Source organism: Ceratotherium simum, chromosome 17 (genome assembly GCF_057802395.1).
Source record: "Ceratotherium simum simum isolate JZ-2026a chromosome 17, ASM5780239v1, whole genome shotgun sequence".
In the NCBI taxonomy this organism is placed as follows: Eukaryota; Metazoa; Chordata; class Mammalia; order Perissodactyla; family Rhinocerotidae; genus Ceratotherium; species Ceratotherium simum.
In genome coordinates, this window is record NC_141916.1 from 9,561,636 (window position 1) to 9,816,605 (window position 254,970).

The 254,970-nt window shown below is 36.9% G+C and overlaps 1 protein-coding gene across 2 annotated transcripts; it reads right to left on the minus strand.

Moving 5' to 3' along the window:
• Positions 1 to 43,083: 43,083 nt before the first annotated feature.
• On the minus strand, positions 43,084 to 214,316 carry SLC16A7 (solute carrier family 16 member 7). Of its 2 annotated transcripts, none has more exons than XM_087442099.1 (7): positions 214,174 to 214,316; positions 161,665 to 161,761; positions 120,595 to 120,726; positions 108,121 to 108,364; positions 54,570 to 54,713; positions 46,685 to 47,503; positions 43,084 to 43,579 (listed from the first exon to the last, which is right to left on the minus strand). In XM_087442099.1, the coding sequence occupies exons 4-7, from the start codon at positions 108,332 to 108,334 to the stop codon at positions 43,308 to 43,310; spliced, it is 1,449 nt and encodes a 482-aa protein (XP_087298225.1). In that variant the 5' UTR covers positions 108,335 to 108,364; positions 120,595 to 120,726; positions 161,665 to 161,761; positions 214,174 to 214,316; the 3' UTR covers positions 43,084 to 43,307. The 2 variants fall into 2 exon arrangements, with proteins under 2 accessions (XP_087298225.1, XP_087298226.1); XM_087442100.1 differs by having other exon boundaries at positions 161,652 to 161,761.
• Between the last annotated feature and the right edge of the window lie 40,654 nt (positions 214,317 to 254,970).

A 254,970-nucleotide genomic window follows, 5' to 3' on the forward strand; every position in this document is an offset into this window, starting at 1 on the left:
CACATTATATATAGAATATATTTATGTATATAAGATACATAAATATATTTCCTTGCTCTGTTTGCTGAAAGGGCCTAGAAGCATCGACATCCTAGTAGCAACTACTACCCAGATCTTGACTTCATTCCATTCGCCAATAAAAGGAACCTCAGCTCTTTGGAGAAATGGCTGGTTCTAAGACTGAGGCAATAAATATATAAGACGACCCTGGAGTATCTTGTGCAGAAAGTAAAGAAGCACACACACACACACACACACACAAAATCCCACAATGATGGGGACATGCAAAAAGGATACAGGAACTAACTAAAAGAGCTCCTGATGGCCAAAACTGGAACAATTTGAGCAATGAAATAAAGTAGTATTAGGTTATAATCCAAAGTATAAAATAAATACCCTAAAGAGTTACTTATGTAAATGAATTATTGAATAAATAAGTAAGAGAATAGAAAAATCTCTAGTGCAGAAGAACTCTAAATAATTGATGTAGATACCCCACCCTCAGGATGGGGGACTCATTACTCTCCACTCCACAAGTGTGGACTATGCATAGCAACTTCCTTCCAAAGAGGACAGTGTGAAAAGGAGGGAAAAGACAGTAACTTGACAGTGGCGGAATCTAACAAACACCAGTTCAGCCAGGTGAGCAAAGTCCACAGTGATGAATCATGGTGATCGTATATACCCTTGATATGATGTGATGCGGATGGCACTTTGTCTCTGTGGTCTTCCTCCCCGAAGCCCATCGTTCTAGTTTAATTATGAGAAAAACATCAAACCAATTCCAATATAAAAGCTACAAAATACCTGACCAGTATTTCTCAAAAATGTTAAGGTCATCAAAAACAAGGAAGTCTGAGAAAATGGCATAGCATGTGGTGCACGCAGTACAGAATTGATGATTTGCACAATAGCTGATTCTGTACAATTCTTTTATAATGGGAAATGCTTTTCTCAGAGGGTCCAGAATTACAGTGGCTAAGGGACTAGATTGGGGAAAGTCAAAGAAAAGGTATGTATGTATGTATCTTATGTATGGCTGGCTGGCTGGCTGTTAATTCTTGAAATGAGAAAAAAATGTATATAAGTAGAAACTTTTCAAACATTTATGGAATCAAGAATTCCGACATAAGAAGTTTATGTCAGAAATCTTCTTTTCCATTTTTGTATGTTACTTCCTTTGGAGAAGAGAAGAAGGCAAGCAGGGGAGAAGACTGGAAGAAATATTTAATACCTTTAATGTCAATACCAATAAAAAATATGAAATTGCGTTTTTTGAAGCAGGTTAGTACTGGGAATTTGGGTCAGAAAGTATATAATCAGATAACTTCTCCCAAATTAGAAAGATTCTGCCTCCATGAGGTTAGGCACTGATACAAATTAGGAGATAGAGAGGGGAAAAGCTTTCATTATGAGTAACAGTTAAAGATTAGACAAAAATAGTTGTTTTGTGACTTAAATGCCAATCCATTAAAAGTAAGTTGAGGGGCCGCCCCGCGGCGTAGCGGTTAAGTGCACCTGCCCCACTGCTGGCGACCCGGGTTTGGATCCCTGGTGCGCACCCACGCACCACTAGTCAGGCCATGCTGTGGCCGCATCCCACATAAAGTGGAGGAAGATGGGCATGGATGTTAGCTCACGGCCAGTCTTCCTCGGCAAAAAGAGGAGGATTGGCATGGATGTTAGCTCAGGGCTGATCTTCCTCACAAAAAAAAATTAATAAATAAAACTAAAAAATAAATAAATAAATAAAAGTAAGTTGATAGCTGTCCTTACTCCAGTGCTGGAGTTGGGGAGAGAGAAACCAGGTGCATCGCCAACCCAGGAGGCTCTTTGTGCAATTGTGACAAAGTGCCTCCTCCAGGTGGGTGCAGCCTTAAGCAGGACATGTGGCTTGGTTAGTGGATGTGTGATGGATTTCAGCATGAATGTCCTCTCTGCCAGGCACCAGTGAGTTCTGAACATTACAAAACCAAAAGGTGGGTGGAGAGAGAAATGCTCCTCCGTCTTTGCTAGCAGTAGTGATTAGGTGAAAGTCCTAATTGCCACCACAGTAGCACCAGAACTGTGCACTGGCCATGCAAGTTTAAAAAATAACTCCTCAGGAACCCAAAAAAAGACTCTCATCTATAGAGTAGACGCTAACTAGGATACACAGGAAAGAGAGGAATGGGGATCTTGGCTACCCTTTAACTTCTGAAACTAGTTGCCATCTAGACTGACACCCAAGCTCCTGTGTGTCAGAAGTGATATCAACTGTTGCTGATAAGTATACCTTGCAAGGTTATAACCAAGTCTCATACTTGATACACATGGGTTCATAATCAAGGAGACATTAAAACGAAACAATTATTAAAGCTGCAAAGGTGGAAGAAATGTGATCTCTTTTTGTCCATACGCAGCACAGACTTAGGAGAATGTTGGTCCTTAATATTGAGCTCTCCAAGAAAGCGAACCCAGGAGATGCTATAGACCAACTGCCGGCCTACGCTCTCTCAAATGTCTCTGATTAGAAAAACAGTATTAGCCTCTTTCCAAATATATGTTTCTTTGCTTCTCCATATTCTTATGGTTTCAATTGAAGGAAAGAATTGAAGAAAGCACAGCATCTAGGGCTTTTATTTTTAAAATACTGTAGATTGGTGGGACCAGTGGATAGAAAAAGAAAAGTGAGTTGGAAAACATAACAGGAGCAAATCCGCTCTGTGTGAGACGTAACATTATGCAATGAGACTTCAGCAGTTAATAGGATAATGACCCTACTCTGCAGAGCGGCAGCGTGTTAACTGCTTTAAATACATATATGATTTAATTCACAAATCACCCAGTGAGAGAGGTATTTAATCACCCCATTTCAAAGAGGAAATTGAGGATGAGAGAACTTTAAATGAGCAAGAGATGGAGCTGGGATTCAAACCCAGCATGTCTGACAATGAAGTTTTTCTTCTTTATTACTATCCTAAAGGTTGAGGCTTCTTTTTTTATTAACTTTCTAATACGTGGGTTTATAGTGTGACAATTGTTGGTGCTAATTTTATTATAAGACTACGGCTTTGAATGGAGGTTCCATCCACCAATTAGCAAATTAAAATAAAAGCCAGTACACAGGATATTACATTTCTTCTTTCTTGACCTCTATACAGCCACTGTTAATGAACTTGTCAGAAGATCATCCAAGTTCAACTATTGAACCTTAATTTTAAAAGTTAGATACAATTTTAGAGCCAGAGAGGAATATACGAGGTGATATTCCAGCTTTCATTCATATTAATGAATACAAATATCCACTGTTTTTAAAGGGCAAATCTAAGTGAATTGGTGCTGGAAAAGTAAGTTTATAATGTGAAGTTTAACTTTGAAGCCTCTGCATTTTTGGCTAATACACCTAGGAGAGATTTGAAAGTGATCAGTAGTTATTTGTTTTTACCATAGCATAGCCTTTAAAAAACTCTTCAAGCAGCATATGAGTTTATTTTTTAATTATATTTCATACATAACATTCTTTAAACTGGCATCACTGAACATCTGAGTGCCAATAGTTTACCTTCTGTTGTGTGAAGAGAGGCAGGCATGAGTTTTTTGGCTTCCATCAACAGTGAAGTGTGGGAGAGTGTAACAGATGCTGAATATTTAGTCGTGCACTTTGAGGATTAGCCGCGACACGACTGTCCTAGATAAACAGGCTGAGCACCTATGTGCGAGGCTCATTTCACATGATACTTTTTCCACATCCTTTTCATAGTTATTCTGTCTAATTTTCTGTGACACTTTGGCTATAACCCTTCCCCTCGGTGCTACTTCAAAGCATTCATTTCTTCAGACCACATACCACGGTTCAGAAGGACATACCTCCTGATTTACAAGGAGTAAAACAGATGGAGTGGAATTCTCCAAAGTAGCATTAGATGGGATGTTTTACAAAATCTGAGTTTATGATAAAGGGAGAAATTTGCTCCCTTTAATGTATTTAGGCATCCTGTTGAGACAAAGGAGCAAAATTATAGGATCTCAGAACTTGAAGTTCCCTTTTCATTTAACCTGCTAGATTTATGGATGAGAGAACTAAAGTCTAGATGTTGGAAGAGCCAATAGTGGAATCCACTTTTGTGGCTCTCAGGGTACCTTTCCTGGATAGTTCCAAGAGCGCTTTTTGTACATCCAATTCCATCTCATTGAAAGCAATGGAAACCAAGAAATATTTGCCAGCATAGTAGGGAAATGTTCCTCCAGCTCCAGAGTACTCTCTCCTTAAACAACGTATGGAATACTTGGAGTTTTCCACACGAGATTCCTGTCTTCCTTCACTCCTTATGTTTATCAATGTAGCAAGTCCTATGTGACACCAGTATATTTGATTCTAGCCAAGATGCATGCAACCAAGAGAAGGTTTAGCGAGGGAAGAGACCTGACAGAAATTTTTATTCTAAAGAAAGAACGCTTAAGTGTTATGATTCAGCCGTTCATCCTCCTCAGCCTTCCTCCGCTTCTTCACCATTGAGTCAAACGTAATAAAATGTGGATCATGTAAGTCAGAAATAAATTGTATTTGGAAGATTTTGTATTTTTTGTAATTATTTTCATTTAGTTATTTATTATGTCCTTTTATTTTACATTTAATTAGCCACGTATTACACACATATTACAAATATATCTGAGGGCCAATGTGGCAATTTTTTTTTTCTTTTGTGAGGAAGATCAGCCCTGAGCTAACATCCATGCCAATCCTCCTCTTTTTGCTGAGGAAGACTGGCCCTGAGCTAACATCCGTGCCCATCTTCCTCCACTTTATATGGGACGCCGCCACAGCATGGCCTGACAAGCGGTGCCTCAGCGTGCGCCTGGGATCCGAACCCGGGCCGCCAGCAGCGGAGCACGAGCACTTAACTGCTATGCCTTGGGGCCGGCCCCCGCAGTGTGGCAATTTTTGAAGATGATGTGTGAGATAGAAGAGGAGGAGTCTAGGCCTGGGTCTCTGGGAAATTTTAATGATGGAGTATTAAAACTTATGTGTCATTTCACTGCAGTAGTGGAACAGGGGAAACAAAATCACCTGTTTTTATGATGAAAGTTACTTATGAATTCATTTTACGTGGGTCAGTAACTTGAGTCTTTCTGTTCCATTATGCCTTGTCTGTGGAAAACAGCTTTCAAATATGCCAGTGGCTCCACCAAATTCACAGCCATTTTATAGGTAAAGGAGCTGATTATTTTAAAGAACTATTGGAATCCCCAAACAAGCAGAATTAAAATCTAGTTTTGAAAGGCCTGGGAAGCAATTTACTTAGTAGCAGGAAAATGTATTGCCCAGCAAAAGAAAACTAATAATACCAGCACATTTTTACTCACTCTAAAACTAGAGTGAGTAAAATGCTACAACAAGATGCAATATGATAAAATGAAAAGTGTCCTCTTTCTAAATAAGTTGACATATTGACGGTGCTTCACATCATGCTGAAAAGGTTGGATATAATAAACCGAAAAACAACAGCTTCTCTCTCCAGGTTGTTGAGTCAACAGATTTCACCAATAAATGTCATGGTATAGCATTTGGAAGATTTGTAAATGATGTTGAAATTCAAGAAAACTTTTTCTGATGCAAAGAACTGCATGAAAAAAGCAAAGGCAAGGTATATTTAAAGTTTTGCAAACAAACGATTTCTCTTGGAGGAACTGGGTTTCATCTGTATTGATAGCGCCCTTTTAATGATTGGCTTCATGAAGTGTTTCACCTCTTGTAGAAGAATGTCACACACATTGCTTTCTGCAAGACAGTGCTGGTGTCAAAAGATTCTTGGAAGTGAAATTAAAAAAAATGGATGATGGTACAAAAATGGTTAACTTTATTAAACAATGACAGCTCACTTGAGAATGCTTTAAAAACCCTGGAAAGGAGCTCATAACTCTCCTGCTGCATACAGAAAGCTGGTGGTTTAGCAGAGGAGGAATTCTTAACAGGGTGTTGGAGTTGAAAGGTAAATTGCAGATGTTGCTGAACGTTTTGAAGATGAAGAATGGCTACAGAAACCTGTCTGCTTACCACACATTTTTTATCACATGAACCAGTTGAACAAGTTCCCATAAGGCCCTTTAGAAAATGTTTTGACTTCAAATGATGAGAGTCTTAGATTTAAAAGAAAATGGGATCTTTTGAAAAGTCGCATTTGTAAAAGGACATCTTGAAACGTTCCCACTGCTTTTTGGTCCTGAGAGTGAAGAAGGATATTGGTAGATCTCAAGTCTTACTGAAAACCATCTGGAGGAGCCACAGTACAAAACTGAATGGTGTCTGCCCCACAACCCCCATTCACCATAAGTGCACAGCAGGAGGACAGCCCTTTCTTTGAATCTTCTCAGCCTGAGAACTTGACTTGGAGAAAAGAGGAAATATTTTGTAACCTGTAGTCTGATCATACACTTAAGATAAAATTTACCAGTTCGTCCCAAGACAAGTTCTCAATTTCTGTGAAAAGAGAGTAACTTGCCATTCATAAGAAAGTGCTGAACGATTTGCTGCAGTTTACAACCCTTACGTGCGTGAGCAAGTTTATTCTTAACAGGAGCCAAGAGTTAGGATAGAAATTATCTCATGTCAGTTGAAAATGAGATCTTTGTGTACTTATCTCAAGTTTGACTCTGTGCAGCAAAAAATAAGCACAAGTTTCTTAGTAAAGAGGTAATTTCATTATTTTGGTTTCAAAAATAATGCTTTATGTATTTGTGTGTGTGTTTCTATACAAGATATTTAAAAACATGTATAATAATTGTATAATTGCCAGGCCTATATTTGGACCTGATTATGTTATTCACCGGAAAAAAATGTTTTTTCAAAGTTTTGTAAAACGTTTGGCTTAACATCGTATTTTTTTGTGTGTGTGAGGAAGATCAGCCCTGAGCTAACATCCATGCCAATCCTCCTCTTTTTGCTGAGGAAGACCGGCCCTGAGCTAACATCTATTGCCAATACGCCTCCTTTTTTCTTTTTCCCCTTTTTCTGCCCAAAGCCCCAGTAGATAGTTGTATGTCATAGTTGCACATCCTTCTAGTTGCTGTATGTGGGACGCGGCCTCAGCATGGCCGAAGAAGAGGTGCGTCGGTGCGCGGCCAGTATCCGAACCCGGGCTGCCAGTAGCGGAGTGCGTGCATTTAACTGCTAAGCCATGGGGCCGGCCCCTTAACATTGTATTGTTATTCATACTGCTTTGGAAAAAGGGTTTAGTAGACTTAATATTAAACATCGACAATAAATTTTCCTTATAAATAATTAAATTAAAATCAATTTACAACCTCTACTTAATTTAATTCTACCTTTAGAAATAAGAAATTCCATTTTGACTAAGCCAGTTATTTAATAGAAATTTATTATGTTATTTTGTTTTCTTTATGAAAAGAAAAAAGAAGATAATATCATAAATAGCAAGCTATGTCTAAGTATCTGATTTTTCCTCAGGAAAATTGAACTACAAAAGTCATTTTTAGTTTTAAATAGAGGGAAAATAAACCTCTCCTTCACATACCACACACTGTATTTCATTAGCATCTCACACATAGAAATCTGTTAAGACTATTAAGCCTACTTGGATAAGGTTTAAAAAAATCAAGTAGAAAATCTAAAAACAAAGAACAAAACTGAAATTTCCTCTATTTATACGGATCTTCCTCGACTTACAATGGGATACCTCTCGATAAACCCATCGTGTAAGTTGAAAATAGCATAAATCAAAATGCGTTTAATACACCTAACCTACTGAACATCACAGCTTAGCCTAGCCTAACTTCAACATGCTCAGAACACTTACATGAGCCTACAGTTCGGCAAAATCGTCTAACACGAAACTTATTTTATAACAAAGTGTTAACTATCTCATGTAATTTATTGAATACTCTGCTGAAGGTGAACAGAATGTCTGTATGGGTACAGAATGGTTGTAAGTGTATCGGTTGTTTACCCTCGTGATGGCATGGCTGATTCAGAGCTTTGGGCTCACTGCCACTGCCCAGCATCATGAGAGAGGATCCTACTGCATATTGCTAGCCTGGGAAAAGAGCAAAGTTCAAAATTGGAGTTCATTTTCTACTGAACGCGTATGGCTTTCACACCATGGTAAAGTCAAAAAATTTTAAGTTCAACCATCCTAAGCTGGGAATCGTCTTTAGTACTGAGTTGCATTAAAGTTGCTATTTTTTGTGGGGAGGAGGAGGTACACAAAGAGTAGGCTACTAAGTTAGCCAAAATAAAAAGTTTCAAAGAAAAATGACTATTCTCTACTCAAAATAGGACCGATTCATATCCATTTTAAATTTTGCATTGTCCTGATTTCTTCAAAGACCATCACAATGGGTTTAAAGCAGTGGAATATACAATGTATAATGTTGGGGGGAAAAAAAAAAACAATAGAAAAGAAAGGATGGAAGTGGATGGTCCAGCTGTATACCGATAGACAATGCTGGAGTGAGTGTTTGCCTCGGGGATTAAAGGAATCTAAGATGCTCCATGATCTCTGTACTCAAGGTGAGCACTGCAGTGTTAGCATTTTACCATCAATCAGATGTTTTTCGTAGTCATTAATTAATGTGTGCCTTTGGTGACAGTAAGATTGAAGGAATTAAATATATTAAACACTCCGATCTATTTTATATCTTTTTCTCTCTGAGTTTTACAGTTTACAGAATGTTTGAGCCTTAAAAGAAGTTTTGTAAATTATAACACATCTGAAATATGTACTTCTCACTTTTGCAAGCTAGTGATATCAATTAGCAAAATTAGTGTGACTATAATTCTAAATATATTCCACAGTTCATGTTTTTTTATGACATAGAGTGTACAGCCATTAATTCTTTGAAAATTGACAGCAATGAGATTTTTGTGTAGAGTCAAACAGAAATGAAATAAAAGGAGTAGTATAATGAGAATATGCTCATTAGAGACTGTGTTTTTATAAAAAAAAAAGTGAGAGATCTGAAGAATATGAAATTTAATGTGATTAATTAGTAAAAAATAATCCTGGCAGTATTAGTAATTCTTATATCCTGAATAATGAACACATACCATGAACACAATTTCCCCTTGATGAGCTTAGAATTTAATACTTTCATTCAAAGAAAAAAAAATAAGCAAGTAGATTTCACCATTGAAACCTGGGGACAGTGAATGAGGCTTTAGGTATGCAAAGTATTTTAATTCTCCATTGGTGTTGATGATATCCATTACATTTCCTCAAGACCTTATTTTTTCCCTCAGAAAAACTTAAAGATTGTTCAAATTTAAAAATTTCTTCTAACTGTTAAAGACTCTATAAAATGTGTTCGAATTTGTAAAAACAACTCATCTTATTTATATTCTGAAACAATAAGGAAGATAAGCATAATTGCAGATTGTAAAACCACATTCTTCAGTTCCACCATGTGGTGTCAATTTAAAAGACAGCCTTTGATTATTGTCTCCCAGGAAGTAACTCTTGCCCAGGTTTTTCCATGAACTGTGTAGTATGGGAGTGTATAGTTAGAATGATAAAGATATAATTTCTAAAAGAAACCTCTAACTTAAATTTAAAGTCAATTTATTTATTTAATTTAGAAAACTGGTTTTGATACAGAGTTCCAGCCTTGGCTTCCCAGAACCCCAGGTTCCTGAGTAACTCACTACCTGACCTGTTGACATGGGTGTTTACTAGCCTAACAAACTGCACTCAGCGGAAACAGAATTCTTCATCTCTCTACCAACCTCCTCCACTCCTGTACGTCGCTCAGTCTTTCTCATTGGGTAGTAAATGGCCTCATTCTTTTGCTTAAGTTGGTCATCAAGGAGTCTTAATTGATGTCTTGCTTTTTATTACTCACCATATGAGCAAGTCCCATGGGTTCTGTCTCCAAGACGTATTACCAATCTGATTACTTCTCAGCCCTCAAACTTCTACCTCAGTCAAACCACCATCATCTCTTGCCTCATAATTGTCATGGCCTTCTGTATTCTCAACAGTCTATTTTCTGCACGACACTCAAAGTAGTACTTTAAAACATAAATATAATTCTGGCATACCCCTGCTTCCCAGTTTCTGGAGCTGACCCTGTTTAACTCTCTGACCTGATCCCATACTATGCCCGCCATCACTCACTGGGAAGAGCCATCCCTAACCACCAAATATTAGGTAACCATCCAATTATTCTCTGTCATATAAACATAATAGTATTTTTCATGGTACAATATTATTATTCCTATGATACTATATTGCTTATTTATTTACCTACGTATTTACTTTTTCTCCTGATCATGAGAGTCATAGGAGCAGATAACTTGTATTTTTTCATCAGTCTACCCTAAACACTTAACAATAGTGCCAAATACAAAGTAAAGATTCAATAAATATTTCATGAATAAGATATATTGGTAATTTGTTTTACCTTGCTGACTCATTACTGGTCTCAGGACTAAATAAGTAATAAAACACAGCATAATTATACTATTTTTTACTTTGTACTGAGTCAGTACATAAGATCATGAACGAAGACTTAAAATTAGAAATTTTGTAAGTTGTACTCCTACAAAACTCCTAATCACCTTATTTTCATTTTTTTATCTTAAGTACTTGTCATATTTTGATATAAATGTAATTTACTTATTTATTAATTTATGTTTCGCTTTTTTTGTCTACCTTAATTATAATATCTACTCCATATGGTCAGGAATTTTGTCTATTTGTTTATATCTGAAATACTTTGCCACTTGAAATACTGCTTGGTACATACTAGATGCTCAATAAATATTTGTTGATAAATGAATATTTGACCACCTTAATCTTCTAAGTTCTTGATAAGCAGGGAGTATATCTCAAAGTTCATGAGAAAAATGGTTACCAATATTTGCACTCTGATATTTCAGCAAGAATGTATAGTTACATGTTACACAATTTTTGAATAAAGATTTAAATGATGTAGAAAACATAGGCAGAATACTTTGTATTTAAACTTATCATTAGTATACAAATTAGGCTAGATTTATCCCCAAATGTATTGAAAGAGATATAGACACTCCAAATACTTCCTGAAAAAATTCTGAACCTCTCCATAATAGTTAATTAAAGAAACAAAACACTGTTTCATTAAACTCAAATTATATAATTTCCTTAAGCATGACCTTCTCTCTCTGCAACCGCGGAGTTACACAATCTTATATGATGCTTTAATTTCATAGTATCTTACTCATTTAAATGCCATATCTTGGTCTGAGCTATTTTAGGCATATATTTAAACTCTTATTTTAAAATTATCCATGTGTCTGAATTAGATCTCTTATTAGAAAACTCTAGTTTGTGCACTTTAGTTAGCAATGACAACAGACAAGTACACTATTTAATTTTTATTGGAATGTTTCTTGGTAAACAACTCACTGTACTGTATTATTATGAGTCATCTAATATTCGTCAGCATTACCTAGAAAATACTTTTTGACTCGCAATTAAGAGATAAATATTCTTTTGTCACCTACTTCTTGCAAGGTTCTCTGTTAAGTATAGTAAGGAATGTAAACAATCCATAAACCATTTTTCCTGCATTCCCATAACTTATAATCTGCAGTGATCATATATAAATTTAACTAAGAACTGCAATAAAAGACAATATGTGAACTGTTGCCCATGAGTGGTACAGAAAACAAGCTCTGTAAGAGCTCAGAAGAGGCATAGATAACTCCTAGAGGAGGAGATAAAGGAGGCTTAATAAGAAGGGTGGCCCTTGAGCAGGGATTTGAATGATGAGCAAAATAGAAATAGATAAACCAAGACCAGAAATATAAGCAAAAGTGTTGACCTGATCAAAATCAACATGACTGGTCTGTGAGTGGACTTGTCTTGGCAAAAGTGCACAGTTTGTGCAGAAGAATGTGAGAAAGGTTAGTTAGGGATGGATGACTTGAATGATAGGCCAAGGATGTCGGACCTTAAATAATCATCAGTTGATGTTAGAGGCATTTAGGGGGATATTACTATGATGACCATGTGAAGAGTGGTTTGGAAAAGCAAGATATTACAAACATAAAATGAATTAAGAATATCTGACAATGGACTAGTGGTGAATTAATAAAGCCCTTGACTAGAGATACTGGTAGTGTTAATGAAAAAGAATATTATATTTTTTGTATCGACTTCATAACTTTTTCTGGATCGATTTCATCAAAATATTTCCAGAACTTGAAATTCATGTTTGTCCTCCCTGAATCCAATTCTGCAAGTCTGAATAAGTGAAATGAGTTTCATAAACTTGATATGAACTCATTAACTTCATCAGTGAAGGTGTGAAAGGCTACAGTCTTACTTTTCCCAGCCAAGAGGGTCGTCTATAATAAAACACCTATCACTTCAGGGATTTTAAATTAGCAAGCCATCTGGCAGAAAAAAGAATTAATGAGGACAGCATTACTCATGAGGGAGGGCTTGGGTTTGACTCAGGAGGCTAAACGGCATTGAGGATGAGCCGGTTATTCTTTTTTTTTTAAGTTAAAGTTTCACTTCTTATTAAAATATCATACCCCTAAGGGTCATATTTTTTAAAACAGGTTTCTGTGTTGTAAAATCAAAAATATGCATGCTAAAATGGGTGCCCCTGTCCATTTCGGGGCCATGTAGACCCCCGTCCCCCATTCTTTGGTTCAGGTCTAGACGGTACCTGTGGAAGTCTCATCAGGAGTTCAGATTAGTTCTTAGCGGGAGGCACCTGTTAAGGCCCCGTGGCACACTATTAAAATCACTTGTCTGCCATATCCTCTTGATAGGGTTCCCCTGATGATCCAGGCCTATCATTATTTAAGAAAACCAAGATGAAACCTAGTGTTGGTGAGGGTGGGAGGGTTCATTCATCGCTAACTGGCAGAAGGGTGATTGATTTAGCTTTTCAGAAAAGCAATTTGGCAATATTGTTAAAAACAAAAAGTGTTTCTAACTTTTTACCTATTAGTCTCATATAACAGTAATTAATTAATAAAACTAAAAAAATGCTGATTGTCTAAGAGTAGGTCAATAAACCGTGGCATATTTGTAGGCTAAAATATTATTATCAGGCTCATGACAGTTGGGGCTCGGGGAGTCATTGGATCATGAGTAAAGGGGCAGGGGACCAGTTTATTTGAGCGTCACCTTCACAAAAAGTCTGAAATGTGGACTTTTCCCTTTATATCCACGAGGCATAAATACAGTCATGGATTTATATTTATAGAATTGAAATACATGCCATACAACTTTAAACTTGTTTCACACTGCCTGATGGAAATTCTTGGATGGCAGGCTTACAAGGAATACTTTTACATATTTTTGTAATGTCCAAATTTTCTATGATGAATATATCACTTTATAAATAGGAAAACAAGCAATAAATGCTGTATTTTAAAAACACTGAGATAAGTGACTCGTACAGTTGTTCTGCTCAATCCATTTTAGTTTGGTACACGAAGCACAACAATGTAGGACATCTAATAATAAGCATCTTAACACAAATGACGGACATTTTCCCCAACACTAAAATTCTTCCTGGCTGTCCAACTTAGGTAATGTCAAATTCTTTTTATTGCTGCTAAAAAATGATACTTTGCTATTCTTTGTCCTATTTAACTTCCTAGACACCTGAGCTAGTTGTTATATACAATCTATTATATATACATATCCTTGCTTTCCAAAGTTACATCACAATTGTCTTAGTTGAGTTCTGCCATAAACAGAATCTAACACACAAATTTTGGTACAGGTGTTTTATTTGGGAGTCCATTCCAGAAACCTAAAGTGAAGGAACAGAGAAAATGTGACATAAAGTAGGAAAAGGCAATAAAAAGCACTATCTCGTGGTCACAGCTGTAGGCAGCAGGGGCTCAACTGTAAGTAGGGTTGGAGTAAGACAGTATGTTTCAGGCCAGCAAAAGCATCTGCTCCAACCCACCCTTACGCCACTCAGATCTACTTGTAACCCACGTTAATTATACTATGTCAATTACTCTCCAAGATGGTAACCAACCACGTTCTCTTAATAAGAATCAGTAATTAGGGTTAGTGAGACAAGCTATGGTACCCACTGCTGCAGCTTTCCCTGAGGCCATAAATAATGCTCATTGTCTCTATCCTCTATTACCCATTCTAGATTCCCCTTACCTTTGTCCAGCACTGTAGCTGGTCTAGGTATTTGTCAAGTCAGACGATGGCGATCTTCCTTGAGGAGTCTGAGACTTTGGTTGCCTTTTTCTTATCAATGCCTGGTTGCTGATAAATGTTCTATTAAGTCTCCATATTTTAGGTGGGCTGAATCAGATCTTTATCCTAAGAGATATGAGCATTTGGCCATTTTGCTTTTATCAAGCTATGGAAGATGCAATTTTCCTCTCACTCTTATCAGGTATGGAAGCTCCAAGAGATGCTTCAATAATTCTCCGAGTTCCAGACACACTTCCCCATTCTGATTATATAGCAGTGAGTCTAGGCCCTCTTGATAATCAAAGTTAATTTTTCTCCCACAAGCGTGGTAACTATTTTCTTTGCTAGTCTACTGACATGTGATGCTGCAAATGACCATCCAGCTGTCATAGCTTCAGTTTCAATGAAGACGTTATTTTGTCCAGTGGTTAATGTGTTTCTCTCCTGGGAAATAAGGACTTCTAATTCAGTAGAGACTAAAGCTGTTGGGATGGGAAAGACACATTTTCAAGTGGGTCTCTGGGAGTAATAGCAAAAGGCCTAATTCTATACACACCCCTTGATTCTAGATGCATGTATTATAACTATTTGGGACACAATAGTTTTGTGTCAGTGTTTTACCACACATCCTAGAGAACAGAACCACAACCCCACAGGCTTTCATCCCCAAGATGGCACCTTAGGTGAGCTTTGTAAGGATCACTTCCACATTCCATTAGGCTGGCAACTACCAGATGATACAATATACGGTAGGACTAGTGGATCCTGTGCTCATGCACCCGTTGTTCCTCATCCTTTGCCACAAAATGGGCAAGCTACTGATAGCACTCTCAGGGCACCAAGTCCTTCCTTAAATGGAAATCAAGGCAGCACAAGTCCACAATCCAGCAGTAAGTCCCTCAAACTCTCTGAACACCGCATGAACAAATTTCATGATTTCTTCCAACTGACCTTCCCAAGCTGAACTCACACTACTCTGAGGCACCCACTGAGATTTTTTCCAGCTGAACCATAATACATTCTGTGGCAGGTATGCATCCCATTCTTTAAAGATTGTAGGGTCCTTCATACTGTTGCCTCTACATGGGATGTCTTTGACTTCCCATGGTGAAATAAAATACATCTTTCAAGAACTGGTAAAATGCCATCTCACCTACCAAGCTTTTGCCATTCCCTCTTTCCCACATGATTCTTCTGTATTCTACCACAAACCTCTCCCGACCTCAAAGTTGCAGTATTTGTCTTCTCTGAAAATCTGTAACTCCCTATTTGTACCTCTGCAATAGCTCCACCTATTCCTGTAGTTGTGTACCCCAATTAAAACCATGGCCCTGTGGTTCAGCCTTTGAGCATGATTGCATTTAAAGAAGCACTCCTTTTATGTCTCCCCTCTTCTCCTGATTTTGGATGGTAAATGCCCAAAGAACAGCAGATACCTCCTTTCAGGGGAAGATAGTTTGTGGAGGAACCAAGGCCAATTTCTTAAATGTTGTCCTATCATGGCAACCTGTTCTGCATTGATATCAGTGTTATCCTCAGAACAGTGTCGAACACATACTAGGGACTCAGCAAATAACTGAGTGAATGAACTACGTACACACTGTTTATCTCATAGTGGTATTGAGAGAATAAAAGAATAAGAATTTCAAAATACATATTACAAAGTATTACTATCAAATTATTATTTGTGATTTACCATGACAAACTGGTTTGTTTTATTGAAAAATAGGGATATACATAGTAAATAATGGGATTGTTGGGACCTCAAGTTAGGAGGGACACTCTCCTTTTTCTATACTTGTCTTCTGAAAAATATTTTTTTAAAAGATGGTTATTGGCTGTAAGAGGAAGAAGATATCAGTGTAAGAGTACAGCAACAAAGAGACCATGTGTGTGCTGGGATGGCCATGAGGCAGTGGCTATACAAAGAATGCAAACACCTGTCTCTCTTCCATATAGATATGTGTAAATATAGACACATATGTTATTGTCTTTTTTACTCTTTCTATACTTTCTGCCCCCTCCTGCTTGCTTCTATCATCCAAAGACGAAGGCAAATAGATGGGGTCTGAAAAAGTCACCTTTGAATTTCAACCAGACCCACATAAACTGATTTCTGGATCTTTTGAGCTATTAAAGGATGCAGATATTTGCTATGTACCTGGGATGTTTCTACATTTATTCCAGGTTGAGTTGCATTATTGGGTTATTCCTTATCTGCTTATCCTCAGGGTCGTGATTCATCACTTCTCATCTTCAGGGTTGTTGGGTCAAATGTAATGGGACAGAATATAATGCTAGTAGCTATCTGCTCCTTTGCTATAATTGGAGTTCATTCTACAGGCTTCTGGGTAGTCCTTCATAGCAATAGCAGATCTTCTCTCCAAGTGTAATTGTAGAGGATTGGCTTCATCTAATACACATTTTTTTTTTCATTACATTTGGTGCTCTAAATCATTTATTAATTCTCTTTTGCATTCCATGCTATTCTAAGAAAGTATAATTATTTTCTTCATATTAAGACATTAATGCTAGTTACATAGAATTTATTATATTAATTAAACTATCAGATATTTCTGTAATAACTAATACGACATATTCTAGAAACAGTTCTTAGGGCTTAGATAGAATGATTAAACAAGATAAAAATTGTCTTCTACAATATGGATCCTACATATGGGAGAGAAAACAAAACAAGACAATAAAATGCATGAAATCTTTATAAATTGTGAGCCAAGCTGATCCACAGCCAATATGTCATCACAGTAGGAAATAAACCACAGAGATTTGAGACTTCTTTGCTACTGTAGCATAATTAGTGACTGATACAATGTACAACTATCCAAAACACACATTTTAAGCATTTTTGTTATGCTCAATTATATGTATAACTTGATATTTTCCTTTACCTGTTAGTTATTGCATAGGTCCAAGAAAAGTTTGAAAGATCAATAGATCTACTCTCTTCCAAAATTTTCCCAGTATCTAATTTTTCAGTATCTAGACATTTAATTCATCATAATTCATAATAAAGAACCATTGTTCTTTCTTTTCTTTTCAATACGGCACATATAGGCTTTTCTGATTTAGGTCAGCGTGAGAATAAACTGAACTATTCTGGCAACATAAACCACTTAGAAGAATTCACTGACACAGTATTACTTGCAATGTGACATAGTTTAACTATCGTGTCCGTTACCTCTCCTCATTCACTAACCTCAGAAGGTATGGGGAATTGGGTTTGAAGGGTATCAGAATATGGTACCCCCAAAATATGCCGCTTTGCTGTAAGGATTGAGTTGAAAGCAATTAGAAAGCAGCAAATGCAGACAAACCTCTTTGCCCTCCCCCATCTATCTAAAAGCAGGGTATAAATTTCCCTTTGTGAAGGTATTCTCCCTCCTCTCCCCATGCCAGGAAGAGGAAAACAAACCTTATCACTGGAGACAGAAAGCTGGCACCAAGATGGATCTGCACAAGTGAAGCCTAGCAAAATAACCCTTATCTTCCATTGGTTTCCCCCATATAATTTACCTTCCCATAATTTACTGCCCCTGGAAGCCCAAACTCTTTTTCCTTTGTTTTGTCATTTCTCCACAAATGTACATCAGGGAGGAAAAAATCTTCTTCTACCCTTCTAGACTCTTCTGGCTGACCTAATAATCAAATTGACATGAGACAGACTAACAGGAGAAAATCAAATTTAATTTCATATGTACAGGGGCTCCCTAAGAATATGAGTCCCCAAAGACAGTCAGGAAATTGATGCTTGTCCTTATCTTCCTGTCCTGAGCTAAGAAGAAGGGGGTAGGCGTCTGGGACTTCAAAGGGAAGGAAGATAATTCACAGGAAGATGAAAAGTGCACGTTTGGTAACAAATGTTTGCTGGGCCATGCAGAAACAATGAGACACAGAGAGGAATTTTAACAGACTTTGCCTGTTCCTCCCTGTCTACCACACCTAGTTCATATTATAATGTAAGTAGTTATCTATGGTGATAGCTCTCTCCTGCTGGAACAGGTCCTCTATCTGAATGCCTTTAGGCAGTTAAGGGAGAGGTAAAAAGAAAAACTTCCTGAGTCTTTTGTGTCTTAAAAAAAAATCTGCCTAAAATAATCTTCATGCAAAAGAGACACATCTTGGTGTGGCAAATTTTGCTCCCCTACATGTATCACTCCTTGTCAAGAGGGTATATAAGCCCCAAATTCTAACCCCCTCATTGAGTTACTCATCACTGAGTTCTCCTGTGTGTATGTGTGTTGCATGTGTAAATAAATTCATTTTTTTCCTCCTCTTAATCTGTCTTTGTCAGTGCAATTTGCAAACTCCAGCCATAGAACCTAAGAGGGTAGAGGAAAAAGTTTTTTCCTCCCCTACACCTTCAAATGTAATAATAGAATGTATTATTAATGGATTATGTCTCATATCAGACACAATTATTATGTACTCACCACATAGAGACATGTCTTCTCATCCTTGAGCTTTTCACTTATATTTGATTTACAGTATATGGGGAGAAATCTGAAGAATGAAACAAATTCTTAATCATCAGTTTTACATTACGGAAGGAAGCTTTAAAAGTTGAAAGCGAAAATTATTTTTAATGATGTTTTATTATCTAACGAAATAGATGATAATTCTGAAGATTACTACCTGGAGATCACCACAGGAAATTAATATTTGGTATTAACTTAATAATACTCGGCTCTACACTGAGAGGTTAAAAGGTAAGACTTACAGATGATAAATTTCTTCTGGTCTGACTATCAAATAGCTCTTGTTAGAGCTATACACAGAGATCTAGAAAAATAGTTAATTGATAGAGAAATTTTCCTTTTAATGTATTTCTTCCCATAGCTTCCCAATATTCTCTCTTATTGTCCTAATTTCTTTCTACTATTTTCTTCCATCACTAAAATAGACAAACATTTTCATTCATACAGCAAAACAAATAGTGTATGTATATCAAGTATTGGTTATTAATTAGGATCAGTTATTATTTTATATCTCTGTTATCCTTTTCTAATATGCAACTACATGGACAAATTGAGGCAATTTTGTGTACTTGGAGGAAGCTGGATATTAAATTCTTTCTCCTCCGTGATTTGCAAATTTGGGCATGCCATGTAACTTCTCTCTGTTTCATTTATTTCATCTACAAGTGAAATATTTTTATTTATCTCATCTAAAAATAAGATGAAGGAGGTATGTGAGATTATATCTTTTTGCATCTACCAAAGGCACAGGGCTAAAGGCCATGGTTGTATTAAATAGACTGTTGCCCATTTCTAACTGATCCAAACAGTTCACCAATGTGGACTTGCTACATGTCTATACATGTGCAGTTCCGTAAGGTATTGAATTGTCCCCTCCCTAATCCAGTTATTGTGAAAGGTAAATAAGTATTTAAAATATCAATACTAAAAAGAAAAAATCACATTAGAAGGATACCTCTATGGTTAGTGTTCTCTTCAATTTAATTTTAAATCAAGAGATCTATTTTCATCTCCAAATTAAAATAAGGCCCAAACATTGTCTTCATTTTCCAGCTCCAAAACGCAGTTCTCCGGATAAGAATTAAGACAGGATATTAAGGGGACGAAGGAAGTGTTTAATAAAATGTGTCCTTAACTTTGTGGATTTTAAATCTCTCATTTTAATACTGAAAATACTTCACTATCTATGCCCCAAGGTTATATCTCTCCAACCTTATCTTTTCAGGGTACATTTCAAAAAAAATTATTTTCCCTAGTGAAGCTTAAAAGCAGACACTTAGAAAGTTGATACAGCACTCACACACACACGCGTTATTCATCTCTGGCTCCTGTCCCTTGACAGCTGACAACTATTTATCAGGTAAAATGTAATTCTCAAACTAGTTCCTTGGATTTTTTTTCTACTTGTGTTTCTTGTGTCTTGGCTGGGGCAGCCCCATGGGTCCATGACAGACTCAGATCTCATCTCCACCCCCATCATTGCCTGCAGGAGATTTTGGTGATTCAAGTTAAGAAAGGATATTTCCAGTCAGACTTTTATAAACTTTCACTTGTTACAAGCCAGAGTGGTGATTTTCATAAGACATACTTCAGTGCCCAACCATATTACAAGGCACAGGAAGAATTTCAGAAAACCTCCTTTAGCTTTCTAAGTGATGTGACTTCATTTCTTTCTCAGGACTTACAGAAAATGATCTCCCATTTTGTTTCAGTTGCTTTCCAGCAATGACTCTAACAGTTTAATTAATTTCTCACATAGGTTTAAAATGTGACAAGGTCTAATCAGCCCCAATTGTCTGCATTGCCTCAGGGGGTATAGCAGGAATTGAAAGAAATAGTCATAGGTGATGTCCTTATCTACAACCCTCTCTCTCTCACCTCAGCCACCCCGGCATGCATGCAGCTGGTTGAGAGTTATAAAGATTTCTCCAACAGTGTGTTACCTTCTTCTTTTTTTGGTCCTCAGCAAGAAGCAATGAAATCTGTTGTTTTATGGCTAATTCTACTATGTGGATAGATTCGATCATTCTCTCTCCTCTGAGGGCAAATGAGAAGGTGTTATCTAAATAACTACTTATTAATTTCATCACTGGTAGTAATAAGATGAAAAAGATAACAATCATAATTTCTTCTTTTCCAAATTTACATTTTTATTTGATTTGGATTCAGCTATAAATCCAACCATTTTACTTTAAAAAAGGAATACTAATATTATGGATGTAGCAATTAGCATTTCAAATTTCTTATTAGATTAGACTTGAATTGAATTGAATCTATTATTTTGAATACATCATAGAAATAGACATAAAATACTATAATTGTACGCAAAAACCTACTGCAAGTGTATAGATAAGGAAGATGTAGTTCTATAGAATCCCATATGAAAATGAGTTACTTTAGGGGCTGACCCAGTGGTGAAGTGGTTAAGTGCCGGCGCTCTGCTGCTGGTGGCCCAGGGTTCGGATCCAGGGCGCGCACTGATGCACCACTTGTCAGGCCATGCTGTGGCGGCGTCCTGTATAAAGTGGAGGAAGATGGGCACAGATGTTAGCCCAGGGCCAGTCTTCCTCAGCAAAAAGAGGAGGATTGGCATGGAAGTTAGCTCAGGGCTGATCTTCCTCACAAAAAAAAAAAAAAAAGGAAAAGAAAATGAGTAATGTGATATGTATGACTAAGGGGCTGATGTGACCTTATGCTACATTAACTGAAGTAGAGGGTCCAGATGTGACAGTTCAACCACTCTCTGCACCTCTAAGGAATTCTGCCTCACTCTGGAGACACATTTAGTCTAAATGATCAAAATGATGAGATGGCTTTAAATAAAATTGTCATATATTTTTAAAACTGTTAGAAAAATGAATATGGGATGAAGGTTATTATAGTTTATTTACTTGAAGGATAGTTTAATGAGAGGTGAATGTGTTCCATTGTTATCTTATTACACTTTCCTCATGTCAAAATACTAATTTGACTCAATTCATGTTTATTGAGTGTTTACTCTATTCCTGGCAAGAAAATGGGATTGAGAACCAGAAATAAATTCTAATTCTGGCTCTTTCATTTACTGTGTGACCCTGGGCAATTATTTCATTTTTCTGAGTTGCAATATTCTCAACTATAATGTGGGGTCGATCATGCCTATTTCACAGTTGGTGCCAAGTATTAAATGAAATAATGTGTGGAATGTCACAGAGGCCACAGCAAGCAGTTGACATATGCTTGTAGTCGTCAGTGTATTTAGTAGATCTCCAGTGGAATGGGCTAGGACCAAAGTGTTAAAATTGCTGAAATATTTCTATTCAAATAAACAACAACTTTTTGTTTCTCACATTCTTTACTGGCCCTTCATAAACTTTTTTTGGCTCACAAACGTCTTAGAAATTCTGACAAAAGCTGTGAATCCCCTCTCCATATATATGTGTACACAAACAAGCAGAAACACATGCACAAAACTTTGTTAAACATTTCAGAAGACGGATTGGCTCATTAGTTCTCCCTTAGTATACGTCTTCAACAAATAACAATTAAATGAAATTGATAAAATTAGAAATTTCACAGAGAAGGGCAAGGAATGCTCTGCCACTGAAAAAAGTATTGGGGAATCCTGTTGGGAATGCTGCTTAGACCGTGCTTTCTTTCTTTCTTAGTAATGATGCAGTAAGGACAAAAGACAAGAGATTGGAGATGTTATCTCAAGTCCAATTAGAAGTTAGAGTTTATGGAGCAATATCCAAAGGATTTACTAAATATTCCCTAGACATAGGATGGCAAATGAGTGGAAAGTTAATCCTTATTCATTTGCTAACTTTTAGCACATTTATTTCTAAGTATTACATTGGGATAAATTTCAGAGTTTATGTTCTGTCAACAGAACAAGTCCTGTGATACCAATTTTCTAAATCTTTATGGATCCGTGTTCTCTTTTGGTAAACATAAATACATTAGCTTCTCTTTTAATGTAATTTGAAATTGCAAAATAACTAAGTATTTGAATAAAAATTAAGATACTGATAATTTGAAAACATTTGAAATTAAATTGGCTCTCGAAGATTCCAATATCTCTCTCTCCATCCTCCCTCCCCTCATTAACTTGCCTTGCCCCCATTAACTCCAAAGCTTGTTACATACTTAAATAATTTTTTGTACTTCTGACCCAGAGGAAAGCAAAAGTAAATAGAGAATTAAAGCAGTTATTCATATTATTTTAACCAATGATTTTTCTTTGGTTATTGTGGTGCCTCATGTCTTTGCCTGCCCAGGAGCTTTCCCCGCTTCTGCTAACAGATCTTGGTCCCTGATCCCAGGGGCAGCCGTGTGACCCAAGTTGGGAGACTCATAATCCATCAACTGGATTCAAGAGACTGGTCCAGAGGTGGACATAATAATTCAAGAAAGAACAATTGGAATCACTCCCCTGGATTTTTTAAGTGGAACTAACATGTGTGTGTGTTGGAGTTGGGGTACTGTGTACACATGTGTGTGTAGGGGGTGGAGGATATCTCTGTTTTCTATGGACATGGAGTTGTCTGTATATAACACCCGAGCATATTCCCTCGTCATGCAGACAGAATGAAGAGGCACACAGAGAAAAGCGGAGATGAGAGACAGCAGAGACTACCCTGAGAGTGTCAAATTTCAATACATCAGTGATGTCCTCTTGCCTACAGGTCTTCCTTCAATTCTGTGAAGTCTGCTATGTCTTGTCAATAACTTTTTGTTTTACTTAAGCTGGATCAAGTTGGGTTCAATGACTTGTAATTGAGATGGTTAATACAGTTACTAAGAATTTCAGGTTTTTTATTTATTTTTTTTTTGCTGAGGAAGATTTGTCCTGGGCTAACATATGTTGCCACTCTCCCTCTTTTTGCTGGAGGAAGATTTGCTCTGAGCTAACATCTGTGCCTATCTTCCTCTATTTTGTATGTGGGTCGCTGCCATAGCATGGCTGCCAACCAGTGGTGTAGGTCTGCATCCAGGAACCGAACCCGGGCCACCGAAGTAGAGCGTGCTAAACCTGACCGCCAGGCCACAGGGCTGGCCCTGACAGGCTATTGTTTTGATCTTCAAACTTTTATTTAAAACAGTGGAATCCTTTTCAAATGAAACAGTAGGAGGATCCTCTCCCAATAAGAAAAGTTGCCTGGACTGTAGCAGGTAAGGAGTTTCCTGGTCTTGTGGTCTCTTCCTGGACTTCCCCTTGCCCCAGAGGTGACTCCTCCTCCTCCACTTGCTTCAGAAAGGCCTCAGTCTCTGCAATGTCTGAAAATGACTGGGAAAGTCTTCCTAGAGAGAAAGCATACATCATACTTCATCTGTTTTGTTGTTGTTGTTGTTTTGATTACAGGTTTAATGAGGTATAATTGTCATATAAAATTATAAGATATTTAAAGTGTACATCATGGTGATTTGATATAAGTATACACTGTGAGAGGATTCCCCCATCTAGTCAATTAACACATCCATCATTTCACATATCTTTTTTTTTTTTTTTGGTGAGAACATTTAAGTTCTACACTCTTAGGAAATTTCAATTATAAAATACACTGTTATCAACTATAATTATCATGTTTTAAATTAGGTCTGCAGACCTTATTCACCTCATAATTGAGAGTTTGTATCCTTTTACCAACCTCTCCCTATTTCCCCCACCACCCAGCCCCTGGCAACTGCTTTTCTACTCTTTGTTCCTATGAGTTTACTTTCTTTTTTTTTTTTCAGATTCCACAGGTTATTTTTTTATTTATGTAAGCATGAGGATAGCTGTATCTTTCTATCACATTTTGCTCTAGTAGTGATATCTCTAGATAACATCTTTTTCTTCATATTACTTTTATTAAAAGTATCCTTCACCTGGAACTTTCATCACTGCTGGTGGGAATGCAAACTGCTGCAGCTACTATGGAAAACACTATGGAGATGTCTCAAAAAATTAAAAACAGAAATACCATATGATCCAGCTGTTCCACTACTGGGAATTTATCCAAAGAACATGAAATCAACAATTCAGAAAGATACATGCACCCTTATGTTCATCACAGCATTATTCACAATAGTCAAGACATGGAAGCAACCCAAGTACCCATCAACAGATGAATGGATACAGAAGATGTGGTATATATATACAATGAAATACTACTCAGCCATAAAAAAAAGTCAAAACTGTGCCAATTGTGACAACATGGATGGACCTTGAGGGTATTATGCAGAGTGAAATAAGTCAGACAGAGAAAGACAAATACTGTATGATTTTACTGATATGTGGAAGATAAACAAATAAACACATAGATAAAGAGAACAGATTAGTGGTTACCAGAGGGGAAGAGGGTGGGGGAGGGCGAAAAGAGTAAAGGGGCACATATATACAGTGATGGATGAAAACTGAACTGTTGGTGGTGAACACAATGCAGTCTATAAAAAGACTGAACCATAGTGATGTACACCTGAAATTTATACAATGTTGTAAGCCAATACGATCCCAACAAAAAAGAATATACTTTACCTAATGTGTTGTGTGAAAAATTCTGTGAGAGAATAATTAACACTTTAGAGAAATGCGTATGATTCCACTTTCCTAATGTAAATATAAAATTTTGGGTATAAAGTTTTCTTAAAATAGTATTGAAATGATTTGTATCATATCATTATGTTTTCAATTTAATTTTCGTTTGCTAGAAGATCAGATTTTAATATTATATAGAATTAACAACACCAAGCTTTAAGTTAACTTCTTAATTTTAAAATAAAAGTTATATAAACAGTATTTATAAAGAAAATTCTATGAAGAAGAAAATGTGGAAAACTGCTTTAAATAGATTTTCTTGTTGATAATTAAGCTTGAAGAGTAAAATACAATATGAAAATTTAACTTTGTGATCGTGAATACAGTTATACTTTATAGTCAATTATTGCTTAAAATAGGAAGTGGTTAAATGAGTTTCAGCTTCGGGTGATGAGAAAACTTCATTTTAGCAGAGTGCCTTTCATATAGAAGTCAAGGAGGTTGATATGATAATGATAATGATGATGACGTTTTTAATTTGAACCTTATGAGGCATCAGTTATTGCAATTAAAACAAATTAGAAATGAAAAACTATAACCAATAGAAACATAGCAACTTGAAGTCATCAGGTTTTTCTTGATATGTACTAGCCATTTTTGTTTTTGCCTACCCAGCATTCTCTCCTGTCTGATACAGCATTTCAAATTTCATTTGGAGAAATATCCTTCTCCCACACTCAGGCAACAAGGTTCAGACGGGCTCTCTCCAAGACTGCATTTGAGACTTAACCTGGCCAAACAAAGCCCTGAATTGCCTTAGACACAGGGATTGGTTGAAAGATGAATATATGACCCAAATTCATCCAATCAGAGAGAATCCCAGGGCTTATGAGGTAGCTGCTAGGAGCAGATTCTCTAAGCTTTAAACCGAAATAGAGAGCCCAGAAATAAATTCATGCATCTATGGTCAATTGATCTCCAACAAGGGTGGCAAGAACACACAATAGGGAAAGAACTGGCTCTTCAATAAGTGGTGGTGGGAAAACTGGATATCAACATGCAGATGAATGAAACTGGACACTTGTCTTATACCACATACAAAAATCAACTCAAAATAGATTAAAGACTTCAATGTAAGGCTTGAAACCATAAAACTCAGAAGAAAACATAGGGGAAAATCTTCTTGATATTGGTCTGAGCAATGATCTTTTGGATATGACACCAAAAACACAAGCAACTAAAGCAAAAATAGACAAGTGGGATTGCATTAAACTAAAGAGCTTCTGCACAGTAAAGGAAACAATCAACTGAATGAAAAGGCAACCTACAGAATGGGGGAAAATATTTGCAAATCATATATTCAATAAGGGGTTAATATCCAAGATACATAAGGAACCCATACAACTCAATAGCAAAAAAAATTAACCCCATTAAAAAATAGGTTAAGAACATGAGCAGATATTTCTCAAAAGAAGACATACAAATGGCCAACAGGTATATGAAAGGGTGCTCGCCATCACTAATCTTCATGGAAATGCAAATCAAAGCCACAATGCAATATCACCTCATACCTGTTAGAATGGCTATTAGCAAAAAGACAAAAGATAACAAGTATTGGTGAGGATGTAGAGAAAAGGGAACCTTTGTATTCTGCTGATAGAAATGTAAATTGGTACAGCCATTATGGAAAACAGTATGCAGATTCCTCAAAAAATTAAAAATAGAACTACCATATGATCCAGCAATCTCGTATGTATGTCCAAAAGAAACAAAATCAGTATGTCAAAGACGTATTCCGTGTTCCATCTTCATTGCAGCATTATTCACAAAAGTCAATACATGGAAACAACCTAAGTGTCTATTGACAGGTGAATGAATAAAGACAATGTGGTACATATAATGGAATATTATTCAGCCGTCAGAGAGAAGAAATCCTGACATTTGCGACAACACGGATGAAACTGGAGAACACTATGCTAAGTGAAATAAGCCATACAGAGAAAGACAAATATTGCATGATCTCACTTATAAGTGGAATCTAAAAAGTTGAACTCATAAAAGCAGAGATTAGAATGGTGGTTGTCAGGGGCTGAGGGATGGGGGAAATGGGGAGATGTTTGTACAAGGGTACAAAGTTTCAGTTATGAAGGATGAATAAGTTCCGGAAATCTAATGTACAGCATGGTGACTATAGTAAAAAATACTGTATTGTATACTCAAAATTTGCTAAGAAAGTTGATCTTAAGTGTTGTTACCACACATACAAAAAATCATAACTATGCAAGGCAATGCATATGTTAATTAGCCTGATTGTGGTAATCATTTCACAATGCATCAAAATATCACGTTGTACGCCTTAAATATATACAATTTTTATTTGTCAAGTATACCTCAATAAGGCTGGGAAGACAAAGGGCTAAAACCAGAGAGATTATTAGCCAGGAGATGAAGGTTTATGGAAAAATTGGAGCTTGATATCTATGTTAAGGGATGAGTAAGAGAGGAGTTTGTAGGAGGTGTAGGGGAGCAAACATCAGGAATATTCCTATGGCATTTGGTACAGGGCTTCTCCCCTTAGCTCTCTCCATTCCAACTTGGCTGAACATCTTGCCTTTTCTTGAACTTGCCAGACATGCTCCTGGCTCAGAGCTTTCACACTTAACTGTTTCCTTTGCCTGGGATTTTCTTCTTTCAGAAATCTGCATGTCTTGTTCCTTCACCTCCTTCAGGTTTTTATGCAAATGTCACCTTATCTACACTTTCCATTCTACCTAAAATTGCAACCTCCTTATCCTCCTTCCTTGCTCTATTATTTTTCCTAGAACTTAGTATCTAAATATAATAAATGATTTAATTTTTTTCTTGTTTATTGTTTTCTCCACTAGAATCTAAGTTCCGTAAGGTCTTTTTTGTTTACTGTAAACTCAGCATTTAGAACAATATTTCTACAATTGAAAGTACTCAAATATATTTGCCAAATGAATAAAGTGGTAGGTTTTACAGTGTATGTAGCTGCTTATGTACTTTTTTATATTTTTATTCATTTCTGTCATTTATACCCCCATCACCACTTTCACTTACACTTTGTGAATTTGGCCAAATTGGTGTACAGAAAACCTCTGGACCAGATGCAACTCACCCATTCCTACTGCCTCCTCCCTGCCAACACAGTCACACTCTCTCTCTCAGAGAATGAAAGGCAACAAAAAAGATTTTTTATTCTGACTTAATATCAGTGTAGATGACACAATATTACATGGTGTTTTTCTCCTAAGTGGAAAGTATACATAGCATATAATGTCAAGTTCCACACTGTGACAGACACTCAGTATTCATCTGACCGTCACTTATTGCCTTGATTTGTTAGAAATATATGAAGAGCCCTTGTGCTCAAGGAGGATAGATTCTACTTAAGGCCTAGGAGAAGAATCATCACTGGACCGCAAAGTAGTCATGATAATTTCCTTGGCCAGTGATTGGTTTAGGAGTGGCCATGTGACCTAGTTGTGGCTAGAGGGATGGAAGTGAGAGGCTACTGAAATGGGCTTCAGAGAAAGTCCCTGCTTCACTGATAATAAGGTCAATCCAACGGGTATGGAGCTTTACTCTTCTGCACTTCACCCTTTCCCTTCCCCATTCATCCTGCCTGGAATGTGACTGTGATGACATGAGGTGCGGCTGTCCTGAGATGATGAACATGAGGAAAGCCAATGTGCCAAGACTGACAGCAGAAAATCAGAAAGATCCTTGGTCTCTGATGGCATCATTCAGTCCCTGCAAACAGCTGTACCAATTAAGAGACATGGATTGTTGGAGTAGACCAAAAAACAAAACCAACTAGATGTTGTCTACAAGAAATCTACTTTAAATATAAAAACACATATGGATTTAAAGAAACCCACTTTAAATATAAAGACACATGTAGATTAAAAGTAAGTGGATGGAGAAAGATACACCATGCTAACACTCATCGAAAGAAAGTAGGAGTAGCTGTATTAATTTCAGACAGAGCAGACTTTATTTACAGCAAGGAAAGTTATTAGGAATAAAGAGAGGCATTACGTAATTATAGAGGGGTCAATTCACTAAGAAGACATCACAATCCTTAATGTGTATGTACCTAACAACAGAGCATCAAAATATGAGGCAAAAACTGATAGGACTGCAAGGAAAAATGGATGAATCCACTGTTATAGTTGGAGACTTCAACAATCTTCTATGAAAAAAGGACAGATCCAGTAGGCAGAAAATCGGAGAGGGTGCACTTGAACTCAACAACACTATCAAACAACTGGATATAATTGACATCTACAGACGACTTCATCCAACAACAGCAGAAGCCACTTTCTTATCAAGCTCACCTGGAGCATTCACCAACATAAACCACATTCTGGGTCATAAAACACACCCTAACAAATTTAAAATAATAAAAAGCATGCAATGCCTGTTCTCAGACCACAATCATATTAAACTAGAAATCAATAACAGAAAGATAACTGGAAAATCCCCAAATACTTGGAGATTAAACATCACACTTCAAAGTAACACATGGGTTAAAGAAAAAAATCACAAAAGAAGTGTAAAAATACTTTGAACTAAATAAAAATTTAAACAAAACATCAAAATTTGTCAGATGCAGTGAAAGCAGTTCCTAGAGTGAAATTTATATCATAGAATGCACATATTACAAAAGAAGAAAGCTCTAAAAGCACTCATCAAAGATTTCACCTTAGGAAACTAGAAAAAGAAGAGCAAATTAAACCCAAAGTAAGCAGAAGAAATCATAAAAATTAGAGCAGAAATCAATGAAATTGAAATCAAGAAATCAATACAGAAAATCAGTGTGATCAAAAGCTAGTTCTTTGAAAAAATCAATAAAACTGATAAGTCTCTAGCCAAGTTAACTACAAAAAAATAAGAGAGAGGATACAAATTACTAATATCAGACATGAAAGAGGGAACACCAATACGCACCCCACCACCCCATGCACATTAAAAGGATAATAAAGGAATACTATGAACAACTCTGTGCTACAACATTTGATAACCTAAATGAAATGGACCAATTCTTTGAAACACACAATTTGCCAAAACTCACACAAGAAGGAAAAAAACCATCCAAATAGTCTTGTTTCTGTTAAAGAAATTGAATCTATAGTTAATAACCTTCCAAAACAGTAAGCACCAGGCCCAGATGGGCTCACTGATGAATTCTACCAAACACTGAAGGATGAATTATACCAATCTTCTAAAATATCTCCCAGAAGATAAAACAGTGAGACTACTTCCTAAAGCATTCTATAAGGCCAATATTATCCTAATACCTAAACCAAACAAAGACATGAGGAGAAAAGAAAACGACAGACCAATATCTCTCATGAACATAAATGCAAAAATCCTCAACAAAACATTAACAAGTTAAATCCTACAATGTATAAAAAGAATTATATACCATGACCAAGTAGGATTTATCCCAGGTATGCAGGGCTGGTTCAATATTTGAAAATCAATTAATGTAATCCATGACATCAACAGGCTAAAGAGAAAAATCATGTGATCATATCAATAGATGCTGAAAAAGCATTTGACAAAATCCAACACTCATTCATGATAAAAACTCTCAGCAATCTAGGAATAGAGAGGAATTTTCTCAATTTGATAAATAATATCTACAAAAAACGAACAATTAACATCACACTTAATGGTAAGAATCCCAAAGTTTTCCCAACAAAAAGTAGGAACAAGGAATAGATGTCCCCTCTGACTGTTGCTTTTCAACATTGTACTGGAAGTCCTTGCTAAGGCAATAGGAAAAGGAAATAAAAGGTATACAGATTGGGAAGGAAGAACAAGACCTTCTTTGTTTACAGACGATATGTTCAACTATATAGGAAATCTGAAAAGAATCGACAAAAATACTCCCGGAACTCAAAAGCGATTAGAGCAAGGTTGATGGATGTAAGGTTAAATATTGAAAAGTCAATCACTTTCTAATATACCAGTAATGAGCAAGTGGAATTTGAAATTAAAAATGCAATACCATTTATATTAGTCCACTTGAAAATAAAATACTTAGGTATAAATCTAACAAGGTATGTACAAGATCTATATTAGGAGAATGACAAAATTCTGTAAAAAAAATCAAAAAAGGGCTAAATAAGTGGAAAGACATTCCATGTTGATGATTAGGAAAACTCAATATTGTCAAGATGTCAGTTCTTCCCAACTTGATTTATAGATTCAAAACAATCCCAATCAAAATTCCAGCAAGTTATTTTGTGGATGTTAACAAACTGATTCTAAAGTTAAATGGGGAAACAAAAGACCCAGAAGAGCCAACACAATATTGAAGGAGAAGAACAAAGATGGAGAATTTTAGACTTACTTCAGACAACTTTAAGACTTACTGTAAAGCTACAGTAATCAAAACAGTGTGGTATTGGCAGAAGAATAGACAACTAGATCAATGGATCAGAATAGAGTCCAGAAATAGACCCATATAAATAGTCAAATGATCTTTGACAAAGGAGCAAAGGCAATAGAGAGAGAAGTCTTTTCAACAAATGATGCTGGAATAATTGGACATCCACACGCGAAAAAAAAAAAAAGAATCCAGACACAGACCTTATATCTTTCACAAAAATAAACTCAAATGGATCATAGACCTGATTACAAAATGAAAAACTATAAAACTCTTAGAAGATAACATAGGAGAAAATCTAGAGGACCTAGCATTTGGCAATGACTTTTTAGATACAACACAAAAAGTATGATCCATAAAGGAAAGAATTGATAAGCTGGAGTTCATTAACATTAAAAATTTCTGCTTTGCAAAAGATACTGCCAAGAGAATAAAAATGTAAGCAACAGATTAGGAGAAAATATCTGCAAAAGACTTATGTGATAAAGTACTATTATTCAAAATATGCAAAGAACTCTTAAAACTTACCAATTAGAAAACAAAAAACTCAATTAAAAATGGGCCAAAAACCTTAACAGGCACATCACCAAAGACGACATACATATGGCAAACAAGCATATAAAAAGATGCTCCACATCATATTTTACCAAGGAAATGCAAACTAAAATGAGATACCGCTACACACGTATTAGAATGGCCAAAATCTGAAACACTGACAACACCAAATGTTGATGAAGATGTGGAGCAGCAGGAACTCTCATTCATTGCTGACTGGAATGCAAATGGTACAGCCACTTTGGAGGATGGTTTGGCGATTTCTTACAAAACAAAACATACTCTTACCATACGACCCAGTAATCATGCTCCTTGGCATTTACCCAATGAAATTGAAAATTTAAGTCCACACCAAAACCTGCATGTGGTTGTTTATAGCAGGTTTATTCATAATTGCCAAAACTTGGAAGCAACTAAGATGTCTGTCAGTAGGTGAAAGGATAAATAAACTGTGGTACATCCAGGCAATGGAATATCATTCACTGCTAATAAAAAAGAGCTGCCAAGGCTTGAAAAGACATGGAGAAACCTTACGTTCGTATTACCAAGTGAAAGAAGCCATAATAAAAAGGCTACATACTGCATTATTCTGAATATATGACATTGTGGGAAAGGTAAAATTATGGAGATGGTAAAAATCAGTGGTTTCCAGGGATTAGCGGGGAGGAAGGCGGAGTGGATTTTTAGGGCAGTGAAATTACTCTATATGATACTGCAAAGGTAGATACATCTCATTATAAATTTGTCCAAATCTGTAGAAGGTACACCACCAAGGGTGAACCCTAATGTAAACTACGGGCTTTGGGTGATAATGATGTGTCAATCTAGGTCATCAATTGTAATGAATGTACCACTCTGGTGGCGATGTTGATAATAGGGAAGGCTATGCATGTGTAGGACAGGGCGTATATGAGAATTCTCTGTACCTTCTATTCAATTTTGCTGTGAACCTAAAACTGCTCTAAAAAATAAAGTCTGTTTAAAAAAAAAAAAGCTAAAGGAGGGAGAGTAGGCTGGGAAGGAGTTTGAGGGGAAGTTCTGTGGTGCAGGTAATGTTCTTTTTTTGAACTGACTGTGTTCCCTCTGTGTAAATCCATTAAAATGCATACTCATTAAGCTGTATACTAATTAAACTGTATACTCATTAAAAAACAAAAAACATTCATTTCTGCCCTTAGGAATGGCTTGTATTTTGGCTGTCTGATTTCCATTGACATTAATCAGTCCTGTGCATTCAGAAAAAAGAAGTGCCCAAACATTTGAGCTGTTGCCAGAAATTATGTTTTGATCAGCATAGTGTAGCACAGCATTTAACAGTCCTTAAGAAAAAACACTGCAGATTTAATTTCAAAAATTTAACATGAACATTTATTTTTCATTTTCATTTTAATTTAATAAGAAATACAGGTTTTTTGTTACATGTTATATAAATATATATGCATATACTTTCTGAGAAACAGCATAGGCCTGCAATAAAAATTAGTGAGCAGTAAGAAATAACAGTTGAAATACAATAATAATAGAGTACAGAGGAAGATATACAGTGTTAAATTGCAAAATTCAGACAAAAAAGATATTCTAATTATGTTTTGCGCTCCTTCCCCCATCCCCTCAAAAAAAGAAGAAATAAAGTTTAGCAAACAGGAGCACTTATGATCAAGGTAATATTGGAAAATAAGTAGCACCTTAGGTCAATAAAACGATTGTCAACACATTTCCAGGAAGCCTAAAATAGAATATTTCTGATTTTGTAAAGAGAATAAAACTAGTTAATATGTACCGTGAAGTTTAGCTGCTGTATATTTCAGCATTTGCATAGAATGTTCACTGACAAAATAAGAATGAAATCTTCAAAACAGAGTATCAAGTTTAAGATAAAGAAAATGTTACAGGTGTTTGCTTTCTATAACTTTGAAAATTAGTCAGAGAATTTCTCTAATATACATTCCAGTCTTACTTTGAAAATTAGCCAGAGAATTCTTCTAATATACATTCAGCTTGCATCATAGAATACTGTAGTATTCGTTTAATAATCTAGATCCATCAATTCATTTCAATAAAGGAGTTATTCCGTGCCTGGCACTTTGCTAGGCATTAAAATTGTTATTATAACTAAGATAGATGTCCTTGTTCACAAGGAGTTCACAGTCTAGTAAGAAAGAGATGAATTTCCAAATATATTAAAAACTGCAGGCAAAATACATACTCCCATAGAGGAATTCAACATTTGATTTCAAATTAGTTACGTAGTGAAACTTAGAAACAACAGAGACAGTATAAATGAAAGTTAAGTGGTAAATGATTCAGTAGTCAAACAAGTTTCCTTGAAAATGAAATACAAACATATTGAACTGAATATACTTTTTAGATGATCAACAACAGATTCCTGATTTAAATAAATCTACACTATGTTTAGTTAAAAACAAAATATGTATTTGTATGAAAGTGCCCATTCTTTCATTTTTGGTTAATTTTTTCCACAAATTTTATATGTCAAGTTCAGACCTACTATATACACAAAAACTACAGAAATAAGTATATATATTCCAAGATGAAATCACAATCGTGTTAAGTACATTCATCTGTAAGAAGGCAAAAAGAAGAGGGCTCTATCTTCTATTTTTAAACTTTGGCAGGTATTTAAATTAATTATTTTATGCCTTATTGATTTTTTGAAAAATGAAATGTGCACAGCCATGATTTAGGTCATGTAAAAACAACTGACTGGATCATCTTGGGTGTCAAGCAAGGCTACCTTTCTCTTTATTTCATGATCATAGTAATGGTAGCTGATAGACCATGTGACAGTGTGATCATTTGTTCAGTGGACTTTAAGACACCTGTGGAACTAACACATCAACTACATTTTGATTTTTTTCACTTAAAAATCATAAAAATACAGGCTAATATATAATTTATATTTAAAAAATAATTCGACAGATTAACCCCCAAATCCAATCCCTAAAGAATTCTTGTGAAAGTTGGCTAGGTGTGTGTGGCTATTGCCAGGGAATGTCTTGTATCTGTCTTATTAGCAACATGTCATTATGTATAACTTTTATCCCAATCATCTTACTTTCAGTATTTGCCCAAATATAATAATGGGATAAGACAGAAATATTTGTTGAAGGAATATAAGTAATAAAATGTTTTCAAAAATTCCTATAAAATGGGGAATTATTCATTGTAGGAAATAGTAATCAACACTCTAGCTTAAAACATTTGGAGGGAAGTGCTTTTAAATTAAAAGCTTCAAATGAAATGTAAATTTTAGCAAATATTTAGACAGAACCTGCTGTTCTGTCTTCAACATAGGAATTTCTATACCTGACTCATATCTAAGTAATGTGCAATCTCATTTTTTTGTGTGTGAGGAAGACTAACCCTGAGCTAACATCCAACGCCAATCCTACTTTTTTTTTTTTTTTTTTTGCTGAGGAAGATTGGCCCTGGGCTAACATCCATGCCCTTCTTCCTCTACTTTATATGGGACGCCACCACAGCATGGATTGACAAGTGATTCATCTGTGTGCGCCCGGGATCCGAACCCACAAACCATGGGCCATTGCAGCAGATGGAGCGCGCACACTTAACTGCTGCACCACTGGGCCAACCCCGTGTGTGATCTTATTTTTATCATCATTACAAAGAAGGGGCCTCACTGCAGCCACTGAGGGTTGCCCCCTGTCACGATGACAATGCAAACTTAGCACGTGGATGTGTTTGGCTGAACCTAACCAAATACATCAGTGACTGCAAATGCATTTAGGGCCCTGTTCATGAAAGATTTTACTGTGATACTTCCGCTTATCAAAACTTTTATTAAAGCATGTTCTTAGGGTAAACATACTTGAATGAAGCAAACAAATACTGACTACAGATTACGGTTTTTACACTTTTACAGAGTGAATTCCTAATAGCAACCACTCTCCTCTTCACTAGGGATCTTTTATTTAGAAGTGATTTTCTTTTTTTGCAATGAAATCCAAAGGGAAAAATCTAGAAAGAGTATCTATCTAGATCAGATGGGGATGGAGGTACATGGCATCTCTAGGATAAAAGAAACTCTAGTTTTACCGTTGCCAGAACCTGTTGTAGATTTTAGAGTTAACTACGAGAAATGATCTTATAAAAAGCAAGAATTTTTAAGATAGATCTTATCCTAATAATTTTATTAACTCATCCTCAGATTCTTAGATCAAGAAATATTGTTGGGGTGTTCTCCTTAAGATTATATACAATGGCAATAATTTCTTGCACATGACTTAATAATATAACAAACTTGGACTGTGTGTTCCATGCTCTGGCATTATACTTTTAGGAAACAAGTGAATGATGTTTCTAAAATAAAATATGAACATAAACAAGAAAAAAAGGAATTAATGGAATATTGACACATGGATTCTATAAACACATTATTGGTGAGAACTTTTTTAATGACTTAAATGTTGCTTTGGCAACATATATTGTGCAAAATCATTCATCCCACTAGTTATTATGTCCAATTTACTCAGAATTATTTGCTGTGGGAATAAGCAGTATTCTTAAAATTAAATTTACACATGTGATTTTGCAAAGTATGATTCAGTCAGGAACACAACATTCATTTTGGAAATAAAGGATTTATCAAGCAAGGTTAGAATAAGTGTTACCAGGAAAATATGTATTCACTCCATGAAGTTCACCATTGCAAATAGGATGGCTTATGTAGTGCAATGGAGAAAAAAGTGGGTTAGGAGTGAAAAGATCTGGGTTCTATTTCCAACCCTGCATTTACTCAAAGAACAGATACATGTTTAGGCAAAGCCCTTAACCTGTTCTAGTCTTATTTAGTAAAAACGTGGATATCTAAACAATCTAATGTAGAGAGTTGAGAACACGAAGCAAATAAACTAAATATATCTTTTCATACATAAATATATCAAAAACAGAATTCAATACAAATCAAAATATAACTAAATTTAATGCTTAGAGAAAATAAACACTTTAGATCACACGCCCTTTCTCACTAAATCCAAAAATATTCATACTTTAGGTGGAAATAGAAAGCATGTAGTGGAAAAATAAAGTCCATTACATAGTATATCAGAAATTCGTACTCTCATCAACAAGCTGTATAAACTGGGTCTAATCTAAAAACCGTTTTTAGATGACTATGGAAGTAAAACAGCAACAAATTCAGAATGAAAGGTTTAGTCAGAAGAATATATTTTAAAATTTCACCCTGAAATTCATAAGAGATAACAACCCCATTCTTCTGTTCATCTGAACAGCACTTTCTACCAACTTGTGCCCTAATAGAATGTGGATCCCCTGTGTTTTCATACAGACCTTCTCTAGCTTACTTTGCCATATTTGGATTTAAAACAAAGAAACAAAAATTAAAATACTGAAATATTCCTACTGAAATATTCCTGAAGATTACTCACCTTATTAACAAGTACATATGTAGACTGAAAAACATGGAGATTGTGCAAACAGGGGAAGTATAACTAAACCCGCCAAAAATCCAAAAATTCTCTACCAAAAATGTCCATAATTAGACGAAAAATGCCAAAGAATTTGACTTAGACATCGTGAAAAACAATGAAAGGAAAATAATTTTTAATTATGATTCTAGGGAAAAAAGGGGGAGAAGGTAAAGCAGTATACATTTGGGATGAGAGAAATAATTTGGTCTAAAAAAATTCCCAAATGCTCCACTAAAGTCAAAAATTCCTTTTGCAGTATTAGTTTTCCTCTTAAGGTAAAGACCTAAAATTATCATTCTCAGTACTGTAAAAATTCTTTCATGAACCTCAAATAAGTGAAATAAAGAGAAGAAAAAGCAGCAGGAGAAGAATAAAATAACAGATGATAGGACCTTGCAGAGTTAAATCTATAGTGTACAAACGATTGATAGCAAAGAAGAGAAAATCAGAAACACCAAAAACCATATGAGTGCAGCAAATTATTCACTTTGTAATTATAAACAAGGATAGTTTATGATTTTGATTATACAAGCATTATAATTAATTACTGATAATTGGGCCTTAGCTTTTAAGTGCGTTTTTCCAACATGAGATCATGTACCTGGATATGTAGAAATCAAAACCTGAAAAACAAGTGATATGAGTACAGAGGAGATTGTAATTTCAATTTTTATCTCAATAATCTTGATACTCTTTGGTACTGTGAGCTGTTGTGGTAAGAAATCTACCTGGTAGGATGCATCAGTGATGTCATTGCACTGAAAGAGCCTACACAGTGGTATATAACGGTGTTATGCTGTGATGGCAAGCTTTTTTCTCAATGTTGTGAGGCACTTTAAGAAAATGAGAAACATCCAGGATAGTAAGTGCCAAGAATAGGAAGATACATTTTTCTAGTTTCTTAAAAATCACATTCAATTATTTTTTTATCATGCATAAGAAAGACTCATATTAACAAGAAATCTAGAATATAAGCACCTTCCTTATCCAGGGAACCAAGCTTACAGTCCCTTATTTGTAAAGATGAGTGGTCATGGCCAAAAGTATATACTGTTGGCTCCAGGAATATGGCCATTCCCGCAAACCACAAGTAGATAAAACCAGATGCAGCATGGGTGAATTTGTGAGGGATGTAAGACATCAGAAGTGCCCCATCTGAAAGACAGCTAAGGAGAACAATATTCTAAGGATGACTCCCCCTAGAGGGTGTGGACAAAATGGCACTTGTTCTTTCTATAGGACAATGGACAGAAAGGAGAACCAGGATATGGATGTTCAGGGAAACTTGAAAAATGAGTTAGGGTGTAGGGGAAGTTGCACTGAATGATGAAAATAAATATATACTGCATAGACGAACCAAATCACTTGTATCTTATAACATTTAAAAAATTTTTTGGGTAGCTTGGGATAATCCTATAAATGGGAATCACTATAATTCTGAACATGATGTTTCATAGTAAGTATTTTTCATTTTTGAGTCACAATAAGTAACAACCAATGGGAATTACCTATCCATAAAGAAAATAACGTTTTTCTTCTAAATCCAACCTCAGGGAAAATATATTAGGCCCAAGCCACATAAATACGTTATTATTTTTATGAAAAAAAGTCACATTAAAACAATTAAGGCTATTATATAATCATTACCATTATTTGGGCTAATCTGCATTGGCTAGAAAAGCAGGCAACTTAAAATTATATATTCAGGTTATAGCAAATGCAGTTCCTAATAAACACGAAATAAATCATAATATAAATTGCAGTTCAACCTAGCTGGTATCTATATTTTATCTTCCTCTGCTTCTGTAGCTTATGGGAGGAGGCAGCATGGAACACCTGAGGGGTTCTTTCTGCTTTTAAATAAACCTGAGTTTTACTGCTGGTTCTGTCACACACTACCTTTGATTAACTTGCTGAACTTCTTAGCATGTCTGTTTTTTTTTGGTTTCACTCGTCTATTATACGAGGCCAATAGCCTCTACCTAAGATGTGGGTTGAATATTAAAAGGTATTATGTAGGCAAAACGCATGATATATGAATATTAGCTCCCTTCCCACTTTGCATCCTTTCTCCCTATTAAATTGAGCCTAACAATCATGATTTTTTATTTTGATTTATTAAAAGTCTGCAACATTATACATATGAGAGGGTTTTTTTTTTTTTTTTAAAAAGGGTACTTTTGGATGGAAAATAAGTTTCAACTAACTGATTAAGGATAGCTCTACATTTTATAACATTAATAGAAAAACTTACATTTACATCTTGTGGTCTTTTTTCTGTATCCTTAATTGTCAGATGCAGCCAGAAAAGGATGAGTAAGAAATATGTAGATTTTAAAGTGCACATTCAAATATATCAAACCTAATTATTTTACTCATTTCCTAGTGTCCAGTGTGTGTGGGGGGGAGATGAAGTTGTTGGAACTCGGTACTAAAGAAGTGAAACTTACGAGCCATGTGAATTTACATTGAGAAAATATGTTTTCCAACGTGAAATACACTAGAGGCTGACCCACTGCTTCTTAAATGTGTGCTGATTGGATCCAAAAAGGATCAGGAAAAATCGTGGGGATAGGTCAGGATAAGTCTATATCGAATATTCCATTCATAAATTACTGAAGGCATATTTAAGGTTAAACGGTGAAAAATGAGGGATGCTCAGTTATCACAAATGGAAAAATACTTAAACTAGCCAGTGAACGTGAACTATTTTGGTACTCTGGTTTATGATAACCATCCTTCTGTACAATTCCATAATGGGGATATGCGATTAAATGGGACTAAAAGGGATTTTAATGGTGTACTGACTTTGCTTCATGATACCTTGAACATCTAAAACCTGTCATTCCCTAGGGGAAGAAATATATTTTGCACTAATCGTCGCAGACACAGAAGCCAACTATGTTTCCTCTTTCATTTATATGACTATACAATAAAGAATGTTCTAGGTTGATATTCTCATCTCAATCTTTGAAAGATTCTATTAAAGCAACAAATATTCTAACAAGTTCAAGGGAGTGGGGAGAGTGAACAACCAGAAAAATTTATTTTACCCTGGAACAATTCTGAAGCCTGTATGTGAGTTTACGTCCCTGTTTCAAGTATGTTCTGATTTAATTTTCAACATTTATATAGGAGAATTAATATTGTGCATATTTGTAACTTGCAGTGTTACTGCTACGTATGACTGTCTAACCACATCATGTGCTTCAAATGTGTAATTTGACCTTCCTTCCTTTCTTTTTTAATGATTTAATAGAATCAGTGCTATAAATGCAAGGTTGATGACTATGACCAAAGAGCAACAGAACAAATACAAACTGGTGGTGACTTGACAAGAAACTCATCAGTAAATAAACCTCCTTCCATGGAGAAAGCCACTGGAGTGCACCCACCAGCTTTCTCACCAGCAGGTGATCAAAAGGACTATAGCCTTAGGCCTAAAACTCCTCGACCATACTTGGCTGTTTATGTCCCCCTGGGGTCTGATATCTGTATTAGTTGAAACACACATCTTTAGGGAATTCAAGACATTTTTTTGGAAATGTTCAGGACTGGAGAGCTACTACACAATTTATGATGTCACATTTCTTATGACGAGTCAGAATTGAATACAAAAGTGCTAATAATATAAACATAGCTCGGTCAAGACTCAAGATTGGCTGAAACCAAATTAAAAACAGCCATATACTGCCACATTTTCCCTGACTTATTTACCCATGGTTTGGCACATATTGTTTCACTTACATTTGAAAAATATAAATACCTCTTCGTATGCAAAAAAGTGAATATTAAATGAAATATGGAATTTTACAGAGCTTCCTAACTACAAGCCACATGTTTAAACAGTGCGTAAATTTCACATATCAAATCCTTAATGTTATCACAAAAGCTTGGTACTCAGGTTGCAAAGGAACGTCCTGTTGACAGTTTGAGTGACATTACTTCAATAATCAAGGACAGAACACTTTTTGTTAATCACGATCTCAATTTAAACTTCAGATTTGTAGATGCAAATATTTATAACTTTAACCATAATTCTTAACCATAATTAACCATAACCACAACTTCTTTCTTGTTTAAAAGTACTTTATCACTCGAAATGGTATTTATAGTTCTGATTGCGCAGAACTATCATATGCCTCTGTTTTCAAGAGTGATTCAATTCCCAGAGATGTTTTCACATAGTTACGAAAATGAGAAACTGCTAAGTTAACCTGGGTTGCAGCATTGCAAGCTTCATGTTATCGTGTTATACATTTTACCTACACTTCACAAGTGTATACCAAGTCACATACACCCTCCAGTTCTAGAAGCCTTGTCAACAGTCTCTTGGTTTAGTTGGGTTCACAGGCAGTAGGAAATCTAATCAGTTTAGAGGGTGGAATTTTCAAGTGCTGCCATTCGTATAATATGAGGCATCTCCAGTGGCTGAGTCAAAAGCCTGTTCGTGTTTCTGTTTCTTGCTTCTGCATTTTGGGGAAGGGAGGGAAATGAGAGAGCTTAGAGGGCTCATTATAAGCAACTCCCATTTAGTTTTACTCTAATGGATTACTCTTAACAGTAACCCTCTAATCATGGCTGTGTGCTGGGAAAAACAAGAATGTGGCCAATTTGTAAGCCTGTCGACCAGGATTCCGGTTGATTCCACTTTGATGTCTCAGTATGAGAATGAGACTGGATTGAGTTCTGGTTAAAAGAAATCCCTGGTTATTATTTTCTGGAATGCTAACTAAAATCCTTTAAAAATCAATGAACATAACTCATTGCTAGGAGTCATTTAGGCTTTTAATTTGATTTACATATTAGGTAAGAATTCTGAAAATTATTTGAGAGTTCTATTCTCTAGCACCAGGTACTAATATCCCTTCTCAAAGAAGTCGTGTGCGTGGATGAATCAAATCTACCAGTGCTCAGAAATAATGGTTTAAAATGGAGTGGTTGTTTTTTCAAATTTATTTTATATACGCAAATGCCTTTTTTTTTTACAGCAGTTAGTCGCATTTTCAAATTAAGATCACCCTCATCTTCACCCATGTTCTTATCTTTAAAATCCACATTGTAAAGCAGAATGCAGATATAATACATTTCTTCTTTTCTCGATGGATTTTTTTTTAAGTAAAAAAAAAATCCATCGAGTTTTTTTTTAAGTAAAAAAAAAAAGCACGGTGATAATATTTTTTTGGAACTTATTTGTCTTTTGTTCTCCAGATACTCTGTGTGCACATGCAGAAGTATGTGATGGTGTGTGTGTGTGTGTATGCGTGGGCACACGAGGGGAAAATTCATTTTCCTTTAATCCATTTTACACTTTAATATCAAATAAAAAATGAAATGTGGAGAGGATATTCCTATACAGTTAAACACACTCCTTCTAACTACTTAAACCAGGGGTTTGGGATTCAGTCTCTATAACCAAGACTGGAAGTCACTGGAAGACTTTAAAGTTATTTTAACCACCACAACCACAGGCATCTACGGAAATAAACCCATTGCATGGATTCTTTATATGCATAATCTCAACATTTAACTGCCCAAATAAGTTTTAAAAAACAAACATTTGAAATTTGCCATTGAGGAAAATCTCATTTCCATCCTTAATTATGACTCCTCATTTCAACTAAAAACCTTTCCAATATTTTGAAAAAAAAAATGCTCCTAAGAAAGTCATAAACACTGAAGTCAGAGATGTGATTCTTGTTAAATATTAGTTTCTCTTTCTGAGGGATGACCTTCTGTGCTCGTACTTTCGACATTAACATCGCAATGTTTAGGTTTGTTCAAGGGCTCCGATTCTCTGGACTCAGGTTTACACATTTTCTTCTTTTTTGCGTCTTCTAACTTCTTTTCCTTTGCAAGCAATCGATAGTTTATAGCATTGCCAATGAGCAGCCACACACTAGATAGCAACACAATGGCACCACAGGCTATGTACATGTATTTATATTGTCCAGTTTCATCCACCAATTTACCTAAGAGAAAAAGAATATATTTTAAGATAGCATAATAAAACAGCCATAAAATGATAAAATTTTCAAGTAAATTCTTTCCCAAAGTGTGTACCTATTTCTTATTTAAGTTAATATTGAGACTTTAATGAAGAAAATAATATTTTAGGTTATGACTTTTATAGATGCATAGTAAAGGCATGTATAGGCACATACAGCACTACATTACCAGTATATCAAATTTATTGAAAATTATTTCCCTCAATAAAAATATACAACCAAGACAAAGTAAATATATACGTTTGTGCATATATTAATAAATATACATGTGTGAGTACATTTTTATCTCTATACAGATAGAAATAGATATATTTATCTATTTATTTACAGCATATACATTGAGATTACTTTATCTTTCCATGCTTCGTATCTTTTCAATAAAGAGGGAAAAATTACATTCATTAGAAAAGACACAAAGCCTTTATAAGGTTCCTGGCAGGGCATAATATTTATCAAATGCTTTCTCTATGCCCAGCACTAGGTTAAACACTTTCTCTGTAAGATCTTTTAATCCTTACAAGAGCACTATGAAGTCATTGGACCATGATTACATGGCTAGTGAGGGGCAGAATCTGATCTCTAACCAAGGTCTGTGCGAATCTCATACTCTTGACCTCTCTGCAAAATGGCTTAACCAAATCTCTCGGTTAAGTGTCATGTCACTTTTTGGGCTAATCATGGGTTTTTCCTTACCTGAATCTAAATTAATAAGGCAAAACTAATCAGGAAGAAAGTTATTTGTTCCATTTGATTATTGAGAACATTTAAAAACTAGCCTGGTTCTATATAATCTGAAGGTTTATTGACTTTGAAAAATGTTTAAGTTTATACTCAATTTTGCCTTTTGCTTATGCAGGTACCTAAATCTTAATAATTATTATCAACAAAATTTAGTGTACACAAATCTGTATTACTTATCATATGCATATTCCAGGTGATTCTGATATAGACCTGTTTCTTTAGTCAGAATCTCTAGCATTCTGACTGGAATCTAGTCAATGACTCAGTATTAAATTTAGCTATTTGCAAAATTATCTATTTAAACAAAGTTTCCTGTTTTAATTAGGTAAATGGTGGAATAGGCTTATTTGAGTAAATATGGCATATACATACACATAACAAAAATTGCATAATGTAATTTTCCATTCTAACTTTAGTCAACTATTTCTATTCATACAATGATTGTTACATTTCTAAACACGGAAAACTGTGGTCTATGGCCCTATCAGAGTTAATATTACGGGGCTGCTATCTCAACACACTTTCTAAATGTTTTGGGAACTTTTTAGCATCATCAAGAAACCAGATACGATTTCCAGAACTAAAGCTTCAGCTCTTTGCGAGTGCAGCAGCCAAAGTTCAGGTTGAAAAAATTAAAAATAAAAATCGCGCTCTCGCTACCTCACTGCTCTACTAACAAGAGTAGCAGCAGCAGTTGTGTAAGAAGTAACTATGACACCCACTCATTCAGAAGTACTTGCTGAGTGCCTACTTGTGCCAGACACTGTCCTAGTGGTGACCTGATGCTATAGAGGAGAAGCCATCTAGAAGTCAAGGGGACCCAGGGGTAGCAGGAGGCAGAAACAGGATGAAGAACATGGATAGATTATGGCTATAGTCGGAGAGCTTCAACAATGAGCCCCAAATCAGTTACCGCCATGGCCCCCACTGGTGCAATGGTTTGGCAATATTAACACAATAAGCATTCAAGGATACTGAAATTGACGTAAATATTATTAATACAGGTTCTCAGCACAGGTAGGAGTGGACAAATCAGATTCCTTCACTTTCATCCTTAGAGCCCACCCACCGTGTCTGTTGACCTGACTTGATTTTTTATCATCCCACCATGGTGGTGAAGTACAAGTTTCTCTGTTGATACAAAGGATTTTATTGCTAATAAATAGGCTTCTAAAACCCATTTGGTAAAACTAATTCTGTATGAAAAGACGGGCCAATTGTATTTGTCTTACATAACAAAATCAATTGGCTGATAAATAAGACCTACTGGCTCTCACTCTTGAAAATTGTTTTGGTGACATGGTATATACACATTGAGAGATATAGCACCCAAAACATCTGTGCTGGATACCAGAGTCCTGGTGGACAGAAAAAGTCAACAACCACACTGCTCTTTCCTGACCCCAAAAGTGAAAGGTCACTGATTTCAATACATGGAAAAATTTATGTTTCGCCGGCAGTTATTGTCACCACTAGGGGGCAGGCCAAGGGTCTAAGCGAATACCTAAGATTAGTATTAACCGAAACAATATACAATTGTTACTGGAAAAGACTGGCCCACAGAAAGTATTTAATATTTACAACATTAAAGTCTAAGACGAAACAAAGCCTTAACTTCAAAAATAAACTTATACATGTCTCTTTACTTAGTCTTCTTACTGGGTAATTTAGCACAGATATTTTTACAGGCATTATTAAAAATATCTCAGATCTTAAAATCTAAAGGTAATCTTTATAAGTTACAAATATGGACTATAAGTATTTGACCATAAAATGACCTTGAATTAATTTCCCTTCATTCCTGCATTCCATATATATATATATACATATATTCATATATTCCTATCAGATATTATAAAAGTATTCCTTCCTTAGGCACGTAACAAGTTCTGTATAAAATAACCAATGTACTCCAATAAGAAAATAGATCCTTACCTTTTTGAGAACATTATTTTAAATTTTTGACTCATTTTAATATAAGCAGAAGAGAAATCTGCTTACCAATGAAAAAATTAAGTGGCATTTTATTTTTCTGATACATTTTTCAAAGCACAAAATAACTCGATATGGATAAAAACTTAAAAATTATGCTACTAATTATCGGTCTAACCTCAATTCTTATGTTCATAGGTCCAGGCTCTGAAACAAATTTAGGTCTAAAGTCGACTAATTATGAATTTAAAAATACATAATAAAACCTAAAATTAACACACCCACAGTCTTTCTTTGTAATTTATTATTACAAAACACATCATACACTACGAAGAGTCTCGGCTAATGGATATTAATTTTATGCTTTTTGCTTTCCTTGATGAGAAATATTCTTACCAGCAAGAGGAGGGCCAAGAAGAACTGGGCAACACTCCACGATTGTGACGAGTCCCACAGCACTGGAAAACCTTTCAGCACCAACAAGGTCCATGAGAGTTTCAAAGAGGACACTGCTAACGCTCCCAAATCCAAGGCCAAAAAATATAGCATAAAACACCAGGCTTGTGTAGTCCTCTGCCAACGGGCACAAGAGATGACACACTCCAGTGAACATGATCGCAAAGCTGAAGAAATACTGGATTCGGGGTCGGACAAATCTGGAGTTTGCAATTAATCCTACAGAAGGCCTAGCAAACATATCAACAAAAGCCATAACAGACAGCAAGAACGCTGCAGAATACTCATCAATTCCCTTGTCTTTAGCATATGGAGCCAAGAATATAATGGGAGCAAAAAACCCTAGAAACATAATGACATTTCCAGATAAGTATATCAGAAATCCCCTATGCTTAAAAAGAGAGAAATCTAAATATTTATTAATTTTTTCCCATGTTGATTTCTTCTTACGGCTTTTCTTCCCACCTGATTCATCCGCTTTTATGCCAATCTTATTTTTAGACTTGTTAGTAGTTTGTTTGGGTCCAACGGGCCTCATGAGGGACCCAGCCACACAGGCGTTCAGCAATATACCTCCCAAAATCAAGAAGCTTCCTTTCCAGCCAAAAGTATTAAAAAGGTACTGATTGAAAGGAGCCAATGTACTTAAGAACACAGGACTTCCTGCCATGGCAAGCCCATTCGCCATGGGTCGTTTCTTATAGAAGTATTTGCCAATGATTGTTAAGGCCGGTTGCAGGTTGAAGGCTAGACCCAAACCTAAAAAGAACAAAACAAAAGGAAGAAAAACACAAACACATTATGCCACTCACAAAAGAAATTACTATTCGAAACATACATTCAAGTGGGTAAGGCAGAACTGAAAATGCAACAGCAGGCAGTAATTTTTGATAATTACAAATATTAATAGAATTCCACATTAACAAAAGGGTTCTCATAACCAGACACGATATGTGTGACAGTTTCATATTCCTTTCATTGTAAAGCACAACAATAAAACCAAGAACTTCCACTGAAGTTTCAATAATCATAGAACAGGTTGAAACTATGATAAAATTATTGGTTCCGATAAATTAATCTCTCTATATTTATGTACACGTATATAGAATAGATTTCTTCCTTGTGGACAGGAGCGCATTTAAAATGTGAATACTTTCTTTTCAGAGTTGAAGAAATGTGAACAGACTAAACAAGTTGTCATTTATAAACAATCTGATGTCTCCCCAGAGATATTTCTTTCAAAATCATGCAAATAGTAAAAAACAGTAATAAATTCATGCTGTTAATTTCATGGTTTACATCCCTCACATTCCATATTTCATAAATATAGATGTACATGTGTGTTAACTAAAAAATAAATTTTTTTTGATTGAAACATATTCTTATTTCAGGGATTAAAGCTAATTGTTTATATGAGTCAAACGTTTATACTGTCTAGGGAGTTCCTTGGCAGTGTTGAGTATCGCCTTTGAGAAATGAATTACTTCCTAGAGCTGGCCAAAGGACTATGTAGCAATAGTAATGAATGTTTTTTTAAGAAGTACATAAAATTGATTTATATAAACTACCTCTCTTTTCTGCTTAGCTTAGGCATTATTCTATATTATTTTAGAGGCTATAGAAGTAAGAATTCTGCATTTACTAATTGACATAAATTGGACAATACTGCAAAGCAGTTAGGTATTTAGATTCTGGGACACTCAGTTCTGAGTACAAATACTTATTCCAAACCTTTAATAGAAATATTTTCTATGAGTAAAAGAGTCCCTAAAAGTTGACATGAAAGAACCAAAAACATGCTTTGGAAAGTAACAGGCTAGTATGCTCTCTGATTCTACCTCTGCCCTACCTGTGAGATATGCAGAATAAGTATAATTAGATACAACTTATAAATAATAAAACTGACCAGTCTATGATCAAGTGGCTTGTAAGTGGAGGAACCTAAGTTAAAACCCAGGAATTGTGTGTCAAAGTTCAAATTTCTTTATTTATTATTTTTTTATTTATTATTTTTTTTAATTTTTTGTTTATTGCAGTAACATTGGTTTATGACATTGTAAAAATTTCAGGTGTACATCATTATACTTCTATTTCTGCATAGATTACATCATGTTCACCACCAAAATACTAATTACAACCCATCACCACACACATGTACCGAATTATCCCTTTCACCCTCCTCCCTCCCCCCTTCCCCTTTGGTAACCACCAATCCAATCTCTGTCCCTATGTGTTTGTTTATTGTTGTTATTATCTACTACTTAATGAAGGAAATCATACAGTCATATTTGACCTTCTCCCTCTGACTTATTTCACTTTGCATTATACCCTCAATGTCCATCCATGTTGTCACAAATGGCTGGATTTCATCGTTTCTTATGGCTGAGTAGTATTCCATTGTGTATATATACCACAGCTTCTTTATCCATTCGTCCCTTGATGGGCACTTAGGTTGCTTCCAAGTCTTGGCTATTGTGAATAACGCTGCAATGAACACAGGGGTGCATGTACCTTTACAAATTGGTGTTTTCATGTTCTTTGGATAAATACCCAGCAGTGGAATAGCTGGATCATGTGGTAGTTCTAGCCTTAATTTTTTGAGGAATCTCCATACTGTTTTCCATAGTGGCTGCACCAGTTTGCACTCCCAGCAGCAGTGTATGAGAGTTCCCTTCTCTCCACATCCTCTCCAACACATGTTGTTTCCTGTCTTGTTAATTATAGCCATTCTGACGGGGGCGTGAGGTGATATCGCATTGTAGCTTTGATTTGCATTTCCCTGATAGTTAGTGATTTTGAACATCTTTTCATGTGTCTGTTGGCCATCTGTATATCTTTTTTGGAGAAATGTCTGTTCAGGTCTTTTGCCCATTTTTTAATTGGGTTGTTAGTTTTGTTGTTGTTGAGATGCATGAGTTCTTTATATATTTTGGAGATTAAGTCCTTATCAGAAGTATGGTTTGCAAATATCTTCTCCCAATTGTTAGGTTGTCTTTTCGTTTTGTTGATGGTTTCCTTTGCTGTGCAGAAGCTTTTTAGTTTGATGTAGTCCCATTTGTTTATTTTTTCTATTGTTTCTCTTGCCCCGTCAGACGTGGTGGTTGAAAAGATGTTGCTAAGACCGATGTCGAAGAGCGTACTGCCTATGTTTTCTTCTAGAAGTTTCACAGTTTCAGGTCTTACATTCAAGTCTTTAATCCATTTGGAGTTAATTTTTGTGTATGGTGTAAGGTAAGGGTCTACTTTCATTTTTTTGCATATGGCTTTCCAGTTTTCCCAACACCATTTGTTGAAGAGACTTTCTTTTCCCCAATCTATGTTCTTGGCTCCTTTGTCAAAGATTAGCTGTCCATAGATGTGTGGGTTTATTTCTGGGCTTTCGATTCTATTCCATTGTTCTGTGTGTCTGTTTTTGTGCCAGTACCATGCTGTTTTGGTTACTATAGCTTTGTAGTATATTTTGAAATCAGGGAGTGTGATACCTCCAGCTTTGTTCTTTTTTCTCAGGATTCCTTTAGCTATTCGGGGTCTTTTGTTATTCCATGTAAATTTTAGGATTCTTTGTTCTATTTCTGTGAAAAATGTTGTTGGAACTTTGATAGGGATTGCATTGAATCTATAGATGGCTTTAGGAAGTATGGACAACTTAAACTATGTTAATTCTTCCAATCCAAGAGCACGGAATATCTTTCCATTTCTTTGTGTCTTCTTTAATTTCTTTCAGAAATGTTTTATAGTTTTCGGTGTACAGATCTTTCACCTCTTTGGTTAAGTTTATTCCTAGGTATTTTATTCTTTTTGTTGCAATTGTAAATGGGATGGTATTCTTAATTTCTCTTTCTGCTACTTCGTTGTTAGTGTACAGAAATGCAACTGATTTTTGTATGTTGATTTTGTATCCTGCAACTTTACCACATTCGTTTATTCTAAAAGTTTTCTGGTGGATTCTTTAGGGTTTTCTATATATAAAATCATGTCATCTACGAATAGTGACAGTTTCTTTTCTTCCTTTCCAATTTGGATCCCATTTATTTCTTTCTCTTGCCTGATTGCTCTGGCTAGGACTTCCAGTACTATGTTAAATAGGAGTGGTGACAGTGGGCATCCTTGTCTGGTTCCTGTTCTTAGAGGGATGGCTTTCAGTTTTTCACCATTGAGGATGATATTAGCTGTGGATTTCTCATATATGGTCTTTATTATGTTGAGGTACTTTCCTTCTATACCCATTTTATTCAGAGTTTTTATCATAAATGGATGCTGGATCTTGTCAAATGCTTTCTCTGCATCTATTGAGATGATCATGTGATTTTTATTCTTCATTTTATTAATGTGGTGTATTAACGTTGATTGATTTGTGAATGTTAAAACATCCCTGCATACCTGGAATAAATCCCACTTGATCATGGTGTATAATCTTTTTAACATATTGTTGTATGCGATTTGCTAGTATTTTGTTGAGGATTTTTGCATCTATGTTCATCAGTGATATTGGCCTGTAATTTTCTTTTTTTGTGTCGTCCTTGCCTGGTTTTGGTATCAGGGTAATGTCAGCTTCGTAGAATGAGTTAGGGAGCTTCCTCCCCCACCCCCACCCAATTTGTTGGAATAGTTTGAGAAGGATAGGTATTAACTTTTCCTTGAATGTTTGGTAGAATTCAGCAGGGAAGCCGTCTGGTCCTGGACTTTTATTTTTGGGGAGGTTTGTGATTACTCTTTCGATCTCCTTACTGGTGATTGGTCTATTCAAATTCTCTACTTCTTCTTGATCCAGTTTTGGAAGGTTGTATGATTCTAAGAATTTATCCATTTCTTCCAGATTGTCGAATTGGTTGGCATATAGCTTTTCATAGTATTCTCTTATAATCTTTTGTATTTCCGAGGTGTCTGTTGTAACCTCTCCTCTTTCATTTCTGATTTTACTTATTTGTGCCTTCTCTCTTTTTTTCTTGGTGAGTCTAGCTAAAGGTTTGTCAATTTTGTTTATCTTTTCAAAGAACCAGCTCTTGGTTTTATTAATTTTTCTATTGTTTTTTGGTCTCTATTTCATTTATTTCTGCTCTGATTTTTATTATTTCCCTTCTTCTACTGATTTTGGGCTTGGTTTGTTCTTCTTTTTCCAGTTCCTTTAGGTGCATTGTTAGATTGTTTATTTGAGATTTTTCTTGTTTGTTGAGATAGGCCTGTATCGCTATAAACTTCCCTCTTAGAACCGCTTTTGCTGTATCCCATAAATTCTGGCATGTCGTATTTTCATTTTCATTTGTCTCCAGGTATTTTTTGATTTCTTCTTTGATTTCTTCGTTAACCCAGTCGTTGTTCAGTAGCATTTTGTTTAATCTCCACGTATTTGTGGCTTTTCTGATTTTCTTCCTATAGTTCATTTCTAGTTTCATACCGTTGTGGTCAGAAAAGATGCTTGGTATTATTTCAATCTTCTTAAATTTATGGAGACTTGTTTTGTGGCCTAATATGTGATCAATCCTGGAGAATGTTCCATGTGCATTTGAAAAGAATGCGTATTCTTCGGTTTTTGGATGGAATGCTCTGTATATATCCACTAGGTCCATGTGTTCTAGTGTGTCGTTTAAGGCCAATGTTTCCTTATTGATCTTCTGTTTGGATGATCTATCCGTTGGTGTAAGTGGAGTGTTAAAGTCCCCTACTATTATTGTGTTACTGTCTATTTCTGTTTTTATGTCTGTTAATAATTGCTTTATATATTTAGGTGCACCTACATTGGGTGCATAGATATTTACAAGTGTTATATCCTCTTGTTGGATTGTTCCCTTGATCATTATGTAATGACCTTCTTTGTCTCTTTTTACAGTTTTTGTTTTAAAGTCTATTTTGTCTGATATGGGTACTGCTACCCCAGCTTTCTTTTCATTGCCATTTGCGTGGAGTATCTTTTTCCATCCCTTCACTTTCAGTTTGTGAGTGTCTTTAGGTCTGAAGTGTGTCTCTTGTATGCACATATATATGGGTCTTGTTTTTTTATCCAGTCAGCCACTCTATGCCTTTCAAATTTCTTTATTTTATTCCACCACTTCCCCTACCCCCATTCTGTCACCTGGAATTTTGCCTTCAGATGTTAATCAAAATTCTCCTTAGGAGATAGTGGCCATCTATTTCCTATTCTGGCATGGTAAAACAAGCATGAGATTTGAAATCAAAAGATCTGAACCTGCCTCAACTACTTAGCTATGTGTACCACTGGGCAAAACAGACCTCTTGAGCTCCAATTCCCTCAACAACAACAAAAAAAGGGTTTTGCCAAAATCAAGTAAGTTCTAGGACTGTAAAACGTTATATAAATGCCATTGTGATTACTAGTATCTGCTAATATTTATTTAAAAGTAACAAAATGCTGGGCACTCTGTGAAGTACTATATATTCATTTTTTACATTAATCATTCCAACAACTCTCAAAGGAAAGAGCTATCATTTTCCCCATTTTGAAGACAAAGAGACTGAGGGATAAGGAGGTTAATTTACTTATGACCCCACAGCTCATATGTGCTGAGTTGGGTTTAAAAACTAGACCTGTCTGATTTCAGATACCAAAGAAGTACTGGTTGATGATGACGAGATAAATCCCTCAGAGGTGTATTTAATGGTTGACTCTAGAAGCACCAAAGCCTTCAAGACTCAAAGAAATGGAATTGAAGTTAGAGTAACATATAATGCTATTGATATTTGTGGCACAGTAAGACCAAAATCATCTTTTCCTAATACATCTACTTGTAGGCCCAGCCTGACTTCTATGGTCAAATGCAATAAATAGTATTTCTGCACAAAGGAAAAAGTGTTCTCTCCACTATGACAATTCTTAGATATAAAAAGATTCTCATTTACAATGTCAAAAGGTGTTTTACTGTATCAAAAAGGAAGGGAGTTGTCGACGGGTTGTAAAGAGAAAAATTTTAACATCGCTGTTATTGTGGGCTTTAATATATCTGATTTTTTTTCATCAAATGATACATAAGTGCAAAGTTAGACTGATCTAAAATCACTACCAAAAGAGAAATATATTTACCTTTTTATCTGTGGACATAAGGAAAAGATTCAATTTCTTTATATATTGAAGTCTAATTTTTCTTAAAACTTTGAGTGTAGACTTTAATGCAATTTATTGTTGAGGCTAATAAAATAGCGTCTTCCAAATGTACATATTCAGGTCAGTTTGAGTCAAACAATTATAATCAAGTGACGGTATGTCATTTAAAAATATTTGTGTTCAGTGGCAAATGTGCCTTACAGAGCTTTTAAACAGTCAGAATCCTTTAGTAAGGAAAAGAAGGGACACCAATACAGAGCTCTACCACTGATCAGAGCACAGACAACAATAATTCTATTGTTAAAGAGAAATCAGCCAGAAAATATCTTTTTGGCATCATTTTTAACCTATGAGTTAATCATAAGTGATAATTTAGATACTCTAAATAGTAATAAGTAATAAAAAAAAATTAAAAAAAAATGAAGCTATCTATGCCAGAAAGTCTGTGTCCACAATACCGTCTTAACTGGCTGAAGAGTAAAGGGTGAAACAGTAAAAAATAAGCAAAGCTGGGTTATTTTGACCTTTACCTCATAGCACATACTTGTCCGATAACTCGTTTTGTCCATTTCTTGAAATGAGTTGGATTGGCCATTCTATAGCTAGTATTTCAAGGCCCTAGATGAAAATACTTTAAGGTAACATCTGATATACAAAGTTAATTCAAAGAAAACAAAAAGAATTTTCTGTCGTTCATGCTTTGTATAGAACTTTGCAAACCACAGAAGTGTCAAGAAGAGAAAAAGCTGAAAAGGAAAGTTGGCTTACCTCCGATGAATCCCACAGTGAGGTAGAGCTGTAGGACGCTGGTGCTGAAAGAAGCCGAGACCATCCCCAGACAGCACAACAGGCCTCCTACCATCACCACCGGCCGGCTACCGTACTTATTCACCAGAACACTACTTACAGGACCTGAGGTGGAGAGATGGGGAAGAAATATTTGGTGGTTGGGGCATCTATTTGTTTATTTATTTTTAACATTTGTTAATTTCAACAGTTGAGAAAGCACATTTTCATGTTCAAAGAAAAATACTAGTTCACATGGAATATAATGAAGACTTTTCAATACTTCCCAATCAGTTGGACTGTTTACCTCTATTCAGATATAAGAAACCTCATAAAATAATAAATAAAAGTGTTTAACGTATGGTTTGTTATGACCATCATCATGCAATTTTTGGTAGAAAAGTTTTTCAAGGAGACATGGCTAAAATGTCTAAATAGGTAGGCGAAAAAAACACAGGTAAATTTATGTAACAAAAGTGTGGGGATTATATAAATGACTTGTCTATGCTAGAATTTTACTTTCTAGAATATTGCGTGTGTGTGTCAGAACACACGCATATATGCCCTTAATTAGAGCTCAGTTTTTGTTCTACTATACACCACTGTGATTTTTCTTTAATATCATATTTCTCCAATTCTAAGACACCCATTGTTTTCATATCTTATTCTAGGAATAAGGATGTCTTACACTTGATGGTCCCAACAACCCCTGTTCAGGTGGCAGTCAGGGGTAGCAATGTAGCTATCATGGCCAATGCATGGAATCTGGTTATTTCTGTGGCTTGGCTGGACAATGACAATACCTCACATTTCAATCAAACCATTTAATGGCCGTTTGAAAAAGGAAGATGAATACGAATCCTGAGTGTTGTCTGAAAAATCTTCTGTTGACGCATTCCGGCGAGGTCAAGAAAGTACCAGCAAAACTTACAGAATGGGTGTAATAATTTAGATGGAGTTACCAGAGAAAACGGTGAATGTCTCTATGAAGATATGCTGCCTCACCGGCAAAGAGAACAATCTTATGTGTGAAACATGAACACTGAGGACTCTGACTCAAAAAGTAATCTAGGAGAGCCAGATACCAAATGGGAGAAGTTTTAGGAATGCCTTACTCAATTTATTTAATCTATATTTTCTGACATATACTTATGTGTGTGTCTATGTATAAAACATTCAGGAGTGATGAAAATAATCTATGTTTAACTATGTCTGAAAAAGCTCTTTTGGTAACTATAAAATAAAAGTTCTAAAGACTAAGAAAGTGCTGTGTCTTATTTTAGCGGGCAGCATTTTTTTCTTTAGCGGGGAGTCATAAAACAATGGCGCAACTTAATTGAGGCTATCTTAGATTCAATGACAGTCCATATTATCTGATGAGACCTGTCAATGCATAAATGATTAGCTTTGACATTTCCTTAACTTAAAATTATATTTCATCTGAAACACTGGGGACACTGCTTTGAGAAAAAAAACTATTACATTAGGTCAGAATTCTCAGTCCAATATTTAGCTTAAAAAAATAAAATTATTTCTAGTTAATACTGTAAGTTAAAAATTTGCTAGGTGCTGTTGCACTGCATTTGGGAATTTCTACATAGATAGTATTTAAAATACATTGAGATTCATTTATCAGTACAGTTTTATTCTTTCCTACGACTATAGTTATTATTTTCATTCTATATAAGTTTGAAATAAAACCTTGGCCCAAGAGTATTTAACATTACTCCACAATATCTTTTGAAAGGATATTGGTAATAACACATAATTTTAGAAAAACGAAAACTTGAAAATAGAATACCACATTTTGCATTTAATGCCAAACAAAATAAAACTAAAAAGAGCCATAGAAAAAATAGCTCTACAAAACCAACAGGATTGGGGGGGAAAAAATCAATGAAAACTGTAGAAGATGATATGAAAAGAACAGAATTCTGTCCCTGATATGGTAAAACTCATCTAAAGAAAATATATATATATATATTTGCATATATAATATAATGATATATATAACATATATATGATTTAGGAAATGAGCATTTTTTTTTAAAAAGCATATAGCTAAATTCAAATAGCCTTTGTGAGAAAGAGAGAGTCAGAATAAACTGACTGGCTTTGATTAATTATTGAACTTAGATGTGGATTCCTTTTCTTAAAATTACTTACCAATTCAATTCAGTTCAACTCAATTCAGTTCAACTTACCTCACATTAGTTCAACGCAATATTTCCTGAGCTCCTAATATAAAGCCAGTTGACACACACCAAGGATTAAAATAATAAAAGCATAACTATAATCCTTAATGCATTATAGTCCAGAAGAAGAAAGAATCAGCAAGTTATTTTAAGAGCTGTGATGGATGATTTGATAAATGCTAGACTAGCACAATGAAATCAAAGGCATTAATCAACTACTTGGACTAATAACAATCTCTTCTCAGTATCATTGATATTATGTATACCATCTTCTATGTGGTGCCTGGATAACTAACAAATGGGCTAACTGATTATGTGTTTGCCTAAAGGGTGTAAATTTAAATTTGAACATAGGCTATGAATCACAACTTAATTTGCCATATATATGGCAAATAATTTTATCTATATGTTGGGAAAACCACATCAAGGCTTTTTTCCATTACTGTGTTTAATTAAGGTAGCCACTAAAGAAAACATTTAGAAATGTTGGCATTCTTTTTTGAGGAAGCTTTGATAATTTCTACAGTGGCATCTGCCAAGATGAAATGAGAGCTCTAATTTTAACAAATTATTTTATTTTAAGTTATACATTTTAGATAAATGATATCCTGCAAGGATATATTTACATAATTCACCTATAATCTTTTTTCTAGCAAAAAAATGATATACTTTACAAGTGATTTATTTAGAAATAATCAAAGCTCCTTACCCCTTAATATTAAATGCTTCTAAAATGTCATAAAATATTTCTACTTTGTTATAGTTGTGAATAAAAATTAAAATTATGACAGAATAAAATATACTTATTTTGTAAAGAATCTCTAAATGATTAATATTAGCTTTAGGAGGCATCTAACATTAGACATAAAACACAACACCATCCAATATCTCTCTCCAACCTACAAGCAGCTTGGTTTATCGCATGAACAAGAAATACGAAGTTTCAAGAAAATACACAAATTCTCATACCTGTGATTTTTATTAAAGATGAGCTCACCTCACAGGTGTCTCTTGTTGATGAATCTTATTCTGAGCTCATTCATTCACTTATTTATTAATTCAATCATTCTGGAAGTTTTTACTCAGCATGCGTTTTTCAAGTAATCATGATGTTTTATTATTAGTTATGTCAAAAAAGAAAATTCTCTACTGGCTGGGAGTTATATCTGAGCCCATAGCTAAGTAGAGCAAAGGTATTGTTCATCAAAATGCTTTGTTCTATCTGCTTGTCAAACAGTTTAAAAAAATGGTGTGCAAGAACAATAATGTCTTATTTCCAAAAAAATCACAAAAGTATCAGGCGGTACCTAAATCAGATCGATCTACCCACCAATTTCTTCTGATCCAGCTTTCTAACCTATCTCAGAACTTCTAGTGTCAAGTATAATAGTAATTTTCACGCTAGTTATGAGGTTGTAAAGGAGGGCTTCATCAGAGAGCACTGTAAGGATCACAATATTGGAAAATATCGTGTCAGCTACTTCGTTGTCTTCTGAAGGCTACTTCCATCTTTTACGGTTGTGGCTCCATATAACACTTAGCAAAAGAACACTTATTTTGGCAAGGAAGCTCTTGTGGGTTCTTATAAATTAGAGAGAGTGCTTGCCCATTCTTAGAACCACTGTTGCATCTACAGTTGGTAAGACACACACACACACACAAAACAAAACACTTATTTACTCTCTATTTCATTTGAGTCTTGTTCATATAGCCTATTCTAACCTCTGAGAAGGTAGTTGCCACATACACCATTATTATTCATCAACATTTATTAAGTTATTACTCTTTGCAGGCAGTGTGCTAAAAACTGTACACGCACTATTGCATATAATTTTCATGGCAATCCAATGATGTGATTGTCTAATTAAAGCTATGTAACAGTTGATAAAACTTAGGTATGTAAAGTGTTTAGATAACTTGTTCAAGGTCACATCCGTATAAGCGGTAGGATGTGGATATGAGCCCAGGATCATCTGATTATACAACTTGTGCTTTTAACAACTATGTAGAAAAGAGTTGACATAGCAGGGCTGACACTGCTATTCTTAGGCAGGCCAGCTTGCAAGGTCGGCTCGTGGCTGGCATCTGGGAACTTGGATTTCAGAAGTGTTCCCACCATTCCCTACTTGATAAGAGTGGCTCACTTTGCCTAAACTGTTTTACAAAGAATAAGAGTGGCTCACTTTACCTAAACTGTTTTACAAACAATGTGGTTTAGACAATCTTTTTTTTTTTTTTTTTTTTTTGTGACGAAGATCAGCCCTGAGCTAACATCCATGCTAATCCTCCTCTTTTTGCTGAGGAAGACCGGCTCTGAGCTAACATCTATTGCCAATCCTCCTCCTTTTTTTCCCCAAAGCCCCAGTAGATAGTTGTATGTCATAGTTGCACGTCCTTCTAGCTGCTGTATGTGGGACGTGGCCTCAGCATGGCCCGACAAGTGGTGCTTTGGTGCGCGCCCGGGATCCGAACCTGGGCCACCAGTAGCAGAGCACGTGCACTTAACTGCTAAGCCACGGGGCCGGCCCGCAAACAATGTGGTTTATGCTGAACATCTGCTTTCCTTCTGGGAGGCTGGAATTTCAGTATATGTCAGACAGAGAACACCTATGTGACCAGCAACCCAATAGAAACCTTAAGCACTGCGTCTTCAATGAGCTTCCTGGTAGACAGCATTCACACGTGTTGGCACAATTAGTTGCTGGAGGAATTAAGCCCATCCTTTGTCTCAATGGGAGCGGACTCTTGGAAGTTTGCACTTGGTTTCCTCTGTACTTCACCTCATGAGCTTTTCCCTTCCTTGTTTTGCATCCTTCAGTTGTAATAAATCAAACCCATGAAAAAGACATTGTGGAGTCCTGTGAATTTTACTGGTGAATCATCAAACCTGGGAGTGGTCTTGGGGACTCTGAATACAACTACTATACCATATCTCTCCTAGTGCTAATGTCAAGTTTTGCATATAGTTATAAAGAGACGATTTTCTTGTAAAATATTTAAAAATGTATGACCTACATATATACAGGAACCCGCATATTCTTTTGTATATTGTTATTCTGTTCTGAAAACAGGAACTCACAGTGCTTGTTTTTATTTCTTTCATATATTGCATGAGTACATGATAAATGCTGTGAGAAAATTTAGAGAGTATGTTATGTAATGAGGAGTTCATAAAATATATTTGATCAATCTAAAACCGTGAATTGGAATTGACTATCAATTTGAGCTATACAAAATTTTTATGCGTAGCATAAACCCTAACAGAAGAAACGATAAACTGCTATAATTTATTTTTCATTTGCTTTATTTCAAATTTGTATATGTGCTATCCTGTCAAATCAAATGATAAAAAGCACTAGTGCAGGACTGGGCGAAAGTTGTTTGCAATTATAGAAATTTATCTGTGTTTACTATCATAGTATTTTTCTTACTCATGGGCTTTCTAAATTTGAAAGATTTTTCAGAGATTTTCTGAATTAGAAAACTGCTGCTATTTAATTTGGACAGAGGGTGGGATCCTCTGCATTAACTACTTGTTTGCCTGAGGTTTACCCCTGCACTGAAGTTGGGATTGAAAATCTGCCTGGTTCTCTCTCCATGTGATCTCCTTCCATTTAAGGTCAGTGAGAAACAGGAGGGGAGAGTCCCTGGTAATTAGGAAGCAGCTACTGCAATTGCTTTCACAAAGGATGGAGATATAAATGGTACCCAGGTAAATCATCTTCAGTTAGCATGTTGCTCAATGATAACTGCACCAGTTTGATTTAGAGCTCATCCAGCTCTACAAAAGATGAATCTTTATGTCAGCTGAAGACATAAAGTGTTTTCATAGTGTATTCACTCAACATTCAAGTATTTTAAGTATATAAGATGGTGAACGAAGGTTGTGAATGAGTGGTTGAGCAGTTGTAGAAATCAAGCAAGGGGTCGATTAACATGATAGGTATGCTTGGGGCATGAGAGGGACAGAGGGTACGAGGGTGAGATGCTCTACAAACTCGTCTTCGCATTTGCTGTTCCCTCTGTTTGGAATGTTCTCCCCCTTTTTATATAAATGGCTTATTTTTCTCATACTCAGGTCTCTGCAGGTAAATCATCTACCCAGAGAGACTTCTCACCATTCCAAGAGATGAAGCTACCAAACTTTAATGAGGTACTAGATGCTATTTTAAAATACACCTATCCAGCTAGAGCTCATTTTCCATAACTTCTATATTAAATATTTTTCTTTCTTTATGTATCTCAATGTCTGTTCTGCCACTGGCCTGGTTATGAGAACAGTTCTTGAATTTTACTTTAATAAGAAGATAGTTAGTTTTTATTTCCTCATCTTTTCCTCTCTCTATATGCACTCATTCCATTTCTACATTCATTCAACCACTGATTGCTCCAACTGGGCACCATCACAGCTGTTTAAAAGCGATGATCATCCTATTTATATGAGGGATAGGGTGGGAAAGTGGAGAAACTGACATCTTATCAAAATCTTCTAATACAAATCAAAGGGTTTGAAAGTGATCATTCTAACCCTCCATGCCCAACAACAGAAGCCAAGCCCTTCCTTGGTGTTTATGGTTTACATTATTCTTAACCAGGAAAGACATTCTCACTTGTTTAAGGCTGGCACAATGACTACATTATAATAAGAATAACATTTCTTGAGGACTTGGCATGTTTCTAAAATCTTTACATATAAAATCACATTTAACACTTACAACCACTCTAGCAGTTGGTACTATTACTTAATTCCCATTTCATAATAAGGAAATTGATGTGTAAAGTAACAGCTATTAAGGATTGCTCAAGCACTCTGCTATAACTGCCTATGGTAGCTGTGTACACTCCAGTGAAGTGTCATTTTTCCTAGAAGGAATGATTAAATCTCTTTTGCATGTATGATGCTCATTTTTTAAAATGAACATTTACATTTTCCTCCTGCTTCTTCTTTTGGGACAACATAAATTCCTTGCAGGTCTCTGCTTTTGGCTGTGCAGCCATGTGCTCAAAGAACTGAACTCTATATTGAGGTGGGAGGAAATCCTGATTTACTAAGAGAGCCAATCATGGTATTCTCATTCCCCTCTCCATTGAATGAGGTAGGGCTGGGCTTATGATGCAACTCTGGCCAATGAGATGTGAGCGGAAATCTACTAGTGATTTCCGAGAAAAGTTCTCCTGTTCTTAAAAAGGAACACAAAGAAATCACTAAATGTATGTTGCACAGCAGCCACCTTGTGAGCATAAAGAAAGCTGACTGAACAAAAAGCTGAAACACAGAAGCTGGCATTTCCAAGAGTGAAGTGGACTGTGAACCCTAATGATGCTGTTGATGTCTATGGTCACGTGATATTTAAAGTTCTTGTTACATGAGGTAAAGTGTTTACTTAGTGTTGAAGCCTATTGAGTGTTTAAGCTGAAAACATCCCAGCAGATAAACCTGCAGTAAAATAGATTATTTTTCCTTAAATATTGTGGTATAATGAAGGCTAGATTTGGCAATACCAAGAGTAATTATAACAAAAAAGTTTGGTTCCATCACATGTCTACCTGAGAAGCTGTTATTCAACTACACTTTGAAGAATTGGGTATTTCGTTTAATAGCTTGTTTTACAGGATTTCTGACATAAGTGGCACTCACAAATTTATTGCACTATGTGCATTCGTAAAGTAAATGAGAACTTGACAAGGGTTTATTGGCGTTCTGAAGTTCATGGGGGTTTAGATGAAATATATGATATTGTCTAGATACGTCTTCATGTTTGGCTTATATTTAACCTCTTCATAACAAAATATCTTTACACACATACACACACACATTAATTCACAATAAAATTTTAAGAAAGGTTAAGAATGGTCTTTGAAATCTCATTATATTATTAATTGTTGGATATATATGTTCTAATCTATGTAACATTGTTATTAATCCAGGAGACAATATTATCAAAAAAAGTCGAGATAAGAAATTTTATATCCTTTGGCAACATCTAGAACCTCTATGAGTGGATCTAGCTATACTGGTGTTCACAAAGCAAGCCTAAAATAAGTAAATGAAGGAATGAATAAAACCCACTGTTGAACTAATAAATGGTGTATGCTATTCTTATCTTTCTGAATGAGGAATCAATAAGTTCCAAAGATGCTTCCTGGGGCAACGGCACCTACAATGTAGACCCATAGAAGGAGGAGTGACTGGACGTATGAGCACTGAACACTGGTTTTCAGAAGAAAGCTGGTAACGATACATAAGGAAAAGAGGAAGGAACTTGCAACATATTTTGATTTAAAAAGATTTTTAAAAGTGCTAGATAGAACATAGGAAATAATATAAAAGTAAAGGAGTAACTGTAAACGTATGAACATGTGAGTTCAAACCAAAAACAAAAGATAGGAAGTATATTAACCATTTGATACAGAAAAGTAAGAAACTAGACAAATATAAAATAAGCTTAAGATCACTAAAATAGACGGCGAGTGTGTATTTTTTGAGAAGAAATGGAAACCCAAGAGAAGACGATAATACAGCTGAGGGAATTAAAACTAGTCACAAAGAGTGACCCAGAGAAGGAAGAGGACAGTGACTGTGCAGTGCCTGAGATGCTTGAGAGGCAAGAGATTCACATCTCAGAAAAGTAAGATTTTTATGGATTAAAAAAATATGGGAACGTAAGGAGTATCTCTAAGCACTGACAGATGCTGCTAAGATAATTAAGTCCATCTGTTAAGATGAAATGTGAAGAACAGAGAAGATGTTAGAGGAAAGTAGAATCAGGGAAATATAAACTCACTCCTCACAAACAAAAATATGTTTTTCATAGATTAAGGAGGTTGACATAAATTCTGAAGTTTTCTAGGAACAAATTAGAATATACTATTAAAATATTTTTAAAGAAAACCTAGAATAGGGAGCTATGATCAATAGAACCCAGGATGTTTATCAATTAAAGTTAAACTCATTTCTTTCTGTGCATTTAGGCCAAAGAAATACAGAAAATAGCACACCAGTCTTTCTCAAGACATTTTACCATATCTCTAATGAAATTCTAGTATACGACATGGAAAATATGGGTTGAATTTAGGGCAAATGGGTATATTAGGAGAATGGTAATGATTAATACTAACCAAGATTATAGGAAGTGTTCTAGGGGTCTCCTGATTAAGCTTGGCAAATCCCACCCAAGTCAACATTTTTATGTTTGACTTCAAGTCAAAACTTTTCTATTACTTAAATATATACAATTAAAAAAAATAAGCTTTGATAATGTAGGTGGTAGCTCATTGTGGTTTTGATTAGCATATCCTTGATGATTAGTGATGTTGAGCGTCTTTTCATGTACCTGTTGGCCATTCGTATGTCTTCTTTGGAAAAATGTCTATTCAAGTCCTTTGACCATTAGAGCTTCTTAACTAAGGTAAAATCTTTTCTTCGTAGGGACATTTGGCAATGTTAGAGAACACATCTGTCCTCACAGGAATTTGAAACACCATCAGTATCTGGTGAATGGGATCAGAGACGATAAACCTCTTGCAATGTTTAAGACCCACAGCACAAAATTTTGTTCAATCCCAAATTCCATTAAACTTCCACTGAAATACTCTGGGCTAGAGAAATAGAAGTGGGTTATCTGAAGAGGAGAGTTCTTTCACACAGGAACACTTGATACAATGTTATGTGAGGAATGGTTGGAAAAAAAGTATATATTTATCTTGGATAAAGATGATTTAGGAAAAACATAATAGCATCCTTTCGTTATTTGAAAAACTTTCAATTGAGAGAGTTATTAGATTGGACAGAAGTTACAGAAGGTTGATTTTGTATAGGAAAGATATTCTTAAATTCTTTAAAAGGTAGTAACTTGCCCTTAAAGTGCTGAAGCAGAAGTTACGTGCAAGTATTAAGAATATTGTAGAGGGACTTAAGAACTGAGGGTTAGTCAGACATTTACGGTTTTTTTAATCATAAGATTTTCCAATAGACTATTCCATATATTTTACAAATAAAAGCTACAGTTTAAAATATGTCAAATTACAAGTTCCTTACATGACTAATTCTGGTCTAGTTTTGAAATTATTTTTAAGTTTAATTGCTATGGTGCCTACTGGAGAGGCTTAAATTTCTTAAAAAACAATGTACATTACTTATCAAGAATTGTTTCCTACAATAGACATGCAATCTGTAGATTCATTATTGGGTAAAGTGCTAAATCAGCTTTTCTACCTTCTGTTGATTTTGCTATTTTAGTATTAACAGTCATCACTCAAGACATATTTATTATAATTTTATTTATAGCACTTTTGAAAATAACACTATTATGAAAGAATGTTAGAAAAGCTCAAAACTTTAAAAAAGATGCAAGATCAGCATTCTGGAACATGCACAGTTCATTCCTATTTAAGTTAATAAGAAGAACTGACTCCATTAATTAATTGCTCATCAGAAATTAGATGTTTAGCGCTCTGTTGGGAAGGTAGTGGGGGGGATGCTCTTTCAAAAATTCTGTAGTGCATGACCAGTTTCTTGCTTTAAACAGAGAAATGAAGAATAAATGGCACTGAAGTTTAGTAAGGTAGGAAAAATAAACGGATATGGTTCTACAATCTTGGACATATCTCTGAATATCTCCAGTTATCAGCTGATCAGCCACCTGTGCTCGACCAGAGACCCATAACTTTCAGAGAGGCAGATTCCCACATCTAAAAAGGTTCTCAGAAAAAGAGAGGGTTTTTATTTCTGTCAAGGAAGAGTTTGGTTCACTTGATTGAATGATTGTTGAAACCTACTAGGCTAAGTGATTTTCAAGCTTTCTTTATAAAGTTTGACAATCCTATGCCTTGTTCTGGAATTCACTTATTCAATCATTTTATAATCAGTTTATATCCCAGACTTTTTAAGTGCTTCCTTAGTTGCTGGGGATAAAAAGACCCTCCCCTACTCTAAAGGTGGGGGAGGGGGACTTACTCTAAAGGAACTCGGAGTTTAATAAATAAGGCTGGTTCAGACACATAGGAAAATAACTAGAGAAATCTGCACTCTGATATTGTTATTATGGAGGTCTAAGACAGCTATGAGAAAGGAGCACTTAAGGTTGCCTCCGGACTCAGGGGAACTTAACAGTGGGTAAGAGGGCAGACATTCTAGACAGAGGGAAGAGTGGTGTGACTCACGAGTAAGTTGGAACTTCTCTAGGTAAGTGTTTTTCAAATTGAGGTGTATTTATCCTTGGAGGTAAAGGAAACTTTCCAAAGAATATATGGGTGTTGGTATCTTAGGGGATTCAATTATTTCAATCCACAATTTCCAAATGTACTAAATCCGAGTGTCATGTAGGTTCTTCTTTCCTACCTCTGCTTTCCTAAGAGTCCACTGGAGATGTTAAAACCCCCAAGGCACCAGAGAGACAATTGGAGAGTTTTCCTAGATGCTTTTTACTGATTAATAAAGGCAAAAAAAACCCCACTATGAAGCCTGCTGACTTCCTTTGTCTTATGCATATTACTGTTGGAAGTAACGCAGGGGTGTTTATACATGGGGTGTTTGGGGTCTTATTTTTAAGTGTTCAGAAATCATATACACTGTAGTGTGGGTAACAGAAGTGATGGCAATTTTTGCTCAAAGACTTCAATTCTTCTGTACTAACTATAGTCAAAGAATGCATTGCTCTTGAGGGGAAGTCTGATGAGAACAATATAAAGAGAGCATGGATAAAAATTAATGTTTCTTAAAGATGACAGTTTCAAACTTTAAATTAACTATTTTCAGCTACTCTCTTTACTCACTCTTAGGACAAAAGCACCTTTGAACAGCTGGAGCAGTTCAAACATCTGAAGCTTCTCCTTTCAATTGTAACTGCAATGTTTACTAGGATACCAAATTTTTACGTTAAGCTCATGAATAAATACCAAGGAAGCTGTTGGACGATATTTCAGCAGCATATACTCTTCTCTTTTATTAAAGTCATAGGAAAAGTTCATAATAATTTATTAATATAAAAATAAAGTGAGGTATTTCTTTTTTTTTTTTATTTTTTTATTTTTTATTTTTTCCCCCCAAAGCCCCAGTAGATAGTTGTATATCATAGCTGCACATCCTTCTAGTTGCTGTATGTGGGACTCGGCCTCAGGATGGACGGAGAAGTGGTGCCTCGATGCGCACCCGGGATCCGAACCCGGGCCACCAGCATCGCAGCGCGCGCACTTAACCACCAAGCCACAGGGCCGGCCCAAGTGAGGTATTTCTGAATATTTACACCTGATTCTTAAAACACTTTCAGATACATATATACTAAAATAATATTGTCTTTTGTCATATTCTTACTTCATAAATAAATAATAATATTAGATATATATTACACTGAATTATTTCAAAATAAGTATCAGAAATAGACTATAGATTTGTTCTTGTTTTTAAGCTCTTTGCAAAAATACATAAATACGTCAGATCAATATCATTTTAATTTTGACTTAACAACTTTTACCAGATGCATCCTATAATTGATTTTCAGTGCTTTTACAATAATCCTCAAATGCATATTAAAATGTTTATTTGAACTTAGAAATCAATTCAGACATTTTCTGATTGAAATTAAATCTGATTTAGCTGATTAGTTTGAGAGTAGGGACTGGCTTTGCTTATTAAGTTAGACGGCATCGTTTTCCCACACACTGAAATGAGTTAATTCTGCATCTCCAACGTTTTCACAAATATATACTTAAAGCACGTGACAGAAAACTTTTAATCACAAATGCTGTATTGAAAAAGGTGTACATTTTAATTTCCCTGCCCTTTACGAGCTTATTGGATAAAAAATATGCCTTTAAATGATAGAGCAGTATAGTTATTTGTCATTTGGTAAGTTTTGCTAAACATTTTTGGTAAACTTCTCAGAAGTTGAGAAATTTATTGACTGGAAAATAACCCTTTTGTAAATGAGATGGTTTCCAATTCTCTGCTTTTCATAAAATTGCGGGAAAACAACTGAATTGTTAGCTAATAGATCATTACAAACAATTTTTAATGATAAATCATTATGTGATTTTTGGCAAGTTCAAAGAACTGACTGATATTGCTAAAACCAAATACTTTCTATTGTTAAATACTTTATTATCTGAACAAGTTACTCAGTGCTTACATCTATAGAAACAAAACAAAACAAAACAGGAATATAATTGAGATTGAAATCTGTATCTGCTTAGGTAGCAATAAAGAATATTCATCTGTAGTTATATAGAAGGCCCATTCATTTCATTAAAAGACATCTTTCCAGTAAATGTTTACTTTTTTGTTTAATAATTATCTTATTTTGATCAAATCTGCTGTAATATTATTATAATGAAGCTCAATCACAATAATTCTTAAATATATAGTGCCTTATGATCCCAAAAAATTAAAAAAAAATTAATTTAGATTTATATACATGTTTTTGCAAAGAAAGAAAAAAGGGATTAAAAATACTTAAAAACATGAAAATAATTTTCAGATGTGTAAATAATGGAAATAGAAGTAAAAATAAGGATTGAATGCAACATTTATCATTTTGTGGTCCTATGCTCATTCATTCATTTATTTTTTAAATGAATGATAGTGGTCATCAGATCATTTTGGTATTTAGATTCCATTGTCACTTCAGAAAGAAGTCACTATTTCTATCTTTTCTTGTACAAAAATTTGTAGCAGAGAGAAAATTCAAGGAAAAACCTCTAGACATAAGTTTGAGTTCTAAGAATGGCTGCTTGATAGTGAATGTGTCTCTGCAAAGTTACTGGCTAATTTTAAGCATACAGAAAAATAATACATAAGCAAAGATATAACTTTTCAACATTTTATAAAACCCTGCATCCAATTCACAGTCAATGTCATAACTATAGACATACTATAATAAAGGAAATGTAACTATCACTTTATCTAGAGACATTCCATTTGGATATTCAAAGTAGAACGAAACAACTCAATAAGAAAGCTTCCCATCATGAGTTCTAAGAGAGCGTATAAGGAGACTGGCTCCTTACTCATCCATGGAATTCTGGCTTAAGATATATGATTTGTGGAATTTCCCCAACAACAAAATGGCCAGAGCAAGTTTGACTCCAGAGTTAGAGACAATTCATAAAAAAAAGTAGATTGGCAAAGACCCTCTTCATTTACTTTGCTTGAGTCAGTTGATATTAGAGAACAATTTGACCAGAGCTTACATGCACCATCCATCCTATATGGTGGTAGTCTGGTGGGGCCCAAAGAAGTAAAGAAGGACGCCCCTTAAAAGGACATAGTGAGCAAACTAGTAAGATTGACCACAACATTGCCTAAGCCCCATCCTACTTATTCCTCCCATCGAATGACCACCTTTCAGGACTTCTCTTTGAGTAAATATTGGAACTATGCCCAGACACCATGCAAATGCTCTGAATTTGTGTATAGTCTTGACACTAAGGAAACAAATAGAGAAGCATGTGAAAATATACAGCCCTGCCAAGAGTTTCACGGGCATTTTGGTATTGTTATTTCCTAGGAATTATGCCTGGGCATGAGGCATTTTCTTCTGTTTCTTAGCAAGAATGTGTGCTGATCACTCAAAATAGTTACTGTTTAACTTGAAATACCAAATGCCAAATATTCATTGATACGCACAGGTACTCATGGTATGTTTTTATTGAATTCATGCTTCAAATAAAACTGTATACTAAGATTTGTTATCATTATGACTAGTTACAAAGAAAAATACAATAATTTATAGTAGCCAAACAAAGGTGAAGAAATAAAAGAGTTGAATAAATAGACTCAGATGCAACAAAGTGTAAGGTAAATTACTGTTTCCTGCATCTCTGTAACACGGATTACCAGTGAGAGAATCACAAATGCTTTGAGATTTTATATGTTCCATTACAAACAATAAAGAAAGCTTTTGTATATCCCCCAAGTTGAACTTAAGTAGCCAATCTATCAATCCCAATATTTGAAGAGTTAGAAACCTATTGTCAGGCATTGAGAAGACACAAATGTTTCTAATACAGGGAAAGAATAAACTCAGTCTTATTTACTTATCACTTAACAATGAATAGTTCCACGTTCCTGGACTTACTCTGATTAAGCCAAATGAAGGCTGCAGAGATCTAGAAAAGTTTCAAACATTCTACCTGCAAACACAAGTACATTCTGCAGTAATCCCTGCAATTAAAGATCATCTTGTCAAGATATACGTGAATTTTTTGTAAATGGAATTAAATATTGGAAGTATTGAGAACTAGCTGGTTAAAAATATACTTGGTTTAATATTTAACAGGAGAATCCATGTGCAATGTTACCAAATATTTAACTAATGATAATGAAGCCACTAACCAATCCGCTTCTTGCTTCATATCTTTTTACTATATCCGAATGTAGGTTTACTGTGAAACCAAAGCGGCTTAAGCTCCTGAGCCCTGCACTCGCATGCCTCCCTTGCGAGGCCCTGGGAAGGCCTAGAGATGTATTCATAAGGTCAAATGTTTAGTAAAATCTGAAAAGTAAGATGTTTTTATATTTTTTTCTCAAAGAGTTTCCTCAAAATGGTATAATATTTCAGGGACAACAAAATGTAGATCTATTCCTAGAAATGCCAGTATTTTTTGGCTGCAGTATAAATAAAAGTCTTAAGTTTAGACTTAGTTTAGTTTCATAAAACCTAAGCCCGGGTTGTTTTGTTCTTGAAATAGTAGAGTTACACTGTCTGTGTACTTCTTAGCTACTAAAATCTATGATTTTTGAATTAATGTGATCCACAGAATTGGTAAAATTCCAGAGTGCTAACAAAAACATAATATTTAGTTTCTCTATGACCATGGAGAACACAGACCATCTATTTTTGATCCACAAATCTCATTAGAAAAACATAAATGCTAGGTTTAATGTCATGCTAATATTAGTAAATATTACAACTGAAGAAACAAAAAGTTTATAAGAACTGACCTGAAGTAATTTTGCTGAAAAGACACAGTTTTCAATATTTGCATAATTTACCCTGAAACATACCACTGCATTGTTCTATCACTCAGAGGCAGATCATCAAGGCATTCTGAATTAAAATGTTTTCCTCTGAATTTATCCCAAATTTATCCAACAAAATATTTCCTGCAGTGTCTTAGACCCATCAGTCTCTAGAGAGATGTCTATTTCTATCTATTTAAAAAAATGTACCCTTTTTTTGGAGTCTGGATTTTTTTTCTTGGTCTAATAACTTGTAGATAAACAATGAAACATACGCAAAATTTATAACTTTGTAATTCCCTAATTATGGTCAAGAGGTATTAAGAAAAATTCCCATAAATATGAAGTGAATTTTATTCAGTGAATAAGAAAATAGGGTACTATTTTAATGACTCCTGAATGTTTCTAAGAATATAATCCCATATGAAAAATGGATCTTTACAGATGGACAGGTAGGTAGGTAGGTAGATAATTAAATAGATAGATAGATAGATTTGATTTTAATTTAGGTACTCTACCAGATACTTCTTTACACTCTATCATAAATACTATGACAGGATGTTTGCTTAGTTTTATGATTCTGAAGAAGGATAAAAGTTCCAAGTTATATACTTGTCATTGTAATCATAGCTAGCAATTATCACACAATGAATTAAAATATACTTAGTTTCAGAATTTACAGGAGTCATTTCTTTTACTTTTTTCTTTTTTTGTGTGTGCTGAGAAAGATTCGCCCTGTGCCAATCTTCCTCTGTTTTGTATGTGGGACACCACCACAGCACTGCTGCTGACAGTGCTGTAGGCCCGTGCCTGGGAACCGAACTGCCGAAGCGGAGAGTGCCGAACTTAACCACTAGGCCACGGGGCCAGCCCCCAGGCGTCGTTTCTTAAATAGAAAAAAACCCATCCAGAAGAGTCATGATAAAAATTGATGATTAACCCAAGAACACCTTTTATATCAAATTATATGATAAAGCTGACAGGCTTAAAAACGGCAGCAAGAGGACTCAAAAATGAAAAAAATACTCATTAAAATATGTTACCCTAAAGCAGTCTGACAAATGAAGATGTGTTTATTTTTCAGAAGTAGATGCCCAAGAACCAGTTAACTGTGAAGTGCAGACTTATTTTAAAATAGAGGGAAACAGAAACGTGCGTACGGAACTGCAACAATGATGGATAATTATCACAGCTGAGAAATGCATTAAATCTGACAGACCTAGAAATACTTCTAAAAACTCATTTGTGGTTTACACATTATTTTCACATATGTATTCCGTATATACAAACTGGATAATCATTAGTGACCCAGTTCCTATGCAACTGGGTATGTCTGTTTTTAATTTTGCTAAGTATAAAGGGCTTAAAGAGAATCCATATACACAAAAAAAGAATTCTAATCTTAATCCTGGCCAATTCACCCACTGATCAGGAAAAACACCCTATAGCGATTACCCAAAATACTGGCTTTAAATATTTATCTGCAGGTTGTATGTGTTGAATGCACAGATTCAACACAAAAGATGGATATGCTGTGTGTGACAGAAAGTGAAGTCTTCATGTAATATATCACATAGCACAATCACTGAGATATAATGCTTTAAAAGAATCAGGAAACCTGTATGGTCAAATCCAGGATGACTTAAGGCAATCATATCACCTCTGTAATTCAGGGTTTTCAGTCGATGGTCTAGAGACTGCTTCACAGGATCTTTGGAGGATCAAACGAGATAATGTACATGAAAGAGTTCTGCAACTCAAAGAAAGAAACTCCGTTTCCTCTTCCCACACAAAGGTCACCTCTGCTTACACTCTTTTCAGATATACAAGTCCGTCTGCCCATTACCTACTCCAGGCCAGGAGAGAGAATTACTAATCTGATTGGCTAGCATCTGAAAATGGATTGAACCTATTTGATGATATCATCTACCTTAAAATACATGAACCGGGCACCTCGACCCTATAGCTCCTGCTGTCTTGAACGTCTATGCTTTTTTCTTACCGGATTTTCTTCCTCCATTTAGCCAGCCAGAATGGGGTAAGATCAAAGATCTAGATATGTGGTGGGGATCAGGGAGCAGGAGGATACAATCCAGTGTTAACTCATTAGAATAAAGGGTGAGAAAACAATTAGGAAAATCTTGTATAATTTTTATAACCAGAAAAAAATAATTATAAAACTATTGTATTACTTTCTTACAGATATCTTTTGAATCCTTGTAATAAATGATAATTTCACTGTTACATGTCTACAGCCATATTTAATAATTGATTTATTCAAATGTAGAGCACAATAACTTTATAAGACAGCCTAATAGTTGTAGGAATTTCTGCTTAAATAGTAACTTAATTTTTAGAGCCTTTCTTTGATATTACTATGTCACTATATGTATATATGTGTATTTCTTGGTAGTGAACTGTCATTCATTTTAAACACGAACACTGCTTGACTTTGGGGAAAAAAATCAGATTACAAGGACATCTTCATCCATAAAATCTTTAATTATTCTTCTGTCTACTCTGTCAATATTCTTTGAAGGAAAACTAAAATAATTTTCTGCTAGATTCAGATGCAGGGGGGTAGAGTTTATGAGGAATGCTAATATGGCTAGAACTAAACTGGGATACTCTTAAGGATGCTCTTGATGAAGATAACAGTAGTAAAGATACATTGACTTACAGTCTGCTTTTGCTCGGCTCAACATTAAATGTGAAACCATCTTCTCATTCTACTCTCTGAGCTTTGTTTAGACGTTAACTACTAGAGGGATCCCAAATCCAAAATTCCAGAACTCTTCAATGTTTATAGAACAGGACAAATAAGGCTCTTCTAGCATTTTCAGCTGTATCTATCACTAATGCTTGAAAATCAGTTGAGTCACAAATATTGTTTCATTTGAGCCTCTGAAATAAAATTTGCTTTGCTCCTGTATTCCTGATGTCACTTAGTGACATCATATCCATTCAATCAAGCCAGAAAGCTAGACATCATCCTAGATGACTCTTTGTCATTTCATATCTGACATCAAACTAATTACAAAGTACTGCCAATTCTAGTTCCTAAATATACTTTGAAGCCATTCCTTCTTTTCAACCTTGTTCAGTTTCCTTACTTGCAGTTCACACCACCTTTTACTAGACACACACAGGTGACCAGAGTGATCTTTCAAAAAGCATATTACTGATCATGATTTTTCTTCTTAAAACCCTTACTTGCCTGCCTGTCAGCATCAGAATAAAGACTAAATACTTAAAAATGAAACATGGCTCATTCATCATGTTACCTGTCTTCAACTTCACAATTTTCCACTTTGCTTTTTACATTCTTTCACGATCTATTATCTTTGTGAATGTTGTTCTTTTAAAGCATCTTATAGATATTGAGTGCCTACTGTGTTTTAGACATACTTGTAGGCACTGAGGATACAGAATGAACAAAAGAGAATTAAACTTCCTATTCTCCTAGTGCATTCATTCTAATTCTCTCTGCCTGGAATGCCTTCTGTGCCAACATCGAAAATGTCTATACAAATTCCAAAACTTGTCTTAAGTGTAACCTCTATGCACACTTTATCTCCCAGGAAGAAATATTTGCTTCTCTACTTGTGCCTGTATCATAATTGGTACAATTCTGTATTATGGCATGTATTACTTTGATTCTGATACATCTGTCTCCCCCACTAGAATGTGAACTACTTTGTGTCATTCCTTGTGGGTTTGTTGACTAACCCATAATTTCTACTTTGTTGCTTATGTAGAGAGTTTCTCCCATTATTATATCTGTCGATTTAAATCTTAACTTGAAATCATTTCTAGGGCAATTATCCTTCATCCTCACTGTCATTATCATCATAATGGACACAATGATGAACTCTCCAACATTCATTCCAACCCCAGATGAATAGCTTTGGACTCTAAGCCAGTGACAGCAATCTCATCCTTCTTGCCAGTATTATATGGGGATGATTACAACTAAAGTAATCTGAGCCAATGAAATGGGAGAAAAGACTTATTTGGGGCTTCTAGAGTAAAATGCAGTTGAAAATGCAGAGCTTGACATGTAAGATTATGATCTTGTCTCCTTTTCTTTTAGCACGTTTCTCTAGTTTGGAGAGAGTAAATTGCCTAAATGAAGTTTAAAGACAAATGAAATTAAATGGCAACTGATAGGGTCTGTCAATACAATTCTAGTGTTTTTAAAAATCAAGGCAGAGAAACTATATTTCAGTTTAGAGGTAAGTAATTGACATAAGTTTGCCTTTTGTCCTGATTCCTTAGTAATTATTCTAACTTCTCTTTCTCTAGTGCCTGCCTCCTAAATTTCTCTTTTTACCACAATGTTGCCAATTATTAGTGAAACAGCACAGTGAGTCCATTGAATAACTGGCATTCATATATATTTTTCCTCTGGTACATCCAGCAATGCTCCTTCACCAGCATAGGGTTCTAAGTGTTAAGCTCTGAAAGAGTAGCTCTTTCTTTGAAAGAAGAATTTCTGTGCATTGAATCATCTACTTGTTTAACAATTTACAGACACGTGATTTCTTGTAGGTGGAAAGATCTTTCTTAAACATCCAATAAATGTAGCTGTAGTGACAAAACAAATATAAAACAGGAAAATTAACTGAAGTTAACTGTGCGAGGATTTATATAGAGAGGAAAAAACAATATGCTGAAGAAAACGGAATCTACAAAATATATTTTAATCCATTGATGAAGATGCAGCTCAAGGATATCATTCATCCTCCTTTCTTACTTTTTGCATGGCCTAAAAGATCTCTATAGAGGTTCATATCGATAAATAATAGTTATTTTTCTATAAACAATTCATGTTGTCTTTCTCCCCTTTGAGTTTATCTTTTAGATCACAATATTCTCTGTAGATGCTTGATTGTTTTAAACCTCTCCATTTCCATCAACTTTCTTTAGAATATTTTTCCTTGTCTTGGATCCCTCTTTCCACTGTGGAACTCTTTCCAGTTCCCCACTTCCACAGCAACTGCTCACTTGATCTCCTAGGTTGACATTTGGGGACACTGTGGAGGACTGGCCGGCAGCAAAGTGAGCACTGAAGAGGCACTTCTTTCCTCTATGTCCTACAATTAGCTGTGAACCAACTAATCAATAGCATAAAATTACTGCTTTTAGCTACTGGTTGGCCTCAGGGGCCCCTGGGGGTTTTCCTGAGGTTCTTGCTTCCTGAAAGAAGAGCTCTACCAATGAGTGCACAGGATGGAGACAGCTGAGGACAGTGACTGCATTAGCATGCCATCCCTAGGACAACTTACCCTTCATTGTATCTCAGGATTTTTTTGCCCTCTTTTTAATAAGTATCTACATAAAACCTCAGCAAGCTCACTGTTCCTAGGACTAACCCAGAACCACAAGCAAAGAAGGAGAAGGTTCTGGGAGTTGTCCAGCACAGCTGTGAAAAGACTGTTGCTCCTCGCACCACATTTGTAAATACACTAGGTAAGTTTTCTCAAAGTGCTCCATAGTAGAAAGGGCTGCCTTCTAAACCTATTGCATTAGGATCTTTGGGGAAAGGAAAAAGAAATCTGTTCTTAAAAATGATCAATTTCCTCAGGTGATTCTTTTGCACCTAAAGGTTAACTCTCCTGGGGTTAAGCTTTGAGCTCACAGCGTTTTCTTTCTCTGAAGTAGGATCATGGTGTGGGTCAGCACTATTGCCAGCTGTAGACACTCAGTAAGACAAAGAGACAAAGCCAATGGCAAGCAATAGGTTGAAATGCCAGCAAAAGGTAGGAGAGATGTCAAAACACAGTCCATATTTTAGAAACAGATGCAGAGACTTGGCCTATGTCAGAATTTGGTAAATAAGATTAAAAACAAATCCAGGGGGGTATTTGTGAGAAACATGTAGGTCACCCTACCTTTAAAAACCCACATAGTCAATGAAAGTAAGAGCCGGTTTTTTATAAGACATTTGTCTATTCGTATGTCTTTCAAAGAAGACATACAAATGGTATATGAAAAGATGTTCAGCACCACTAATCATCAAGGAAATGCAAATCAAAGTCACAACGAGATATCATCTCACACCTGTCAAGATGGCTATTATCAAAAAAAAAAAGGCAACAAACGTTGGCAAGGATGTGGAGAAACGTGAACTCTATACACTGCTCGTGGCAATGCAAAATGGTGCAGCCACTATGGAAAATAGTCTGGACGTTGCTCAAAATATTAAAAATGGACGTACTGTATGATGCAGCAATCCCATTTCTAAGTTTTTATCCGAAAGAATTAAAATCAGAATCTTGCAGAGAGATTGGCACTCCCATATACATTTTAGCACTATTCACAATAGCAAAGACTTAGAAACAACCTAAATGTCCATTGAAGGATGAAGGGCTAAAAAAGTTTGGGCATATATACACAACGGAATATTATTCAGACTTAAAAAAGAAGGAAACTCTGCAATACGGGACAACATGGATGAACCTTGAGGACATTATGCCACGTGAAATAAACCAGTCACAGAAGGACAAATACTACATGATTCCACTAATATGAGGTATCTAAAACAGCCCAATTCATAGAATCAAAAGTGGAATAATGGTTGCCATTATTCCACTGGGAGGGGCTGGTAGGAGGGGGAAATGAGGCGTTACTAATCAACAGGCATAAAGTTTCAGTTAAGCAAGATGAATAAATTCTAGAGATCTGCTGCAACAGATACAATAGTTAACAATACTGTACCTATAGTTAACAATACTGTATTATACATTTAAAATTTTGTTAAGAGGGTAGCTCTCCCGTTAAATGTTCTTAACACAATAAAACTTTAAAAATAATAAAAAATAAAATAATAAAAACCCACAGGGGCAAATAAGAAGATGAGGAAGGAGAATCTCAATGAGGACATAGCCCAGAGTAATTCTTTCAGAGATTTCCTTGAGCCATTGCATTTTTGTTAGGATAAGATATTCATTGTGACTGGTACCATCTTTCTGCCTCTGAAAAGTATAGCTAAAGAAGTCAGGTATCGGGGCCGGCTCGGTGGCACAAGTGGTTAAGTGTGCGTGCTCCGCTGTGGCGGATCGGGGTTCGCCGGTTTGGATCCCGGGTGCGCACCGATGCATCGCTTGTTAAGCCATGCTGTGGCAGTGTCCCATATAAAGTAGAGGAAGATGGGCGCACAGATGTTAGCCCAGGGCCAGTCTTCTTCAGCAAAAAAGAGGAGGATTGGCATTGGATGTTAGCTCAGGGCTGGTCTTCCTCACAAAAAAAAAAAAGTCAGGTATCTGGCACCAGATCTAATAGCCAAAGTGGTGCTAATGTTTGGGAAATAATTTAATCCACCAATTTGATGAATTTGGGAACATTTTCAAAGCAAAAGGTCTTCCTATTGTCGACCCACCTCACTTTGCAAATGTGATAATAATCCAGCTTGAATGCATTCTTTGTCCTGTTGCCAAGAGCGAGCTGCCCTACTCAGATTTCTGACAATGTCACCAGTTCCTCATTAGAGCTACTGTAACTCAGCTGATGTTGACTAATATTTACTCCCTTAACGTCTGGTAATAAATAGTTCTTAATTGAAATTCATGATCACCTCTCTTGTTGAGAGGTGCCTATCTTCAAGCTGCTCAGCCATCCTAGTTCTCTCAAATTATATGCAATGACTACCTTAATTTTTTTCCAAATCTTTTAAAATTTACAAGCCTCTCCTTTTCCCACTCTGCATTAATTCAGCAAATGACCTTCCAAACTACTTACCTGGAGAACACAGAAGACACTGGGCAAGAACTACTTCAACCTCCAGTGAATAAACCCATGACTTTCTTCCAACCCACCAACTCAGGAAATATTAAGAAGATTGAAGGTTAAGTACTCTTCAGTATTTAACACCCTAATTTTATTTTTAAGTTTACCTATCTTCTTTACTCAGTTCCAATTTACAGTTGCATTTCATAATCGTTCACATATATACTTTCAATAATTATGTTTTTGTTAGTAAATGGTGGACTATCTTAGAAAATCTTATAGTATAGTATAGTTCCATATTCGGTGGATGAATTTAAAATTAATTTCTTGGCAGAAAGATTTCACTTTTGTGATGGTGTGACCTAGACTGCTAAAGTGATTCTCCAAACCGAAACCTGACATCTCCCAAGTCAAAGGTGGTAGGTGTGTTGAGCAGAAGAGCTTAGGCCAGAAATCTGTCCTAGAATGGTTGTGAACCCATTTTTTTTTCAAGTGCAATATCTGATAAAGCACTAGGGGAATGCACAGCCTAGAGCTCTTGGAAGGTATAATTTGACATAAATCTCATAAATAATGAATTGAAATGAGAATGGTGATAATTATCTCATACTGTAGAGGCAAAGCATTACTAGTTTTTGCAACCCATGACTTCTTTGTGTGTACTCTAGTTTAGAGCAATGACTATGGGACACAAGCTGGGATATTAAATCATTAAAGAAGCAAGGAATTGTTCCATTAGTTGGGCTGGTACATGAGTTGGTAGAATAGAAACAGAACCATAGCCACAATGTCAGTCAATTCTGCTGTTCTACCAGGGCCAGGAACACTGGTTCAGAGATATAGGAAAGCTAGTGATAGGGATGAGTCTAGAGTCAAGGTGAAGAGGCCACGTCACCCTAAAAAAGTCCAGTCTCTTCACATCAGAGCAACGGCTTAGAGAAACTAGGAAAAGTCCCATTGAATTTACCCAGTTACTCAAAAAGTCAGCTCCCTTTTTTACCAGCCAGAGCAATTAAGGAACATCAACACTTTGTTAGTAATAAAACTATTTAATGATGTTACAGGAGGAAAGGGTTTTTAGAGATTGCATCGATTAGTTTAAAAGATCTATTACTAAGCAATAATCACTTCTGAGAACTCCAATAAACTGGTCTGAAATTCCTCTTTGTCCATAGTGCAACTAGCCAAACATTGGCATTTTAATTTTTTATAAAACTTCAATTTTAATTTGTCAATGATTTCATAGGATAACAAGCAGCCTCTTTATTATTATTATTCTCTAAGCTTTTAGGTATTCACCAAAACTGTTTCAAAGAAAGGAGCCTAAGGGGATAGCACTAGGTGGAGGAGGCGAAATGAGTCGTATATCCGATTTGATGCCGACCTGCAACGTCCTTTGTGCTTCATTTGCTCCCCCCACCACACCTGCAGTTGTGCCTCAGTGCACAAGCACAAATACGGAGTCTTGTGGGGGGTGGGGAGCCTTGCTGAAATACTGTGAATGACCCTAGGACAATACGCAGTCTTCACTCGATGGGAAGTGGAGTCAGAGAAGAAACCAGGGCTTGCTTAGGAAAAGGAGCCAAAGGGCTTACTCAGTGAAAGACGCTGAGGATGCAGAGACCAGAGGACGGAATAGATAATGTAAGAGCAGTTCCAGAAGGCTCAGTGGGAAGGACTGGGAGGGATGTCAATCTGGGACTAGAAATCATTGGAGAAACACTGGTCAGCCTGTGGAGGAAGGTGTGCATGGAAGGACGGAAGAGCAAGAGGATTTACAGTTAGTACTAAAGGCTAGACACAGACAAGGAACTAAATGGTCTTAATTTCTACGTAGAACTAGGCAGCGAGGTCTGATGAGGCTGGTCAAAAGTTCCTCTCTTAGGGTCCTAAAGTGATGTCTTCCCAGACCGCTGTTTGGAAGGGATTTAACTGCAATGGTTCCAGCACATGTAGCCGTTTATAGTGCAAGGAGAGACCACCGGTAGCCTCCTGCACCAAGCCAGCCTTGAAGTGATGCCTGAGCAGAAGACTGGGGAGGAAAATAGTTCACTACAGGAACTCATCCTTCAATGGACCGCAGTGTCTGCTGTAGTTAGGAATTTGCATATTACGTTTGAAATTACTTTCGACGAGTTTTGTTTTTGGGGTGCATTAAAAGCATTTCACCCAAGCCTACTCTATCTTCTATTATTCCATACTTAACGAAATCTCTGCTCCCAGATACACCCTTTGACTTCACACCCACCCTCTAGCAACTCTTCTTGTTCATTTGTCTCCACCAGGTCTTATGCACATGTAGTTCCTGCTCATATTTTGCTCTTCCTTTAAGATCCATTTCAACTCCACCATGTCTGTGACGGTCTGTCCTTGGAGCATTGCTCTCCTGTTTCCAACTACTGACACCATCTATTGTCAGAAGTGGGACTAAAGCTCTAACTGTTTACTGGGAATAAATCTTACCATCTGTTGCCTTGAATTCTTATTAAAACCATGCATTAAAATATATTTTCTTACCAAAATCTTATCTCAAGTAGATACTAATCGTCTTGAAGGGAAAATGAATGCATTCTGCTTCTCTTTTTCCTTGTAGTACCAATCATAGAGTATTTATACTCGATAAATATTATTTGAGAGTTTACTTTTATTCTAATACTGGTGTGCTCTTAAATATATGGCAATCTCCATTACATAAAATTTATCATATTTTACTTTGAAATATTTAATGATAAATATATATTAAGAAACAGCGTTAAAAAAACAGTGAAAATTGCATGTTAAATTTATGTTTGAATATAATGCAAAACCAGTAGGGCCACAGTCTTTCATTTAAAAACACCTTCATGGTGACCTATGATAAGGCACAGTGAATGTATGATGTATGAGAACTGTTACATAGAATTGTTAGACTTCTAACCTAATCCCACTTTATTGCAGACTTATTCCTTTTTTTTCCTTTTGAAATGGCCATATTTTCCTATCTGACATCAAGAAACAAAACCCAATAGAACTCTTATTCCCCATGAACTGGTGTAAAGCAGCTTACTTCTAATGGCTGCGATGCATCATAAATTCAAAATAAATTAGCGGCCATTACGCCACAGGCTCCCCATCATTTGTATTACAAATGATGCTTAGACACCAGGCATTACTTGAACCACCTTTTATGTGAGGAGTGATATTGATATTCTTCAGTCAGAGCACATTAAAGTGATCCGATGAAATATACCGACTTCAGGAAGGATATGGCACGTTATGCTTGTAATGAGAATATTAGTTAGGTTTCCTCGTAGCAAAAAGCATTTCTTCCATTATAAAAACTATGTTTTTGAGGTAGAAATTAAATGTCTCAAATCAAAATGACTTTTCAGGAAGCTCCTAGTGGTATACTATTTACACCTTCGCTGCCTGCCACCTACAACACAAAGCACAGAGGGAGCGTTCAAAATGTATTCCCGAGCTATAAAAGACAATTTTGCTTTCATTTTTGTATCACGTTTTAAATTCTTTTCGAGATGATTTAATTATACAGGAAATGCATTGGGCTTTATTGTTGGTGTCATAGAAAAGAAAACTTCAAGCTGAATTTTAAGAAACTAGAAGGCAATGCACGAATGTATGAATTTACAGCAACATGTGAGGATTTTTAAAAAATATAAACCTAATGAAACAATTTTTCTTAACATCTTCATAATTTTTCTTTTGAATATAACATTTGAACAATATCTAATTACATAAATAAAATAAAGAATTTAAAAAGAAAAGAATTATAATTATCTAATTATCATTGAAGTCCCCAGATCCACAACATCAAATATAATCTTAAGGGAATTTTAGGAATATTTGTGACTCTAACCTGAACCTCCCAGGTTATTCTGTGGATTCCCTCTATTGCCAGAAAGTCAGGTTTGAAGTGCGACACTCCACAGCATTTGCACATTGAGGGTGTAAAGTCACCACTAAAATATGTTTGTTCACCTCCCAGAGCCCTTCTTGTGTCTCCCTTGTCTTGGCCACTTCAGGGATCTTTTTCACATACCAGTGAGAATGAACTGCATACTTTTTCAACAAAGACATTTAAAAAGTGATCTCGTATGTCAACTCTTATAGAAATCACCTCTTCATCTAACACCCTGTCTTTTGCAAAATTGTTGTTGGCAGGAGGGGGTGAGGAGGCCTAGAGCCGACCAGGCCAGAAGTCCAACTGGATCCAGCTCCAGCATGCGGTCATTTTAAAGCGTGACTGGGCGATGAATTTATATGAAGGGAGGGGTCAGTATGGAAAGCCAGTTCAACTGTTATGAAGGCCCTTATAAAGCAGCAGAAAAATAAGAACCTTGGTTAGTCGAGAAAATTAAGAAATAAAACAGAAAGAAGTTAAAATTCCCTGAGAAAGGCAAAAGTATGAAGTTAAAAGTCACATAGTATGCCTTAGTCATATGCGGTCTTCTTCCTGTGTGTAGCGCCCTCCCATACACCTGCTTTGGTTTATTTCCTTTAGAACCCACAAAGATTCAGGAACCATTATATTTTCTGCCATAAGGACTACAAATTACAACACTTTTAAGTATACTGCACACAATGAGGCTTTTCTCCATATTTACACATATATTTGCACAGCATCTTTTCAGTGTACAAAGACCTTCATTCTCTTGTTTATCCCATTTGAATTCTCAAAACAATCTGTGATGCATAACTATCACTTTTTTAGTGATATAAATATCACTCAAAAATCATTATTTTACAGTGGACCAAACAGATTCTCACACTGGTTCAAGGGTCTGCCTAGGATCGCGCAGCTCCCAGGGGTGGAGATGAGGTTTGATCCTGTCTACTACCTCTGGGTGAAAGCCTCATTACGAGATGCCACAGTATCATGAAATAATATTTGCTTATATTTTAGAAGAGCAGGGCTCTGTCATTTTTGGAGCACTTTCTCTTCTGGGTGTGGGTCACACGACCTCTGTGGAAGGAGCCACCAGCTGCATTATAAGGACATTACAGATGAGGAAGTCAGGCTCAGAGAGTCTAGGTGACATGCATGAGGGTCACGTGGCTAACCAATGGTGAAGTAAAGACTAGAATCTGGTCTTTTTATTGTAAATCCAAAGTTCTTAGACAGCCAATGAACTCGAGGATTTGAAAAAGCAGAGATAAAAGGCAATGGCTCTTATATCTGGGATCTTAGCCTGCTGTCAAACACTTCAAAGCACTGAGCCTGGGGCTACGAGGCTCTGCTTTCCTATGCACCAGTCCTGTGATCCTTCGCCAGCTATTAACCTTTCTGAACTTCATTTCTGTAATATAGAAACTGATGATCATATCCTTCCCCAAACTCAAAGGTGTTTAAAATTCAAATGAGGTAATATATATTAAAGAATGTTATAAACTTTAAAGTGCCACCCAAATATAAAATGTTACCATTTTTTGTCACTTAATTTACGATTTTCTGAAAAAGTCTTAAGGGTCGTTTCTTAATTGATCCATAAATTTTGAAAATACATAGGAATAAAATGTAAAACTCTAAGCATGTTTGAGCTTGAATATTTTGTTTAATTTAATTTGCAGTATGCATTATTAACTAATTATTACAAAAAAGGAGTTAGACCAGGCAAAAAGAAAAAAAAGACACTTGGCATTAAAATATTTAGGACCTGTCCCAGCAGAAATTTAATAAACCTATTTGCTTCAGATTACATTTTCATGATTGCTTATTTTGTGGGGTGGTATATTTTCCTCCCCTTTTGTTTCTGATCTATTAAAAAGCTCTCTATGGGTCTTGGGATATGCATGAGAAGGCTGGATGGATAAACATAGCTGTAGATAAGAATAGGTGGTAAAGAGACTTGAGAGTCTGAAACTTCCTTAAATTTATTAGAGTCTATATTTTAGTGGAATAGAATATTACTAAACCGTTCCATTCCAAAAAGCAAGTATTTCAAGAGACAGTCACTGAGCATACAAAAGCCACCTGGAGTCTGAATACATCTCAAAATAAATTAGGAAAAGAAAAAATAGAATAGATGGACTTTGCCCAATTACTCAGGCAAAATGTTCTCTGTAATATGGCCACCAATCGAGTCCTCCTCAGCTAAGTCATTCCCTGTGCCTTTTGGAGACTTCCTTTGTTTATTAAATAATACTGCTTTTTGCTTTACCAATATTTTACTCAGCTGCAACTACATAACAGTAAGTCTAATACATATTTATATGCTAACATATCTAATTGCCACACTTAAAATATATTTATAAACTAGCACAGGAAATAGGGGAAAATTTGGAAATGCCAGCAGTTTTATCATTTTGGGAGTTGGGTTTCCTAGTTATTTCTAATTCTAGAGAGCCGTATCTTTCAGAGAAGACATAAGATTATTCATGTGGATGGGACTAGATGAAGAGCTCTTTTTGGTAGATGGTGCTGACAGAGAGATATGCCTGAGTAAGTGTCAGAGGGTTTTTTCCTTTTGTATTAGGGATCCCAAAGAACACCGACAGCAATAAGGCAAGGTGGTAGCAATAAGCGGTGTGGACACCTGCAAGGTAGGGCTTCAATAATTCCTGCTAGATCTTGAACTAACGGTCGAGAATCTCCATCCTGAAAATTCAATCTGGATTCCCACAATGCAATGATAGAATAATCATCGTGATGACCCGAGCTGCCATGGGGACAGGATTTGACTGTGCCAGCAAGACTGAAATATCTACAAGTAGTTGGGTCATAACTGACCTCTGTGTAGACACGGATGAGTCTTTTTGCAAATGTGAAAGGTTGCAGGTCACCTACTTCAACTAAAGTAGATCCCCAATAATTATGAATAATTTGAAAGAATGAATCTCTTCCTAGAACTACTTTTAACTTTTCCACAGAGGTAGGCAACCGGATAGCACTATCCAGGCAGCAAAGTCAGCTAAGATGTCAGCAAGCCTCGTTGTGCTATTTGGAAGCTGTGTTTACTTTTACGGAACTGTCATTCTGTGCTCAGATGCCTCCTTTCAAAGGGCAAGTTTCAGTGACAAATAACAACTTGGTCTAGGCGAAAAATTAATGAAACTAATCTGTTGACAAGGTGAGGATCCATTCCTTTATTATGTAATCATTTTAAAAACCACGAAAGCACACAATTAGTAAAACCTTCTATCTATATAACTCTTCAACTATACTAGAATAAAGGAAAAAAGTTGGGCCTCTTGTACAGAAGGTGAGTCTTAAAAGCCTTAATGTTCACAAGTAATTAAAGAATTAAGGCTATAAAATTATAATCAAATGAGAGCAATGAAAATGTTGAATGAATAATGATATGAGAATTAGTAGATGACATTTAATAAAGAGAGAAACCAAAGAGAGAGACAGAGAGACTGCAAGAGAGGACACCATTTTTCCAGACAAATTATTTTTCTTTTTTTGTCACAGGAGACTTACATGAAATAAGAAATCATAAAGAGATGATGGAGAAGAAAAGGAAATACTCACCTGGCCGCCTGGTAAACAACGTAGTGAGCTACCAATAGATGCCCTCACCTTCTACAGATTCTATGAAATTTTGAAGATTTTAAAAATAAGCTCAATATTAAGAAGAAGTGACTTTAAGGGAAAAAGTGGATAATTACGAACTTAATTATCCAAACCATGCAGAGGCATGATTAATGAGAACACGTTGAGTATCCAGTGATGATATGTATGGGGCAGGACTTTCACCCAACTTAATGACACCACTAATAATCTGAAGTGGAAAAGTATTTTGCAATTTTTAATTGACAAAAATGAATTATAAGATTAAAGTTTAGACAAATGGGAAAAATAATCTCAGACAAATACCTACTACAAATATCTAGGATGCCTACCTATTAGATATTTCTCTATTTCAGAAGATGGTAAACTTTCAGAATTTCTAAGTTTCTATTTTCCTGTATAATAGAAAAAGAAAAGCACACTACTATGTATAGAACTGTGTACCCTTTCAGGGGGAAATATGGCTGAATATCATCCCCTAGGTCTCATAGTGTGGCATTCATTATCTAGAACATGGTTCGATGACAGGTTCTTAGTCTTGAAAGCTCAAATGCTATTTTTGTCAGTTATCTGAAAGCATATCCATCTTCTCGAGGGCAAACTCATATCGACCATTTGCCATCCTAGTTCAAGCCATTATCATTTATTGACAGACTATTATACGCTGCCTAAGAGCTGCTCACAGCCATCAGGGCCATACTCTTGTGTGTAGCTATGAGGAGTATATGCAGTGGATGCCAACATGTCACTATAGGAAATATTTAGGAGCAGATCTAGAACTGAGTGAGTGTCCATGCTCTTTTATCTGGCCTAGTCTCATCATGCTTCAAATTCTTGTTCATCCTAATCACCCCAGAAGCGATTTTTCATACCCATGCTGCTCTATCAAATCTATCATCCAATATGCTCTACTTTCTACCTTTCCACTGTGCACTATGGAGTTCTCATTCTTTTGTTTGTTTGTTTTTTGCTGTTTTGGCTTTTTTGAGTGTTGTCGTTGTTCCATTACAAAACTGCTTTCATTGATACCCTTTCAATTGGGAAGTACTTCAAGGCCCAGGAGGCGGCATAAGTGTTCTCCTTGTTCTCTCTCAACTTCTAAACTCGCCCTCCATCTTTGCCCTTTCTTTATAAGTCTTTCTGCTTCTTTGAAGTTATTTCCATCAAGTTATAGCACCTTCTCCAACCACCTTCTTGCTATTATCTATTGGTACTTGAGTCTCTCACCCACTCACACTTTCACAGCTGGCTCTTGGCTAAGGGTCTATCTCTACTTCACTGCCAATCATCTCTCTTGAAGACATCAGTATACATGTCACTTCCCAGTTTCTTGACCTTTTTATTTCCCCTGATCTTTTGCCTGTCTTTCTCTTTTTTGTGGCATTCTACCTCAATGATGCACTGAATGGTCATAAGCTAGAATTTGTCATCAAACAATACGGCACTGCCTTCCCCTTTGGTTCAAATGTAAACATCCCCCTCACCAACTTGGACCTTGCATTTCACTTTTCTCACCTTTGGTATTAACAATTTCTTAGTCTCATCAAGGTTTCCAATCCACAGATGCTATTGCTCCCCTTCCAATCTCCCACATTTATCAAGTTCTCCTACATTTCTTTCCCTTGTAGAACTTAAACTGGATGGCTAACTCTCATAACACTGCTTTGAAAGCACCCTTGACTCATTTACTCCTTCCTCCATAATGTTCATCTGGAAAAATACCCAACCCAGGATGAATTCAAGCATATTCTCTTTCCCATACTTACATTAAAGACCTGAAAATTGCTGTAGGAAAATCACAGAACTGTACTGACTGGTGTCTTTAAATTATATGATCTCAAACTTCAAATGGAATCTCAACAGTGTCCCAGTACAGCTATATGATTTTCTAATAATCTAGCTTTCCCATTGTCTGAGATTTCACATACCACTCTCTGTGTCCTCAAAGCACCTATCCTCCCTCTTCTAGTACCCACCTCTCCACCACCAGCCAATGGTGAGACCAAAGAAGTCATCACCAGGGACTAACTCATCTTTCTGGGACTAAATACTCCACTCTACCTAAATATGCACTCTTATTCCTTCTCAATACAACATTTATATCCACTTCATATTTTCAATGATCTTGCTAACAGAACTGTGGTACTCAATATCAGTTGGCTAAAGTTCCTTCACCACTGGACAGTGTTTGGATAGATACTGACAAGTTTTGCCTCATGACCACTCCTTCTGAATATCATTCTTAATTAGATTAGTAAATGGATTTAGTATGATTACTATCGCAGTGTGGAGTTCCTTTCTTATGATTTAAGGTGACTTTGCATATCTCTATTCTGATCCATTTATGCACTGGAAATAAAGTATAAATCTCTGGACAACCTTATTTCCAAGTATTGTATCACACCAAAGTCCTAAATTTTTTTCAGATATGTAAGTAATGATTATTGAGTGATGAGTTTTTGGAGGAGTTGAATTGAGGGTGCTAGATCTTAGGACAGGAAACCAAGGCAGAGCACAACCTGTACCATCACAGCCAGCAACTCTGACAGCCTAAAGATGGAGGATCCAAGACTAGAAGTCAGATTGCCTGGTGCCCAGTTCTGCATCCTTTTGATTTTCAATGTTATTTACTAACTTGCTCACTATTAATAGAGTCATTAAAATCTAGGGGATCAGAAAGTGGCCAATAAGATTTTAGATCATGTAATTCAGTATACAGGGGAAGTGAGAATAGTGACAAGGTAGTATTAAACAAACAACAAACTGACTGTCAGAGTTCCTGAAATCAGTATCTTTCCCTCTCTTCCTTTTTCCCTACCTTTTCATTCCTTATCTTTTAAAGTGTAACATCTACTTAAAAGCCATATACTAATATGTCTACCAATCCATACCTAAAAACCTTATTCTGTCTTCAAAACAGTTCCAAATATTGATTTAAAAACACACACTTTGGTCAACTGAATATAGCCATTCTTTATATTCCAAAGACCTTTCCCAGAAGAGTTTCAAGTCGCTTTTATTTTCTACATGAATGTCACTGTAATTCAGGGTGGCATTCTGGTAATCCATAGGTCCAAGACAACCCAAATTAGCCACATATGCTCAGTCCTCACTATAAGGGAGATAACTTTAAACATGGTCAGGGGAAAAATGAGACTGAGGCAAAAAAACGCTTCTGAACTCCACCCACTAACTAATAGTGTTGATCTCTTCCTCGTATCTCAGACTTATTGGGATGGGTTAGTCCACATTCTTTCTGCGGTTTGCTGAGTCCACACTAAACACAATGTGGCAATTTGAGTCACCTCTCTAAAAGGAAAGATTATGTTTTGAACAGTGCCAAGTAAACTGTCAACACTCAAAAAATAAATTACAATAATAAGAAAGTGTGGGAGGCAGTTTAGAAAGAAAGAAGTGAAATGTCTAAAAGGCTAAGGGACTGATTTATGAGGGATGATTAAAAGAAAAAAAATGAGTAGCTTGGTCCAACAATACTAAGGAGGATGAGGGAATAACCGCTCATATTTTCAAAAGGCTTAGTTGAAAAGTAAAAGCATTTATTACTCACCAAGTAGGATACTAATAATAATCACTATATAAATGACGTTTCTTTAGTACAATTCTAAAAGTACATCTCACATATCTCCGAGTGTAATTAAGCAGTACAGAAATTATTTTAAATCCATAAAACATTTTTTTTGGTGGTGAAAATAATTTGACCAAGGAAAGTTATTTCTAATGGAAGAATGTTATGTACTATTTTTCATAGGAAAGATGGAGACTGACCTAGCAAGGGGACATAGTCCTGAAGGATGGCACCACAAAAGCCTGGAGGTACTGCTACTGCTCTCTGTATGGCTTTTGGGAAACTCATAACTTTATTAATCTGTTTTTTATCTGTAAAGTGGAGAAAACTTTCCTTCCTTTTTTAAAGGTCTATGAATTCATATAATGATAACTCAAAGTGTGAAATGTTTCTTTAAGTAACATTAAATTATATAGAGTTGGAAGTGGATTGTAGGTGTTTACTGATAATCTATACCGACAACATGACATCAAGACCCCATCAGCAACATTGTATCTATTTAGTTATGAATATGAGCAAAGAATTATGCCCTGTATCCCTGTGATTAAATATGGATGTGTTCTTGAGGGAAAGCATTCATTCAACAATATTTTTGGAGATATACTATTATTCTTTGGCCGTGGAATATCAATAGCTATCATTTTTTTGAGTAATATATTACATAGTAGGAAGTATATATCACAGTTTGCATAACTTATTTACTGGTATTTTCATAAACTAAAAATTTTCTATTATCACCTTCATTTCACAGGTAAAAAACTTATATGGGACTTCTTGTTACTGTTATACTTTTAGATGCAGAAATTCCACATGCATCTCAATTTTAAAGAAATTATTCTTAAAATACAAAAAACACCTCCACCATCTCTTTAAATATACTCAATGAAAATATTCTCATGACATCATTAACTAGTTAATAATGCTCTATATATTTCAATTACAGAGTCACATTTATGTCTTCAATTCTAGCCCTATTCTGTTTTGTATCTTGGCAAATCTCTCAGATATAAGCACCCAACTGGTTCCAGCAAGTCTACTAGAAATTCTATCATATAATAAGCACAACATATATTTAGTTGGGATATAATACATCAGATTAGCAAGTTCAATTATAATTCTTCCTTTCTTGTCTATAATTGCTATAAAAACCTCAAGATTAATCTCAAGAAAAATTTGAGATTTTTTTAAGCATATTGTTAATATTATCATTATTCTTATTCAATAACTTTATTTTTTTAATTTCCTTATAGACATATCCACCTGAAAAGTGATACTGGACTACGACAATAAGCTTAGCTTCCAGAGAAGACACTGATATGTTCTTTGGCTGGTGTGAAAGGTGAAACAGGAAGCTGGCTCACCACATTAATAAGGCTCTTTATTCCCCTGTCACCTAATCCTCAGCACGCGAACGAGAGATGGACACAAAAGCTGTATTCCACTGAGGATCTCTGAGAAGCTGCTCTGCACTTCCACAGCCTCGCAGGCTTTTTCGCTCTAAAGTTTTCTTGGAAAGTGTATGTTACTGCTTATGGAGCTGCTGCAGTATTTACAACACTAAAATCATATATAGAGAGATATTACATGTAATAGATGTTATGTATACATATATATTTTTTATCTCCACAATTCAATTTTTCATTGTTAGTTTTTATAAGCTGCATGCCTGTTTAGGAGTGAAAAGAGGATTTGTAATATATTCACTAACTATAAACAGGAAAGCACTTCTTAAATACGTGGAAAGAATGATAATGGAAATGAAAAAGCAATGCAAACAGGGGAACAACAGTAAAACAAGTATTGTTTTAGGACTTTGTAGTAGAAAGTAGCTGAAGGATCTTCTGAATTTATGAGTATTTCCTGCATATTTACACTGTGACCTCATAATAGCAGACAAAGTCATATTATACAATGCCTTGCACTCAGATATCCCACGTTTCCACACTTTACGTTATGGGAAGGAATTAATTTAGATTATGGTCTCTGTTGCCCTTCTGCTAAAATGCTGACTCTTTCTAAACATTTCAAATCCTCTCTGTCCTCCAGAAAGTCTTGCCATTCCCCTTTCCACCAACTATTTCTGTACCATTAAGGCTGTCTTTTATTTCTTTTCTCCCATAGTAGTTCATATCTCTCTTTTTAAAATGATCACAAAGATCTAATAATTTTTACTTCTTTTTCTTCCTAACTGGATTAAACTCCTTGTCAGCGGTTGTGTCTTTTTCGTCTTTGACATCAATATCTGGCATAATTCCTGGCTCATTGGAGGAGCTCAATACATGTTTATTAAATGAAAGAAAAAAGTAGCAATGAAGGAATTTGGGTTCTCAGAAAGTAAAGGCCCCTGAAAAATCACACCATTACTGAGTAGCATAGCCAGAAAGAGAATCCAGTCTTTCATGGCTTATTTTACGATTATTACAATAATTTTGATCATGATCCATTTATTCATTCTTTGAAAATATGAAGCACATACTATGTGCAAGGGCATATCTACCCACTGGGGATACAACAGTGAACAAAACAGAAAAAAAAAAAACAAATCCCTGCTCTCATAAGGTTTATATTCCAGTAGGGGGTTGAAGGTTTACCTTCTATACCTGCACTGTCCAATATGGTAGCCATTAGCCAACTGAAGCGTTTTAAATTTAAATTAATTAAAATGAAATACAATAAAAATTCAGTTCATTTCTCAAAATAACTTCATTTCAAGTGTTCAATGGCCACATGTGGCTAGCAGATAACATATATTGGACAATCAGATTTAAAGAACATTTCTATCATCACAGAAAGTTCTTTGGACAGTACCATTTTAATAAAAACTAAGTAATAGATAGTGATAAGTGCTATGGAGGGAAAAAAATAATGCAAAGGAGGAGGATAGAATTGTGTGGCTGTGATGTCGAAATTTTAGATAGGGTAGCTCTAGACGACCTCTCTGGGAAGGTGAATTTTGAGTAAGGATCTGAAAGAAGTGGGGGCACAGGGGTAGCGATTTATAAATTCAAGGGAATATCATTCTAGGTAAAGGGAAGAAAAGGTACAAACCCCTGAGATGAAAGTATGGCTGGCATATTCTAGGAACATTAGGTGGGCAGTGTAGCTAGGACAGAGTGAGCAAGAGGGAGAATAATTGGGTCAGCCAAGTAAAGGAGAGAGGAGATATTCTAGTAGATACAGAGTGAGATGGGCCTTGGGTGGGTTTGTACAGAGGATTGACAAGATTGGACTTGGGTCACAACAGGATTTCACTGGCAGCTGTATTCAGAAACAGGGACACCAAATCAAAAGCTACAATAATACCCTGGACTACAAATAATGGTGCCTTGAACCAGGTAGTGGCAGCAGAGGGAGTGAGAAGTGACCAAATGTTGAATTTATTAGAAGGTAGAACCAAAACATGCACTAATTGTGACTAAGAGAATAAAAGAGAGAAATCAAGGATGGCTCCAACCTTTTTGGCCTGATCAACAGGTTTCGGGGAGAATTTCAGGAGATCAGTTTTTGATAGGTTAAGTTAGAGATGCCTACTAGGCATCTGAGTGAAAATGTTGAAAGAAAGCTTTATATATAGGTCTAGAGTTTAGGAGAGATTGGGACTGGAGATCTACCTATAAATAACAGCTAAAGTCATGAGAAAGTACAAGTTACCTATGGAGCAAGTACATACAGAAAAGAGAAAAGATCCAAGAGCCAGCCTTTCCAACGCTGGTAGTTTATGGAGATAAAGAAACACCAAAAATAAATACTAAGAAGGCAGGGCTAATAGCATCAAAAGAAAAAACCCAAGTGTGGTCTTTTACAGGTAAAATTAAGAAAGTGTTTAATGGAAGATGGAGTGATCAACTACTCTATCAAATGCTGCTGAGAGGTCCAGAATAATGAAGACTGAGAAATGACCACTCAACTGATAACACAGACGTCACGAGAGATCTTGAAAACAGATCTTTGAGTAGTGAGAGCAAAAATCTGATTGGAATAGGGACAAAGAGATTGGGAATACAGAAATTAGAGATACTAAATATGGCAACGCGTTGAAGAAGTTTTGCTTAAAGGGAAGAAAATAAATAGCATTGTGACTGACAGGAAATAAGGATCTAGAGATTTTCTGTCTTGTTACCCCCCCCTCCAAGTTGGAAGATAAAATATCACATTTATATGAGCCTGTTGTAAGGGGAATTATTGGTAATGAAAGAGGGAGAAGAAAGAATTTCATCTGAAGTCAGGTCCTTCAACAGGTGAGCAGTGAAAGATGAGGCACATGAGTAAGGGTGGCCCTTCGCTGGGATGCAGACAGAGAGGAGAGAAGGTCAAGTCTACAAGCCTGATGTAAACAGCGGGGCAGTTCTTCTGATGATTGCAACTTTCTGAATGAAATAAGAATCAAAGTTATCACCTGGAATGATGAATGAAAGAGGAAATGACAGTGGATTTGAGGAATGAGGACTCAATGAGAAATCATCATCTCATACAATGGGGGAGAGACTGGGTTAGGGCAGCAGATAGAGGATAACCATGGCCGGACGACCAGCAGCTTAACGGCCCATTTGAGATTACTGATCATGAATTGAAAGAGACCAGTAAATCTGGCTGCATATTTTTCTTCAGTACATTCAGCTACACAATGAGCAGGGAGAGAGCCAGCTTTAACCGGCTCTGGTTTCATCAAAGGATACAGGAAAATGAGTGGTCTGTAAGCAAGTTGAAAATGTATGCAAGGAAGTGATAATCACTGACTCTGACATTTAACTGGGTAAGGAGGGTAAAGATGGCATGAGGGGAGCAGTGATAAACGTGGCAGTATCAACAGGTGGAGAGTACCACTGGGGTTGAGGATTAGTGGAATTGGGTACTGGAAGAAATGGGCTGGAAGACAGGACCTGGTGGTGGAGAGTAAGATATTAGAAAACTGAGATTCTGAAGGGTTTGAAAGTTATTGGTAATGAAAAGTTTAAGGATGTGAACATGGAGTTAGGGTCTCATTGGAGAGGGACTGGATGATGATGATGGTGATGATGATGATGATGGTGACTACTACTTCGTGCATTACTTTTTTATTACCATGAAGTGTCTGGGTTGGATCCGTACTTTCTTCCTATTTTGTAGAGAAGGCACTAAAGTTAGAGAAGATAGATAACATGCTTAAGGAGATATTGGAAACAGGACATTCCTAGGTCTATAACATAAGAAAATTCCAAACTAGGACAAATCTATTGTCCTTCCAATTCCGGGTTCTTTCGACAGTGATGCCATAATGAATTTGACGGAATATATGGCTGTTGCACATTATCCCAACCTGGAGATTAGGAAAGAAAAGGATGAGGTATAGTATAAGAAATTCTTACATTACTAAAAGAGAAAAGGGAACAGAAATATAAGCTTTAAAGTCAGACAGACTAAGGTCTGAGTCCTGTTGTCAATATTTCCTTGAAAGATTAACGTGCTATCTTATTCCTAGTAAATTCACAATTGAACAATCTCCAATAAGAGTGGATTGGTAAGGAATACATATTAAATACCTTTGTTTCCATTTATATCTAGATGTGTCATTCATGAATTTATCTAAACTTTATTTGATCCTGTTAAAAATTTGGTCTCATTCATTTTTTTTATTGGGATCATAAATTCTATTGGATTATCATTCCCTTATATTATAAAATTTATCTTTTTCAGGCTTCTCTTGGGCCCTACTTTTCCATCTCTCACTGCAATTCCAATATTGTGGAATTTAGTTAACACACCTATTCACATAATCCATACCCTTCAGGACTTCATATTGTTTTATTATATCTCTTCTTAGACTTCATATTTCCACCCTGTAAAGACAAAATCTGATTTGTCTGTCATGATAGAAGAGGTATTCTCTATTTCAAAAACAAACACAAACTCACAAATACATGTTTCTGATCATTTTAACTTTTCTGTTTTGAATTTTCTCTGGCTGCATTAGGTTACTGAGTATGGTGCTCATTTTGTGTTAAAATCTGTTCCAACATAATACACAGCAAAAGGTGATAAAGCACAATGGATACCCTGCTATTGCGATGGGTTTGTGGCTCATGCCTTCCCACCTCAGATACCTTTTCTCAGTCCATTGCATTGAAAAAGCAAGAAATAAGGGGAAGAAACCTAGAAGATGATAGAACATAAATCCTGGACTAAAAGTTAAAATATCTAATTTAGACAATGTTTAGAAGAAAGAGAGACAAAATGTGGTCAAAGTAATAGAAAGATGGATTTTTCCCCCCTGATTTCTATAATTCTTTTAGCTTGAAATCTAAGGCAAAGTTGGCATTATCATATGATCCTTTCTTTCCCTTCTTAATCCGTGTTTCCTAGCTTCCACACTGGAGATGCTATCCAGGCCTTTGGATAATTCTGAATTTTCAAAACACCTTAAATAAGCTCAATGCTAGAACATTACTTGAACATACGCAGGTTTAGAAGGTAAGTATGTTTGCCAGATAACTACATTCTTCTTTCTTATTGTGTTTAATTAGGTGAGATGAAACTAATTAGCAGAGAGTTCACAAATATATATTCATGAAAAGAACCATGAACATTTTCTTTGTAAGGAGTTGAAGCAGAGAGGTGTTAAGTAACTTGCCAGAACTACTCAGCGAGTAAGCGGCAGCGCTGGAATCTGGCCACAGCCAAATCCAAGCTCATGCCCTAAACCACTACTCCACTATGTTACACTACCACTAAAACAGAAAAGACAATAAAAGGACTTCTCTTCTTTAGGAATTTAGTAAAAAAGTAAAATCAGTTATTCATTTTTGAAAGTTTCTGGTATATTTTGGAATAAGAATGTATGTAGAGTTTTCACTTAAAAATCAGTGATGAAGCACTACAAAAGCATAAGTGAAATAAGACTGTTAATGGAAAAAGGAACACCTCAGAAAAAACATAGCAGTTATAGTCGGAAGGTCATGAATATTACATAAGTATCATTGAGGGTAAAACGAATATTCAAATGTTTAGCTAATCTAATTTGGGCCTTATTAAATTCATTCTGGTAAATATTTATGACTTACCTAAAGCAACAACAAAAAAAAATATTGTCTGAAACCAAACAGAAATTCAGTTTCTTTCTAAGATGTGTTTTTCTGCCTCTACTACTGACCCCCCAACGGAAAACGAATAACTGCCGAAAATATAGAAAAAAACAGAGCGTTTCTATTTTCAATTTTGCTGCTTCACAAGTGGATAGAAAAAATCAATATCTGATGATTATTCAACATTAACTGCTGTTTCAGTCATTAAACCTAAGAGAATAAAATTAGTCAAAGAGACAAAATAAGAGGTCACAAATATGAACTTAAAATACGAACTGAATAAAAACGTTTTCATTTTTTCTCCCAAATGCATATTCTGGAGTGTTTATAGTACACAGGGGCCAGGCTATCTTGTCAGGAAAAGTAGTTTCACAAGCACTCACGAATTGCCTCAAGCTTCTAGTTCAGTGGTTTTTGAACTAATATGGGAGCCAACTTGAAGGAGCAGAGGTTATGCGGCCCTTGGAAATTTTTATCCAGCTTCTAAAACACATCATGTTTGACTTAAGGAACACCTCTAAGTAATATTTTTCTACCCCATAAAGTTACTTAATATTATTTCTTGATAGGAGCAGTGTTCATGAGAAAGCCTTATAGTTCATTTTATCTGAGTTATCTCATTAAACTTGTTTTTCTTTATCTGAAAAGGCAAAATTAACTCTACATAGATATTTTACATACACAGTTGTGCATCACTTAACGATGGGGTTACATTCTGAGGAATGCGTTAATAGGCAATTTCATCATTGTGAAAACATCATACAGTGTACTTACATAAACCTAGATGGTACAGCCTACTACACACGTGGGCTATATGGTACTAATCTTATGGGACCGCCGTCCATAGGCAGTCCATCATTGACTGAAATGCTGTTATGCAGAGCATAACATAAACTAATCATGGAACACTCGGCGTACCCAAGAAGCATCTGGAAGGTTAATGACAACCTCTGAGTGTTCAAGGACACTCTAAATGAGCTATTAAAATTCAACCCTTTGCATATTTCTGATAGAGGGAAAAAAAGTTTGTCCCAGACAGCAAGAGACAGAGAATACAGAGAGGCTTTGAAAAGTTTCTCAATCTCTAGATCCATGTCCAACTCTTTGGAAGATGATAGAAATCTGCAATAATGAGACAGACCTCTGTTTCAAAAACAGTTTCTGTAGCCCAGTTCTTAACCAAAGGTCGAACGAGCAGCTGTCTGGTATTTGTGCCACATGGATTTCAAAATTGTCATTTCCACAGCACACATCATGTCATCTTCCCACTAACATCATGACAGCTTACACCAGTTGGGATAAAATCTCAAATATTTGAACTTACTGTATGATTTTTTTTTAGGACTAAAAAGATACTTTAAATGCTTTTGGTCTACAGATGGTCCTCATAGCTCTATATCAATGTAACTCATGGATATGAACGTTGGGTTACCTGATGGAAGTTTGGGAAAACTAAAAGAAACTCCAAATCACCTGCACACACTTAATATTTCTCTTTTGCTCCCTTTTGTTCATTATCTAGATTTCCCTCATATTCTTATTTACAGATTCTTTTTACTCATCCTCTGAAGAGAACAGATGAATGTGAAGTAGATCAGAGCTCTAGTTACTGGGTTTATTCCTTTTCAGCTTTCCAGGCAGGCAGGCTCATTCTTGGGGTGCTGAGAAAATATACAGGTGGCTTCCATTTGGTCCCCAGCATGAATCTCTAATCCAACCATTGATTGCATGATAGGTGAGGCCAAAGAAGAACTACACGAACCAACAGAATGCTATAGTCATCAAACATCCCTAGGGTATGCAGAGCACATTCTAATCAGAAGAATGCAAGGCTATGGAGTATCACTTTAGCATCCATCTTCGGAAATCTATCAAAGCTTCCAGAGAAGCTTTCCAAAGCTTTACACATAATGACCTCCTAGTGACTAGAAAGATTCTAACTGTAATTATTATTACTTTAAAAGCTTGAGAAAATTTTATTCCTTTAGTAAGAACTTCAGCAAAATCCAGGGTGGTAATCAATGTGTATCTACATAAATGCTAATTAGCTTTGTGATTGTGCAGGCTTATTCCATTCTCAAAAACAACAGATAAAACAAGTGTAATAAAAGCATTAGGTAACTCCAAATCTTTATAAAGCACAGGAAACAGTAATTCTATCAGAGAAAATCTATAGGTACAGGTGAGCCTCATTATCTTCAGATTCCAGGTCTGCGAACTTGCCTACTCACTAAATTTATTCATAACTTCCCAATCCAATACTCTCAGTGCTTTCACAGTCATTAACGGAGATGTGTGGGATGGGGAAAAACTGGAACCACCTGACATGCACATTTCCAAGTGAGGTCAACAAGGTGACACCCCACCTTCTTGTTTCAACTCTCATTCAGTAAACAAATGTCCTGTTCTCTCTCTATTTAGTGCCACATCTTCCACATATTGGTACTTTTTGTTGATAATTTTGCTGTTTAAAATGGCCTTCAATCACAGTGCTGAAGTGCTGGCTAGTGTTCCTAAGCACAAGAAGGCTGTGATGTGTGATTTTCTCTTATGGAGAAAATATATGTTACATAAGTTTCACTCAGGCATGTGTTACAGTGCTGTTTGCCATGAGTTCAATATTAATGAACCAACAATATATATTAAATAAGATGTCTTGAAACAGAAACACATATTAAACAAGGTTATGTATTGATTGGTGGATGGAAGTGTGACCAGAGGATTATAGGAACCTAACCCTATATTTCCGCTAGGAGCAGGAGTTCAGTATTCACTAATTCAATGTCCATGGCAATTTCATAGAACGTAACTAATGCAAATAATGAGAATTGACTGGAATTTAACACACTTTGGATCATAAATATGTTCCTAAAATAGAACAAAAGGAGGAAGAATACTCAGAGGCATGATCTTGGTGCCCTAGAAGGCCATCTTTGGCTTCTCTGCTCTTGTGTCTGCATGGACACAAAATATTTGCCCAGGTTCACTTCAGTGGATTTTAGGCCATCAACTACATCACTCTTCGTCATATATCAATCACAGTTCCCTCCTTTGGGCTACCAGAACTCTCTATAACTCTTCCCGTTTAGGGCTTTCACTTAGACTATTTCTTCTGCTTTGAATACTTTACTTCCTTTGATTAATGCTGCATCCTCATCCTTCAAGTTCAGCTCAGAGAAACATTTCCTGATCACTCAGCTATGAGATCTGTTTCCTTTTTACGCAGTTTCACAGTAACTACTGTGTTTCTTTACTCAAATGTATCATAACTGTAATTAAATACAGTTTAATGGTGAAAATAGCTATTTCATATCCTGTAAGCACAGCCTGAGTCTGATGGCTTGGTGTGGCTTTCCCAGAGTCAAGCCAGTAATTGGCAGACTGTGGATGCTCAATATATATTTGTAGGATAAATAAATGAATGAATGAAATCATATAAGGTTTTTTCCACAATGATGACACTGGATTACCTATGCACCCCCACCTCTGATGATCACAAACAATACTGGCGCAGTAATTGGGCAGAAGCAGAGTTTCTGCCACAGCCATGGGCCTCACTTAGGGTTAGATCCCTGAACCCCACCTCTGCAGTATGTAATTCTACCCAGCTGAGCAAATTCTTGCTCAAGGACAGCCATGTAGCTCAATCATTTAAAAACCAAAAGCTAAAGAAGAAAGCATTCAATAAGGATACAAAATTAACTCATAAAATATGAGGGAGGATCAAAAAACCAAGTCTGGCTGCTGCCTGCATTAGTGAGCTCGCCCTGCCATAACAAAGCATCACAGACTGGATGGCTTAAACAGCAGACATTTACTTCTCACAGTTCTGGAGGCTAGGAGGTCCAAGATCAAGGTGCCAGCCAATTTGATTCCTGGTGAGAGCTCTCTTCCTGTCTTGCAGACCAGCTGTCTTCGCGCTGCAACCTCATATGGCCTTTCCTTGGTATAGGCATGGAGAGAAAGAGATCTCTCTCTCTTCTTTTTATAAGGCCACCAATCCTACTGGATTAGGACCTCATCTTTATCACCTCATTTAACCTTAATTACCTCCTAAAAGCCCTACCTCCAAATACAGTGACAGTGAGGGTTAGGGTTTCAACATATGAATTTGGAGGGAGACAGCTCAGTCCACAGCACTGCCCAAATCACATTGGAAAACTGACTGCTCCAGGAGGCACCTCACCACTGCCGCCAATGGCCACATACCCCACAGCCTGTACCACAAAGCCCACTGACACTGAACACTGACACCACTTTGTGCTCCTTTTAGATCACAGATTATCTGTAACCACCTGATCTGAACGTGTTCCCTGAGGCATCTGTTTCTTCACATCAGTAGTTTCTGAATCAAACCTGGCCTTGCTACACTGGGCTGATGGGGCCCGGACACTCTAGGTGCAAGGAATTCTGAGAAAGTGAATTTTCTGGCTTTTTACCTGAGGAGGCAGGAAATCATGAAGTTGGGAAACCCCTAAACATAGGAAGGATTTTCAAAGGTATACAATGGCCCAAAAGAATGACCAGTGTCCACTCCACCACCCAAATAGTAGGAGGCGTAGGAGAAATGCCACAGCAGATAGGAGTAAAGGCCATGAAACTCTTTTAGAACTCACTATTGACCTATTTACTTCTTTCTTACCCTCTGTTTCCAGACTTTATCGGCACAGGTTGCTGTAGTCAGACGTACTATCTTCCTTGTTCTAATATTTGGTTTCATTCTATAATGACTAATATCAAGACCAACAATAGCAACAGGAACAACCACCATGCACCAAACACTAAAAATTCCTAAGCATGAAACTCAGTACTTATATACATTAAAATAATTTATTTCCAACAACAACCCTGAGCAGTAGGTATCATATGTGCGTATATATATATTTTGTGTGTTTTTACAGGTAAGGAAACTGAGGATCCAAGGTCAAATGCGTAACCCAAACAACAAAGTGGAAAAGTCCACATTTCATATCTGATATTTTGGAGCTCATTATTTTAATGGCAACGCACTATTGCCTATCCCTGGACTATTAAACCATTCATAAGCCCTCTTGAGATCCCCGGGCTTTCCATATCTAAGTTCCACTCAAGGGGCCAACTCATGTAAGATGCAATTGAGTCCTCTGGACGGCTACTAAGTATTATATTTCATTAGGTGATAGAGTTTCTAAGTACAGTAGAGAAATTTTCAGAATGCAAGGTTACCCATGAGTGATTAGTAAAAAATGACACAGGGTTTTATTCTTGGGAAATCATATATGAGTCTATTTAAAAAAGAGGAGAGTAGTGAACACTTGTTTTGTCTCTTCAGAAACTTTCCTCCCTCTGGGAACAGTGCCATCCTTCCTTTAGGAAACTGCTCCTTTCCCATCCCAAACACACAGTTCTACCCAGGTTGCCAGTGTTAGCCCCTCATTCACCCACTGCCTGCAGGGGCAGACGCAGAGTAGGCCAGATCCTAGCAATCTTCTCTAGAATTTGTCAAATTATAACTTAGTGAAGAGGGCCAGTCTCTCTCATGTCAAATTTGAGACCAAAATACAAGACTGAGATGCTGGTAATCACCTTCGCTGTGTTGGGGGGAGGATACCAAGACAAATAAATAAAGTCACCCCATTGCAAGAAGCAGAGGAGAGAGGAGAGACAGCAACGTGACAGACAAATAGAAATCACTGGTGCTGGTTGACCTGGGGGACACTGGTACCTGTGCTCCTCCTCTGATTTGTATGCAGGAACATTTCTCTTTAGACCTAGGGGGGTTTGAATCAGGTTTCTGTCATTTGCAACCAACAGACATCTGCATAAAATATGTAATGATATAGTAACATATTTTAGAGGAATTTTAAGCCAAAAATCAGGAAAGATATTCCTATTCTTGCCAGGCTGTGAATTAATAAGCAGGTTCTTTTTATAAGTCAGTAAGTGAAATATTCACTATCTAAAGCACACATATCAAAAAGGATTTCAATAAAGTTTCTTAAATTTCTTCTGCTGAAAATAACATTTAGTAATAATTCAATACTATTTGGACTGGATTGTCAGCCTTCTGTAGAGAAAATATCTCCTGGAATAGCTTCAAAGGCCTAAGCATCCTTGCAATCTGCCCTTGATCCCTGCCTCCTTCCATCCCTGTCTTGGGAGGGACAAAGAGACCTCTAATCATGGAAAGCTCCATGGACATGATATGATCCCGCTTCTGCCCCTTGAAGTACCTGTCTCTCACATTTATTCCCATGAAAACTGGCAATGGAGGTTTCCACTTACAACTCCTTCTTCATTTGAGATACTGAAGACTTCCTGTTCTCTAACAGAGATCTGAAGAAGTAGCACACGTACAAACCTTCTCGTGACATGACATGAGCTAAATGGCTAAGGGAATCCCATACTCTGTTCTAGTTCCCACTCATAATTTACATAATTTATATTGTAGTTACACAATAATCTAAGCCTCCATGTTTGTATCAATCATTAAAGTCTAAGTTGTTCTGTATAACAAACCACAGAAGCTTAATAAAATTTTCTTTTTAACTCATTCAAAGTATGAGGTGGGCAAAAGATCTTCCCCTTGTGGCCATGTCATAAGGAATAAGGTTGCTGTAGAGGGAAGAGGGAAATGGAAGATGCATGCCAGCTGGAACCACCTTGTCCAGGTGGCCAGGGATGACGTACATCCTTCCACTCACAGCTCATTGGTCAGAACAAGTCTCTTAGCCTCAACTTAAGTGTAAGGAAGCTGGGAAATATACAGGAGCGTTTGGATATATGGTGAGCATAATGGTTTCTGCCACACTGTGCCATATTTCCTAGGAAAACTTTACCAGTATCTATGTTCATGAATGGAAAAAAAAATCTTCCATGGAGTGGGTATAAGAAGTACACAGCCTGCTTGCATAGGACTGTCCAAGTACACTCAGTACTTTCTAGTTTTTGTAAAGCTAAGATATAAAGCTTACATCTGGTTTTGTAAAGCTAGAGAAAGCTCTAGGTATCTCAAACACAGGCATGGAATGAACTTCTTTTTTTATATTATTGCTGCTAAGGTACAGCCCTAATAACTTATTTTGACAGTCTCTTTCATTCTGCAAAATATTTAGAGCACAAAGTGAAATAATTTAGTGAGCTTCTTTAGACTTAGAACAGAAAAATACACACTGTATATTACGGCCACAAACCTCCTACACCTAACAGCTTTTGCTTCTTGGTCTGCAGTAAAATAGGCCCAGTGGTCTAATGCTTGGTGTAAAGTAGTCTATCATAAATCTATCACTCTTACTTAAGCACCATTGGCAGTCACTGCTCCCATGAAACAGAAGAGCAAGTTACCATGGAGACAAGGCCAACTCTCTTCTCCAGAACGGCTGATTCTTCCAAGTCGTCACAGACATTACCAGAAAAATAGCATGAAGTACTCACAGAGGCTGGCAGCCCCCAATCCGTACTCAGTAACTGTGTTGCTAACCATGTTCACATTATCTTTTGATAGAGTAACAAAGACTAACACTGCACTAGAAGATAATCCTATGTAATCACTGTTTACAAAATAAATCCCTATATCCAACTAAATGATGTGGAAAGTTTAAATTGCAATATGTTTTCTACCTCTACTTAGTGCTTTATTAATGGGGTGACCACTCTGCTTGACCTATTTGCTGAAATTCGTTGGCGCTCCAAGAGAACATATGGATGGCCAGATGGGTTGCTGTAATTTAATGCCATTATTCTAAGAATGAAGTAAGGGATAAACATAATTTGCATTCTTTTCCATCCTTCCTGTATACCTTTTATTAGTTTCATTTTCAATTCAGACATCAGAAGGGAAGATAATATCTTGCTACCAAGGCCCAACTAATTACTACAAGAGACTTCAGCCCTGACACCACAGGCCAGGCCTCCGAACACACTCCATCTTACCCAGTGACCCCACCATGTGATTAATAGGTTGAGAGCTAAGCCCTAATGAGTATGTCAGATCTTCGATGGTCTCTAGGCTAATGTAATTAGCATTATGTTGAGCAGAGCATTTCAGTTACTTGGTAAAGACTCATTATACTTCATAGCCAACTATATATCTTTTTGCTTTATGGTCTTTGAATTTATTTTAAATCATCAACCTAAAAGGCCTCTATAAATAGAGATCTTTCAAATATTAGGGGAAAATTTAAATATTTTTAAATCAAATATTGATTTTCTTCTACAACAGTGAATCCCTGTGTAGTACATGAAATGAAGTGGTTTTCAGAGATGCTTGTTGGAACGAAGTTTCTGGACTCTCCCAACAGAAATTCTGATAAAAGGGAGATTGGGATAAGACCCAGGACTATGCATTTTTAACAAGAGACTCATGATTCAGCAGCAGAAAATGTGAGGACCATACTTGAAAAAATACTGCCACTTGAGTAACAGGACCAGTATGTGTGTCTCAGATTAATTGAATCTATCAGACATTTGTTCTAGTTATGATGTTTCTGAAATAAATTATCTGCACATAAGGGGAATTATTTTCACATTGAGACTACAGTTTTAAATGTGCCAATTATTTCTTGTTAAAGATTAAAAACTAATTATCAAGATAAGACGTGGATGAAATTTCTAACGAACCATGTAAGCGTGTGAGTTCTCCAGTCAACAGTGGACATAGCAGGTAGTAGTAACATTTCTATCCAGTAGGCCGTGGGTCTGGAATTGCTTTTCCACTTTCAAGAGAAAGACCAAAGGGTAGCAGAATTTCTGCAATTCCTCACTTTTTTCCATGGCCAGAGATGACTTACAAAATGTCTCAGCCCTAGTGACTAAGGCCTCTAAGCAATATTCCAATTACCTCCTTGGATCTCACCTAGATATTACCATCATCCATCACTACATACTAAGTATTTTCATGTGTCTAGCATTGCTTTCTTGAATCAACCAGATACAAAATCCCTGTTGATCTTTTAGACATACTTGATCTATTACCCTAAATATTTTAAGACAGTTTTTTCCAAACTGATAACTATTTTACCAAACTACCATTTTCTCGATGAACTTCAAAAGAGTTCTCTTTTGTGCTTTTTGACATTTATACTATATGTGTTAAAAATAGGAAAATAAGAGCATGAATAAAATGAAAACACTTTAACGATAAACATATATTATAGATATTTACTTCTTATAATTTTATACTGAGATTTAACGGTTTGAGAAAAGTAATTATACCATTCTTCATTCTAAGCCTCCTTTTAGATGCAGCCAGGGGGTGGAAGGCTGTTAAATGACCACGGCAAGTCTATGAACACATCCTGCTTTCAGGGGATGGAGAACGATTTTTGGGTATCAAGCTCTGTCTGAGACTCACTGGATGCTACCCTATTCCACTTCTTCCTCCATGAAGCCTGCATTTCCCAGCAACCTTGGCCTCTGCCTCTAGGTAGGGCAGTATAAGAGTTCTGACCAGTGGAATGTGTGCAGAAATGTTTATCCCTTCCAGCCTGGCCTCTAAAATATCACACATGATCTTTCATGCTGTCTGCATTCATTCTCTGTCCAGCTGGATGGAGCAGATTTATGCGGACACTGCAAAGCCTTAGATGATGGCATAGCCACTAGACGAAACACTGCTTGAGCAAGAAATAAACTTGTATTCCCTTAAGGAATTGAGACTTTGCGGTTGTTTGCTTAAAACTAATAAAGTCAACTAAGACTTAACTAAAAAGTTATACAAATATTTGTCTTGCTTATGAGTTAGTTAACTACCTACTCAACAGAAAATTATAAATATATAGGACCTGAAGTCCAAATTCAATAGACTTATACGAATTCACTAGAGGAATTCGTTTCATTTGTATTCAAGAAGGAAAAAAACTATGTGTGTTAACAGCACATTTTGGAGCTCAGGACAAGACGACTTTGTGTGTTGCTCTAGCAAAGCTTTATTCAAGAACACCTGATCCACGGGATAGAGGAACAAGACCAGGTGCACAATATCTACTGTTTCTATAGTCATCAGAAAAGACACAGTTAACAACCCTGAAAGCAACTGTCCAAAGGAGAATCTCAGAAAGTGTTTTAGAAGCAGAATTTTTCATTAACATACCCAAATAGCATTTTAAAGATACCTTTTGGTACTGGAACAAAAATACATCATTTAACCTAACCAAAAAGGTAAAGGAGACATATACTGGATGAATGCAAAATCGCTGACATACAGAAAGTAGAAAACACACGCACACACACAAGATTATTGGAGGATCCAATTTTTGCCTTGGTAGTACAATAAAGAGACAATATCCTAACAAATAATTATAATGTCACTAACAAATGACTTTGGTGGGGGTAGCACCTGAATCAGGTCTGTAGAATGCCTGGCTTAGATCTGGCTCTGTCACTTTCTAGGGGCAAAGAGAGAAAGGCAGAAGAGCACAGCAATTAAATGTTTGGGGTCTAAATTGCTATTTGCCACTAAAGAGCTGTTTGACTTGGGAAAACTATTTCATCTCTCTATTTTGCCAGCTATAGAATGGAGAGAAGACAACTTACTTCACAGATTGTTAAGAAGCTTAGGTCATATGACACATAGCAAGCATTTACAGAGGTCTTAGCTGAAAGTAAATACTGATAAATATTGGATATTACTCCTCATGGTACAACTCCATCACTATAGGCCATATTATCCTCACCTGTAAAATAAGAAATTGCACTAGATGATTTGTATGATTTCTTTAAGTGCTTGTATTCTGAGTCTATACCTGTCTCTTAAAATCAAATAATCAGTTGAAAAATGAAAACTCTAAAATACAAATATTTTAAGTAATGACTTAAAAAGTCTGTAAGACAGTCTGGTCTGCTGCTGAGATTGATTTAAAGAAGACAGGTGACATAATGCACTAATAAGTCCAACTTTTTTTTAACATTCAGAAGTGATATGGTACTTTGATTTATTCATTATCCCTATGAATGATACCTCATTTGAACATGGAATGTAATAAGATAATTGTCACACAACCATTTAAATAAATAATGTCATATTTAATGAGTACTGTAGAGATAAGGAATTATTTGAGTCACACAAACCTGAATGGATCCAGAAGGTACATGACAACACTCCATTTTAGCAGCTTAGGGTGAAGTACTTTCTAGGCTTATAGACTGTCCACAACTTGAGTTTCTTTCTCATTCAGAAGAAGGCATTTCTACCAACTGTAGCAATAGTAGGAAATGATACTAACACTATAGTATAGACTTTATTCCAAGTTAAATGGAAAGGTGCCTCCCTTGGAAATTCCACCATTTAGTAAATCTCATTCAAATAAACACTCTAGTAAAACTCAGAATGAAGTGAAGCATTCAAGATGTTGAATCACTAAAATCGTTAAAAATTCAATTCTAATTATACTTTCGGTTGATTTTAAGTGACTACAATATGAAAACAAAGCTTTACTATACCAAGACACCACATGTAAAACATTGTGGCATGAAGGAATTGTTTTCTTAACCCAGAATTTTATTTATTCCAAAGAACCTTACCTCCTGCGTACATAACAGCCAGTATAATAGATGATATCCATGCTATTTCACTGTAGGTAGTGTTGAATATCTGTTGAATTTCTTTGAAGAATACCGTGATGGCTTTGGGGAACGCGTACGAAAATCCAATGGAGATAAAAGCTGCTCCAACCACTATCCATCCCCATCCTCCATCAGGAGGTGGATATGATGGAGGACCCACTGGTGGTGGCATTTCTGCTCCTCTATTTGAAATTCAAGTAACCTATATTAAAAAAATGAAATAATGGTTTAAACCATATTTCCATTTTCATATATTATTCTTGATAGTCATCAAAATACTATTTTCCAGGTATAACTACAACTATATAGTCTCTCACAAATATTTTTTAATACTCTTGTACTCAGGAAATTTACAAAAAATTGGAGTGAGGTATACAACTTTGACTGTTTTGGGCTAAAAATTGAAAATATTTAATTTGTTTATGGAAACAACAATTACTCAAAGAGAAGTTAAGAATTCAGGTCTGTATTGGGGTACCAACTAAAAAATAACAGCTATCTCAATCTGATTTCTCAGCATAAGGAAAATGGAGCTGTCATCACTTAGAATACTTTCTTAATCCATAATGTTTCAGATTTTCTATACAAAGGTTAAAAAGGACCATGTGTTAAATTTGATGAATTTTAAAGAATTAAATAGTAGGCATATTTTAGAATTTTTCTACTTTTAATAATTGACAATACTTAAAAATATTTCAGCATGCACTTATTTTCTAAACATATAGGATTAGAAATTGTATGGTTTGAATGAATTAAGTTAATTTTAATGCATTTGTAAAATTGATGATACCTATCATTTTGTGAATGATACGTTCTATGCATTTTTCGCAGCAATGAAATTCTCCCAATCAAATGTATGGTATATTATTGTTTATTAAAAGAAAGGGACTTTCTTTTTGGATATGCCTAGGAACTGCTAGCTTTATGGTATAAAGCACCCACTCTCCTGTGGAAGAAATGATCACATATAGCTTAAAACAACTGAATTAAATTAAAAATATCTTGGTTATCTGACATCAATGTTTCTTTGTAGAATGCTGCTGCTTGCTTAGCTTTTAGCTGTAATTGCCAGTATTCCTCAATATCTTCTTTTTACTACTCTCATTCCATTTGTGGATATTTTTCAATTGAAATGTGGAGGGAAAAGAAACGCTTTTCTGTCGGTAAGACAACGTTGGAAATAAGTTAATAAAAACTAATTTTGCCACATCTTCAGAAAACCTACCAAAAAACTAAACAGATATCTATGAAAACAGACACAGGGGTTTAATTTTTGTTTAATGTCAAATTATATCCAAGATATTTTCAGTAATCTTCTATACGCACTTTTCAGATTTTCAGTGAAAGTATTCTCTACATTCAAGTTTTCTAATTTGCCCATAATCATACTCAAGGACTTTGCTTTCAGAAACTCATGTAGGAAAAGTGATAAAAATGAAACCTAAATAGGGAGAGCACTGTTTCTCTAGAACAAGTACTATGATGATGATGAGTAGTAGAATGAAAGTAACAACTATTACCTTAACTATATTTGAACGTTTATTTTGGCAAATATACTTAAGACTTAACATATTTTACAGTAATTCATGGATGGAGGAAAATCAGTATAACCTGTAATTAACAGATAACAGGATTTAAGATTAAAATGCTTATTTTACATTATGTGAGTCAGACATATCTCTAAGGAAGTTCTCAGACACATTCAATGTTGATCACCATTTATTTCCTTGAGTTTTTTTTCAGCTTTATTGAAATATAATTGACAAAACTGTAATATATTTAAAGTGTGCAACATGATTTGATATATGCATACACTATGACAGCATTCTCACAATCGAGTTAATTAATATATCCATCACCTCATATATATACCTTTTTTTGGTGTGAACACAAGTTCTACTCTCATAGCAAATTTCAATTATACAATATGGTATTATCAACTATAGTCACCATGTTACACATTAGATCCTGAGTCCTTATTCATCTCATAACTAAACATTTGTATCCTTTTACCAACCTCTCCCTATTTCCCCCATCCCTCAGCCCCTGGCAAACACCATTCTACACTGTTTCTATGAGTTTGACTTTTTTTTAGATTCCACATAATAAGTGTGACCATGCAGTATTTGTCTTTCTATGTCTGGCTTATTTTACTTAGCATAATGGTCTCCAGGTTCATCCATGTTGTCTCAACTGGCAGGATCTCCTTCTTTTTTAAGGCTGAATAATATTTCATTGTATATATATATATAGAGAGAGAGCTGTATGAGTTCCTTACATATTTTGGATTTAACCTCTTACTGGATATGTGGTTTGCAAATATTTCCTCCCATTTTGTGGGCTGCCTTTTCATTTTGTGGATGGTTTCCTTTACTGTGCAGAAACTATTTAGTTTGATGTAGTCCCATTTGTTTATTTTTGCTTTTGTTGCCTTTGCTTTTTTTTGACGTCAAATCCAAAAAATCATCACCTAGACCGATGTCAAGGAGTTTACCCTCTATGTGTTCTTCTAGGAGTTTTATGGTTTCAGGTCTTATGTCCAAGTCTTTAATCCATTTTGAGTTGATTTTTGTGTATGGCGTAAGATAGGGGTCCAGTTTCATTCTGTTGCATGCAGCTGCCCAGTTTTCCCAGCACCATTTGTTTAAGAGACTATCCTCTCTCTATTGTATATTCTTGGGATCTTTGTCAAAAATTGACAAATGCATAGATTTATTTCTGGGCTCTCTATGCTGTTTCACTGATTAATGTCTTTGTCTGTTTTTATGCCAATACATACTATTTTGATTAGTATAGCCTGGTAATAGAGTTAGAAATCAGGAAGTGCAATGCCTCCAGCTTTGTTCTTCTTTCTCCAAGTTCCTTTGGCTACTCGGGGTCTTTTGTGGTTCCATGTGGACTTGAGGATTGATTTTTCTATTTCCGCAAAAAGTGTCATTGGAATTTTGATAAGGATTACATTGAATCTGTAGATTGCTTTGGGTAGTAATGGACATTTTAACAATATTAATCCTTCCAATCCATGAACACAAAATATCTTTCCATGTACTTGTGTCTTCTCCAATTTCTTTCATCAATGTTTTATAGTCTTTAGTGTATAGATTTTTCACCTCCTTGGTTAAATTTATTCCTAAGTATTTTACTCTTTTGATGCTATTGTGAGTGAGATTGTTTTCCTAATTCCTCTTTCCAATAATTTGTTGTTAGTGTATAGAAACACAACCAAATTTTGTATATTGATTTTTTATACTGCAACACCACTGAATTCATTAATTAGTCATAACAGTTTTTTTTGGTGGAGTCTTTAGGGTTTTCTATAATACAAGGTCCTGTCACTTCATTGACTCCAATTTGGATGCCTTTGATTTCATTTTCTTGCCTTATTTCTCTGACTAGGACTTCGAGTACTTAATCTCCATCTGTTTGTCCTGATCTCATTAATTGATACTTACAGTTCTGGATTTTCCTTCCTGTTCAATGCTGAACCAAGGAGTGGAATGATTCTTGCATAGGCTTTTGATATATCTATTGGCTTTTTCTATTGCCTTCTGTTATTTCTCCTTTTGGATGATTGTGGACATAGTTCTATTCTGCTATTTTTGAATTAGATCAATAATTACATTTTATTTTGTTTTATTTACTTTATAACATGGATATAATTATATTATAAAACAAGGATCAGCAAACTTTTCCTGTAATGGGCTAGAAAATAAATATTTTAGGCTTTGCGGACTATATGGTCTCTCTCAGAACTACTCATCTCAATAGTTTTAGTGCAAAAGCAGCCATAGACAATACTAAAAAAATGGGCATGGCTGCGTTCCAATAAAATTTTACTCACAAACTAGCCCAAGGGCTGTAGTTTGCTGACCCCTGTAATAGAATATTAGAAAACCAAGAAAAGAAAAAAATCACACATAATCACACTATCCTAACACAATCACTATTAATAATTTTGCCTATTTCTTTTGATTATTTTTCTTTATTCATATATTTCTAATTAATTTAAATAATATTGTGATCATACAGACCATATAATTGTAAATATTGCTTTTTTTCACATTGTGATTTTTTATTAGTTGTCTCTATTAGCAATTTTTTTTCTTTTGATTAGAGAAGCGTCACATTCCAGTTCTTATAAAATCTGGAATATGCAAAAGTGTAAACCAGAATAAAATATTACCAAATAAAATCTTCAATTGCCACCATGGTTTATAAAGTATCTTCTTTTTTCCCCTATGTTTTGTTTTCTTTATTTCTTTTTTATCTATTTACATACTGTTTGTATATTCATACATTGAGAAATGCTGTTTGGAAAGCCACCTCAAATCATTACTTTAGGAGAATTTGGGTATAAACAACAAATGCATCTACCATTCTATTAGGGACTGTGAATGGAAATATTTTATAATTTAAAAATTTAAAAATGGTATTGGAAAGGCAAATCCATTTTATTTTTCCAAGAGGATACCATAAAAGCATAATAACAAGTTATTCCTCTCTGAAGACACACATACACAGATGATATGGCTCTAGATACAGTGACATTAACTAGATGGAACAGTTTCAAAAGTTCAAATTACTTGTCTCTTACTTTACTGATTTAAATGTATTATAATCAAATTAATATATAATCTAATCTATAGGTATACAAAAATGAATAAAGGGATCTATGAATCAATAAATATTGAGTCATATTTAGTCATACTTAGGCCAAGTAAGTGCTTATTAAGTAACTACTTATTTGTTCAGTTAAATTTCCACTAAAGTCCTATAATACGCTGTCCTTATTTTTCAAATGAGACTAAAGCTCAGAAACACTAAGAAACTAGACCCAAGTAAAATAATGTCAGGGACTGGATTTCTCTAATCACTGCTGACTATTAAAAATATATAAATAGAATTAGAAATAAGACCATTGGTTAACGTATTTAGAGAGGAAAACGACAAAAAAAAATTTAGGTATTTTTTATTATATCCTCTCTGCATATCTAAAGTATTCTCATAGGTCAAAATGGTCAAAGACATCCAATTTTCAAAACAGTAAGAAAATAAACCTAAAAAATCACTGCATAGGGATACATTTGTATATTAGAAGCCTACCAAAAACGTCAGGGAAACCACAGTATTAAAGTCAAATGAAAAGCTTTCACCATAAGCAAATAACGCACACAGTGTAGATCCTGGTCAATAATGGTCATCAGAGCAGGGACACTTCTGTAAATTCATTAATATTCTGCAGATGGCAATTGTTCAAATCAACCCAAAATACCACATCTTGTCAAAGAACGATTTTGAAAAGATTTGTATGTCTTCGGTATGTTTACAGTCTGCTTTTGTAATCATTTTTCCATGTTGGAAACAATAAAAAATCATCTATCTAGTTAATTTGAAGTCACTCTTTCTCCTTGGCCATCAGTTAACCCAACACGGTGAGTTTACAGCACATGGGCACTGGAAATAGTACCTTTTAAAAAGCATAATATTTAAGGCAGAAAGTAAAGAGACAGATTGTTAGTATTGGTTAAACCAACTGCAAACAGCAATCAGTCTTTGAAAGATGTCTAAAAAAATCTGAATCTATATATTATTGAATTTTGTTATTATATTTTAAACTAGCCAACTTTCTTATTGCTTAAAAATAAAAAATAAAAATCTAGAAGAATACTGAAGAAATACAAAAGGGCATTTATGTGGTAAACTACTTTTTGTTGTGTAATCAGAGTGTAAAAACAATTATGAAGCTTAAAGTCCTCACTTTGCAATTTTCCTGTTTGGGTAAAGGAAACTAAAGCATTTTTTATGACTAGTTCATGAGTTTAAACTATTGTAGTTTTTATCACATCTGCGACAGTTTACACTTAGAAATACAACTGGATGATTTATTTTTCAGTCATCTCAAAAATCATCAATAACTTCTCTAAATAATCTTAAATTCATTATTTTTAAATGATGATATCAATAGGAGCATTAAAATTTACTAATATTCAGATCATGTTATGAATATTAATACCGAAATTACTAATAAGCTAGGTTGATGTTGGGATTTCCATTTCACAGATGGGCATCTATGCTCATGGAATAGTGAAGAGGCTCATACAGATTCACACAATAAATAGGTGGCAACACTAAATATAAATTCTATGAATCTGAATCTTTAAATGATTTGTTTCCAATGCACTACATTCTATGAATTAAGCCTTATTATTATTTATATGGTTTCATCTGGGGCTTCAGAGGCTTGGAATACTGGCTCTGTCACTTTGTGACACTGAGTGAAGTAATAAGACTCTCTGAGTCTGTAAAAACAGGCTAATAACTGTATTTACCTCACAGGGTAATTGAGAGGACTGACAGAAGAATACATGTAAAATAAATAGCATGATTGGAATATCCCAGGTAAATGTAAATATCATTATCTTGACCTTCCTTAAAATGATAAATGAAAACATATCACATTAACATGAGGAAAGATGCAATAAAAAAATCACATTTTAAAGAACAAAGCATTTATGGGGATTTCCTTTCTGCTAAACTCTATGTTGTACATTATATTTAATGTAGTAACTGTAACTTTCAAAAGCCAAGTCTTAAAGTGAAATTTTACAAGAGTAGGCTAAGGATTAAATGAAACAGCTTATGCTTAGCTTGGCAATGTACACATTGCAAGCATTCAATAAACCAAAATTGATGTTGAATGTGAATCTCCCAGAATTCTTTCTAATTATGCTGTATAAATTTAGGGTCTTTAGAAAATAATAGATATTTTTAATCTGATCACCCTTGTGTGTTCCTCCCTGACCACATCACCCTCCTTCTACCAAGAAACAACCACTATTCTGAATTGTGTGATGAACTTTAACTTAATTTTATCTACATTTTTACCATACATGTGTATGTATATATGCATATATGTATGCATTCCTAAACTTATATATAACACATAAACTAACTGAGCTAACATCTGTAGCAAATCTTCCTCTATTTTGTATGTGGGTCGCTGCCACAGCACAGCCACTGACCAGCGGTGTAGGTCTGCACCTGGGAACCTAACCTGGGCCACTGAAGCAGAGTGGGCTGAATTTAACCACTAGGCCACCAGGGCTGGCCCTGATTCTCATTTTTCATGCTAGTTGTGTTCTATAAAGTCATCATGAACACTGAATTAGTCAATCCTAAGCTGCTGTTCCTAGGAGAAAGACAGGGCTAGCCTTCTGCAAGCCTCTGGTCACAATGCTTTCATCAACCAACCAACACATAACCTTTCCTTATGAGTGTTTCTGTTTAAAGACACCTTACTCATATTGTTGATTCATTAACCTTGAACTCATGGTCAAGAACACTGAAACTTCCAAGTCTTGGCTATTGTGAATAACGCTGCAATGACCACAGGGGTGCATGTACCTTTACAAATTGGTGTTTTCAAGTTCTTTGGATAAATACCCAACAGTGGAATAGCTGGATCATATGGTGGTTCTATCCTTGATTTTTTGAGGAATCTCCATACTGTTTTCCATAGTGGCTGCACCAGTTTGCACTCCCACCAGCAGTGTATGAGAGTTCCCTTCTCTCCACATCCTCTCCAACACATGTTGTTTCCTGTCTTGTTAATTATAGCCATTCTGACGGGTGTGAGGTGATATCTCATTGTAGTTTTGATTTGCATTTCCCTGATAGTTAGTGATTTTGAACATCTTTTCATGTGTCTGTTGGCCATCTGTATATCTTCTTTGGAGAAATGTCTGTTCAGGTCTTTTGCCCATTTTTTAATTGGGTTGGTAGTTTTTTTGTTGTGCCCATCAAGGGACGAATGGATAAAGAAGATGTGGTATATATACACAATGGAATACTACTCAGCCATAAGAAACGATGAAATCCAGCCATTTGTGACAACATGGATGGACATTGAGGGTACAATGCAAAGTGAAATAAGTCAGAGGGAGAAGGTCAAATACCATATGATTTCCTTCATTAAGTAGTAGATAATAACAACAATAAACAAACACATAGGGACAGAGACTGGATTGGTGGTTACCAGAGGGGAAGGGGGGAGGGAGGAGGGTGAAAGGGATAATTCGGTACATCTGTATGGTGATGGGTTGTAATTAGGATTTTGGTGGTGAACATGATGTGATCTATGCAGAAATAGAAGTACAATGATGTACACCTGAAATTTTTACAATGTTATAAACCAATGTTACTGCAATAAACAAAAAATTAAAAAAAAAAAAAAAAAGAACACTGAAACTGATGCCTGAATGAAGCTTATCTAACACACATCTTCTCCATAACGCATAGCCCAGCCTTCCTGTGCTTAGGAACACGAGTCAGCACTTCGGGGCTACACTGGGGGCCGTTTTAAACAGCAGATCAACAACAAAAACACAATATGTGAAGAACATGGCATTTAACAGACTGCAGAAAGGACACCGCTTAGAGGAAGAGAGCTGAAACAAGAAGCCAGACCTCAGTGGAGAACGTGCGTGTCTGATGACTCAAACTTTTTGCTGCTCTGCAAATGCCCACAAAAGTGCTGTGAGTATTGATTTTAGAATTACAAATAAACCTTTGTGAGCAGACAAACTTGTAAAAATGGAATTGCGAATACTGGGGACTATCTCATTTCTGAGTATATGTATGTAGGTGTACATGCGTGTGTGTGTGTGTGTGTGTGTGTGAAGATTTGAATTGTTTCCAGTTAGTTGTCATTACGAAAATGCTCCTATGAACATTCTCATACTTATCTTTCTTGAGGGACTTATACAGACATTTCTCTGAAGATATTCCAGCGGAGCCGTTGAAGATACATTGTATGAATTTACACTGACACCAACTGTGTATGACACTTTTTTTTGCTACACATCTTCATCAATGTGTGGCTTTTTAATTTTTCTCCTAATCCAGTAGGCATGAAATATTTACTGTGGTTTAATTTGCATTCTGTGATTACTAATAATTTTGAGCATCTTTTCTTATGGTTAGAGCCATTCTCTTCTGTGAATGCCAGCTCCTGTATTTTACTAGTCGTGCTTGCACCAATGGAAAAAAAGCTTCCACTTGGTTCTTCTAATAATTTGGAAGTTTATGCATTCTATTTCTATACCTTAGTAGTTAACCCAGAAATTTTAATATAAATTTTTACTTAAAGTTTAAAATCAGTAGCTGTTTATTATTTTCGAACTACACAAGCATTGATCGGGATTTTAAAATTTAAAAATATGAAAAATGCAGATAAAGAAAAAATATATAAATCACCCATAATACTATCACTAGAATAAACTATTGTAAACATATCGGTGAATATTATGCTAGAGTGTCAATAATATATATATGTGAATGTCACACGTTTCATCCAATAAAAAAAGATAATTTTAAGTTATATCAAAATTATATGTACAAATACGTACTAAAGAAAAAAATCTTCAACTGGTTTAAGTATTCTTAAATATTTTCGTAATCAGATAATGATTCTTCTGAATCACTTGCTGACTCATAGTTTGCAATAGCTGTGTGTTCCCTATCTAATATCACCCTCTGAGCTAACGAGAGCATTGATGATCCAGCACTTGTACAGATTACTCTAGGAATTTCTTCCGAGCTGCTTGTGAGTTTTTATTATAAGTTTTGACATCGATGCTTTGGTGATCTTACCAGAACTTATCAACAGAAGATATTCAGAAAACAGCAGCACTTACACTCCTGCCTCTAATGGCCCATAAATGGTTTGTTGACTGAAATATCAAAAGATTGAAATTGTCCAATCATCAGCAGAAACAACCACCAAATTTGCGTGTGCATAGGCCATGACTGTCATGAGGACCTCATTATGGCATCCAGGGGAAGAGACACCCTGATTTCAAAGATGTTAAAATGTGAAATAATGTGCTTCTTAGAGTTGAAGGAATAATAAATGCAGTAAATATTTACACATGCATATGTATATACAATGTGAGTATGTATTTACGTATATAAATGCAATGAAAATAAATATATTACACATGGGTACAGTTCTAAGATTTGAATTTCTCACTTTGTTGGTTTTTTAACTATGAATATATATTTATATCATGAGTTTTAACAGTATTTCACTGGTAATATTTCCTAAATTATTTCACTAAATCCTGGAATATTTAAATGATTTAACTTATCTCAATACTATGAGTTATACTGTAACGAGTATTTTTTATATTTCTTATTTCAATTTGAACCACAGGAAAACATAATTTTTTTTTTTTTGTGAGGAAGATTGGCCCTGAGCTAACATCTGTTGCCAATCCTCCTCTTTTTTTGCTGAGGAAGATTGGCCCTGGGCTAACATCCATCCCCATCTTCCTCCATTTTATATGGGACGCCACCACAGTGTGGCCTGACAAGTGGTGCATTGGTGCGCGCCTGGGATCCGAACCGGCGAACCCCGGGCCACTGCAGCGGAGGGCGCACACTTAACGGCTTGCACCACCGGGCCGGCCCCCAGGAAAACATAATTTTTGCTCCAAATTCCTCATTCTTCCAGTGAATAATTTGGAAACACCTGTAATATTGTTACCTTCACATAACATATCTAACAATTTGTTCAACACGTCTTTCCCACTGGAGTCCAAGATACAGAAGTCAATCACTGCGTCCTCAGTTCTCAGCAGAGTTATTGGCATAGAGTAAGGTATTCAATATGGTTATTAAATAATATCAGAGTTGGTGAATAAATAGCTGCGAATATTCGTGCTTTGAAAAGGCACCCATTGTGCCTCTGCTGTCATTTTATCTCTTTAATTATAAGTTTCAGTTTTAATAATGAATTTATTCATTTCTAAATAACAATGTGTGATAATCTGATGTTCTGTCATGAAGTAAGTAAATAAACAAATATACAAATACATAAATACAAATAAAACTTAGGCCCAAACATATTCGTTTGAGGCAGACATTTTAACAGTGTTTTCTAGACAAGGATAGGAATACTGCGGCTAATGCTGGTAGCAATTTTGGCATAAGTGCCTGGGAAGCCGTTGACTTTGGATTGCAACAGCCACTCAAGTGCATCCTAAATGAAAAGCAAAGGAAACTAATATTTGCTGAATGTAACGTGACTAAGGTATATACAGGTAAACAATAAATCCACCATTCAAATACAGAAAAGGACTCAAAAAACAGAAGCATCCAGGGGCCGGCCCAGTGGCGCAAGTGGTTAAGTGCGCACGCTCCGCTGCGGCGGCCCGGGGTTCACCTGGGGGATCCTGGGCGTGCACTGATGCACTGCTTGTCAAGCCATGCTGTGGTGGCGTCCCATATAAAGTGGAGGAAGATGGGCATGGATGTTAGCTCAGGGCCAGTCTTCCTCAACAAAAAGAGGAGGATTGGCAGATGTTAGCTCAGGGCTGATCTTCCTCAAAAAACAAACAATCAAACAAACAAAAAAAACCAGAAGTATCCAAAAAACTGAAAGGAGTAAAAACGTATAATAATGACATAAGCTACCCTCCTTTTCCCTCAACTCCTCCCATTTTTCTGTCTCTAACACATGTATATACACATACACACACGTGCACACACATACATAAACATACATTTATCTCCTCTAAGTATTCATCATCTCCATAGGCATCTTTTCGCTAATGAAAGTTCTTTAACAACTTTGGATGACGATTTGTGAGTATCCACAAACAATCAACTATTTCCCATTTCTCTAGATTCTATCCTTAAGGAAGATCATTTAGGAATTGCTGATTCCAGCTCCATATTAAACTAAAGTTTTTCTACCATATATTGCCTGAAACTGCGTGTTTATCCTTTGAATTGTCAACTACTTGAATTATCCCTGCTTTGTTATAGAAGTCAAGCTATTTTCTCAGATGCTACACATTCCTTTCAAAAGTTTCCTTGCTTTATGGGTGTTAGCTCAGGGGTAGCCTTCCTCACAGAAAAAAAAAAAGTTTCCTTGCCTTTAAAAATAATATGAGTGAGCTATTCTTTTTCTCCTTAATCCTCTTTCTTTCCTGTATTGTTATTTTCACAACATTCACCAGATTATCAAGGTATATGACCTTTTGTGCTCTGTTTCCAGCACATTGACTTGATTTTAATTTATAATCGTATACTCCAGGTCATGAGTCACTACTCACATACCTCTTCACTTCATCTCCTACCTATTTTGCTTCTTCCATATAAATTGACGTCTTATGATCTCTTAACTAAATCATTGAAAAGTGGACCAAGAAGCATTAACTCTTGAAAAATTCCACTTCCAAGATTGTCACCTGTTCATTATTAACAACGCTTGAGAAGTCAAGATCCAATTCATACACATTCATCGGCCTCATGTTATTTTCCTGTGCACAATTCTGTAACACTTTATACAACTTATGGATGCTGTGTCTTGTTCCTTTTATTTATGAGTATAATCAAGAAAAAACAGAATTAAAATCATAATTTTACCTGTTGACAGATGCCCACTTGAACAGATTTCTTTGGATTATGTGTGGAATTGTTGAGCCTAGTCACTATTCCTCGACGTGTGATATTTGAAGGCAACACAAAGGGAGAGAGGTAGAGCGGCTTCTGGATTATCTACACAAACAGAAAAACAAGTGTTACATGTGTAACTGGGTTCCACAAGCCTCATTAGAGCCACTAGCTTTAACTCATCCCAGTAAGTTGTGACCATGTTTTAATAATTAGCAAATTAAATATATATGTGTATGTATATATATACATATATATTTCTTTCTTTTTCAATCCGCTGATACAACTATTAAAGTATGAACAAAAGACCAAACAAGCGTGCATGAGAAAAAAAATGAAAAGTATAAAATGAAAATTAGTTTTTTTTTTTTTTTACAAATAACAGTAGATATCTACCATTATGAGAAGGAAATTTATTGGCATTCCTTAGCTGCCACTAAAATAATTCCCTATACTCATTTAAATAACCTGCTATAAAATTCAATTAAATAAAATATCCATTGACATCTGAAATAAATAGAAAGTTTCAAAGAGAATTATTAGGGGGCTGGTCTGGTGTCGTAGTAGTTAAGTTCCCACACTCTGATGTGGCAGCCCAGGGTTCGCAGGTTCGGATCCCAGGCACAGACCTATGCACCGCTTGTCAAGCCATGCTGTGGCAAGCATCCCACGTATAAGATAGAGGAAGATGGGCATGGATGCTAGCCCAGGGCCAATCTTCCTCAGCAAAAAGAGGAAGACTGGCAACAGATGTTAGCTCAGGGCTAATCTTCCTCACAAAAAAAAATGAGAGAGGGAGAATTATTAGAAATACTATCAATAATGCACATGCCCTACAATGAAAGACTGGATTGTGAAAAAAAGAAAAAATATTTTAGGTTTAGAATTTAAACTTCCTGATCAGGTCTGGGCGATAGATTACATGCTAAATCTCCCTAACACATCAAATACCTTTAGTTCAACCTACATGTGGTGCTGAGTATATAGAAACTGGTACTTAGAGTTTATTTTGTTTGGGTGAAGCATTCCTGTGCCTAGATTAAACTAAGAAAACGTCAACTGCTTCAATTAAATAACCAGTTGCCTGCCTTGCATCCAGGCCACCTATCCTGAAGTGCTGAATGGAGGCAATGCAGCCACAGGTCAAATGAGGATTGTCTGAGAGGATGAGGGAAGTCTGTGTCTAGTTGCCAAGTCAGTGAGAAACCGGGGGTGGGGACCAGAATGAAGATTGGTAACAGAATTAGAAAGTCACAGATAAAATCTGAGAAATGGGTAAGGCTGGAATTAAAGTTTTAACTTGTGCCAAGAATGAAGAGTTCACCTACATTGGTCTCCCAGGTCTGGGATCACAGCAGCAAGGAGAGGTTCACATCTGCTCTGGTCCCACAGGAGCCTTGGGAGCCTGTGTGACTCTTTTAAGCCAGGTCATTCAAGATGGCAGCTCCATCCCACCACAAGCAACTAGCCTATTCAAATGTAGAACACTTTTTATATTTTGAGGAGACACATTTTCTGTCAGTTTCCTCTGGCAGAGAGAGCTGCCCTGCGTTCAGGGCAAAGCCTCAGAGGAAAGCCTACGGCAGTCCTGAGAATTGGGCTCCGACCTGTAGCCTGTGCTGGATTATCACTACAGTCTGTGGAGGCCAGCACAGGGGCCATAACACAAGATCTTGACAGTCCAAATGCTAAATGTTCACCAACATTTCTACACAACACATCTACAAAATTCTCACAGTGCCTTAACCTGACTGGTCAATTTTCTTCCAGGAACACTAACCCGTACGTATCTGGGGCTTTTTCCAACAACTTGGCCAATAATCCAGGACTCCTCTGCTTGGTAGCTATAACTATATTAATCTATTTTATATCCCGTTCTCTACATCTATTAAACTATCATAGTATATTTTTATACACATTTATGCAGATGTACTCATACAATGCATATATTAATCTTTAGTTTTAAAAATGAAAGGTAGTGTTTTAAAATTTATGTCTGACTATAAAGTCAATAGAAGATAAACAACCCTTAAGAAAATGGGAAGGTTTGTTTAATTTGGGAAAGCAACTATTTTGGAGACTGCTTCCTAAAGTCCAGGTAGGCATAAAGCTGATTCTCTCCCATAAAAGCAGTGTTAATTATTATAGCTAGAGGCTGGGCTGTGGGACCAGCTAATTTGGTTTCTTAGCAATTCACATACATGCCACATGTTTTATGACGGGTTTTACTTAAAACAGGGTGCATGAAAAAATAAACAATGTTTTTGAGCTTTCAATTTTTTTTCTAGATTCAATTAATTATCATAATCCCATGAACTAAGAGGAAGTGGTATTTTTAATCACATTTACACACGAGGGCATAAAGGATCAGAAGTGCAAAGTGATTTTTCCAAAGTGTAATGTCCAGGAAGTGATCACATTGGTACCACGACTAGTATCTTTTTATTAGGAGCATTGTTTCTGGTTCTACTTTAACATACCATCTTGGAGGCTTCTCTGTCTGCTTACAAATATACTCCTTCAGTTTTACTTCTATGGTGAATTTCCAAATTTCAATTCTTGCACATAGCCTTGCCTGTCTTGTTTATCAGAATTCAAACACTGGTTCTTTGGAATTCTAAACCCCAATCATCCTTCAAAGTTTTTAGAAATTCATCATTATTCCAGTTTATTTACCTCTGTCCTTTCTATAATGTTTTTGACTATTTAGACTACAATATATCATTGTCAACGAAATGGTGACTTGATGACTACTGAAGACATTTGGCAATGACTACTAAAAACATTTGGCTATTTCAAGTGTTTTTCAAAAACTTATGTGGTGGGATGCGCTGAAGCCCAAGAACTTTGCCTTATCGTCTAGAGATCAATATGGGTTGACTAATCTATGGAGAAGAAGATGCGGGAAAAAGAAGTAATGAAACTATTGGCAATAGTCAAAGGTTAGACTCCAGTGTTATAGTCAAGGCCCTTTCTCATTCGGTTGTACAGAATATCAGAATGTTCCTTTATATACTTTGTGAATAATCATTTCTTCAACTTCCCAAATCTAAATCAGGATGTATCAATTTTATGAACCTTTATCAATAGTCTACACCACCCAGAAGTTTATGTTTCAAAATATAGTCCAGAAATAAGGTTCTCAGCAAACTAAGTCCCAAATTAAATCAATAGATGAGAGGAGACTATTGGCATCACTATAAATTCTTCCAGATAGCCTATAGATAAGGCATGAGTAGTTCTTCACATCCAACCTGTCAAGTGATCTATTTTCACCTAAAGGAATTAATGTGTTCCTTAAAGAATAATGGACTGGTCCTTTTGCTATTTCCTCTTTCTTGTACAAAAGGATATAGTAGTGTCGAATTAATGTACGATGTTTAAGTTTAGGTGACAACTGACCCAATTTTATAACTGGAATTAAACTGAACCACATCTTTTCTTTACCAACATGTAATTGAATTAAAATTGGAATCTAATCCTGGAAAGTTATTTTATTCTTCAAAGTGGACCATCTGTTAAATCCTATTGATTGATTTACTTTGACAATTAGACAGGAGAGATATCAACAGTGCATAGCCCACAAAATATCAGTAACAAAAAAGCTATTTTTAGATGTAAACTACGGCTATAGTTCAAAGGACTCTGAGAATGCTAATTGATACTAAGGGTCAAACTAACTAAATATGTTTCTATAATGGGCAAACTAGGAAAAATAATATGAACCAGCATATAATTATCCATGAAGAATTGGAAATGGACTTCTCAAAGCAAACAATTCGCCTGATTTTTTTGTGTGTGTGTGTGAGGAGGACCATCCCTGAGCTAACATCCAATGCCAATCCTCCTCTTTTTGCTGAGGAAGACTGGCCCTGGGCTAACATCTGTGCCTGTCTTCCTCCACTTTATATGGGACGCCGCCACAGCATGGCCTGCCAAGCGGCACGTCAGTGCGGGCCCAGGATCCGAACCGGCGAACCCCGAGCCGCCGCCGCGGAGCACGCGCACTCAACCGCTTGCGCCACCGGGCCGGCCCCTCACCAGATTTCTTATACTATACTTTTAGAATTGTTAAAAGCAATTGTACTGGGCTAAATAGCAGCCCCCAAAAAGATACGTTTGTGTCCTAATCCCCAGATTCTGTACTATTACCTTATGTGGGCCTATAGACTATTTGTGTTCCCCCAAATTATATATGTTGATACCTAATCCCTAATGTGATGGCATTTGGAGGTGGGGTCTTTGGGAGGTCTTTAGGTCATCAGGGTAAAGCCCTAATGAATGGGATTAGTGCCCTTATAAAGGAGGTCCCAGAGAGGCCCCTTGTCCCTTCTGCTATGTGAGGACATAGTGAAAAGACAGATGTCTAGGAACCAGAAACAGGGCCCCAACCAGACACTGAATCTGCCAACACCTTGATCTTAGACTTCTCATCCTCCAGAACTGTGAGAAATAAATTTCTGTTGTTGATAAACAACCCAGTCTATGGTATTCTATTTTGGCAGTCCTAATAGATTAAGATACAAATTGGTACTGGAGTGGGGTGCTGCTGTAACAAATACCTAAAAATGTGGAAGTGGCTTTGAATAATGGGTAGAAGCTGGATGAGTTTTGAGGTGCATTGCCATAAATGGACCAATAAGAATGATTCTGGTGAGAGCCCAGAAATAAAATAGGAGAGCTGTAGAGAAAGCCTCAATCTTCTTAGAGAATACCTAAGTCATCCTGAACAGAATGTTCGTAGAAATATGGAGGTTAAAGGCCATTCTGATGAGGTCTCAGACAGAAATGAGGAACGTGTTATCAAACAATGGGCGATCCTTGTTATAAAGTGGCAACGAACCTGGCTGAGTTGTGTTCATTTTCTAGTTCTACAATAGAACTTGTGAGTGATGAAATCGAATATTTAGCTGAATATTTAGCTATTTCTAAGCAAAGTGTTAAAGGAATGGCCTTGGTTCCTCCTGACTCCTTACAGTAAAATGCCAGAAGAGAGAAATGACTTGACAGAACTGTTACTCAAAAATGAAACAACTTAAAGATCTGGAGAACTCTCGGCCCATCCATACTGAAAAGAATGAGAAAATATGGTCAGAAGAGAACCTTAAGACTGTGGACAAAATAGCATTTGATAAGATTAGTCCTCATCTCAAGAGAAGCAGGAGCAATTGCTGAAGACAATGGAAGAATAACCCTGAAGACAATTCAGAAACCATCAGGGCTGCCCACCCATCACAGGCCCAGAGTGCACGGGCCCCAAGGGCAGAATGCTTTGAAAGGAGGGACCATCGGAGCCTGTGGGAACTTGGGGTGTCCTGCCGGGTGCTGCCTCACATCGTGGACTCTGCTCCCTGACTCCTGCATTGTGTTCCTTGGCTGCCCCAGGTGCAGCTCCAGTGAGCCCTTGTATGATACCATGGCGGCCATACCTCTGGAGGATACAGGCGGCAAACTTGGGCAGTGTCCACGCTCCTCCACTATCCCTGCCAGTGTGCAGAGTGCAAGGGCTGTGGGGGCATGGCTGCCTCCACCTAGATTCCAAAAGAATCCTTTTTGGCAAGCCGCAGGCTCATGATCCCATCCAGGGAGAGCCATGGACACAAGAGAGAACCACTGCAGGGTAGGGCTACTGCAGAGACCCAATTAGGGCACTGCCTAGTGGAGTCCTGGGGGCAGGGCTATCCCCAAGAACCGCTGGAGTGCAGTTCCAAACCCGGGAGAGCCATGGCCAGGGAACTCCAGCCTGAGAGAGCTGCAGCAGTGAAGCCACAGGCCCAGTGAGTCCAGAAGGCAGATCATCCAGTCAAAGAAGACCATTCTTGATCCTTAAGGTTTAATGTTGAGTTTTGGACTTACCTGGAACCCATTACCCCTTTCTTCTTTCCTATTTCTCCCTTTTGGAATGGGAATGTCTATCTTATGCCTGTCTCACCATTATATTTTGGGAGATTTCACAGGTTCACAGCTGGAGAGGAATTTGTCTCAGGATGAATCATACCTTGAGTCTCACCCATATCTGCTTTCAATGATATTTAGATGAGACTTTGGACTTTAGACTTTTGAGTTGATGTTGGAAGGAGTTACGACTGTTGGGGCTATTGGGATGGAATGAATATTTTGCATGAGAGAAGGACATGAATTTTAGAAGGTCCAGTGTGGAATGCCATGGACTGAGGCCATTTGTGTCCTCTCAAAATTCATATGTTGAAATCTAATCCCCAATTTGATGGTATTTGGAGATGGGGCCTTTGAAAGGTGAGTAGGTCATGGGGATGGAGCCCTCGTGAATGGGATTAGTGCCCTTATAAAAGAGACCCATGAGAACTCCCTCGCCCCTTCTGCCATGGGAGAACATGAGAAGATGGCCATCTATAAACCAGGAAGCTGGTTCTCACCAGACAATGAATCTGCCAGAACCTTAATCTTGGACTTCCCAGCCTCCAGAGAGCCCAGCTTACCGTATTTTGTTACAGCAGCCCCAATAGACTAAGGCCTATGGCAAAAGATGTGATGAGGTTAAGATCTTGAGAAAGGAGGGCCGGCTCTGTGGCTTAGCGGTTAAGTGCGCGCGCTCTGATGCTGGCAGCCCGGGTTCGGATCCCGGGCGCGCCCCAAGGCACCACTTCTCCGTCCAGCGCGAGGCCGAGTCCCACGTACAGCAACTAGAAGGATGTGAACCTATGACATACAACTATCTGCTGGGGCTTTGGGGGGAAAAAATTGAATAAATAAAATCTTTAAAAAAAAAAAAGATCTTGAGAAAGGAGCTCCTCCTAGATTATCCAGGTGGTCTCTAAATGCAATCACATGCATTCTTATAAGAGAAACAAAGAGAGTTTAGAGACAGACGCACAGAAGAGAAGAAATGGCAGAGAGGAAATGGCAATTTGAAAACGGGGGCAGAGCAGTAAGTGATGCAGCCACAAGGCAAGAAATGCCAACTACCACCAGCAGCTAGAAGAGGCATGGAGTGAATTCTCCCCTGGAGCCTCTTTAAGGAGTGCAGTCCTGCTGACATCTTGGCCTCGAGAAGTGTGAAAATAAATCTCTATTATTTTAAGCCACCAAATTTGTAGTAATTTATTATGGCTGCCCTAGGAAACTAATAGAGCAGTAATGATGACATCATTTTAAAAGCCATGAACCCAGCAATTCCACTTAAGGATGTTTTACTTATAGGCAAACTTGCACAAGTTTGCAAAGAATCACGTACAGGATGTCCAGGTAGCATCATTTATAACTGTGGCAAACTGAAAGCCACTAGGAAAATGGGTAAATTGTTGTGCATTTATAATGAAGTACAACACGACTATAAAAAAATGAGGCAGATCTGTATGCACCGAGATGTAATGTTGTTAAAAGCATAATAAATGCAATAAAAGCAAGCTGTAGAAGAGAAAAATATGATTCCATCCATTTTAAAGTGTGTACACATAAAGACTTATGTCCATATATTTGTATATGCATACAAATTATCTAGAACAACATGTAAAAAGCTATTAATAGTAGGTAACTTTGGCAAATAGTTACATATAATTTATATATTTTTGAAATGTTTAAATATTATAGGAGTATATCTTATTTTTCTATTAAAAACTACAAAAATGCAAAAACACCAAACTTCAGTGTGCAAATATATTTCCTTATATATTAACTAGGTATTATATACAGAATTTTCATATCTTTTTTTTTCTAATGCTTTTTTTCCTGGTAGCTAAATTTTCATCACACTAAGGTAAAGAGAAATTGGCCCCTGCTTATAGATCTTACCTAATGGTTCTCACAGTGTGGCCCCTGGCTGAGCAGCATAAACATTACCTGGTAACTTGTTAAAAATGTGAATTCCGGGGCACCACGTCCCATCTACCGAATGAGAAGCTCTGGGAAGGAGATTCAGAAAACTGTAGCCTCACAAGTCCACCAGGTGATTCTGCTGCCCACTAATGTTTGCAAATTACTGGTCTAGGCTCAATGTTTGAAAATTACTCCTCTAGGCTCTTTCTCTAATGCACCTGCCAGTGTTAGTTGTAGTAAACATAATAAACTATTTGTAGGTCTTCGGCCATCATGATGTTTCTCTGCTCCATATCCCATCTGCTCTTTCCTCCAATTGAAGTGTTCTTCAGCACTATCCCTCCCCCTGACTAACTTCTGTTATAATTTAAGATACAGATAGACATCACCTTCCCTATCTGTGATTTCTGAACTTGACCCCAATCCTAACTACCTGTGCATACTTTACGATAACATGTATATCACATAACACATACATCACACTTACTTGGCACTCTCCCCTGTTCATGAGGAGAGGATCTATATCTTATTTGACTTTATTCTCAGAACATACTAGATGTTCAATAAATATTCTTGAATGAACAAAAGTGAAAGAGAAATGAATGTCTTGAAAATAAAAATTTTTATCACTTTTGAATTAACATACCGCTACGCAGTACAGAAAAATAAAAAAACAGTTAAACACCCTTGTCTCTGAAGTCAAAACTCCCTGAATTCAAACCCTTATTCCACCACGTTCTAGATGTGTCATTTAACTTCTTAGTTTACGCAACTGTAAAATGAAGATTTTCACAGTGATCAATTAAGCATTCAAGGCTCTGTAGTAATTATTAGTAGAATTATCATCCAATAGCATTAACAGCATGCAGTCTACTCTGTTTGGATAAGAGGAGTCAGCCCAAACTTTTAAATATGGTGTCATGTTTAGAGAAAAACTGATCTGAGTGTTTTACCTATTTGCATGTTTGTAGTCTTTTCTTCTCTCCCAGAACCATAACTTAGAAAAAATACGTATGGCTCCATAATTAGGGAGGATGGCAGTAAATTAGTGAGGTTTTATTTTGTCCCCCCACCCCTTCTTCCCCCACGGTTTCAGAGCCTCAGAATCCTTTCTAGAAACAAAATCTTACTCAGAATCCTATACCCAAACCAACTGCTCTGGTTTATGGGGGCATATTAGAGACCTGGACCTCTACCTATTATCACTCCCTGACTCCTTCCCTGAAATGCCCCCTGAGGTTCCTCTTAAAATGCTTGGAATTCCTTGGAGTATAGTTGGAAAGCCATTTATAATATCTTTCTCACCTCTCATATTTAGTGACATTCTCTGCTCAACCAGGAGAAAAATGGAATTATATTTAAGATATTTGGGGTCTTCCATCTTGCATTTAGTCCAAAGATTTTCTGGTGTTTTGCTTCTTTCCTCAATCTGAAAACAAGGTCATTAAATGGTGCTAGGGAAGGGGAGTTAAAAAAAATCCTGGATGTTTCTAGGAAAATCACAGGGCCAGAGAACACCTTTCTCACTTTTCTACTAAAAAGCCCATTTTAAAAAATTGAATAAGAAAAAAAAAATCCATAAGATCTCCACTGTTCAGATTCAGAAATATGTTAGAATCTCCTAGAAGTTTCTATACAATACAATATCACTGGGAGCAGGATTAAGAAAGTACCACAGCAAGGTGAATTAACCTGGCCAGAGGCATCGAGTAATACAGTCTTCCATTTCACCAAGATAAGCTTCCCTGGTCTATTGACTTCTCTGCCCGCTTGATGGCCAAAGCCTCCTGTGAACCACTGCTCTTTTTAGAATCCGGAACATAATTAGTTCCATCTATGACATATCTCTTTGTCACTCAACACTTTGTCAGCTGTAGTCTCATGATTCTATGACGCCTGCTCCCTATCTCCCTTGAGTAATCATATTTATAGCATGGGGAAACTGAAGACAACCTAAATGCCCAATCTTGGGAAGTGGTTGAATATATTACTGTCATCCACTATAGAGACTGTTATACATACATTAAATGATGATTATGGAAATTGTGTCATAACACAGGAAATATTTTTTATTTAACGTTCAGTGAAAAAAGGATGACAAAAAACTTGTAAGATAGCAAAATTCAAAATATGTGACAAAAGAGATGTATTAAAAAGAAAATGCATAGGCCATAGTGTTAGGGTGGGGCTTGAAGGAAAAACTTATATTTCCGTAATTATACTATTTTGGAATAATACTATTATAACATCTCAGTATATAAAATACTTTAAGTTAATATTACACATTTAATTATTTACCCTAATTTTGGGTTTTATGTGTGCTTTGAAGCATATGTTAATTTTAACTCATCTATAACCGATTCAAATATGGTTATTGTAAGGTAAGACAGTGAAATTGAAAGCTGTATTTTATTTAGAGACCTTAACTCCATTTTGAAAACTTCCCTGTTTTTTGTTTTACATTGTTGTGTTTTTAATTATATCTAAATGAAATTACGAAGCTCTTGTATAAGTTGTAAAGAGGATACCCAGAGATGGTCTTCATCCATAAATTTAGATATAAATTACATTTTCTGATTACCGATTACCTATATAAATAACATTCACCGTTACCTCTTACGTTACAAGTAAGCATCACTGATTTAGACACTTGATAGTTTCACTTGCATTTTCTCATAATTCTATTTAGTAGCTGCCTCCTCCATTTTGTAGACAATGAAACTGAAATTCAACCACATGAAATACCTTTTTTTAATTCTACCTGCAGCATTTGTTTCACTCCAGGACTAGGCTCTTATAGAGTTAAAAGCTGTACATTTCCTACCATCTCCATGCTACTTTTCAATCACGAACTGCCCGAAGTGTTCCCATCACCACCCCTTCTCCACCCTACTGGATTCTCCCCCTCTTCTAATACTTGCTTTGCTTGTGGTCACTGGCCTGGGTTTTCTGCCCTCCACCCATTCCAGCTATGTGCTTCCCCAAAGACTTCAGGAGACGCTCAGTCTGGTAATTGCCAGAATACAAGGAAGACACGAAGGCTGGAGCCCACAGAAAGTTAATCACCCAGTGGATTCAGGGAAATGGCATCAGTAGTCAGGATTACGAAACTTCGAAGGGAAGAGCTGCGGAACTGCTAGGAACCTAATCGAGTTATCAGCTGTTTCTTATACTATACACTTATGAGGGAATTAAATTGGTAATTTTATTTTTTGTTCATAATTATTTGTCCCCTACCCATCCTTGCCACGCTTCTCTGCAGGCAAAGTATACTCTCTACCCACTGACTTTGGGCTAGGCCACGTGACTTGCTTCATCAATGGGTTACACGCCGATGATGTAGAGGCCATGTTCAAGAGCAAGCTTAAAATGTGTTTGCATGTTTTGAGTCTACAGCTGTAGTCCTCACTTTCCAGTATGAGAACATGTCCCTTTAGCCTGGATCCCTGAAAACAAGAAAATGTTTGAAGGCCAGGCAATCCCACCAGAGCGAACCTGAGCTGTACCTGACCCATAGCCTCCAAGTAGCACAAACAAGAAATAAATATCTATTATTGTAAGCTCTAAGGTATTGGAGTTGTTTGATAGAACAACAAAATCTGAGGTTGGTGTGTAAAACGAAATCCTAAAATAGGTGACATTGGCTTGAGGGATGGGCAGCTGGTGGTGAGGACCCTGGTGGAAGAGGTTAGAAAAATGACAGTGTATGTTAGGCACAGGCAAAATATCTGGTAAAACTTTTGCCTGTGATGTCTTGAAAGGCAGAAAATGCACACAATGCAGTTGGGGTTCTGTGACAAAAGATTTCAAGAAAGAATGTTGGTAGCATGAATTGGTTTTAATTGGCTACATTTGTAAGTTCTAGGAAAGGCAATGAGGCCATAACAGATTTAACCTGTTTGCAAGCAGGGATGAAAAGGGAAAAGGGACTATCCATGTATTACAGGACTTGCAGAGCTGAAAGATACATTTTCCTCCCATCTTTAGCCTCGAAAAAGATTCTCAAGTGAAGACACTGTCTCAGGGCAAAAACTAAATCAAAAGGTCACTAAAGCAGGAGTAAAGACAAAACCAAGGATGTGGCCTTACTATCTTCTCTTAAAATCTCTTACAGGCTTAAGTCAGACACCAGTAAATTCTTTCAGCTTGAAAAACAGTTGGGAGCAGGGGTGGAGAAGAGATCAAGGGTGTGGTCCCTGAAGATCTCATGAACTCAAATGTTCTATAATTAAGTATGTTTAGAGAGGCATGTCTCACAAAGAACTGAGAATGTTATTATTTGCACTAAATAGAACCAAATAATTTTTGAAATATTTTTAAAGGGTTATACTATAAAATGTGCTATCAGCCTGGATAGAAAGGAATAGTGACTTTTGGAAATGTAAAATGACCAAGTGATTAAAATGACTCCAATACACTGTAACTTGCTTTATGTGACATACAGAGATATAGCACAATGGAAAATTTAAATACACATATCACAATAAATGTCACCGAAGTGCTGAAACCCTTTGAGCAAGTGACATTCACACTGGCTCTTAGTTTCCTTATTTGTAAAAAGCACAGGATTAAGCGTTCTCTGAGGTCCCTTTCAGCTCATATTTGATTCTACGACACTAGTTCTATTTTACAGACTTTCTTAGCATGTGAAATAAAAACTTTTTCCCTCCTCTGGGAAAATGCTACTGCCATTCAAAAACAAGTAATGAGGAGATAGACGTTACTTGAGCAAGTTTTCCAAGATTCTAAAAACTATGGGCTGAATGACAAAAATGCTTTTGGAAGAATCATCTGAAGGAATTCTCTTATATAAACCATGCACTTAGTTAAACACAAGAGGATCCTAAAGGCCAACTGTTAGTTTCTTAAGTGTGCTTAGAATTTTACTCAATTCACAAATCACAATTTAGTTTCCATAAAAGTTATTGTATGAGAACCTCACAGGATCTGGTATATGTTTGAATAGTTCTTCATTCATCAAGATTAAAATATTGAAGCATATTTTCACATTCTTTAACAAAATATGTTCCCATAAAAGTGGGACAATTTGGCTTAGTGTTAAAATAAATCACATGAAAATATTTTTCAAAGACAGAATGAAGACAACATCTCGCATATTATATATTCAAAATGTTTTAAAGAACTATGTAATATTAAATCCTACACTATATGCTTTTAGTTCCCATATTTGCCCAATTTATATACCCTTAAATTAAAAAATTATACTATACGACTACCAAGTGGGAATCATTTCAATCATTTATTGTTTGATAAAAATATCATGTTCAATAGAATTTAAATAGTCACTAAAGATAGTATTACTAATGCATAGGAGATGACTATTTACAAACGTTCCAAAAAGTATTTCTCCTGTCAAACATATAAAATTTTATGACACTGACATCAGCGGGGACTATTAACTACAGTCATTTCTTATAAAATATCAATAAAACATGGCTAAAATAGGCAGCAGAGCTGAAAAAGATCACTTTCATCATGTCTTATGACATTCTCAAGATTCACTACAAAGATCTTCTCTAAGGAAGCCTAGCCGTGAACTTCCATAAACTCACCATTTCAAGCCCCCGTATTTAGAACCTGAATTTATTGTTATGTAACATTCACTGAACACTGATAATGAAGTTGGTGCTGACTGGAACAAAAATGAACCCAAAGTTAAATATAACCTAGATGAGAGCTACAGGAGTGGCTGAAAAATAAATCGATTGGTTCGGTCCTGCTTGTCACCTCTGGAAGGTCACCAGAGAGAAGCGTCATCCAGAAGGCAGAGAAAAGAAAAACTTCTCATTCCCTTTCCCCTTTGCTTACTGTACTAGTCCAGATGGTGAATCCCACAGAAATACATAAACAAACAAACTGTGGTCCTCTGAGAACTGATGACACACTTGAACCACAGCAAATTAGAAGCAACGGAATTATTAGAAACCTTTCGCCCTTTCACGATGCATCCATTTTTCTCCCCCTTAGCTTTCTCTTAAAGGCCCTTAGGCTGCCCTCTTTCAGGTTTGGCTGCCAACTGGGAGGGAAGATATCAATAATTCCAAGCATCATCTTGATCCTAATTTAATTTCTCTACCTTTTAATTATTTTATTAGTTTAATTTAGTTTCCACCTTGCCCTTTCCTCATATATCCTGGCATCCACCCATCCTCCCAGACCAGAGATTCTCCTGCCTGACTGGGAACCATGATGTTCATGTTTGTTCTGAGTTTCGCTGCAGCTCGGATGAAGAGCTCTCAAGGCCTGAAGCTTCCTTTACATTCCTTCACGCTCCACAAGACAGAGCTATGCTTTCTCTGACCTTTTGCTTGCCAATCCCATATACCCCAGACTGACAGACAGCCACACACGCAGCTTAGATAGGAGCAAAAAGCTGCCATCCTTTCTGCTCTGCTCACTAGAATGACACCATTCCAAACCTGGGAACAGCAGAAAGGGACTCCTATCTTTTACCTCCATCTCAAACAAATCTTTCACCCAGTTCCTTCGGGGTCAAACATGTAAAACTCATCACCAAAGTCCTTGGGGAATGAAACCGCATTAAGGGATTCCTGGGGTCTCAGGATTCTAACCGGTTCTAAGCTGGCCCCTCTAGGTGATGGAAATAATTAGACCTTTGAATCTAACCCTAACCTGAGAGGAGTTCAGACTGACCAAGCCATGTTCCTCAGGGACCTAAGAAAAAATGACCTGAATGTTATTGGTTCCATCAGTGTCCACAGCTGACACTCTCAAAGGAGCCAGCAAGAGAAAGCTCCCCATCCAAACATAAGAGATTAAGAAATGCTATAGGTTGAATAGCTATCTGCAATATTATGTCCAGCCACACTTGACCTTAAATGGGGCTACAAAATAAGAACTATTCTTCATTTGCCACCATGCCTGCACCTCTCTCTAATTTGTATGCATCACCTGGTGGACAAGATTATTATAGGAGATAATTGGGTTAGGAAAAATGTTCTCAACAATTTTTCTACAAAAATTTTTGAAGTAGTTCTATTAAAAAAATATTTGCAGGGCCAGCCCAGTGGTTCGCAGGTTCGGATCCCAGGTGAGGACCCACACATCGCTCATCAAGCCATGCTGTGGCGGCATCCCACATATAAAATAGAGGAAGATTGGCACAGATGTTAGCTCAGGGACAATCTTCCTTACCAAAAACAATAAAATAAAAAATGTTTGCAATGAGCCATGGAGGCTTCTAGATTCAAATGAGAATAGTGTGTTTATACAGAGGGTTAATACAGATAAAACTGAGTTCCAAACTATTCTTATAGTACTAGGGAACTGAAGATGATTCCAGGAATCTATTTGCATGAATTGACAATTTTGTCTTTTTTGTTTTGTTTTGTTTGTTTTTCTATGTGGCTACAGGCAGAGAGGAGGGTGCATGGATACCCAGGAGGGAGAAAAACAATACAGTAAGCAAGAGGGATGCCATGGCAACCACACTGTCCAACCTGCAGGTTCCAGTGGACAGAAAGTTTAAAGACAGAAGCTAAAGAAACTGTTTTCCCGAGAGATTTTGAGGCTCTGTGCACAGTGATATTTTAAGATTCAGAAGAAAAAGTTTGGTGTAGATTTGGACAGGGAGCATTTTTGCCATTACTGCCTGCACCCCAGCTTTGGATCCTTGGGAATCAGTTACTTTGGGAGCATAGGAGACAAGGTACTTTACATAAACAATGTCGTCATCATTGTTGTTATTGCTGTTTCCACGGAGGGCATTAGCAATAGTGAGAAACAGTAGTGGAAAAACTCATTTATCTCTCTCTGACATCATGTGATTCCCAGAAATATTTGCTGGGAGACTTTTCAGAGAATTCAAGGTCCTTGTGAAGACAAGTAAAGGGTGAGGAGTCAGAAGGACTTGGATTATTAATATCAACCTGACTCCACATTCAGTCAATACTCAACAAACATCAATTGAAAACCTACTATGTGCTAAGCACCATGACTACAGTGCTGAACAAAACAAATTCCCCCCCAAGGAAGGATATTTTAGTGGAGGATAAAGGAAAAAAGAAGGTTACAAATAAAAGCAAGATAATTACAGACTGACACTCTGTATAAAGAAAATAAATAGGGTACTATGATAGAGATTCATCATTCATGGGTCGGGATAAACAAAAAAGGGTTTGCAAATATAGAAGCCAAAGGAAGTAAAATGTCGAGGAATCTTTGTTTTACTTACTTCTGAAGAGTAGCAGCTGAAGACCTCCTCTCCTCCCCGCCTTCTTCTCAATGCCAAATGTAACAGCAATCAAGATAATTCATCCTCAGTCTAAGAGAATTAAGACTAGATATAATTCCTATATAGTTCAAGGTTGCTTTTCAAACCTGGTTAGCCATTATCTGGAAAACACTATATTGGAAAATGCCCCCCATGCTCTGCGAAGCTCAGCCCCAGGGCTCTTGGAAGATCTCAGGACCAACTCACTCCCTCATTCATTCTTTCTTGGCTATGGGTCCCAGAGACAGCCTGTTTGCCAGTCTTCTTGTCCATTGCCTCTCTGTCCTTTGTAAAAAAGTTCTACGTTACAATCCAGACCGCAAAGTGTAATAGTCTCCCTAAACTTGCCTTTTCTCGATGCTGCTAAAGTTAGGCAGAGAAGTTCTTTCTTTTTCAGGTTATTACTAATCATCACTGTGGGAAAACACATAGGGATAGTAAAAACGATGAATATGGATAAGTTCAACAGCTTACAGAGTATTAACGGTGCTGGTCTTCAATTATAGAGCCTGCCTCTCTCTGAGATGATAATTAAAGTAGAACTGAGTTTCTCTCCTGAGTTCTTATTCTTAGAGGTAAGCCTTAATCAAGCTTCTTTCTCCATTCTAATTCTGCCCTTATGATAAAATCAATGTAGAACATTGTGTTTTCACATCTTCTTGTTTCCAGCATTCATTCTTTCATTCTCTCACCAAACGTTTAGTGGGTATCTCATTTCATGCCAAAGATTGTGCCAGACATTGGAAATATAAAGATGACTAGGACATAGAATATAGTTCCTGACCTATGAAATAACTCAACCTAGGAGGTAAATTATGAAGTAGACAGTTAAAATTTGGTATGATAAACATCATTAGATGGGTAAATTCAGATTTCTATGGGGCTAAGAGGAGGAAAGTCTAGACTATATGGTGATAGACTAGGAACTGTGTTGAGAGGAGTGGAAGTCACACTGACCTGGGTGAGCTGAGCCATGAAAGATGAATGGGATCCACTCTTAGGATGGATTGGAATGGGATGGGATTGAGAGTGGTAATAGGTGACAAAAATAATACCAGTTGGTATGTCCTGGAAGTAAGAGACGGCATGACACCATGATGGAATTGGAGAGAAATGAGGGTAGAAGGGCACATTGTCTATTCATCTTAAAGCTTTAGAACTTATATTCTGCTTTTTGAATAGGGGGATGATTTAGTTAGTTTGCATTTAAAAAAATAATCCCAGACATAGGGCAGAGAAGACGGTTGAAGGGAGATAGAGGATATATCAATAAAGTAGTTAAATTCCATTATAGTAATCTGGAAAAACCATGACAAAGCAGTAAGCATGAGGACAGAGAGAAGGAGGGCAGACTTATCAAAAATAACAATAGCCATAATAATTTGTTAGAGGACATACAATATAAAAAGAGGTAAACTGTGACATCAAAAACATAAAATATGGGAGAGGGGGAGTAAGAGTAGAGTTTTTGTATGCAATCGAAATTGAGTTATCAGCATAAAACAGGCCATTATATCCATAAAATATTTTATGTTAGCCTCATGGTAACCACAAAGCAAAAACTGAAGAATATACACAAAAGATAAAGAGAAGGAAATTAAAGCATACCACTAAGGAAAATCATCAATTCATTACAAAAGACAGCAAGAGAGGAAAAAATGAAAATGGGTGCTAGAATAGAGTCAAAAAACAATTAATAAGATGGCATTAGTAAGTCCTCACCTATCAATGTTTACTTTAAATGTAAATTGATTAAATTCTTAATAAAAAGGCATAGAATGGCTAAATGGGAAAAAAACACAGCTATATGCTGCCTATAAGAAACTTCAGCTTTAAGGACACACGTTAAGAGTGAAGACATGGGAAAAGATTTCCATGCAAATAGAAATAAAAAGAGATCAAGGTAGCTACACTTATATAAGTCAAAATAGACTTTAAGTCAAAAACTCCAACGAGAGACAAAGAAATTCATTATATAATGATAGAAGGGTCAAATCATCAAGAGAATATAACAATTATAAATATATATGAACCTCAAAATGGAGCACCTAACTATATTAATTGAATACTAACAGATTTGAAGAGGAGAAATAGACAACAATACAATAATAGTAGAGAATTTCACTACCCAACTTTCAACAATAGATAGATCATCCAGACAGAAAATCAATAAGGAAACATTGGACTTGAAATATCCTTTAGACCAAATGGACCAAACAGACATATACAGAACATTCCAACAGCAACAGAATGCACATTATTCTCAATTGTAAATGGAACATTCTCCAGGACAGATCATGTGTTAGATCACAAAACAAGTCCTAGCAAATTTAACAAGATTAAAATCACACCAAGTATCTTTTCTGACCACAATGGAATGAAACTAGAAATCAATAACAGAAGGAAAACTGGAAAATGTCCAAATATGTGGAAATTAAGCAACACACTCCTGAACAACTAATGAGTCAAAGAATAAATCAAAAGAGAAATCAGAAAACATTTTGAAACAAAAGAAAATGAAAACATAACACACCAGAACTTATAGGAAGTAGCAAAAGTAATTCTAAGAGGGAAGTTTATAGTGATAAACACCTACACTGAGAAAATAGAAAGATCTCAAACAAACAAATTAACTTTACACCTCAAGGAATTAGAAAAGGAAGAACAAAGTAGGCTCAAAGTTTGACAAAACTGACAAAACTTTGGCTAGACTAAGAAAAACAAAGAGAGAGAAGGCTCAAATAAACAAAATCCAAAATAAAAAAGGAGATATTATCACTATACCATAGAAACACAAAGGATCATAAGAGACTACTACAAAAAATTATCCGCCAACAAATTGGATAATCCAGAAGAAATGGATACATTCTTAGAAACGTGCAAGCTACCAAGACTGAATCATGATGAAACAGAAAATGTGAATACATCATTAATAAGTAAGGTGATTGAATCAGTAATCAAAAACATCTCAAAAAAGAAAAGCCCATGACTAGATGATTTGGCTGCCAAATCCTACCAAATGTTTAAAGAAGAATTAACACCAATCCTTCTCAAAGTCTTCCAAAATATTGAAAAAAGGAACACCCCCAAACTCATTCCATGAGACAAGTATCACTCTGCTACTAAAATAAGATAAGGACACTACAAGAAAAATGAGTTACAGGCCAAACTCCCTGATGAACATAGATGCAAATATTCTCAACACAATACTAGCAAACTGAATTCAACAGCACATTAAAAGAATCACAATCATGATCAGGCAGGATTTATCCCTGGGATGCAAAGATGGTTCAACATACACAAATCAATAAATGTGATACTCCACATTAATGAAGGAGAAAAATCATACGATCATCTCAATAGATGTACAAAAAGCATCGGACAAAATTAATATCCTTTCATCACATAAACTTCAAGAAATTAGGTATAAAAGGAATGTACCTCAACGTAATAAAGACCATCTATGACAAGCTCACAGCTAACATCATCCTCAACGGTGAAAAGCTGAAAGCTTTTCCGCTAAGATCAGGACAAAGACAAGGGTGCCCACTCTCATCACCTGTATTCAACATGGTAATGGAAGTCCTAGCCAGAGCAATTAGGCAAGAAAAAGAAATAAAAGGCATCCATACTGGAAAGGAAGAAGTAAAATTGTCTCTGTTTGCAGAGGATATGAACTTATATATAGAAAATCCTAAAGAATCCACCAAAAACTGTCAGAACTGATCAACAAATTCAGTCAAGTTCCAGGATAAAAAATCAATATACAGAAATTAGTTGCATTTCTATACTCTACCAGTGAACTATCTGAAAAAGCAATTAAGAATGAAATCAATAGCATCAAAACAATAAAATACTTTGAAGTAAATTTAACCAAAGAGGTAAAAGATCTGTGCACTTAAAACTATAAGACTTTGGGGACCGGCCCAGTGGCACAAGCAGTTAAGTGGGCGCGCTCCACTGGGGTGGCCCGGGGTTCGCCGGTTCGGATCCTGAGTGCACAATGACACACCGCTTGTCAAGCCATGCTATGGTGGTGTCCCATATAAAGTGGAGGAAGATGGGCACGGATGTTAGCCCAGGGCCAGTCTTCCTCAGCAAAAAAAGGGGAGGATTGGCAGATGTTAGCTCAGGGCCAATCTTCCTCACACACACCAAAAAAACTATAAGATTTTGATGAAATAAATTTAAGAAAGAAATAAATGGAAAGATATCCGAGGTTCACAGATTAGAAGAATTAATAATGTTAAAATCTCTGTACTACACAAAGTAATCTACACAATGCGATCCCTATCATGATATCAATGGCATTTTTTTTACAGAAATAGAAAAAAAAAAATCCTAAAATTCATATGGAACTACAAAAGACCCTGAATAGCCAAAGTAATCTTGAGAAAGAAGAACAAACTGGAGGCATCATACTTCCTGATTTCAAAATATATTACAAAGCTATAGTAATAAAAACAGTATGGTATTGGCATAAAAATATACACATAGACCAATGTAACAGAGTCGAAAACCCAGAAAAAATCCATGCATATGTGGTCAACTAATATCTGACAAGGGAGCCAAGAATACTGAAAGGAAAAAGGAGAATCTTTTCAATAAACAGTGTTGGGGAAATTGGATAATCATATTCAAAAAAATAAAATTGGGCCTCTATCTTATACCACTGACAAAAATTAACTTAAAATGGACTAAAAAGTTAAATGTAAGAATGAAATCCTAAAACTCTTAGAAGAAAACATAGGGAACAAGTTCCTCGATATTGGTCTTCACAATGATTTTTTGGATATGACACCAAAAGCACAAGAAACAAAAGCCAAGATGAAGAAGTAGGATTATACCAAACTTAAAAGCTTCTGCACAGCAAAAAAGAAAAAAAAATCAATAAAATGAAATATATTTTCATATATATGTGTATATATATATATACAAATATATACACACACACACACAGTGGCATATTATTCAGCCATAAAGAAACAAGGAAATTCTGCCATTTATGACAACATGGATGGACCCTGAGGGCATTATGCTAAGCGAAATAAGTCAGAGAAAGACAAATACTTTATGAATACTTTATGATCTCACTTATATGTAGAATCTAAAAACATCAAACTCATAGAAACAGAGAGTGGAGTGGTGGCTGCCAGGGGATGTGGTGTGGGAGAATTAGAAAGATGTTGGGTGAACAGTACTAACATCCAGTTATATGATGAATAAGTTCTGGGGATCTAATATACAGCATGATGACTATATTTAACAAAACTTTATCATATACTGAAAAGTTCCTAAGAGAGTAAAGATCTGAAATGTCCTCACCACGAAATAAAAATGGTAATCATATGAGGAGATGGAAGTGTTAAATACCCTATTGTGGTAATCATTTCACCCTGTAGATGTGTATCAAATCATCATGTTGAACATCTTAAATTTACAGAACATTATATCTCAATAGCCAGGAAATACACACACACACACACACACACACACACATACACACACACACACATACACAAGCAATGGATTGATACAAAGTTTAGAATAATGGTTACTTCCATGGTGGGGATACATTGGGGATGAGACATGAGAGGAATAACGTCATTTCAAGTGATGTTTCCAGTAAATTCTTCAGTTGAATTGTAGGCTGCTGGTTGTTCATTATATTAATCTGCTTTCTAACTTCTGTAAATGTTACTTAAAATCTTTTGTATTTATCAAATATATATGTGATATAGAAAACATATAAAATATTAATGTTCTTTTATCTACTTAGTAGATGAAAATGCTGTAGACAGGAATTGTGTATTATCTTTCCTCCCTCCATTTATTGCATTTTGTTTCCTTCTCTAACATAACATACTTTAATTCTTTAAAAAAAATAAATTTAAAGCATTATAATTATTCAAAGTACTTCTGAAGAGTAAGAGAAAAGTGATTTCTTAGTTTTCTATTTTCCAGGAATTACAAGCTCAGATACTGGGGGCTTGGCTAATTATCCATGATTGTTTTTCACGTACATTTGCTGTGCTTGAATAGATAAAGGATAATAAAAATCTAATAATTACTAAATAGATTTTATTTAAGTATTAGGTTTACTGTTAGGTACAAACAAAAAAAATCAGGAGATACTTGACATCAAAAAAGAAAAGAGCAGGACCATGTCAGCCTAATAAAAAAACACATTGAAATGATACTTTTAAAAAAATAAAAGTTAAATTTTAAGTGATTAGTTTATTCGAAATGCAGGTCTTCAATATAAAAGAAATTAAATTCTTCATCCAATTAGTGAAAGAGCATAGTAAAAACACTAAAAAATGAGGTAAACTGTTTTTACCTCGAAGCATAATAAATCAGAAGCAAACTCTGTCAAATTTTAGTCAGTGAGAACATCAATCTGTGCAATGACTCTGCTGTCAGCTCCAGGTTTGAAGCTTAATCATTTCAGGAGCAAGAAAGCCATGAGTCATATTTTACCCAGGAGACACTTGGGAACATATTCATGCTGCTACCCTCATAAATTTTTTGACAATTTGCCTGAAGGTCGATTGGCAATAAAATAATAGAAATTTTAAGTTTTGAACAGATTATATGAAGGTGGATTTAATGACTATTTAGCCTGCATTGCCATTTGGTCTTATGTATATATCCACTGGGAAAGAGGAGATAGCCTGCAAAACTAGTAAAACACGTAATAGTCCTGAAGTGCACTTAATAAGTACTTCATGATATATAAGCGCTGAATAACATCAGAATATCTGACTCCAGGCCATTTTTTCTAAAGGGATAGCTTTTTTGTGTTTGTTTTATATCCAAGGGAGCATAATTTATTAATTTATGATATACCTACACAAATTTTATTATATCATGCATCATATTTATTCAAAGACTATGATGCAATTATGGTAGATTGCAAAATTGGTCACAAATTATTCCCCTCCCTGTACCCACCTCTTTAAATAGTTCACATCTACTCTGGGTTTGGCCATGTGACTTGCTCTGTATATTAGTCTATGTGGGATGCCATAACAAAATACCATAGACTGGGCAGCTTCAACAACAGGAATTTATTTTCTCATGCTTCTGGAGGCTGGAGGTCTGAGATCGGGGTGCCAGCATGTGACAGTCCAGTGAGAGTCTTCTTTCTGGCTTGCAGAAAGCTGCCTTCTCACATGGCCTTTTCTTGGTGCACGTGTGCAGAGAGAGATCAGGCTCTCTGTGTCTCCTCTTAGAAGGGCAATAATTCCATCAGACCAGGTCTCCACCCTCATGACCTAATCACCTCCCAAAGGCCCCCATCTCCAAATACCATTACATTGGGGGTTAGGACTTCAACATAGGAATTTTGGGGGAACACAAACATTCAGTCCATAACACTGAGGCCAATGAAACAATAGCAAATATGAAAAAAGTAGATACTTGACAACCATTTGTGCATTTGAGCCCCTCCTCTCTTGCTGTTCCAGGGACCCTTGTCATCCCTACCCTACAAAGGAACCCAAGCTAGCCTGCTGGATAATGAGACATGTGGCCTTGTCCCATCTTTATTCTTGCTGACCCAGATTAACTCAGTTACGAGTAAAATGGCTTGAGAGCTGAGGGTCAGTCTTCCCACTCTCTGAGACAATTATAACCACAGATCACCACCGGTCTCCCCACCTGACCGGACCTTTCAAATATTAACACCAGTTCACATGTGACCTAGGCTCACATATCCCTCCTTGGAGATTGTGGTATGAGTTACTGGTCACCTTAAACAGTTCTACCATCAAAGTTCTGCCAGAAGAAGCTTCCTTCATTCTGTCATTTAATTCACAAATATTTATCAAACAACTCCTATATGGAAGGCGTTTAATGTGCTAGCATTAGGGGTACAATAATGGAACAAGATGCAGTCCATGCTTTTACAGACTGTGCAATTCTTTGGAAGACAGCAACAAATAAGGAAGAAAAATTATAATTACAATGAAACTCTGCAGTAGATTTTCTCAACTGGAGTTATCTGCACCATCAAACACAGAAATGATTTGAGTGACTATTTTCTCAGTTCTCCCAATGATGTTACATAAATATTATGCACCTCAATGCATAGGAGATAAGTTAATTCAATCCATTCTGAGACTTATGGCATTAAGGTATAATTTTGTCATCAAACTCAAGTTGAGAAAAACTTGTCTATGGTAATAATTATTGTATTAGGAAGTACAATTAAATGAGCCTGAGGAGATCATAAATGTATTTTGGTTGAGTCTTGAATGATGAGCATGATTTAGTCAAGCAAAAAGAAAAGAGAAAAATGATCCAACAAGAATAATTTGCAAAAAGTTTCTGGTAAAAGAGATGCTGGTATCCTTGAGAACTAACAGATAAAGTCGATTCCTTCTTTCTGTTAGACAACTAATGAGGCCCCAGAAAACAGCACAGCAAAGTCCACTAGAGACTGAAGTCACTCGGAAGAACTGATACTCAGAATGAAACACACAGTTTCATCTTTATAAAGGGTTTCCAATATTAAGTTCAGTGTTACTGGTAAGAAATGGATATTGTGATACTTTCTTCATTGCTGTTGATGTCTTCCTAGGGTATAGGAGACACTTAATCACTATTTCTATGATTTTAGCCTATACTAAAGAGAAGAAAATGCATTGATTAAATGTTAATATAAAATATTTTATTGCTAAAAAGTTAAATATACTAAGGATTACTAGCGGACCAAAAAAAAAAAAAAAAACATATTCACTGGCAACTCGTCTAGACTGTAAGTAACACAGTCCATCACTTTACTGAGTTAGGTTCAATTTTATTCCACATCATGAGATTCTCATCTTCAGTATTTACTCTGTCTATGTTGATGACACGGTCTTACTAGTATATTTCAGAACTGGCCTCAAGAAACAAATGAATCTATTTGCCAATTACTATCAGAAAGAACAACTTAATATTAATTATGCCAAAACTAACTAATCGTTTTTGGTAGCTACTCTATACCCAGATATAGAATGCTAAAAATCCTATCCAACAGGTTAACTTCATTATACATGGGAGTCTTACGTAGCAAAATCACCCTGACGTGCTTACTACACCGCTCAAAATTCTAAATTTCATAAAAGCCTTGTACGTAATTTTATGATAGAGGTGATAGAAATGCAAACTTCCTGCATACAAAATATCCCAAGTCAGAGTTGACTCTTTCACACTTTATAGTGCAGAATTCCATGACTTTATTAAAGCTTTGGTTTAAATGGCTGACTAGATCAAACACTGCATTTGTTTTTTGTTTTGTTTGTTTGTTTGTTTGTTTGTTTTGTGAGGAAGATCAGCCCTGAGCTAACATCTATGCTAATCCTCCTCTTTTTGCTGAGGAAGACCAGCTCTGAGCTAACATCTATTGCCAATCCTCTTCCTTTTGTTTTCCCCAAAGCCCCAGTAGATAGTTGTATGTCATAGTTGCACATCCTTCTAGTTGCTCAAACACTGCATTTGAATTAAAATCCTTGGACTACTATAGTGCTCTTGCAGAACCATATTGGTACAGTGATGGCACAGCCCTCCCTCTAGGTAAGAATACAAGTAAGGCTCTTTGATTTTTATATAATAATGTCATTTTTGCCACCCACACAATTAGAATACAAAGCAGATCTTTTTATGTATCAACTTGGCTAGGCTATGGTGCTATGAAGGTATTTTGTAGATGTAATTAACATTTACAATAAAATGATTTTAAGAAAATTACCCTCCAGGGTGACAGGGCACATGTGTATGGCAATGGATGGTAATTAGTCTTTTGGTGCTGAATATGATGTATACACAGAAATCAAAATATAATGATGTACACCTGAAATTTATATACTGTTATAAACCAATGTTACCTCAATTAAAAAAAAGAAAATTACTCTATACAATGTGGGTGGGCCTCATCTAATCAGTAGAAGGCCTTAAGAGCAAAATTGAGGTTCCCAGAGAAGAAAGAATTCTGCCTCAATACTGTAACATAGAAATCCTGCCTGAATTTCCAGTCTGCTGGCTGGTCCTACAGACTTTGGACTCAAGACTGCGACACCAACTCTACATGAATTTCCAGCCTGCCAGCCTGCCAGCCAGCCTACAGATTTCAGACTTAGTCCATAGGGACTAATCATGTGAGCCAAGACCTTAAGTGTAATCTCTCGGTTTTGTTGGTCTGGAGAACCCTGACTGCTACAGAACCCTGAAATGGGATGCTGCTACTATAACTAATACCTAAGAATGTGAAAGGGACTTGGGAATTGGGTAATGAGTAGAGGCTGGAGAATGCTGAGCAACTTGACTGTAAGAGCCTAGATTGTCTTAAACAGAATGGTGCCAGAAATATGAACATGAAAGTTGCCTCTGATGAGGTCTCGGAGGGAAATAAGAAACGTTATTGGTCCCTGAAGGAGGGGTGATCCTTGCTATAAAGTGGCAGAGAATTTGGCTGAATTGTGTCCTGTTAGGTGGAAAGAAGAACTTGTAAGTGATGAACTTGGATATTTAGCTGTGGAGATTTTCAACCAGTTGTGGAGGGTGTGGCCTGGTGTCTCCTTGCTGCGTATAGTAAAATGGGAGAAGAAAGACATAAATTGAAGTAGAAATTGCTAAGAAAAAGAAACCGGAACTTGATTTGCAAAATTCTCAGCCTATCCAGATAGCATGCTCTGGAAACAGCGTCAAGGGAAACCATTTGCTCTGGGAATTAGGTGTGTGACTCCCGGATCCAATCAACTATCTCAGCAGAAGCACAAGGAACAGAGATGCAGAAATCCAGAAAAGATCTTGGAGAACCCTTTTGTCTGATGGCTTGGACCCTGTGAATTGGAAGAGGTGGACAGGCTTTTAAAAAGTTACGCCGGGATAAACACTGTCAGCCTGGATTGAAAGGAACGGAGACAGGATGGAATGAAGGAAGAATGACTGGCGGGAAACCAAAGACGCAGGGGCCTCGCCTAAGGACCGCTATGGTTCCAGAGGGCGGAGCCACCTCCTCCGCTTGAGGGGGCAGGCTGACAGGGCAGGGCCACCAGCAGGCCCAGAGGACAGAACATCCGCCCCGGAGAATTGTTCTCAAGCCTTTAAACCTAATGGAATTTGCTCTGCTAAGTCGCACACTTGCTCTAGACCAGTGACCCTTTTTTCTTCCAATTTCCCCTTTTTGGAAGGGGAATGTCTATTCCATATCTGTCCCACTATTGTATCTTGGAAGCAGATGACTTGTTTTCTAGACTTCACAGGTCCAGAGATGGAGAAGAATTTTGCCCCTAGATAGGCCATACCCCGAGTCTCACCCATAACTGATTTAGATAGAATTTGGACTTAGAGTTGATGATGGAACGGTTAAGACTTTGGGGAATGTTGGGACTGGGTGAACATATTTTTTACACAGGAAGCACATGAGTTTGGGAGGGTCAGAAGGCAGACTGTTATGGGTCCCTTAAGAAAGATATGTTTAAGTCCTAAACTCCAGTCCCTCAGAATGTGACCTTATGTGGAAATAGGGCCAATGCAGAGGTAATTAAGATAAATTAAGATAAGGTCATGCTGGAGTAAGGCGGACTCCTAATCCAATGTGACAGGTGTCCTTATAAGAAGGCACAGAACAGAGGGAGAATGCCATGTGAAGATGGGGGCACAGACTGGAGCTATGCTGCCACAGTGTATGTCTATCAGAGGGCAGAAGACGAGAGAAAACTCTCCTAGAAGCTTCCAAGAAAGCACAGCCTAGACACTTTGATTTCAGATTTCCAGTCTCCGGAACTGAAAGAGAAGAAATTCCTGCTGTTTTAAGCCACCTGTTTGTGGTGCTTTGTTATGGCAGCCCTAGGAAGTGTTCAATAAGGATTTATAGTCTACCAGGTAAAGTTTTATATGAATTCACATGATTCTCATACTAAACAACGGAAGGAAGTGTTATTATTATTGCTATAACCCCCATTTGTAGCTCACTTAACAGATGCTCTTACGGGTTATGTGATTCACTCATGATTTGCAAAGCAAGTCAGCTGTGATGCTGGGACTCTGAGCTAGGTTTCCGACGTCTACACATTTTACAGTGTTGAAAGCATCGATGATACTCTCTGTTTCTCTCCCTTTTAGAAGGGTCTTGTGTGTTTGTGTGTGTGCGTGCGTATGTGTGTGAATACCTACTGGTAACTGCCAAAGGGCCTTGGTGAACTTTCCCGAAACTCACGGAGTATATCTGACAATGGACTAAAGAAACAGAGAGAAACTTTTTGATGGTAACTTGATTTATATACTCTATATAGAAAACTGAGAAGCAAGTGAATATCGAATTCACAGAGTGAATTAGAATAGCACCTACATATTAATATGTGCAAGCAAGGATCTGAATATGAATATCTAATAATAAAAGAAGAATTGAAGAGTCTACTAAAAACATGATAAGAAATCTATATATACTCAACTTTTAAAAACCACTGTCTTCATTGTTAGGGTCTCAAACAATTTTTATTTTTATTTTTTGGTGAGGAAGATTAGCCCTGAGCTAACATCTATTACCAATCGTCCTCTTTTTACTGAGGAAGATTAGCTCTGGGCTAACAACCATGCCTATCTTCCTCTACTTTATATATGGGATGCTGCCACAGCATGGCTTGATAAGCAGTGCGTAGGTCCACGCCCGGGATCCGAACCTGCGAACCCCAGGCCGCCGAAGCAGAGCATGCGAACTTAACCACTACACCACTGGGCCAGCCCCTCAAACACTTTTTTTAATCATCATAAGTCAAATAATTGTTTTATCTTTAGACTGCATGTGGATTGTTTAAAACTTTAAATGAAGATGCTTCATATTTATCTGCATATTTTGATTTTACTCATATTTTAAATTTCCTTAATTAGTGAAACTTCAGCCACTTAACATTTAACTTGTAAATGATGAACCTGTCAGCATGGCTTTATTGTGTTGTCAAAATGAACACTGGCAATACTCTCTTCTCTAACCTTGAAAACGTAAATATACTTAAGGAAATCCATATACAGACAGAAGGGTTGGATTACATAAATCATAAGAAACTGATACAAAAATTTTAGCAATGCTAAGGGGGAATCTGGAATATATCACTACACAACTACACCTTAAATACCAGTGCTTATTTAGCTATCCCTCCAAATGGGAATGTATGAAGGAATAAAATACGATTTCCCTTTCAAAGACAGCATGAGCGTTGACTAATACACCATTAACTCTACCGTCACTCAGTAAAGAGACTGATTCTAGTCCAGCACTACCAAAGGCTGTTGTTACTTTCCCTCTCTGTACCCTGTTCCTCATATATAAAATGTGATGTTCTTCAAGGTTCCTCATAGCTCCAAATTTCAATTGCAAAATCATCAATCATTGTCTGACATTTAATTTCAGCTCAAGAGAAACATAAATGGAAAACCGCATCTGTCCCACCTCAATAACGTTTAGCGTTTGGTGTCTACTTGTCTTTATCATTTGAGTCTAAATGCAACCAAAACAAGTTTTCTTGGCCTCGGATACTTGCTAAAGATAATAGTGGCCAGACACTTTAGAAAGAACTGAAACTTTCTATATAAATTCATCCAATTTGTGGTTCCAGTGCTCAAGCAATGTAACTCTTTATACTAGAAACTCAATGCAGAATGTGATGACTCTGTAAATGTATAGAGCATATACCGTTATTTTTAGAAACTGACTTTGAAAACTATAAAACTTAGTAAGCAATGGCTTTAATTACATCTAAATTATATAGATGGCATCACCTGAAATATAACTGTACAATAACTCCATATCTTACAATAATATAATCCTAAATGTGTTGGGAACAAATTACCTAAGGCCCATAATAAAATCTAAGTTATTTTTACAATATTTTCAGTAAAGTACACATAGACATTTATAAGTCACTATGATTTAGAAGACTAAGATTACTTTTGATATTATTATATAATATCAAGTAAAAATGAAATTTTATTGATTAAAGATTGAGTATAATTTTCAAAATTTCAGTGTGAAACAAACTTTAAAATTTTCCTCACTAATGAAGACTTGGCAGACTATATAATGTACTATATTATTTTAAGTAATTATGATTAATACATCTTTCAGCCAAGAGGTTTAAGAATGACAATAGTTAATTTTATAAAAACATTTAAAAATTCTATTTCCCTAAAACAAGCACAAAATATCTCATTAGCCTTAACTTGATACAATTGAAAAACAAAATCTTTTTCTATCAGCCAAAATTTACAGAGCTTTTCACTGTTCTTTCATTAAGCTTAGAACATGAAAAAAAGTCGATATCAAAGGAATTTTAAAAAACATGTCTATAATCCCAAGTATCGTTTAACATGGGTATAATTTGTATAATTTAAAAGTTACCTGAATAGAGAGAGAACATGAATTTGTCACTTTTCTCAGAGTTCAGAGCTAAGAAGAGAGGCAACTGATCATTAACTTTTCGCCAGAAGCAAACTTGCACAAATATCTCAAGAGACTCTCTGCTCTGCCCTTTCTTTCCTCTTTCTTCTCTCGAATAGGGGAAAGGTAACCCTCTCTCTTCGCAAAGAACTTGCTTTGACATGCACAGTTAGTTCATACTTCTCACAGTGTCAAGTTAACTTGGCTCAAATTATATCCTGGGTCAAAGAAGGTGACCAAGTCTGGTGATTTGAACTGCTACATTTCATCTTCTGATTCTCTTTCTCTAACGTTGAAATAACCACATTTTCAAGTGTACCTACCATTATGTGATTTAATATCATGTATAGAACACATTGCAGAAGTGCTCTATTATATAAGTCAGTGTCAGTGAATCTTGACCGAGTGTACGGCAGATAACTCAGTAAGTTATGAACAGCAATGAAGAGGCCAGGGCATGTGTTGAACCCCTTGAGGGGCAGTGAGCTGCGTTTTGTTCCTGATCACACAGTACACTCCATCTGCCAGCCATTCTGCAAATGACGTCTTCTGTCACAAGGGTCCTCACCTAAGAGTGTGATGGTGACTCTCATGGTAGGCCAGTGCTGCCATTTTGTATTTGGAGAAGTTACAATAACCTTTAGAGAAATGAAAGACTATCATTTATTGAGTATTTCTCAAATTCTAGGTACGTTACTTGACCAAACAATTTACATCCATGACCTCATACTCTAAACCATATAAGATAAACACTATGATACATACTTTAAGTATGAGGTCACTGAAGCTCAGAGTTTTGATTACATATGTAAGGAAAAATATTAGGTCTTGGATTCCAATTCTAGTTTGTCTGGAATCAAATCCATGCTCCTCTCCATTGAACAGCAGGCCAGCCTTTCCACATTCAGTGAGTGAGGAGAATTTGATTTCCCACATGAAAGATGCCATTATTTAGACCCGGGCACTAAGCAATAGCCAGTCGCAAAATATGCTTCCCAAAGATTTTAATAGGTTGCATTTCTAAATGTATATAACAGTTAGAATAACCAGGTAATAACATAAATAATCTCTGGACATTTCCTCCAATTTAAACAAATAAAGCAAATGCCTTTACAATATAAGATGTGATTTCTTTTATCTCTTCTATTAAAACCTTAAGCTCAAAAAATAAAATGAAACAAAAGAAAAGCATTAGCAAATGCTGCCTAGTACAAAATTAGACATACACTGAGGTTTTAATACATTGAACAAACTGTACTATTGATTTCACAATTATATAGTCCACCTGACAATGAAAAGCAGATGACACCTTTACTGAGAACTCTTCAAATACCTTTGTCTCAGTACAGCAAAGTAAGTGCTTAGTAAGTGTGCAATACATTTATTTGGGCCAAAACTACCTGATGTAATATAGGTGATTAATCAATTAATAACTTCATTTTTTACTCTGTAGCTACACCTCAAAGTCGTTTCTTTTTCAAAAAGGGTGGAAGAATAAAATTTCAATAAAGTTGTTTGCTTTATCAACTAATTTTATATAATGCAAATATGACAATAAGACTCAATTTTATGCAAATAAATGATTAACTTTATTAATTAAACATGCTGTTAATTACACCAAGAATACTAAATTTACAAAGCTCTCATAGGTATGATTAATATTTTTTATGTAGTATTATTACAAAAAGTTCTAAAGTTAAAAAAACAAATACAAAGATATATGTTTTTTTTGTTGTTTTTTTTGTTTTTTGTTTTTTTGCTGCAATATATATATTTTAATTCAAAGTGAATCGACAGTAATACACCATAAATTCTTATTTTGACACTCACCAAAATAGTCACCTGGAAAACCCGCTTTTTGTGACAAAGTACAGAAGGCTTGGTCACATTTAAATCACTGAGAACTAGAGAGAAATACTATCGCAAACTGTAATAGACATTACATCCATAAAAATCTTCCCAGTCCTTATTGTAATATTGCACAGTGCAACTGCTACATGGCAAACTAGTGTAGCATAGAAGGAAAAGCAAAAACAAACCAAAGAAAGAAAGCCACAAGTCTAAAATTGTTAACAGTTAACAGTTCAAACAGCCATCAAATCTCTATCATTTAACAAAGATATATGTTTGATATGTAAGAATTATCTTATCAAGAAAGTAAGTTGATACCATAAGATCTATAAAGATTAGAATTGGCAGGAGTATGGGCAATATATTTGTATTTATTTTGTGTGATTTTTCTTACAGTTATTATAATATTAAATCCTTGAAAAATTACTAACCAAGTGATAGAAATCATGGTCTGTTATCTTTACAAGGCCTGTTAGAAAAGTTTAAAGAGCTCTAATTATAAACTACATATTTGCTTTCTAAATGTAGAGTTTATTTTTCTTCACATAAGATATTTCTCCTACTAAATTACTTTAATATCTTAAATATACATTTTTAACAAATCTACCAAAAGTTCAAAATCATCTAATTTAAATTTAGTGTTTGCTGAAGTAGAAAAAGAGCAAATGTAACCAATTGACTTTAATATGCAACTTTTGACATCTATGTAATTAGAGTAAAACCTTCAACAATTTGACTCATATTCTTTTTTTACAAGAAATATATCTTAGTGAAAGCACTGAGAAATTATGTTTCTTAAAGTTGAACAACTGAGTTCCGTGGGATGTGATATAAATACAGACCATCGTGTTTGCTACATAAACGTCTGAGAAAAGAAAAGCCAAATGCAAAACAGATTTGTTCCCCATGAGCCCTGGGGAGAAAATGGCTGAAGGTGACTGACTTTTGCCAAGGTTACAAATTCTCAAGAGTAATTCCAAAAATATGATAATGTGAGATTTTTTTTTTTTAATTCTAGTTTCCAAAATTCTTCAATAATGTGAGGACAGGAGAGACAGGAAATATAGCCTCAGGGGAAAACCTTGATGAAGAGCATGTGTGCTCTTGGAACAGGTTATTAATTCTGTGTTTGAAACATGACAATAAGTTCTTGGCAATGAATTTGTTTATAGCATTTTCCCAAGTTCCACGTAGCCTTTGCACATTTCCCTTGTGAGATTTGGATGTTTTTTTGCGTTATGACTAAGGAGTGAACACAGAATTAATTTGGAAAACCCAAGTTTTTCATCTGACTAAAAACTGCAAGAAAGTCCACAGAGCAGAAAGCTCAGGTTTATATTTTGAGTGAGAAACAGCAGTGAACTAGTCAGAAGACAAAAAAATCAAATGCCTCACAAACACGATTCTAATGGATTGCTTTCCTCATCTGGATAAAATTTTTTTTTCTTATAATGTGAAAAGAAATCTTTTTTTTCTTTGATAAGCATAAAAGGAAAAAGAGTCTTTAGTTAAATTTGCTTTCAGAGAATAATTAATTCCTTTCAGGTTTCAATATACCACAAGAAAATATAATGGGAGCAAGGTGGTCCTAAATACAAAATATACAAGTATCTACCATTTCAATGATTTCCCTCTTTTTGCTGATGGCAGTGGCTCACTACAGAACAGAATTATTGGAAGAGCTATTTGAGTACATGGAGCATTTAAGACCTGTCCTTCTTTGACTACTATCCAGACAATAGATCTTACTATATTCAGCCAATACAGGAAACACATTCAGAGAGAGAGAGTGCTTTAAAATATCCTTCTAGCTCAGAACCTCTGATTCTACTTAGCTCCCTGCCATCCCCTCAGCATGCACTGTGGCCTCACAGCTTTCTATTAAATGCACCAGCATCCTGCCAGTGACTCAGCTCAGTCTCAGAGTCAGCAATACTGTCTCCCCTCTCCATCATCAAATCAAAGCTGCCAATCCTTGTAGAGTCTACTTCCACAGGGACTCAAATCTTTCCTTTTCTTCTTTCCCACAGGAACCATTTAATTTCAATAAATTTGGTAGCTTTCCAGTTGTTATTCCAGCATCTAATCTCTCTATTTCAGTAAACGCCTCAATATCTTTGCCTAAATCATACAGTTAATACAAGCTCAGACCGTGGCGCACTCCTGGTCACAACTGGTCGATGACTCCTCTCCTCCCCTTTCCAGCACCCACACACCACAACCATCTGCGCGCACACACACACACTAGGACATATGTCATAAAATAATATGATCAAGTATATAGGTTCCATCTACTGCTATAGCCGATAATACTAACATTGGTGTTTTAACGTGCTTTGGCTTTTCACTGCCATTAATAAATTAAAAGCCATTATTTCTCCTGGTTTTAAAAACACTACAAAGGCATTAGACATTAACAAGATGAGTAAATAGAGTTTAAGGCAACGTGACATCTACTGGACCAGTTGCATCTCACCAGGTATGAGATTCTTCCACATCTTAAAATAAGTTTATATCTTCAGTAAAAGTTAATAAAAACCTTTAAAAAATTATTAGATTATTTTATGGAGTCAGCCGGGTGGCATAATGGTTAAGTTCACACGCTCTGCTTTGGGTTCGCAGGTTCGGATCCCAGGTATGGACCTACGGACCGCTAGTCAAGCCATGCTGTGGCAGGGATTCCACATATAAAGTAGAGGAAGATGGGCATGGATGTTAGCCCAGGGCCAATCTTCCTCAGCAAAAAGAGCAGGATTGGCAACAGATGTTAGCTCAGGGCTAATCTTCCTCACCAAAAAAACAAAAACAAAAACAAAATTATTAAGTTATTTTAAATGAAAGTATAAAACCTTCAAATGCTGATGCCATGCACTATAAATAAGAAAAGTAGAACAGCTATCATCACAAAGACTAGAGATAACGAATGCTGGTGAGGGTGTGGAGGAAAGGGAACACTTGTGCATTGTTGGTGAGAATGTAAACTGGTGCAGCCACTATGGAAACAGTATGGAGTTTCCTCAAAAAACTAAAAATAGAACTACCACATGATTCAGCAGTCCCACTTCTAGGTATATATCCGAAGAAAATGAAATCACTATCTTGAAGAGCTATCTGCACCCCAGTGTTCATTGCAGCATTATTCACAACAGCCAAGACGTGGAAACAACCTAAGTGCCCATCGATGGATGAATAGATAAAGAAAATGTGATATATATATACGAATATTATTCAGCCATAGAAAATATTGAAATTTTGTCTTTTGTGACAACATGGACAGACCTTGAGGGCATTATGCTGAGTGAAATAAGTCAGAGAAAGACAAACATGGTACGATCTCATGTATATGTGGAATATAAAAACATCAAACTCGTAGAAACAGAGAGCAGAATGGTTGCCAGGGGCTGAAGGGTGAGGGAAATGGGGAGATGTTGGTCAAAGGGTACAGACTTTCAGTTGTAAGATGAATAAGTTCCAGGATCTAAGGTACAGCATGGTGACTATAGTTAACAACATCATACTGTAGACTTGAAAGTTGCTAAGAGAAGAGAGCTTTAACGTTCTCAGCATAACAACAATAACAAAGTGGTAATTATGTGAAGTGATGGATGTGTTAACCTTAGTGTGATGATAATTTCGCAATATATATGTGTATCAAATCATCACATTATGCACTTTAAACTTACACAATGTTATACAGCAACTATATCTCAATAAAGCTGGGGAAAAAAAAGAAAAGTAATGGAAAGCTACATGGCAAAGGCAGTTTATAGGAGTGATAACCATGCCCCAGGATGTGATAAAAGTCGGATTCCTCTCTGGTTTCCTTGTCTGGACTCCACTTTCTTAGTGTCCTCCTCAGCAGTGGATGGAGCACACGGACCTTCTTTGTCTTTGTGGGGCCCTGTGACAGGCCCCAGCCTCCTCCCTAGGCTTCATGCCCTGGGGAACCAGCTGTTTCCTACTATGGTGTAGCCTAACTCCTCTGTCCTTCTTCCTCCTGTTCTGAAGGATTCTTAAAAAAAAAGAATGTGATTTAGTGTTAGAAAGCTTGGGTTGGGACCTACACTCTAGTTCTTACCTTGAACAAATTACCTAACCTCTCTGAGTCTCAGGCTTCTCACATCCCTACTGGCTTCATATTTCCCTATGGAGATATTTCTGGTAAAATAACACTTCAGTCTGTTCCACATCTGATTGCTGAAAGTGAAAGGAAAAAGCCTAAGCAAGCTTAGTACAGACATTTCTAGGCTCTCTCTTCCACACATGCCTTCCTACAGAGGAGGTGGATTCTGGTTTGGTGTATACCATGTGACAATTTTGTTAGGGCAGCTTCTGCTCCTACAAAAGGAAAGACCAAGGGTTGGAGATAAGTTCAAATTAGAAACTCCCTTTGACCCTATATCCAAACCACAGTCGCCAGTGCAGCATCAGCTTTAAGAATTAAATCGATGAGTCAAAGGAACTAGCTGAATCTATTTTTCTCCCTTGAGTTAATTAACCAACTTAACCAGCATTTAGTGAGCAGCTAGCATACAAAGCTATTATTATGAATAGTAGGGATGCCGGGATTCACTAAGACAGGTTCTCTTTTCTCAGTCACTCTTCCATGATGAAGGTTAGATTCCTATATTGTTAACACGCCTGAATTAGTAAAGCTAAAATAGAGATATAAAGTATTATCAGAGTTGTCGTATACTGGAGAATATTATATAATTTAACTCATCACTACATACATTCACATATACTATAGGTAAGAACCCAAATCATAAAACCACCTACTCAAGGCATCTGCCATGACCTCATAAAGCTGTTAAGCAATGTTAGGATTTGATTATCAGGACAACATCATAGAAACATTCCCCTGTATCTGAAACCAATATACTCATTATTAACCAGACTTTCCATGGACGCATTAGCAAATGTGATTGTTTTGCTTATAACAGGAACTCTTGCTTCATTATTTCCGGACCATAACTTGAATGGAGAAGACTAAAAATTTAATTTAAAAATTTTCCTAGGTTAAGACACTGCCAGAAATATATAAATCTGGCCAATTCAGCCTGAAAGAGAAAGCCTAATTGCTTGGTCATTGGCATTGACATCAACCCACAGAATCCACAGTCTGTGTAGAAGAAATAAGGACACAGCTAGTGAGTTAGCAGAATTTTTAATAGGGAGAATATTGCTGGGCAGCTCAGCTTACCTATGTTACTGCTTTCTTGATGTGGTTTCGAGGTAGAAAGGCATATAGAGATAAAAAAGACATGACAAGGTATTTGGTGTGTAACTTACTTGAAACCTTCCACTAACTCATTCCAGTGACTTTTTGTTGAAGTAATTTCTCTTTGTTTCTCCTACCCTCCTGTCCTGCTGGATTCAAGTTAAAGTACAGGCAAGCAAGTGACATCCTTTGTAGGGTTCAGTGTTCAAAAGTTTCTCTGAGGCCACACAAAGATCTCTATATTTCTACATAGTTAAGTGCCTCGGGGGAAGCCTCTTCTAATTTTCTGTGATTTTTAGCTGTATCCAGGCAAATAAGATGCCAATTAGTGAAGTGTGGGAGGAGTGCGGTTGAAAAATAGAAATTGAAGGAACTCACTAACGGGCATCAAGAGGATGCCAGATGTATTTGAGGAAAAACAGAAATCTCATTTAACCAAAAACACACAATGTGATTACTGGTGTCTGTTTCTAAACCACACACTCAATAGGCCTGTGATTATAGTTTTTAATTATCCAATTGCTAGAGAAAACCTAGGAAATAAAAAAACAGGCACAGACAAGCTATTCCATAAAAGCAACGCACAATTAAAATCTACATAAGGGGGCCGGCCTGGTGGCGCAAGAGGTCAAGTGCTCACGCTCCGCTGCAGCAGCCTGGGGTTCACCGGTTCGGATCCCGGGCGTGCATCGATGCACCGCTTGTCAGGCCATGCTGTGGCAGGCGTCCCACATAAAGTGGAGGAAGATGGGCATGGATGTTAGCCCAGGGCCAGTCTTCCTCAGCGAAAAAAGAGGAGGATTGGCAGATGTTAGCTCAGGACCGATCTTCCTCACAAAATAAATAAATAAATAAATAAATAAATAAATAAATAAATAAATAAATAAATAAATAAATAAATAAAATCTACATAAGAAATCACAGCATGCTGCTACTGGCCTTTGTGTGTGGGTGGCTAGATGGAGTGAACGGATCTTACATTCCTGCCTAACTCTAACTCTACTACTAGAATCTGTGCTATTTCAGGGGTCACTGGTTCTTCCCCACTATACTGGGACAGCCTTGAACAGACATAGTTTGTCTATTGACATTGGGAGGTGTGTAACACATGTTGGCTGAATTAATTAATACACTGTGCCTTGGAACAGAGCTACTGCAGCCAAAGTGTAAAAGGTTGATCAAATATCTGCTCACACCAGGCCTAAAGAAGACCCCCACCACCACTGCCAGACATGGAGAATGTGTCATCAACAGAAGCAGCAATTTCTATCCATCCACTTCAGAGGCTCCTCTCTTAGGACAATGTCTTTGAAAATTCAACATTCAGACTAGGTTTTTCTCACTTGCAAAGTATTCTTTTAGGATCTCTTTTTATAGGGTGCTGCATATTTTTCCTAGTACTAAGAAATCTGCATTCTTAAACAGTGACCTCAAAACAAACCTGGAGACTCACAATCTAAGACAGCTAAAATAGACAAACGAATTAAATGAAATGAATTATTATAGAATATGCAAAATGTTCTCTATCCACAGAGCTGTGATAATGAGAGCAGACAAGGAAGAGAGTTACTTAAAAGCACAAGAGATTTTTTAAATTACATTAAACAACAAATTATGAAATTGACAGAATTTAGTTGTATTAAAACGCCTCTACCCCAGAAGCACTCGACCTAAAGTTTTGGACACTCTCTTGTCTATAGATGAAAAAAAGAGTATGAGTCTAGAGAATACAGTATTTATGGAATAAAAGTAATAATAATAACAATAGCTAATACTAATACAGCCCCTACGATGTGCTAGGTACTGTTCTAAATACTTACCATAAATCAACACAGTTACTTCTGACAGCAGCCCTATGAAGAAGCTTTTTCACTATCCTCATTTCAAATATGAAAAAACTGATGCTCGGGCAGAGTATACTTAGTAAGAATCAGAGCCAGGATTTGAACTCATATACTCAGGATCCATAGTCTGTGCTCTTACTAACAAGGAATAGGCAGGCACAAGCCAGTTCCCTCAGTAAACCATATATGCAAAAGGAACCATATGACATGTTACACCTACCTCAACAATCATACTCTTAGTATGGGACAAAAATTAACAAATCAAAGAGGCAAATACCCCCATGATTGACCTAACGTCACCCTGGCATAAACCACTCTCCTCTCAAGCACCCCCTAATCTCACAGTGTCGGGCTATATTAGTTTTCTATTGCTGCTGTAATAAACAACCACAAACTTTATTATCTTATAGTTCTGGAGATCAGAAGTCTCACTGGGCCAAAATCAAGGTGTCAGTGGGAGGCCAAGGGGAGAATCAGTTTCTTTGCCCTTTCCAGCTTCTAAAAGTCACCCACATTCCTTGGCTTGTGGGTGTATTCCCCCATCTTCAAACGATCAAGGTCGGGCTGAGTCCTTTTCATGCTGCCATCTGTCTTTCATTTATCAGGCCCCTGGTGATTACACCAGGCCCATGCATATAATCAAGGATAATCTCAAGGTCATCTGATTAGTAACCTTAATTCTCCCTCACCATGTAACACAACATATTCATAGGGTGCAGGGATTAGGGTGTGGGAAGCCATTACTCTGCCTACCACATGGATATACCAAGCTTAGTTCATGAACTTGAGGTAGAAGACAGAATATACCCATACAGTTGGTCTAGGAACTGTTCATGACAAACAGGTGATACAACTTGGTAAATTTATCACACTACTCTTATAATATAGTTAAAATATGTAGTGACCCAAATGCAAAAAAGGAAATTTGACTAAGTAAATATAGTTTCTGAAGAGAGTATGGACCGGTTATGACATCTGATTTCAAATTCTCTCTCTTACAAGTTAAGCAGTCTTGAGCAAGACATCGACAACGCGGAGCGTTGGTTTTCTCATCCGCACAGCGGGAATCATAATTTCCGACCTGCTTTATACCAGGACTGTATGAGGATCAGATTAGATGAAATCATGAGTCTGGAAACTCTTTGCGAGTAATAAAGCCCTATACAAGTCAACTGTGAACATAAGAAATGCCAATATGATCATTATTGTTTAAAATAGTTATTTTTTTAAAAAGGGTGCCAATGACAAAGATAAATTAATATATACAGATAGCCTCTATATCTATTTTACCAGCATTCACATTCGTAATAATAACATAATAACAACATAATATAATTCTATTATTATTATTATTGAAATTTATCCTTTATTCCCTTTATAATATACTTTTGATGAAGGAGGGGTTTCTATTTACCTCTATTTTATATACAGAGAAACTGAAGTTTAATCTCTTGACCAAGATCCCACAGAATAAGGAGCCATAGAAGGACTAAAGGCTAAAAGTGCCAACTTTAAAATCCATTGTATCTTTGAAAACGGATTTAAACACCAGCCAAGCCAATATTCCCATTCACATTAAGATCCAGCAGTTCCACAAACAGCATGACTTGAAATAACTAGACAGAAGAAAACGTGATTACACACTGAGGGTACTCACGAGGCAGCTTTATTGGCACAGAGTCCTAGAGTCCTTTGGTTTCCAAGATTCTTGTGTCTAAGGTTTCACAGGAAAGCGTCACATCTTAGATTGACTCCTAGAAGAATCGGAGAATAGAACAGAGTAACCATTTAAATACTGAGATGCATCTTTTAAAAAATGAAAAAGGTATCCGACTACATCTGTGCAAGACGTAGCTTTCTATCAGCACCAGCTGAAATTTCTGTTTGCCTTCTCTAAATCGCCAAGGTTTTATGTAAAGGCCCCCTTTAGATATGGACAAGTTATTTAGTTAACTTACTTCACATCACCACTAACCATATTTCATAACTATGGTAACTGCCTTTACATTTTCTGGCCTAAGTCATATTTCCCAAAGTACAGAGGAGTTTCTGCAAAAACATCAAAGAGACTCACTTCAATCCAATGTATTTGGGATTTTAAAACAATAACTTGTTTTTAACTTTTGGGAGACTTTTCCCTTCACTTTCGGTAGGATAATGTATAAGTGTGTGTGTGTGTTTATAAAGCAATAACTTGAAATTTTTACATAAGTACATTAAAATACTATTACATTAAATTTATTAATAAAAAATTTGAAGAAGCATATCAGTAAGATTTCTGAAGTCTCACAATAAATCAGAAACACTTTAAAAAAATCATCAGAGTTTGACCATCAATTCTTGTATGTTCTTTGATTATATGAACTTTGAAACAAGCTTTTGACTTCTCTGTCTAATTCTCTTACCTGGAAAAAAAGAGGATATAGTAGTATTTAACTGAAAATTGTGACTATTAAGTCAGTTAATATTTGTAAAACTCTAGCACAGTGTTTGGCAACAATATAATACTAATAATAACAATAAGAACAATTATTATTAATAATTGCTACTTAAGACAGTGAAAAATATTGTTTATATAGACAAATAAATAGTAGATGCTTACTGATTCCTGACTTGAAAAATCTGAGACTTACTTATGTTCTGATATTTGTTTTATTATTAAACCAATATAATTAGTCAACTTTCAGATATGATCCAGAAAAATCAAATTGTTTTATAGTAGAACAGTGTAGTGCAAAGATCATTTAAATATATTTCACAGAAGCAAAGACTAACAGGAGAGAATGGAGGTAATACAATGTCATTTAGATACCACTTGCAATGTCATCTGATTTGATAGGAGAACCTTGACATTGTAGTCTAAAATGGAACAAATTTTAGACTGGCAGTCAGTCTGCTTCCTGTGTAAGTTCCAAGACTATAATAAGCAGATGATGTACATATAATGGTCCCATTTAGTAAATATCAAATGAAAACTTCTCAATTCTACATGCAAAGAACTTTCTTCTAGCAATAATTAAAGCCATTTGAATTTAGAATCAATATTAAAATATATTTTAAAAAATTACTGGTATTATTGTATCACAATAAGTAAAACTGATATCATAAAGTTAACATGTTTAAAGACATAACATCTTACTACAATTAATTTTCTTTCTTGCTTCAGTGGCTACCACTGAAATATGTAATTTTCAATTCATTTCATTTATAGATATGACGATATATTGGTATGGTTTGCTGCAATCACTTTTTCTGCATAATTACTTTCCTTACTCTGTGCCTAAAAATCAACATCGCTCATATTTTGATTCCCATGTGAGATAAAATAATGTTATTAATATCTGAGAATGAGATAATGGAGTTTTAAAAATTTTCTTTGTATCTCAACTATAAACTTATTTAACAATGAGAGTTTAGAAATTCACTGATTTTATTCTAGAACAATAGAATATCAGAGTTAATTTTAATTTATAGTATTCTGCTATGCAAAAATAAGGCAGCAAAAGTTTTTTCATTTTCTTTAATATGTACCTTTATTTATTTATTTTTAACAGAAGCAGAAACAGACCTTAAGAGGTAGGTGTTTGTGGATTGATAATGTAAAAAAGTAAGCACTAATTTGACAATTATATGATGATGTCTACTACATAAAAGTTTTTTTAAAACAGAAGTAGTTAAAATGAAATAAAATGTTTTCTATTTGTTTTGCCATGCCTTTTGACCTCCTGAGTAACCTTCACCTTGTACAAACGTTAGTCTATATGACCTTCTGAAATATGCATGTCTAAGTCATTGATAAGTTTTACTAAGACTTTACATATTGAAAAAAACAACTTATTTTATAATTCCTTAATATGAACCCAATACCAAAAGCTTAGGCTGTACTTAAAAAGCCCAAAAGCTAAAAGAGATTCCTTGATCCATTATACCGAAAATCAACACAAATAAGAAGAGGAAGCAAAGGAACCAGACACTCCAAGCCTCTGGAAGGTTATGTGAATGTCCAATCTCTTATCCAATGATCAGGTAAGAAAAATATGATATTTTTAATTGTGTAATTTCGGAGGCTATTATTTAGGTGATTTAAAAGACCATACTTTTTAGAAAAAAAAAAAACAGCAGCTATTTCAATATTGCTATTTTAATACTCTGTGGTGTCATAAAGTTCTATGACCAGTGTATGTTCATCTCATAATTAACTGACTTAGGAATTTTAGGTGCAACCAAAATGCATTACCCCGAGTTCATGATCTTTTCTAACTCACGAAAAAAATTTAATTAAGACATAAATAAAATATGTTTTTACAAAGGTGTTTATTAAAGGGGCTAAGGAGGTATGATGTAGAGGAGGGAAACAGATTATTCATGTTTACACATGGTTGGTTATTGCCTACAGAGTGATAAAAATGAAAAATTATATCAGCTGAAATAGGTAATTTTATTGATGTATTTGACAAAATGGACAAAAAAGTCCTCCAAAAATAAGGAATTGTTCTAGAAACCACAGTAAAGCTAAAAGGAATATTTAACGCTGTGTAAATCCACACTCAAACTTCCAGGAGAAGCAGTGGATCATCCTACTCTCTTAGGAGAGAGAGTTTTTCCCTTTAACTTAACAGTATCATCCAACCATGTTTGCAAATAGTCAATGTTCATTCGCGCTTAAGAAAAAGTTCCTTGAATGAATTATTCATTAATACTTCAATCAGAATTCCATACTTTATGACAGTAGTTAGCATTAGTAATAAAGGCAAAAATAACTGAGAACCCCTCTATTATTTTCTTTTAAATCTCCTTCTCCTTTCCTTTTCTCACAAACCCGGAAAGCATGTTTGTTTTGGAAGCAAACGGCAAACACTGCAAAAGGAGAACTTTAAATGCGTGATTAATGATCAAGGCAAAAACGTAAAATCACATCAGCTGATGAGGGGCTGACTGACCCAAGGTTGAAGAATGCAAGGGCATTATGGCAAAGCTGAAAAATAACATTCCTTTCGCTGTTAAATGACAGGCATGCGACACCGCATCATACTCTGAGATAGCCAAAAACAAATCCACTGTTCTAAGTTTACACAACCACCAAAGGTGATCTTTGAAAGTCACAGGAGACAGATTGTCCAGAGCCTTCTTACATACAACTACAGAAACACTACTTACAGCTACTGCATATAGCCATTTCGTGGCCAACTTCAACAAGCCCCATCGCACTCCTTAATGAAGAATATAACCTAAAATCTCTGAACAAGTGCAATAAAGTTCCACGAGTGGAATCTAAGTAAATGACATTCACCATCTTAGAATGAACAGAAAGCAAGAAAACACCAGGTCAAAAACTTCTGATTGCAGAACTTAGCAAAAATATTGAATGCATTTATCTTGTTCACACATCTTTGTTATGGAGATATAAAACCTCTGCCCTTCTACTTGAGGAAGTCAAAGATGAAAGAAAATTGATCAGTACTAAAAACAAATATAATTTCTTTAGCATTGTATTGAAAATTAACCTTGAAGAGAGACAAAGCCAAAACACATTGTGAAAGCATATCTCAATGAGCTTGTTTTGTTGATGTGTCACCATGCCTAGTTTATCATATTTCCATGATGCAGGTGGGAGTGACTGTGAGGGGGGCTTGCATGAGGAAATGTGAAGACAGCCAAACACATAGGAGCTTCTAGTAGCTGCCATCTCCCCTACAGCCAAATTTACATTTATCTTTTATGCTATTAAGCAAACTGTACATCAGAGCCTTTAGCAATATTATTTTTACATACGAGTAAGGTGGACAAATATGGTGTGGTGCTCTTAAGAATGTGCTTCAAAGACCTCCATCTAGAGGGACTGTACTTGACCAAGGGCCCAGGCTGCTGAGGCTCAGAAATCCATTGCTGGATTTGCAGAGTCCACACTACCCACCAGCTGCTCCCGGGCCACACCTGAGCACAGCAGGGACACTAGAGCAAACCGTTCCTGGGATATTTGGGACTCCTCTGATGAGTGATTTTGGCCAGGGGACTTCCAGACAGCCTTGCCTGGCATATGTTGGATATTCAATAGTTATCTCTGGAGAAAATAAAACATGGTTATTATTGAGTTGTCAAAGCCCAGGTTGCTATATAAACATCGAAAATTGAACTCAACGTGAAACTTAGTTTTAAGATGATTTTCAGCTTCCCAATGTGATTCCGGGAAGCTGAACTACAGCAAGTGGGTTAGAAAACTACAGAGAGGTAGATTTTTGTTCAATATAAATATAACCTCTGATAGTCAGAGCTATCTAAAAGTTAAATGGGATGCTGCAATCCACTCAATTACTCTTTGATAATACTAACATCCCCATTTTATATAACAGGAAACACTAGGCTTGCAGAAGCCAAGTGCTCAGCGTTATACGATTTTAGAAGCAGGAGCCAATATTCCAACCTCAGTCTTGCTCACCCTTTCCACAATGATCATAAAGTTAAGAAGACACATCTTTCATGAAAATACCCTGAATGCTTGCATTGGCCATCGATGGGTGGTTGGACTATGTATGTGTAAAAACACTTCCAGTGCTAAACTTTGGTGAATGGTACGAGAAAATTCTCTTGATGATGTCATATCTCCTTTATTTTATATAAGCCACCTTTCTTTCTCATATGTCGTGGAACAAATAAATCTACAGACCCAATTTTTAATTTGTGTTACAGTTATCAAAGTACTCAGGCAAGACTATGTTGTTTTTAGGTATAGCAATGGAAATTAATATCATTAAGCAGGAATCTAGCCTAAGAATAAAAAGATGATATATAAATCCTAAACTCTAAATATTAAATCAGTACAGTGTAATGCTTTGAACAAGTGAAAAATTAGAAAAATATATCTATGAAATACATACTAATATCATCCAGGATTTTTTAAGTAAGATATTATTAAGCAATGTCACAAAACCAGAGGTATAAATGCAGTTATTTTATCCAGATCTTATATTGACCTGACCAACAAGGTACATACACCAGTCCATCACCTGCTGGACTTTGGACAGCGCCACCTCACTTAGCTCAAACATTAACGTGAAGTCAGGTCATGGCACTATTTGGAATCAAAATAGCAAAGCACCTTTAAACCCAAGCTCCATTTACAAATTTGAAGCCGTCAAATGCCTCTCATGCCTCTTGTCTCTATCACTCTCAAGCCCTAAATAAACTGTTTCCTCTTTCTCAATCTCATTCTCTCACAGCTATGCGTTTTTCCCCTTTGGTTCATACTCTCCACCCTACCACACCCCTCTTGATGTCCTTCCCAACATTTTCCACTGTATCCTCGAGAGCTCCCATTGTTTTTTAATAAACAAACTTCCTTATTTCTAACCCAGTCATTGTGTTGTCTCCTTGAAGGCCCGAATTATACGCAGTCCTCGTGAATGCATGCTAATCCCATATCTTCAGGTCCAGAACAAAGGCTCAGCACAATCCTGGTTCCACTCTGCGGCTTTCGTATCATTACTTTTTCAACTCATGCAAAGAAATCTTTCTTCATTTACGTTCATTTCACCAACTGATAGCACCTTGAGCACTGGGACTTATCAGCTTTCACATCGTTTTTTCAAAATCCGTTTCTCTTGACTCCAAAGTCTGACCATAATCAATATGCACAATCAATACCATGCACTGCAATCAATAACCTAGCCAGAGAATTCAGGACCTCCACTTCCATTCTGATTTCATTAACCCATGCCCAACTTGAACCTCATGGCCACTCCGAATGATCTACCATTAGAGTCTTAAAGACTGATAGTCTGCTTCCCAATTACAGCTTCCTATCTTTTATACAACCTTAAAAATGTTATTTCCATCAATCCTGTTCTGGCATTTCCTTGAAATTTTCCACTCCTCACATCTTCTCCCAAACTGTTAGCCCTTTTCTAACCTCAATTTCTTCTCTGCTCAGCTGTAATGTTGATCTTCATTCAAATCCCAGTTCTGCTATTTATTGGTAAAATATCTTAGGAAAATTACTTAACAGCATCCTTCATTTGTTTTTTAAAAATGAGAATAATACTTACACCTCATAGGAAAGAAGGGAATAAATGTGATAATATATATAATGTACTAAGTACAATTCCTAGCACATTATAAGTACTCAATAAGTATTAACATCACCTATAACCACCAACATTCTCAAGTTGCTCACATGTTTGTTTTCCTGCAACAATGAGCCTGAACATATCACACTTGGAATGGACCCTGCAATTACAGGACTGAGTAGGGATTTAAAAGAATGGATTAACTGCACAGATTGATGCCACTACACACTCAAAGATTTCTATTTTAGCAGGACCCTCAATGCCTCTCTAGTAAGCTTTTCTCACACCTCTTGGTATCTTCTTCTTTCCACTACTGTTACAAACATCTTCCCCTCTCCTAAAGTCCACTAACCACCCTCAGTCATCACCTGTGGTTGACCTGACTTCCTATTCACAGAGAAAATCAAAGCCATCAGACCAGGCATGAAGTCTCACGCTGTCTTGTTCTTACCTGTACACATTTCTGTATCTCTATTAGTCCTTCACTCACTCCCTCCATCCCTGGTAGTGGACCTAAGCCTCTTCCTGGTCACCAAAAAGGCCTTCACCTGATACGTGATAACTTCTTCTTGACTTTTGACGGTTTTGCCATCTGATCTGAGTCCTTTCCCCCTCATTCTCCTTCCCGTCATTCTCCTTACTGTCACTTCTTACTTTGCACTATATGTTCTAACAACACTGAATTAATTTCAGTTTTCAGTTCATTCCATGTTATTTCATACCTTCGTGTCTTTACTGCCTTGGTAGGTGTCAATGCCTATCAAGAAACCCTCTTCTCACTTTCTTACTGGGAAAGCTCGTATTTGTGCCTCAAGACGCAACTTGAGAATTCCTCCTCTGTGGGTGGTACACAAGAAAGACATAAGGGAGAGGTTGATGAGAAGTACTGACAGGATAAGGAACTCCAAGAAAGGTGACAACAGGAAGCCATACAATATCTAGAGTTGATGGATGATAATGAGTTTCAATTACGATATCAGATTTCTTGCTTAACATCTATTTTTCACATACCTTTACACTTATTTCATGCAAAGCATTTCAACTGTCCCTTGCCAGCTAAGAAATAGAGTCTTAAGCCTTTCAGATTTACAGGTAAATTAGCAGATAATTACATGAATATCTCCAATTGTTGGGAAATTGCCAATTTTCCACCTGTATATGAAGAGTTTTGAAGGGAGAGGGCGGAAGGAGAAGTCAAGCCTCAACACACGTCTGTTGGTGAGAAAATTAAAATCAAATAAACAGAGATCACTGGCTTTGATTTTTCTGCAATTTTCACAAATTCCTTAAGTATGAGTTACTTATAATATCATTATGTAACATAGGCCTGAGGTAACTTCTGAAATTGAAATTTAAGGTTTTATAACCTTTGAACTGCAATAAATTCAGGGTCTAGGGTGTTATTAACATCTGGCAAAGTTTCACATTGTTTTGCTTTGTTTTGTTTGCATTTTTGAGAGAGTTGTTTGACTGTTTGTTTTATTTTGGCCATCCAGCTTTATTAAGTCCTAAATGACATAAATTCTCCTATTTTACTGTAATTTAGATTTTATGCCAAATGTTAGCAATATATGAAGCCAAATATTCAAACTGATCAATTACTCTTTCAATATTTCCAGTACAAATTCTCGCACATGCTCAGAGTTGTGGCAGGAAGGATATGGCTCTCTAAAGGGCAGTGCAATGATCATCTCCACGGATATTGATGATTTTTTGTGAACAGATGTAGGTCACTGTTGAGATAGTGCCAAGGTCACCTTCCAAAGCTGAAATACAGACGTGACATTTGGTAAATTTTCAAAACCTGTTAGGTGTAACACCACAATTTTCTTCAATTCACCAAAATTCCCTTTATGCTGTGAATAGGCTGCTGGAAAACCAAGGTTTTCAAGCCGTTCGGCTTGATTACACTGGTGTGATACTACTTATCTAATGCTATTTTAAGCATCTTCTTGGGTTACAGTAAACTGTATTGTAAATCTAATTACATTTGCCCACAGGAACGTAAGTACACGGGAACTCTGCTCTGTAATCTACTTATTAAAAGGCATTATATTTTTCTACATAGCATTTATCAAAATTATTATGTAGCTATTTATATTTCTAATGCCTTTCTCTTCCACTATAAATTTCAAAAGGGCCTGTGGATGTGTTGTACATGCAGTACCTAGTGCAGGGCCTAGAGGGCCAATAAATGTTTGATGGATGAATGAATGAATGAATGAATGAGTGACCATGTAAGAGGTAACTAAATTTATATACATTTATGCTTGTCACTTTAAACTCATGCTGAAAATGTATACATATTTTGAGACTTGTTGGGACATAATACAGTATAGTATAACAAAGCACAAAATTTCAATTCAAATGGAATGGATTTAATGCCAGATCTGGTATTTAATAGTTGTGTGATCAAAGACAAGTGGATTGAACTCTCTAACCCTCTGTTTTCTCATCTGTAAAATGTGAACAATTGCAATGGATTAAGTATTAAAGATAACGAATGGATAAAGAAGATGTGGTATATATATACAGGGAATACTACTCAGCCATAAGAAAGATGAAACCTTGCTATTTGTGACAACATGGATGGACCCTTGAGGGCGTTATGCCAAGCAAAATAAGTCAGATGGAGAAAATCAAATACCTAACAATTTCACTCATATGTGGAAGATGAAAACAATAACAACAACAACTAACACACAGATATAGAGAATAGATTGGTGCTTACCAGAAGAGAAGGGGGGAGGGAGGAGGGCGAAAGGGGTAAAAAGGCCCATGTGGACAGTGGCGGATGGTAATTAGACTCTGGGTGGTGAACACAATGTAGTCTACACGGAAATTGAAATATAATGATGTACACTTGAAATTTATATAATGTTATAAACCAGTGTTACCTAAATAAAAAAATACTATGCAGCATAGTCCATGGCATGGAGCAAAGTCTTAATGTGGTACGTAATATCACTTATTAACATGTTATATAGCTTTTAAGTGATTTATATTAATCTAAATTATCCAGGGGATTTTAAAAATTGACAACATAAACCTTTTGAGCACATGCTGGCAGTGATAACTCATCAATAATTTACAGCATTAAAATGAATTTTCCAACACCTTCGTGTCTATTTTCACAATTATTATAAGCCATTTCAACAAGTTATTTTCAATTAAGCTTCAGCATTCTTTACTCCATACACTGTTTCCAAATTCTTCACAACCATTCTGGAATCTCTCTCAACTAGTCCTCACCGCCACAATCTTGATTCATGGTTAGTCCAATTCTCTGGTCCAGATTGCACACTCTTCCTCAATCAACTTTTCTTTCATTATTGCCCTTATATGCCATAACTTCAACCACTATCAGTGTGGAAAAAACAATTGTCTCTGAATTGCAGTCTTCCTTCCGGACTATATCTTCTTGGAGGCTCTATTCTCTGCATGAAGAATTAACTTCAATCTCAATCCTTAGCATTTATTTATCCATTCACGGACATACACTGAGCACCATCTATGCTCTAGCCTGAACGTTCGTGTCCCCCAAAATTCATATGTTGAAAACCCAATGCCTAAGGTGATGGTATTAGGAGGTGGGGCCTTTGGAAGGTGATTAGGCATGAGATTAGTGCCCTTAAAAAAGAAGTTCCAAAAAACCAGCTCATCTCTTCCACCATGGGAGGATACAAGAAATCTGCAACCTGGAAGAGGGCCTCACCTGACCATGCTGGCACCCTGATCTCGGACTTCCAGCCTCCACAACTGTGAGAAATGAGTTTATGTTGTTTATAAGCTACCTAGTCTATGGCATTTTGTTATAGCAGCCTGAATGGACTAGGACAATCTGTGTGTCAGACACCACGTCAGGTTGTAGAGTTACGGAGACGAGCACAATGAGGTCTCCGGTATCCAAGAGCTCACAGACTAGTTAGGGGATGCATACTTACAAACAGATCATCATGAAAAATGGGACAAGTGAAATAACCATGTGCATAGCTTTACGAAAACACTGAGAAAAGATATCTAACTAGCCTGAGGTGGGGATAGAATCCTAGAAAAAGGAGTGCTTCTTAAAAGACAAGGAGGAACGAAGGGGCTAAAAGGGGAGGGCATTCCAGGCCCGAGGGTCAGTATGAAGCACCGAAACAAGCCACAGTGCGTTCACATAGGAAACGCTAAGACAGCACGTTTATTTTGAAGTTCTTGTTATAACAGTTCACAAAGTATGTCTCCAGCATGAAAATGTGTAGGAAATGGTTTATTTTAGATTGTGTTTAAGTCAAAATGAATTAACATTATAATTTTAAAAATCTGTAAATTCAAACATTTTTCCCCTAACACTGGATAAAGTAATATTGGGAAATATCTGCTTTGTTAGATTTTATTCAGTGTTTCAGAGATTCAACATTCAGTACATGGATGCAGTACCGATATTCCCAGAATGGTGGAGGATTAGCATTACTGTACATCTTCCTACCAAAGACAGACTCTAACCTGCCTTCTCAGTGACATCGAGGACAAGGCCACAAGGGCTCTCTACACACACTGGGAGGCACAAGCGATAATGGTTCCTGAAGTCCTGGGTTGTACAAAAGCATTGGAACTGTCTCCCTCTTTTCACCAACGGAGAAAGTAAGAACCAATGATACCCAGGAATGTTCAGTGACTCTCCTCAAATCAGAAATATTCACACTAAAATGACTCTCTTGAGTATAAAAGTAGAAAAGTTATAAAGGGAACATTTTGAAAAAAACAACAACAAAAAAGACTAATTTTATTTCTATTCTGATAGATATATGATAATACGATAACAGCCTCTATAAACTATCACATAATTACAGAATAAATTCAGACCCATCAGAAAAGAAATGCAGGGGCCGGCCCAGGTGGCACAAGCGGTTAAGTACGCGTGCCCGCTTTGCTGTGGTGGCCCGGGGTTTGCCGGTTTGGATCCCGGGCGTGCACCCATGCACCGCTTGGGAAACCATGCTGTGGCAGTATCCCATATAAAGTGGAGGAAGATGGGCACGGATGTCAGCCCAGGGCCGGTCTTCCTCAGCAAAAGAAGAGGAGGATTGGCAGATGTCAGCTCAGGGCTGATCTTCCTCAAAAAAAAAAAAAGAAAGAAAGAAATCCACTTATTAATACAACAACTAGTTTTGTGTCCCATCAGGGCAGGAACTTCATTTTTGTTCATCACACACTTTCCCCATCTCAAGCAAAGTAAATTCTAAGAACTATTTTTGAATGAATGAATAAATGAATGCAGGCTATGTATCAGACTAGACTCCGCAGAATGTGGCCCCAAATGAATACACAGTGTATCTTCTCTAGAAAAGGATACAAACAGACCAATTAAAAGGATTGCGTTGCATGAAATGAATAAAAAAGGATCACAGGAATGAGGGGCGGGTAACCGCTCCTCTAACTAATGTGATTAGGGAAGGTCTCTGCGATGGAAGAGGAGAAGGGTATGGGGTGCACATTTACCTAGGTAAACACTTTGTATGTGCTATTTCACCCACTTCTCCCTACGATGCATCCTGGCAGCTATCATAGCTCCAATTTATAAACAAGTTAAAGCTTAAAGAGTTTACACAAGATCGTTTCAAATAATATGTATGTATATAAATATATATATGCTCATATAGTCAAAAAAAATTCTATACAAATGTTGCCCTCAATGTTTTGTTCAACAAGAAACATTTTTAGCCTTCTCAATTTGCCCATATCAGGCATCTTTCCTACATGCAGTGCCTCTCAAAACACCTGTACAACATTAGTTTCAAGTACAACATGAGGGAACTTTGCCTAAGCACTAAAATATTCTCTTTATAAAAAAATTTTTTGGGGGGAAAAGACATTTAGAATATGAGGCTCTTTATTAGGTTGCCAAGATGAAAGGCAGGTATTTTTAGTTGTTAATACATGGCAGCACTTGTTTTTGATAGGGGCTGCCACTGACTTTCCTTATATCTGTCAATCAAATGCTAAAAAAGAAAAAAAGCTGTTGAAAAAAATCCTACCCAATTGCAAACACTTGGCATGATAAATGGTTTTAGAAGCCAGCGATGGCATGGATCCTCCTGTTATTTGAGTAGATAGAACCCAAGACTATTTCAGGAAAAGCACTACATTTTTTTCAGAATCTCAGTCATTTAATTTCTGGTAGCAAAGAAAATTAACAACCCAATGTTTGGAAAAATGAAATTCTAAACTATTTTTTTCTGTCAGAGTGTACAGTTTATTAACATAAGGTTTCATTTCAGATCACAAAATGGAACATTCACCAAAATTTAAACAGAATGTATAAGTTGCAATCATGAAATTCTCCCCAAAAGTAAAATATTAAAAACAAAGAGTAAGGCCGGCCCCGTGGCTTGGTGGTTAAGTGCGCACTCCGCTACTGGTGGCCTGGGTTCGGATCCCCGGCGCGCACCGACGCACCACTTCTCCGGCCATGGTGAGGTCGCGTCCCACATACAGCAACCAGAAGGATGTGCAACTATGACATACAACTATCTGCTGGGGCTTTGGGGAAAAAAAGGAGGAGGATTGGCAGTGGATGTTAGCTCAGAGCCAGTCTTCCTCAGCAAAAAGAGGAGGATTAGCATGGATGTTAGCTCAGGGCTGATCTTCATCACAAAAAAAAAAAAGAGTAATCACAAATTTCCTTTTGACCTGCCTGCTAATTGTATAGGTCCAATTCTTTCTACCAATATTCCTGAGTTTCCTTACAACCATTTAAATTTGGCACCGACTGAAATCTAGGTGAACACTCGTTGATGTCGCTCCAGGTAGAGATGTGAATTGTAAGCTGGTGATGAGAATGATCCATTGAAAACTACTGTCATCCTTTATTGGCAATACTGCCTTTTGCTACATCACTTTGGTTATACAGCATGGTTTCAACTCCCTCACTATCACAAAGTGTTTTGTGTTTTACATTTGAGCTGTTTTTGTGTTTGTTTTATTGCTTATAAACAGTAATATCTGTAAAAACATAATAAGAGGAGGAATAAGATAGGACCACAACAATGCACTGTTTTGAATCAAACAAAAATTGATGGAGCAAACTAAAAACTAATTTCCAGAATAGGGAATGATAAAACCAAAGAAGAATGGTAACAATTACAAGAGCATTATGAAAAATTAGCTTTTAACTCCTCAATCAAGCCTTAGAATTGCTAAGAAACTTTAGAGAATAGAATCAACATATCTTTTAAAGGCTTCAAGATCAAAGCCCACGAGCCAAAAGGTTTATAAAGTTTGCTCAGGTATGTATTACTGAGTTGATACTTTCCAATGACAGATAAAATCTGGGTAGGATGGCAAGCTATCAAATCAGTATTTGATGCTGAAATAAGAATTAACTATTCTACTCCAGATCATGTCCAACAATAAAGGTATAATGCAACTTAATATAAATAGAAAAGGTCCAGAAATATGTAATAACCCAGGAAGACACATGAAAATACCTATGCTGTTCTTAAAATTTGATAGTTATATAAGTACTAAGAACTATGTTTCCTGTGTTAATTATAGGCAAAAATAGCTATCAGAGATTCTAGTCCACATTTTTAGAAACCTGTAAAACCTTCTTCTAGAAGATCACCATGGAAGAGATTTTTGTATTTATACCTGAGGGACTGGAGAAAATCTCTAGGAAATGTTTAATTCTAAGATATCTAAGACTTACTTTACAACATTTAAGAATTAAGAGTCAGGATCTGTCTTTTCTTGGCTCAACCACTAATGAGCTACCTGAATTTGGGAAATTTGGTTAACCTCTGAAAATCAAAGTTTCTTCAATTCTAAAATAGGAATATCTTGTACGTCACTGAAAGAATAAGATGATATACTATTTGTAGACAGCTTAGCACTTGCATGACACATAGCATTATTTTTTTTTTCCAGAAAAAAGTGATTAAGCCATTGGAATACAACAAAAAAAGAGTATTATTAAAAGCTTTATTTTGCGGTGGGGGGGTAGGGGGGTGGGCGGGGGAAGATTAGCCCTAAGATAACATCTGTTGCCAATCTTCCTCTTTTTTGCTGAGGATGATTGGCCCTGGGCTAGCATCTGTGCCCATCTTCCTCTACTTTATATGTGGGATGCCTGCCACAGCATGGCTTGATGAGTGGTGTGTAGGTCCATGCTGGGGATCCAAACTTGCGAACCCTGGGCCACCAAAGTGTAGTATGCGAACTTAACCACTGTGCCACCGGCTGGCCCCTATAAGGTTTACTTTTAAAATTCTTCCTCTGTCTAGAATTGTAGTTCCTATAAAATAAGAAACACAAGATTGGAAAATAAAGGCAACTTGAAAAAAAAAGGCAATGAGCATGACAATAGGATACATTTCTATGTATAGGGGAAGCTAAGACAGAAAGAGGAAGGAGGGAACAGAGAAAGAGAATGAGGAGAGAGCAAGGAGGCCACAGAGGACGAAGAGGTCAAAATGGCTGGTCACTATAAAATACTAGATTCTTATTATACTCAAAATATTTGGGAAAAAAATCCTCCTGTCCCCAAATGCATTCTGTTAGTGTCCTTTGAGCCCTAGGCAAGAGTTTAGGATACTACAGATTTGAGATTATTTTATGGTATCTTACATTTATGTACTTTTTACAAATTTAAATATTTGTGACACAGTTCTGTCTTTATCTTCCAATGTGCACACAAAAAGAGCTGACCAGGAACCGCTTCTTTTACTAAGGGCAATCTCAGGTTGAAACAAAGACAACCTTTCTACTAAACCAGAAATGACTAGGTTTACAATTGAATGGTCTGAGTAGTTTCTTCTTTAATAGTCAAAGGATGGAGGCTGACTATTAACCATTAGTATGGTCTCCATTTTCTGTATAAAGAAAGGAGCAAAGAGGGCAGTGGTACTTGACTGGTACAGACCCATATCAGAAATAGGAACAAAATTTTCTAAGTTATTCGAAATCAGGAATTATTTTCTCATAACCTACATACTATCTGAAAAAGAACATGTCAAGTCTACGCGCTCAGAGAGTAACATCTGAATTAACACAGTGTGCCTGGCGCGACGTGAAAGTGGAAATCTCTGATGCTAAATTCATGTAATCAAATTCATAATATATATCCAAAAGTATGCACTACCTGTTAAATTAAACAAGGAGACTACTAGACTGAGGTGGTTCTAAAGCTGTGGACGCCTATGTAAGCAACCCAAAATCTAAACCTATAAATACCTCAAGGTTACAAAAGCAAACCGCTATGGACAGCCGGCACAAACAGCCAACGAGGCTTTAAGCTACAGCGAATCAAAAAATGTCCTTACTTTGCTTCGGCCTTTTCTCTATAAAAATCTACCCACAGCTCCTGTAGGTGGAGTGCCCCTTAGCACTTCCCGTTTGTCGTGGCCCAATTCAAACCAATTTCTGCTCATATAAACTCTTAAAATTCTTAATATGCCTCGGTTTCTCTTTTAACATATCTATTGTCTCTCCAGCTAAATTTGCCCACCACCCCTGTAATTCTGAAAGTAACAATATCCAATAATAAATTTCTATTTTGTGCACATATTTTTGGTCACCAAATATAAGAGAAGCACACAGTCTGAATACTCTGTAGAATAACTTAATCGGAAAAGGCCTGGAAAACTTCTGTTCCTCACATTAGAGAAAAGAGGAGGATAATTGAACCTCAAATTTCAATGACAAAAATTTTCTAAATTAAATTTTTTCCTCTTTGATTGTTTCTTGACATTAATGCTGAGAAAATAAGCTCATCTGAGGAAAAAAGAAGTGTTCATGTTTAATTTCTTGGAAATATTGTAATGCTACATAGCTCTTAATTTAGAACCTACACAGTTTCGATCATTTTACCTCATGAGCTCATGAAGCTCAAGTTTCATTTATCTGAAGACTGTTTAATCAGTTTTTTTTTTAAGATTTTATTTTTATTTATTTTTTCCCCCCAAAGCCCCAGTAGATAGTTGTGTGTCATAGCTGCACATCCTTCTAGTTGCTGTATGTGGGACGCGGCCTCAGCATGGCCGGGGAAGCGGTGCGTCTGTGCGCGCCCGGGATCCGAACCCGGGTCGCCAGCAGTGGAGCGCGCACACTTAACCGCTAAGCCACGGGGCCGGCCCTTAATCAGTTTTTAACAGAAAAAAATAAAAACCTAAGGAGAACAAAACACATTCAGCATATCCTACACAATTGTTTCCCACTAAGTGCTACTTAATTGAAATTCATGGAGTCACTGTTTAAATATTTAAATATGTACTGAAAACATAAATACTTCTAAGTATGCACTCAAGATGAATCTGAGTAATACTCACTTCCAGTACGTCATTGTTAATATATGTAAAGAACCTAGAACAGTGATGTTTGACTGTTTAAGTGTTCCTAAGTACAGTATATAGGCTTCCCATCTCTTAAGGGGGATATCGTGATAGACCACTGGCAAATCCACCAGCTTAAACATATGGGAAATCTGAAGGATTCTCTCAGGGAAATATTTTTTTCTGATGGACAGATGAATGAAGTCACAAACATTCCCTCTGCTACCTCTGGATTACACAAGAGTCTTGCTAAATTAGAATCCATCTGAAGTGTGGGTAGGTTTCAGGAAATGATAACACAATTCCTCATAAACCCTTCATGAAATTTACTATTGTATATCCAACACTTGGCTTTTCAAATTATAAAATGAGTTTCAAACTGCTGAAATATTCATGAATTTATATCTAGATTATTAAGGGAAAAAATGGTGTGCAAGTAATTAATTAGTAAAGTAAAGGACATTTTAATATTCTCTAATGGTAAAAGCATTAGACTGTGCTCTCATTTATTGCATTGCATGATTTGTAATGTGTTCTACCATAAGCTCACTTTGTATATAAAATTGAGGAATTTGTTTCAGCAGGATTGCCAATGGAAAAAGAATTGAGGAAATAAGTCACAAAGGCAATGTTAATAAGGGGCAGAAATTCAAGCTCTGGTAGTACATTTTGTACCTGGATATAGCAGAGAACTTTCCAATTAGGGCCAACAAGTAGAAAGCTGATAAGTCCAAGCTGAGATTTACAGGGAGAGGTCAGCAGCTTGTAATGAGAATTTGGAGTACATACATCCAGCGGTAACACCTTTAGGATAAGTAGAGTTTCTAACGGCAAAAGCTAATGGCTCCATGACAGTAATAAATAATGGTGAGAGAATATTCTAGCCTCAGGCCTCAGAAAAAGAACTCCGGTGGCATTATACAATTTTTACTAACACTAGCTGAAGGAGTAGTTCTAAAGGGGCAGTTTCCTTCTCCTAAGCGCATCAGCTACACTAAAATATGGAAAATCACAATAGGAAAAGAACAACCTTTCAGTTGAATTCCATCCTTTCCTCCATGGAATTTACACCTAGGCATGTCCTTGCAGAAAAAAAAGAAAGGAAGGATGGAAGGATAGGATAGAAGGATGGAAGGAAGGAATCACTGCCCACGTTCCCATCACTCACTGTATATCATTCAATAAAATTTAAAAATAAATAACACCAAGGGGCCGGCCCAGTGGCATAGTGGTTAAGTTCACCCACTCCGCTTCAGCAGCCTGCGGTTCGCAGGTTCGGATCCCGGGCGTGGACTTACACACCACTCATCAAGCCATGCTGTGGCAGCGTCCCACATACAAAATAGAGGAAGATTGGTGCACCAAAATAAATAAATAAATAAATAACACTGAAAAGCACCAGAATTTACTTGGCACTTATTGCGTACCTACTAGTATAATCTCAGAGCACTTGCAGTGTGCACAATGTGTATGGGGCCACCCGGAGTGGTGCCCTGCACAATCTACAAGGCCATTCACAGGCAGCCCTGAAGTAATATTTAAGAACATGGACTCTGGAGTTGGCAGATCTGGAATCAAGTGGTCCTAACCACGTGACTGTGGGGAATTTAACGAGCCTGGCTACGTTTAGTTTCCACATCCACAAAATAGGGATAATAATATTAACCACCACAAAGGGTTACTGAGCAGTAAACGCAAACAAAACACATAGGACACTGCCTGGCAGAAATTAGGGAGCTATAAACTCAGTTGTTTAATTTGTTTTTATCACCATGTACCAACTTTTATAGTAAATGCCGCAAAAAATAGGGAGCAATGCGCTGGTTTTGACACGTTATTGAATGTGAGACACCTGGAATTTTAGGGATTAAACTCTATTGCTAAACATTAAGCAAGCATATCACTCTTATTCAACCCTAACCACGAAAATGGACAGCACACTCTGAAGTGGCTTTGTGACCTGGTACTAACTGACACGATTAGCTGTCCACAAGGGTCTGATGTATCTGTAACCTTCTTGGTAGCCACACAGTACAAACTGCAGCTCCCCAAGTCCCACAGTTTCCCACAAATCCCAAGAAAACAGAACAGAGTAGGGTAGGGTAGAATGGACAAGAGCAAATATAAACAGCACAAGGAAGTATGAACTGAGAAGACGGCTTAATTTTGTAAAAAGAAAATAAAGTATAAGCACATGGTAGATTTTTTGAGCACTTGGACAAGACTAGGAAAACGTACTTTGACATCTTGTCATGTCCACCCCAAGACTGACAGCAGAATTGTTATTCCTCAATGCAGCCAAGCCTAGAAGTCAGGTAAATTATTTACAGCAGAATGGATTCCTCACCTTTGGATAACTTATACAAACCCTCGTCTCTTTCTAATGCCAATGTCCACCAGCCCATCGATCAGTTTCTTTCCACAGCTCTCTCTTCAAACCCTTGGTTCCCAAGTGTGTCTAACCACTCATATACTGCCCCAAATACACCTGTATTCAGTTGCTACCTTCAGAACAAAAATGGTCACACCGGGAGCTGCTCCTCTGGGCGTTGTACAAGTGAGAGAGAAATAGGCTGAGTTACCCCAGTTAGACTGCAGTGGTTCTTAATCGGGGTGATTTTGTTCCTCAGGGGATAGTTGGCATTGTTCAGAGACATATTTGGCTATCACATTGGGAGGGTGCTACTGGCTTCTAGGGATAGAGGCAGTGCCTGGACTATGGTGAGGCAAGGGAGGTGTCTAGGGCTCAAAATTTAAGGAGGCATTCACTCATCTTAGGGTCATGCAAGTACAAGATTAAAACTTACATGACCCTGAGAATGAGTGCCTCCTTAAATATTGTGGCCTACCTGCCTCCCTTGCCAGCCCTGGGTAGAGGCCCAGGTAGAGGCCAGGGATGCAGCTAAACATCCCCCACAAAAGGAATCATCTACTCCAAGATGCCAAAGGTGCTGAAGTCGAGAAACCCAGACTGGTTTAAAGAATCTAAAGAAAATCAGGGTTGGAAACTTTTGATTCCTTCCCTTTTCCACTTAAAGTTACAAATTTACAATCACACTTTGTTAAATGTGCCTAAAAGTGAAATAATACCCAATTGTAGCATTTAGGTTTAATCCACTTTCTTCCCATTCACATAGCCTACAATGGAGTTAAATTAATCCAACTCTTCCTTCCTGGCCTTTGTGCTCAGGCCCCAGTCTTTCTTCTGCTAGTGTGTCATTCATCCATTCATTCATTCGCCCATTTACCTTTGAGGCCCAGATGCAAAGGTACCTTCTAATTGACATCATGCCATCAAAATGTGACCTCTCCCTTCTCAGATTAGCTTCTCTCTCTTGTGGTCCTTACATTCTGTCTTGTGTTACACTACAGTCATTTATTTGCCTATTTAACTCTCGTCACCCCCTACTCCCCACACAAAAACATGCACACAAATACATACACATGAATTTAACCCCCTAGTGGGCATGGCCCGGGTTTTCTTTATATTTACTTTCCCAACCACCTTTATGTAGAACAGTGCTTTAAACATGTAAAATATTCAATATATATTTTAAATGAATCCATGAGGCAGGTGTATATGATAATACATAACAGACAGCATAAATGATAACATTTCCTGGTGGCTATTTGAATCTAAATGTAAATGCATTGTTAAGTCTTGTTGAATCCAGTACCAATTTTCTTTCCTGGCAGATGTCTCCATCTATTTCAAGTTTGATATCCCAGAATTCTTGAGGTTTGTCTTCAGCAGGTAACTGACTTGACATTTTGCTACAACCAACAGTACCGAAAGGAATCTGTTTTCTTCCTAAATGCTTATTCTAGCAGTAGAAGAGCACGTGTCTTTGCCTGAGGTGTGAGCCCAAATTCAGGAAGAAAATAAATCCAGTTCCTAAGAGCAGCTGAAGAAATAGCCTTGTCGTATGTCACTCTTCAGGAAGCCAAACAGATGCAGCTTTAAAGCACATTTCCATCAATCTCTACCTCACCCCTGACCTTAAAGCTATTCTGAAACATTTCTAATTTTGAATTTTAACCAAAAATAAGCTAAGACTACCTAAGTATTTAATACATAACTATAAACATTTCCTAGTGAAAAAGAATACAATACATATACAGCCAAATTTTTTGGCTATTTTTCCTTGAAATAAATGCAATATATTATATATTTCTAAATACGTGACTTGACAAAAAGGAAACTGAAGGCCTTTCCCCCTATGAAGACCAAAAAACTACTGATTTTAATCATTTAATCATCTTATCAGAGAATTGGCTTAACCTTTAGCACCTGGAAAGATTAAATTCTAATCTTACAAGTTTCTTATGAAACAGTTATTATTAAAAAATAACTATTGAAAATTAAATGCATATATATTCCGTTGACATAACTTTCAAAACCTGAGGTCACAGAGCTACTATGTTAGGTTTTCTCATAGTGTTCCTTGACTCTGTGCTAAATAACAACCATTTTCATTGTTTAGTCCATAGCCATGAGTTGAGAGAAGGGAGCTGACTTGTTTTGAGCACCGAGTATGAGCTAAGTAACTTCCATGTGTGTTTCATTCAATACTTCTAAGAACCCTGCTACGAGAGATTTTACTACCCATCTCTTGCCAATGAGGAAACAGCCTCAAAGAGGTTTAGCAAGTTGCCAATCTTCACCCACTGGTAAACAGCCAGTGCTTCTAAAGCATGATCCTCCAACTATGTTGAACTACTATCTGCAAAATGTTCTGGATTACATTTTAACCTATGAAAGACAGAAAATCTGCTCATATTTTAATAGTGTTCCACTAGTGAACCAATATATGCAACTTAATGTTAAGCTGTAACAATGCTCAAGGTCAAAGACAATGACCTTCCAGAAAAGAAAATGTACCCCATCAAGGAAAGTGACCACAACAGGGGGCCGTCATTCTGCTGGATTTTCAGTGGTGTATACAAAGAGGAGGAAGGGAGAGCCAGGAGGTGTCACAATTCCCACAACTAATCCAGTTCTCATTCCTCTGTTCCTGTTTCAACAACTGATGATTTGGGCCGACAATGTGTAAGGCATCTTAGGGCCTAGAGTATAGATAAAAAGATAGAAACACGTTTTTGTTCAAAAAGTTCACACGCAGTGCATAAAAAATTTAAAAAGCAAGATAATATACAAAGAGTTCCTAAAGCATTATTCAATCAATGAGTGCTATGAAAATTCAAAAAAGAAAATGGATTATTGTAGCTGGGGTCATCAGGATAGGCATTATTAAAAAGGGTGGAATTTGAGCTGCCCTTGAAGGACAGGCTAAATATCCATAAGTAGAGGCTGTAAGAGAAAATAGACCAAATTGAGAGATCAGAAGTTTGGATACAGAAAGGCATATAGCATATTTGGGGAATGAAGTTTAATAAAATCTGAAGTTTAAGAAACTCTACATAGGCACACATTGTTAAATGCTTTGTAGCACAAGATTTTTACAGCAAAGACTCATAAATACCATCAGCCACTTCCGTTTAAAAGTTGCTCATAAAGGCAATTTATTTTCTTTCATTTTATTACTTAGATAATTTTCATAGTTTAATGTATAATATGTACACTGGTCATAATATAATATTTTAAACAAATATGAGAAGAGCATATCATCTTAATAGTCAAGTACATAGCCTCTGGATAGAAAATTTGATTATTATCATTTGAGAAAACTGGGTCTCCAAGTACTGTTCTATCATTGATTACAGCAGAAATGGAGACAGATAGATTCAGTTAGATGAAAAATGTTATGGCCTGAATGTTTGTGTCCTCCCTAAAATTGATATGTTGAAGGTCTAATCCCCAATGTGATGATATTAGTGATATTAGGAGGTGGGGTGTTTGGGAGGTAAATAGGTTTAGATGAGGTCATGGGGGGTCCTTGTGATGTGGTTAGTGGCCTCAAAAGAAAGACCAGAGAACTTATTCTCTCTCACTCTCTCTCTCTCTTTCCCATCATGTGAGGACACAGCAAGAAGACAGCCATCTGCAAGCCAGGAAGAGGGCTCTCACCAGGAAACAAATTTGCCAGCACTTTGATCTTGGACTCCCCAGCCTCCAGCATTATGAGAAATCAATGTCTGTTGTTTAAGCCACCAGTTCATGGTATTTTGCTGTAACAACCCAAACTGACTAAGACAGATAATTTGGTAAATAGACAGACTTAATAAACAAATTGACCTCCAAGTCAAATAAATGAAGATAGAGAAGAGTTTTTTTTAAGAATCAATGTAGTCTTAAGAAATTATTTCTATCTCTATTCTAAGGATGAGAAAATTTAATCTGAGTGCTGGGTAGGGCATTAATTAATTGACTCACTTATTTAGTCAGTAATTGAGGACCTACTGTATGTTAGGCCCTAAGCTAGGTCTGGGTTAAAACACACACATACAAGAAGAATATGACATGTTTTTCCCTCACCACATAGTAGGGTAGATAGATATATAAGCATGTAATTATAGTCAAATGTGCTAAAAGCTGCAAAAGGGGTAGATTAAGCTCCTATGAAAACAATAAATGCTTCCTATGGGGCTCTGGCTTAATTTCATAGAGGAAGTGACAATCGAACTGAGTCACGAAAGACAAGCATTTGGAAGAGAAGGTGAGCAGACTATTCAAAGACTTAACTCTTGATGGGGCCTAGCACGTGATGGCCCTGAATCACTGGGTGCATGGTCAGAGGGGCAGGAATCGATACTGAAAATGTACGATACTGCTTGACAGTAAAAGGAAAGCTAAGGACTACAACAGCAATGGGAGGGTTCAACATAAGTTTTTAAGCATGGGAGGGATAGGATTAGATTTTTTTTAGTACAACTGCTTTGAGGGCAATGTGGAGAATTACAAAAAAGAGAAGAAAATTGCTGCAGAATTGTTTAGGTGGAAGATATTAAAGATCCTGACTACAGCAGCGGCACCAGGAATGGGAAAAAGATGTTGCATTCAAGGATTTATCTAGTCTTAAGGGTTTGGTGAAAACTTGGATGTAGGTCGTGAGAAATGTCAAGAACGACACTGGTGTTTCCACTGTGGAAGATGGGGTGGATATGAATGGACTGGTAACACTGGCACACGGTGAATGGGAGAATGCACCATAGGGGCAATGGCCATGCAGGACGGCAGCAAAAGAGATCAGTTAGGGCAAGAACTGTAGTCCTGGAACCCATCAGCTTAGAAGGGCCAAGCTGCCACTCTGAAGACAGACAAGTCACTGAAAACATGAGTAAGGAAAGAAAAAAGCACAGGTTTCAGAAATAAAGAATGTTAGGTGATAGAAAAAGAAGAGTCTGTGAAGGAGACGAAGGCAGGGAGGAAGGCTGTCAAATGGATAAAAAAGAACCAAAACTGAGTAAAGATGATGGATTTATCTAGAGAAAGTCCTCATATTTGCTTTTTACTTCCTCTGAAGATTTGTGCACAAAAATACGTCACTGCTTAAAGGTAAAAAATCTTTCCTCAGGAGGCTAAAATTTGTCTCTAGCCAAATTAATGACAAACAGACATAAAAAGATAAATAAAAATTAAAAGACCGGTATATACACACACATACACAGATAACTGCATGATAACGTAGTTTACATAAGGAATGGATATGTACTTCATACAGCACAAGAAATCTAAATGGTGGCCGATGAAAACTGTATGTACTTCTGGAAGAATTCATTTAAATTTTTCTAATTAAATGCAAAAGAAATTAATGGATTTTTTTCATCATTGAGGTTGTGACATAATGCCATAGGAAATTATTTCTGGTTTAATTCACCAATTGTGTGCAAACTCTCTTGGGTTTCAGGTCACTGTATGAAGCACAGTGTGGTGTAGGCGACCTGAGGCCTATGGGGAGCTCCAAGATTGGCTTCATTTCTAATGAGGGAGAAGTTTTATTTACAAGACAACTCAGCTGTGAAACTGAAGTAATAACATGAATTAATTTATACACTCTGCATTTAAAGGTCGAGTACTTTTAACAACTTCTCTCCATGTTCTCGAGAGCAGAAAAAAAAACTATATTAAATAATATTTATAAATGTTATGAGAACAAAGTTTCTTGTTGGCACATGTTAAACTCCCACAAGATATGTATTCAGATGGGAAATTGACATCTATTTTACTCAGTGGCAAAGGAATTAAAACTTTCCTGGTTACAATCTATATCCTTTTTGTTTTTACCACACAAAACTTGCTTTCCCAGTAACTCAGTCTGACCAATTTGTCATCAGCTGTGAGCCTGAAGATCCAGCGGCAAAATAATCAAAGGAAAAATGAATACAAACTTGTATTTTAAAGTTACTCTGAGTTCAGGAGTGTTCTCTTATATACTGAGAGCAGTATATTCATTTCTGTGACACGACTGGTTGCTCGCAAGTAGCAAGAAGAATCTTGAACCTGGATTCAAGACTCCTGTACTTTAGCTGGCTCCACTCTGTATCTGCTATGTGATGTGAGTGGGTCACTTAAAGTCTCTGAGCCTTAGTTGTATTCATCTGTAAAATGGAGAGAATTATCGCATTGATCCACCTCACTGAATCAATGAGATCAATCAATGAAGGCACTGTGTTCACTGTAAAAGACTGTATACACAAAAAGCATTGTTAGTTTTATTAATTCATTTTTAAGTTATAAAGGGCCTGGAAATAACTCAGAACATAACTGGATCTACTAATTAGTGGGGAATTAGGCTCAGTCCAGACCTCTACTTTTATCTCACATGTTCTTCCCTTAAAAAGACAAAAACAACCAAAAAAAAAACTTTAGGCACTTAAAAGGAGGAGAGAGAAAATTATTCCTTGAAATGTTTAAGGTTTTCCTAGAATTATTTAGGGAAAAAAAGAGAGTCTCTTCTGTAAAATGCTCATGATTCTACTTGTATAATCTGTAATTTTACTTTCTTTCTACTCTGTACACATAATAAAAAGTTTCACACACAACAGACTGTCAATAAGTATATGATAAATTGAAACAGGAAAAATTCCAGGCGTGAAATGTTACTCATAGTATAGATCAGTCAATGTAATTTTTTTAAAAAACATCTAAGTAACAATTCTATCATTCAAGTATATTTTATATTATGGAAATTATATAAAAAAAGTTTTTTCCCCAAACTGACATGTTGTTTTGTTCCTATTTCATCAGTCTACGTTAGGCATATTTGTAATCGTCTCTCTTTCCTTTAATTCGCTTCTCAACGGTGATGAAGGAACATACCTAGGTAGACATGACTGTACCATATGATTCTAACCCCAAGCCACAGCCAATTAGACCAGAGGTTACACCAACTGAGGGGAAAGAAATAATTAATATTTATTGAGTAGCCACTATATCCAAGGCATTACTCTTAGTGTTTACTTTTCACATGTAATAACTCATTTAATCATCACCACAACTATGAGCTAGGTACTAAACTGAGTGACAGAATCATTAAGGAAGTTTCCCAAGATTGCAATGCTAGCAGGATTTGGAGCTGAGATTCAAATCCAGCCAGGCTGGTTGCAGAACCTGAGCTCTAACCATTATGGATACTGTCCTTAAATAATATATCACCCTACTACCACCACCTAGAGGAGAGGCTAAGACAATTTTATTTTCTTTCTTAGAAATTTGAAGTAATACATGGAGAGATTGAGTCAGTGCGAGGTCATTTAGCCCTGCAACAGGATGGAAAATTGGTAGGCTATGGGGAAAATCAGCCCTGTAGTACCATTCCAGCAAGATCTGACTATGTTTCCTGAAGTTACGTTCCAAGAAATTCCTCTGTATTTCCAATTACTGAGTTTATTACTTGAGTTAACTTGTTCAGGTCTCTGACCTTTGCAGTATAAAAAGCCCTTCATTGAAAGCAACTAAAAATTGTACATAAAATAAGAAAAAATAGAAAGAAAGTAAGAAATATCCAGAGAATAAAACTAACTGAAACGGGAAACCAGGTGGTGAAGAGGAGTACTTTATTCAGGTTTCCTCTGGGGACATGTGATGAACTGGGTGGACTTAGACTTGGGGTTTCACAGCCCAAAGGGAGCCTGCAAGAGATCACAAGGCCCAAGGCCAGCCAGAGATGGAAAGTCTAAAAGGTGATATGCCCTCCCATGACCCAATAAAACTGTGCTGTCATTGTACCAGAAATAAGTTTGCAATAGTACATGCACGCACACGCACGCACACACACACATACACCACAGCTGCTGACTGCAAAGAAACAAAGCACTCTGCCTCTCAACTTGGCACTAGTGGAGGGAACAAAAAATGTCACCTGAGGATTCATGACCAGCAGCCATCCCTCACGTGGCTTTGCAGCCCAGTTTCATACTGTCAAGGTGGTTCAAACATCTAAAAACAGTTTACAGAGTTGTGTAAGGCCCAGGGTCCTGGCAAAAGGAAATGCAAACTCTCTCCACCAGGAATCCAGCTCAGCCCAAGCTCTAAATAATTCCCACAGGATAAAGGTCCAAGTGATGCTCATTTACAAGGCGTTATTAAGCAAGAACCAGGAGAAACTACAGATAGTGGAATCAGGTCCATAAAGACATAAGATAGCAAAATTATCAAACGGAAAATATAAATTAAATATGCTTTAAACAGGTAAAGATTATAATATGATTAAAGAGTAAGAGACCACAAAGAAAGGTATGAGAACTAAACGTTAAAAAAAACTTTCGTCCACATATAACCTATTATTAAAACCAAACAAAACCAAAAGAAAGCAAATGAATAATAAATACAAAATTCCAATAGCGATTAGCTCTAGGAAGGGGTTGGGGGTAGGGGGGATGAGGAGCAAAGAATGAGACCAGGGAGATGCACATAGGTAAGTTTAGATTTTTGTTAATACTCTAATTCTTGAATTGGTTGGTGGGTTCATTGGTTTTCATCATATTAACAAATAAAAATAACTATGAATGATGAGAGCATGTCACAAACTAAAGATTACGATTAGTCTTCAATTCTGCATACTTGAAGGCCAAAATACAAATCATAAATAAATGTTTTAAAACAAATTACTATAATTCACCACATTAATAGAATATAGGAAAAATCATAAAATCATCTCAAAATCCTACCAATCTAAAAACAATAGATGTTAGCTCAGAGCCGGTCTTCCTCAGCAAAAAGAGGAAGATTGGCATGGATGTTAGCTCAGGGCTGATCTTCCTCACAAAACAAAAACAAACAAACAAAAAAAAGAACATTAAAAAAATAAATAAATAAAAAAGAAAAACAAAAGAAAAATTGCTTGATCTGATGAATGAAATTTATAAAAACAACAAAAAACAAAACAAACAAAAATCTATAACAGCATACTTAATGTTATCACTTTAAGAGATTAGGAATAAGACAAGAATGCTTACTGCTCGCAGATCCACACAACATTTTATTAAAAGTCCTAGGCAAAATAGTAAGGCCCAAAGAAAGGAGACTGATAGTAAGAGGTTAGAAACAAAATTCTTTTTATACAGATTACAGATATAACTATCAGCATAGGATGCAAAATCTACAAATAAAACACTAGAATTAACTAGACAGTTTAGTAAGTTTGATAGATAAAACATCTTCATACAAGAATAAATTGCAGTCATAAAAACACAAAATATAAAATAGGTAATTTTTAAAAGACAACACATATACTATCCACAATATATAGCTCTTCCTTAAAAATATAACAAATATACCAAATCTTTTATAGATAAAAACAACTTTTAAAAATGAAAGAAGACTCGAATAAATAGAGAGATAAACCATGCTCATGAATTGAATGCTTCAATATCACAAAAATGCCAAATTGATGTCCTGATTCAAATGCAATGAAAAATTCCTTTTTTTTTACTAGGCAACCTGAGTATAAAGTGTATTGAAAGATCAAAGGCCAAGAATGTCAAAGTCATTTCTGAAGCAGAACAAAAGGAAGAGGATGTGCATTGCTAAATATCGAGGTTTACAAAGCCCTGGTGGGGACAGTGAGAGATGCTGGTGCCAGGATAGAGGAATCCACCAAGGAACAGAACAGAAAGCCAAGAAATAAGCACACACACACAGAGAATTTATTTTTTACTTCAAAACTGTCATTATCAATCAGTGGGGACAAGCTGTTGCTCTAGCTCAACTGGCCATCCATATGGGAAAATATGACACCAGGTTTTCCCCTCACTCCATGCAGAAAAATGAACACCAAATGGATCACCATTCGTGATAAAACAAAGCTGTCGCTGATCTCTCCAATACAACAGTCAATAGCCACATGACGCTATGAAATTTACACATAAATTAATTAAAATTAAATTTAAAAATTTAGCTCCTCAGTCACACTATTCACATTTCAAGTGCGCAATAGTGACGTGTGGCTAGTGGCTACTGTATTGGACAGTGCCAGATAGAAAATATTTCCATCAGTGTAGAAAAGTCTATTTGACAGTGCTGAGAGACATTTAGGATAGTTATCTTTATGACTCTGAGGTTGGGAAGGATGTATTAAGCAAGAAACAACAAACAAATAAACAGAAAAGATGGATATAATTGATAAATTCAGCTATCAAAATTCAGAACCATTTACCAAAAGACACTATACAGAAAATGAAAAAGAAAGCCTTAATCTGAAGGAAGGTATTTGTAATATGTATATACATTATCATATAGGATATATAAAGAACCTATATAAGCAATAAAAAGATAAATAATCATATAGAAAAGTGGACAAAAGAATTATCAGATACTTCATTCTATTTGATAAGAGAAAAAGATAATTACAGTCTGACTTATTTTATCTATGTATAGTAGATTGAAATGTTTGACAAATTTCCATGTTCTATTTTAAATTACCAAGATTAAGAGATGAACAACAACATATTTTTCAGCCTGCAAGGAAGAGTATACTGGCTTAGACAGCAGCCCAGCAACAAATAAGTAGCTCGATAATAATGTTTGAACATGTAATTAAATAGATACTTCTAATGTTAGCTTATCTTTCATTAAAAGATAGTTTTCTAGCTCACTTAACAATTTATCTTTTACCTTATTTTGAGTACATAATAGAGTACTTGGGAGGCACACAGTACATTTATATCACCTTTTCAATCTTGAGTGTAGAATTTGGTAGCGACTAAGGCATTAATTTCATATTTACTTATTTCAGAGAACACAAAGGTGCGTGTGACCGGAGGGTGGAATGGAAAAACTAGATAAAGTTATAAACATATGAAGCAATACTGAAAATATAACTGAAATGCATAGTTTCCTCAAAGTAAAGACAAATTTCCATTCCTGAATTAACATGAATAGATATTACTCTGTGCACCATCCACTTCCTTATCCAAAAAAAAACGTAGACAGGATAAAAAACAAATCACACTTTCCTCCCTTCTATATAGAAAAAAAAGCTTTCATATTTTAAAATTTAAATTTGAAAAACTGATGTTTATGTACCTCAAAATGTGAAACAAAACTACACTCACACCACACAACCACGTGGTTTAATTTGCACTAAATCTTAGTTTTAACCAAATTCTAAGAGAAGGATTAAAGGAATTTTGGCCTTTTATTCTGACATATTTTAAAAAATTAACTATATTAAACAACTTCAAAATAATTTAAACTATCTAAGAGAAATAAGCCAGACAGAGAAGGACAAACACCGTATGATCTCACTCATATGTGAAGAGAAACAAACATATGGACAAAGAGAACAGATTAGCGGTTACCAGAGGGGAAGGGGGTTGGTGGTGGGCATAAGGGGTAAAGGGGCACATATATATGGTGAATGTAATAATAATATACAACTGAAATTTCACAATGTTGTAAACTATTATGATCTCAATATAATAAACGAAAAAAAAGTGTGATGCATGCAGAACAAGCAGATGAATCAACAAGCAAAAAAAATGTATAATACTATGAATGAAAGACTTTGAAGTGCTTACGTACAATCCGCAAAATAAAATCAGTTATTTGAACAATATTGCCATGAATCTACACATATTTTAAATGTACTCAAATATTTTGTATTCTGCAATCAAATCTTATTAAAAATAATAATAATAATAAACTATCAATTAGTATCATAAATTACCAAATAGTAACACAAGGTAGTTTGATCACACTCAGGGCAGTGTGAGTATGGGCCAATGATTCTAGAAGGAGACTTAATTTGTCAGAAAGAAATAAACAATGGGGAACACTGTGTGGATCCCAAGAGATTATGACATTATTTCACCTCTCAAGGTTATTGTAATCTAAGAATGAGAGGAAAACATAGCTTGGCAATTCTGGTACAAGGTGAACAGCATTAGACAGTTACACAGACAATGAGACACTCAAGTCAGACAACATTAGAAGACGTATGACAATCACCAGTAACAATTAGGAAGAATCCATACCATGAATCAGGATCATGGCCCAGTGGATGGAGAGTGCATAATGGGCAATAGCCCAAAGTCTAGGCAAGCCACAAGTCACCACAGACATGATGCACACTTGGGTAGCAAGACTTCAGCTCCCGGGCTGAGGTTCACGGAATCCTCTCCTCAGGGAAGCAGATTGTAAAGAACACGGCAGTGCCCCAGTACTCAGAGAGGACTGGGGAGCCAGAGACTTCTACAATCAATAGTTAGTATGTGGAGCCCGTCACAAAGTAGCCCTAACAACAGAAGAACACGAGTTTGGGAAACTCAAGCTCATGAGGGCAGGCACGTAACTCCCATCCTCAGAAAAGGAGTCCAGACTTGAGAGAACAACGGTGGAGACTCATGGATCAACTACAGTGCACCAAGTCTTGAATCAGACTTGTTTTCGGGAAACACAGCTAAAAATTAATCCCTCCAATTGTCAGTAATGGGGCTCCCCATTCCAGCCTGGCCTCACCACTTCCTAGGATCCTAGGCAGAGACTGTTTAATTACATATTCTACCTCTATTCAGATTGGCCAGCCAAACCAAACAATGTGTGGGCCGGGCTTGTAAGTACAATCCATGGGCCAACTTTGCATAGCTAAGGAAAGCAGAAGAAAAGCCATAAGCTCAGCCACTGGTGTGAAGGCTCATTTTTAAAAAAGTAATATTATGAATAATAAAAACTACAACTATTTCTCCCAGTTTGAAGGGGGTGAACTTTTATGCATAACTTTATGTTTCTGATTAATAATCCTATATGGTTCCCTCTTGAGGTGTATTCTTACCTTACATCTGATTTCTCTCCCTCACAAATGCCTGCCTCCTACTTCCTCCTCTGCTACACAGACTCTTACTCATTTTCTCTTGCCAATTTCCTATTTTCTGTCCCTCCCAAAGGAAACACACATCCCTGTTGTCACAGGGGTAAAAGTACAGATGTTGTTCTTTTTGCAAAACTAAGAACAGGAAGTGATTAAAGGGCCTTAGTCATCAACATCCCAGGCTAATGAAAATGTCAAGAGAAATGTTGTAACTTCTCGAGAACTGCATGGACAAAACTGCGTTCTAAACCCAAAAGTAAGGCCACTTGGTTGATGCCTGCCTTCTTAATATTAATTCTAAGGCAGACCATACTGTGCTGTCTTCATATGCAATCTCTCATAAATATACCTCATTCTCAGTTCAACAGTGGCTTGGACTTTTTTCAGAGGAAAAGGTTTTTATATGAAGCAGTAGATAATTTCCAGATTGATGTTTTGTTTTGCATCAAGAATTCCAACAATGAATGTATAACATGCAGAGTTCCTTATGTAGGCAAAACTTAAAATAACATAAATAAGCAAACCTTTTTCATAGGCAGGGACCTATGGTTGCAAGAAATCAAAATCCACTCAATGCAGCTTTAGGAAAAGGGGAGGGGGAAAACCAGTATCAACACAGAAACTCAATGGCAGAGCTAAAGTGTGTTAAGCAGCTGCCCTCTGTCTCTATACCGCCCTGAACAGTTCAGATGCTAAGAGTATGATCTGAGTGTCAAAATGTGGAATCCGAGAGGGGCTGGCCCCCTGGCCTAGTAGTTAAGTTCAGTGTGCTTCACTTCAGCGGCCTGGGTTAGGTTTCCAGGCATGGACCTACACCAGTCCTCAGTGGCCATGCTGTGGCGGTGAACTACATACAAAACAGAGGAAGACTGGCACAGATGTTAGCTCAGGCGAATCTTCCTCAGCCAAAAACAAATAGGTATTTAAAATAAAATGTGAAGGGGAGCCCGCCTGGTGGCGTAGTGGTTAAGTTCACGCATTCCACTTCAGCAGTCCGGAGCTCGTGGGTTTGGATTCTGGGTGTGGACCTACACACTGCTTATCAAGCCATGCTGTGGCAGGCATCCCATATATAAAGTAGAGGAAGATGGGCATGGATGTTAGCCAAGGGCCAGTCCTCCTCAGCAAAAAGAGGAGGATTGGCAACAGATGTTAGCTCAGGGTTAATCTTCCTCACCAAAAAAAAAAAGTGGAATCTGGGGTTAAAGTGTCTAGTCTCAAACATTATCTCCATTATTTACGACTTCTGTGAACTTAGGTGAGTCACTTAAAGTCTCACTGCCTTGGTTCTTTTCTGTAAAAAAGTAATACTAGGACCTATCTTAAGCGTGTGGCTTAAACAAGATAACCTGTAAAGTGTATAGCAGGCACTCAACAAATGTGAGTCATTATGGTAACATTATTATAATTGCTTGTTTTGAGCACATGCTCCATTCTTCTCTCTGTCTGGCAGCTTCTTCCGTCTGCACGTACACCAACATAGCCAGCAGCTCAGAGTTAACGATGCCTTACAACTTCAGTGCCCATTGCTTCCCATTTACTCAGCCCACATCGTGTGATGTACACAGGGCTACCTTCACCGTAGATAGGGACAGATTCCCTTCGAGTCTGTCAGCAGGGAGTCAGACCTGCCTTTCTGGTGTGAATGTGGCCAATTCATAGATAATCGAAATGTAAAGAACACAATTCACAGGCACTTTCCCTCTCAGGCTAATATTAAGATAGAATTACTAACAAATGAAGCTGGCTAAGAAAAACAGGAGCTGCTCGTAAGAGGGTGAGTTCACTGCAAGCCTTTTAATTGATCCTGGATAATCACTCTTCACGGATTCAGTAGGATTAACAGACTGGGTGAAATACTGGGCTCAACATCCTCTAAATTTCTTCAAGTGCGTGATTCTATTTATGCAGATTGTGTCAACTCCATGATACTAAGTTGAAACGAAGTCTTCAATGCAAACCTAGAACATAAATTTTCCTTTGTTTGAACCCTACAAATCTGAAAAGGAAAAGAGCACACCATGTAAATCAGATTTGGTAAAGGCTAAATGTCTATTTCAACAGTAAGTATTCTGTTGAAAGTAAATCTTCAACATTAAAGTGAGAAGTCACTCAGAAAGTTTAAAAGCTCACTTTAGATACATCTAACATGTAAAGTTTTCAGGGTAATTGAGAAATAAAATGGATCCATGGAAATTTTCTTTATAATCAGGTATTGTAAATGGAATATATAGGAATAGAAAAATCACAAAATTATATCAACATAAAGTTCTACACAGAAAGGGGCCGGCCCTGTGGCTTAGCAGTTAAGTGCTCGCACTCCGCTACTGGCAGCCCGGGTTCGAATCCCGGGCGCGCACTGATGCACCACTTCTCCAGCCATGCTGAGGCCACGTCCTACATACAGCAACTAGAAGGATGTGCAACTATGACATGCAACTATCTACTGGGGCTTTGGGGGAAAAAAAAAAAGGGAGGAGGATTGGCAATAGATGTTAGCTCAGAGCCGGTCTTCCTCAGCAAAAAGAGGAGGATTGGCATGGATGTTAGCTCAGGGCTGATCTTCCTCACAAAAAAAAAAAAAAAATTCTACACAGTGTAGCAAACTTCCAAGTAAAATATCATTCCTACAATCAAAGACATCATTTACTATGCCAAAATTTCACTGTAGATAGGTGATTCCCACAACATCAAGAAAAAAGTGAGTTGTGGGCAGGGAGAAGGGAATGATGGTGTCAGTAATCAAGTCATAACCATTTCTCTTTGGAAGTTCTTGACTTTAATATCTACATGTACATTATCACCAGAACCACTATGAAGAAGGGACAATCATGCACCATTAAGAATCTGATTATTGAACAAGTAAGACTGCCAATTACCATGCATTTTGGAATTGGAAGGGAACATTCCACTTGAAAAGAATTAGCTTTGCATAATCTTTATTTTCATTACCTTGGAGGGTGCAGGAAGTGTGGAAGGAAAAGCCCAATGTGCTATTTTAGTAGATTGGCAAACAGTCAAAATTTAGGAATCTTGCTCTTATGCTTCTTAAATGCAGGTGACTTTTACTCATCTCTTAGCCCCATTATTGAGTACAACAATACTTCTAATTTCATTGGTCTCATCATGCTGGAAAGAATGGAATGAGATTATATGGAAACACAGTTGGCAAAAAAGTACTAAGCATCCATATTTTTAAATCTATGGTAATATAGCCATTTATGTTGGTTAGCCATATGGTTTAATAAATGTTTGAGTACGTGATATATGGAGTACAGCTTTAGAATACAGTGAGAAAAATGAATTAGGAATGCTTAGTTGTGTGTTTAAGGAAATCTGTGAAGTCTCTTTAGCAGATAAACGTATAAATGGTATTGATAACTAAGCAACTCAGTGATACGGCTACAAGCTATAACACTATGGCGATAAAAGGAAAGATAATTTGAGTTACAGATGTCAGGGAATGGCTTCAATATGTTTTCCTTAATATTTCTGCAATATACACAAAATGTCTTTGACTCCTATGAGGCAAAAAAAAAACCAACACTCAGGATTACACAAAATTTGGCCAGTTAACAATAGTAAAATAAAGCTGTATTTCAGTAATAAAGAGCTTTTACCAGCAAGAGTTCAAAATTTTAGAACGCCTCTATGTGTGATGTGGCAACTCATAGAAACAAGGGCAACCATATGTCAGCAAAATAAATGCTTTCCCCAATGATTTAAACCCGAAGATTTGGAAAGACAGAGTGATTCTATGACTAATAAATAAAATAACCATAGTGACCTCACATAGGAAGCGTTCATTTAGTCCCTAATAATGAAGTTAGATTTAAATTACTTTAAGTCTATTAGGCCAGACCCCAGGTCTCAACAATTAATTCCCGACCTCAATAATTCCATTTATCGTTTTGCTTTTATTATTGTTGATTATAGCAATATTAAAGTTTTAGTAACCCATATGATCTTGATGTTCGGCATTTTATTATGAAACAGGGACAGTGGTAACCTACTCTGCTATGCATTGTGAGACACCTGATAACAGGTCACATGTTTAGAACCGTGACCATGAAATCCAAATTTAGTTACTCTTCAGGCGCATGACGGGCTTTATAAATAATACTCTCAGAATTCTACACAAAGACCTTCAACACAAAGGTCTTTCCTCAAGGCAATGTTTCCTAAATGGTGTTCCGTAAAAATCCCAATGCCATTAAACTCTCTTCAAAAATGGCATCTGTAGGGGCCGGCCCAGGTGGCGCAAGCGGTTAAGTGCGCGCGCTCCGCTGCCGGGGCCCAGGGTTCGCCGGTTCGGATCCCGGGCGCCCACAGATGCACTGCTTATCAAGCCATGCTGTGGCGGCGTCCCATGTAAAGTGGAGGAAGATGGGCACGGATGTTAGCCCAGGGCTGGTCTTCCTCAGCAAAAAAGAGGAGGATTGGCAGATGTTAGCTCAGGGCTGATCTTCCTCACACACACACACAAAAAATGGCATCTGTAATCAAATAAGTTTGGAAATTTCTGAACTTAGGCAGTATCTAAATAGATTGTAGGTTGGAGGCTGGTGCCTGTCCAAAGCCACATAACATTTTATGAGTATATTAATAATGATGGATGAGAAGGGTGCATATATTTAATGAGAAGAAATCATTTTGCCTTTATAAATCTTATGAATGTGCACTAATTTAGGTAATATATTCATATGACTAAAGACCTGCAGAATAGAGCAATAATATATGCAGATTAAATTTTTTGATTCCATACTTTATGGAGAAATAGGCCTAACAATAATACTAAAAAAACAGAAGTGATTTGTCCTCACACTATGTATTAATTCAAAATATTATGCATTATTAAAAAATCTAGATTAATTATTGAATAAAGTCAGCCAGCCACCTCTCCAAAGAATGCATATATGCCACAATATATAACAATTAAAATCTGCAAACCTCACTTATCTGAAGTAAATTCTCAGGCAGAATATGACTTTTAACTGGGTAATGATGCCAGAAAATATGCTATTAAGTGTAATAGCAGAAATGAATTCTGGTTACCTTTTAAATAATGAATGTTAGGGGAACTGTGGAAATAAATTACATTATCTCCTCATATAATGGGCTTATTCTGGGAATGCTGAAATCTCCTTAATTTCCATGGACTATACTTTTCACCAGAATAAAAGTGACACAGTTCCCCTTTCTCATTCTATTGAACACTACTTCTTACCCTTACTAACAGTTGACTTGAGACAACTTGAATAACTAAGGAATAGAATCAAGCAGAGTCTTAAGAAGATGACAGGGTTACTTTTACACAATAAAAGGCAAATAAGGTAACTTAAAAATCAACTCAGAATATTTCTTTTTTGTATTTGTGAAAAATATCTAACAATTTATTTCATTAAAAAAACTAAAATATCTGTAAGAGCTTGCTTACAGAAGGTAAATGCAAATGTAGACACTTTTGGTGGTCTACCCAGAATATCTGAATTGCATGACAAATGATGTTTGCTGTTGTCTAATTTTTTGAGTTTTTTGTTCAAACTAAATGCTAAAATGCTTTGGTCAGAAGCAAAAGAAAGAATTCCCATAAAAAGATTTCTTTAGGTACTATCAGGATGCTGTCTACCTTCAGTAGATATTTGAATAAGTGCCTCCAATTCTTCTGTTATATGACAAGGAAAAGGCCATTCAATGAAATCTCCACTCTACGTATTGAGACCTAAAGGTTACAGGCCCAGGGAGGCAAAGCAACAAACCAGTTCCTTTAGGCATCACGCTGTTGCTTGTCCTTTTTGCTTTCCTTTGTCAGTCTGGCAACTGTTAGGTTCCCGTGACTATTATTTGTAGTGTCCCCTTCCAGTAAAACTGAAGGGCGTATCAGGGAACAGTCACTAGGTCCTGGACAGAGCCAATGCCAAGATCCAACAGAGTCAAGTCATGGAGCAGAAACCAGGCCAGAGTCCAAGGTGAGGCAACAAGCAGGCTTCAGCAGCCTCATCCTTTTAGACTCGTTAGCACTTTGGAGTTCACGGGATAAATAAATCCACATCCTATGAGTCTGGTGAAGCCCAAAAGCACAGTGTCAGCCACACGAGTGTCTTTATGTCGGTTAGGACACTGTTTCAGCAAGAGGCCAAAGGCAGATTTCTGGGGCGCTGACAACACCAACCATGATACTCCAAGAACAGGAATACTCACCAAAAATAAGAATGCCTGATAACTTTGCATGTATTATTATTGGCGCAATTGTGTGACTACACAGTATGTTGGTTTCACAGAGGCAGCAAACTCAGCATCGGAATGTTTGCCAACCTTGGCACACACTTCTCTCCATGTACCTGTTTTCATCCCTATCAGGAAATTCCTCTTACAAGAGATTGTAAAGAAAAAAAAAAGAAAGAAAAGGTAAAAGTCAATGTCAAACGAAGGGGGAAAATGTTTTTATTTGTGATCACCGGCATATTTAAAATAAAAATTATCCTAAAAAATGGATAAATTATGTACTTGCTGTTTTTATTTTCAGGTTTTTAGGAATTTGAGGGCCCTCCCGGGAATGTAGAAAGGAGCTGGCTGTTTAGGCAAAGAATATGTAATTTTTTTAAACTGATGCCTTTTAATAACATGGAAAGCACATCAGAAGCACTTCCTTTGAAATCACTAACAATTTGATAACAAAAGATGGTCCTTTTCAGGAGACAATTCACTATTATCCATGTAAAAATTTTTCTCACCCTAATAGACTATCTGGGGATATCATATTTTTTAATTCAAGATTAATTAATAATCCTTAATAGGATTATTGGTCATAGTCCTAGTATGTTTTCAACTTTCAATCTCTATGGAAGAAGCCCTAGGCATAGAGGAATCCCTGATTTGCATAACTTCTCTTGTTTGAATTATAGGCCTAGGCTCTTGGTTTTGGTAAACTACAACTTAATACTGTAGATTATATAAAAAATAGATGGTTTATGCTCTTAATCTGTCCATAAAGGTGTTCAATTAACAATGGAGCATTTCCTGCTTTCCCCATCAACTCTCTCTTATAAAACACTATTCAGTAGATGGTAATAATATCTGATAATTTTCCCAAACCACCTTGATTGGATATCTTTTTGGAGTCAAGGAAGAGATATTTTAATTGCAATGCACAAATTATATTATCTTGTCAACTATGAAGTCCCACTCACGTTGTGAGGGTATCAGACACAATAAAACCTTGATAAACAAGACACCCTGTTCAACTCAACCACCTCACATTTGAAACATGTAGTATCTCAATCATGTGGTTTAAAGTTCTGTTTTACTATGAAAGAAACACATTTTTAAGCACTTAGCTGGAATTTCATTATAGCACCATCTTTGAGGTGCTACAGCTGAATGTAGCTGTTCCTATCATAAGGTTATGGTTAAGAGCTAAACTGCTTATAATGAGGGACTTCCTGAATCCTTCTGAAATGGGTTTAAGATTGAATTCACTCTTACATTGAATTTCAAATCATAATGAAGTTCTGCTATTTTAATGAACCAATCATTACTAAGATTTTTTCAGATGTGAATAGTTTTTCTTACTAAGGTATAGTTGCAGCTGAATATACTTGTTTAATAAAACACAGTCAAGTGTTCAAAAAACAGAAAAACATCACCCATCTATTATTTGCTTAGGCATATAACAAGGGGACATGTTTAAGAAAATAGGAAGTAAAGCCATGTGAAGGGTCTACGGGTGTTCATTGTATAATTCTTGCAACTTTTCTACGTTTGAAAATTTTCAAAATAAAACATCATACAAAAAAAAGAGTAAAACAATGTTCAAATCCTAATTATTTAAACATAGCCCTAAATCAACAGTGTTATCCATGTCTACTTGATTTCTTGGTACTAAGACCAGTCCCAACATACACAGTTCATAGAGCTGACATTTTGGAAAGAAGGATTATATATGTGTATGTATGCTCTGGTCTGAATGTTTGTTGCTCCCCAAGTTCATATGTTGAAATCCTAATGCCCAATGTGATGGTGTTAGGAGGTGGGGCCTCTGGGAGGTGCTTAGGTCATGAAAGTGGACTCCTCATGAAGGGATTACTGCTCTTGTAAAGGAGACCCCATGTGAGGATACAATTAGAGGTCTGTAACCCAGAAGAAGACCCTCACTCAACCATGCTGGCACACTGATCTCGAACTTCCAGCTTCCAGCACTGTGAGAAATAAATTTCTGTTGTATATAAGCTATCCTGTCTGTGGTACTTTGTTATAGCAGTCCGAATAGACAAAGACAATATGGAAGAGGGACAAAATAAAATTTTGCCTACATTTTTCTTGTCCTTTTAAATTTGCCTTTTGTTTTTTGAGAAAGGCTTCCTGGTGTGATTTTGATATTTAAAAATATGACTTTTTAAAATGAGCACATTTTAAAAGGACAGAATCCTAAGTATTTCTCTTTTATTTTCCCCATAATTTCTCTTTTCTATAAAACATATGTGCAAAAAGGGAGGATTCTACCTTTCCTGGGAAGGCTACATGGAATAGAGGGAAACACGTGGATTTTGGAAATAGAGTTTTGTTACCTAACCCACTTGAGACATCAGATGCTTCATTTCCATCCTGAATTAGTGATAACGGTGCCCACGTTACAGGGCCGCAGAGATTCTCAGATACAGACTCTCAGGACTACGTAGAGTGGCACATACAGGGCCCCACAGTCGCATCTCTCAGCACCAAGGATGTTATTTGCCTTCTCTTTCCCCTTTTCCAATTCCAAACATCTGAGTGTGTAAATCCTTTTGAAAATCCTTAGGACACCAAGAGAATACCAAAAAATTACATTTTCAAGTTTAGATTTCATAGATCACAACTCAATATCTGAATGTACAGCTGAGGAGGCATTAGTATTATTGCTTCAAGACAAAAACTAGTAAAAGAAGAGGCCTAATAAAAAGTAAAATAATTTTAAAGAGCTTATGGACTAAAACAGTTGGATGAAACATTCACTCAAATGAAAGTTATAAATCAAATATGCATAATAATTCTGATCATAAATACTGAAGTATCCCAATGAACAGTAATAATTAGGCTTCTAAGCATTTAAAATTATGTGGTTTTTTTTATTGGTGATATATCTATAGACGTGTCTCTTCCTTTCTTTTGGAACATTTGAAAACAAATGTAGATAATGGGCCACGGTATCTTACTGAAATAGAGTAACAAATATATGTTATTGATAAAAATAAAATAAAAAACAATAAAAATTTGCATGTCTCCTCACTGAAGTATTTTTTTCTTAAATTAAAAGCATATATTACTTAAAAACTTAATGATAAAAAAGGACACAATTTTAGATGAGCTTTAGATCTGATGTCTGTAGCCCCTCCTGTAGCAGACCATCACTGTGTAATCAATGTTCTCATGGCACAAGTGGCCAGGGTACTCTCCACAGAGATGCCATTGTGGCCCATGGGGGATGACAGACTTACATTTTCTTATATTCCCTGCAGCTTCTTCTGAATCATTCACCTTTTCCTCTCTACTTCCTATTTTGTCATATCCATTAGCGATATGCAAAGATTTCTGCAGTATCTGCTGCTTTTTAAGTTCAGAAAAAGAAACTGGTGTTAAGTTGCATTGATTCTTTGTTTTTCCTCTGCAAGAGGCCATTGTTCTAGGAAAATGCATTCAAGTACTTTATTGCTACACTGAGGACACCAGGCGATAGGAAACTAGGACCTATATGAATATTAGGTAGGGATACTACAGGAAAAGGAGGAAAAAAGAGGACATTACAAACAGCTGAACATTAAGAGGCAAAAAAAGAGAAAAAGAGTTGTGGACAGAAAGTAAAAGAAACAGAGAGAAAGGATACAGAAAGTTCTGGTCCAATAAAATAGCAGTATTTTCAATAAAAATCCGCAGAAGCATTTGTAGTGAAAGTAGACTCAACTTTTATAAAAACATGGCACAATGCTTGTAACAGAAAAGAATTACGCTACAGAGTAGAGCAAATTGGCAAATTCACTTTTTTAAATTTCTGAAAGTCCATTCCTATCTGTGTTCTAGCTCCAAAAGTTTCTCTTTTTAAAAAAGTCAATTTCTTGGTCATATTGGATAAAGTGGATCTGCTTCCTAGTACTGTAGTCTTAAGGCAATTCTTCGTTCCATCTGTTCCTTAGTGTTCTCTTCTGTAACATAGGAATAATAACATCTACCTCATGGGGCTATTGTAAGTGTTTAATGAGATAAGGCGTGAAAAGCTCTTAGAACAGTCATGGCACCTAGTTGCATGCTCAATTTTTTTATTATAACTAGTGATTAGCAAAAATTATTAATGTATGTCCAGCATGCATGTACTTTATGAAGGTAGAAATAACATGGGAGAAAAAAACATTCTCTGTCCTCAACAAAAATAATCAATTTTATCAAATGAATAAATATTCTACAAGGCCACATGGACTATATTTTAGCATCACAGACTACTGAGTAAAACAAAAATCTTATTTTTAAATAGGTCACCAATTGATTCAAATGTCTCATCAAGTTTAAATATCACTGTTCTAGATGAATACTTATAAAAAGGATTCTCATAGGCAAATGGTTATAATATTATATGAATTACATACATACTTCTGAAGACTGTTGTTTTTATCCACGTGTTTGCTTTTGCTTTCGAGTTTTGTGGCACTTACAATGACTATCTCCTCTTTTCACTTAAAGACTATCCATCCCTCAGCCCCAAAACATTTCCACTTCTTTCATAAAAGTCTTCTTTTTTCCTCCATCACATAGTAAAGTCTCTCTCTTCTGAAATCCTAGAGCAAGGGTCAACAAATATTTTTCTCTAAAGCGCCAAATAGTAAATATTTTAGGCTTTGTAGGCTAAGTCACAACTATCCAACTCTGCCCTGTAGCAGGAAAGCCACCACAGAAAATACAGAAAGAAACAAATGTTGCTATATTCCAGTAAAACTTTACTTATGAAAACAGGCAGTGGGCTGGATATGGCCCAAGGACTATAGTTTGTCAACCCCCGTCCTAGATGATCACTGCTCTCTATCATTTTTTTTGACACTTAATCCTACTCTGCATTGTTCCTTTAACTAGGCATACATAGAGAATATCTCTAAAATTACAGTCTCCTTGGGGGTCAGGAAAGATGTCTTACACACATTCTTTTCATGTTTCTATGTAGAGTACTTCATATAGCAATGCTTAATTATTTACTGATTCTAATTGATTTAAGATATGGGAACAAGATCTAGTTGCCATTAGCATCTTACCTGCATTGAAACATCTACTGAGGCATTGACTCTTAGGGTTCTCTAGTGGGCAGCCTCATCTTGATGAGTCTTTATTCTTTTTTATCTCTAAATGAACATAATCTATCTTACATAATAATAATAAGGATTACAAATACTGCATATAAAAGATCAGACACACAAGAGGCACTTAAATGGTATCAATAATTATGGTGGCATACGTTTTGTGCCAATATGAATAAACATATCTAAGTCGTGATAATAGAATGATTACTGTCTTTTTCTTTGTGGTAGCTTTTAAATGTGCTTATGTGTACTACTATATCTAAATGGAAAGTAAGGAATTCCCATCTTAAAATTCCCTTGGGATGCAAATTCCCAATTGACATTACTAAGTTTGTGGCTAAGTGAAAAATTCAGCACTTAAATATTTTTGCAGCATCAATATCAGTGCTTGTGTCTTCCTATAGTGCAAAAATCAGAGTTTTGTCCATATCTGAAAGACCCACATTGTTATAAAGTCAATGAATTGTTGTTGATTTATGAATATCCTGCTTGGCTCAAGCTGTGAACAGTGATACTATAAATCATAAATACTTGTACACAGAAGAGAATTCCTCAAGAATAAAGAGGCTCTGCCTCAAAATATGCCAAAGATGTAGGTAGAGAAAAAAGCAAAATGATTATGATTACTATTTCTTCGTTACTTGTATTATTTACTTACTCTCCAACAACAACCCCATGATATAGGTTTTATTGTTACCATTTTTAAAAATGAGGAAACTGGGGGTTCTGAAGGTTTACATATCTTGATTTTGGTTAAACAGCTGAGATGTGGCTAAGTCAAAATTCCATCAAGGTCTATCAATCTATCTCTCTACAAAGCCTCTGATCCAACATGTGACATTGAGATGGATAAAAAAAGGAGAACAGAGAAAAGAGAGAACTACAGAATGAGACAGAATACAGAGAGCAGATGACATTGGAGGTCTACAAAAAGTTGACTGAGGGACATAAATTGCTTAACCATGTTTTGAGACTATGTTCCATTACTTTGTGCCACTTAAGACTAAAAGGAACTTATCCGTTTTATTCCCAACCACCTCTCTAAAATCTAAAATGACACAGTGGAGCACAGTGGAGGAATAAATAGTTGTTAAAGGACTGCATTCTCTGGCTTGAAATATGTCAGAAGCTTTATTCAAAATCCCACTTCACTGCAGATTTGACATATACACATCCATGGGAATTCACCAGACCCTACTCCATCAGGCACCCACCAGCGCGTGCAGCCTGCAGCTTCCGTGGAGTCCCACCATCCCCACGTACTCTCCATCCCCACTACCTTGCAACCAGTGCTAGAGGGATCACATTCTGAACTCACTGTTCCTTCAGTCCCCACTGTTTCTCCACCCTTCCTGAGTTCACAAGCAGTAAGAAATCATTATTTTCTCTAAGCTTTCTAGTTTGGTTCCAGATACTTCCCTCTAACAGTAAGGAAGCCTTATCATTCTGCTGACTCTGTGTTTTAACTGATCAACACCCCTTAAACTTGACTAGTCTTTTTTTTTTTTAACATTTCTCAAACTTCCTTCCTCTAGAACCTCTTAAAATCCACTGCTGCACTGAACACTTTAAAATACTAATACTGAAAAGGTATATTGTGGTTAATAGATTCAAATCCAGACCCCCTCCACTGACAAGAAGTATAACCTTGGGCAAGATACTTAACCTCTGTGCCCTAATTCCCTCATTTGTAAAATGAGGGTCATAATAACGTGTCCTCATAAGGTTTTGAGGATTAAATTAGTTGAAACATGTAAAATGAACATGTAAAATGATGCCTGGCATATTGAAGTGTTCAATAAAGGCAAGCTCTTTTTACTCAAAGGTTATCTCTATAGCTTTATCTAATGGCCACTTCTTCGGTCCAGTATCTCTAAACTCATTTATTACACACACACACACACACACACACACACACACACGGCATGTTTGTTGTTTTACCTCCTACAGCAGTAATCTACAAAGGACGATAATTTTACCAAGTGACTAATTTCTGATTGTAACCAAAATTTAAAGTGAGCTTTCCTTCTTTCCTTCCTTCTTTTCAGTGATTTATTCATTTACTCATTCATTACACTGAGGGCCACAGAGAGAAAATGTTCAGTCCTGAGATAACAGTGGGTTCTTCCAGAGGTGGATCTCTCTATACATCTTTATTTCCCACCCTCTGACTTCATCTGAAAAGAGATGATATTGATGGCTAGCTGGGTCACGAACAAGAGTTCAAACATTTCTATTCATAAACAACAATTTTCATCCTTGAACTATTCTGTACATTTCCGGACTTTCCTGAACTTGAATGCTTCCAAAAATACAGTGGCCCCCAAAAGGAGCTTAACCAGGTCACGTAAAGAACAGGTAGGAAAACTGAATATGTTAAATTGATGGAGAAAATATAATACATTTAAGTTGTCACCACATAGGTACAGGCTGTCAATCAACCCAGAAAGGGATTTATTTTGTGTGGCCCCAGAAAGCAGAGTAAGGAAGGATCCAGGTGGAAGCAAGAAGAATTTAGTCACAATTGGAACTGCCTTAAAAAGAACAAGCTGCCTCAGTGTGCAAACTAAAAATAAATAATAGATGGTGGTTTGTTGAAGATGCTGAAGAAACAACACATAAAAGTGGAAACAAATGTCCTCTAAGTTCCTTGCAACTCCATAATCCACCAAAGTGCTAAAGGATAAGTAAATGTGGATATGTTATTATTCCTGAGGTCCAGAAATTTTTAGTATATGGAGAAAATGAAGACATATACAAATGCAACTATATGAAATGTTTAAAACAATTAAGACAGATTACAAATGCGAAGTTACTGAAATTTCAGAAAAGCTTCTTCTACCTTTCCAGAGGCTTCAGGGGAAATCTGAATGCAGTGTTTAAGCTCAGCTTTGAAGGTGAGGTTAAAACTAGACATGGAAAGAGCAAGAAGTTAGAGCATTTTAAGACGAAAGAAGAGCATGACCAGAGGTATGGTGTTATGAAGATGAATGAGGCCCAGGGGACAGTGCAGTTTGACTTGAGTATGGTGGCAGTGGGAGATGAGGCTGAAAGCTTTTTGGAATTACAAAGACTGAAGTGTTGGTCCTTAGACCTAGGTAATGGGAGTCACCAAAGTGTTATTTACAGGTAGGTAAGGGAGGTGTACTTGAGTAAGAGTGTCTGGTGGCACGTACAGAATGAACTAGTGGAGCGAGAGACTAGAGGTGAGAAGACCTGCTAAGATATGACATGGCTCCAGGTAGTCCATCAAAAGTGCCCCAACTCCGTGGCAGCATCAGAAAAGAGGAAACTGGTGAAAGAAGTATTTTGGAAGCACAATTGACAGGTCTTAGCAACTGACTGTGAGAGGCAAGGCCAGGGGAGGGGGCTCTCAAAAGCTTCTAGACTAGAATACTAATATCAACATAAGCAAAGGGGACAAGAGAAGGAAGGAAGACACAGGAAGTTCAGAAGAGACCAAAGAGTGCAGCACAGAAAAGGGGAGCTGTCCAGCGTAGGAAAGGTCCACCTGAAGCTTATGGTGAAGGCTGAAGATAACGATGGGAGTTATTGCTACCCAGGTGAAAGTGAGGGTCAAGAGAGGATGTCGATGGGTTGAATATACACAAAAGAAAAACTCGAAGCAGAAACTGAGGAGCACATACTTCAGCGACTAGGAGATGAAAGGAGAGCTGAAGAAAGAGCTGCAAATGAGCAGTCAGAGAAGTAAGAGGAGAACAAACACCCCGTGGAAGCCAAAAGAGGAGTTTAAGCAGCAGCAGGTGCCAACATCGCCAAAGGCTGTTGACGGTTGAAAGCAAAGGAACATTTGGAGCCTACGGGGTCAATGGCAACCTGATTATTAAATGTTAATACTTAATATGCCTTATAAGAAAGAATTCATTCCTTCAAATCAAAATATTTTCATGTAAGATTATTCTTTTTATCCTTTGAGCAAAAACAAGAGAATTTCTTCTTTGAGGATACTCTGACCTCAAGGATAATTTCCTTAAATATTCTCAGTTTGATCCTATTGGCCAATAGTTTTCAACCACATCTAGTACCCTTCTTCCAAGAGGTATATTTAAATGCAGGGAGCACATGTGGTAATTCTAACGACTGAGGGGAAGCTGTCAGTATATGGACGACAGGACCATAGACACGAACTGTCCTGCAGTGAAAGAGGCATTCCCACATAATCAAGAGGTGTCCTGCCAAAAATGCCAATACTGTCACCTGTTGAGCAACATGTCACATGATGCTGTTTACCACTAAAGGCACCTTTCACACAGTTGAGAAGAACTGATAGAACTTCAGATTCCGAAATTTTGGAGAATCAATTCTAAAATAAGGTAAATATCATTAATACAGTTCTTGCCTTGGAAACTTTTCAAGCAAATGCATGCCTTTTACTTTTACTGTTTATTCATATCTAATCTAGTTCCAAAAGAAATAGATCTTTAAGTAAATTACTTAGTAGGACAGCTTCTTCTTATAAATTATAATTCTTCCATGTGTTAGCTCTAATCAGAATCTGATTAGGGGTATAGATGATTAACAAGAATACATTTCATTGTGTTATTAGGTGAGGAAACAGCCAACGATCGAAATAAAATGCTTTCCAAAAAAACCAACATATTATACAGATCTTTATTCATCTACACAAATATTTCTCTTGCATTCACCACTCATACTAAATATTTTCAATTGAAAATTGCTGTTTTAATGCCAAGTTTTACCAAAAATTAATCACTGGTTTAGACAACTGAACCACATAGACATTCTGGTGGGATTATCCTAATTGTATCAAACTTTTAACAAAAATATCTTTACAACAGCATCTTATAGCTGTCACTCAAATGCCTTGTAAGATTTTTATGAACTCTTTTGGGATTTCAATAAATATTAATGAAAATATTTGCAAGAGAGTTTTGGTATCAGGACGAGAAAATTGTTTTCAAAAATACTTGCATCCCTTATTAACACCGATATTTATGAATATGTTGTAAACATCCTTGGTGAACCCTAGCTGGACTAGTTTACTATTGTCAAGTTCAATTGGTTTAACTTGTGGTTAAGCTTTTTCTGTAAGTTAAAAAAAAAAAGGTTCTGTTACTCACTGGGACCTAGCGTGCAGTTGTTTCTCAACACATTTCCTAATCGCCTTGATCCAAACAGTTTTGAGAAAGCCTGTGACAAATGAGGATGACCTCTCAGACAATGAGGGTCCATTTAATGGTTTATTACGCAATCCAACAGTTATGCCATCTAATGGGAAACTTAACATTTCAAAGTTTTCCCAAACATCTGTTAAGAAGAATAAGCCAGTGATCCTTATAACAACTTAACAGCCTTAGGGCCAAATATTTAATACCTAACACTAGCTACCATGTACTGAGTTATTTCTATACATGTGCTAAGCATGCTATTTTACAGATATTATCTCATTTAATCTTTACAACCAACATATGGAATTGATTACTACTCTCTTTTTACACACAAAAAAACTCATATTTAGTGAGGTTTTTACACATGAAGAAACTAAGATTTAAAGAGGTTTAGCCACTGCCCCTAGCCAAGGAGTGGCAGAGCCAAGATCACCACCCAGACAAGCCCGACTTCAGAGCCCCTGCTTTGAGCCTCTCTCTGCCCTGTCCTGCCCCAGAGACCGGAGTCCCACAGGGTTCCCAGATGAATCATGTATGGTCTCTACTCTCAAGGATGATGTGGCCTAGGAAAAGACATAGGATGCCGAGGCAAATAATTGTAATTCAAGGTAACATAGCATTATTGGCCTAAGAGAAGTCTAGATCTAGTCACAAGGCAGTTCAGATGAACAGAGATTACTTCAAGATAAGGGAACCAGGAGCGAATTTTTTCTTTGGGATGGGTGGTGGGGGATGAGGGGGAGGAACGGCAGTAAAGGAACATAATTAGTACTTGCTGCACACCATTCTACTTGTCAGGCCTAGTAGAAGACACCTTACATTTGTTATCTTCTTTGGTGTTCGCAACAACCATCTAAGTATCACCCCCACGATGCATAAGACTAAGTCAACCAGTGGCTTAACTGAAATTGCAACCCAGAAACCCTGAATGATGACTTGGCCTTTTTTTGGTCCGCCTTGAGCAGGTTTCTTTTTCCCGTTTATGGGGGTATAGGCACCTTTTGCTAATTAGTCAGCCCAAAGAGAGTGCTTCTCTAATTCACACAAAGGAGTCTTACTGCCTAGATGACCAGACAAGGACAAGGCAAAGGAATCTTCAAGAGCCCTGAGGGCAGACACCATGAGGGATATCCTGCCACATTTAGAGCTGTAGGCACGAAAGGAGCGCACTCTCCTCATTTTCCTCCTTCCTCCCTCTCTCCACTTCAGTCTCCCTCCCTCCTTCCTTCCTTTGTTTTTTCTACAATCAGTTGTTCAGAACTATCACATCTCGGGCACTGCACTGGGAACAGGGAACAAGACAAAGCCCCTGCCCTCATGCAGCTTCATGCCAGGCAAAAGCTGTACTACTGAGTGGTTAAAGCCAGAAAGTCGGCCTGAGTGTCTGCCTGCCCCAGCTCAGCCACTCTCCAGTTGTGCAATCTGGGCAAATTACTTAATTCTCTGTGCGTAAATCCCTCTTCTGCAAATGTGGATATCGACAGATATCGACAGACCTACCTCACAGGGTTGTTAGGGGAATAAAAGGAGTTAATACACAGAAAGTTGCAGCACAGGGCCTGGAGCGCAGTGAGCATTATAGAGATGTTGTTACAGTTACTGCACTCTTGGTCTTCTTGGAGTGAGTGGATTATAGTCTGTCCAAAGTGTAGAAGAAACGGCAGCACAGTTTATTCTCTCAAAAAATGGAAATCAATTTATTGGCAAAGATGATGTTCAGGGAAAGGGTGTCCTCCCCTCATGGCAGGAAGAAAATCCTCCACGGGCAAAAGAACCGGGCTGAATGCACAGGTTTCTGAGACAAGGTACCCTTCTCAAATTTGCCTTTTAGCAGATCTTGCGAACATTCTTATAACTGCTACATCCCCTTCTAGTTATTTGTGACATATGTCTCTTCCATTGAGAAACTGACTGAAAGCAAGTAGGAAAAGAAGATTAACCTGGATGACTAGATGTGAATTTTTTGAGAGCAGAATTCCAACCTCATTCATCTTGGTAACCACAGAGCAATGGCTGGAATGATTTTAAGAGTTCAAAAATAGCTAGTCTATATTTTAGGTGCTTTCCATATACTTTATTCTCATGATAGCACTTCAGGGTAGATACCACCAATCCCTTTTCATGGATAAGAAAAACTGAATATGAGATTGTTAATTACTCAACCTTTTTACTTTAACCTAATTACTCAACAAAAGTGCAGAAGTGATCTTGAAATCTAGGTCTAACTCTAACATTAATTACCTTTTTCCATTTGAATGTCTCAAAAAATGTCTGGTGAATGAATATAGAAGTAAAAGCAAAGACAGACTTCCTTTTATTTCAGATCCGAAATCCAGGAATATGACTCTGCGTTACAGATACCTCGTTAGCTCACTTTGCCCTCCTGAAGGGAAGGAGAGCTCAAGACCAAAAATATAAGTCAGATATTATAAAAGAGTAAACGCATGTCTAGGAATAAACTGAGCATTTATCAGAAGATGTACTAACTTGGACATCCGGAAACGGATGTTAAAATTTCAGATCACTTGCCATTATTAAAACACCCCCTGGGGGAAAAAGCAGTAGGTAATTGCAAACTGTTGATGTGATTTTTGCAAAAAAGTTTCTGACTTGATGAGTTGTTACATAACACAGTGAGTTGCTTAACGTAAGCATCTTTCCCTTTGACTGAGATCATTGGGTCTCCACTCACTTAGATTGTTTGAAATGCAGTGTGCTCAGAAGCAGAAAGTGGGGTTAGGATTGCTTCACCGGGTCTAAATCAGGGTCACCCTGTTCAACCTTTATCCACTCTCTGCAGCCACCACCCAGCTCTTCTTTTTCAGCCACACTCTCCCAAATGCACATTTAGTACTTGGGTTCCACCGACACAGCACATTCAAGCGAATGTGTCTGCTGCAAGTCTGCAGCCCTGTTGAGCTCCCAGTCTGCGTTGAGCCATAAAGCATAGGGTGCCAGGAAAGAGCATCTGGGGCCCACTGTCCTCCCGGACGGTCTTTTTCACATCACCCCCATGACTGCCGACGATTTTATGAGTCTGCTGCGTCTCTTATTGGACCCCGGGAGGGAGGAGGTCACGAAATACTAGCTTTTTCTACTACCACCAGCCCTCCTTCACTTAACTCAGCCCACGCAGTACTACTTCTCCAGTAAGGGGAGGCAGAGTCACTTGCCGAGAAACCGCTCCTCATTTCCTCTCCTCTGGGGTGTGCGTGTGTAATTTGAATACCCCTGGAGTAGACCACAAATTTCCCTTGCCAGCCCTACCAGGAAAATGGCCTTGGTCACGACCGCCCTTGCCAAGGCAGTCAGCAAGTCCTTTCGCGGAAGTCAGGGAGAAAAGAGAGTGGAGAGAGCAGCCACAGAGCAGCATCCGCTGAGCGGGGGCCGAGCGCACGTGAGCCGCCTCGCCAGCCTCCCGCGCTACCTTACCTGACCGGGCGGCCCCAGCGCGGGAACCCAGAATGAACCCGGGACGCGCAGGCCCTCCTCGGCCCCTGTCCACTCACGCTCCCCTCTGCCCGGGCGCAGGCCTCGCCCGCACACACCTTTCCATCTGTCTCCGTCCCCGCCATGCTACCTCGGGACTGAAAAAGCAGGAAGACGACCCCCATAGTATGTCTTCCTTTCCTCCCCGTCTCTCCGCGCCCCGACCATCTGCTAAAAGAGAAGATGCTCCCTACACACGCTCTCACCAGCACGCCCCGTCCCCACCTCCTGCGGCAACGAGGCCACCCCTGGGTGCTCGCGGGCCCGGGGCGGGATGCTGGCGAGAAGCGCACTCGTGCGCCAGGGAGAGGCGGGAGCCCCGCGCGCAGAGTGTTGCTGCAGAAGCCCAGAGCGCGGGCACCTCCTTGCCGAACGCACGTGGCGGCGCGGGGCGCTCCCCGCCGGGACCCTCGGGGGCCCCCCGCCGCCGCTGTCCGCGCGCCGGTGACGCGCGCTCCGCTGCGGCGGCAGCTCCGGGGTTTTTGTCTATATAAGGGCTCGCTGGCGCGCCGGTCCCAGGCTGGCCCGTGTTGTTACACGCGCGTGGGGCGGCTCGGGTGGCAGACGCGCGCTCGCCGGGCCCTCCGCCGGCGCCTCCCGTGCCCCCGGGGAGACCGACTTTACCTGGTCCCCGGCACGGGGCGGGCGCTGCGGGTCTCCGTTCCCAACTGGCTGCAGCCGGTGCGCCGCGCCGTCACCGGGTGAATGGAATTATTTATTTATTTATGTCCCCTGACGTGTCCTCGCCCGCCGCAACCGGAGGAGGAGGCGGCGGCGGGGCGGGGAGGCGCGGCTGGCGAGCGCCCTTGTGGGTGCCCGGGCGCCGGGGGGGGGCCCGAGCGGGGCGGGGCGGGGGCGGGGGCGGGGGCCGGGGCTTTGCGGGGGCCCGGCGCCCGCGGGGGCGGGGGCGCGGGGGACAGCCGCCGCCCCGGGACTCCGGGCGGACTGAGCATGCTCCGAGCGACTGTCAACGCTGGAGACACTGGCTCTGTGGCTCGGGGCACTCCACTTCGGATTTTAGTTTTGACCAAGACGGAAAGCCGAAAGTCGGGGGGAGAGAGCGGTCGCGACACGCCGCATCCGAAGCGCTTTGGCGCTTAACCCGGGAGCCAGGTGTGCAGCAGCTCTGTTTAGACACCCCAGGGAGGTCTGCGACCTCTGGGAGAGGGAAGCAGGCGAAAGGAGAGGGGCCCGGCAGAGTGCAGGGAGATCAGCAGATTCTCATTGTGAGCTTGGAGGGAACGAGTCGGGCCATTTCTCAATTGAGGCGGTTTTGAGGGGCCAGGGAGGGGGGGGGATGGCAGTGTTGGAGATGGGGTTCACCAACCAAATCATTCTAAGGGAAAAATAAAATTTACATCGTGAGAGGGGAAGTATAGAAAATAGCACAAGAAGACCTTGAAAATAGGAAAGAAATGAAAGTCATTTGTAAATGATTCCTTTCATTTTTAGTTTCTCAAATTATTTACTTCTTCAAAATGGGGTTTAGTTATTTCACAATGAGCAGTGCTAGGGATAATGGTAGTTCCACAGTCATTGATTTGGTTTCTTCTACCTTTATTTTTTTTCTTCTCTGTCCAGAACATGTTTCTTGGGGAAGTTGGAAAGAGGAAGGCCTGGGAATGAATTTTTAGGCTAGGTTCCTTTGATGTCTTGAAGTTTAATTACTACTTAGAGAAAAAGAAACAGTCCAGAAGAATAATCCTGGGCTTGGATTTGAGAATTGATATTGCAGGTTTTTTGTCAATTTAACTGAATTCCCCCCCATTTCTGCTCCTAAAAAGTGAAAAAGGTAAAATGTGATGTTAATCCTATATAATAATATAACTTCCTAAAAGCTTTTCATGTTTATTCTACAACTTAAATCATTTACAAGAAGCCAAGATAATTTAGTTGAAATAACTGGAGTTTTGATGTCCAAGGGACAAAGAATCATAATGGTAATAATAGTAATAATAATAATTATACTTATTTATTAAATGCTTATCATTGTCAGGCACTGTTCTAAGTATTTAATATGGATTATCTCAATTAATACAATGACTCTATTAAATTATTCACGATTTACAAATTTGGAAACGGACAAGTTAATCACTTGGCTAAATTCACATTGCTTACTTCTGCCACAGCTAATCTGTCAGCTTGGACAAAACTTAAATTTTAGTTTCTGCAGCCACAAACTCAAAATAATATGAACTTTTTACTGCTGTCATAACATTTAGGTGAGATGATATAGTGAGGTGGATGGTAGATAATATGAGATGAATAAACAGTGACTATTATTAGTAACTTGAAAAAGTTTGGAAGACAATTTTACAGAGAGGGGTAGTTTGAAAACTAAGAAACAAAGGCAGAAAATTCTAGAAAGGACTTTAGACTTTTTTAAAGCTAAAAATGTGTAAATTGACATTTGAATAAGATATAATAGGCATTTGATAATGATGGAATGTCTAGCAGTGACTATAAACACTGCATTTACATTACAAAAAGAATGTTGAATTTTAAAAAGAAACAATATTAAGACACACATTTCAAGGTCATGTTCTTAAGTGCTATTGATAGTTTTCCTGCTTATTCATCACTTTTACTTCCTTTCAAAGAAGAGAAGGAAGAAGAAAGACCATGTATTTCCTGAGTTTTGACCCTATTCTCCCTTTTGCTTCTCTTTGATTGTTCTTTTTTGTCCTGTATTTTTTACAGCCTCATGTTCAAGGCCTATTTAACCCATTGCCATACTCCTCAACATTACTACCCATAGTATTATGTCATAACCATGGCAAGTTTTCTTTTTAAATCTTGTTTTTCCAACAGTAAAACTCTGAATCCAATTTACCTACTGCCCCAGTGTTAGTATTTGGGGATTCATTTCTAAATTGCCTTGTTGCTATGGCCAGGCATACCATATAAATATTTGGTTAGATTAGAAAGAAATCTGAAAGGAGAATTAGGTGGGAATAAGTCCAGTCAATTTTTCCTATAACTTATAGTCTTAATATTGTTCAGAAATACAATTTAGGGAAAAAGGAAACTGTATGATTAGAACTTGAAATGCTTTGGGTAAAATTTTGCCTAGGTTTCTATTCATAAGGTGAAATAACAATGGGAGAAACAAAGAATAGCAATATACTCAATATTCTAGCAACTCACATTCCGCAAATGAGTAAACAACTGAACACATCCATAACATACAAACTAATAAAGCCCAAACTTTATACCCACAGCCTCATATTCCGGGTTCTCTGGACCTCCATTCCTCCACCATGCCGTATCTTCTCATCTTTTTCTGTCTTTTCTCATTCCTCATCCTCTTTTCCATATCAAACTTATCTAAACCTTTTTTCCTTTTAGGCCCAGCAAATGTATCATCACCTCTGTAGCATTTCAAAAATTCCTTCAGTAAGAATTAATTCCATCTCCTTCTGTGGTCTTTCCCATAGACCATGGTGTATGCCTCTATTGGGGGCATTTTCTTTCTGCTTCACAGTATGGCTATGTTATTTTTTTTCTGTCTCCCTACCTTTTAGGGTGTTGGAGGGTAGAGATGTCATTTTATTCATCTCTGTAATCTTCCAGCATCCAGCACAAATTCTTGCAGATATAAGATAATCAATAACGTTTGCCAAATGGAGGAAAGAGATGATTGCATGACTTTAGGCAACGGATATGTAGCAGAGGCTGTTGGTGCTCACAAGATCCATGATCTGCATGACGCTATGTTTCCTGGCTTCTCTTACAGTTATATTGGGGCCATATGACTAGTTCTAATTACTAGAGTATGAATGAAAGTGACATATGTCCTTTCTGGGCAAAGCGAGTTAAGAGTCAGTGTGCCTCTTTCCTTCTCACCTTTCCCTGTTCTAATAGCCTCATGTTTCAGACAGAGTAGCTATAAAATGGAGTCGCTAAAAGATACAGAAAGTCTGCTTCACGTGAGCTGGCCTTTGTGTGAGCAAGAAACCATTATTGTGTTGAGCCATTGAGATTTCGGCTTTATTTGTCGTGAGAACATAGCCTAGCTTATTCTGACCAATACAAGATGTTATTTAATAAGAGTATAAATCATAATGGCATAAAGACCCAATGAAACATTGAGCTTATGAGAATGCTATAATGTGTTCTTAAGTCAAGGCTAAAATATCTTTTCTTACAATCCAAAATTGATATATAACAGCCTTTTCATGGCAAGACTGTGAAATTAAAGTAGGGCTGTGTGTGTTGTGTGTGTAAACTACACACAATAGATTGGTTTAACTAAGGACAAAAGATCAAATGTCCCAATATTCTCCTCAGGCTGAGTGAAAACAGACGTGCACCTGCCATCCAGTGGCAGCATACTGTGACTGAGATTGAAGCTGGCTGGCAGCTGTGAATATGATTGCTCTGACCTGGTTTAATAGAAAGTACAAAATATGAAAGGCATCTTTCCACTGCTTGTAGATTTACATCTTGAGTACATCCATATAGGCTACTTTGGAAATGTCTACTATGGAAGCCTCCTGTAGCATTGTGGAGAATGCAAACCTAGTCTCATTTTACAAAGAATAAAAAAGGAAAACCATGTTGGACGTTGCTGTATGGTGAGCCTTTCAATAACTATACAATAGCCCAGAGAGTTCTTATGTCAAAATAAATGACTTTTGGGGCTCCAAAAATCTCTCAATGGATTTCTGCATTTAAACTCCTGTCCACTGGTATTTTTCTAATTTTACATTTTATTTAATGTTATCCATAAAGTAAGCTTAATGGATTCTAATTATAAGTGTCTTATAGATGCCTTCATCTGAATTTTCTAATTTTTCTGAAAGCATATCAAATTAGAAAATGAGATTAAAAGTTTTCATAATCAACTGTAAATTTTTGTGGCAGGAATCTTGTAAATAGTGGCTTATAAGTATTTAATATTTAATGAATTTTATTAAATGAATCAGTGATGACTGAATATGGCCAAGGAACCTAGGTTTCAGTGTGTTTTCCTATACATTTGATCTAAGGTGGGTCGCTTAACTTTCTAAAATTTGATGGTACTTGCAAGCACTTCAAGGGTACAAATATCCACAGAGATTATGCATAATCTTAACAAAGGAAGAAAATATTTATATATGGTGGAGTTTTTTCCCCTAATTAATCAAAAATAAATGTTTACTTATCATATTTTGGACAGCAGTGTTGATCAGGATGCTTTATAAAATGCAACCATAAAGTTACCTGCTTAACTTGTAACTTTGTATACCTTGCCACGTGCCTGCAATGTCCTTGAAGGGTTAGTCATTGTTTGCATTTACATAATGCGTCATCGGTCACAAGAGACTTTCAGGCTAAAATACTCTCAACTACCTCCTTTCAGGAAGCTAGGTTTTCAGCTGTTCTTACTTTGTTTCTTTGGCTAAAGTTAAGGCCATATTGACCTTTTGTTTGCCATTCATGAGCTCTTTTTCTGCTTTCCATCTGTCACGAGTTGACCCAAACTGCATATTTGTTATATGCTGTTTTGCTATATAATGGTTTCTTAATGTTAGTTAATTCTTCTGGGATTTTGTTGATTGTGACCTTGAATTATCACTTCTTATAAATTTTTTCCCAAGCAATATCTATATGAGATCTGTTACGTGAAATCTGATGGAAGTTTCAAATCCATGCCTTTGGATGGACTGTGCCTCTGCTCTTTAGCCCTGTGCTTTGGGCGAGCAATGTAGGTGATCACCTAAGATTTATTGATTTTGTGTTTTTTGCCCTTGGTCCACCAGAATTTCTTTTCTCAGTGAAGGTCCAGAGTTATGGAATCAGTCATGGATTTGAATTATTAATCTTCATGAGTTTCATTCATTTGACATATTTATTAAGCAACTATTACACGCCAGGGACTGTGATAAACTTTCTAGATGTAAGTAGTGGTTCTCTCAAGCAGACTATACACTATTTCTTTAATTTTCAGACTGATTATCATCCTAAGGCTATGATTACACCCACCACATATTGAGTTCACTTATACGTACACATCAGAGTATAAATATTGGGATATTGGGTTTCTTGAATGATAATTCATTGTAAGTTTTTTTCAGTCTAAACTGGAGTAGACCATCCTAGTTATTGAGTTGAAGGGTTATCCAGAGACTCAGAAATATGTTTTAAAAGAGGCAGGTAGAACTCTTCCTCAGTAGCCTTTATGAAGGAGAATGAGATTTCTTTCATGATGCCAAAGAAAATGATGCCACCAGAATTTGTGGATTTCTTTGTCAATATACCAGCTTTATTTTATTTTAAATAAGCTTTATTGAAGTATAACTTACGTACATTAAAGTGCATACATTTTAAATGTACAGCTTGATGAGTTTTGACAAATCTATATACCCATTTAACCACCACTACAATCAAGATATAGAGCATTTCCACCATCCCAGAAAGATCCCTCATGTCATTTTTTTTTTTTTGGTGAGGAAGATTCCCCCTGAGCTAACATCTGTTGCCAATCTTCTTCCTTTTTTCTCCCCAAACCCCCAGTAGATAGTTGTATGCCATAGTTGTACATCCTTCTAGTTGCTCTTTGTGGGACACCACCTCAGTATGGCTTGATGAGCGGTGCATAGGTCCATGCCCAGGATCTGAACCAGTGAACCCTGGGCCGCCGAAGCAGAGTGTGCGAACTTAGCTGCTATGCCACTGGGCTGGCAAAGAACTTACCAAAGGTAAGTTCTTTGATTAACTATAAGAGGAACCATTTATCGTATAGGAGCTGCAGACCCAGTTGGAGAGTAGCTCAAAGAAAGATATTCTCTTCCTCTGTCTTTCAACCAAATTATAAATTGAGGATAAAATTTTTCCTCATAACTATTCTAGAGAGAATTTTATTTCTTTTCCACTCTAGGTATGGGGTCTTTAAAGATTATCCTTTTTCTTATTTGGGAGCTTTTTCTTCCTTCTTTTCTGTTCCAGTTACTATTTTTGTGTAAAAATTTTTAAATTGTAGTATAAATCAACAATTTCATTATGCTCATGGATTCTGTTTGCAGAACAGGATGGTTTGTCTCTGCTCCATAATATCTGAAGTCTCAACTGGAAAGACTGGAACACAGGGTCCTAACATCATGTAGGGGCTTCTTCAGTCACATGTCTGGTTCCTGGGCTGGAATGACTCAGAGGCTGGGCTCACCTGGGTCTCCTTATCAGAGCACTGAAACATGGCTTCTCCTTATGGCTTGGGATTCCTAGAGCATGATGGCTATGTTCTGAAAGGCAGCCTACTGAGAGCTAGCCTTCCAAGAACCAGGTGGAAGTTGACTTAAACTCAGAAGTTTCACAGTGTCTCTTCCACTGCATTCTACTGGTAACTAGTGAATCATAAATCAGTATTAGTTTTCTATTGCTGCTGTAGTAAATTATCACAAACAGTGGCCTAGAACAACACAAAGTTATGAACTCACAGTTCTGTGAGTCAGAAGAGTGAGTTTGACTGGTTCTTCTGCTCTGAGTCTCACAATCTGGGGGAAATTTTCCTTCCAGGCTCATTCAGGTTGCTTGCAGAGTTCAGGTCCTTGCAGTTGTAGAACTGAGGTCCCATTTCCTTGGTGGCCGTAAGGTCAGCTCTGTTGCTCATCGCATTGCCCCTCCATCTTCAGAAAGCAGCAGTGCCTAGAGTCTTTCTCATGCTTCGAATCTCTCTGACTTTCCCTTCGCTGCATTTTGTCTCCTGCCTCCAGCTGGAGAAAGTTCTCTGCTTTTAAGGGTTCATGGTATTAGATTGGGCCCATCTGGATAATCTCCCTATTTTAAGTCCCATAACCTTACGTACATCGGCAAAGTCCCTTTTGTCCTGTAACAATACATTCACAGGATCTGGGGATTAGAGTGTGGCTGTCATTGGAAAGGCATTCTACCTACCACATAAGAGAAGAGGATTTAGACTCCACCCTTAGAGAGGGATAGCAAGGATCCATTTTAGGAAATCAGGTGGGATGGGAGCTATTGTTGCAGCCATTTTGGGACAGTACAATCTGCCACACTTCCCTCCTTAGCTCTTATTCTCTATCACTTCCTCTAATTAGAAACCAGTAGAAGAACACTAGTAGAAAATTGCTAAAAGTAAATGGACCTGCTAATAGTTTCCTTTAGGAAAAGCAGGTCTGCGACACAGGGAAAGAGCCAGGCAGTTTGTTGTTTGTTTTGTCTCCTGTCTTTGAAAACTTGGTACCATGTGGTAGACACGATCGTGTTTCCCAGCTTCCAGATGCAGCCTGGATGCAGAGAGTGTGGTCAGCAGGCGGCCTCCACATGTCAGTGACTTCAAGTTCTGCCTTAGGGGCAGGAAATCACATCTGATGTCACCTCCTTTTTTGGGTAGCCTGCATCTGGTGACTGAATATGGCCGATGTATAAGAATCCAGTCACCTGGCCCAACGTGAGATACGCTGGTGAGCAGCGCTTGCTCCAGAAGTCTCTGCTGGTTTATGTCACAGTTTGATTTCCTCTTCTGCCCAGTCCTGCCAACTCCCCTTTCCCTTCTTAGGTGCTGATTCTGAGTATATGTTTCACCCCAAACTTCTTCTCAGAATCTGCTTTTAGGTAATCCAGCCTTTGAAGGTTGGTATCAGGAGGGGTCTAAAAAAGCAGTATAACTACAGGCTTTTAGAGCTGCATTATTCATCACCTGGCTGGCAGTGCAGACCCCATCACAAACAGCTTCTGGAACAATGTGGTGGTCCATTTGTTAAAACTTTTCAGCAATGTTGAGGGGATACCAGTGAGAGCAAAGTATCAGATTATTTAGATGTATGGAGTAAATAGTATCTATAGGAATAAAAGGACTATACCCCAAAGCAGGTACAAGATTTGGCCAGAGGAGCTGGGGGAGTCTTGTGTGACTGGATTCTAAGGGTGCTTAATCCAGGAGGTCAAAACATAGAATTAGATAGGAAATCGTTGATTGACTTGGTAGATGCAACATTGTGATTTATAAGAAATTATCTATATTTGGTCATTCAGATGACCATATATATTTGGTATTCGTCCACATTTCCTGCCTTACAGCTCCCGGAAACCTTGGAATTTCCTGAGGGATAAGAGCAATGGGAACATCTTTTGTTATAATGTTTGGTTTTTTTGTCCTCAGTTCCTGAAAACACTTTAGAGCCATAAATGCAAAATAAGTGTCATATTCATAACATTCATAACAAGCCCCTTTACACCACAACTGGGGTTATGTTAATGAAGGTGACTTTTGAAAAGCACTTAAGGATGGCAGCTGGTTGCCAGGAGAACAAACTGTGAATAGAGGGTTGGAATTTTCGGTCCCACTCCCTGATTTCTGGGAGGGGAAAGGGGCCAGTGATTGAATCAATCACCAATGGCCAATGAGTTAATCAATCATGCCTATGTAATGAAGACTCCATAAAAACCCAAAAGGAAGAAGTTTGGAGAACTTCCAGGTTGGGAAATGAGATCACTTCCACATGCCACTATGCTCCTAGAGGACAGACAGAAGCTCCTTTGTTTGGGACCTCGCCCTATGTATCTCTTTATCTGGCTAGCAAATCATACCCTTTAATATCCTTTGTAATAAATCAATAATCTAGTGAATAAACAGGTTTCCTGAGTTCTGTGAACCATTCTAGCAAATTAATCAAACCCAAGGCGGGGATTGTGGGAACCTCTGATTTTTAGCCACTCAGTCAGAAGCACAGGTAACAACCTGGACTTGTGATTGGAGTCTGAGGTGGAGAGCGGTCTTGTGGGACTGAGCCCACAAGTATCAGAATTGAGTTGAATTCTCAGACACCCTGGTGTCTAAGAATTGCTTGTTGGTGTGGGGAAGCTTACCCACACACGCGCGCGCATGCGCGCGCACACACGTGGAATTGGGTCCAGGAATCCAAAAGGGCAGCGCTTTCTCATGATACGGGATTTAACACGCTGGCAACAACCTCAGGAAATGGAATGAACTCTCTGCTAGAAAGGTTCCCAGAGAAATGGGAAAAGCAATAGCCCATGATGAGTGTATTAGCCAGGGTTCTCCAGAGAAGTAGCATTAATAGGGTATATGTGTATATAGAGAGAGAGAGATTTATTTTAAGGAATCTACTGATTTAAATGTTATGATATCTAAAAAACACCTTCACAGAAATGTCTAGAGTGGGGTTTCACCAAACAGCTACCTACCATAGCTAGCCAGGTTGATACATAAAATTAAACACCACAATCAGCAACGTTGAAATGCCAGAATTTCTGTGGCAGATAGAGAAAGAAAGCATTAAACAGCTCAGGGAAGTTTGTATGCAGGAATGTGTATATTATGTACTACCAAAACACCAGATGATTATATTCTTTGGGGAGGACCATACAGCACAGCAATTAACAAGGCCATCAAGAATGTGCTGCTGAGAGGGCCACTAGCATCAGTGGTGGCCCTCCTTCTCAAGAAAGGATGCTGTAGAACTGGGCTTCCTGACAACAGTGAGACTGATAAGGTCTCAAATAAAATTCAGATAACAGTGTTTAACTACCAGAAATCAGGATACTGTGATTATTGTAACGACTAAGAAGCTTGGTCTGGCATCCGAGGGGGGCTCATCCACAGAGTTGTTAAGATGATTAATAGAACATGACATACCAACAGGCATAGTAGATGGACAGCTGACAAGGGCACTACTCATCTGGAACCTGCGGAAGAAATCAAAGTTCGATCACTGGGAGGGGAGGCAGAGGGCAGTCATCCTCCGTCCCCCTGATAAAAATCACAAATCTCTGCCCTGTTTCTAGGTCTGAGCCAATTTTTAGAACTAGAACACTGTGATTACAGAGGTGGCTGGTTCCTAGGATAAACAACCCTACAACACATGACAATTGTACTTGAATGATTCCCCTGGTCTTTCCCCAAAGGAACCCACAGCCATTTCACTGAGAAAGGAGGAACCCAGATATTATGAGGACTGAAAGACAGAGTGAAAGAGTGGACAATGACACCTAAAGACCTGAAATATCATCACACCCCTTCTTAGTGTTTGGGCAGGTAGGCTCCATTAATAAATGGAGTACTGCGAAGGTCCAGCTTACAGTGAGTGCCATTGGACCCATTCAGTGGTCATTTCCCACCTAGGGTTTAAACACTGAATCATTGGAGCAACTCCTGCATTGGATCCTTGGTCCTTGAGGTAAAAGTTATAGAGAGAAAGGCCAAGTGGAGGCCCTAGAAACTAACCCACCTCCTTCCAACCAAGGGAGTAAATCAAAAACAGTAGCACATGGTGGGAGCAGAGGGAGAGCTTAGGTGATCAGTGCCAGCCTTAAAGGCCTAAATATTTTCATTTAGCTCACTGAACTGGCTTCTACAGAAAATGGATAATCTCTGAAGGATGATCGTAAACTACCACTAGCTCAAATATGTAGTAGCTCTGATTGCTGTCACGATCCAGAAAGGATATCTTTGCTAGAGCAGATTAATACAGCCCCGAATACATGGCATGGGGTCACTGATTGGGTAAATACATTCTTTTCTATGCCATTCAGAAAAGAGGAAGAGGAAAAGTTCACATTCATATGGAATGGACAACAATATATGCTTAGAGCTTTGCTCTAAGGCTCTGCTGACTCTCCTGCCCTCTCTCATAATATAGTATGAAGAGATATGACCATCTAGACATCCACAGAACATCACATTGATCAGGCTGAATGAGCAAGAGATAGCAAGCATGCTAGAATTCTTGGCAAGACATCACTCCAGCAGGTGGGAGATAAACACAGTGATGTACAGGGACCTTTCTCTTCTGTAAAACTTGTAAGAGTCTAGTGTTCCATGATGCACCAAGATACCCTCTCCAAGTGTAGAGAAATGATTATGCTTTGCACCTCCTACTTGAAAAGGAAAGCATGCTGTCTGTCTCTGGGTTTTAGAGACAGCATGTTTTACATCTACAGATAATGCTCTGGCCCATAGACTGAGAGATGTGAAAAGCTGTTGTTTTTGAGTGGGGCCCAGAGGAAGAAAGATGCTTCCTTCATGACTAATACAGTTCAACACTCTCTACTGTGTTGGTGGTATCGGTGGTGAGAAAAAATACCATATGGGGTTTGTGGCAATCCCTAATGAGAGAATCACATTGAAGCTCCTTGAGTTTCTGGAGCAAGATCATGCCGTCTGCAGCACAGTATTCTACACCTTTTGAAAACCTTCTGGCTACTGGGCCCTGGTAAAGATAGAATGCCTGTTTATGGGACATCAAATGACCGTGCAGATGAAATTGCCAGATCATCATCTTGATCCTGTCGGCCCTACCAAGTGGTAAATTCAGGCAGAGTCAGCAACACTCTGCTATAAAAGGGCAGTGATGAATGAGAACTAAGCATGAGCAGCACCAGAGGGTGCAAACAAGTCACACAAGCAGTTAGCCTGGACCCTGATGGCACCCACTGCTGCATCAACACGTCTCCCTTAGCCCACTTCTATGGCTGTGTGAGGGATCCCATACATCTATATAAAGGAGGAGATAAAAGGCAAAACTTGGTTTACAGAAGGGTTAGCTCAGCATAGACTAGTGTATTACAGACTTATTCAGAGGTAGCCTTGAAAGACAGTGATGAGGGCAAGTCCTCCTAATGGGAAGAGCTTCAAACGGCGCACCTGGTCATTCACATTGTGTGCACAAAGACATGGCCCAAAGTTAGAATATATACAGACTCCTAGGTACTAGCAAATGACATGGCTGCTGGTCAGAGGACTAGGAAGAAAAAGATTACAAAATTGGGGACAAATATGTCTGGAATACAGGCATACGGATGAACATAGGAGAGTGATCATACAGTGTGAAGATGTGTATACCACATGTTAATGCCCGCAAGACAGCATTCATGGCAGAAAAGTCACTAAAAAGTCAAGTGCTCAAAGTGACCAGCAGGTTGATGTCAGCCAGCTTATGTCATTGTCCCCTCCAGTGCAGTTATGATGGACACACAAACACAGCGGCCATGAGGCAGATATGAAGGTTATGTCAGTGTCCAAAAGCATGGACTTCAACTTACCAGGGCTGATCTAGGTACTGCTTCTGCCAAGTATTCAATCTGCTAGCAATAGAGACCAATGCTGAGGCCTGATACGGCATCATTCCTCAATGAGAATAGTGGATCACTTTGTAGCAAGTTAACTGCATTGGGCACCTTCACTCATAGAAGAACTAGCACTTCATTATCACAGGAATAGACACATATTTCACATATCGGTTTGCCTTCTCTGCAAACAGGGCCTCAGCCAGCACTATTATCTGAGGACTTATGGAGTGTTTGATCCACCAGCACGTGATCCCACGTAACATCACATCAGATCAGGGAACTTACTTTTCAGTAAAGAAGATGCTAGAGAGGACACTTGACCGTGTTAATTTATTGGTCATTTTACTTACTGTATTAACACATTTCTGGCCTGATAGAGCATTGCCACGGACTGCTGAGGACAGCTAGGGTGCCAGCCCAGAGGCGACAGTCTGCAAGGATGGGGTGCCGTCCTCCAGAATACAGTGTACACATTAAATCAATGACTCTTAAATGGCATTGTATTCCCAAAATAAAGAACATATGGAGGAGTGGCCCCACTTACCATCACTCTCAATGACCCATTGGGAGACTTTGTGTTCCTGTCCCCACAATGCTGGGCTCTGCAATATTTGAGATCCTGGTGCCCAAAAAGGACACATTTTTTCCAGAGGCTGCAGCAAGTGTCCCATTGAATGATAACGTATGGCTGCTGCCTGGCCACTTTGGGTTCCTTGTATCCAGGGACCATCAGGAAGAAGAGGAATCACTCTCTTGGCAAGGGTAATTGGCTCCGATTATCAGGAGACAAGAGGGCTGCTGTCACATACTGGGAGCAGGAAGGAAACTCATGTGGAACTCAGGTGATCCACACTGGCATGTATTGATAACCCCTTACCCAGTCATGACAGTAAATAGATACATCAATTGCAGGCTGAGAAGGGCGTGGTGACCAGGGACTCAAGCTCCTTGGCAGTGAGGGTCTGGTTCACACTACCAGGTTAAGTCAATGGTGTCAGCAGAGGGGTAGCTGAGGGTGAGGGAAACCTAGAATGTGAAGTGGAGGAGGGAGATGATCACAACTGAGTATCAGTTATGGCTCCAAGCACAATTGCCATGTCAGGGGCTGTCAGTCGTCTCACTAACCTTCCACTTCTAAGAGTCCTCTCAGGAAGAGAGACCCACCAGAATCCTGCTCCACCAGGAGCTGATTCTTGAGCATATGTGGAGAAGTAGATGCCAGTGGTGCAAAGGTGAACCGTGATAGATATGAAGATGCACCACCCAGATGCCCTTCGGATAACGATTTGCTGCGGCGAGTGCCTTCAGCAGACAGCCTCCAGTGTCAGCTCCTTCAGAGTCTGTCTCCGCTACAGCAAACAGCTTCACCTAGTGATTGAGCAAGGCGGAGGCGGAAAGGCCTGGCAATTCCTTGCCTCTGGACACTTCAGGTAGCCTGGGGTTGGTGTATCTGTCTATCTACTGTCACAACTGCTTAAGGGAGGATCAGTAGATGGCCATCGCGATTACCTGAGTTCCAGAGCTCCGTGCCTAGTTGACCAAGGCTTTGTTGGGTCCGTCACCATAGGATTTCTTTCTCTACCCAGTCTTGCTTGCTCTCCCTCCCCTTCTCTAATAACACTGTTGACTAAATGCAGTGTCATTGTTTGCTTCTGGAGAACCCGACTCATGACAAACCAGTTTAGAAGGACAAACTGAGAACAATCTCCTCTTATATCTGCCTCCAGGATCCACATTCGAGACACAGAGCTATGTGAAATTCCTGCACATAAAGAATACACAGTGTCACTAAGCCAGCAATAGAAGTGGGAATATGCAATTTTGCATCATCTTCCTCTTTTTAAACTCTGGTCATCTCTTAACCCACATGCTATAATTTAAAATTGTGGTTAAATCACTCACATATTTTTTTTTTTTACTTCTATTAGCATGCCCACCTAAGTGAATCATGTTTATTTTTAGTATTTTTTATTCAAGTTTAATGAACTATAATTTACCTCCAGGAAAATTCACCCTTTTTAGGTAAATAGTCTTATGAGTTTTGACAAATGCATACAGTCCTGTAATTCCCACTCCAATCATGTGATAAATTTACTCCGTCCACTCCCAGCCCTCGACAACCCCTGATTTGGGTTTTTGTTGTGTACTTTCTGTTTTTTTTTTTTTCACTCTGCAACTTTTTTTCCTTCTCTTGACACTTTATCCTCCTACATCATCATGCCTGGTATTTTACATGACTCCAATTTAGTGACATCAGGGAGACCCCTCAGGAAATAGCTCCCTTGCATCTACTGGAACATCTTATTCACCTGAGGAGAATTTCCACTGCTGCACGACATGATGTGTTAATCCAGCTTCCACATTACCTGGCTCTGGGGCTTTGCCTTCTGCCTTTTCCAATCAGTCAAGCTAGCTCCTTCTTTCTCAGAGTTCATTGCTTTAAGGTTCTCAAAGATTCCCCACTTGAACTGAGTAATCACATGAGGCTCCAGGACTCATGAAATCAAATGAATTTATGTTTCAACTCTAGTAACTCCGAGTTTATCACCTACTTTCTCCCTATAAGGTTTAGATTTAAATGGCTTACTGCTTCATTAAATCGTTAAGTCCATTTAACAGGAAACACTTTACTACCAGAACTCGAACTAAAAAATTATAAAGGATAAAAAGTTTATTTTTGGATAACAGAAACTAATCCTAATTCAAGACTTCAAGCTACACCTGGATGATTAAAATACTCTTCTAAAGGATTTCTCTACCTCTAATCTTATTCTGCCTTCAGCATTTCATCCTCTGCAAGGGCAACAGTATTATCTTGCTTCCTGTTAAAATCTTCTAAGAAAGTGAAGGCTAAAGAGAAACCATGTATGGCACATGTGACACTTTAAATGGTATGCAGATTTATTGAAAGTAATGCCTCTGTTCCCCGCTTGATGTAGTACACTAGCTTGTCTTTGGGGAAGCCCTTTCAAGAAAGAAATGTAGACATAGAATGTTTGTATTTCCACTATAGCAACAATTTGTAGTTCATATAACATTTCCCCATCCAGCCAGAAATAAATACAACGGGAAAGGGTGATTTGGAGATTAGGGGAGTCATATGTTCTTGTACCTTTCAATAGTTTGAGAAAAGAGATTCAAGTATGCAATACTATTTGCCTTATTGAGTCAAAACATCCTTCATTATTTCCATATGAGAATCCAAGGAGGGCAGTCTATAAAGTTTATAATTCAAGGTTGGATAAAAATAATTATCTGCTACCTATTTCTTAGAAAACATCTGGTTTTCTTGCTGCTATTTACAACAATAAACACCTCATAAACCCATTTGTTCTCAGTCCCAATTGATTTAATTTGAACAATTATGCTTAACGTTTCTTATTTTCATTTCCTAAATTACAAATATAATTAGTCTTAATCTTGGTTGTTGATTTATTGTTCATTTTACAGAGGGAAATATTGAATAAATTGAGAAATAAGCTGCCCCTATGTCTTTTGTATCTGATATTATCTCACAAACGTCATTTTTACATGAATGAGAATAAACTACTAGGTAATAATTGACAGCTGTTCGCTACAAGTTAAAACTTGAATGGATGATTTGTCAATATAACTGAAAATAGAAATACTTGATTGCAGTTATATTTTAAGATGCTTCTCCTGTGACTTTAACTAGGTAAGGCCTCTTCTGTGCTTTTTACCAGTCAGATCCATATGTAACCTCAAAAATAGAATCAATAATTCAACAAATATATATTGAGGGCTTATCATATGCAACAAAAATGGAAAAATGGAAGCAATAGATATTTCAGGAGTACTCACTATGTATCAAGAACTAAGTTAAAATTTTATATACGTGATCTCATTTAATCTTTCTAACAAACAAAAGAGAGAATTTTTTCTCCATTTTGCAGGTAAGGAGACTGAGGCAGAGAAATATTAAGGGCTGTGCTCAAGTCACAGCAAAGCAGTAACATCCAGGTTCCTCAGGTCTGTCTGCTTCTAGGATCTGTGCTGTTACCCAGTGTGCTATGGTGCTATGCTCTTTCAGGTCGTAGCTATAAAGATGAATGAGAAGCAGCCTTGCCTCAGAGAACTTTACCACTTAGTAGTGAATCTAGATAGAATATTTATAGAAATCATTATAACTCAAGGTGGAAGTTACTAGCATAGAAGTCCAGATCAAGCAGTATAGCAGTTCCGGCTAAGGTGGATGGAGCAATCTCTTGTGGTTGAAGGAATCAAGGATGGCTTTTTGTAGGGGAGAAAGGTAGCAGAGTACAGTAATTAAATGCAAAACTACTTGGATTCAAATCCAAGCTCTGCTACTTTTTCTCTGCATGAACTTGGGCGTCTCTTAGGGCATCAATTTCATCATCTGTAAAATGTGGATAATAATATTTGCCTTGTAAGGTCATTGTGAAAATTAAAAAGCGGATATTTGTAGAGCAGGTATATGCCTGGCACAAACTAAGTATTACTTGTCTATTTGTCTAAAAATTTTGAAAAAACCTTAAAAGATGAGAGAAAAATTACCTTTTACATAGAGAAAAATGAGACAGGAAGAGGTAAGGATTAGCATTTTTGGGGGGACTTAGATCCTCTAAGTCACTATGGAAGTTATTATGATTTAAATGTTCAAGATTCTGTGACTCAGAGAGGTAATAATTGCATCCAAAGGCATAACACACAAGTAACAAAACCAGTTCTAATTCATAACATTTAATGATTCACAAAACTAACTCTGAAGTTCCTCATTCCTACCACTGCCTTTAACTGAGTATCTGGTTCTTCATATCCCACCAGTCAGTAGGTCCTGCCATTTGCACTTCCGTAATCTTTCCTGAAACCACCTTCTCTTTTCATTTCCAGCTGTTTTTGCCCTATTAAGGATTACCACTCTCCACTGTCTTCGTATTATCCCTATAGTCACCTTCCCTCTCTCTCTCTCTCTGCCTCTCCCTTCCTCCCTCTCTCTTTTCCTGTCCCTTTACTACCCCTCATCTCATTTTCATTTTAAAGAACAGATTTGAATCTGTCACTTCACAGACCATATGTTCGAAAGCCTCACAATACCAACAGAACGCAATCCACATAAAAAAAACAGACACCTGAGTCTACCCCTCGCAGAGTGACTCTGGCTCTGTAAGGTGAATCATTCCACTTTGCACTCTCTTGGCAGTCTGATATATCTGTCGTGCCCTCTCTTTGCTGTTTAGTCAACCTCTCCTCTTGACTGGTTTTATAACATGATGTAATCAACTTTTCTCATAGTCTCAGAATTCTGGAAAAAGGACTAGACTTTCATGAAGGACCTACTACAAAATGATAAAATGGACACGGTGACCACAGATCCAACAGCTTAGATAAAAGACTAGAAACTTAAAAGGAGGTTTCTTAAGGAGAATTTGTAAAAGTAGAGGATTCTTTTGTTTTCCCCTCCCTGACCTTTTAATCGAACACTGTGAGACTTTTGGGGAGTACCCTTGGGAGGGTTTGACATGGATTCTCAAATATTTGGAAATGTATGTGAACTTAGAGAGATAGAAATCCATGCCTACTTCTTGTCTGCAGGAGTCTAAAGTCTGGAGCTAGTGAAGAGATTCAGACAGCAGACAAGAGAGAGAGAATGCAAATTTATGAAGTTGTACATCTATCATTTGGTAAACCAAAGATGCATAAGATCCCCCACAAGTCAATCAGATACCAGGGAATGTACCTGGGCTTGAGTTGTCTCAAAGGGACCCAACTTAAGAAACTCTATGATGTACCTCCAGGAGATGGAAGCCAAAGAAAGGTAGCAAGAGGTCAGCCTATGCAGTGGCACACATCAAGAAATGGAGAAAGTTCACTTAGGGCTGTATTAAACAGCACTAATCAGGTAAAACATCTGTCTACTTTCCTGCAATCCTTGCTCTGCCCCTGGCAGTGCAACAGCAAAGAGAGGAGTAAGTGAAGGAAAACCGGATCAATTACTTCTTCACCAGAACAGGTTCCCAGGAAAAAAGGTAGGCCTAAACTGAAGGAAGAAAAGAAACTCATTTGAATGAGATGGATGTTTAATATAGGACAGAATCAGACTTTTTAATTCTTTAGAGTGGTGGCAAAGTTGTGAGATCTTCCTGAGACATCATTAACAGGGAGAGTAGATCTGAAATGGTATATTTTAAGAGAGAAATAAAAAAATATAAAACAATGTTTTGGGGGCTGGCCCGGTGGCGCAAGCAGTTAAGTGTGCACTCTCTACTGCAGTGGCCCGGGGTTCGCCAGTTTGGATCCCAGGTGCGCACTGATGCACTGCTAGTCAAGCCATGCTGTGGCGGCGTACCATATAAAGTAGAGGAAGATGGGCACGGATGTTAGCTCAGGGCCAATCTTCCTCAGAAAAAAGAGGAGGATTGGCAGATGTTATCTCAGGGCTGATCTTCCTCACACACACACACAAAAAAACAAAAAACAATGTTTTGTTTGTCTGATCAAGTTTACTCATTTAATAAACCATTTGTTTATAGAATCCTTCCCTAGCAGCATCTAAACTTGCTTGAAACTCTACCATTTAAAAAAGGAACCAGGGGCTGGCCTGGTGGTGTAGTGGTTAAGTTCGTGCACTCCACTTCAGAGGCCTGGGGTTTGCAGGTTTGGATCCCAGGCATGGACCTATGTACTGCTTACCAGGCCATGCTGTGGCAGTGTCCTACATATAAAGTAAAGGAAGACGGGCGTGGATGTTAGCCCAGAGCCAATCTTCCTCAGCAAAAAGAGGAAGATTGGTAACAGATGTTAGCTCAGGGCTCATCCTCATCAAAAAAAAAAAAAAAAAAAAAGAACCAGTCAAAGGAAAACACTCTTATATCCTACACTTTACCCTACATACTTCTTAATCTTTTTGCAATGCAACACTTTGAAGTAGTTATATGTACTACTCGTCTCCACTACCTCCATCCCTTCACCTTCAATTATTCCTCTCCTCTGTGAATTCTGCTTATCCAACCTCCCCTTTACTACAGCAACTCTTGATACCCCTCATTTTCCAAACACAATGGGTATCATTCAGTTGTTTTATTTGATATCTCACTAGTATGTGACACTTGAAAACTCTTGCAACTCTCTCGTTGTCTTCCATTACACTACACTCTTCTATCTTCTCTCCAACTTTTTTGCCTAGGCATTTTCAATCTTCTTGTAAAACTATCCTCTTCTACAGATTATTAGATGTTGGAGTTTCTTACGGTCTTTTGCATGTTACTTCGTTTGCTCTTCTTCATTGAAGGGGAGTAGAATTTGTCATCCCAAGATATGCCTCTTTGGGATAAGGATTATTTTAGGCTGATTATTTTTAAGAAACAACAGACACAGGAGAAGCTCTGAAAACCTAGTAGAAGTTACCCCTTTGTAAGAGAAGTTTACATTTATAAGGGAAATTTCTGTTTGTAAGGATGTCTCCTTCTCTGTACCAGGAAGAGGATGATGACTATATCTCTGGAAAATCTCATCAATAGAGAAGGCGAGGACTTAAATCTGCATAGCAACGGTACCCTTGTTTACTGTGCTTTTCCTAGTCACCTCCCATAACTGCCCCCACCCCTGACACAGGCACACAGCATCTTCTTTTGTCTGTAGATGAAGATGGTATTTACAGTGATGGCTTCAGCCATTTCAGAGAGTTACTCAGTTTTCCTGGATCTCTCCCATATATACAGGAGGTATAGATGTATAGGGGAGGAAGACAATTCCTCTACCCTCTAGGTCCTTCTGGCTGGTCTAAGAATTAAATTGACATGAGACAGAATAACAGGAGAAAACCAAACAAAGCTTTGTAACATATATACATGATACATGAGAGAAACCCATGAAAGCTGAGTAACTTGCCAGAATAGCCAAAGCCGTTAAATATCATCATCAGCTAAAGATAAAGGAGGATTGTGGGGGTAGTGGTTTGGGACTTCCAAGGGGGAGGAAGGAAATTTACATGGAGGTGGAAAAGCAAATGTTTGTTAAACAAGTGTTTGCTGGGCCAACTATAGACAATGTGACCTGAGAGACAGAACTTGGATAAAAATGGGCTTGTTGGTGCCTTTCTGTCTGCCACACCTATTTCACATTACACTATAGTTATCTTATGGTATTAGCTCCTTCCTGGAACAGGCCTTCTATCTTAAATTCTTTTAGGCGGTTAGAGGGAAGGTCAAAAAGTTTCAGAATCTTTTGTCCTTAAAAGTAATCAAAGCAAAGAGACGCATTTTTGGGTGGCCAATTCTGATCCCCTACACCTGCTATTAAACTTCTGTTTGTTTTTCTCCTGTTAATCTGTCTTTTATTATAGGAGGGTCTCAGCTGAGAACCTGGAAGGGTAGAGGGAAAATTATTTTTCCTTCTCACATCATTAATTTATTAATGTCTACAACCTTACTTATAATCTATATGCCAATGATTTCCCAATTTATTTTAAGTCTATATATTTAACAACCTACTTGATATTTCCATTTAAATATCTCAAATGCACTTCCAACTTCACGTCCAGAGCTAATCTTATACTCGTTAGCCTCTAATCTGTGTCTCTTCCAATGTTCCATATCTCTTTCGTCGACTGAGGAAGACTCCACTACAATTTAAATAGGAGATATTTATTTGGAGAATTAGAATTGCACTTCTGGAGATATAGATTCAGGTAGAAACGCAAAATGTGTTCCAATTATAGGTGAGGGGCTTAGAGGTTTTATGGGAAAAAGGAAGGATGAGGTGAGTTGTATTAAAGAAGAGTTCATTGGTGCTGGATGAGGTAAGGTTAGGTTTGTATTTCATTGATTCGCTTGAGAGTCAATCATCGGCAAAAGGCTAGACCTGTACTTCATTGATTGGTTACCGATTTGGTCATCAGCAAAGTCCAGTTTTTTCATTCCTTACAAAGAGGATATTCTTGTCCTTACTGACTTCTTGGAATGTTGGTAGTTTGGTCCCGTGTGGAAGATAAAGAAAACAAAATGTGCAAGGCAATTCCTCTGAAATGGCTGCTCTGGCTCTATTTTAATATGGCTCCACTCATGTCATCTTTCACACTTTAAATAGTAAACTATTCAACTATTCATTCAGTTCTACAAGCCACAAATATTTAAGTCTTCCCTGACATCTGCTTCTCTGTCAACCTCCATATCCAATAAATCATCATGTCCAGTGGATTTTTTTCTTAAATTTCTCTTTAATCTACACACTTTTCTCCATCTCCAGTGGAATTTGTCCTACTTCATATTTTTCCTGCACCATTTCAATTTGAGCCCCCTGGCTGATCTCCTCAGTTCTACACTTGCCCTCCTCTAATCTATTCTTCATATGGAAGCTAAAGAATTAAAAAAACTATAATCAGATTATGCACTATCCTTCATAAATCTCTTCATGGCTTTCATTTCACTTAGAATAAAAAAACTATTAATATGTCCTTTGCAAAGTTTGTTAATTCCCTACCCAATATCTATTTTCTCCATTCTCCTTAATAACAGAACTCCTATTGTATTTGGTGAGATGGCAATATGCTCAGCTAAAAAACTATAATTTCTAAACTTTCTTGCAACTAAGGGACACTATGTGACTAAATTATTGTCAATGAAATGTAAATGGACGTTCTTTAGTCTGGGTCTTTGGTGAAGGCTCCTTAATAGGGTATAGACCTTTTCTGTTCTTTCTTCATTCTCCCTTCATCTTGCCTGGAATGTAGACAGAATGGCTGGGGCTTAAGAAGTTATCTTGAACCATGAGATGACATGTAAACAAAGTATAAAACTAAGTTGTTATATGCTTCATTAAAAATTCTCATAAGTGTCAAGTGGAAGAATTATGGAGTAGTTGAGAATGTTAAGCAGGCAACTATATTATGTATTCACGCTTGCTTTTTAAGAAGGGAGCTTTGGCAGCATTATAGAGAAAAAAATTATTTGGAGACTGATGATGATAATGACAGTGGTGTTGAGGAAGATGATGATAATGATAATGTGTTTGTGTGTGCGTCTGTATAGGAGAAGAAGGTTGCAAAGTTGCTGAAGGAGAATAAAGAGCTAAGAAAAGGTTCAAGATTTCTACTTGGATTACTGCGTGGATAGGTATGCTGTTTGCCAAAATCAGGAATGTAAGAAACTGATTGAACAGAAAAGTTTTGCATTCCTTTTTGGAAATGGAAAATTGAGGCATTGGGTGGATATGTTCAGCAGGCAATTGGAACAACGGGAAGGAATAAAGACTGTGTTTGGGAATCAGTGATATATAGATTGGACTAGAAAGGATGAGGTTAGCAAGGAAAGCAGATAGCGGAAAAAATAGAAGAGGCCCAAGGATGGAACCATGGAAAAGCTATACATTCAACTAAGAGTAAAGGAGCAGAAACTCCGTAAATAAGGAATTGTCATGGAGGTAGGAGAAGATAGCGATTGACTCCTTGGAAGATAAAGAAAAATTTTACTTTGGCCCTGTTTAAAAAAACCAAAATTCAACTGAATGAATTTTGAGGATCGTATTGGCTTTATTCAATGATTCCTGAGTTGGGCAGCATCCTGTCTAGCAGATAGAAAGGAGCTCCAAGGAGCTGTACAAAATGAAAGACAGAGGGAGTGGGGACAAGGACATTATACTAGACAAGTTAACAGGTTGGTTATTGCAAGGTCACTTTCCTTTAGGAGGTGGCAGAGATCTATCAGGTAGATTACCTAACTCTCGCTGCTCAGGTGATTCCTGATTGACTGGTTTAAGATTCCATTTCTGGGAGAGCCAAAACCCTATTTAAGTTAAGCCTGAGTTTGGTGATCTGAGGTGTAATGTAAGTGATTCCGTTTTGAGCCCGTTGTCTTATTTTTAACAACTCTTTACTATTCACTCTACCATATCCTTTCTTCTCTCATCTTCATTCAATGTTCACACTTTTTATTGTAAAAGATTTGTATTAATTTGTATTTGTATTAATTCTATTTCTCTATCTCTTAAAGATATGATATGCAGATTTTCATTATTCTCTGACAGCATTGTCTCTGTCCATTTTATTTAATGTATTTTACCTTCTCTGGTCAGTTTTGGATAGAACATTTATGGTCAAAGATTTTCCCTCCAGACACTATTTAATCACACAATTATGATTCTTTATTACTACTCATTTGCATTTACCATTAAAAATAATATTAATGCCATAAACCCTTTCCCTCTAGTTGTTGCTTCTTTATATTTCCTCCTTTCATTCTACTTTCCAATAATCCTTTTTCACAGTGGAAGACAAATTAATTTCCTTGGGTGCACTCAGAAGTAGGGCTTGCAGGGTCTTCTGCACACACGCTTCTTATTACAGGGAAGTTAAGATTAGCATAAATCAGCAGACTGAGATTTGGAAAACAAAAGCAAACAATCTACTCCCCAGCTTTGTTGAGTCTTTTAATATTTTCCTATGGCATCTTAAGGTGCTTTAAATGTTCTTTTCGGATAAAGTATTAATTTATCTTTTTAGATCTATCCATCTTTTTGAAATATATGTCACATAATTTCTTGATTTTCCTTATTTTCTTAGTCTTTATACCACTTCTTGAACTTTTTGTCTAGCCATTTGATTTATAGAGTTTAGCTATTACCATTAAAATTTTTATCTTTTTAAAATGTGATAAAGTTACACACACAGAAAAGTACATAAACCATAAATGTATACAGTTTCAAACTATTGAAAAGTAAACAGCAATTAAACAACCCAAGTCAAGAGCACATCGTGAGCTCCCCAGAGGCTCACCACTTGTCCCTTTCCATTCTTCACCCTTCTTTCTTGACTTTTATGTACACTTCCTTGCTTTGCTGCATATTTCTACACCCCCAAAATGCATTGCTAAGCACTATAATTTAGTTTTTGCTATTTTAAAACTTTGTAAGAATTAAATCATACAGTATATCTTTCCTCTGTGTTTGACTTCTCTTCTCAGCATTGCTTTTACAATTTCACCAAACATGTTGCTTTTTTTTAACTTTATTTGATTCCGTTGTATAAATGAATCAACATATATTTATCTATTTTGCTACGGGTGGCCTTTTGGTTCACTCCTACGATGCTGCTGTTAATGTTCCTGTGCCTATGTCCTGGTGAACCATATGCCCACAATTTCCGTGGCTAAATACTTAGGAATAGATTTGCTTGCCACAGGCTTTGCATATTTTCAACTTTTGTAGGTAATTTCAGGTTCTTTTCCAAAATAGTGGTACCAGTTTACATTCCTAGGTGCATTGTAGGAATTCCTGTTGCTCCACATTCTGTCTAATACTTGGTAGCATCAGACATTTTTATTACATCCATTAAGATGCTTGCACAGTGATATTTCATTATGGATTTAATTTGAATTTCTCTGGTTTATGATGAGGTTGTACCTATTCATGTGTGTATTTGACCAATTACATATTCTCTTTTGCAAAGGTGCAGTTCCTCGTCTTTCCCATTTTTCCATTGGGTTGCCTTTTTTTTATTGATTTGTTGGCATTCTTTGTATGTTCCGGACACAAGACTTTTGTCCATTATGTATACTGTTAACTATATTTTCCCATTATGTTATTTGCATTTTTACACCTCTAATGGTGACTTTAATAAATAGAAGTTCTTAATTTTAATGTAACCCAATTTATAAATCTTTTATTCATCATTATTTATTTTTGTGTCCTATTTTAGAAATATCTCCCTGCCCCAATATCATGAGGACATCCTCCTTTATTATCTTCTAAAAGCTCTATTGTTTATTGTTTTCCCTTCCACATTTAGTTCTGTAAATAGTAGTAGTGTGAAGTAGGATCCAATTTCATCTTTCCACTGACTATCAATTGTCCCAGGGCTATTTATTGTTGCACTGCTATGCAAAGCCATCTTTGTCACATGCCATGTATCTATACAGCATTAGGTCTGTTACCGGCTGCTCTATCTTATTGATCTATTTCTGTATCCCTGGGCCAATATCACACTATACACTCTTAAATGCCATGAAACATTATAATTATTATACTGATTATTAGTTTATAAACCAATGTTAATTTGGTTTTCCCACAACTTTGCTAGTTTCTGTGCTCTTTGTTTTTTCCTGCATTGCTAACCTGTCATCTGCTAGCATTCCCTTTAGCATCAGTCTGCTAGTGGTGAATTCTTCCATTTTTGGCTTGCTTGAGAATGCCTTTATTTCAGGTCTCACTCTGAAAGGAAATTCTTTTAGACAGATAATGTTTGGTTTCAGTGTATTGATAAATTATTCCACAGTCTTTTGACTTCCTTTTGGCTACTGAGGACACTGCGGTCAGAATGCTGTTGCTTGTTAACAAGAGGACTGTTGTTAGCTCTCTAATGTTCTAACGAAAGTATTTGTATAGTTTTTGTATAGTTTTAAGATTGCCTTATGTGGAAGTTGTGGTCCAAAATATACAGTCAGCATTCCATAGAACTAAAATCTCTCCACTCTTTTCCAGTAAACATACGCCCGCTCAAAATTACACACACATACACCATTATTCTCTTCTTTAATAGAAGTAGGTAAAAATTGAACCTATATCCCAAAGATTGTCTCAGGCTTTTTTATCATTGAAACAAACAGCAGATTCTCCATGGATTATGCCCACATCTCCTTTAGTCAGTCATAGATACTGATTTCACCCTTAAAATAATTTTACCACCAAGAGTCTATGAGTTAGGAGGGACAGATGTGGTTATCACCATTTTATAGGTAAAAAGAGGAAAGTGCAGAAAGCTCAAGTTGCTTATTTAGAGTAATCATCCATTAAAAGATGATTCTGGGGCTAGAGTTCAGGTTTTCTAAACTTCAAGTCCATGATTTTCCTCATCTTTCAAAGAGAGCAGACAGGAGAAAACAAACATTATGTAAAGCATTTATTCAATAAATAATTTTCCCCTAAATGACAGTTGCGAAGATGAGGACTATTATTTCCCAAAACTTAAACAAACCAAGGGCTCACCTAATACATTGTCTATTATTCTACAGTGATCAGTATTTTATTGTTTAATAGGGAGTCGAAACGGACACCCCTTAGGAATTTGAATTTTGTGAAATAATTCTGGTTGTTAAGATATACTAACTTTTACAAAATTAAATTAATAGCTTTTAAACATATATAGCTATAACTTTTTTTAATTAATTAATTAATTATTTTTGTGTGTGTGTGTGTGACGAAGATCAGCCCTGAGCTAACATCCATGCTAATAAGAGCTATAACTTTTATTAACCCATATCTCATCAGGATTGGATTTTAAGAAATGTGAATGTGAGAAATAGACTATTAAGAATACAGCTTTAAGAAAAGTTGCTATAAATAGTATGTTAAATTTGCTTTCTCTGAAAATTTACATCATGTTTCTCACGCAACTTACTGACACAAACTGACAACTTTATGAATATTTCTACTGGAAGGTGTAATTCAATTGGAACTTTTTAAATTAGGAAAACTGAATTTTCAGAGTAATGTCTTATATTACATCAAGTTTTCATGGAAAGTTGTATTTTGATTATTTAAAATAAATAAATCTGAACTCCTGAGTTGTCTACATGAATCACTTTATAAATGTCTAATCACATCTAGCATGATATTCAAAGTGGTCTAAATGGATTTTTCATAGCCTGGGCTCTGTTAATGTCTACTTATTTCCCAGAGAGAATTGTTCAATAAAAACTCATGTGAAGACAGTAATAAAGCCCTGAGTTGAAAACCTATTGAATTGGATTCCTTTTGAAACACTATTCCTATTTCTGCAGGCCTGGGACAATTTTAAATCACCAATATATATAATTACAATCCACGTTTTCTGGGATCATCTGGATTTATTCATTTTTCAAAATGCAATATATGGTAATTATTGGCCTTTTTTTGAGAAAACCTACTATATAAAACACAATTTTATGAAAATATTTGTGAAACATTCTAGCATAGTCTCTTCACAGAAAAATTATTGCTTATTTCACTTAATAAAAATATTAAAGCAAAGTATGTTAAAATAGAAGTATCAACTACACCTTTAAATATTTTCATGTAATTAACTTCTTGACAAGGTGTGGAGAAAAATCTTTATTTGTTAGTAACTAGAAATTACTGTCAAAGGATGATTAATCATAAGTTAAAATAGTCAATTTATAGTATATATCAACGAGAAACTAAGTCAATTTACAAACATCCAACTGCAAACATTTGCATGAAATGGTTTACTGTTGCACTGTGTGAAATGTTATACTGAAAAGATGTTTAAGTAATGGTACCATATCACCAAGGAAACGACCGTTAGGAGTTACCCTCACCTTTAACACAGATCAATGTGTTTCTGACACTATAATATTACAATTATTACCCCTCCTCTTTAAATCAAATGTTATTAACATTGTAATGTCTTTATTAACATTTAAAATTTGATTTATCCAATTATTTTCCATATTTACCTACTTTTGCTTTGTCTAGCCTTTCTACATATGTTTATTGAACACCTACTATTGACTGTTCTGGATTTTGGGGGTCTGGTGTTGAACAAGATATACAGGATCGCCTTGTCCTTGGAGCTTACATTCTGGTAGAGGAATACGAAAGTTCACTACTTAACACAAAAATAAATATATGCTAAGATGAACAAAAGGGAAGATGATGTGAATTGCAAGGATGTGTATTAGATGTGCGAGAGGAGATAGTTCAAATTAGACGATTAGAGAACATTTTCTGAGAAAGAGGTGACATATGAAATGGACTTAAATAAGAAGGCAGAGAAGGCTATTCAAAAAGAAGAAGGAAAATTAACCTAGGCAGATAGAACAGCCCGTGGAAAGGTCCTGAGTCAGAAATGTGCTTGGAATATTAAAAAAGCTGAAAAAAGTCCAGATCTAGTCTGAACAAGACACATACTGTGGCTGGGAAGTGGCTGGCAAAGGGAGAGCAGGGGATGGATGGTGGTTCAAGATGACATCGGAAAAGGAGGCAGAGGCCAGTTCATGTTCTGCCCAGAAACTGTAAAAAGTAACACTTCATTTATTTTAAGTTCAATGGGAAGCCACTCAAGTATGCCAAGCGGGGGCAGGTCAACATCACACCCCAATCTCTCTTCACTTAAATAAATATACTACTTGAGTGGAAATGTGTGTTTGTAATGCCAGCGCTTCTAAAACATCTTTCTAAAATCCCTTAGCCAACCTTCTCTTTCCAAACAGATTATTGCTCCAAGGAACACATGTATAGAAATTCTGTAGCTGCCACTGATGGAAAGCCACAGAGATCTCTATATGGGGAAAACCTTGCTCTTATTTGAATTAATATATGGAAATATAGGGATGGAAATTGAGAGTTTTGAACATGTTAAATTTGAGATATATATCAAATATCCAAGAAAAGTCTGGAGTTAAGAGGACATGTAAGGCCTCAGGATACATTTATATGAGTCATAAACACAGCTATAATATTTAATTCATGGAACTAGATGAGATCATCAAGAGAGTGAATGAGTGCAGGTAAGAATTTGGGGCTCATTCCTGAATCCACTGATGTTCTAATCCACTGGAGGTTTATCTCATCAGCACTCTTTGACTTAAGAATGTAATAAACCTAGTTTAGAATCTCAGGTCCTCCCATGAGTTTGGGTTTTTCACATGCCCTGATAACAGAACCCAGGACTCAGGTCATGGATCTCAATGCTAATATTTGGAGTCCCATGTCACCCCTTTACTGACAAACAAATCTCAACATTTGGTATCTTAATAAGTGCTGCTGCCTCCTATGTTAGCTGCCGAATTACAGCCCTCCTTGTATTTCGCACTTCCCACTTTTAGTTTTCTGTCTTGTGAGGCACCCAGACATATCCTCTCAAGTGGCCTGTGCATTGGCTGGATCCCAGCTACTCTTGAGCCATGCCCATCACTTTAGATATGATGATACTGTCTCCTCCAATGAAATCTCACAAATCAACCATTTATAGATTTTCCAGCACTGTATTCTGTATGATGCTTTCAGAATCCCATTACCTCTTTCTGAAAACTTAGGGATGCTCTATGTGGACTGAACTTGTCACTTTGTGGTGACAATGATTGTGGGACATTTCTCCTAAGCTCGGAACTAGTATAGTGGGAGGATTTGTATACGTATTTTTTATTTCCAGTGTTGTGGCAAGACCCTCTGAGTAAAAAGTATATTATATCTTCTGATGAAATAGACAATGTAAAGTATACAAAGTAAATGGACAAAATTAGGCCTGGGGTTTATAAAGTAGATTTTATTACATGGAAATATATGTCTTTTGTACGTGCTGAGAAGTTATCATTAGGCCTCTATTTAATGCTATTATTTCTTTCTTTATGTAGCTGTAACTGCTAAACAAGCCTCACAGTGAAATAACATTCTGTAAAATCCTGCCCATTGGTACCAGTTTAAATTTCTGATTTCTTTTCCACAGGAAAATCTTTGGATTATTGGAAGATGGTGTTCATATATATCCTTCATCAAATCTTGTCTTTAAACTGGCAAATATCTGTTTGCTTTGACAGCTCTTATAAAATGATTTTCAAGCCTCCCTCTGGAAACACACATTTATAAAGATTTCTATAAAATTTGGGGTCCAGAGCCTAATGTGCATGGACCAGTGCAGAACTGTAGAATCAGTGGTAACGTTTTTTCTCTTGTCCTAGGCTATATCTTCTCAATGCTGCCTCCCTCCCTACATATGTATAGGTATTTGAGGGCAAGCACATAGCATTGTTGACTTGTATTAAGTTGAAATCAACTATACTTACTTGGTTTTCCTTTGCATGAACTGCTGTTAAACCTTATTTCTACTATGTGACACATCAGTTGAGTTTTTAAACCTAAACCCACATATATCAGTCAGGCTTCTTAGACATAATAATACAGAATTAAACCTTTTTCTGTTTTTTTTTTTTTTTTTAAGTGGAGAAAGGAGTATATTAAAAAGATATTGGGTAATTCACAGTGTCTCTTGTAGGGCCAGAGAACCAGACGTGGAGGCTATGCAGGAAGAAGTGAAATTCCTTGTTTTTGTGTCCCTGAACCTGCGTGAACTCTGGTTGCAGCTTTAAATAAGGTTTTGAAAAGAGAATATTCAGCTTTTGTATTGAAAGGTAGTTTCTGCCTCTCAACAAAACTCATAAAGTGGAGAATTTCCCAAACATAGAAATGCGATTCAGAAGAACAGGTACAAAGATTAACAATATCCACTACTCCAATTTAAGAATTTGAAATTTATTCTGAAATTGGTACGGATCCTTCCCTTTTTATTTGAATGATAAACCTACAATATTCTTTACTATCTTCTTATGGTTTATTATATAACCCTACCAGTTAATGTTAAATATAAATAAAGATTTGAACTTGCAAATATTAACTTCTAAATTAGCTAATGAACACAATGAAATCATATCAAATTTGAAAAAAGAAAACAATTCCAGTTAGAAAATTACTATTTTCAGATACTGAAGCAATGATTTATTTACTGTATTTGAGGATCTGTTAATGTTGTAATAGTATAACAATTTTAAGACATTAGATACCCTATTATTAAAACAGGATTACTCAGAGGCTGGCCCCGTGGCTTAGCAGTTAAGTGTGCGCCCACTGCTACTGGCAGCCCGGGTTCGGATCCCAGGCGCACACTGATGCACCGCTTCTCCAGCCATGCTGAGGCGGCATCCCACATACAGCAACTAGAAGGATGTGCAACTATGACATACAACTATCTACTGGGGCTTTGGGGAGAAAAAGGGAAAAAAAAAAAAAAGGAGAGGATTGGAAATAGATTTTAGCTCAGGGCCGGTTTTCCTCAGCAAAAAGAGGAGGATTGGCGTGGATGTTAGTTCAGGGCTGATCTTCCTCACAAAAAAAGAAAAAAAAAAACAAATAAAACCAAGATTACTCAAAGTAGGCTCAATAAGTTTCTGCATGACCACTACCTAGCATCTGTTAAAATACATATGCTTAAACTCTACTTTGAACCTATTAATTTATAATCTGGATTAGGCCCCAAGAATATGGACTTTTAGCAAAGCATCTGGGAGAGTTCATGCACAATAGAATTGAAGAACCAGGGGCCAGCCTGGTGGTGCAGTGGTTAAGTGGGTGCGCTCTGCTTCAGTGGCCCGGGGTTCGCAGGTTCGGATCCCAAGCGTGCACGGATGCACTGCTGGTCAAGCCATGCTGTGGTGGCATCCCATATAAAGTAGAGGAAGATGGGCACAGATGTTAGCCCAGGGTCTATCTTCCTCAGCAAAAAAAAAAAAAAAAAAAAGAGGAAGAGTGGCATTGTATGTTAGCTCAGGGCTGGTCTTCCTCACAAAAAAAAAAAAAATTGAAAAACCACTGTACTAAATACTAGTTACCTTTTACCTAACATTTTTGAGAATTTCTTTCCTAAATTGTTGCTATAGTTAAACCCAGTCACCTTTGTAACAATTTACACTTACATGTAATTTACAATTACATTAAACAAGAAAATAGCAAATTGATGCCTATTTATATATTTTTTAACATTTAATTTAATTTTTTGAATAGTTAGTATCTCACATGGTTGAAAAATCAGAACAATATAAAAAGATATATAGTTATTATTCTTACTCCCACTCATGCTTTCATCTGTTTTTTTGTCACTTTTATTAGTTTATTGTGTATGCTGCTAGTGTTTTTATAGAGATAATTTTATTTTCTCTTCTTTCTTTCACAAAAGATGGCAAACAATACACTGTTCTGTGTTTTGCTTTTTTTTTTTTTTTGTGAGGAAGATCAGCCCTGAGCTAACATCTGAGCTAACATCCATTGCCAATCCTCCTCCTTTTCTTTTCCCCCAAAGCCCTCCAGTAGATAGTTGTGTGTCATAGTTGCACATCCTTCTAGTTGCTGTATGTGGGACACAGCCTCAGCATGGCCAGAGAAGTGGTGTGTCTGTGCGTGCTCGGGATCTGAACCCGAGCTGCCAGTAGTGGAGTGCATGCACTTAACCGCCAAGCCATGGGGCCGACACCCTGTGTTTTGCTTTTGTCACTTAATATATCTTGAAGATCTTTTCATACTAGTGACATACGCATAGCCACTCATTAAATATTCTTAACTCTACTTCTCAGCCTAAAAGCTTTTCTCTGCATTATTAAATTAAATTAAATCACCTTATTGATATTTGGTAATACTTCATATTATATTACAGCATTTAAAAAAAGATCTTTAAGGAGTGGATGATGCAGTTAAGAGAGTTGAAGTTCCAAAGAAACTGGTCAATTTATTTTTTCATGAAACCGAAGTCTTTATTTTGTGAAGAAGGAAGTATTAAACTGTAAGACAAAGAAATGAGAGCAAGACTTAGACAGGAAATTGAGAACATGTCTGAATATTTATATTTTTAATAATAAAATTTTGCAAAGGGAAATAATTTAAATTGTGTTATACGAAAATAGAATAAACTAATTTACTTCAATATATTGTTTGAAGCAACAGTGTATAAATTAATTTTATTTTTATGATTATTATTATTAAAATCAAGATTCTTTGAGTTACACCTACCAGTACTATACGTTGGAACATTTGAAATTGCCATTTTTATAGGTAAATAAATAATTGAATAGTGGCAATTTTGAATAGTTCAATCTAATGATAACACGAGTTTTTATATTCAGATCTGAGACAAAGATCCAGTGACAGAGAATGTCAAGCTGAGAGCTCACTGAAAGGTCTTACAGTCGCAACATAACCTCAGCTACTTGTGCTTAAAGTGGGAAAATAAAACAAAAGAGAACAAAGACATAAAGGAACAATAGCAATCCATCCTATTTCTCACTTCAGTTCTTATAATCCAGACAGAAAATCAATAAGGAAACAGTGAACTTGAAATATATTTTGACCAAGTGGATCAAACAAACATATACAGAACATTCCATCCAACAGCAACAGAATACACATTCTTCTCAACTGCACATGAAACATTCTGCAGGACAGATCACATGTTAGGCCACAAAACAAGTCTCAATAAATTTAAGAAGATCAAAATCATGTTAAGCATCTTTTCGACACACAGTGATATAAAACTAGAAATCAATAATGAGAAGAAAACCAAAAAATTCACAAATATGTGGAGATTAAATAATATGCTACTGAACAACCAGTGGGTCAAAGAAGAAATCAAAAGACAAATCAAAAAATATCTTGAGACAAGTGAAAATGGAAATACAACATACCAAAACTTATGGGATGCAAAAAAAGTAGTCCTAAGAGAAAAGTTCGTAGTAAAAATGCCTATATTAAGAAAAAAGAAATATCTCAAATAAGTAACTTAACTTTACACCTCAAGGAACTAGAAAAAGAAAAAGAAACTAACCCCAAAGTTAGTGGAAGGAAGGAAATAACAAAGATCAGAGTGGAAATACATGAAATAGAGACTAAAAAGACAATAGAAAAGATCAATGAAACTAAGAGCTGGTTTTTTGAAAAAGTAAACAAAATAGACAACCTTTAGCTAGACTCACCTAGAAAAAAAGAGACTGGACTCAAATAAAATCAGAAATGAAAAAGGAGATCGCACACCTGACATCACAGAAATACAAAAGATCATAAGAGACTACTATGAATAATTATACGCCAACAAATTGGATAGCCCAGAAGAAACAGATAAATTCCTAGAAACATATAACCTGTCAAGATTGAATCATGAAGAAACAGAAAATCTGAACAGACTGATTACTACTAAGGAGATTGAATCAGTAATCAAAAACTTCCCAACAAACAAAAGTTCAGGACCAGATCCCTTTACTGGTAAATTCTACCAAACATTTAAAGAAGAATTAATATCAATCCTTCTCAAACTCTTCCAAAAAATAGAAGACGAGGGAACACTTCTAAACTCATTATATGAAGCTAGCATTACTCTGATGCTACAAGGACACTCTGAAAAAAGAAAATTGTAGGCCAATACCCCTGATGAACATAGATGCGAAAATCCTCAACAAAATGTTAGCAAACCGAATTCAACAATACATTAAAAAGATCATACACGTGCAAGTATAGTGCACCCAGAGACATACAAGAATAGTCACAGAATAACTGATTGTAATATTAATGGGAAAAAGTATTAATAATATTTATCCATGGAATAATATATAGCAGCAAAAATTATTGAACAAGAGTTATTCATATCGACATGGATGATTGTTGAGTAAATACGAGCAAATACAGAATAATATGTACAGTATAATGTTAAATAAATATTTAACACGTTCTAAATGTATAAAGAAATGGAAATTCACCACCAAATTCAAAATAATAGTTCCCTGGGTATGAGGAAAATGGGACAGAAGGATGATCTGATCAAGAAGAAGCACACAGGGTACTTCAACTACATTGATCAAGTTTATTTCTTAGACAAATGTGGGTAATCAATATTGCATCATTTTTTGTCCATAAATTTTTATGTCTGAATTATTTCATAATAACAATCTTAAGTGCTCTTCTTAAAACAAAATGAGATCACATCATGTCCCTGCTCAAAACATTCAATTGAAATTTAAACTGCTTCCCAATGACTACCGGGCCCTACAAATCTGGCTCATGCCAGATTTTTCTCCAAATTTTATCCTACCAACTTCCTTTTTGCTTGCTTTGCTTCAGCTACACTGACCTTCTTATCGTTACAAAATTTGCCAACTTTATTCCAACCTCAGGGCCTTTGTCTTACCACTGTCTATAATACTTCTCCCACCAGAGTGTTATAGTATTATGTGCTAACTTATTTTCTGAGTTTTTGAGGACAGTGGTGGGCATAGGAAGAAAGGAAAAGACCACTCCTCAGAAGGACCCTCTCTTCCAAGGTAAACTGGACTTGCCATATTTTAAGGTCTGGACTTTCCTTACCAACAAGAAGGGTTAATGTCCCCTCTGAAAAATGCATTGAAAGGGAGGAAGAAGGGCAGAATGGCCTCTTTGTGTTTCAGAGGTTAACAAGTAAGTAGGTCCTTGGGTGGTGTCCCTGCGTAAGAGGACCAGCGGTTGAAGTTTTTATTAGGTTCAACTTTTTCTAGGCAGTGAATCTCTTGGGCAGTGAGACTGCAGAGGAATAGGACTTCTGGGGGTGAGCACTGAAAAGGATGAAGCATTGAGCGCTAGGGTAGACCTGAGTTAAACAGAATACAAAAGGAGAGAGTTCATTTTTTGAAGTATCCTCCAGAGAAGAACCCTTTAGAATGAAGCTGAGGAAAGCACGACTTCACTGCAGTGCAAACAGCATCATTGGAGAGATGGCAGAGAACCAGTTTTCTACAGCAGGACTGTGTGGCTGCAACAAGCAAAGGCAAGGATAGCAGACGTGGGCTGACAAACTTGAACAGTCTTCACTGCCTGAGAATGGAAGGCTATGGATCATCTATCTTGTGTTATATATGCCCCTGAGTTACATGGATGATCCAGGGGAGGATACCAGCTCCCAGCATTGAGTACTGGATTTTCTCCCAGAAAGGACTGTGATATTCAGGCTGGTTCTGATCAAACGTGGAAAAAAAAAAGTTGAGAGTCCTTGCACTCCATGTGAGGAGCAAATGTAAATAAACGATAGGTTGAAACACCTACAGTCCAACGAGGCCAGAGATTCCATTCTTGTTAGAATATACGTTAAGAAATTTTCCTCTTTGCCTTTGTTATCATTTACACGTCATACTACTAAATTTGCATTGGATGAAGACAGCATGTCCTAAATAAGGGAATGATCTTTAGTCATCATTTGGAATTTGTGCTGTAGTTAGCTTGGAGATCACAGAACCTTGACTTCCTTTAATGAGAACATGAATACCTACTATGTTCATACACTCTCAGTTGTCAGCAAATGACTAGCTTCTCCTGGTGATGAACCACAATGTCTTTTTAGAGGACCGTTATTATCTTATCAAAAGTCGAAGATTCATGAGTGAATCAATAACATATTAAATGCATTTGTTATACAACTTGGTAAACTTGATAATCCTTGCTAAAATATAAGCATTTGGTGGTCTACTTCTCTGTTAATGAGTACTGTCAAATGTAGATTAAAAAGCATATATAAGATTTTTTGAACAATTTGCATTTGAATTGAAATGTGTGCACTCTTAACATCTGGAACAATGGACAAAAGTCCGTTTCCTCTAGAGGGAAGAAATGGAAAATTGCTTACCAAGAAGATATCAGCATTAATAGAAGATAGTTAAAGATCTAGCTCACTGATGATAAGCACTATTTTAGAAGTCTCATTTATGTCCATTCCCTGTAGCATTATCAGTATTCAAGATTTTTCATAAACTACACACGTGTGGCTACAGGAAGGCAAAAGTAATTTGATGTCCTGCTGTTTCACATTCAGGTTTGATATGAATAGGTATATGGGAATTTTATAGCAGTAAAGACAATTTGCTGATCCTATCATACCTTTCTTGGTCAGTATGGGTCTCGATATTAACACTTTCAGCTTATTTTAAGATCTATAACAAGTTCATTAGAAGATGTGACATAAAAGGTATAAATCTCACTTTGTAAATAACAGTAGAGATGACAGTTTGAATCCACAGTTCACTCTTTTTAAAGGATCATGTGGCTGCATCTCAGTTTCTCCATACACACCACCTACCTGTTTCCACCACCTCCACCAATCCGCTCCTACTTGACCGACAGGCTTGAACACTTATATAGCCACCCAGCCTCAAAGATAAGGGGGAAAAAATTCAGTATCTTTGGATTTTGCTTTATAATATTTATTTTAAAATAAAAAAGAATGTTAGGTTCTAACATTTATCAGATGCATAATAATGTTACCCAGCAGTGATAAATAAATAAGATAGAAGTCAATTTGTAACATATAGTCAGCATCATGATGTAGAGAATGTGGTGATTGCAACATGATTTATTACATACAGTGCAGGAAAAAAGTGACCATGACAACATTCTGACTTGCAACTCCTCTTCTGCACCCAGGAAAAATTATGCTTCTGAGCTGCCATTTGTAATTCAGGTTGGCACCAATCACACTGGAAGCACCTGAGTTATACATTACAATTTCTGAGCAATAGGTGAACATTCAGTTTCCAGCTTGCTCAAATGAGTTGTCTAATTCTTTGTTACTTCTGACTGATATCTCCATCTCCTAGTTTTGTGTTTGCATCTGCTAAAGAAGCAAAGAAAGGGGGGCACTAAAGTTGCATCTCACAACCCAAGAGTAGGGTGCTGTCACTCATGTTCTCATTTTTTTCCTCTTTTTAATGGATTTATCATTCTATTTTTTAAAAAATAAAGGTTCTCTCCCCCCACTTAGATCTACAGTAAATATCAACTTAATTTTGCCGCCACTCCTTCCAGAGGAAGCTGGTATATTTATTACAGGAAATGGGACCAGTAAAGAGAGAAGTATCAAGTTTTAGCTGAGCGTCCAGAGTCCGCTAGTACTTATGGAGCACCAGCTCAGTAAATTGCCTCACTCAATAATGAGCACCGTGTAAGACAGGGTTATCTTACAGCTGGAACGAGAAAGCTCTATACTTATGTCTGCGGATCTGAACTCTAGAACTGATCCTTGGTCAAGATAAAGATTTGTAACTGTTCTAATTGTAATTGTTGTTAACAGTTCAAACTTCCTTGTAGGCACCAGGTGCAAGCTTGTCTATGTTGTTTAGAAATGTTTATATTGATGTTTTACACCTGTTTTAACTGGTTACAGTCTGGCTTACTTACGTGAGGAGAAGGTTACGAAAGACCGTGCTGTAAACTTTTGCTTGGGTTCCCTTGAAATCAAGATATTTGGTGCTTATCTTGGTGGTTCATGATCTGAAAACAAAGCACATTCTATGTGACTGAGAAAGGATTCAGGTGCCTGGAACTCTTTGACAATTGCCTGTAGTATCTCTTTCCTGTTGTACCATATCCTTTATTCTTAACAAAGGCTTATGCGAGACCACCTTGAGGAGTCTCGTGCATCTTTCAGTTATTCGGCCCTGTGTAGTCAATGCAAGTACACACTGTAGGGTTCCTTTAAGGAAAGAAAAAAACCCCACAGAACTACTTTTCCGATCACTGATGTTTGAAATAGTCACTTGGTATGAACACTGGCATCAAAAGATTTATTCACTGAGAAAAGGGTGATATTGTTTGGAGACTGTATTTACCTCTCACTTGGCTTTTTTGCTATTTGCAGTGTAACAATTGTATCCTGACTTCTCAAATTAAACACACAAACACACACATATGAATGACTTAGCATGTACGTATATTAAAATAATGTGTACATATATGATATATGTGACAAAGTAGTTTCTGGGGTCAGAATCCTAGTTCTAATGTTTACAGATTGTGGAATCTCAGTCACTTCAAGTTGTCCATCTGCCTCAGTTTCCTCATCTGTAAAATGTAGACAGTAGTAGTAGACTAAATCAGTTCATGCATGTCTCATAATAAGTGGTCAGTTACTGTTAGCTATTGTTATTATTTATTATTATTGCTTCAATTATTATGTTTATGTAAGGTATCAAATGAATAAAAGTATATTGAAAAGAAATTAGAACTCTTCTCCATGAATTAGAGATTTTGCACATCAGGAGTAAGTTTTAGAACAACGTAAACTCACTTTTTAGTGTTTGTATTCAACAATTTTATTATCAGAAAAACAGTAGCACAAACGTAAGCAGGTGACTATATTCTTTCAATTGTGAATCTCCTTGTTCCTTGATCACATAGAATTCTATTTGATAAAGAATGTTGTGAACTCTCAAGAATCCTACAAAGGTTAGTGTTACTATTAATTTGAGTCTAGTTATTGATTTCAGTGTAAAATGATGCTCTCGCTAAGAACTAGTTCTCTTCCACAGCATATCATCTGGGTACAGCAAAGATGTGTGAATGGTGCTGAAGCTACTGCAGTGTGATCATCGCTGAGACTGGACTGCTTCAACATCTTGACGTTTCGATTTCTTGATAAATCAATCTCCAAGGTTCAGTTCATTCACAGTGTGAGGCTACTTACCTGTTCGAAGTACATCACTTTTGTCCTCCAGTTTTCATATTGGCTTGCTGTCAAGGTTTGCATTGATTTTAAAGTTTTATTGTTGACGTTGAAAGCACTTAATGGCCTGATACCTTCTTATATTAATGATTTGCTTACCCCCACGGGACAAGAATAAATTTTGAGATCTTCTTCTGCTAGCTGGATGTCAGTCTTAAATGTCACCTTGAGATTCAGAGTGCACAGGCTTTTTCTCTTTTGTTCATGTTCTTTTTGAGATCAGATAAGACATTGGAGAGAAAATAACGTATCTTTTCTGAAGGTCAGTAGGGCATCATGGGAAAATATAATATAGCGAGACCTTTGATTTATCAAATTAACGTATGTTTTCAAGTTCTCAAATAAGATTTATAACAGACAAAATCCCCCAGAAGTGTTACAATAAAAATATTAAATCTATGAAATGTGGAAATTATTAAAATAATATTTTTATATTATTTTAGAAATTGGGAAAATAAATGCTATGCTCCTGAGTGAAAGAATATTGTACTTGTTCTTCTCATTATGATGGCGAAAATTGTAGTTTTATTTTTAAAGTCAATCTCTGAAGATGCAATTTTTTAATATTCTAAGATATTTATGATAAATTTAATGAATGGAAAACTGCTTTAAAATATTTTACAGTCAATCACAAATAGACTTTTTGGATTTAATTTTTAATTATGAAGACTGGGTTATGCTGTGTGTTTGTGTTAGATGGCTTTGGTTAACGATAAATGATTAATGACAAGGGCAATCTAGTTTTTTGAGAAGGAAATGACTCTTTCATGTGAGTATAAATATTAAAACATAATATAGAAAATTGTTTATGACCACATATAGTCTATAGAAGGAATATTAATTCATGATATAGGCAAACCAACTTTTATGTGCTAGTATAATCTATAAAAGAAATCTCCTGTATCTAGTCACCTACCTACCTACTTATCTACCTACTTGTTTGTTTGGTATCTCAGTCCAATGCCTTGTCTGTCATTTGCCATGTTGTCATTTAGTACTTGATAACTTAGTGTACATCAAATCCTCTGCGCATAGGATAAAGTATAAGGAAGTATTTTGAAAATGTTGAGTGATAGATAAATGTGACATATCACCATAATTTTAGTATTATTTTCTATGAAGGAATGTTTTTCCTATGAAAGTGACCTGACTGACTTGAGAAGGTCGCTTTCCTACTCTGCCGTGTCTTTCACATGCTGTCTTTCTTCCCATAGCCATGTAACAGGATTCCTTCTTGTAGATATGGTAAAAAAAAAAAAAAAAACAACTTTTAAACTTCTATAATATGGTGAAAATAAAACAAAATATCCTTGCTAGGATGTTTTAGACGAGGTCCTTTGCTGATAGCTCCAATCAAAACATGAAAG

What these genes read in the sequence shown, in the direction of transcription:
- SLC16A7 (XM_087442099.1), bottom strand. Translation starts at nt 108,334, where the DNA reads ATGCCACCACCAGTGGGTCCTCCATCATATCCACCTCCTGATGGAGGA. An exon ending in GGCTGTTATGTACGCAGGAG is followed by an intron (nt 54,714 to 108,120) that starts GTAAGGTTCTTT and finishes TCTCCACCTCAG; the next exon opens with GTCCTGTAAGTAGTGTTCTG. An exon ending in CACTGTGGGATTCATCGGAG is followed by an intron (nt 47,504 to 54,569) that starts GTAAGCCAACTT and finishes TGTTCTTTTTAG; the next exon opens with GTTTGGGTCTAGCCTTCAAC.